At 50.8% G+C, this 286,717-nt stretch overlaps 1 protein-coding gene across 2 annotated transcripts; it reads left to right on the top strand.

The window, feature by feature from the left end:
* Positions 1–15,865: 15,865 nt before the first annotated feature.
* GRIK3 (glutamate ionotropic receptor kainate type subunit 3) lies at positions 15,866–241,164 on the top strand. Of its 2 annotated transcripts, XM_064493745.1 has the most exons (17): positions 15,866–16,342; positions 150,319–150,495; positions 160,747–161,004; positions 166,525–166,706; positions 169,037–169,090; positions 179,558–179,731; positions 180,464–180,607; positions 186,248–186,355; positions 189,647–189,760; positions 198,275–198,478; positions 211,861–212,084; positions 217,908–218,026; positions 220,477–220,694; positions 231,059–231,281; positions 231,797–232,100; positions 233,819–233,826; positions 234,691–241,164. In XM_064493745.1, the coding sequence occupies exons 1-17, from the start codon at positions 16,228–16,230 to the stop codon at positions 234,819–234,821; spliced, it is 2,757 nt and encodes a 918-aa protein (XP_064349815.1). In that variant the 5' UTR covers positions 15,866–16,227; the 3' UTR covers positions 234,822–241,164. The 2 variants fall into 2 exon arrangements, with proteins under 2 accessions (XP_064349815.1, XP_010975816.1); XM_010977514.3 differs by lacking the exon at positions 233,819–233,826 and having other exon boundaries at positions 15,867–16,342; positions 231,797–232,047.
* Positions 241,165–286,717: the final 45,553 nt, after the last annotated feature.

Consider the following 286,717-nt stretch of genomic DNA (forward strand, 5'->3'; position numbering starts at 1 on the left):
CCAGGACATGCAGTCATGCGGTGAAACAGAACTGCGGGGCCTTTTGTCCCAGACCCAGGGTGTCAGGGTTGTGGGGTGCACAGGAGAGATGATGCAGATCCTGGAGAAAGATGAGCTTGCTGGGAGCCACCGTTTGGTTGAAGCTGCCTCACTCTCACCTTTTCCTGCTCAGGCCACAGGAGCAGAGGAGCCAAGACCCTCCTTCTCTCACTTTACTTGCAAGCTTCTTTGCACCATTCTGTGAGCAATTCTGGCCCACCGCTCCTCTACTTGAATGAGTCAGGGCACATTTATGAAGATACATGTGTATGTATATACATATGTATTTGAATATGTGTGTACATATGCTTATATGAGCCTGTTGTGTGTCTACAGCACATGTGTGCATGCACATGAATGTTTAGGAGAAGCACGAGCCCATGTGTTTGCATGTGTGTGCATCCTCAGCCCAACCTCCTCCCGACTCTCTTCCCTTCCTGGGTAGCAGGGTCTTCTGGGTGCTGCTCTTGGCCTCTTCTCTCCTGAGTCCACACTCATAGGGGATCTCATCCTTGTTCACAGCTTCTTTTCTTCCCTCACGAGGATAATACTCCCAAATCCATGCCTCCAACCTCTGATCTCTTTTCCAAGCTCTAAAGCCTCATTTCCAATTGATAATTTGTGTGCATCTCAAACCCAGTGTTCCCGTTGTCCCTTGTCACCCTTTTCCCTAAGCCAGGTTTCCCTCCAGCCCTCACTAAGCCTGAGACAGGCATCACTACCCTGCCAGCCTCCCTCATCTCCTACATCTCACATTACAGAGGCCCGTGGCTCCTTCCTGTGAAACACGACCTTCCCTACTTCACCACCACCATCCTAGGCCAAGACTTATCACCACACATCTGTTTCACCCACCAGCCTTACTTGGTCTCCCCGCATCCAAGCTCTCTGGCCCCAATACACCCAATTCAGAGAGAGCAGAGCCCTTTTGAAAAGCACGATCCAGATCATATCACTTCCCATTCCAAACTTTGACTGGGTTCCTGTGGCTTTTGGAGCCAATGGTACCTTTTCTTTTCTTTCATTTTTTAAAATGTAAGTATAGTTGACTTACAATGTTATGTTAGTTTCAGGTGTATGGCAAAGTGATTCAAATATGTACATTCAGATATATATATATATATTCTTTTTCAGATTCTTTTCCCTTAATAGGTTGTTATAGGATGTTATACAGTATACAGTGCAATACAGTAAGTCCTTGTTGTTTATCTATTTTATATATAGTAGTGTGCATTTTTTAATCCCAAACTCCTAATTTATCCCTTCCCCCTCTTTCCCCTTTGGTAATCATAACTTTTTTTTCTATGTCTGTGAGTCTGTTTCAGTTTTATAAATAAGTTAACTTGTATCATTTTTTTAGATTTCACATATAAGTGATATCATATGCTATTTGTCTTTCTGACTTATTTCTCTTAGTATAATAGTTTCTAGGTCCAGCCATGTTGCTGCAAATGGCATTATTTCATTCTTCTTTATGGCTGAGTAGAATTCCATTGTGCATGTGTGCGTGTATGTGTGTGTATATATATATATATATACACACCACATCTTCTTCATCCACTTATCTACTGATGGACACTAAGGTTGCTTCCATGTCTTGGAAGCCAACTATACCTCAAGTCAAATCTCATCTCTGATGTTCGCTACCTATGGGCCTCTGGCCATGTTACCCAGCCTCTCTGAGCAGCACCATGGTTTTCAGAGAGATATAATGGAAACTGAGCAAAATAACATGTGAAAGTACTGCAAAGTGTCTTTTATGTAATATGTATGCTATATGCATATGTTTTTTTCATATTGTATAAATATGTATAAGTATTATGTAAAATATGTATTTTCTTAATTTCAGTTCCTTGGTTTTGGGGGAGAAGTAGTGTGCGTATGTGTGGATGCAAATTTGCAAATATGAAGGAAAATGAGTGTTGCATATAACTGCATGCACTGAAATATTTTTATTTATATTTCTTATTCACTCATTCATTCATTCATTCATTCAGTAAGCATCTGTTGACCCTCCACATACCATGTGTTGGTTCAGATATATAGAAGCACCCAAGTTCTAGCTCTTAAGAATTTGACATCATGTATGAACTTCCTCTCAAGTCATAAGTGCTGACAAAATCCAGATTCAGCTGTCAAGTCCCAACTCACTTGCTCAGAGTTCATGGGGTGTAATAATGTTTTCAAGGATGCCTCCATCACTGAGGGACCCCTCCCCTGAAGTTATTTGCCCTGAAAATCGCCAGGCTCCATGGAATCCTTCTGCAGCCCAGCAGCCTGTCCTCTGCTCTCCTTTGCTTTGCAGAGCATGAGGTCCTGGTCCATGCAGACGGTGGCCTGGGCAGAGGTGGGGTGTGGCCCCTGCACACAGACCCTGGGAAAGCCACATTTGCCTTTGTAGGGGGCAGGGAAGTGGAGGTCGACGAGACTCCATCAAGCTGAAGTCTCTCCAATTTACTTTCAGGAAGGAGCTCCATTAACGCGAGCGTTTGGGGAAAAAAACAAAAACACTAATCACCATCCAAAATGTACATGCTATTTCCCATCTGGTGTGCGGAATTGGATCGTCTCGGGAGTCTCGGGAAAATGCAGCAGATGGGCTGGGTTTGGAGCGCGTCTCCCCACAGGCGGCGGGGAGTGGAGGAAGAGACTTGGCACGGGCAGCCAGCCTGTGTGAGGGATGGTGGGCCCCGCTGGGCCCCCATCAACTGGGTCCTGGAGGAACCCTCCCCACTGTCAGATGCCTGATGCCGCCAGAGCAGCTGTGCTGGCTGCCCCCGCGGCTCCTGGTCCATCCTGGGAAGCAGTGGCTCCTGCTCTCTGTCTGCAGAAACTCTGCGGCAACTCAGACTGCAGTGGTGCCAGAGAAAGGTTTGAGGACATCAAACGCTTGCTGGTACTGCTTCCTCATGGTGCAGGACAGGCCAGTCGCTCACCAGGGATCGTAGTTGGTGCCTCCCAGAGTCACCAAGAGACTCAATGGCATCGACAGGAAGCATCCAGCACTCTGCCTGCACATGCTATTACTTGGTTTGATGGCCCCAAGCAGAAGATTTAGGTGGTCAAGAGAGGATGGGGCAAAGCGATGGACGTCTGCTGGAGGGTGGGGGTGGGGCATCATTTGCAAGCTTCTAGCCAGCCAGGCCAAGGGAAGAGGTACCCAGAGTCCCGTGCTGCACCACTGCACCATGGGGCCCAGACTGCAGCTTCTCCTGTGACCTTTGAGTGGAGTCAGAAGGGCACGTGCAGCAGGCAGGAGGCTGGAACAGCTCCCAGCAGGCTGGAGCAGCTCCCAGCAGGCAGAAAGAGAGAAACTGGGAGGGAAAAAATCAGCTGCAAAAACAGGGTCCCCGGAGAGAAGGACCACGGAGACCACAGGGAGCGAAAAATGCTCTCAGAATTTCCTGCTCACTGGGGTCTCTAGAGAGAGGACAGTCCCCTTGTCCTCCTCCATCTGACCCCCGCAGATGACTGTTGTCCTATCCAATGGCAGGATGCCACCAACACCTTTCTTTTCTGCAGTGACTCTCAGTCCTCCTCCCTGGGGCAGTCCCCCCCCTCAACATCTAATTAAAGGGAAGAAAGTAATTAAGGAAGGGCATGTAACATTCCCTGTAACACTGAACTTAATGACGGCCCCCGGCCCCTCCCCGCTTCCAATCCATAAATATGACAGGCAGAACAACTTGCCGCAACCCCAAATTGTTTATTGCTTGCTAAGCTGGAAAGCACTTGAATTAACCTCCTGAGTAAGTGGAGTTAGGCAAGATCCAGGCGTCTTTAAGTGGAAAGAGGACGTGAGCCAGACAGAGTCCTCGTCACAGAACCCAGAGGATGGGACCTCACTCACTCATGCACTGGCTCATTTATACAAGCATTTACTGAGTGCCAGATACGGAATGGACTGCTCAGGATAGAGAGGAGAATAAACAACATCACCTCAGCAGTTTGAGACATATTTCAAAAGTGGCAGCTGTGACCTGGTGACAGGAAGACCTGTTACGTTAGAAGAGGACACTTCGGGGCTGGAGGCTAAAATGAGATGCAAGGGCAGCACCCCAGCCGCCCCCACCACCTCCAGTCCTGGCTGGACCCTTGCTGATCAACAAGCCAATTATATACACCAGGCACTGTTAGGGGTACGGAGATAAAGCAGATGCTGTCCCCCTCAATCTAGAGAAGTGCATAGTCAAGGTGGGGAGATGGACTGGGACACAGCATGAACTGCAGCATTAAGAGAGTCACTCCTTAATCAAGATGTGTGCAAAGTGCAGGAAAAACACAGGGACAGGAACAGTTAACGCCATCTGGGGAGTTCTAGAAAGGATCACAAAGGAGCTGACATCGAAGTCGGGTTTTGAAGCATAGCTAGGAATTCCCAGTGGAGAAAAGGGCACAGGAAAATCGAGGTATTAGGAAAAGCTTGTGCAAAGACTCAAAGGCATGAAAGAGGAGATGGCCTGTTAAGGGCTGAAGTGGAGAGGGGTGGGGGTCACGTGGGGGAGGGGAAGGAAGCCACGGAGATAACAGAAGAGAGGAAGATAATGCACAGTCTGTGAAGAGCGATGTGGTCTGGCGGTTAAGAGAACTGGAGAAGGTGGCCAGGGTGCAAAACCCGGTGCCACCACTTCCTCACTGTGTCTTACTCAGTTTCCTCACCGGCAGAGTGGAAAAAATACTGGTACCTACTTTACAGGGCAATTTGTGGATAAAAAGAGCGAACACGTGCAAAGAGCCCGGAATGGTGCCTGGCACATACCAAGAACGAGTAAACGCGTGTGATTACTGTTGACTCCTTGTCGCCTCTCTACCTGACATCCTTGTCCCGGGGCCATGGAGGGTTTTGAGCAGAAAAGCAGCACCTTCGCTGCATGTTGTACTTTGGAAAGATCCCTTCAACAATGGTTTAGACTCAGTACGTTCCCAACACCGCCGTCCCAGAATCCCCCAGGGAGACTTGTTCAAATACATATTCCTGGGCCTGCCCCAGAAGCATGGAGTCAAAGTCCCCCAGGTCACGAGGGGTACTTTGGGGAGGAGGGAAATGTTCTAAAACTGGATTGTGGTGATGATGGCACAGCTCAATACATTTACTAAAAATCACGGAATGGTATACTTAAGAAAGATGAGATTTATGGTATGTAAATGAGCCTCAATAAAGTGATTGGAAAAAAAAAGATCCCCCAGGTGATTCTGTAAGACAGCTCAGCCTTGGAGGTCGGAGCACGTAGGCGGGGCTGGGGGACTCAGAGCCTGACTTTGTGAGGCTGGTGGGTGAGTTGAGGGGAAGGAAGGACAGAGATGTGGAGTAAATCCTGCGGCAGCTGGGGCAGTGCTTGCCTGAATTTGAGGCTGCTTCTTGGGGCTTAAACAGCTCTCTCATCTTTATCAAGGAAGCCATTGGATTTCACTAAGGGCTGTCCCTCCTCAGGGCTCCCACTGCACCAGCGTAGCTTGCCTGCTGTTGCAGCACTCGGCCCCATCCGTGGAGTGCACTGCTTCCAGGCCTGGCTCTCCAGGAGTCCTGGGAGCCCCTCAAAGACAGGTAGACAGCGGGGCACAGACTACATGGTCACCTAGCACACAGGGGGTGCCCTGTGCGTGCACCGCCCTGGACTTTTCTTCTGTGTGGGGTGTGGATGGTGCTTCAGAACGTAGGTGGGGCCCCGGGTACCTGGCCCTGCAAACATCTTTCCAGGAGCAGATGCTAAGGTTGACCTTCTACTCCTAGATGCTCAGAAGCCACTCTTTTTTTTTTTTAAATTCAGATTTTTTTCTAAATTGAAGTATAGTCAGTTTTTACAAATATTGTGTCAATTTCTGGTGTACAGCATGTTTCAGTCATACATTCATACATATACATACGTATATTCCTTTTTATGTTCTTTTTCATTATAGATTACTATAAGATATTGAATATAGTTCCCTTTGCTGTACAGAAGAAATTTGTTGTTTATGTATTTTATATATAGTAGTCTGTTTCTGTTTTGTAAATAAGTTCATTGTCTTTTTTTTAAGGTTCCACATATGAGTGATATATTTTTCTTTCTAGCTTGCTTCGCTTAGAATGACAATCTTCAGTTCCATAATGCAAATAGCATTATTTTATTCTTTTTTATGACTGAGTAGTATTCCATTGTGTGTATGTGTGTATATATATATACATACTACAACTTCTTTATATATATATACCACATATATATATACCACAACTTCTTTATCCAGTCATCTGTCGATGAACATTCAGGTTGCTTCCATGTCTTGGCTATTGTAAACAGTGCTGCTATGAACATTGGGGTGCAGGTATCTTTTATATGTAGTAGTTAGTATCTGCAAATCTCGAACTCCCAATTCATCCCTTCCCACCTCCCTTTCCCCTTGGTAACCATAAGTTTGTTTTTTATGTCTGTGAGTCTGTTTCTGTTTTGTAAGTAAGTTCATTTAGTCTTTTTTTTTTTTAGATTCCACATATAAGTGATATCATATGGTATTTTTCTTTCTCTTTCTGACTTACTTCAATTAGTATGACCATCTCCAGTTCCATCCATGTTGCTGCAAATGGCATTGTAGTACCCTATAATGAGAAAGAATATGAAAAGGAATATATGTTTGTACGTGCGTGACTGAAACATTATGCTGTACACCAGAAACTGACACAACATTGTATACTGGTTATACTTCAAAAAAATAAAGAATAAATTTAAAAAACAGTTTAAAAAAACCAAAGAACAAATGAGTGGTTGAGGAAAGCAGGTGTGCAGATATTTGGAACTAGCTTGAAGTGTGATCGGTGTAAAAGGCTTTCCCTTGAATTATCTGGAACATCGTTTCTATTTTTTGCTCAATGGTATGTGTGCAGACATGGGCCAGGCCCTCAGCTCGCCACCACGGGCTGTGGAATTCTTGTCCACACTCCTGTCCTTCTTTCCTGGTCTGTGGCCACAGGAGCAACAATCAAGGAGATAATAAACATCTAACTAAGGGCTCTTACTCCCTGGGGCACATCCCACCCATTGGCTCTCTCAGGGGCACCCAGGAGAGTAGTGTAAACAGCCACCCAGGGCTCCATCCTAGCTGATCTGTTGTGCATCTCTTTCCAGTACATTTAGGCCACTATCCAAGGCCCCAGTCCCCTGACCCAGTGTGTAGGGAACCTCCTGCCCTTGGTAGGAAGAGCCAGAGGGCCATGTCAGTGTCCCTCATGTCCCTGAAGAACAAGCACCAGAATCTTGTTCTCTGTCCCCATCCCCTGGTTCTCCTCTCTCCTCAAGCTGCTCAGAGTTTTGGGCTTCTCTGTTTCTCTGAGCATCCTGGTGCTTAGAAGGGACATATATGCATGCTTGAAGGCAAATGGACTCAGCCAGCTGAGTCAATAGAATGAAATGAAGCCAAATCAGAGAAATGAGTCTGGCCACTGGCATCTGTCCCCATCCGGCCTGTTTACTCAACCCAACCCAACCCAGGTGGAAGGGGGGAGCCTGGGATTAACAGATTGGCAGAACCTGGTTCCCCATTGCCCATCTTCCTGGTGCCTCAGAGATAACACAGATCTGCATCTGGCTCCTGCAGCCCGGCCTCCTCCATCCCCAGTCCAGGGCTCCTGCCCAGGCCTCTTCTCCCTGCTGCCTTCCACAGCTGGCTTCCCTCTGTCCTCTGGGAGGCACAGCAGCATTCGCAGCCAGGCAACTAGGCCTGCGGACCTTGGGACCCCAGCTCTCCTTGAGCTTTCCGAAGGCTCCCAGCTCTGGATCAGGGTGGGAAGGGCGTGTTCTCTTTCTAAGTGGGATCTTCTAAATGGGAATTTTTTCTCAGGCCAGAGGCTAGGAAATATCCCTGGGGATGAGAGGGTCCTGGACTGAGATGCAGGGAGGGGTCAGGAACATCACCAAGGTCAGGACCAAGAGGAAGCCCACGTGGGTAGGGGTGGGGGCTTGATGGGGAGGAGGGAGCCTGGAGAATTTTCCAAGCCTGGTAGCAAGTTAAGGGTTCAAGTCCTAGGCTTCTCTTTCCCTGGCAGCCAGCTTGCCCACTGCATGAACAGAGACCTCCACCCACTCACACACACACACACACACACACACACACACACACACTCAGCAACCCCACAGCTTCAGTGGGTGCGGTCCTCATAGTGTGAGTGGGTCAGGAAGGGAGTAGAGGAGTGGCTTAATATGCATCATCCCTTCTGAGCCCCTCCCCACCCCACCTACACACATCCAGTGAAGCCTGGAAGGCCTGGAGTGAGGGTGGAAGCTCACTGCCCTTCCTGCTGCAGGCTTGGAGGAGAGAGGTTTTTTTTCCCAGGATCAACTCAGGAGCCTGACACGCCCAGGCAGCAGAGAGAGTTAATCACTAAGTACCATATGCCCTGCCCATGTGCTGGGCACTGTTCTAAAGCACATCACTGGTATTAACTCATTTAATCTTCACAACGACCCTGCAGGGCAGATACTATGATGATCCCCATTTTACACACAGAAAACAGAGGCATAGAATATTAGGTAAACTGCCCAGGGTACTCAACTGGTAAGAAACAGGGCAGATGTGAAGCCAGCTGCCTGGCTCCAGAGTTTCCACTTTCACTAGTCCTAGGAGGATGCTAGTAGCTGTGTGTGTGTGTGTGTGTGTGTGTGTGTGTGTGTGTGTGTGTGTGTGTGTGTGTGTGTGTGTGTGTGTGTGTGTGTGTGTGTGTGTGTGTGCGTGTGCGCAGTAGCATAGGCATGTTCCTGTACTCATGTTTGTGGGTGTAGAGGCAGACAACCAGGGACAGGTGTCCTGTCATGCAGGCCTGCCCAGTTCTGTTCAATGAAATCTTGAGCAATTTGTCTCTTCTCTGTCCCCTAGAGGAGCCTGTAGCTTGGCCCAAGCTGCCTCTGCCTCTGACCAGCTCCCAGAGCCTGGTACTCTGGTCCTCTGTGTCCTCATTGCCTGTGGACAAGGCACTGGAAGGAAACAAGAAAGCAAAGGTGCATCTGAACTCTGAGTGCTTAGGTGTGGGATAAGCTGGATTTCCAGCCTCTGTTGCAGTGGGAATTTTGATCACCCCCAGCCCCATTCTGGGCACAAACACCAGTACTTCCTTCCACATTTGGCAGTTGCTGGAGAAAAATCTCTCCCTAGATCAAGGCAGGATAGGGGCTGTGTCATCAGGGATCTGCTGTATCACCAGGTGGAAGCCAGGACTGTCCCAATCAGAGCCCAGGTCTGATGTCATGGAGAATCGGGGACCCAGTGCCCTCTCCCTCTGGGACCTGGGGCAGGGATATAGCATCTCTTCCCAACAGCCTGCTGTCCCCATCTCCCCTGGGTCCTCCTCCTGAGCGTGGAGGGCACATGCTCCTCTCCACTCCCAGCCTGGCTCCCTGCTGTCTTGCCTGTCTTACGGGCAGAGAAGCACCATACCTGCGTGCCAGAGAGGCACAGGTGTGCCCGTGCCGCTCACACAGTGTACCACCTGCTGGAATCTTGGCGGAGGGCAAACTTGGGATGGGATCCATGGGAGAGACAGTCTGTGGCATAATTAAGAGGGAGCAAAACACAAAACAAAACAATGTTTTCCTTCCTCTCTCTTTTCTACCACTTGCCCTAATTATTTTCCCACTTTAAAATTCTACATCAACTTTAATTAAGCTGGCCTCGGGCAGGGAAGTCTGGCAAACTTGGAGAAGTTCTCTTGTTTATTTTCTTATCATCACTCAGTGATTGGATTTTCCCAGCACACTCTGTCTCCAGCTCTCTAAGGAGGGGTGATGGCAGCCTCCCGCCCGCAGGGGGACAGGTGCAGACAGGACTGCTCGCCGCAGCCTCTGAGGGAGGTACGTCTCCAGAAAAATCCACTGCTGGCCAACTTATGCTCTGGTTTTGTCCCACCTCCCCCTCCAACCCCTGCCTCTTACAACACCCTGCAAGGTCAGGGTGTGAGAGTAGGGCGTTAAGCAGCTGAGAGAGCACTGGACTCAGAGTGCAGGAACTTAGGTCATAAGCTCAGTCTTGTCACTTATTTGTCGGACACGGGTCATTTGTGCATTCATTCATTCATTCATTCACTTGTTCATTCATCTGCTCAATCTCTTACGTATTCATTCACACATTCACTGACTCTCCCATCACTCAGTCGCTCTTCCATGTGCTGTCTCCCTATCCCAGTGAGCCAAGTACATGCCTGCTTCTGCCCCACCCTCAACCCCAGCAAGTTATCTGTGGGCAGGTTATTTGGTTCTTCTAAGCCCATCTCTTCATCCTTGGGTTGTTTCAAGGACAAAGGGATCATGTGAATGGACCAGTGTGGCTTCTGGCTCAGCATGGTGGCCACATGGGGCACCTCTAATAGGACATCCATCATCAGACCTAGGCTCTGGGGCTTTTTGGACCTCGGATTTTTCCCACAAGTCAAATGCCCAGAGCATCTCCAGGGTCAGGGATGTCAACTGAATCCTGACGCTTGCTGAATTTCACAGTAAAGCAGAAGCTATGAGAGCTGGGTGCTCTGAAGGAGCCACAAAGCCCGGGTGGCTGATTGAGGAGCTCAGTACAGCTCTGGGGAGCCCAGGGCTGTACCATGAGGTTGGACGGTGTCTGAGGTTCAGCCCGAGGAGTGGCTGAGGACAGGAGAAACAGGCAAGTGTCTGCCCAGTCTGGTGGGGAGGCAGCACATACCTGACAGGGTAAGTGGATGGATGTGTTAGTATCTGAGCAAGTGGGTGATTGAGCAAAGGCCTGAATACATGAATGAATGAGTGATCAAAAGCATAGATGATAACTAAGTACAGGAATGAATGAATAAAGGTATAAGTGATTAAGTGGGTGAGTGTGAATGAATGAATGAGTGAACAAAGGTTGACTAGATGGATGAATGAATGAATGAATGTCTGAGTCATTAAGTGATTGAATGAATGAATGAGTTAGAAATGACTGAATGAATGGATGTGAGGATAAATGGGTAAGAGATGAGTAAATGAATCAGTGTAAGAGCAAATGACTGCGTGGATGATCCTATGAACAAATGAATGAATGAATGTGACAGTGAATGTCTAGTGAATGACCGAGTGATCATAGGAATAAGTAAATTAGGGAATGACTGAATGGCTTCAATAAGTGAGTGAGTGACTCTCATCTCCACCCCTGGTACTGGGACCCAGGGACCCGAGAGGCGATGGGTTCCTGTGGACAATTCTCCCTTCCTCCCCTCCCCTGGCAGCAGCAGAACTCATGGGCTTCTTGACTATTGGAGACCGTTCCATTATGCAGAGATACAACAGGATTGCCGTGTAGCATTTACTCCACCAGAACTGCACCCAAACTATTGAAATGCAGATGTCAGTAAAATAACAGATCTCTGGTGGCTTGTCTGTCTCCCTCACTGCTGAGAAATAACTCTCAGCAGTAGGTTAAGCTGACAGTAAACACAGGAATTGACTTCAGTGGGAATGAACTTGCTTGACTGTTGACAAAAATCTAAGGTGATGCAACCCTCACAGGGCTTGTTGCTAGCTCAGGTGGCAGCCGGCCCCACTGCTATGCTTCTTCCTTCTTGGGACAAGGATGAGGGACAAAGGCACCAGGCTGGTGAAAGAGTCCCTGTTCCTGAGCCAAGAGGCAGGTCTCAGTGTCCTAAGAAGGGCAGAGGCTTGGGTCTTGCAGTTGGCAGCAACTTTGCAGAGTAGAGAATGCTGTTAAGTAAAGAGCAGGTATAATATGGCCTCTCCTTCCTCCTGCCCCCTTGCTCAGGCAGTGGACAAAGATCAGGTGGGCTGGCAGCTTCTTGTCCCAGCCATCTTCCAGGATAAGATGGTGGGGGGCTCTCTCCCCTCCTCACCAAGGCACCCAGAGCGAGCTGGAGCGCAGTTCTGCAGAGTTGCCACTTAGGGGCGTGGCCAGGGGCCGGCTTCAGCGTCCAGCCCCCACCAGCAGCCTGCCCACCGGGCAGTCTGAAGGGAGATGAAGGTAGGCAGGCTTCGGCAGAGGGCACTCAAGTCCTAGGAATCTGCACTCAGCAACCACACGCCTGTGTTCGGGGGTTTCCTGGGGAAGCGGAGCTCATGAATCTCGGTAACTCGAGCCCAGGGCCTCATCACTCACCGTGATTGTGGGGGGACTGAGAGCCGGAGTGGATCAGTCTAAACAAAACACACACACAGGGGACTCGTCCAAATGAGCCCGCTTGGCCAACACAGGAAGCTCCCTCCTCATCCCCCACCCCCACAGAAGCCAGGGAGGGGTTTGGAGAGGGGCCAGGAAGGGGCCGGCAGACTAGGGTTTCTCTCTCCCCCCAGTCCCCACCTGTGAGCCGGTGGGAGACATGAATCTGGCTGGCAGCGACTTGGGCCAGCTCAGCCGTTTTTTTCGGGGATGTTAATGAAATGCGGGAGCACTTGTCCTTTCAGACAGCGGCTCCTTTTATTTTGGAATGAAAAGCTGCATTAGTCTGAATGAGGTTTGGAGGCTTCATAAATCCGACGCTGACTGCCTCGTTGGGGAGCGAAGAGCAAGGCCTGGCTGGTGGGGAGACTTGTTTACCAACAATTTGAAAAGCCAGGATTGGTGCTCCCAATCCCGGGAGATGTAGCTTGAGATCATGCCAGCCCTGGTGCCCACAGATGGCAGGGCAGCCCAGAGAGGTGCATGATGACAGGGAAAGAGGGCTGCCTGAGGTGGGGACAACGGAGCTCCCCAGTTTGCTCTTGTAAACTCTTGTAAAGGACCCACATCCTATTCCACTCTAGCCTTTCTACAAGCAGCCAGAAGCCCCAGTGAGCCTCCAGCAGAAGTGCCGAGGATCTTCTGCTAGATGATCTGTCCCCTACTCAGGCCAGACCGAATGGGATAAAAGTCAGGCGTGCCAGCTTAGGATACAGATAGACCTGAATGTGTTTCCTGAATCCGCACCCACAGTGCCTGGCAGTGATGGCCAATAAACATTAGAGGAAGGAAGGAGGGAGGAGAAGGGTCCCATACTAGCTGTGTGACTTTGGACCTCTTAACCTCTCTGAGGCTCAGCGTCTTCAACTGTAAAATGCAAAAATCACACAGATCCTGTCACAGAGGGCTGAGAGAGGGTTAGAGGAAGCAATGCGTGTAAGGTATGCTGAGTGAGTACATCGCCTGGAACACAGAAAACAGGTAATAAATACTAGTGGTCTTTATCATCACTGCCGTTGTAATGCCTCCCACCCTCCCCTAGACAGGGAGAGAGCGGCCACTGTCCGTTTGGGGAGACCTCTGTGTTACAAAATGGCTTGCAGCTGGGTTCAGAACAAGGCCCAGTCCTGGGCTGGGGGCAGTCAGCTTCCCTCAGACCCCAGGGTTCCAGTGACCAAGCCCCACAGCCCCCGCAGCTTGAGGCTGTTTCCCAGCGCAGCCAACGTGGCAGAAGAGGAAAGCTTCCCTCCACAGCGCTGGCTAACTCCCGCCCACTCTGGGATGCGGCAGGAACGAGCAAGGCACAGCCAGTGCTGCTTCCCTGGGGTCGGATAAGGGGCTTCGGGCGACAGGGCCACACTCTCACGCCCTGGCATCCTAAGCCTCCCTCTCTGCCTTCATCCATTTGCTTCTCTAGCACCATTCTCCTTCTTGGCTTTCTTGGAGACTGCTGCTCCTCCTCCTGCTCTCCACCCTTCACCCCTCTCTCCCACTGGCCTTTCCCAGGATTCTGGTCTGGGATGTTGCTCTGCCCTTTCCCTAGAGTCCCTTCTGCTTCTTCAGTTTCCCCGCGAGGCCACTTGTTCCCTACACCCTGCCCCTCTCAAGGCAAGAGGCTGCCCATAGGATAACCAATGTGGAATTAGCATCCAGGCTCTCCCCTCCTGCCTCGGCCCCTAACCATCCTTGGGCACTGCTAGTGATGCTTTCAGAGCCTTGCATCCTTTGCCTTGAGTTCAGATCCTGCCAACCCCCCTTCCATTTCCTTATTAGGGCATTTTCTTCCTTAGAGAATAGCCAGGACTTTCTGGTTCCTCTGAGCATCTAAACTAGCTGTGGAAGCTGATAAGTGATGTGTATGGGGTGTCCAGTCTTGAATAAAGAGGCTCCCTCAGCTTTATCCTGGAGGGTGGGTCCTTATGCTCCCCTCTCCTGAACTTCCTCCTTGCTGGTGCCCATTGGGGCCCGTTACTCTCTATCAAGAGGTGGCAGCTGCTGCTTCTCTGGCTCTGGTCTGCTTGTCCTTCCCTCTTGTCCCTCGGGCAACATTTTTCAGTGGCTGCTTGGGAAACCAGCCACTCCTGCTTGAGGGTGAGGAAGCCCCAAAGTCTGGGGGAAAAAAAGAAAAGAAAGGTAACCTCCATTTGCTGGAGGATCTTTGAGGGTGCCCTGGAGACCAGCACATCTCCTTCCCTTCTCAGGAGGGGGTCCCTGGGACTCTCTCCTCCTTCCCCTACAGCTACCATCCCCTCCATTTCAGGTGGTAGGGAGTCCTCCCAGCCCTCAGTCGACAGGATTGGCCACGCTACAATATTCACATTCCCACACAAAGCCACCGCCTCCTATGTCTGGACTGGGAGGGAAAGGAAAGACTGAGAAATTAACAGGCCAGATAGAGCCCGACTCATAGTCTGTTTGTAAGAAAATTAAAGATTTGTTTTTCAGATGTTGGGGGGCATGCTCTTACCGGACAGCTGGCAAATGTGAGAGTTTGGGAATGATGGAATAGATCAAATTATTTAAATGAGGAAAATAAATTCACACACAGCCTAGCCGCTGCCCGGTGACAGATCCGTTTATTTATCTACTGTATCGGCACCACTTTGTCTCTGTCAAAAAGGTCATTAAACTCGCCTAACTGCGTATTTCGCAGCCTCCTGCTCCAGACTCGCTCCACAGCCCTTCCCTTCCCTCGACACCCAGCGCCACTTGAAAAAAATTTTATTATTGCTAATAAACAAGGATTTTTTTTAACCCCTTCTAGCTTGCTCCCCCATGGGTCCTGCTCCATCCCATGGAAAATTACAGTTTCTCTATTCTTTCTCAGGAGGAATGGAGGGGGGGGGGCCAGACCCTCCTGCAGTTGGACAAGAGGGATGGGAAGTCGCAGGGTGTATCTCAGCCGCCCCTCTGTATGGAAGGATTTAGCCATCTTCCTGCGAAGCCTCTGTAGTTACAGTGCGCGGTCAAGTCCTGCCTTCCACAGCAGAGGGTCTTGCCTGGGCTCTCCCACCCCAACCAGCTCCTGCAGCTCCCCTAGCCCAGCGTGGACAATTTTCTTTGAATTCTGTCTCCCCTGAGTCCCAGCTCCAACTCGAACTCTGCTTCCACGAGGGATGGGATTAGGGAGGGAAACCGCCTCCTGGGTCAGTCTACGGCCGCAGCCGTCCAGCCCGCGCCGGCTACGTGGGAGCCGGAAGGCGAGACTCCGCAGACGGCGGGCTCCGGGGCCCTCTGCTCCTGGCGGGCGCGTCTCCTCCAGCTGGTCGGGCTGCTAGGCTGCCGCCGTCTCCCAGCTCGCGGGGCCAGCTCTCGTGTTCCACGCCCGGCTCGCAGGCTCCGTGCCCTCGCAGTTGAAGGGACTAGGGGCCGCAGGGCGGATGGGGACGTCTGGGAAGCGAGGAGAGTCCTCGTTTTCTCCGGGCGTCCCCCCAAACCAGGTCCCGGGTCCCCTTCCCCGCCCCCTGCGCAGGTGTGAGCTCGCGAGTGTACGCTTCGGCGGGTGTGAGTGTGAAGTGTGTGTGCGCGGGGGAGTGCGCGGAGGGAGCGCGGGCGGCGGGCGGCGGGCGGCGCGAGAGGCGGGAGGCAGGGCGCGGGGGAGGGGGCTGGGAGGGAGTGTGTGCGCGCGTGCAACTCCACTCCGGGGCTTTGTGCGAGCCCGGGCGATAGCATCCGCGGCGGCTGGAGGAGGAGCGGCCGGAGACGCGTGCAGCCCGCCCGCCAGCGCCCGGCAGCCGGGCAGGTGGGAACCCGCGCGGGAGTCGAGCCGACGCGAGCCGGAGCCGAGTCCGAGCGGAGCCCGGGCGGAGCCCAGGAGCCTCGTTCGCGGGCGGCCCGTGGGCGACAGCCGGGCGGGGCGGGCGCCGGCGGGGCGGCCCCCCAGTAAGATGTGCGCGGCGCCGCGGGGCGCCCCCCACTCACAGCAGCGCTCGGGAGCCGGGCAGCTGGGCCAGGCGGCGCCTCAGGGGCTGCTGCGCGCCCGCGCCTAGAGCTGCCGCCCCAGGGAGCCCACCACGGCCGCGCCCCGGGTACGCTCGGCGGCGCCCAACGATGACCGCTCCCTGGCGGCGCCTCCGGAGTCTGGTTTGGGAATACTGGGCCGGGCTCCTCGTGTGCGCCTTCTGGATCCCAGACTCGCGCGGGATGCCCCACGTCATCCGAATTGGTAAGGGCTCCCCGGAGCCGGGGGTCTCCGTGCGCCCGGGCAGGGGAGGGAACGAGGGGCCTCTGAACGCGACCCTAAGAGATTTTCCAACCTCTCTCCGGGGTGCCGGGGCCAGGTGACCACCAGGAGCTCGACCCATTAAGGACAAAGTTCCAAAGCCGGGGTCACGGGCCTTACTTATTGACAAGGAGGCAGCCAGCCGGGCTGCGGCTGGCGAGGGGCCCTTGGCGCGCTCCTGGGAGGCCAGACCTGGCGGAGTGTAGCGAAGTGTTCCGGTCCCAGCCCGAGTCGCGGGCGCATTTCCAGGAGACTGCTAGCAGGACCGGCCGCAGACCGAGTTCTGGGACCCGGCTTCTCCGCGAAGCGGGAACCCTGGGGGAAGGCGCCAACTTCTCTTCCTTCCCTGCTCCCCGCGGGCCCGTTGCCCCGACCTGAGGCATGGCTGGAGCGGCCGCGGCGGGGACTCAGGGTCCGGCTTCGCATTACGAGGGCAGTCGGTCTCCTCTCCTGGTGGCCGCTCTCGGCCTCGGTGGCCCCGGTTCAGCCCCGTGGCTCGGGGCAGGGGAGGGGCGGCCCTCGTTGGTCGCTCCAGCCGTCCGTCGCGGCCGAGGCCTCTCTCCCGCCTGGGGCTGCGCAGGCGGGGGGAAGGGAGCAACGGAGCCTCCCCAGCGCAGCCAGGGAAGGCCACGAGAGGCATGCGAGTGGTTTTTAAAGTTACCCGAAATCCCTCCGCAGCCGGCGGCGGCTGGCGGGGCCGCGCGCAGCTTTCTGGAGCTCTGGCGTCTCGGCGTCTATACTCGCCAGAGACTCTTACTACGGGCTTTAACTTTGTTGTGGCCGCCCCAGGCACCGTGTAGGCAGCGCTATCGGCTGTGCGGCGGGCCCTGAGTGTCCCAGGCCCGAGACCGCCACGGCTGGGCCCGGCCTGGCCACGCGGGAGCCTCCGCCACGCAGGCCCTGTGCACGCCGCCAGGCCGGAGACCTGGGCCGCCTGGGTTCGCTAGGCGCCACCACCAGCATCTGGCACAAGGAGGCCAGAGCTCTGCTGAGCCGGGACAACCTTCCTTCCCTGTGGCTCTAATCCAGGCGCGGACTCTGGAATGCCAGCGGCGTGGGGGGTGCAGGGAACCAATATCGAGCTTGGTTTCCTCACTTGAGGTTTTCCTAGGAAGCAGGCAGAAATCCTGAGGGTGCCTCTCTCCTCCCTGGCTCTCTCCTGGATCCCAGATCCTCTTGAACTGGACGTCTGGACCAGGAGTAGAGTACAGCCCCCAGCACTGCCCACGCTGGGGTCTTTCTGTCCATGCCCAGGACCCTGGCAGGCAGACATTTGAGGCAGAGGAATCCAGGCACCGGACTCTGGGGACAACCCTCTCGGCCAGGCTTAACCCTTTGCAGCCCAGGCTGCTCCTGGCAAACAAAAAATGTCTTTTGTATTTCTGCGCCTTTTGCTGCCCCAGCACCGAGTTTGGTCACCATTCCAGGAGCAGGCAGCCCCTAACTAGTGGGCCAGCCCTTCCTTTATTCCCTCCTTCCTTCCCTCTGTTTTTGTTTTTGTTTTTATTTTTGTTTGTTTTGGTTTTTTTGTGGGCCTACATGGTAGGGCACCCTTGGAAGAAAAGAAGGGGGACTCAAAAGGTGCTATGCACCCAGTCCACGCATTGCAGTTTCCTCTTCTGTGGTCCTTCCTCTGTAGGGGTGTGATGCCTACACTCCCAGCCCAGCATCAGGGATGGAGGTCTTACGGGGGCTCAGGAAGACAGGAACAGGTGAGGGAAGCCCCAAAAGGATGAGCTGAGGAGGGCAGAAAGATGTATCCTCACCTGCTCCCTCTTGCTGTGAAATGAAATTGACTTGCACTGGGGGACTCCTCACTGCCCTGAGGGGAAGCCCCAAGCCTGCCCGCCCTTTCTTGGGTTCAGTGTGTAATAATGCAATTAAGGATGGCAAAGCCCTCCTCTCTTCTAATCTTCTTCATATTAAGCCCCAGGATTAATTAGCGTGTCGGCCCAAGCCATTTATATCCGAGAGCCCTGCCCTATTTGATTCCCAACCGGAGGACTAGGGTGCTGTGCCGATGTCAAATGTGACCGCCAGAGCTGTGCCAGCTTGGAAGGAGGATGGGAAGGCTCTGAGGCCTCTGGGCTTCTCTGGAGCTTCCTGGAGAGCTGAACTTCCATCCTTCTGAGCTCAGGCTGGAGCCTCAGCTGGGGCCAGGGGCTACAGTGGATGTGGCACAGAGAGAGAGACAGAGAATCTCATGCTGAGACCCAAACACAGCACCTTGGCTGGGCCCGATGCCATCTCCCTTTTCTTCTCTCTCCCCACCCCTGGGATCTCAGGGCTCTGGCTGAGGAATCGAGGGCTGTAGGAATTGAGACTCAGGAAATTGAGCTCCGGGATGTGCTGGGTGCGTCTGGTTTCCCAGACTGGTGCCTGAGCTGGCTGCGCTGGGAGCCGAATCCTTCTCCAGCAGGCAGGCGTTGCCCAGCACCAGCCTGGGAGAAGGTTTCCCTGCAGGTGTGCAAGGTTCTTTTTGGGCTGGGGAGCAGCATACCCGCCCCTTCTCTTTGTGCCTTTTTTGGGGGCTGAAATTTCCTCTTAGACAAGGAGATGGATAGCTCAGCAGTGTGACAGAGTGTTCAAACAATCCGTCTTGAATAGATGAATTGCGTTGCTCTGTCTTTTTGTAATTGTGTCTATCAGAGGGAGAGGTCAAGGCATTGATTGCTTGGATGGTTTGCAAGTAACAAAGGAGAGTGAGGGAGAGAGCGAGGGAGAGAGAGTAATTGGATTGTAGTCTGCGGGAAAAAAATGATCATTGATTATTTTATATGAATATGTGGAAGATGTATTCTGTGTGTGATTATCAAATGTTGCTCATTGAAGGTTTTCAAGGCATATTGTTCAGCATTTTATTATTATTATTATCATCGTTATTATTGTTCAGATGGATCCTAGTCATAACTCACAAAAAGCAGCTTAATGCATGGGTCCTCCCAGCCAAATGCGGTTCCGTGGACTCTTGTGGGAACCTGGATTTCCTGGTTATGTGACCTAGAAGCTGAAGTGGAGGGGCCCTGGGCTGGGAGCCAGGAGGCCTGGGTTTTTTGCTTTGCCTTCCACCAGTTTTCTGGGCCAACTTGGTCAAATCGCACTCTCCCATCAACCTCAAGCCTCAGTTTCTCCATCTATAAACTACTGAGTTGGCCATGATGGTTTTGGATATTCTGTGGTTTCAAAGTTCCCTTTAGTGCAGGCTCACGGGGACTATCAACGCCATCATAGGTTTCGTGGCTAGGTCTTTGCTTGCATTACGTACACACCACAGGATTCAGGGCCAGCCTGGAATTTGAAAAGGGAACCAGACAGTGGTGGTGGCAGCTGGGGAGCTCGAGTGGATGGTGGTGATTTCTAGTCAGCCATGGGGGAGATTTAGAGCCAAATGACTGCAGAGACATAAAGCAGGTGTGTGTGTGTGGGCAGTGGGGAGGTGACGAGTAGGGTGGGAGGGATGGGTTGGCTCAGCACCGGACTCTCGAGCATCTACAGAGCAGAACAGAGTTTCAAGGCTGCCCAGCGGGCATAGAAGTCTCTCCCGGGGGCTTGAAGTCCCCTCCCCAAGAGTTCCCAAATCAGCCCTGTCTGCATCTCCTCCCATCAGTTCACCCAAACGATCCTGAATGTTCATATCCTGAGTTTGGGAGCCGCTGTGTGTAAAACAATGAGAAATTTCTCACAGTGACTGGTGATGTGCTGAAACATCGCTGCTGTGGAGGAGCAGACAGGAGCTGAATGAAGATCAATAGGGTTTTCCCCCCTGGAAGTAAACAGCTTCAGACAAGACCTGGGAGTGGCCCGAGGGGCCTTAGAAAGCATCAACTTGAGGAATCTCTGCCTCCACTTTCTAGCCCTGCTGCTCCTGTCAGCCCGGGCTCCCCTCCTTCTGGAGCTGGAGTTTAATTTCTTCTCGATGCCTGCCTTGCACTGCGTTAAACGTTAAACTGTCTTTTGACGTCAGGATGATCTGGGGTTTTGCGAGATGGTTAATGCAGGGTGAGCCAGCCCACTGTCCTGACAAGGCCCTTCCAAGGTCACTTGCATCCCCCTGCCACCACCACCGGCACAACAGCTGACTTCAGAAGTCCAGCCGGCTGTGCTTTTCGAAAGGGCTTTCAGGAGCGGCTTTTCATCCCCACCCTTCAGAAACACAAGGCTGCTTGGCTGCTTTTAGGATCCTTCGTGGGACCTGGGAGCCTCCCTGAGTCCCCACGTTCCCACAGGCACTCTGTGTCCCTGCCCCAGGAAACAGCCCCCTCCATGGGGGAGGAGGTGCAGATACCCTGTAGATACTAGAACAACCCCTTCAGGGTCGGGGGTGGGCAGTGGTGCACGGCCGCATGCAGGGGGGCTCAGGACTGCTTGGGGTACTCTTTTTGGGGAAGACCTGATTGTGCTTCTACACCTGGGACTATTGCTGACCTGCCGAGGCCAGGCTTTCTCCATGCTGTCGCCGTCAGCTGCCTCTGCCTCTGCCTCCCTCCTCGCTGGCTCAGGACCCTCCGAGGTTCCCTTTGGCTGGGCAGCAGCAGAGAGGAGCCCGGCCTCACCAGTCCTTGCCTGGCAGGCAGAGGGGACTGGAGCTCCAGGAGCAGGGCCCTTTCTCCAAGACTAGCACCCAGCAGGCCCTAGCTTGTCCTCCCCAGAGGCTGGTGTGATGGGACAGGAGCTTTGGATGGATGCATAGGCCGAGGGAGGGCCTGGTGCAGAGGGCGGGGGCTTGTTGGCTGGAATAGCTCTTCTGGCGGGTGCTGATTCCCCAGCAGCAGCACCAGGGGGCAGTGTGCCTGTGCCGAGGTGGCCGCGCCATCTCTGGCCTGGGACCCCACCTGGGTCTGGAGCAAAGTCAAAATAATAAAATGATACACAACAGCAATACGATGGCGCTGATTTATTGAGCACTTACTAGCTGCCAGGCACTGTTCTTTTCAAACAATGACTCCTCGCTTGGGTAGGAAGGGCTCCAGGAATGTAGCTGTTGCATTTTTTTTTCCCTCACCATCTTTTTTCGCCTTCACCACCTGGCAGATATTATCCTCATTTGGCCGATGAGGAAACTGAGCTTGGTGAAGTCCCTTGCCCAAGATCATGTGGCCAGTGAGTGGGGGAGGTAGGATAAGAACTCCTGCCAGCCTGACCCCAGATCCTGTGTTTTTAACCGTCGTTGTAGTGGGAACATAAGAAGCACTGGTTTTCACAGGCGCTGAATGCCACCCCCCCACCCACCCCCAGTTCTGGGTGGCATTGCTGGGCTGGGCTCTTTGGCTCACTATGGGTGATGGCTGTGTGGGCTTTGTGACATTAAACTGTACCAGTGCCAGTTTTCAGAGTCAGACTGACCTTGCCAGTGGGCCACCGGGCAGCTAGCTATGCTTCCTCTAGAGGAAAGGTATAGACGGCCTTTTTCACCCTTCCTGCGCCTGCAACACATATCCTTACACTGAATACACCCACCTTGTCTGGGATTCTGGACTTCTGGACTCTGCCTAACACTTTAATCAAAGCCCCAGATATAGTTTGGACTCTCCCACAGGAATCCCTCTATTCTGGAAATTCCAGCCTATGTGTCACCCTAGTAGCCATCAGGCTGTCCTCAAAGACTTCATCAGAGCCTTGAGGAAACTCCAGGGCCACGTGTCTGTGTCTCCCTCTTCTTCCATCCTCTTCAGCTGGTGGCCTGACCAGAGAAGGTGGTCAGTGCTTTAGCTCTTTGCCCTTCCTTCCTTCCTTCCCCCACCTCCCTTTTCCCTCCCCAATCCCATCTCCTCTCCCCTCCAGCATCCTTTCCAGGCTAATAGGTTTTACGGTCATTTTATTTTTAAGCAAGGGTCACTTGCTGACCTTCTAAGTAAGCCCTGCCTTGCCTTGAACTGGGTCTGGTGGACAATAGGAGGGTCAGGTCCATTGGCGCTGGGCCCTGGGGTATGTGTTGTTGTCCCACAGACACTGTGGGTTGGTGTGGGGACCTGGGTGCCAGAGATGCCCAGTCCACCCTTCCCCTTCCACCTCTGCAGGAGCAAAGGCAAGCCCACATTCACCTTTCTTGTAGACCGTGTTCCTTCTTCCAGGAGACAATGGGAGACTGGGATAATAGTGGCCACCAGGGACTGAACTGTTCTGGAAGTGGGGAAAACTGCTCTGCTCAGAGTCCCTACAGAGGTGACAGACTGGGGACAAGCACAATCAAAGGGGTCAGGTTATTTTCCAGAGCCTCAATTTCCCCGTGTGTCAAATGGAGAAGAGACTACCTACCTCAAAATAGAGTTAAACAGATGTAATGTCTTTTCAGGAAAGCTTAAATCCTGTCCAAGATCAGCATTTCTCCTTCCTATTGTGGAAGGAGAGGAGTCTGATGCCAGCACTGAGCAAGGGACTGGGGTGAGGTGAGTGAGGCTGCTGGGGTAGCAGGATTTAAGGAGGCTCTCAAGTGGTGACCCTGCTTTTGCTCAACTGGCTGTGAGAGTAAGCACGCGCCTCCTTAAATTTTGTGCCCCAGGTGCCTCACTGGCCTGGACTATTTTATAGCTGCTGGGCCCCAGGGCACTCCACCCTACCTACATTGGTTAATTTCCTTGGAGTTACCTCCAGGGTCTGCTCGACCTCCTGCTGCAGCCAGGCACTCTACTCCCCGCTAGGCTTGCGTGCCCACATCCCTCTCCTGTCTTCCTTTGACCTTTGTGCCTTGTTTACTAATGCTTACTGACCTTGACTGTAGCTATGCTTGTGGGTAGGTCAAAGGCTTTCTCTAGTGAAGAAGTTTTTGGAGTCAAATGATGTATTTCATTGATTCTAAGATGGATTCTTTCCCTCCCACCCTCCCCAGCACAGTTTCACATCTTTGAAATCAGTCTGTGTCTCCCATGTCAAATCCCAGTTTACTTGTGGATTGTTCCTTTCTTGGCACCTCCAGGCTTAATGGTGTGTCTCGGGTTTGGTGGAATGTGGTGGGTCTGAGTTTGAGCCGGGGTGTCCACCGAGCTAGCTGTGTGACCTTGGGCGAGTCACTTCACCTCGGAGCCTCCATTTCCTCATCTACGAGATAGAACTATTAATATTAGGTTAAATCGTATTCAGCTAGTTTTGACTTATAAAAAATTCATATGGTTGAGCCTTACAGTGTAGTCTTCATAAGGTTATTCTGAGAATTAAAGGAGATAAAGAATATAAAGCTCTTTGCCCAGAGCCTGATTCTTAATAAATGTTAGGAGAAAAAGTATTCGCCAAGGGTGGAGACTTTGTCTCTGCCATCAGACTCTGAGCTCTGAGGCTGTCTGCTTCCTATATGTCCTCTGCCTTGTGCCAACCCTGGTGCTCAGTCCCTGCAGCTCAGCATGTGACTTTTGCCCACTTCCCGCATACCCATGTGCCCGGCAGTGGAATGGATGGCACCGGCAGCCTGCGACAGTTACTTGCCATGCTAGGAAGCAAGAGCGGTGCCCTTCCTAGGATGCTCCGGTACATCTAGAAGCTTCCAGACTCCTCCTAGCCTGTTATTTGTCACATACCTGCAGATCACAGTGTGCTGGTTCTTCCCTACATGTGCAGTGTTTTAACTGAAATGCATTTTGCATGTAGTCAGACCTGGGAAGACCCTGTTTATGGGATGCTCCAGAGGGATTGGTCCAGGGAGTCTTGATCAATCTTTCTTGGATGGGGAGTCCAAACTTGCTTCCTCAGCAAGTCGGTGTATCCCAGAGAGGGTCTGCGGCTGGAGGCTGGGCCTCAGGGGATAGACATTGCTGGTTCTGCTGGGAGACACCAGGTAATGAGTCCACGGCAAAAGCCAGGGAGGAGAGAGTCCCCATGGTGATCTTACAGATCGGAGATAATGAGATGGAGTGAGATCCGGGGGGAGTGGCAGCTTCGACTCCAAATCCTTTGGTGCTATGCTGAATGGTGGTTAAGGAAGGCAGAGGAAAAAAGAGGAGAGAGAGGAGCTAAGATTGCAGTTTGTGTGAAGAGGGTTCCAATACATAGGAGACAATTAAGTCTTTTGCTATTAAAGGGACTGATGCAGACAGGCTGCGATGGAAGGGGGTTTATAGAGTTCTCAGAACCACTGCAGGGATGAGCTCTTTAAATATGGGAATGAGGGAGAGGGAGACTTCTGCAAAGCCTTCCTGCATCTGCTTTGCAGAACTGAAATATGCTATTCCAAAAAGCCTGCCCAATTGGGCGGAAAAGCCGGAGCAGGGAGCCAAGGACTTCCCAGGGCTCCAGGCATCACATTTCCTGTCTATGGTGAAGAATCACAGAATCCAGGCTGAAAAGAACCCCAGGGGTCAGTTTGGCCCCTGCTTCTTAAACATTAACATGCACCAGAATCACCTGGAGTGCTCAGTAAACTAGACTGCTGGGTCCCACCCCCAGAGCTCCTGATTCAGTGGATCTAGGGTGAGGCCTGAGAATTTGCATTTTAACAGGTTCCCAGATAATGCTGATGCTGCTTATCTGGGGACGACACTCTAAGAACCACTGTGCTAAGTCACTGGAGCACCCCCCTATTAGGTGGAAATCTAGTCTCTGATTGAATATCTCCTGTAACAGGAAGCTCACCATTTTTCGACCACGCTTTTGTTCTTTATTGCAAACGTTTTGGCTCATTCCAATTTTTGTTGTACATTTTCCCCTAAAATTGGTTTCCCTGCAGTTCCAGAAGGCAGGATAACTTGAACGTTGAGAGTGTAGGATCTGAAATCCATCTGTCTAAGTTTGAGCTCTCATTCCCTCTTTCCAGGCTATGTCACTTTGGGTAAGTCATTTAACTTCTCTAAGCCTCGATTTCCTCACCTGTAAAATGGGGATAATAATAGACTTGACCTCATGCGATGATTATGAGAATTAACATGCCTGGCCCAAAGGAAGCTTTCCATATATTTTAGCAATTTAACATTGTGGATAAGCTCACAGGTTCTGGAATCTGACAGCCTGAGTTTGAGGGCTGCCTCCATCACTTTCTACCTGTGTGATCTTGGGCAAATTATTCAATCTACAGTAATAATAATACTAGTAGTGACAGTAGTACCTGCCTCATGGTTTTTTTTTTCAAATTGAAGTACAGTCAATTACAATGGGTCAATTTCTGGTGTACAGCACAATGTCCCATTCATGCATATACATCCATATATTTGTTTTCATATTTTTTTTCATTGAAGGTTATTACAAGATATTGAGCGTAGTTCCCTGTGCTGCCTCATGGGGATTTTATAAGGATTAAATGAGTTAATGTACATAATGTGTTTAGACCACAGCCATGGTAAGCACTCAGTAAATGTTACCATTGTTCTTACGATTATGCTCACCCCATCTTCTGATATTGGTTTGGATTTGCACCCTGCCCCAGTGTGCAACCCTACGGAAATGTAAAGGCGTTTCTCCAGACTAAAGATGCCCAGTCCTTCCAGCGTGGTGTCGAGAGCTAACCGCAGTCCCGCTTATGTGTTGAAACTGGTAACCTCATCACCAACACCTCCGTGTTGGTGTCTACTTATACAACCCCAGGTTACTTCAGCCTTTTCAGCAGCCATTTCAACTGTGTTGATTTATACTGAGCTAATGGTCTCATGAGATCGGAAGGTCTTTTCCACAGGCATCGCTTCTCTCTTTGGCAGTTGATCTTTTGAACCTAGAGGCAGGACCTGTCATTTATTTCTAGGAAACCGATCCTTGAACCTCAGGGCAGTTATTCTTGCTCTTTGTTTCTGGACCACCAAAGCCTGTTCCCATCTCTCTGTCCTTGGGAGGTAGGCATGGATTTCACCCTCTTCTTCCTCCCTTGCTTGCCTTCAGGGGGCTGTGGTGGAGAAGTAAGTGGTTGTTGGCCTGTGGTTGGGGTTGGGGAACCACTGATCTGGACAGTGAGGCTTTTTTGGCTCCCTTTCTGTTGTCTGGCATGCTTCATGCCATCTGAGCCTGGGATGAACGTGCCTTCCCTCACTTCGGCAGGCCCTGCCATCAACACATTAGGCAGGAAATGACCAAAGTCAGAGTCTGTTGGCTCTAGTCAGTGGTCTTGGATCCACTGCCCTACACTTTAACCAGCTTCAGAATCCCACTGACCTCCTCTTGCTTTCAGGCCCTGTCTGACCTGCTATGGTTGGCTTCTCCGGGCTCATGCACTGTCCCTTCTTGCCTCACACACACTCTATGCCCCTCTGTACTGAACATCCAAGTCCTCAGAAGGCACTGCACTTTCCCTCACACTCAGACTCTGCTCTTGGTATTCTTTCTGGCTAACTTCTAGCCATCCTTCCTTCAGGTCTCAGCAAACATATCTTTTCCTCCAGGAAGCACTTCTTGACTCTCACCTCCTTCTATGAGTCCCCACAGCACCCTGAACTTCCCTTGTCATAGCACTTGCTGTATTGTAATTTTTGGTTACCTTAGAGAGAAGCTCTCTTAGAAAAGTCTTAGAGACAAGCAGGGACGTAGGGACCACAGCTGGCTTAGTCACCACTTTGCCCAGTGCATCTAGCACCATGTGTGACTCATAGTAGGTGATTAAGAACTATCTGCTGAGTAAATGAATGCCTTGATGAGTACAGTCATTTGAATATAAGTCCACCTAACTGCCCTGACATTCAGCTCAACACTTCTTTCATGTTGTCAACAAGGGTTTCATAAGACATTGTTAGATTCTGCTGTGAAGTCAGTGTTTTAATGATGTCTGTTCTTCTGCTACAGTAATTCAGTACTTTCTTTGCCAAGACCTTTCGCCTGCAGTTTGTTGGGCAGAGCTGGGGTATTTAGGGGAATGGGTCTTTCTCCCACAGACCTAGGATTGGCCTTTACATCCATTGTCTGCTTCATATCATGATGATTCTCCTTTTGAGAAGAGGAGAAGTTATTGACTTCAATAAGAGGCAAAAGAAAAGACCACGATCCTCCTGCCTTTTCTGAACTCACCCCTCTCTCCTTCCCACTTACCCCTCAGCATCTCTGCAGCTCCCTCTGCGAGCTGACCCACAGAAGAGAACTTCTGTTCCATCCTCACCAGGTGGGTCACTCAGGACAGCTGCCAGGCAGACCTATAGCTGTGCCACTTGCTCTGCTGCCAGTTTTGGGTCAGAGGCTTCTCCTTTTCCTGTTGACACCACATCACTGGATCCTGCTAGGATGTGTAGACAGTTCTACATGACTATTTTGGGTAAAGTGAGGTGTTGACAGTTAACCTGGAGATTCAGGTTGTGCAGACAGTCAACCTGGGTCATTTAGCCCTGGGAGCACACACATCATGCACACTGGGTTCTGGTAGTGTGAATGCATGTACTTGTGTGTGTTTGTGTACTTGTAAGAGACGACCAAGGGAAGATTTGCTTCTCTAGCACAGGGTTCCCAAATTGGAGTTCGGTAGCCATTCTTTATCCCAAGCTTGATGAATGAATATAGTCACTTTCCTTTGTATCAGTGGGGAAACTGAGGGCTTAAGTGATGGTCCCAATTTCTGACTGACTGGGCTGACCTATCTGCAGTGTTAATGTAGCTGATAGTGAGGGTGGGACAGGTTTGCAGGGCAGCCCTGAGCTTCCTCTCCTGAACATGACAGGACCAGGCTCTCCCTTGAGGCCAGGACCTCCCCTTTCTTGCTTCCCTCCCCAAGGAAACAGATGACACATTATAAGCAGAAAGAGCCTGTTGCCTACATGGCCATTTTTCCTGCCCAGTTTAATAGAGGTGACAGCCATCTATTTTACTTGTCTCGTAACATCGAATCAGTAAATAAAATATGGGTGAACTCTCAGGTTTATCTGAATTATGGCTGGTCCATGGGGACTGAGGGCTAGGGGGGTGAGTTGAGCAGAGAGATTGAATCCCTGGCTTCTTGCAAGAGAAGCTGATCCTTGTCTCTTCTGGATCCAGAAAATCTTCCTGCCTGGAGGAGGCAAGGTAAGGTCATCCTGTTTGACAGTCTCTGAGTCCATGTAAGAACCAGAAATCACAAGTGGAGGCACCCCAAAAGTCAGAGTTACAGGAGCACAGTTCTTGTCCCCACTCTTTTCTCTTGTAGATTGGGATACTGAGGAATGAAAAGGGGGAAATGACTTGTGCCACATCCCTTGGTGAGCCAGGGAGAAATCAGATGAAAACATGGTCTCTGATCCCCAGTCTGTTAAGAAAATCCCATCCATTTTCCTGTTACACACACACGCACACACGCACACAAACATGCACACATTGGAAGCTTTAAATTTGCAGTCTTTAAGAGAGATAAGGAAGCTAGATTTGTCCTATGTGGCAAAACAGGCCGAGAAAACCTCTTTTTCTCATTGAGGAGAAATACAGATCAGATTATTATGTGTTTCTAAAAGCTCGTAGATAGTGATAACACCCTGTGCCAGTTGGCGAGAGGCAGGAAGATTAAGGTTCACCCCAAACTCTGCATTCAGCACCACGGAGAGCAGCCAGGCCCTGGGGTAGTGAGTGGGCACCATCTGCATGCTGACTCGTCTTCCAGGGGCGATGTGGTTATTGTAGGGTCTTGCTAAACAGGCATTCTGTACAGGCATCCTTTTCCCCAGTGCTGTTCCTCTAGGACTCTGGTGTTCGCAAACTGGACCGAGGTATTTAGCAGGTACACAGCAGGCTAGTAAGAACTATTATTTGTGGTCGTTCAAATCGAGTAACTTACAGTAAAAGAAAATGGAGCGAATGGATAGAATTTTCTCCTTTTTTTTTCCTCCCACATAAATTGTTCTTAAACCTTTGGTGCCTTGTACGGCTTGTCTGCTAGGGAGCAGTAGCAGATGACAAAACGAGTGAACATTCCATTGTCAAATATCACACCTGATACCAAGCGTCTTTGCTCAGCTTGTCAGCATCATCTTTCACATTGCATTTGGTAAGTAGGCTTGTGTTATGTATTTTTATCCTGCTAAATGTGATTTCTTAAAAGTATTTTGTGTGTTATTATTTCCTGAGATGTGGAGCCCTGCATACCTATAATAGAGCCATATTTTCTGCTAGTAAATAAAATTACTCCTCATTCAGGTGATGGGAATTAAATGTGTCACAGCTTTGTGGCATTCCCCAAAGAACCCTAGCAGTGCCAGGTGCTCCACCACCTGGATGTGTCTGAGAAGCCTTGTGATCTGGCTGGGCATTGACAGAAGTCTCTCCCAGACAGGAAAATCACGCCATGAGTGACCTCAGCAGACTTCAGAGAAAGGGGGAGTTTTGTTCATCATTGGGATACTGAGTTGGCTGAAACACCTGGACTAGAAGCCAAGGGCATAGGAGGCTAAGAGTGTTAGAAAGACAGAGTCAGAGGATTGGCATTTGTCTTTGAACAAGGAGAGAGTTTTAGGTAAATGGGCTCCTGGGATTTAGGAGGCAAGATGGCACCCTGAAGTCTACTGCAGATAGAAAGATCTGGAATGGGCAGGGAAGATGTGGGCTATGGTGTCTACAGAGTAGGGGCCCTGGCTTGAGACATCCTTAATGCAAGGGGATTGGGGTTTTTGCTGCTTCTGCTTCGATTCACGAATCAGAAAAGTCTGCTTGGAAATGTGGCTATTTTTTTGCTGCTTGTAATTTAGTGTTTATTTCCTGTCTTTTCCACATGGTCTCTGGGCTGACTCGTTGATTCACCAGACATTTATGGATCACCCACTCTGTGTACTGCAGAGTACACAGGGCAGGGGATTGCAGGGGTCTGCAGGATGGCGCAGGATCTCTGGACCTGGTGGCATCTGAATGGCCTCATGGTACGTGCATGTAGGTGACCTTAAGTGATTGCCGTGGTTCCTGGAATATTTAGGTACACACAGTTCAGGCTAGAGCCCTGCACTGAGGTCTACCTTGTTCTCCTGTGTTCTGGGGAGGAGTACTGAGGCTCAGAGAAGAAAAGAGACAAGGTGAGAATCACACAGTAGAGCCAGCTGGGCAGCCACATCTTTTCCCTTTCACCCTTCACTTCTGCCCTCTTTATTGACCTTGCTCCTAAATCATTTCATCACTTACATTTTTCCTAGAGTTCTTTTATTCCTGAGCTGTCACACCCTTATCCTCCAGCCCTACTCCAGGTTCATTTCTGTCTCTTGGTAGAACTGAGCCTTAACTTCCCTAAATGGAGTGAGTGCACGTGTAAGTAGGAAGGAAAAGGTAGAGACAGGGGTTAGTATCCTATTTTTTATGTCTCCAAAGGTTACAATTCCATCTCATTGATGGGGAAAGTCCTCTTTCTGGCCAGTTCAGATTCTTCTGCTGCAGTGTAAATCCATCTCATCCATGATGTGAAATGGCCATTCGTGGTGTTTGGGAGGAAATATCTAGATTGGGAGCTGTTAACTTGAGGGACTTTTTTTCCACTGGGGCTGCAGCAAAGAAGCTCTCAGACAATTAAACTGAAACGGCTACACTTTCACTCACATAGGTTTGGGCAGATTTATAATATTTTCTTTTCTAAAAAATTGGGATTATTTTCATGGAGACAGTGATTTATGGAATAATCAATTTCTTTATCTACCTAATACATTGGAGTGATCTATCAGCCCAGGCATCAATCTCCCCCAGAGGCTGGGGAGGGTGGACAGCCTTTGAGCCTGACTCACTCAGGAGAAGACTTTTTTTAGTGTGAGCTACTGTGATCTCAGATCTGAATCTGAGGCCTGCTGTAAGGAAGGTCTGAGCAAGGATGCTAATTCCTTCTCCTCATCAGATTTACCCCCACCCAGAGAGGAGTAGGGTGCAGCACATGCTGTTGCCAATGTACAGGTGTGGAGACTGAGCACCAGGGAGGATGCTCGAAGACCAGAGTTTGGTGATGTGAAGCCAGGAGTGGTTATCTCTCAATCTGAGGACGGCAGCAGAGAAGAGGGCGCACATCTGAGCTTAGAAGTCCTAGGAGAGAATTGGGGCCAGTAAGGTGATGGTCCAAGAGGGCTGAATTTGACTCAACACTATCTATTTCTGTGCTATTTGAAGAGTAAGTAAGACACATTGGGAGTAGTGAACTTCTCGCTACAGGATATATTCAAGAACAGATAGGCCAGAGATGTTTCAGAGGGGCTCTGAATTCCTTTCACTATGAAATTCTAGACATCTTCAACTGTGCAGCCAGAGATGCTATAAAAATTTAGGCTTTCTGAGTTCCCTAAAAGGTTAGAACTATGCCTGTTCCAGGTTACACAAACTCCATGAAGGCTGAGCTCAGTTTGGCGGTTGCAAGAAATACTCTTAAGGTCAGACCCTTCCCTGCATGTCTTCCACAGCAGTTCATCTCCTGACGGTGACCCAGGGAAGGAGCCTGGTGGCTGCAGTCAGCTCCAGGGAGGGCCCATCGACATTTCTGAGCAGTATACTGTCAAATGCCCTGGCATGCCCGATGTCACTTAATTTTCACGTCTCTTTGATATAGGAGGGCTACTGTCTTTTGCAGATGTGAAAACTAACATCTGAGGGAAATGGATGGTCCAAGGTCATATGGCCGGTCAGGGTGGAGCTTTGTCCACTCATTCATACATGTGGTTGGTTGCTCAGTGAGCCTCTACTGAGCACATCTACATGCTAGGTGCCAGCACTCAGGGTGAGCAAGACAGACGTGATTCTGGCCTCATGCAGCTTGCAGTCTGGCAAAATATAAACATCAAACTGCCATTACAAACTCAAAGCATATTACAGAGGGAAATGCAGGCTGCTGGGGGAACATCAGGAAGGGCTTCCCTGAGGAGGTGACATTTGGGCTGAGATCTGAAGCAGGAGAAAGGGATGGTTAGGTGAAGATGATGGGAAGGAGTGAGAGATGTCTTCTCGGCAGAGGGAACATCAGGTACAAATGCCCAAAGGGTGGACAGTTATGTTAAGCTGAAATCCTATAAGCTTTGGAGGTCAAACATGGTCAAATATCAGCAATTTCATATGTTTCAAAGTAGAGTTTAAAAAACTCAAGCATGTCCAGGGGATGGATATAGCTCAGTGGTAAGAGTGCATGCTTACCACGCACAAGGTCCTGGGTTCAATCCCCAATCCTTCTATTAAAAAAATAAAAATAAGAATAAAAATTAAAAACTCAAGCAAGTCTAGTGTGAATGGAACAAATGTCAAGGGATGTGAAAAAATAAGACTTGAGTAGTGGGAGTATGGAAGGCCAGATAAGCTAAGGTAAGGAGGCTGGACTTTACCCCCCAGGGCACTGGGGAGCCACTGAGGACTTTATGAAGGGGAATGACGTAACCAGATTTGTACCTTTGAAAAGTCGTCCTGGTGGCTGTGTAATGTGAGTGCAGGCACAAGATTGGAAGCTGGGGGTGGGAAGAGGGTGGGCAGTGGGCATTAGGGAGCTGATCAAGTAGTCCAGGTGAGAAAGGACAGGGAGATGAGTAGACAGAATGGAGGGTCAGTCAAGAACAAGTGTCCTGATTCCTGGTCCAGGGCTCTCCCCAGAAGCCCAGCCATCACCTTAGCCCCAGGCCTGAGCACAGTAGGCCAGGTCACGACATGCCATGAGGCCACGGGTCTGTTTCCTGAGTCCTCCATCGATGGATGCCACATCTGCTATCTGCGAGCTCAGCTGAACCTCTAGCCCCACTCGATGGTTCCCTGGTTTGACTGGAAAACCCTGGGTTTGTTCCGTCTCCTGGCACTCGAGGCAATGAGCACTCCTCGGCAGGTGGCAGCTCCCCTTGGTCTCTCTGACAGCCTGGCAGGGAGACCCAGGAAATGGGCTTTGTCTGGTCTTGGCTTTTCTCTTAGACGCCTCCGTGGGGCCAGGAGCTTCCCTGTGGCTGAACTGAAACCTCTTCTCCCACTAAGGGTGGAGTCATGGCAGATGTGGTGGGAGGAGGGAGACCTCAGCCTGCAGGACAGGTGCAGGCACCACTGATGCCCAGCACTGTGGCCGCAGGGATGGACATGGCGGCCCCAAGCAGATATGGCTGGGCTCTGCTTCCCTTACAATATCCAGTGACCTGCACTAACACGATGTTACTGTTTTAATGAAATAATAATAACGATCCCTGGAAGGCTTACTATGTGCCAAACACTGTGCTAAGCATCTTACACACCTTCAGTCACTTAATGCAGCAAATCTAAGAGGTAAGGCCTTTATCCTCACTTTATAGATGAGGAAGTAGAACCCCGGGGTAATGCACACGGAGAAAGCATTCCACAGATGTTGGGGAGATCATCATCGCTTTCGTCATGATTGCTGTTGTGATTTTAAGTAATGGACCTGTCACAGTGCCAGCCCATAGTAGGTGCTCAAGAGTATTTGTGGAATCTGTTTGTAGAGATTTGGTCAGAAAGTGGGGTGAGTGGGCGGGGTCTGGAAACCATCTTGGGACAAGGCTCTTCCCAGCCCCCTCAGTCCCTGAGGATCTCTCGCTCCCATTCCTCCACGGACTTTCTTAGCCTAGTCCCTCCCCCTTCTCATGCACATAGCCTGTCTCCAATTCCTCTAGCCAGCCACCTGGATTCTCTGGCCTGCCAGATGCCTTTTCTTGGCAGCCTCAAGGAATGCAGGGACAGCCCTCAGTACCCCTCTTTTGACGGGCCGTGGGTGTTACAAGACCCCCATCCTTCAGGACTTCTGTGGTTGGCTCCTCCCAGTCGTTAGCCACTGACAGACCCCTCCTCTGGCCCAGCCCAGCCAGGACACCACAGAAACCCCTTTACCTCCTGAACCATTGTCAACTCAAGACAGGTAGGGCTGTTTCTGACTTCCATGTTTCTGCATGCTGTGCTTCCCACCTGGAATACCCTCTCCTCTTTGGCCTCCTGCTGAATTTCTTCTTTCTCACACTGCATGTGCTATCGTAAGTCTCACCTCTTCCAGGAAGCCCTCTCTGATGCCCCCAGGCAGTGGCTCACAACTGTCCCTGAGCCTCTCTGGAGCCTTGCTCTAGCCCCCTTTATTGGTGCAGAAATGTCTCCTCCTTCCCCACTATTCTGCCTCCTGACCCCACAGCCCACAATGTTGAAGCTTATAGACCTCTTGTATTTGCCTCAGACTGTTTTTTTTAATCTCGTTATTAAAATAACACCACCTTTTTTAAAATTTTATTTTTTATTGAAAGGTTGTTGATTTACAATGTTAGTTTCAGGTCTACAGCAAAGCAATTCAGTTGTACATAAATATTTTTTCAGATTCTTTTCCATTATATGTTATTACAAGAAATTGAATATAGTTTCCTGAGGTATTCAGTAGATCCTTGTTGTTTATCTATTTTACATGTAGTAATGTGTGTGTTGTTAATCCCAAACTCCTAATTTATCCCTCCCCGCCCTTCCCCGTTTGGTAACCATAGTTTGTTTTCTGTGTCCTAACCTCACTCTTCTTTTCTTTCTTTTTTTTTAAAAAACACCTTTTGATAGTTTACTCTCTTAAAGACAAGCTCCTTAGGCTGGAATTCAAGGAGTTCTTTTTCTGGACTCTGTTTCTAAGCTCTGCCCTCCCCATTCCATCAATTTAATTGTCAGTTGCATTCATTTTTTAAGTGAATTAGCCAACATTCAAAAAATTGGGATGTTTTATACAAAATTGTGGACTTCCAGCTTCTTTTCCCACATCCCCACATGCCACAGCCTCCACCTCTTCTTAGACTGCGTCCCCTGTGCCAGGGCCATTGACTGTCATGCATATGCCCTTTTTATTTTTTGCAGTAGAGTTAAGAGGGAAAAGTAAAATATTTTGTGTGCCTGTGTTTTTATTATCAGGAGTAAACAGAAGACAGCCTAAGAGGGCCGTTTATTTTGAATCTTTTTCTCTCACCAACCCTGCTTCACTTTAGGTTTCCCGTGGGCTCCTGCAGGCACTGAGTCCCCGACCCCCCAACCCCGACCCAGTGGACCAGAAGCTTCTCAAAGACAAGGACCTTTTCTCATTCCTGTTTATCGTGATAATAACAGCTATTGTTCATTGAGCCCTTTTCCATCTTCCCACTTTCCAGGGAAGGCATTTGAGTCCTGGGGGTGGGGAGGTACCCCTTCAGGAAGTGAGGTTTCACCTGTGTGGGAACGCCCATCTACCTGGCTCCAACTCCATTCCCCATGTATTCCCAACATCTGCCCCAAGCGATGCCCACAGTAGGCAATTAATAAGTGTCCGACAAATCTAATTGAATTCAGAGTCACAGATGGGTTGGAGACAGGTGGGGAACCTCCACCCTGGGTGGACTGTGACATGTTTAGTTTGCTCCTGGCTCTTCCTTCCTTCTTTTGGCGCCTGGCTGGCCCTGAGCTGTGCTGTGTACCTGTAGGGTGGCACATTACCCAGAGTTAAGTTAACACATGCTGGGTGGGAAATCTGCTGTGGTCCCTTTGTATTACCATGTCTTTGAAGCGCCAGGACATGGTGTGAGCATCGGAGCTCTGCAGGAGGATTTTAACAGCCACTGTCCTTGTTCGCTCCCTGCAGTGGTCGCAGTGGCCGCAGGCCCATCACTCCGACACAGTCCCAGTGACTAATTGGGCCTGGATAATAGGCCACACAGACGTACGCCCTTTCCCATCCCCCTCCCGGCTCTGAGGTGAAGCTGCCACTTCTGCTTGGAGGGGGTCTGGGTACTTATTGTGCTTGGCACCCTCACCCTGGCCAGGCCTTGGCAGGGCACCTGCAGTGAGAGGGTGGGCTGTCTGGTGTTGAGTTCCCTGTGTACATGGTCAGGAGATGGCCATAGGAGGAAGAGTTAGCAAAGAACGAAGCGCCGGCTTTCTGCCTAGAGTAGTGCCTGTAAATCCTCCCTCACCTACATCCTGAGATCTCATTATTCCATCGGCCCCTCGGAGCCAGGTGACAACAGGAAGCTTCAGATTCATATTTGGAAGGTGATTTCTTTGCAGAGCCTCCAGGTTTCTGTACAAGTGGATTAAGTTCTGGACCAAACGGGGGCTCTTACTTTCTTGGCATTTGGGGCCGGCTCGGCCTTCCTGACTGCTGGGCTGTGCGCTGGATATATGGGTTATCCCTCAAATCCAGATTCAGGGATCCAGAGGCTCAAGCAGGCTTATAGCTTGAGATTCTAGACATCCTGGGCCTGGAGCAGATCCCTTTCCAGAGAGAGAGTATCCTTGGTTGATGGTGTTCGATGTCACAACAGGGGTGAGGAGGGAGCAATTTAGTCTTTGCTGCTCTGGTTTGGGAGCCAGGAAGGCCTCTCTAAGGAGGTGGCATTTAGGCTGAGACCTAAAGAATGGGGCAAATCTGCCAAGTGAAGAAGGGGGTGCACTCCAGGCAGAGGGAATAGCATGTGTGGGGGCCTTGAGGTGAGAAAGAGCGTGGGTTGGTCAAAGAACAGAGAGAAGGGCCAAGTGGCTGGGGCTTGGTATGCAAGGGGTGGGACATGGCACAGAATAAGGTAAGGGAGGTGTTTTTCTAAAAGCTCTACTCGGGGTCATCCCGGGCTCTCACTCCATCCTCATCTTGCATCACTTCTGCCGCAGACCATTGGTTCCTCGGGTCCTTTCAGGCTCCAGGGCTCAGCCTCATTCTCCTTTCCCTGCATCCTTCCGTGGAGCTGCTCTTGGTGAGTGATGTCTCCTCCCAGCAAGGGGTCTCACCAAAGCCTGTCCCAAGCCTGTGCTTGGTCCAGCAGTGGAAGAGCTGACATTGCATCACTGGGGAGCAGAGCTCTCTGCAGGGGAAGGGCTTCTCTTCCAGGAAGATTTACATTTCCTGGAAAATCCCTAGCTTCTAGGTAAGTGCACCCATGGAGGCCTAAAGGTGCAGAATCATCCTGGGGCAGGTGGGGAGTTAAGCAGCAAAGGTTCTGATTGGCTCCGTCCATGAAGCCTGTGCCAGAGTTTGTAGCTAGGTGTGGACCACACATCTGGAGGAAGAGTACACACCCATCACCCAGGCATTTCGAGGATGGGACCCCAGGCCATCGGTTCAATCCACTGATGAATCACCTAGCATGTATTAGCCTCGGGACCTAGGCTAGGAGCTGGGAGGAGTCTAGGAAGAGAGACTGCCATTTGTGGTAGCACAGTTCTCTTCGGGTTGCCATGTGCGTTCCCCTCTCTGTCCGGTTTAATGCTCCCAGTTGTGAGCTTAGCACGCAGGGCAGGGCTGAGTCTCCGTATGCACATGAAGAAACTGAGATTCAGTGAGGCTAAGTCACTCATTCAAAGTCACACCAGTAGAGCTGGATCTGACAAGTGCTGAAGTCAGATCTGAACGCGAATCACTGCTTCACCCTTTGGTTGCTCTGCCACCTTGGAAGCACACTATCAGCCTCTTTTTTATCTGAAACCGCAGAGGAACATGGTGAGTGTTACAGCACTTAGCTCGGGAGCCTGGCAAACAGTAGGTGCTTAGTAAACACATAGCTCCACTTCTGCCCAGCCTTCAACCTGACCCTGGGCTGGTGTTTCCTAACTCGTCACTTTCTGAGCTTTGAGTGCCTCAGGTTCGTTGTTGTGACCTTGCGTGGATACATCTTGATATTTGCTGCCAGGTAGACAAAACATCTGGAAGATTGGCCCATCTTTTTTCTCTCCATCCCAGCGTTTTGGTGTCATGACGATAAAGCCAGAGAGATGTAACTGCCAGGGCCCCGTTCCCAGAAGGCCATAAAACACGGGCGGTTCTGCCCGGCCCTGCTTGCCGCAATCCAGCAAAGTGCTCCTCGCATCCAACACATGGTTATTTTTTATAAAATCGCTGAACTAGCCATGTTAGCTGTATTGATCAATAAATTACTTTGATGAAAACTCAATAGGCAGTGGCCCCCTGGCACTCGTTCCCACACAGAGGAAGGGCTTTTCAACTTTCCCATCTCGGGAACCTAGGTGCCAGTTCCCATCCCACTTTTCTCCTCTTTGTACCACTCCCAGGGGCCACTGGCCTGGCCAACAGCTGCCTGGACAGGGCTTGGAGAGTTCTGGGACCACCGGCAGGGGTTCTTAGGGACCAGGGCTTGGGGGCTCCGTGGGCAGGGGAGTGGAGCTTGATCCATCTACCCAGGCCTCAGAGAAGAGTTTTACTTTCCAGGCCATAGTGGAACCATAGCCACAACTGCCGCTGGGCATCCCTGCATCATTAGCTGCTCGGGGAGTGACAGCCAGTCACAGCCCAGCCTACGTGCCGGGAAGAACCAGGAGCCACAACAGACCCATGGTCTTCCCTTAACTTCCCCCCTTCATTCATTCATGTGACATTTTTTGAGCCCTGGCTCTTTATTGGAAGCTTTCCATGTGTACTCTTACTGAATCCTTACCAAAAGGTAGCTGTTTGAAATTAACTTTTCATCCCTTTAGACATAACAATAGCCTCCCTTGCATGCTTAGAAAAGGCCGGTGCTATACTAAGTGAGACACAGGCATTATATGAAACAGGGGAATCACGCTGGTCATGAGCCCAGACACTGGGACCTCACTGCCTGGGTTCCAGTCTTGACCTTGGAAGCAAGTTTGGAACCTCTGTGTGCTTCACTTTCTCCATCTGTAAAACGGGGATGAAAAGTGTTTACCTTACAGAGTTGTAGAATAGATTGAGTTACCATGGCTAAGCCCCACATGCCTGGCACGGAGGACCCCAAGTTGTTGGCTGCTTTTAGCTGGTGAGGATGAAATGAGCTAATAACGTGCAAAGTGTTCAGAACAGTGCCCGATAGATACATAGAGCTCAGTGCGCAGAAGTGCATATATCATCATTGTCTTGTATAATTGTCACAACAGTGCGGCGAGGCAAAGACTATGAGCCTCCCCAGGTTACAGTCGAGAAAACAGAGGTCAAGTAGATCACTCAGGAGTTTAGAACTGAGAGTTTAACAATGGCTGGCCTGACTCCAGCCTCAGGCGTTTTTCTGTAGCGCTGGACCACCTACTGCAATCATAGCGCTTTGGAGCTGGAAAGCACCTAGAAGATGCTTGGACCAGCAGAATAAACGTGGTACAGGTGGGAAAACTGATGCCCAGAAAGGTGCAGTGACCTGCCTGAGCACCCGCTGACAGTTGGGTCAGTGACTCGTGGGGGCTTCCTGTGTCCCTTACAGCCAGTGACCTCATGCCGATGTCCTGGGGTTGCTGGGCTGTCCTGGGTGATTATGAATAGTGCCCCCTTCACTTCACGTGTGTCTTTAAGAGCCCTCTTAACCTAGCTGTTAAACACATAGGTTCTTGAATCAGACTCGCTGGATTTGAATCCTGCATCTGCCCCTTCCTATCAGTCACACTTTCTGTGCCTCAGTTTCCCCAGCCTGCAGAAAAGATCGAGTGGGATAAGATGCCTGGCAAGTAGGAAGCACTCAGTAGCCATTATCTCTAATTTATTCTTCTCAAGAATAAGCATTCAAATAAAAAGAATCCATGTCCATGCATGGATTCTAAATATACGTAGAGCTCGTTCTGGCTCTAAGATAGCTCTGGGAGATGGATTGGGTAGAGTTCGTCTTTCCTAATTTGGATCTGAGCAAAGAGCGGTCCAGCTCTCTTGGGTGACTCGTCCAGCTCACCCAGCTGGCTGGTAGGAGAGGCAAGGCTCAAATTCACATCCATGGATCTGCAGGGGGGCCCCCCGCTGCAGGAAAACCCCACCCCCGTCAAGAAACCGGTATCCAGCAGAGCTGGCCTCTCAGGCGGCTTCTCCCCTCTTCCCAGGTGTAGGTGTGCTCTCGCTGGGGGTGGCCTGCCCTGCTCAGCGGTCCCAGCACTTACTTCCTCTTCTTTATTATTGAGACATTACCCAAGCTCTGCCCCCACCCACCAGCATCCTCAGGACCATGGCTGCAGGCCAGGGGGCATTTTTCCCAATTACTGGGATCACCCAAGTTCCTGATTTAGCCTGGCCCAGCCCAGCCCTGTTTGCATATCATTAGCTATGATGCCATGCATTATGGATTCATATTTAATTTTAGTATTTTTGGGAGGCAACTCTAACCTAATTAAAATCTCCTTCTCCAAGAACCTGACATTTCCCCGAACTATGGTAACATTGACTGTGCACAATTTGACCACACACACACACCCCTCCAGCCATAGACACACATTGCCATTTCAGCCCCAGTGCCATGGATTCATTTTTTAAATGAAAAGGGAAGAAAAAAAAATGAAAAAAAATCTTTTTCCTCCAAGATGATTTGTATGCAGACTTAGCTCTGAGAGCCCCTGGGGCTTGTGCCTGGAGAGGCTACCAGAGCCAGGCTCCATGAGAATCCAGGTGGGGCAGCCTGGCCTCGACCCACCTCCCCCTGGGAGTCACCGAGTCTGCCCAGGCCTCAGTTCCCCCTTCTTCTTGAGACCATTGAGTTAGAATTCTCAAGTCCTAATCACACCGTTATCCTCAGCCCATTCCCACTTAGGCGATACAAAATGAAGTATATGGAAATCTTTTTCCTTAATCAAATGAAAATAAAATAGCTGGTGCAAGGGATGGATGGATAGGTAGAGCAAGGGAGATTTTTAAGGCAGTGAAACTCTTCTGTATGGTACTATGATGACAGATACGTGTCATTGTACATTTGTCAAAACCCATAGAATGTGCAACACCGAGCGTGAACCCTAATGCGAACTCTAGGCTCTGAGTGATAATGACGTGTCAATGTAGATTCACTGATTACACCAAACATCCCACTCTGATGGGGGATGCGCTTGATAGGGGATGCTGTGTCTGTGTAGGGGAAAGGCATATATGGGAATCTTTAGACTTTCTGTGCCTTTTTTTCTGTGAACCTAAAACTTCTCTTAAAAAATAAGTTCAAAAAAATAAATTAAATAACTTTTTTTGTGTGCTCACTATATGTCAAGCACTTTACATGCTTTAATTACGGTTGATCCTTGAACAATGTGGGGTTAAGGGTGCTGGCCCCCAGTACAGTCAAAAACCCTATCTCTTCCTCAAAAACAAAGAAATTGATAAAGGACTCACCCAAGGACAGGAAGCTGAAACATTTTGGATAGACTTGGGATGCAAACTCTAGTTTTTTTAATTCCCTGTACTGTGATCTCTAATCAAACAGAAACATCCCACCACACCTAGTTTATTTAAAGATCTAGAACATGAAAATACAGGTACTGTATTGAAAAAAATCTACCAATAAGTGGACCGATGCAGTTCAAACCCATGCCATTCAGGGGTTAACTGTAATACTCACAACAATTTGAGGTTGATGTTATTATTATAATTATTCTATCCCCACTTTACAGATGAGGAAAGTGAGGCTCAGAGGGCTACAGAGCTTGCCCAAGGTCACACAGCAAGTAAACAGTGGAGACTGGATTTGGATGCAGACAATCTGACCTCAGAGTCCAGTCTTAACTGTAACACAGCTGCCTCTTCCTTTTCACGAAGGAAAGGGTCAGAGAGATGGGCTGGAATTACTTCATTGTTCTAATTCTATGATAATGACTTAATTCTCACTGGACTCAGGGGCAAGGTATGGGCCACCATTCATCTCCCTGACATTTCTCAGAAATCAGCAGGTCAGAGTTTTCTGACCAGGCTCTACTGGAGGCAGCAGTACTCAGGTCAAACCTGGGCTAACTGGGCCATCCTTCTCCGGGAGAGCAGGGAGAGGGGGTGGGGGGGCACAGTGAGCACAGAGCTCCCAGGGAGGGAGGACCCTGGCCCTGTGCCATCCCCAGGCTCTCACTGTCACCTGCCCAGGCCTTTGAGTCTTTCCATATGTAGAATAACCAGAAAGAGACATCTAGGTGGGTTGCTTTTTCTGTGTCTGACTCTGGGTTTGCAGTGTCAGGGGAAGAAAAGAAGGTATTTCTTGTCCCTAACATTGAATTATGAAACATTGGAAATGTATGGAAAAGTTGAGAGAATTTTGCAGTGACCACCTCTATGCTCACCTGGTGTCCTTTAGCCATCATCTGCCTTGTGCTCTGGCATCATCCTGGGTGATTCCCTTACACAGTCATTTAAGACCCCATGGAGTGGGGCATCTCCCTTCCATTGTGCAGATGAGGACACTGAGGGTCAGATGAAGTAAACCTTGCAGGGCCCCCCAGCTTGGCAAGGGTGGAGCCAGGAGTTGCACTTAGAGCTTTCTGACCCTCAAGGCTGCTTTTTCCCTCTACTCTGTCCCCTGTTATCCCCACGAGACTTGGAAGTCCCCTTTACAGTGGCAGGGAAAGCTCTCCCCACCCAGGCCCCTCTGGGTGTTGGGAGGAGATGTTGGTAGTGGTCAGAGGGTGGGATGAGAGGTGGAGGTGAGATATGGGGTGTTACTCTCAGGCAAGCTTGCACTGGGCACGTTAACCTTTATGGCAGTGGCTCCCACTTCTGAGGCTCCTGGCCCACGAGGGACCCAGGGCCCTGAAGAGCAGCTGAGCCCCTGGTATGAGCTAGGAGGCTCCCAGGCTCAGGGCCCTCCCTACTGGAAGTCCCTTCCCACCTTCCCTCGGCTGCCTGCTTGGTTGCCACACTGTGAAGGCCGGATGAGGACTGGGCCCAAATCGCCTTCCTCAGAAGCCTTGCATGGCTTCCAACATGCTCAGCCCCCAACCTTGGCCCCCTGGGACAAGGCACTTCACCTCTTTGGCAGGACCACATTCTTCGACTGTGAAGTGAATAAGTAAATCATTGGACCAACCGCATGTGGTTGATGATGTTGAGAAGATGCCTTGAATGCTTAGCCCAGGGCCTGGTGCCCGGTAGGCATGTAGCATGGAGCTGTTCCCATGTCCTCCATCGGGAATTTCCCAACAAGATCTGTGCCCTGTCTCCAGCCTGATGGCTCCCAAATACCACCACACACTCAGTCCTTTGTTCCTGTGGTTCTCTCTGCCTGGAAAGCCCTTGCTAATATCCATCAGGGTTATCTCCTACCTCCTCCAGGAGGTTTTCCACGGGCCCCCAGGAGGAATGACTCTTCCCTCCTCAGCTTCTCCCTGGTACCTGAGCTCTGTGGAGAGAGGCACAGATTGGGGCCAAGCTGTCTGGTTTGACTCTCAGCTCCGTCACTTACTGGTTGCATGGTCTTGGATAAGGTGCTTATCCGTTCTAGACCTCAGTTTCCTCATCTGCAAAATGGGCATGATGATAGTACCTATGTTGTTGTGAGACTTAAATACATTATGAGAAGAAAGAGCATTCACCCGGTGCACATGGCATCTTGGAACCTTGTGGGTGGTGGGACCTCCTGTGCTTGTTTGCTGACTTAGGTGACTCCCACTCTCCACATGTGAGACGCAGTAAGGAGGAGGCCCTCCAGTGGACAGGATGCTCCAAAAGGCAGAACTTCGGGCAGCTGGCAGGCCGGGGCAGAGAGTGGGCACACCGCTGGGCTGAGGCTGGGGCTTTTCTCCTGCATGGGGGCATCTCAGCAAAGAGATGGGATTGCAGGGCCACAGCGCCGGTGTTCAGGCATGTGGAACAGAATCTTGGTCATGAGAAGTGGTTCTGGGGACAGGTAAATCTGAGGTCAGTTCCTGGCTGTACCACTGGCTTGCTCTGTGGCCTTGGGCAAGTTCCTTAGGCCTTCCCAGGCCTCAGTTTTCTCTCCTGTGAAGTGGAGATGGCATTTGTCCTCACCTCCTAGGTGCTCAACACAGCAAAGCGCAGCCTTTCCAGCATTTGTTCTGTGGCTGCAGATGTTTCATCTCAGTCTTGACAGCCCCGCCTCCCTCACCCCGCAGCCCCGCCTCCCTCACCACACAACCCCACCAGTGACAGGCAACAGAGCTCCGACCTGACCCACATGCCTGGTTTACATGGAGACTGCCGTTGGTCCAGAGGGATTTCGATTTTTAACGAATAAGTTCATCTGAATCCTGCAGAGCATTGACCAGGAAGGTCTTTGACTCCAATCTCCCATTAGCTGTCTCCTCCTCTCACACAGAGGCTTTTGCAGAAAATCATTTAATGTTTTCTCTGTGTTTAAAAGAAAGCTCCGAGGGCCCATCAGGCTCAGCCTGGCTGACTTGATCTTGAAACAAAGTGCAGTCCCCCATGGAACGTGCCAACCTCTGCTCTTAAGTAAATTCAGAGGAACATCTCCGCACGTGGCCTGGCTGGCTATATTTAGGCCTTGCCAGGCCTCTGAGTTCCTCCCCCACTGCATTATTAAGGTTGCTGCGAGCCTGAGAGGGCTCAGGCCTGGAGGACAGCGGGAGAAGCCCCACCCCTGTGAACACAGCTGAAGTTTGCCCTGCGAGGCCTGGAAGTCATACTTGGCTCTGACAATTGTGTGTTTAGAAGCAGAAGAGTCACAGGCCCCTAGGAAGCCGATGGCCTTCCATGAGAGGAGGCTCCCCCAGCCTCGGGTCTCCTGTGTTCCCATCTCACTCCCCACTGATTCACATCCACATCCTTCTCCCTTGCTCTCGCTTTGTCCCCACCATGGCCCAGGTCATCGCTTATGTCGGTGATGCCCAGTCTCCTGTATGCCTTCGCATGTCAACTTAGCCTCACTCCAAATCCCTCAGGGGCTCCCCTGTGCCTGCAAGATAAAGTCCAACCTCCTCAGTCTGGCATTCCAGGCCTTCCATGATCTAGTCTCCACCTACCTCATCTGTAGCCCTAACTCTCTTGAGAGTGAGCTCTGTGGGAGTGGGGAGGGGCTTTTGTCTTTACCACAATATGCCCAGTGCCTTGGACAGTGTCTAGAACATTGTAGGTGCTCAGTGAATATTGAATAAATAAGTGAAAGAATGACTGAATGAATGAGTGATGCAGTGATCTGTAGTTTCCCACTCTCATGGTTTTGCTCTGACAGCCATTTGCTGCCTGGCCAGCCCTCCTGCCCTATTTCCTACCTGCATTCTGCCCTTTAAGGCCCAGATCAGACCCGGCTTCCTCGTGTTCCTCCCTGGTGGTCCAGCCCCTGTGATCCCTTCGGCTAACTTTGGCACCGTCTGTTGTCAGATACTCAATACCTTCCTTGTTATCTGGCTTTCCAGAGGCTGCACCTACTCCTATACTTGGCTGTGCAGCCCTGAGGTCTAGGACAGGTGAGCATGCCTCTACCCCTCAGTATCCCAGTACAGGCCGACCTTGGGGATACTGCAGGTTGGGTTCCAGAACACTGCAATACAGTGACTATCACGATAAAGCAAGTCACACAGATCTTTTGGTTTCCGGTGCCTCTAAAAGTCACATTTACACTATACTGTAGTCTGTTAAGTGTGCAGTAGCATTGTCCTGAAAAACTGTGTAAGTGCCTTAATTAAAAAATAGAGTATTAGTCAAAAATGCTGTCACCTGAGCCTTCAGCGAGTCATAATCTTTTTGCAGTGGTATCATCAAAGATCACTGATCACAGACCACCCTAAAAAATATAATAATGATGAAAAACTTTGAAATGTTGTGAAGATTACCAAAATGTGACACGTGACATGAAGTGAGCAAATGCTGATGGAAAAATGACACCAGTACACCTGCTCGGTGCAGGGTTGCCACAAACCTTTAATATGTAAAAAACACAGTATCCGCAAAGCATGATAAAGCAAAGTGCAATAAAAGGAGGTCTGCCTGTGCCTTGAAGAGTTTCTGTGTGGCTTTTAGTGGATGGAGGAGAGCAGGTTGATCAAATAGGATGGAACTCAGGCTGTCCAGGCAGGCAGAGCCACCCCTGGTAGGAGTAGTGGGTCGGGGCAGAGATGTAGCCACAGATAGGGGATAGGGCTTGGTCCTTTCAAGGCAGAGTGTGATGTCCAGAAAGGCTGGCAGCCAAGATCAGGAGGGACCCAGGCAAGCAGGGCCACCAGTGAGGTGCAACATGGGGCAGTGGAGTGGCCAGAAGTTGACAGAGCCCAGGGGAAAATCCCAGGTGCTAGTAAGCTGCAGAGATCCAAGGCAGCAGACAGAGTGGGCCAGGATTGGACTTTGTCATTGGATTAACTGTCTTTGGAGGGAAGAGGCTTTTAGGCAGGTGTCTGAGTCCAGCACTCAAACCCAGGGAACAGGCAGGAACCCTTGCCCCACCCAGGGACCAAGGTGAGGACTCCAGCTGGCTAGGGGGGCCCTTGATGGTGGCCCTGCTGTCTACAGTATGGGGCTGACTGGTTAAGTCCCTTCTGCCTCACCTGGGGTGGGGCCCAGAGATCTAGAGAGCCCAGAACTGCGGGTAGAATCCAGTGATCTTGGGGAGATGGAGATGACGTTGCTTACGTCACACGCAGTATGTGTTTTGTAAACATGGGTTTCAGTCACTGCAGATCTTGATTGTCCCCACTGTGGTCACCACACTAAGTCACACATGTGAAATCTATTGGAAAGCTTTAGAGGACACACACATGCACACACACAGAGACACTCACGTGTAAGAGTAGCAACTGAGTAGGGAGGGACCTGATGACCTCTGGGTGACGTCTGGAGACCTCATCTGAAGACTTAGGCCTGTTGATTCAAGGATCCAAAGGAAAACAAAGGGAGTGCTGATTCCATTTAGGCGAGGGTAGGGAGGGGGTGCTGGGAGCCCCCTTGGCCAGCCCACCCCCTCACCAAGTCCAGAGCCTGAAGCTCAGTTTCTCTCTGGTTCTTCTGGGGTCCCTTAGCTCTCAAAGGGAACAATCACAGTAACAATTCTCACTCTTTTATGTGGTTCTTTATCCTTTTCAAAGCCCTTTTGTGCCGAGTTTTCAATTTGATACGCCCTCTGTGAGATAGGCTGGGATCCTTATCTCTGCTTTAAAGATAAGGAAATCAAGGCTCCGAGAAGGTGCGGTGGCTTGTGCGAGCCCCCTAGGAGGGTGGGCTGTGGAGTGGGGATTAGAACCAGATGCATGTGACTTCCTGCCCTGTTGTCTCTTCCTCCTCCCTCTGATGTGTGATTTTTTTTGGAGAGCAGCTTCCCCTGGCCTGCACAAGTCTAAGCTGCCTTGATGTTTTCTGAGGGGTGCATGTGTGTGATGTGTGTATATGTGTGTTGTGTGTGTGTGTGTGCCTGCATGTGTGCTTGTGTGTCTGAGGTTGGCCAAGTGCTGCCTCATGTATTTAATCTTTCCCCCTTCAGCCTCCCTCAGGTTGGCTTTGGGCTTCCTGATGGGCAGCAGGAGCCGTTCCAGCACCCCACCTCCTCTCCTCGCCTCTGCCCACCTGGGGCAGCATACAGAGGAAGCGTTTGGGAGCTGAGGAGCCAGTGTGGTGAGTGGGGTGGGAAAAGAGACTAAAGGTGACCTCCCAGAAGGGTGGCAGCCAATGGGACTGGATTCCAAATTTGTAAAGACAGAGGGAGCAGAGAAGGGGAGTACCCCGACTCTCTAGTACTCACTGAAGCGGGTCTGTCCTTGGACTGGAAAGGACAAGCTTTAGGATAAGTTCAAAGAAGAGGTTAAGAGGAGTTTTGAGAGAGATAATGGGTTAGATAGTCAGTTGCTCAGAAAGGCCAGGAGTTGATTCAGGATATAAATGAAAACAGAGAATGATGATTCCATTTGGGTGAGGTACATGGAGGTGGGGGGCTTGGAGCCTTCTGGCCAGATCCCAGACCCCACTCCACTCCAGATCCTGAATCTCAAGCATCTTCATCTCTTGAGGCTGATATCACAGAAGTTGAGCAAAGAACGTTTCTCTTTCTCTTGTCCAGGGCAGACTCAGCAGCTGAAATATCATGGCACTGACTCAGGAGGGAGTCATTGATGTTTTTTGTGTCCAAAAGCGCTACTGGGGCCATCATTGGCTGGGCTTAATTTTTCCTGGATAAATTAGTAACTGCTTCATCTCACTCCACAAAAGTAATTTGAAGTTATGTACAAGAATTACACTTAATAAGATCATTAACTTATTGTTCAAAGAATTCAGGACCAGGAAAAATATAAATTACAAATATAATGTTTCCTAGGAGGGAAGGTAAAATGCTCTGTCCGTGGTATATGCTATATGATGTCCATTACAGTTGCTATAATTGGCTCAAGCATTTGACTTTGCATTCCCTGGTGGCCACAGGGAAAAGAGAAATACTGCTAGTTATATAATTTTACCTTTTCTATGTGAAGAAATCACCCTAGTATCTCTGAGACAAAATTCAGCTTTTATTAACCCTTCATTTTAAAATAATTCTTTTTCACCTGGGGCTTTGTGGGGAAGATACTGAGAAAGATAGCATCCTTCTACCAAATGGCAGTAGCAGATTTCCCGAGACTGTGTCTGCTATTTTGTCTGTGCTCCCTGTCAGCTGAAGGCATGATGACAAAACACACAACGACAAAACCAAGCCAGGAGCCTAGGCATGTGGTTTGGGTGCACAGCTTGATCGAGGATAAATCCAAGAAGAACTGGAGACATAAATGACCAGCCTTTTCTTCTGCCTGTTCTCCAAAGTGCTGTTTCTCTCCATTAGACTTTGGATTTGTGTTGGGCAAGAGATGTGTGTTGAGGTGACCATTTTGGCAAGACCTGATATCCAGGTAGTTGGCTGTTGGTAGCTCCTGTTTAATCTCAAGCAGTTGATCTCGAGGCTTCGATTGATAATGATCACCCATTAGTGACGAAGTTTAGCATGGACCCTGATAAATGTGATTTATTCTTTATAAGCTGTATACAAGTACACCTGGCTCAATCTACTATGTACGTAATAAATCATACGTGAAAATAGGTAATTAAAAGGGATGAGGTTCAAATCAATGTAGGTGGAAGTTACATTCCCAGTGGGTTGTCTTGTGCACCCCTTGGACTGAGCACATATCCCTTTAGATTCCTCTGTGAGCCTGGGCTGCTCACTGAGAATACTTGCAGCTCTGACTGCAGAGTGAATGCCTCCTCCCACAGAGATCAGGACGAGGACAGATCCACCACGATCCCAGTTTCCTGTCCTTCATGATTCTGCGGCAGGTTCTGCACCACTTCCCAAAGGTTCCTGGCAGTGGGGGGGTAGCCAAATTGATCTCCAGCTGCCCATGGGGGTAACTTACTCGGCGATGCACCCATTTATTAGCTGCTTCCCTTTCCGCATCTCACTTCCCTTTCCCCTACCAGGTATCCAGAGACCATCTCCCAACTAAACCACTGGCACTCAGCTCTCTGGGGTTCTGTCCCTGGTAAGTGCAGGTTTGCTCAAAACCTTCTTTTAAGGGGATTGAAGACCCTATCGAGATTTGCAGATACTAACTACTATGTATAAAATAGGTAACAAGTTTCTTAGCACAGGAAACCATATCCAATACCTTGTGGTAACCTGTAACAAAAAAGAATATGAAAAGAAATATATGTACGTATATGTATGACTGAAACATTATGCTGCACACCAGAAATTGACACGGCATAGTAAACTGACTATACTTCAATTAAAAAAAAAGTTGGCACCTGCGTTCCAGATCATGGGCTGGGTTCTGGAAGAAAAAAAAAAAAAAGAAACTTTTCTTCTCACTTCAACATGGAGAAGGGCCCTGGGTTTTTCATTCGAAACCAGTCCTGTGTCTCTTCCTACAAATGAACAAACGGACAGTTCATTTCCTGGTGTGATGATTCTGGTCTGGAAGGTTTCCTTATCAGCCATTGCAGGCCCCCTCCAGGAGCGGGGAGAAATTCCATAATGCTTCCGAGGAGGGCCAGGGGTGGAGCCCCGCGGCTTCCTGCCAGGGGATCAGGTGCGGAACATCCCCCGAGTAACTTAAGTTAAGCTCCCTGCTGTATAGACTTATTGAATATAAACTCGTTAAATTTGAGAAGACAACTGCCAAATGCAATTGACTTTCGCTTTAGAACAATTGATCTCAGACGAGTCTTTCTGACAACAGGCAGATGAAGGACCACTTGTCTATCCCGGCCACTCCCGGCCTGTGACAATAAAATGAAGTCAGTGGCTCACGGGAGCTCATCTTTCTGAGTGCGATGGGCAGCAGGGGTAGGGGACATGGGACATACATTCACAGCCTCTAAAGACATTTCAATTCTGTATGTTATGAATGAAAATTACTGCTTGGTAATCCCAGGAATATCCTTGGATAGTTATTGACAGAAATTGAAGTGGGATGCTGCAAACTTTTGCGTTTTACTCCCTAATCTCTGCAGCTGGATACTGCTGCCAGCTTCCCCTGCTAAGGAGTTAAGTGAAATCAGGGCCCAGCCTAGTGATGTCCCCGTGGATGTTCACTGAATGTGGATTTCGGAGACGGAAGACTCCCCACAGGCGTTTTGACCCAAGAAAGGAATTGGGATCGAGGCCACTGTTTTCAAGACTCACCTCTCTCCCACTCTGATCTCAAGTCCCTCTGACTGCCCACTTCTGATGGGAAGCTTGCTGCCCAGGTGGGCATAGGAGAAAGGAGGCGGACTTTGGATTCAGACAGATGTGGGGTTCAGTCTGGGCTCTGCACCTTGCTGTCTCTGACCTTTGTCAAGCCATGGCATCTCCCTGGGCCTCAGTTTCCTTTTGCATAAAGTTAAATTATTGCCTTGTGAGATAGATGGAAGCATTAACTGATAGGATCCAGGTAAATCACTCAGCGTGGTGCCTGGCACATGGCTGTGTGACCTTGTGCAGGTTACCTGACTTCTCTGAACTCCATTTTCTCCATCTGTCAAATTGGGTTAATAGCACTTACCTCCTAAGGTTGTTGTGGAGATTGAATTGATTAGACTTATGTGTGTGAAACATTTATCACCTAGGAAGTGCTCAATAAAGTTGGCTGTGAGTACTGTGATTATTATTTACTTGTAATATATGATAGAGGTGATAAAAATAACACCTGTCTTGTCAACCTTAACCGGAAGAGGGCTGAAAGATTCAAGGAGACAATGGATTTCTGAAGGTCATTCATTCATCTAGACAACAAGTATTTCTTGAGTGCTTACCACATGCCAGGTACTGTTCCCAGCACTGGGGACTGAGCAGAGAGTGAAACACCACCAGTCCTTGCCCTCAGAGAGCCTGCATTCTCGCGGGGCAGTAACCCCCAGCATAACAGTTAAAGTAAAACGCAGAGAGTGTTTGATAATATTGAGTTTTTAGGAGACAAAATAAGCAGGGATGAGGAATAGGAGGAGGGAGGAGAGGGGATGTGAAACATGGTTGGGTCCCCAGGACCTCAGTGAGAAGGCTGTTTGAATAAGACCTGGAACAGCATCTGGAAGCTGGGACTTGTCACCCACGTGTGCGGGACTGCGGTTAGCCTCTGCCCGGCAATGCCTCCTGCTGGGAGCGGGCTGGGCGTGCTGCGCTGAAGCCCAGCCAGAGGACCCACCCTGTACTGGGGTGAGCCCAGGCTTCTGAAAGGGGGTGCGGAGCTGAAAAGTCTGGGCTGGGCGGGGCGGGTTAGATGACCAGTCCTTAAGGCCCCTTTCCACCTGCCCTGGGCCTCTTTGGTTGGGAGGGGAAGATAGACTTAGACTTAGGGCCTCAGGGTACTTCCCAGAAAGGACCTTTTCAGAAAACAACCCTGAAGGTCGGATGCCGATGGTGAGCTCTCTGCCTGTCCTGCTGCTCACCTGGCTCCCCACACCTGGCGCCTGACTTGCAGTTTCCTTCCTTCTGAGAAAGCAGTGTCTGGTCCTGGTCTGGGAGAGATACCTGCCTCTCCATCTGCCCCTGCAGCTGCCTCTCCTTCCTCGGTGCACCTGGGCCGCTTCCTCTGCCCCCCATCTCTGTGCACTGAGCCTCCCTCCCTGATTCCTGGGTTGTCCTAACATGTGCGGCTGACTCACCTCCTCCCTTGTACATTCAAGCCCCTCAACCTTGGGCACCCGAGCCTTCCACTCTGTATCCCGTATCCCAGCAGGTCACCTAAGCTGCCCTCATCCCTTCTCCTTCTCTCTCCACCTGCAATACATACCACCTTCCCTTAGTTCTGAAGTTAGCAGAGTAGGGTGGGGAAGGGTTAGAGGTCGGGTGATGGAACTGCAGACCCTGCAGGTGGACCCCTGAGGATGTAGCAGGAGCCTAAGAAGCCTCTTGGGCTTGAAGCTCTGGAAGGGCCCTTCAGTGGTTCTGGGGCCTGAAGACTTGCTGCGCTTCCCTTACTACCTTGAACTGAAATTCACACTGCCATTCACAGGCTGGGAAGGGGGGCTCCCTTCAACACTGGGATGTTAGGGAGCTTGGGAGGGGCAACAGAATGGGGTAAAGGGGGGCTTCTATGGGCTTCAAGCTCCTCTTCTATAAAATAGTCGGTAATCCCATGTCACAAAGCCATCAGGAGGGCTGGGTGAGGTGGCACAAGTGAAGCACTGAGGACAGCGCTTGGCACGTGGTGGGGAGTCCAGTAAACGACACCTGGGATGAAGAAGATTCTGCTGGTACTTGCACACCAGTCAGCTACTGGTTCAGGGATAACTCTTAACAGCCACAGGTTGTCTTCTGCCTATAGGCCCTTGACTGATGCTGGAGACAGAGAGTCAACTGGACATGGGCTGGTTCTTGGGGAGAACACAGTCTTACTAGGAAAGCAGTACTAAGTTACAAGGCCTTGTGGTCAGGCCCTAACAAAAGTGAGTTGGGGTGCCAGGGGAGGGGGGGACCAGCAGTAGGGCACAGTTAGGGAAGGCTTCCTGTTTGAACATGGTAGAGAAGGGCCTCTGATGGTGGGGTTTTAGGCCACTTTCACAGCAGGAAGCAACATTTTGGCCAGGGCCTCCCATCCCCAAACCTGGATCAGGTAAGCAGCTACCTGTTTTACTGGTGTCCTTGGGTCCTCCAATCAGAAACCTGGGCCTGAGGGAGGGGCATGGCCAGCTTTGGCCCTTGTAAGATGGGCCCGGACACCACTGCCCCTCCCATGCATTCATTCAGCTCTGCCTACTATGTGCCAAGCATCCTATGCTCTGAAGTCACACCAGAGAGCAAAACAGATCCTGGGCCCTGGATTAATAGAGCTTCAATTCTATTTGGGGGAGAGATGGCCAATAAAATGGGCCTGGCCTACTCCTAGGCTTGGAGTAGCCACTCCTGGCTCCTCCCTGCCTGGATTTAGTCATGTCCTTTCCAGGTCACAGGCTTGTCAACCCTGGACTCCATCCAGGTTAAGTCTGGTCATTTCTGGTTTTTCTTAGGACCCACACTGGGCCTGACCACCATGGCACCACTCCAGCGGGGTGTGGTCCCCCTTGTCCCACTCAGTGTGGGCCTGGACACTCTCATTTTCCCCAGAAGCAGCCTGAGAGACAGGAGCTGGCAAAGGCTTTGGACTGAGTCCCTCTGCCCTGGGCTCCTCCACTGTTTTCGGTGTGGTTGTAGCCGGGCCCCCCCCTACAAGGCCAGTGGGCGGGCGGGGCACTGGCTCTCCCTCTCTGTGTGTGGCGTTGAACTCTGGAATTCTATTTCCCGATTTAACAACCGCCAGTGTTTGCTGCAGCTTTACTGCCTTAAAAATGTTTTCTAATAATCCCCAGGTGTTTCTCTCGCATACAATAGCCTGGCTTGTTACAGCCCAATTAAATCCTTATTTGAGACGCTTAATTAAAACTCTGAACAGAACAAGCCATAAAGCTCTCTCCTTGCCAGCTTGGTGCCAAAAGTGCCTGTCCCTTTCCCCCACCTGTCACCCGTCACCCCTTTCCTAGGCCTACCCCTGGCGCTTGTTACTTCTGGTTTTGACTTGGTAGAGGTAGGGGGATCCGGTTTCCTGCCTGAGGGTGGGGTAGGGCATGGATGCTGAGCTCAGTTTTGAGACAGGGAAGGGCTCTTCCTTGAACCCTTGGTTCCCAGGTCCCCACCCCGAATTAGCTCCTTCTGGCTTCCCCAGAGCAGGGTTTGACAGCCTCTGCACTATTGACATTTGGGGCCAGATAAGCCTTTGTTGTGGGAGCTGTTCTGTGCATTGTAGGATGTTAACCAGCATCCCCGGCCTCTGTCCACTAGATCCCAATAGCACCCTCCCCCGCAAGTTGTGACAACCAAAAATGTCTCCAGGCATTGCCAGATGTCCCCCAGGGTGGAGGGTGGTAGGCAAAATGATCCTCTATTGAGAACCACTGTCTTGGAGGAAGGTACCTTCCCAACACCATGTCTCCAGGAGCCAGGACACAGCTGGGCAGCCCGCGGCAGCTAATTTTTGCCTCCAACCCCCACTGAGTTCTAACTGAATGGGGACCACAGGCGACAGAGATGCCTCTGTTCCCCTCCAGGAGCAGGGATGCCCTGACACCAGGAAAGTGCCTGGTGGGGAAGCTGAGAGGCGGGGCCCTGCTTTGGACACAGACACACATCTCTGCCTGGAGAACCGGTTTTGCTTCACGTCTTCTTGTTCTTCCCCTCTTCTCCTGCTCGCTGCTCAGCTCAGGACAAAATGGAGCCAAGTCCCTTTGAGTAGCCTTGTCCTCCAGGTAGAACCTCAAGGTAGGGTGACCAGCTTGTCCTGGCCCGGGACTTTTCCAGGTTTAGCTGGGAGACTCAGTCTGAGAAAACCTGGATGATGGGGAAGGCCTGTCCGTTGCTCATCCCACCAGAGGGTCCCTGGGGGACAAAGTGCACCTGCCCTGGAATAACGGGTTCTTACTGATAAAGCAACGTACCCTACATGCATCATATAATTTTATCCCATAACTAATTACAACAATTAAACCTGGTAGGTGGGTTTGGTCTTAGGAGCTTCATTTTATGGGTGAAGAAACCAAGCTCAAAGAGACTTGCCCATGGTGACCAGGCAAGCAAGTGGAGAGCCAGCACCCAAACCAGCCCTATCTCTCCCTACTCTGCTCTCAGAGGCCTTTTCCACAAGATCCCAGAAAGGGAAGACTTGGACACTTGAGTTCCCCTCTACAAAGTCTCCCTTTGGCCTTGGCCTGGTCATGGAGGAAGTGGAGCCGTTTTCCTGGTGCTGATGCAGAGGCAGAGGTGGTTGTGATGGGAAAGACAGGCCTCCAGACAGCAGCTGGGAGTGTCCTCAGACCCTCACAGAGCCTCCAGCGAGTTCTTGACTTGCCTGGTGACAGTTCCAGCTCCCAGGACAAAGAGGACATGCCCAGAGGAGCTGCCTGAGATCTAATTCTGACCAACCAGAAGGTGGTGGGTGAAGGGGCACAGCAGGATCTAGATCTGTGACGTCAGGGGAGGAGGATGCAGCCCAAACCTTAGCAAGTGATATCTTGAAGCTCAGAGGACACATGAGCAGGGTTGTGTTTTGAGACAGAGCTCAGAAATTTGGGGAAATTGCAAGCTTCTGTTTCCGAAGGTGTAGTTGGAAATTGACCCCAGGAGACAGAAGGGTGTGGGGTGGTTCCTAAGGAAAGCGGCCTGATTGCATAGGGAGCTCTCTGAAGAGACTGGATTAATTGAGGTCGTATCCCAAGGATGGAAAGAAGGGCAGTTAATCAAAAAGGCACATCAGAAGAGGTGTGATTCCTAGAGCCCATCATCCCCCAGGAGGAATTTCAAATGCTGAGACTTTCAGGCACTGCATGGAGTATGCATGCCTCGAGAAAATAACCATACGTCATAATAAGGCTGTTATTTACTGAGTGCTTACTATGTGCCACATATGGTGCTAAACCTCCTTCACATAATGGCAGGAATAATCCTCCCAACAGCCCACGAGGAAGGAAGTATTGGTCACCCTGTTTTCTTTATTTCCAGATTAGGAAATTGAGGCAGATTATGGTACCTGCCCCAAGTCAGACAGGTGGTCAGTGGTAGAGGCAGGATGGAGAACCCACAGACCAGGGTTCAAGTTCTGGTTTGGCTACCCTCTTCCTTGCTGTGTGGCCTTGGAATGGTTATCAACCTCTCTGTTCTGGAAAGGAGATCGTGAGACTTGGAAGAATTCATCCATGAGATATGTTGACATGGATGGGTGTGTAGCTTATGTCCAATAAATAGGAGTGCCCTTCCCTTTAAGAGGCCTGTAATAATAATGTAATAACAGCCCCTGGTAATAACATATAATGGAAGAGAACCTGGAAAGAAAATATGCATATGGATGTATGTGTATAACTGAATCACTTTGCTGTACACTTGAAACTAACATTATAAGTCAACTACACTTAAATAAGAAATTAAAAAAAAAAAGCCCCTGAATGGGCTGTGGAGTGAAGAAATAGGGGAGCAGAAGGCAGGCCAGGGAAGAGTGAAAAGTCTTTTCAATTTCTATTGAGAACGAGAAAAGAGTTTCATGTTGATGGGTGACGATGGACACAGAGGTGACAGTTCACTCCTGTTTTGCTTTTACCGTTGAAGGGAAGCACCGTCAGCTTGCAAGGGGCAGCCAGGACCCCAAGGAGAGAAACAGCCCCATGGTGGGCTGTACAGGAGACCCCCGCCTGGGCACTGAGGGAACTTGCCACTGAGATAATTGAACCAGTGCTGGTGACTCCTGGAGCACATAGGATGGGAGGGTCCTGGGAGACTGGGGATGGGCAAATTTCAAAAGGGAGAGTGATTTCCAGAAACTGCCGATCAGAGAACTTTCTTGAGGCTGAAATGGTTGAACATGGATTCACCATAAACAAAAACCAAGTTTTCTTGAAAACCTCCCACATGTCACAGGCGATGTTAGGTACAGGGCCTAGTTCTGCCAGGTGAAACTTTCTTTCTCGAATGGGGTCAGCAAACTTTAAGAGCAAGGGAACACTTATGCCTGAATTCAGCAAGGTGCTTGGAAAGCTTCTCAAGCTGTCCTTGTGGATGAGATGGAGAAGTGCAGATATCAAGGTGGGTTAGTAACTGCTCACTGATGTTCTAACCACAAGTAAAGGGGTTTCTGCTGGAGTGCCACAGGGTTCTGCCCTCGGCTCATTGGCCGAGGGTACGCTAGAAGCAGACTCCCTCTCATGACCTCAGGTCACAAGGGTTTGTTGTAAGGGTACTTGTGTGGGACCCAGTAAAAGTGAAAGAACCAGGACTCCGGCAGAGCAGAAGCTGAAGGGCACTTGGGGGGGGGGGGGGGTCTGGGATGTCCCTGGGGACCTCAGCCACAGGAGTGCCCCATAGGCAGGCCTCAGATCCCCCGGGTTCTGCCTTGCTTTCCTGACTGCCCGTGGCCTCCTTACCCCATTCTCTGCCTCGGCACCTGTGCTCACATGCCCTCCTGGTGCCTGTCGCTTGCATGTGGTCTGTCATGACCCCTCTATCCTCCCTAATCTCGTGGCCTTTCAGCTTCCACTACCAATCTCTTCATGCTCAGCGTTGCCCTGTTCAGATTCCCACGAGAAGGAATCTGATGGGACTCCCAACTTTCCACATGGCCTTGGCTAACCTGGGGCTGGGCTGCCAGCCTTATCAATCATTTGAAGCTCTAGGGGAGGAGGGCTAGAGGGTCACAAGGCACAGAACAGAGGTGTTCAGGGACTGCCTATCAACAGACTTGGTGGATGGAACATGACCACTGTGAACGGTAGTGATCATTGTTATTACTGCCGGTGTGAGTGTGCTGATTAATTTCACATGTAACGTGAAACTGTGGGAAATTGCAATTATGTTGGATGACAGCGGCGACATTTCTAAGGATCTTGATGGTTCTGCAGTCTTCATGAAACCGCTCCCTCCCCCTGGTGGGCATCTGCCCAGCTCCAGTCCGGAGCTTCTCCTTCTAAGTCCCCACTGCTCTGCAGAGGTCACAGGCAGTGTCTGTCTGTCTCTCTCATTTGTGAGCTGTCTCTGCTCTTCTGTTTGGGAAGGGCTTTCCCCAGCCGGAACCAAATCGAACAAGGTTAACCGTAGTGGAGAGAATGGTGGGCCTAGCACACAGATTCAGAATCCAGCAAGAGTCAAAAGGCAAAGACATGCTATGGAATGTATGTGTCTGTGGAAGAGTTTTAGGGGTGGGTCACCCCCCACCCCGACTCAGCAATCTTAGTATGATGCTTTGTATGGTGGGGCATCCAGTTGCTGGCAAGAATCAATCTCCAAAAATCCTGGGCAGTGTGATTCGAAGTAGAAGTCTGAAGAGGGAGGTGATGGAGTGCCACATTACTCTGCATGAGAGAGACTGGAGCCAAGAGTACTGCACTGAGCCTTTGGTACCAACTGATAAGAGCTCTGAAGACAACAGCCGACATTAATTAATTAATCAACTAGTTAATTAATTAATTAATTAATAATTTCCTTTTAAAAAAAACTTTTATTTATTTTTTTGGAGGGGAGGGGAAGTAGTTAGGTTCATTTATTTATTTTTAGAGCAGATACTGGGGATTGAACCCAGGACCCTGTGCCTGCTAGGCATGCATCCTCCCGCTTGAGCTATATCCTTCCCCCAAGAGCTGACATTTATTGAGAACCTACTTCATATAAGACACTGTTTCCCAAGTATTTTGTGGATTAACCACTTATCTTCACACTAACCCTGTGGGACGGATGCCATTTTGTAGATAACAAAACTGAGAAAAAGAGAGATTAAGTAACTTGCTTAAGGTGGCTCAGTTCCAGGTAACTTGAAACCTAGATGTTCGTATAATTATTTGAGAAATTGGGAACAAGAAAATGTAACAGTCAAACAGTCTGAAGGCAGAGCCCGTGTTAAATAAGCAGGCAGTGCATGAAGATCTTAAGAAGTATTTCCTAGTTTAACACAACACTTATGTGAAATGGAGGTTCCTATGCCTGTTTGATAATGGAGGACACGAAGGCTCAGAGAGGTGAATTAACTTGTCCTAGGTCACAGAGCTAAGAAATGGAAAAGGGGATAACCCTGACTGGTGTTGACCACCCAGCTAGAGAATGTCGATGCAGCTCCCTGGCGGGAGAATCAGATAGTGGCCAGCCCTGTCCACCGATGGTCTGGGCCCCATGGGGAGGTGGAGTCTTGCTGTCATTGTGTGGAGCGTGGGCATGGGGATCTCCTGGCCGAGTGTTTAGAACAGAGTGCTCCCAGGACCCACACCAGTGAAGGGAGGGAGGGGAAGCAGGGTTCGGCAGGGAGAAATGTTGCGGCAACGCAATGGCCACATGGGCTTCTGCAAATCCCATAAGGAGCTCTGAAGTTGGCATGGCTCTTCCGAGCTGAACTGCACTGGGACAAGAGTACCCAGCCCGTGCACGTCCCTGTGCTGATCAGCTGTTCTGTATAGACCAGCCCTGGAAGGAGGCATGATCTCAGCTGAGGCAGTGCCCAAAGCGAGCTGCTGGCTTAGGGCTGTTTCAGGCAGCAGGGGAACAAGGGAGTGAGCTGTCTTCCTAAAGGGGATTTGGGGGGTGCGTGTCTCTGTCCACCACACCCCCTCCCTGCCTTCCACGTGTCATCTACACAGACCTTGCCCAGACTCACATCACAAAACCATTACTGTGAGAGTACTTACAAATATCCATCAGATTTCCCGTTAACAAAAGCCTTTTGAAAGTTGTCGCATTTTATCCTCCCAAATACCCTCCGAACAGAGTATTATTAATGTCTCCACTTGATAGAAAATGGGCTCACATGCTCAGAGTCAAGATATTGGTTCAAGGATGCACAGCCAGCAAGAGGCAACTCAGGGACTCATCAAAGCCGGCCTCCTGACACCAGCTGAGGGCTCCTCGCACCAGGCTCTGCTCTCCCGCGGCGCATGTGCACAGGGCTCTGTGGGTTTGCCAGGGTCAGTCACCCTACCAGGCTCTTCCTCTGCAGCCGATCCTCCCGATGTGTCCTCCACAGGCCCGCCCCTAGGGCTTCATCTCCCACGTTGTACTGATGCCTCCGGAACTTCCATTCCCCCTGAGACTCAGGCCCACAGTTTAGTCCACCCAGAGGTCCCGGCATGCCTCAAACGTGCCTCGTCCGGCACTGATCTTCTCCTCTGAACCCAGGGCAGCAGGGCGGTAAAGTTGCGTGAGCTCAGGCCTCGGGGCCCGACTGGGATCTAAGCCTGATTCACCACTTGCTGGCTATGGCCTTGGGAAGCTGCTTGGCCCCTTGTTGCCTCAGCATTCTCATCTGTAAAGTGGGGATGAAGATGGCGTGCCCACCGCATAGAGTCTCCGTGAGCATCAGCTGAGCTAACAGTAGGGCCTGGCACATGGTTGGTGCTCCAGACACATGAGCTATTTTGACTCTTGCTCCTCCACCGAGTCCCAAGTAGGTCCACGGGCTCCCTCACCTTCCTTGTCTGATTGGTCTCCGCCTCCCCATGTCTCGGGCTCGCGTTGCCTCCTTACCATCCCAGTCACCACTGCCTCAGTCCTGGTTGGCTTCATCTTCCACCCAGACCCAGTATTTCCTAGGAGGTCCACCCGATCCATCCTCTACTCTTTGGCCACCAGAATCTGACTTTTCTAACATGAAGATTTGATCATGGCCTTCTGCTTGCATTCCTTCCAAGACTCCCTGTCGCGCTCCAGTTAAGGTACAGGTTCCAGAGACAGGTGTTTAAGGCCCTCTGGCAGCCCGGCCACGCCTCCCTCTCAGCCCCCTCCCGCCCCTACACACCCTGGGATCCTGCCTCACTGAATACCTGGTGTCTCCCCTATATGTCTTGCCTTGTGACCTCTCGCACCTGGGTGACCTTCCTTCCTTAAAGTCAGCCTCCTTTACTTCCCTAAACTCTGTGAAGAGCAGAAAACAGAATCTTGTTCCTTTCTCTCTGTGCCCCAGGGTCCACTCATTATGGGTGAACCTGAACTCGAGGAGAAACAAACAATGGAGAGGGTGCCAGTTGCACAGCAGAAGTCAGCTTTCTTCTGGGAGCTATCCTGGTCAGCTCCCCCATTTTCCTGCCAGGCCTTGGCCTGCCTGGACTCCCAGGTCCCAACCCAGCCCCATCTGCCCTCCCCACCAAGCGACACACTACCTCCACTGCGGGCAGGTGAGCCCTGGCCACCCAGCCCTCCCTAGCACGTGGCCCCAAGCCAAGCCTCTTCCACCGGGTGTGACTCCCAGCCCACACCAGGATACGGGTTCATCTGGGCAGAGGCTTGTACACTGCTCCTGGGCCCTCCCCACCACCTGGCTGAGACCCTTCGCTATTAAGGTCAGTCTTGTTTCCTGGGAGAGCTGAGGGCTGAGTCCAGGAGAAGCAAAGATCTTAGCGTTCAGCTGGGGAAAGGCAGATTCCCGGGGAAGAGTCCCGGGGGGTTCAAATCCCCACCTCTCTCCTTGCTGGTGGTGTGGCCCATACCCTTTTCCCTCTCCAGCCTGGATTTTCCTCTGGAAAATGAGGGCTGTTGCTAGGAAGCTCGTAAAACAGCCTCTTGTGCAGGTGAGCCGGTGGAGGCAGCCGGGGTGCATGGGAAGGGCCAGGGCTGGGTTTGAGTTTGGCCTCTGCTGCTGCCTTGCTGTGTTTTCGGGGCTGCGCACTGCCTCCCCCCGGGCCTGTAAAGTACAGGAGGTAAAGAAGATGGCTCCCGTGGCCCCTTCAGGCTCTGACCTAGGATGATCTAGGACTCCTGCGAAGGGGAGCCCAGAAGAGGTGGGAAGAACAAGTAGAGCTGACGTCTATGAAGTGCGTCTGGTGACCAGCACTGTGCTGGGTGCCTCGCCTGCATGGGCTCGTCAAATCCTCCCAGCGTCTGGTGAGGTGAGGGCTTTTATTCCTAGTGGAGAAGACAGGCTCAGAGAGGTAAAGTGACTTGCCTAAGTTCACACAGTAAGGACATGGTAGTGCTGAGTCTGAAGCCCACGTGCTTCCTTCAGGCAGCTCAGGGTAATCTACAGCCCCATCCCCACCACAGCTCCCCCTACACACCAAGGAAGGGGCAGCTGGGGCACAGGGGGATAGACAGGGAAGGTGGGGCCCAGGACCCAGTCTCCACAGCTGCATGGACTATGGCGGCAAAATTGTTGCCCCTTTGCAGGAGGCTCGTAGCCCCAGCAAGGCCTTGAATCTGCAGCTAAGCAATTCTCTTCTCATCTGATCTCAGTGGCCCCTGGAGGCCCCTCTCCCCACTCCCTGGAACTCTGGCTACCACCAGCAGTCAGGGCCCTGGGCTCAGCAGTTTGCAGCTGCCCAGTTGTTCCAGACCTCAAACCAGTCCCCTGGGATTCCTCCACACTCACATCCATGCTTAGAAAGGAATGGTGTCATCTATTCTGCTAACGGATCTCAGAATCCTGTAAATGCCTTTATTTGCCATTAGAGAAGACGAGTTTCATTTTCCTCCTTTGTAAGCTGGGCCCCAGCCCAGGCATCTCCCTGGAACTCAAATATTTAAAACAGCAAATTTATGAGAACTTGTCTGAGTGGAGCCCTCCAGGAGTCCAAAAGCTTCTCCGAAACTTCTGGCCAGTCCTCCCAGTGGCCGCAGAGGCTATCCAGAGCCAGCTCCTCCGGAGTCCTCCCAGTCCCCAGGGATGCGGGGACATGGCTGGCCCTGGTAGCAGGGTACTGGCCCTTCCAAGCTGGGAAGTGAAGGAGGATCTCGTGATGGGGGATGCAGATGGCTGCACAGGGAAGGCCTAACCCAGCAGACACAGCAGGTGGATGGGGTGAGGACATGACGGTCAGGGCTGGCCCATGTTTCAGAAACGGAACCCAATGCTTAAGGTAGGTAGCTGGGAAGGCTGGGAGGACTGGGCAGGGGCTGGGGGCTCAGCCTGGCAGGTCTGGGTGCTGGAGGGCAGTGGTCAGGACAGAGACCTGGAGGGCGAGCCAGGAGAGCCTTGTTATGGAGTAGTGGCTAAGGGTGTGTGCTGTGAAGCTGGACTGCTGGGAGTTCCAGTCCCTTCTGCTCTGTTCCCTGGCGTAAGGTCTTAGACCAGTTCCTTGGCCTCCCTGTGTCATTTCCCCCACTAGAGAACTGAGGGTGAGAATAATAGTGTTTGTGTCATGGAATGCCAGTGAGTCTCAAAGGGGATAAAGTCTGGAGGAGTCTTAGCATGATGCCTGGGTGAAGTAATTGCTCAGTAAAGGGGGACATGGCTCCCTCCTGCATTGTGGGTGCCAGGTGGGCGAGGCTGTGAGTTAGGGCTACTTCAGACTGAGGCCAGGGTCCCAGCAGGACATACAGGAAGGGACCCTGTGGACCCCAAAGTGGGTGAGCACAAGGGGCAGCCAAGCTTTTCTGGGCTGGAGGGGGGCGGCGGTTCCTGGTCTGTGTCTACTGTATGGTGGGCAAGGCTGGGCTGGGAAGCAGTGAGGGCTCAGGCTGGGTCTCCCCAGAAGGATCCCAGAGATCAGAGCATATGATTCACAGGGACCATTTTGCAGACAGCTCCCCCGGTCACACCAGACTCCAAGCAATTAACCAGCCAGGCCCCTGGGAGGAGCGCTCCACGGCAATCAGAGGGTAACCTTGACCTCCTTTGCACACTGCCGCAGCCGCCTCCTACCTCCTGTCTCCAAGGTGCTGAGAGCTGTTGAAGGGCAACTCTTCCCCCGTGCAGGGAGCCCTCCTCCCCCGCCAGCCAGAGCAGTGAGCGAGGGCACCTGGGCCCGCCACTACTGTTGGCACTCCGGTCTCCCACCCGGGACGGTTGGCCTCATTTGGCCTTTACATGCTGAGAAATTGTTCATGATCTGGGCACCTTTCTTGGAGATGCACAACATCCTCAGCTCTGTGTGTGTGTGTGTGTGTGTGTGTGTACGCGTACAAAGGGGAGAAGGGATGGGGGTGCGTGTGCATAGGCGTGCAGGGGTGGAGACACCTGTATGCCTGTGAGAGGGGAGAGGGCATGCATGCATGTGCTGGTGTAGCAATATGGACCAAGGATGCCCAAGGATGCAGGAGTGGGAAGGCAATTGGGGGTTGTCTGTGGGGTGGGTAGGAGGGTGGGGCCTTGTCAAAGTGGAGGGGGAGCTGTGCTCAGGGAGGGAGGGGAGTGTGTCTGAGCATCATGTGAGTGGGAGGCAGGGGAGTGGGGAGATGGTGCGAGGGGTGTGTAGGACTTGGGTTTTAGGATGTAGTGACAGTACGCTCCCGCCACCCCCTCTCCACCAACTCGGGCCTGTACGTTTCAAATACTTCATTGTCAGCCCTGGTAAAGCCTTTATTTATAAAGCGCGAGTGTTTCATTCAGCTTAACTGAAAAGGCCTTTAAATCACCGCAGCTGGGAAGGGCTAATTGCAGTTAGAGTTGTCAAGGACTCTCTTGTCTGCTTTTGCCATCTGTGACATAGTGAATGCAAAGATCATTTTAAACATAGGCAGTTAATGTAGAGAATAATTTGAGAGCTTTAGATATTTATGGTAAATTATTTAACTTTATAGTTGAGTTTTATTGCCTCATTATTCCATGTGTGAAGAATCTTGGCGTTTTCTGTGACTTGGCACTTTGTGGAGTTTCACTTTGCAACACTCAGGGGTAAAGTTACTCTGCACTTACGGGAGCTCTGGGCACGTTGCAAGTCCTCCCACGGAAGGGACTCTGATCTTTGTCCATTTGGCTGACAGCCACGGCTTCTTCTCGACCCACCATCAGGGTCTCTGGGTGGACTTGGGTGCTTAGTAAAGCTTTCTGGCGCTTCTGACGGTCAAACCAGCCTAATTGCTTCCTGCTGCCCCGTTGGTGGAGGCAGCCAACCAGATCATCCGCATGGCCATTCCTGCCTTGGGCTCCTTGGTGATGCCCTGGGGCCAGAAGGATGGTGCCCAGGCACAGTTTTTTTTTGCATTAAAGTTCTTTGGAACCTCTGTCCTGGCACCTTTTGTACCCTTCCTGAATTCTATTAAGGAGGCACTTGTCATCTGGATGTCATCTATCTGTGTGAGTTGTCACTGATCACTGTTCGGAGTTGAACCAATTACTTAGATTTCTTTTGAGTGTCTGAAACATGGCACTTCCTTCATCCCAGAAGTGAGCCTGTGCCTTTCCATGGTGGCCAGAGGGGCTCCTGGCATGGGTCCTGTTGCAGAAGCCACTGGTGCTGTGCCGTGTCCCCAGCACTCACTCCAGTCATGCTGTCTGTTTTTGCTCCAAATACCTAAGACTCCTTCCCCCGGCCAAAGAGCTGGGGTTCTGATGCACCTGGAGCAGCCCTCAGCCAATGGTGGATAGGGATTGGAGGATAAGTACCCCGACTTCTCAGCTCTGCCAGAGGGATCAGCTTGGGACATAGTCTGCGCTGTCTCCCAGAATGACCCAGTGAGGTTCAGCCCAAGTAGCCCTTGGCCATAATGTACACAGCAAAGCTCCATTTTGGGGCTTCCTTCCCTTTCCTGCCTCACATCCCCTTTCTTCATCAGTGTTTATTGGCATCATGTCCCAAATAAACTACTTGAACGCAAATCCTTGTCTCAGGTCTAGGAGAAACTCTACTAGACAGACGTGCAGTTGACCCATAGCATTGCCTTCCTGGGCTTGGAGTTGTGACCCTTGAACTCACCTCCTCAACCCCCTGGCTTGACTTTGGCTTTGGACATGGCATGTCCACTGCTTGGGGCTCTGCTCTTAACAGTTCATCTTTGATCAGGATTTCTGTGAGAAGGGAAGGGATGGTCAGCTAGCCGGAGCTACAGCATAGACCCGCCTAAATGCACATGCTGGGATTTCTAGGGGAAGATTGTGTCCTTGGAAAGGGTGCGTGACAACTTTTTGTGAGGCTCCAATTCTTAGTTCAAGGTGTAAACTGACTGCATTGTGTTCGACATCAATGCTTAGGGAGGATTTAGTTTGAACCCCCAAAAGTTATTAGTTGTGGAGCTAAAACTATCACAGGACACCTCTGAGGAGTGTCAAAATGAGCTCTCCCCCATGGCTCCAACTGGAAGCCTGCCACTCTTTAAGACTCAGCTGAAATGTCACCTTCTCTGCCAAGCCTTCCCAAGCTCCTCCAGACTTTGACCGATGTGTTTCCACAGCTTCTCGTTTGTCGCTTGGTAATTGGGCTTATCACATTGTCTTGTCATTTATCTGTCTCTATATCTGGTCCTTGACCAGGTTGGGAGCTCATCTCAGGCAGGGACTGTGTTGAGTCATCTTCTTAGTCCACAGAGCCCCGGGCCTGGGTGCAGCCATAGCTCAGGGAGCAGGACCTGAATTAATGGATGAATGAGTAGATGGGTGGGTGGGTAGATGAATGGACTGAGGGGTGGAAGGATGGAAGGACTGACAGAGTGAAGGAGGGAAGGATGGACTGGTGGGTGAGCGGATGGATGAATGGATGGACAGATTGTTGAACCGTGGCATTTTGTGTCCAAGTCGAGCTTCAGAACCAAGAAACATCCACTTTCTCCAATGACTCTGTATTCTTGAGCAGTTGGCTTCTTACGATTCTCTCAGAGAGGAGGAGATAGTGAGTCTGGGTCCCTGGGGTGGGGTGTGGGCTCCTGTAGGCTGAAGGGCGAGGTCCCTTCCTCTTGGGCTGGGTGAGGACCTGTGGTTCAGGGAAACTTCCTCTCCAACCTTCTCCTGGAGCATCCTCCACCATCCCTGCTTTACAAAACTCTACAAAGACATCACAGCGAGGAGTGGAGTGGAAATCAACTGGAAGGGGCTGCCAACACCCTCTACTGCAGGTCCTACTTTGGGAGAGATCAGACAGAGAAGGGCCCCAAGTGTGACATGATCAGAGGGGAGAAGGAACCCGCATACAACTCCAGCTCTGTGGCAGGAGGTGGGGGAGGGGCGGTGGTTGCAGAGGCCCACAACGGCCTGGAGGGCAGAAGGCAGGAGTGCCTTTGAGGTCTAATGACCGTAGCTGGGGGCTTAGGATGTAGCCACCTTGCGGTTGTGTGGGAGGAAGACTGAGACCCCAAGGCCTTTCCTCTGCCCTGAGATGTCCCAGCTGGAAAAGTCATCCCACTGCCACACCTGAGACCCATCCCGGCCACCCTGGGAATGAGCAACACCCACACCTTTTGCCCAGTAGCAACAGAGGAGGACAAAGAGAATCAGAAGGGCGTGTGCCCGTGTGCACACAGTCTGCACACACTGTTCTGTGCGCAGCATCCTGTACACGGGTGTGAAATTCACCGTGCCTGCTCCTGCTGCCCCGACCCCAGACATTGAGGTGAGCGAGCTCTATGAAGACTGTGCCCTGAGGCCCAAGTCCCAGAATGATAGTAGCTCCTGGGGAGGCAAGCAGATGTGAGAGGCTGTGGCTGGTAGGAGGGTGCATCAGGAGGCCTAGCTGCAGGGGGACACCAGGTTTCAGGACTTTGGGCAGCTTTATTAGGGTTAGGCAGGAACATCCTGGCCTGCCTTGAAGCCCGAGGAGGGGACCCACTGGCAGCACCCCTCCCCCCTCCTCCCAGAGCCCTACCTGCTGTCACCCTGACCCTCTGTCCTTTCCCCATCCCCTCCTTGTTGATCTCAGGCCTCTCTCTGACCCCTCTGGCCGGCCTCATGGTATCTAGGGTTAGAAGCTACCTCTGTCCCCCGCACTCCTGAACGCCCACCGTGGGGTGACCCTGTTTGGGGATGCTCTGAAGGGCAGTGCTCGGCGTGATTTTTCTGCTCCTGCCCTCACTTCAAGGAGTCTGAGCATCGTACTGCTCCTTGCCTGACTTTAGCCTTGTCCCTGCCCCCTGTCCAACCTCCTCTGTCCCGCCACCCCCTCCTCTACCCAATCTGCGTGTGCCAGGCTCTGCCTGAGATGTCCCTGAGGCCTGGATCGCCCTGATTAATCCTCAGCCTGCTCTCGGTGTTCATGTGGCCCGTCTGGCCTGGGCCCCGCACCCTCACCGCCCATGTGGCCAGATGGTTCCGGCATGGAGGTCCTGTCCCTTGGCCAGGCCAGAGGGGATGCCAAGGAAGGGAGGGGTTTTGTCCTCACCCCAAGGCCCCCAACTGTCATTCACCTCCTTTTTCTCCCTTCCTTCCTGGCTGCCACCTCCCAATCTTTCATCCCCACACCTACTTTTTCCAACTTGAAAGCACCCCTTGATACACACTGACCCCATCTTATGTTGCCCTGAGCCCATAAGTCCCAGAGTTTGGGCAAACAGGGAGTAGCCACTTAGAGATTTGGGGGCAGGATCTCTGGCTGTCTGAGAGGCTCACTTCCTGGGACCAGATTGCTGAACTACAACTGCCCTCCTTCCTCAGCCCTGTCTCCTGGTGAAGCTCCTGGAACCACACCCCATCCCCACCAGTGTGTGTGTCAGGGGGCGAGTGGCATGGGTGCAAATATGGTGGGAGAGGGTACTCATGAGACTGTGTGATCGCGCATCTCTGGGAACGTGGCAGAGTGATGGCACGTGTGTGCTGAGGCTGTGTGACACTGAGTGTGCGAGACTCGGAACCCAAGGCTCTCCACCGGTACAGATGTGAGAATGGGTTGTTGTAATGCTATCTTCTGTACGCATCCGTTAATTCTGTCTGGACTCTTACCAAGTGTCTGCTCTGCATCCAAGACACCCTGGGAGCAGTATGGATGGAACCCCCAGCCCCATGGGGTGGACAGCGGTACAAGAGACAGTCTAGAACATATCTCAGCACCCAGAACAGCGCCTGGGACCTGGGAGGTGCTCCGTCAGCATTTGTAGAGTGAGTGAGTGAAAGTCAGACAATCCCATAAATATATCACCAGCTGTGATCACTGACTTCAAGGAAAAAGCTAGAACACCCCTAGACCGTGTGCCAAAGGGACCTAACCTCAACTGAGTGGAGGGGGGAAAGGAGGGCTGCAGCTTTGAAGATTTCTTGCCGTGAGCATCGTGAGATGGAGCAGTTTAGGATCCTGGTCCCAAGCTCAGATCCCTAGCTGGTCCCTAGCACTGCTGCTTATTAGCTGTGTGACCTGATCCAATACTTTGAAATCTCTGTGCCTTCAGATGTATGCAGTGAGAATGATCATGGCTCCTACCTCCTAGGGTTGCAGTGAGGAGTAAAGCCATGGACTTAGGACGGTGCCTGGCACGTAGGAAGCTTTCAGTGAGTGTCCCCTGGAATTATTACTGCTCCCCACCCCACCCGAGGTGTCAGAAGGGGTGTGCATGCATGCAGCTCGTGCACATGGGGGTGTGAGCAGAAGCATGCACGTGGGAGAATGTATGTGACAGAGCAGGTTGGGGATGTTTGCGTGAACTCTCGTGTGTGTGGAATGGTGCAAGCACACTGTGGCTGGGGAAGAGGCTGTTTGTGTGTGCACCACGCCCAGAGAGGCGGCTGTTCCCAGGGCTCCGGCAGCCCTCAGGAGATACGAGGGGAGGAATATGCCCGCTACTCGGGTGTGTGCAGGCGCGGGTGCACGCCGATGTGCGGTGTGAGGATGGGAGGGAATGAGCATGTGTGACTGGGAGAGAGCAGGCGTGTGTGCGACAGGGAGAGAGAGGGCTGGACCCAGAGCTGCTGCAGCAGCAGCAGGTGGGCCCAGGGCTGCCAGGGCTCACCAGAGACAGCCGGGTTTTAATTGTCCGTGGAGATGATAGCACTCTAGGGAGTTGTCAGTGGTGCTCTGAGAGCTGCAGTTGGCTCCTTGCCCTACTTGTTGGCCAGCATCCTTCCACTGGCCTTCCTGGCGGAGGCTCTCGCTCCTTCTTCCTCCTTCTTCCTCCTCCCCCACTTCCTACTCACCTCCCTCCCTCCTGCCCTCTCCCAGCCTCAGAGATTGGGGTCTGATCCCCTCTCCACCTCTTCTCCCTCTCCCCCTCACCTTCCTCCACTGCTTCAAGACACTCCAGGACCCTGAGCTGCCTCCTCCATCCTCCCTGATCAGTGACCTGCCAGGACCCTCCCTGTAGACCCACTGGACAGTTCCTTTGGATAAGTGGCTTAAGGCTTCTCCGACTTGAACAAGGGATTGTTCTTCTGTGGATCTGATTCTGTGGGCCTGGGGTGGAGCCTGAGACTCCACATTTCTAACAAACACCGCCCCCCACCCCAGGTCTGATCTGAATACCAAACTTTGAGTAACATGTCCTCCCAGCTCATCCTCTCCGATGCTGGGCTGAGCCAGGCTGCCTCCTCTGTCAGCTGTAGGAGCTACAGCTGCACGTGAGACCCCAGCCCTGGACAGCCACAGCCACAGCGCACATCAGTGCTTCTGGTCGGCTGGTCTGGGAAACTGGCCATCTCTATCCTGCCCTGGGAAGCTGCCTCTCACCAGCACCACCTACCCACTCCACCCGGCCCACCAGTTCAGCTGAGCAAACTGGGATAGTGCCCTGAGAGTCTGCACGTAACATGCCTTCTGGGGCATCCGGGCCTGTGCTGGCTGAGCTGGCTGAGGTGGGGACAGCAAGGGTGGGATTCAGGAGCTGGGGGAGTGGGGATGCCTTGGGAGCAGATCAGGGGCCTTGGGGAGAACTCTGTCCCACCTGCAGCACCTCCTCCAGGTGCACTTGCCGCTTCACATTGCTTTGTAGGCACAGCCCAGAGAGACTCAGACACACGGCTCCCTCACGGCTAGGCTGGTGTCATTTGCCTCTTGACATTACAGCCTTTTTATTGGTTTATTGTCTGACCCCCTTAATGAGACTCTAGGCTCCAGGAGGGACCTTGTTCAATGTCGTATCCCCACTGGCGAGAACAGTTTCTTGGTACATAGTAGATGCTTAAAAACATTTACTGCATGGATGAAGACTAAACAAGAGTCATAAAAAAGGGACGTGAATCGCTTCTCATTCCCATCCCTCCTGGAGGAATGACCAGGCTGGCTTCTGGGAGGTAAAATGGAGTGGAGGACAAGAGGAGGGTGATCGGACAGGCCGGGCTGTACTCCCTGGTTTGGTCACTTCAAGCTGTGCAAGTCTCCTAGGCTTAGTTTTCTGAATGTGAAAGGGAAACAATTATCCCCACCTCACTGTGGCGATGAGTCTGAGAGCATCATCTAAACGGAGCTCCAGTGATGGTTCCCTTCACCTTCCCTTTCATGCCCTCTGATCCTGGCTGGCTGCCTCCCCACCCCACCTCCCTGGTTACTAGGCAACCAACTAAGGGGGCGTGGCGATGCCTGATCCATTCCCCTACCTGGAGACCCAGCTCAGAGCCTTGAGGTGAGGGCAGGTGAGCATCAGCTGGCCCCCTCTCTCTTCATGCACCCTCCAGCCACTTGCTTCCATGGAGAAGCCCCAAATTAGCCTGAGTTGGCCAAGGCAGCTCAGGTTAATGGAGTGGGCATTAGTTCTGGAGCAAGACTTCCTGAGTTTAAATCTCACCACCACTTAGCAAGTGAGGGATACTTAAAATCTCCCTGATTCCCATTTTCTTCATCTGGTTAATGTGTTTTAAGAATGGAATAAAATCATCCATGTCAGACATTTAGCGCAGTTCCCGGTGGATGGTCAGCACTCAATAGATTGCAGCTGTGGTCATTATCTTCTTTGGATATAGCTCATTGTTCTTATGGCCAAGGCAATGGGACAGAAATGGGGAGGAGGACGGACGGATGGTGGGAGCTTTAGTTTCATCGTCTATAAATAAAAGAGCAAGACAGTCTTTCATTATCATTTCCTGCTCCTGTGGACCCTAAACTTAGCACTTGCATCCATCACTGTGTTCTATACTATCTTCCTCAGGGGTGGGGGAAGGAGAAGAGAAGAGCCAGCCTCACTGAGGGAAGCCAGACCATCCCAGGACGGGGGGGGGGTGGGGGTGGGGTGGGGGGTGGGCGGGGGCAGGGCTGACTCTGGGTGGGCGGGGCCTGGAGCTCCCCTGGTGCCTGTTGTTAGCACCCAACAATGTGGTGTGGCCAGTCCCTGAGTCTGCGTGGGAAGGGCTTGTCCTTGAGGATGTCCATGTAAGTCAAGCGTCCAGACTATACAAATGGATCCCAGTAGCCATGGGGGCAAATGGCACCCCAGGAGGAGGGAGAGTACCCCAGGCAGGGGGAGCAGCAGAGGCAAAGACCCTGTGTGAAAACAAGCATGGCACATTCATGCCATGAGAGGCTGGGTGCCTGCATGGAACCCAGCCAGCAGGGGAGGGGAGCGTGGTGAGGGGTGGGCCGGAGGGCTGGCCAGAGGCCAGACCACACTGAGCTCCATAGGCCTTGGGCGGATTTGCAGTTTATCTTAAGAGCAATGGGAAGTATCGGAGGGTTTTAAACCAGGCTATGGCCAGATTTGAATTTTTAAAATATCCCCCTGGTTACTGCGTGGAGGTCCACGGTTTGGTCCTGCTAGTTCTGCTACAGTGAAGTTGGATTCTTTCAAAGGGAGCTTTACTAGGAAATCAAGAAGGACATGAGGAGACCCAGACACACTGGAACACGTGAGTTTGTGGAGTATTGTGATCTGATTTGTCAAGTTGCAGGGAATAAAAGCTCACTTAGGAGGACTAACTGTCAAGAAGCGTGTGGATTGGAACTGGAACTGGAAAGTCTCCAGAATCCAGGGGGCCCCGGAGAGCTGCCTCTCTCTGTCTCGGTCCCTCTCCCTCTCTCTCCCTCCCTCCTGCCCGCCACCCCACCTCAGGGCATTGCGGTTTCAGGCCTGTGAGTCCTTCCTGTTCTCCTCCCTCCACATCCACCCTCTGCTCTCCATGGCTTCTGTGCTCCATCACTTGGATTCCCAGTGACCCATTACAACCCCCCTGGCCTGACAGAAACCTCATCATCTTTCAGCTGCAGCTCTGCTGCTGACCAGCAAATCTTTTCTGTTTCTTAGTTCAGATTCCCAAGGGAAGAAATCTGATTGGGTCCACTGTCCTTTATGAGCCAAGTCATAGATTATTTGTCTTTGGGTCAAGTGCCTGCCCTTTTGTCCTGTCAGCTGTGTCCAAGGAGGATGTGGTCCTAAGCATGGCCTCCAAGGCAGCAATGGCTGTGAATGGGGCAGCTCCCTTTGGAGAGGCTGCTGATAGGGCAGGCACATAACCAGCTTCTTCCAGACCTAAAGCATTCCTGTGCCAGGCCTTCTAGATCTGATTGCTCAGTTGGTTGTGCTGGGAGAAAAAAGCCAGACCTCTGAGCTTTGGGTGGACCAGGACTGAATACGGATCTCCAGCCACAGGTAAGACCTAACTCTGACCTGTTGGTTCACTAGCCCAGGCCGTTGGTTCCAACAAGGGAATGCGAATGGTTCCTTGCAGGCCAGTCCCACCATCAAAACACGCATTGTAGTGAGGGCTGGTGGATCTGGAGTGCTCTTCTGTCTCAGTGATTAGCCTATTAGACTGGGCTGAATACCACACTTAGAGGGGCAATTCAGTTTATAGAAGTCACCTTAACCAATAGGAATTTCTCTGTCCCTGACCCACCCAACAGGGCTCTAACATCATGAAGTGGCATCTGAGCATGGCCAATGCCAGCCTCTCTTGGCCTTCCAATATGTATCATTCAGACATGTCCAGGAGTAGGTTGATAGCAAATGGCTGTAAGTTTTCATTCCTCCCTGTATCCATGATCTATGCACTGTGACTACAGCCTCTCTCATCAAGAGGTAGTCTATTTCAGCCAATAGAATTTGCAGAAGGGACGTTGTACCCATTCTAAGCCTGACTTTAAGACTTCTTGCTGCTTTTACTCTCTCTCTCTTTGAATCCTGCTACTTCCATATGAGCAAGCCTGGTATACCTACTGGGTGATGAGAGATGGGAGGCCAAGTTACCCCTATTGCACCAATTGATAGTCAGCCAACTACTAGCCATTAAATGAGGTTATACTAGACCAGCTATCCCTCATAGGTGCAGACATACTAGTGAGCCCTGTCTAGGCCTGCCTAGCCTGGCCCACATCAGTAGAGCCATTCAGTTGATCTATAGACTCCTGAGCAGTAGCAAATGCTTATTGCTTTAAGCCACTGAGTTTTGTGGTGGTTTGTTACACAGCAATAGCTAACTGATACACTTCCCTGCTGGGAGACCTCCAAGGATGTGTTAACATATGCTTTCTAGTTTAGTCCCTGAGCCTGGGAGATCCACTCCTTGAAGGCAGGACTCGAAACATGGTTGGTCTCAAGTTGCAATGATGACTCTGTATATTGATAGATGCCCCGTAATCCGGGTGCGGTGTGTGCCAGGCAGCTGCACTTCCTGCCACTTACAGAGAATTTGCTGTAATGCATTGTGATGCATTAGCATAATAATTGCTAAGCATTCGCAAATGAATAGCTCACTGACTGATGGATTTTGTACAGAATCTGTGAAGGTTACATCGAGGGTGAAAACATTTCACTGTGTCAATGAACATACTTAATTTTTCTGGAAGTGCTATTTAAATTGCGTTGTGCTATGACATTAGCATAACAAAGACATAATGCATTCGTTTATGCTGTAGTAGGGAACACTGCCTTAATCAGCGGACACAATGTGGGGGGAGTGGAGGGGGGAGAGAGGGTGGGATCTGTAGAGAGTGGCCTGGGAGCTTAGAAGTGCAGCCCCATTGGATCCCTGTGACCATGCAGGGGAGGTCCCAGCCCTACAGGCCCCGCCCCTGACTTGGCTCTGGGAGTGCTGGGGGGGGGGCTCTTGCAGTGGGTGGGCTCTTTATTGGCTTGTTTTCTTTTCACTGATTTTCTCTTCTCACCGCGCTGGCCACCGAATCCTGTTAATGGGTGGGTGGGTCTTGGCTGTCAGAAGAGAAATCCTCAGGAGAATTAGGAAGCATTCAAATCTGGCAGGATTCACCCACCCCCTTCAGCAGGGCAGGCGGCCTCCCCAGAATCAGCCAGCTGGTCCCAGGAAGCTGTGTGTTGGGCCCTTGGTCTCTCTAGCCCCCTCCCCTAAAAGGGCCGTCAGAGCTGTCACAGAAAGCCTCATGAGGAGGCTGGAGGATGGCTCTATTACTTTAATTTTCTACATTCTCTGCATATCTGGCTCTTCAAAGGGAAAGTGCTTGGGAAAGAGAGAGCCTGCTAACAGTATATATTGCTTGCCAGGTACCAGCTCCCAGCTTCTCAAACAGCTGTGCACAGAAGCTGGGCACAGAAGCTGGGTTCCATGGTCCAGCCCTGGGTTAGGCAGAGTGAAAACAGATTTTCTTTTTGCAGATCTTGTTAGAACTTTTAGTATAACACTGAATCTTATGTGTCTCCAAGAGGAAGATATAAGTGTATCAAACCTTTAAAACAGTGGAACTTGGTTTGGGAGAGGTGGATATAATTTCATTTGTTACTTGGTAAGGACTCAGGGGGGTAAAGATTGTTAACCCTGTTTCAAAGCCAAGGAAATGGAAGCTTCATGAGGAAGTAGTTTACACAGAGCTGGTGAATGGCCCAGGTGGGATTTTAATCCATAGCTCCCTGATTCTGGCACTAGAGGAATGATGTAAACTGGCTTCTTGAGGGGGAAAGGAGGTGATTGTCAGTCAGCCTTTGGAGGAAGAGACCTAACTGAGGATGACCCACAATTGCTGCTGGTCACACGCATTCGGGACCCTGATTGGCTGAGGTAGCCCATTCAGGGGATGCCCAGCTGAGGTCAGCCCTGAGAAAGGAGTGACTCTCATCTGTCCTGTGGCCAGGGGCCCTTCTGGCAGAAAGCATGGAGTTCTGGAGTGTGAGTAACTGAGGAGTGGTTCCACCTGCTCTCTCTGGCCCCTGGGGTCCCACAGATGAGGTCACTTGAGTGTCCTGGTGCTTTGGGACTGGGCTAGTATGGAGTGGAAGTGCAGAAAGGCTGTTAGGGTTCGGACCCAGGTGGGGACTCAGAGCCCTGGGAAGGAGTGAGGAATGGGGAGATCCAAGAAACATGGGGAGGGGATGGGATCAGCACCCCATCATCCCCTCAACCAAAAACATACTCTTGAGATACAGTTGATTTCACACTCCCTGAATCCCTGTTCTCAATCCAGGGGGTTATGAGGTCTGGCTAGTGGCTGAGCCTCCTGCGTGGGCTCCTCTACTCTCACCTGCCAAGGTCCAAGGCCCGTGGTGGGGGATGATTTGAATGGGACCCTAACTCAACTGGCTTTCTCCCCAGAGCCAGGAACTTCTCACTCCTTGAGAGATCACAAGTCCTTTTAGAATCGGATGAAATTTATGGATCCTTTCCCCAGAAAAACACACATTCATATAATAAGTTGTGTGCAATATGATGGGTCATGGATGCCCTAAAGACCATCCCAAGGTAGGGGACGGTCTTGGGGAGGAGACTTGGGACCTTGGCAGAAGGGAAAAGGCAAGGAGCCTTTCCATTGGCTTTCAAGGACTCATTCAGTTGCCCTAGGTTGGCATTCAAGGGCTCATTTCACCTTCTATCTTCCTCTCTAACCACCCCAGCACCTGTATCTGTGCACACCCCACGTGCCCGTCCTCTGCTCCAGCCCAGCCTGGCAGCTTGCAGTCCCTGGAACCGTCGACAGCTCTCCCTACTTTGGGTTCCTTCTTGGGATACTCTTCTGCCTCTGCTGCCAGAGCAAATCTTGTTCACGTTTGGAGTCTTTCCTCTTCCAGGAGACCTTCCTGATCGGCCACTTCTGATTCAATCCCGTTCAATTGAGCGTGTCTTTATTGAGCACTTTCCACATCCTATGTGCTGGGATACACAAAGGAACAGGAGAGACGGGTCACTGATCTCATGTGACCTATAGGCCAGTGGGGAACCAGACAAGGAAATAAGCATGTGATGGGGACCAGGTGTGATGGGGATTATCAGAAGGTGAAAGAGGAGGGTGCTCTGGAAGCAGTGGGGATTTCATTTCATTTAGAATGATGGTTCCCAAACTTTGATCATTTAAAGTCCACCTTCACAATTTTTGCCACATCAGCATACTGTAATCTGTACTGTTTTTTTTTTATTGAAGTAGAGTTGATTTACAATGTTGCATTAATTTCTGGTGTACAGCAGAGTGATTCAGTTATACATATATATGTATATATATATATATATATTCCTTTTCATATTCTTTTTCATTATAGGCCATTACAAGGTATTGAAAGTAGTTCCCTGCCCTATACAGTAGGACCTTGTTTATCTATTTTATGTATAGTAGTTATATGTGCAAACCCTGAACTATTATTTACTTCCCAATTTTTCTTTAAATAAACTTTAAATAGGCTGATCCTCTTAGCTTTGTCCTAAGCAATATTGTCTGTGAAATGATGGGTATTAATGTGCTTTTTATATATTTTTTTAAATTTGAAGTTTTACATATTGTGGTAAAATACATATAACCTAAGCTTTACCATTTTAACCATTTTAAAATATATGATTTGGGGGCATTAAGTACATTCACAACGTTGTACAGTCATCACTACCATCCATTTTCAGAACTTTTTCATTATCCCAAACAAACTGGACCCATTAATCAATAACTTTTCATTCTCCCCTCCTCCCAGTTTCTGGTAGCTTCTCTTCTACTTTGTGTCTCTATGAATCTGTCTATTCTAGATAGCTCGTATAGGTGGACTCCTACAGTATTATCCTTTTGTGTCTGGCTTATTTCACCTTAGCACAATGTCCTCCAAAGTTCATCCATTTTGTAGCCTGCATCTGAATTTCTTTCCTTTTTAAGGCTGAATAATATTCCATTGAGTGTGTGTAACCACATTGTTTATGCATTCGTCTGTGATGAACATTCAGGTAGTTTTCACCTTTGGGCTATTATGTGTGCTATTTATATTTTAATAGATGTTACAACATATATATATATATAACTATTAAAGTAAAAAGACAGTTTTCTTGATTGCTTGTCCTGAGATAAAGACTTGAGTGAAGGTAGTTTATTTGGGAAGTGCTTCCAGGACACAGAAGTGGAGGAGCAGAGAATGTGAAACAGGAAAGATACAGAAGCCAGTGAAATAGTGAGCTGGTTATTGCTGTGGGCAGTTGGGGCTCAGTCCTACTAAGGCATTCTGCAGAACCAAGTAGAACACACCTCAGAATTACTCCACTGGAGGATAGGGAAGCTGGGCACATATCTGCAACTCCCAACACCCACCATTCTATCTTTATCTTCCCCCACACTTCCTGATTGCTCCTGAGGACCTTCCCAAAGTTCAAGAAAATAGGGAGACTCCATGGCCTGTGCTTGAAACAGGACATGGTCAGGAAACTGTCCACTACAGCTGTGCTGAAGTCAGGTGCGCTTAGAGAACATGGCACGTGGCTTCATAAACATCTCCTACCTCATCTAGAAACATTTCTTATGCCTCATTCTGTGCTTTGAGAGGGTTGGCCCCTAGAGAAAGTGATGTCTAAGCTGTAGGAGCTTGTCAAAGAGTGTGGGAAATGTGTTCTTTGTGGAAATAACAGCTCAGCCAAAGGCCTGGAGTGCAAACATAGTGAGGCATGTTTCCAGAAGGCCAGAGCTGCTGGAGTGGGGAGGAGGGGCAGAAAAATGGCTCTGGGGAGGTGAGCAGGGGACGGGCTATAGAGAGCTGTGAGTGCTTCAGTGATGTCTGTATGCTATCTTAAGAGCCATGGAAAGCCTGGGAAGGATTTAAACAAGGTTGTGTGTGTGATGGGACCACCTGCTGCCTTTCCTTTCTTCTGTTCTCCTGGGGCAAAGACTAGACTGTCATCAGTCAGTCACTTACAATACCTGACTGTCTTCCCAGGGAACTACAGTGAGAGCCTCTCAGGGTTTGGCACTCCTAGGGTCCATTTGGCACATAGTACATGGTCAGAGTTGATGGTGATGATGGTGGAGACCTTGAGCCTGAGACCACCAGGGCAGGCCATATGCCTATGTGTCTGTCTAGTTCCCTCAGTGTTAGAAAATCTTCCTTTGAACACATGTTCAACCCCATCCTTTGACCTCCAGTGTAGTAGAGGGGGAAGAGTCACATGGAACTGAGTCCCACCTCTACCACCAGCTAGCAGAAGGGCCTTGGGCAAGTCACTTTTCTTCTCTGAGCCTTAGTTTCCTCGTCTGTTAAACAGGAGTAATAATGTCTGTCTTGCATGGTTTGAGGACTGATTTCCATGGGAGAACTTTACCAAGGGCACAGCAAAGTGCTTGGAAGCTTAAATGCTCAATACTTGGGGGTTTCTTTTCTCAGTACCCTACACTCATCTTGGTTCCCAGAGCATAATCTGAGGGAAAGGTCACATAACAACGGCAGAAAGACTAAAGACGGGAGGATTAGGGTAGGGCCCACCCCCCATTTCTCAAGAGTTTGCTTCTACCTCTTTCATCCTCTCCACAGTGTAATTAAGGGGTGAGATCACTGTCTATCATTGTATCCTCATCCAGGGGCTGGCTGGGGTCAGATGGCCCTGATACTTTGCTCCCAAGGTGCTGAAGCCAGGAAGAGTGGGTCATTCCAACAGGATCTGTCCACTTCCTGTCTGGGCTGGCTCTTTGAACCTAGACAGAGTGGGATCCCTGGGGGCTCCAAGGCAGCCTCAAGCCCGAGGGAGGTTCTGACAGGCAATTCTCAGGGTTCCCAGTGCCTGTAGATTTCCCTTCAGAAATAACAGCCTCGTTGGGATGCTGAGCATGTGGCAGAGTCCATGCCAAAGATGGATCTGGAGCCTCCGCGTGTTGGCCCGGCTGGGATGATTACAGCCGCTAAGTAAATTGCCAGTGCCTCCTCAAGCCCCATCCTGTCTGACTCTGTGATTCATTTCTGTTCAGAGAAGTTTAATAATTAGCAAAGGGGATTTCTACCAACAGATGGTTCCTGACCCTGGGGAGTGGTTCTGCTGCAGACATATTTTGCAGAGAGGTAAGCTGGAGACATTCTCCTGCTCTCTCCAAATGGGTATCTCCAGGGCTCTGTGACTACTGGGTCTATTTGCATAATGTGGCTGCAGGAAGAGCAGAAGGAAAGGAGGGTACTGGCTGGGGGCACGTGAGTGCTGGTGTCTCTGCTGGAGAGGGGATGCCAGGCAGTGGTCTCCTTTACTCTGCTACTCATCTGGAGGCTTTCAAAGATAGAAGGTCAGAGCAAGAGCCATGAAAGACCACTCAAGAGCCTGCCTGGGACTGAAGCAAGACAGCGCAAATGGTCTAGGAGCCTCCAGAAATATCTAAGAGGCTTCTGATGTCCAACCACAAACTTTTCTCCCAGACTGTCTCTGAAAGCAGATCAGTTTGCTCATCTCATGGTACAGAGGGAGAACTTAGACCTTGGTCTCACTTGAGTTTAGAAACCCAGCTCAATGTATCTTAAGTAAAAGGGGAATTGGCAAGCCCCCTGAATTGGACAGATGAAGGGTAGACTGGCTTCAGACATAGCTAGACCTAGGGGATCAGGCCATGGCATCCCTTGACTTCGCTTCCATAAGGCCTAGATGTTGCCTCATTCTTTTTTATAGCATTGACTTTCTTTTATTGGTGTGGGAAAAAAATTTTCCCCCTGCTAGCTTTAGCATAAATCCTCCAGATGGGCCTGGACTTGGTCATGTGCCCATCCTACAGTTAATCTCTGTGGCAGTGAGAATGACTATGCTGATTGCCCGGCTTGAACACTTGCCCATCCCTCTGGCTTGGAGAAAGAGCACCATGATTGACAGCCCCACCAGAACCATGAGGAGTGTTCTCCAAAGGAGGTGCTGCAGAAGAGCCAGACCGAGCATGTCCTGGAGGTCCAGAAAGAAGTGGCCAGCCATGCTTATGCAGGAGCAGAGCTGAGATAAGATAAATTATCCTTTGCTTGGCTAGTGGCTTCCCATGGCTTGGCAGGGCTCCCCAGTGAAGGCTTGTTATGATCATATCATCACCTAGTGAGTTTCTACTAGGACTTGCCCAGTGATCCTGGACTGTATTGGAAGAGAACACAGGCTCTTTCTTCTTGTGGTAGTTGTAGAACTTAAAGAACAGATATAAACAATCAATCGCAAAACCAAGAGGAATACAAGAGACATTGCAGGGTAGTTTGTGGAATTAAGGCATGATTCATTTCCCAGTGAGCACAGCAGATCCATACCAGGAATCAAGAGGAACAAGTAATCGCTGTGTGATGGAGTAGGCTGGGGGAGGGGGGTCCCTGGAGGAGAAGTCTTTTGAGCCAGCTTTTCAAAGATGAGCTGGGTTTGGGTAGGGTGTTCCAGGCAGAGCAAATGGCATGGTGGTAGGACCTATCCAACCATTAACCCACCCATTCACCCTTTTATTCATTCTGCAAGGTATTTATTGAGTACAATCTATGTGCCAAGAATCGAGCTTACAATGGTGATCAAAACAGTATAGAATGCAAGGTAAATGAGTAGAATGATCCAGCTAGTTTAGAGAGTATTGTGAAAGAAAAGGTTGGAAATGTAGTTTGGGTCAGAGTGGGGAGACTCAAATACCAGATTCAGGTGTTTGAGGATTTTTCCGAGGGCAGCCAGGCCTGACACGATGAGATGACCCCACTCACCCGCCGTGGATGCCATGGGAACAGCCTCCTAGGTCAGATTAGGGGTTTCAGGAGCAGAGAGACTAACTATAGAGTGATCTTTTCCCAAATCACAGAAACTGTGCAGTCAGTTGATAAGATATTCTCAATCACCCAACCCTAATGCATTTTTATCAAACCTTTGGTGTCTGCTAACACTGGTCCCCAGGAGGCAGTAGCAGATGACATGACCAGTGACTTTTCAGTTTTCATATCTCACACCTGACGCCAAGCATCCTTGCCAGCCTGTTGACCTTACCCTTCACGCTGCCATTGGTGAAAAAGCTTGTGATATATCTTCTCCCTGCCAAGATGGGATTTCTTAGCAGTACTTTATATTGTTACTCTTGACATGATCATAATTTCTGTTGGCTGAACTGTTCTTAGCTTATACAATAGAGTTCTATCCAGCCACATTTTCACCAAGTTCCATGGAGTGTGATGCGATTTCTGGGTATGCCATACCCAGATGCATTTGAGAAGACTTGTACTGCACCTGAAGCCAAGACCCATGACTTCACTGAACTCTGTGGGCTCCATGTTTCTCCTTGATGAATTCCTACTTATCCTTCTAGTACCTATGCCAGTGTCCCCTTGGCTGTGAAGCCCTTTCTGATGCCTTTAGAAAATAAAGAATCTTTCCCCACCATAGGCTCACAGGACACCTTGTACATAGCTCTACCTTAGTACTAATTCCATTGTTAGGGTTTTCATTTCTGCACCTGCAAGGCCTAGCCTTGGGCTCAGCACATGGTTGGTGCCAACGTATTGAATGAATAAGTGAGTGAATGAATGAATGAATCTATTAGTGATTATGTGTGAAAGGGTTAATTTTCAAGATTAAGACTCTGTAAACTCTGTTCCAAAAAAGCCCTGACAACACAAAACCCACCTCTGTTCCCAGGTCAAAAACAGGTCCCGCTCTCCTTGTTAACTCTTGCCACTGGCCTTAACAGGGGTCATGTGGACTGAGGATGATCAGACAGTGCCCTGTGCTGGTTGCCAGGGGCAGAGGTGACCTCCCTGAGTTTTTTAAGTCCCTTCCTCCCCCTTCTCCCTGACTGTCTTAATGGGCTCGTGCCACTGGCAGGGACCTGCTCAGCCTCCAAGGAGGCTCTTGGCAAGGGAACCTCCAGGGCTGATTGAGGAGACGAGTTGGAGGATGCTTGTCTGGTTTCCTGGAAAGGTTGCTTTGTCTTGGGAGGCAGAATAATTTAGGGGAAGAGAGGGCAGCATTTGCAGTCAATTCCATTCATCTGGTCTCCTCATGGTGAGCAGAGGAAGTAGAGAGTTGGGGCTGGCTCTGCAGTGGGCACTCTGATGGGGTTACTTAATCAGTTTCCTTCCCTTGGGAGAGGGTTGGAAAGACACTCTGCCTTGGTTTTGTCTCCAGGATATATCATTCTGTTTGCTCAAATTTTCGAGGGCCAAACCACAGTTGAGAGTGTGCCCTGGGCAGAGGGTCAGTTCTGTCCCGACAGGCACATCTGTTCCTGAGACATCCGTAGTTGGGACTTGGGGGCCGTGTTGCTACCACATTACTGGCTTGAATGTCTTTGCAAGGGCTCCATGAGGGCCAGACCGGCCCAATATGGAGCTGTGTCTGAAAGGTAGGGAGGTGGGGGCTCCAGGCTGGGAATAAGATGCAGCTGCTGTGACTGTGTCCCAGTGTTGCTGGACTTGCGGGGTGTCTATGTGTACATAAGAGGAAGGTGGATCTATAAGTCAGGGGCCTTTGAAAAGGCAGGTGAAGATATCATCTGAAGCTGCCCAGAGCTTGACTGGAAACAGGTTAAAATGTTCCTTGCTCTTGGGGAAGTAACAAGTCCTGGGGGAAGTATACTTAATCAACCCCCTTAACAAAGAGCTTCTGACTTGCCTTATGAGAACATGTGTCAATCTCAAGGGCCACCAGTTCTCTTTCCCTGAAGGGCAGTGATAATGATGGAGGGGGGCAGAGACAGAAAGAGACAGAGATGGAGAAAAATCATGCTAGAGGGAGCGTGTGACCAGAGGGAGACAAATCAAACAGATGCAGAGTCATAGAGAGGCAAGGAGAGAAAGACATAAGAGTAGGTGAAACTGAGGAAGTGAATAATAGTACTCTCATGGCCCATGGTGGAAATTCCTACCTTCAAGAGGCAGATATAGATGGGGGTTGGGCAGTGGAGAGTCCGCTCCCATCACAGAACACCCTACCCTGCTCTCAGTGGGACAGAGAGCCTGGAGATCAATCTAGGCTTCTGTTCCCAGGTGCCTGGGAGCCAGGCCTTTCAGAACAGCGTCGCTGGACAAGTATATGTCATTCATATCAACATTATTACTATCATTTGTTGAGTGCTTAACATAGATCATAGATCCATTATCTCAGTTAATTCTCACAACAAGGATATAATTTTTGCTATTATTAGCCCCACTTTACAGATGAGGAAACTGAGTCTTCAAAGGTTCAAGTAACCTCCCTGTGAGGGGCAAAACTGGGCTCTAACCCAGGCCCATCTGTCACCAAAGTACATTTTCTTTACCCTTTTGTCTTTCATCACCAATAAAATACCTTCTATGGGCACTACCTAAGGGCTCCTTCCATTGTCCACACCACTCTGTCCAACTGGATTTCCTTCTTGGTTTTCCTTCCTGCTTCCTTTTTACCTCTTGTTCTGTCACCTCCCACCTTCCCAGACCATAGGCTGTGGCTCTGCCTCCTGGTATTGGCTTTTCCCAGCTCACTACAGATGACCCAGGAGTCTCTGCTCCCTTGTTTCCAATGTCAGGCTTCTCAATGGTCCTGAGCTGTATATATGGAATAACCCTGTAGGTGGAGGGTAGTCAGCTGCTGCTGGACATGGAGGTGAGAGCAGAAAGCCAGGACAGGCCAGAGGAAAATGATAGGGTCAGAAGCACTTCTCAGGGCTTTGTGGTGCTCGGGAGAAGGGACCCAGGCCTGAGCACACAGCCCCTGGTTTCTCAGCTCTCAGGGCAGAAGGGAAGATGAGGGGCTGGGGAAGGGAATTTAGGACCAGAAAAATCTCCTCTATGCACCCATAGGCCTCTTGCACACCATCACATCACAGATCAAACTATATTGTCATATTCTAGTGGTTAGGAGGGTTGGTTCTGGAGTCAGGATGCCTGGGTTCAAATCCTAGCTCCTCCTCTTGCTAGCTGCATGACCAGATAATGATGTCACCCATTTTATAGGGTTTCTTAGAAGATTAAATGAGATGCTATCTATAGAGGGGCTCAACACAAAACTTAATACTTGGTAAGAATTCAACAAATATTAGTGATAATTATCATGAACTTACTTGCCCTTTCACTTATTGAGAAAGATTCTGTACATTTAATTTTTACAGCTGTGTCCCCAGAAACAAGCACAATTGTCTTAATACATACTTGTTAAATGAATGAATAAGAGTCTTACCATACCGGGATCTATTGTTCTTTATTCCCCTGAAGGTCAGAACCATCCCGAAGGTGAGAGTACCAGGGTAGGGGGATGCTATGCTGAAAGAAAGTTCTGATAAGGAGAATGCTGGTGAATAAGCTGCCACTGAATCCATGAGGGATCAGTGGTGTCCAGAGTGATCCATGCATGTCCAGAGATACCCTAGCTTCTTGAGGAATGGAGAGGGGGCTCTTGCATAGATGAGGACTAGCCATCTCCAAAAAGATTAGGACCTTCCTTCCCCATCCTGGCCTTTCAAGCTAGAACTTTCTCTTACCTGCTTTTCCCTGAACTGTGGAAGTCAAAGGCTGTGGTCGTCCCTAGCCTGGGCCAAGCAGAGCCTTGTGGGGAGCTGTCCCTGGTGCTGACCTTCTAGCCCCAACTCTGTACTGGCAAAGAGGCTGTGGTCCAGGCTGACTTAGCCCAAGCTGGCCTGTTCTGCTGAAACTTCCAAAGCTCTTGTTGGCTTGGTAAAGTCTTTAGGCTCAGTCCAAGCTCAGCCCCAGTCCATGGGCTGTCTGTCTGACACTTGTCTGGTAAACTGTCTGGTCCCCTCTTCTGCCACAAGCCACCAAGCTGATGCAAACTGGACCTGTGGAGATGGGATTGGGGTGATGAGAGGAACACACACTGGTTTTCCTGTGTCTTCTATGCTCAGTATTTCACTTCTGACACCAGATATGCACCCCCTACACCAAAAAATTCATCAGTTCTCAGCAGACACCGATGGGGTGTCCTACAGTTTAACTCAATTCTGACCCTGTCTACCTGGAGTTGGCATCAGATCTCACAGGTTAGGGGGCTCAGTACCACAAAACTGCCCCAACTTCAGATGAGAACCACATGTAACAGGTGCCCAGGTTACCTACATTTCTTTTTGACTTGGCTATAAGTTGGGGGTACCCACAACCCCCTCCTCAGGTTTGATAGTTTGCTATAACAGTTCACAGAACTCAAAGAAATATTTATGTTTACCAGTTAATTATAAATTAAAGGATACAGATGAACAGCCAGAGGTACATAGGACACGAATTTCTGTCCCTGTGGAAGAGTGTATCACCTTCCCAGCACATGGATGTATACACCAGTCTGGAAGTTCTTTAAGCGCCACACTCCAAGGATTTTTTGGAGGCTTCATCATATTGACATGATCAATTATTACTAAGTCTCTGGTGCCTCTCCCCTCCCTGAAGGATAGGGGTTGGGGCTGAAAGCTTCAAGCTTCTGGTCATGGCTTGGTCCTCTGGTGACCAGCCCCCATCCAGAAGCTCACCAAGAGTCACCTTGTTAGAACAAGAGATGTTCCTATTAGCCAGGAAATTCCACAGGATTTAGGAGCTCTGTGTAATATGCTCCTTTCACCCCCATCATTGAGGAAATTATAAGTAGTTTAGGAACTCTGTGTCAGGCACTGGGGTCAAAGATCAAACATTCACAGGAGCTGGAGGCAGAGACCAAATGTATCTTACGAAGTCACAGGTGACCCCCTTCAAGACAAAAGATGTGGTGCATCAGTATACAGCTGGCTGGACCTGCACTCTTGGCTGATGCCTCTCACTGGCCATGGTGCCCTATGGCCCAGTGTCTCTTGGGCTCATGGGCCATATTTCTCTTCCAGAGCAAAACTCATGTTTCAGGTGGGGCTGAGAAGTGCCGTCTCAGCATGATGCTTCCCCGGCTAATATAGCAGTGCAAAGGCTCATCCCTGGAAGGGCAGATTAATCATTTCCGCCCCGAGTCACCATCCAGGCCAGATTTATGGTGGCAGGAGCATGGGAGCCCCCGACTTTATGGTCTTGTAAATTACAGAGCTGCTTGTGCGAGAGGCAGGCTGGGCTGTAAATCATGTGTAAGTGCTTGTAAATTGGGAAACAAATAGTATTTTTGCTTAAATTACTCTCTTTGCAATGTTTCTTAGGGAATTGAGGTTCCATAGAGGACCTTTAACCTCCCTGGGACCAAAATTCCCATTGGGACTCAATATAAACCAGCTCAGAGGCTCTCAAAGCCACATCCCAGCTGGTCTGGAGGCCTTTGGGTTAAATGGAGAAGAATTGACTGCAGTCATCATAAATTCCTCTTTTAAGCAGGCTTAATCCACATTCTCCTGGGACCTCCCCTCCCTCTCCCTCCATTTCAAATTAACCCCAAGGGTCCCATCTGGCCCCTGGCTATGGTCAATTCTCTCCAAGACTCTGGGAAGACAAGTCCACATGAGCTGCAGGGAATCCAATTTCATTTTTCCTTATCCCCCCACGCAAAGGCAGTGACTCACTGTATGCTGGTAAGCGTGGCCTCTGTGTTAAGATGCTATTTGCTGGCTTTTTCTCATCTTTTCCCATTTCAATGAAATTACATTTATAATCTTTTTACTTGCCTTGGTCAACTTCGAAGAGTCATTAAATTTGCTGATAGGCAGCCTGGTAAACTTTAATTGAATCACGAATCACAAGCTCCTAGAAGGTTCAGCCTTCAGGGGACCTTGGGGACTACATAATTCAACTCCCGTGTTTGACAGATGAAGAAATAGAAGTCTGGGGTGGTTAAGTGACTTGCCCAAGGTCATACCCTGAGTGAGGGCAGCCCGGAGATGAGAACTGAGCCTCCTTTCTCAAGTGCCCCACGCTTTCTACTCCACAGTGCCGGGCGCCTTGGATTTAGCTGTCACTTGCACAGCTCGGCTGAGTGTTAAAGCTTAAGAGGATCAAGAAGCCTGTGTCTTATTATTGGGAGAATTAGCAGCATTTCAAAACCTTCCCTAGGAAACTGGGCTGTGATGGTGGCCCCTGGTGGCTATGAGACATTCCTTATGGGCTCTGGCACAGGACTTCCGTCAGATGCCTTCGGGACTCCACTTTTCAAAATGGTGCTTGAGGCTTGAGTTTGATGCTCTTGGTTATAGCTGTGCTGACCCGCATCACGTGGGGTAGTTGTTGGGGAGCGGGTACTAGAAAGGACATGGATAGTCTTGGATCCAGGCTGTGCTGCCCACTATGAGTATGGTCCTGGCCAAGCCACTTCACTGAGCCTCAGTTTCCTCATCTATCAAACGAGCATCAGAAGCTTTCCCTTGCTGGGTTACTGTGGTGACTACAAATGATGAGGCCTGAGCCCGGCACGTGGAGAACCCTCATCCTTGCTGGTTGTATCAGAAGGGCTGAGATGTGGGGCTTTGGCTTTGAAGTGATCTGAACTTGTCTGTGGAGGCTCCACGTGTGAGAAGATGGAGAGGGATAACTGTGTGGAGGGCACCCCTGGTCATGTAGAGCCTGTGGTCTGAGTTCTTGTCCTCCAGGTCCTCATCAGCCACTCCAGCTGGGGCTGCCAGGCCAGAGCTCATGGGCACCCTCTGCAGGGAGGTCACCTGAGCTCCAACAAGTCCTCAGCCAGCATCTCCCTGGGCAAGACAAGGGAAGGTACTATCTGGGGAAGGACTTTGGGGCTGTCTGGAGGGCTGAGGTATAGCAGTGTGACCCACCTGCTCCATCTGTCCCAAGCCTTCTTTGGCGGTGAGCAGCCTGGTGCCCTCAGACTCATGGGTGGCTCTCTTCCTGCCTGGCCAGGCCCATGGCTTCTCAGGACTTCCTGCCTCAGCATGCTTGGTCCCATGGGACCCCCCAGGCCAGGGTGGTACAGACAAAGGGTGGTAGGCTTCTCTTTGGCTTTAAACACTGCCTTCTTACTCTCGCTAATTCCTTGTCCCTGGTGCTGACAGAGGCAATTTGGGACTAGGTGGGATGTAGCGAATGCTTTGGGAAACCCTAAAGTCGTTCAAAGCAGAGGTGCCTCCCAGGGTTTCACCAACCTAGAGAGTATGAAGGAGCCTGAGGGGACCCCGCACTAGGAATTTTTTTTTCTTTAATTTTTTACTGAAGTGTAGTTGATTTACAGGTAGTTTCAGGTGTAAAGCAAAGCGATTCAATTATACATGTACATACATATATATTTTTTCTTTTCAGATTCTTTTCCATTAGATGCTATTACAAGACATTGAATGTAGTTCCCTGTGCTATACAGTAGGTCCTTGTTTTTTACCTGTTTTATGTATAGTAATGTGTCACACCAGGAATTGTTTTCTAAAGGACTCTGGGCTTTGGTAGGTGAGGAGCTCCCATAGAAGACAGCACCCTCTCACTGCTCTGTATAGATCGCAGGAAATACACATTAAAAGCACAGGTTCAAATCTTCGCTCCACCACTTTCCAGCTGTTCAACTTTGGGCAAGCTCCTGAACCTCTCTGAGCCTCAGGTATTCAAAGTGCGTGAATAACAGCACCCAGCTCAGAGAGTTGTTGTGAGGACTCACTGAGATAATGCATAGAAAGAGCTGAAAACAGTGCCTGCCACGCAGAAAGCTTTCCTCGACATTGTGGCTGTTCGTGTAATTCCCAAGCCTCCTTCTGGGCATGCAGGAAACCATTGGGAAGCGTGACGGGTGTGACTTTCATGTTCAGCCTGGCGTCCTGAGTGTCCTGGTCTCAGGAGGCTGAGCAGGAGGATTGTTTATTCCTGGAGCTGTTTTCTCCACTGCCCGCCTCCCCCAGACATACTTAAGGAGCCAAATGGGCAGGAGGCGCGAGGGAGACCTGCCAGCCTGATGGAGTGGAAGGCTGCGGACTAGCTCCTGTGCACAGACAGATGGAGCAGAGGGCACTGGGCATGCGGTCCCCCTGCCCAGCACCCTGACCCCAGGCTTGGCCTGGCCTGGATGGAGACCCTTCTCCTCCTCTTCCCCCTTCCTGCGTCTTTCTCCTCCATGACCCTCGCTGCTTCTGTCTCCTTCCACCCTTGCTGTCCTTGCCATTGCTCCTCCTCACATCCACCCGCCCCAGATAATTGTTAGCTGTTGATCTGCCTCTCTGGCTCTTTCTCTTTCCTTCCTTCCTTCCTCCCTCCCTTCTCCCTTTGTACAATCGTTCTCCATCTGGTTTGATCCCCTCTCTGCCTCTCCATACCTCCCTCTCTCTGATCTATTCACTACTGTCTCTGCCTGTGTCTCTCTAACTCATCAATGGTCTTGCTCATTCTCTCTCTCTCTCTGTCTCTTTCTCTCATTTACTCCTATTCCCACCTTCCTTCCCCCGACCCTGCCCCGCTGCACCAGTTCCCTCTCCAGCCCCTCACCCGCTCCCCTCACGGTTGGTCAGCCTACACTGTGGACGTTCCCCAGGTCTGCTCAGAACTCCCCTGTTTTCTCCTAGATCTGCTAGGTTGCTGGGCTCTTTGTCCTTCCCTCAGAAGCCAGAAGCATCACTTTGATTATTTCCAGCAAAGTGGGTCCAGAACTGGTGCTGACTTCCTGGAGCATGTACCTGGGGGAGACTTTGAATTCTTTGGAGCAGGAAAAGCAGGGACCTGAGCCTAGGACCCTCCACCTGTGGCCCTTTTCTGAGCATAGACAGAGCTTCCATTTGTTGAGGTTTTCTGGAGCCCACTGTGTGCCCAGGACTGGGGGGGATATAAGCGACGTGGGAGAGTGCCTACCCACAAGGGTCTTTCTGTCCAGTTATGGATGAGAAGCTAATACATACCTGTGAACTTGTTCAGAGATGGCTACCGGGCACTTAGGGAGAAGAGTCATCCACCATGGTGTCTGGAGCTGTCAGGGCTGGGACCGATGCTCCCACCACCGCCTGGCCAGCCCCAGCCCCTCCCCAAGTCCTTCCTTGGGTCTCCCTCCCTTTAGAAACCCTTTCATGTCTTCCCCGACAGCCTGGACCCGGTGTCCTTCATCTACATTCCCAGGGTACCGTATTTGGGTTCTCAGACCAGTTATCATGCCGTATTGAAATCACCTGGCTGGATTTCTCTGTCCTCGTCCATCAGGCTGGGAGCTCCCTAATAGCAAGGACAGTTGGTTCTCCCGGTCCCTGCCAGAGTCCCCAGTGCCTAGCACAGTGCCTCATGCAAGGGGCACATTCTGAGCTCTTCATAAGAGAGGCTAGGAGGAATAAGGAGATGTGACTTAAATTACAGCAGGACAACCTTGATGCAAGGGTCTTTGCATCCTGCGGCAAAATGGTTTTGTCCAGCACATCTTAGCTCTGCCGTCTCGAGGCATTAGTGTTGGAGCTGGCAGGATGTTGACATTGCTTTGTCCAACCCTCCCAGTTTACAGACAGGGTGCTTGAAGCCCGCACGGGGCTTGGTGTAGTGGGCGTGGAGGAGGGAAGGGCTCCCTTGGACTCTGCCTGGGGCCAGCATCTTTGCTCACTTTTTTGAGTGGCTGCTTCCTCAGAGATGCCGCCTCTCTTGGTGCCTGTTGCTGTCTTTGTCTCTGCCCCTGGCTGTCTCTCTGTCTGCTACTGTCCTCGTCCTCTCCTGGGTTTTTTTTTTCCCTCTCTGATGGGATAATTATGCTAATCAGCCTGTCAGAACAAAGATAATTTGTGGTGGGCTATTTCAGACTTTGGAATTCAGGCCGAAGCCTCTTTCCTGCTTGCCTCTGCATGCCCCTTGACCTCCATTTCAGGCCTGAGCAGGGCATGTCTGTGAAGGGAGGGCTGGGGGCACATGCAGGGTGAGGGTGTGGACGAGTGCATAGGTGTGCACATGCGTGCGTGTGCGCATGCGTTGCACAGGGCTCACCTCTGTGTACAGGCACACGCTGCACCAAATGTCTGCAGAAACCAGTGGAGCATGGAGGGGTTGACGAGAGCCGCTATCCCTGGGATGTGAGAGCTGAGGGCAGATCATCTCTGTGTGTCCAGCTCCAGCTGTGGGGTGCCCACTCACCCACCTCAAAGCTGTGATAGTACTGACATGCATATGGTGATGCCCTGATCAAGGCCAAACCAACACCCTTTCATCTCTGGGGCTTGTACCCCTTCCCCCACCCCAGCCATTCCTGGGCTAGAAGGGGCCTTGGGGTGTTCACTTCCTGGGTGCAGTTGGTCATCACTGGGTGGGGGAAATAGAGGGCTGGTGTGCCAGGCAGGAGGGCCAGAGCGGCAGTTCTGTGTCCCAGGGGTCTCCAGAGGGTGAAAGGACTGATTCCTGAGGACCCAGGCTCAGCAACGGGAATCCTGGAGGTGCTGATGGGGTGACCAGGGCTAGAAATGCGGCTCTGGGCCACACTGCATGTTCCTGTTTCTCCGAGAGTCTGAAGTGAGCCAGAGGAAAGGGGGCTCAGCCAGGCAGTGGAGTCAGAGCCCCGGAGGCCGCTGCTCAGCCAGCCAGGCCCCCTTCACATACCGCATTCTTGCCCTTGGTGTCCGCCTCCTTCTCCAAGGTCCCCCAGTCCCCTCACCTGCCTCTCACGTTCACTCACTCAACTGTATTCACTGAGCATCCAGCGGGAGCCAAGGACTGTGCTAAGCACTGGGAGTGACAGACAGAGTACCTGTCTCACGGAGCACGTAGACTCATGTGAGCTTCTCAGATCCATCCCCACTCCACGCCCCACCGAAAGTTCTCTGCAGTGTAAACATCTCTTCTCTAGCAGTATGAGTGCTAGCCCCGACCCAGCCTCATTCAGGAACCTGTTTGTCAGAGCCTCAGTTTCTACACCTGTCATGTGGGCATCATGCTCCCTGCCTCCCAGGGATGTAAATAAGGTGGGGGGTATGGTGTCTGGCACACTGCGGTGCTCAAAGCTTGGTTGTCTCCACCACCTTCCCCATCCCACCAGCAATACCCATCCTCCCCTCTGCCCTGTCCTGGCTTTTTAAAAGACCCGTCCAGCAATTCACCTTTAAGGCCAGCTTCCCCTACACCAACCCGGCCCCTGCCCACTGCATCTCCCTCCCTCTTCTCAGCTCATAAGCAGCATCCAGTCTCCAAAGGGCCAACCCATGCTAACATCTCTTGGTGGAATTCTGCCCCCACCCCTCCTCCTCCAGCGTCTTCTGACTGGTCACTCCAGACCAGCCCCAGGCCTCCTGCTCTGGGATGCACTCCAGCTGCCCAGCCTCACCCAGAGGGATGCAGATTTGTCCTCTGGACAGCGAACGCTCTCAGGGCAGGGCCTCCAAGAAAGCGATGGATTGAATGACTGCATAATGGAGGGACTGGATGATGGATGAGTGTTATCTCCAAGAGAAGGGAGCCAAAACTTAAAAATAAACAAACAAAAGAAACCTCTTATTTCAGAAAATTTCAAACTATGTGAAAGTAGAGAGACTGGGACAGCGAGCCCTCACATGTTCCTGCTCGTCGCCCATTGTGATCGGTTGTCAGCTCGCGGCCAGTCCTGTCTCATAGATTCCCCGCCTACCTTGGAGTGACAGGTGAGCTTGCAAGATATTTTGCTCTGTGCTCCTGTTCCTTTCCAAGGATGCTGGGGCTCAGGGTCAGGCTCCTTTAGGAATCTTCCAAGACCAGGCAAGGATCAGTGATGGAGCATGCTGGCCAAGGGAGGAGTGGTGGTGGACATGACCCTGGCAGCCCTTTTCCAAAAGACAGAAACCCGTCAGCCACACACTGGCAGGCATGGAAGGAGTTAGTGGCGATTCTCCCTCTCCCTGGGGTGCATTTGGAATGCTGCCATCCTGGTAAATTGTGGCAGTTTTGCAGTCGAGGCTTTGAGTCATTTAAATGGCTGTTGGTGAGATGCTACACTGACTCATTCAATCTTCCTAAGTAACTTTCCTCTCTCGTGCTTGTGCTTACCCAGCACGTCGGCCGAGCTGCAGCCAAGGTGGCTGCCAGGCCCCACCCTTCACGCCTGCCCGCCCCACCCCTACTCCTCCAAGGGCTTCCTCCCTCTCTGCTGCCCTGGCTCAGCCGCCTGCTGGCTTATCTGGAAAGGGAAGAGGTTGGTGTTGGAAAGGTGGGTATTAGAGCTTCTTGGGCCCTGCTCCTCAGGTTGAGGGCTGAGCCGGTGAGCTAGGCTCCAGGACTCCTGCCCAGAGACCCTCCACTGGCTGCCAAGGGAGCCTGGTGGCCCAAGAGCGGAGATGCTGTCACCCACCAGTCCTGAGATTCTTGTCCAGACGCCAGGCCTTTGCTGTGGCGGCCTTGGCCATGTCTACCCCTCAGGGGTGACCAGGCGGAACGCCAGGCAGTGGCCCAGTTGGCGGTGAGGAGACCCTCATGCAGAAGGTCTGCAAGCACTCTGCAGTTGTGTGTGTGCGTATGTGCTCTGGTGGGGGGTGGGGGGTGTCTCTAGTCCTAAACGCCTTGGTGCATTTGATGCATCCACGTGTGTACAGCGTGTACCAGGGTGTTTATGAGTCTCCTGCTGTTGCGTCCACATATATGTGTGCTTCAGTGTGTGTGTTTTGTGTGTGCCCTGGGTATATCTGAGTATGTCTGAGCATGCGTGTATGTGCTCTGTGTAGCCCGTGTGTCTGTCCTGATGTGCCTGTGTGTGATTATATGTGCATGTGCCCCGCGTTTCCACGTGTCTGGGCAGTGTGTGTGTGCATGTGCGCGTCCTGGGGTGTGTCTGTTGTAAGTCTGTGTGCCATGGGTCTCTCCGTCTGTGTTTGGGTGACACGAGGGTCTGTGATGACACAGTACTTGTCTTTCCCCGTGTGTTGGTGCCACGCACGTATTCATGCCTCAGTCTGTCGTCCTCTCCATCTGTCCATGTGTTTGCGTGCTTGCCCACGTGTGCGCATGCGATGTGTGCTTCTCGGAGTGAGTGGGCATGGGGAGCACACTCAGCGCAGTGTCCGGTCAGGCCCACCCTCGACGGCCCACTCCTGCCCCCTCCCGCCCTGCTGGCAGGGTTGACGACAGCCCGTGCCGGGCGCTGCTGTGAGCCAGGTGGGCTGTCACTTATCTACGGCCGCTGTTCCAGGAGGGGAAGCAGCTGGCTGGCAGGCTGATGTGTTCACCCGAGCCTCAGCAAGTTGGTGAGCTTGAGGCCCATTCTGGGTGCCCCCTCACTCTGCAGAGGACTGTTGAGGGCTGCCCGGGACTGGGGGACCCACAAGGGTGAAGGCTGCTGACACTGCCTGAAGCACCTCCATCCAGCGCAGAGCCAGCTTGGGCTTCCTGCCTGCCCTTGAAGAAACAGGGCTTTGCCCAGAGCTCCTCTGAGCCCTTGTGTATGTATGTGTGAGTGTGTGTGTGCACATGCATGCACACATAGGAGCGTCCCTCTGTGCACACCTGCAGGCCCTTGTCCCTTTTACACTTGTGTGTTGAAGTACCTTCGTGTGGCCTGACCATGTGTGTCCTTGCGTGTCTGGACCTGATTTTACCTGTGAGACATATGTGCATGTGTATGTCCTCGTGTATGCAGGTGGATACACCTGTGCCTTGCAGGCATGTGTGCATGGATCTATGTGTGGGAGTGACAGTTTTCCTCTCTCCATCCTCCCCACTACTGCCTGCCCTGGGCCTCTGGGATCACCACCTCGGCTGCTCTCCTGCATCTGCTCTGGCCCCACCCCTCCATCTGTTCCACACGTGGTTCTCTACAAATTCCATCATGCCGACCCCCACCATTTAAACCCATCAACAGCTTCCCGTTGCTCTTAGGATGAGACCCAAGCCCTGTGCGTGGCCCACCAGCTCATTCAGCCCAGTCATTTCTTTTCATCCTGCACATCTCAGCTCAGCATCACATCCTCAGGGAGGCCTCCTCTGACCTCCCTCCCTTCCTGACTCGTGCCAGGCCAGGTCCTCCTGTTACCCGCTCTGATCACACTGAGCATCTCTTAGCACTTGCCAGAGCCAAAGTGAGACTGGACTAAGGGCTGTGAGGCCAGGGCTATGTCTGGGTTTGCCTGGTGGCAGCAGGGAGCTTAGCACGTGTGTCCTGACAAATGCGTGAGTGGAAGGAAGGGTGAGTGGAGATGGAGCCCCACCTTTTCCTCCTTTTTCTCCTGCATCAGCCTGCAGAGCCCCTTCAGAGGACACAGCGTGGTCACCTTGCTGGTGACAGGGATGCCCCTGTCACCTGCGTTGTAGAGTGTTGTTCCTTCTATCCAGAGAGCTTTTCCCCATCTCATGTCTGGGCTCCTTCTCATCTTTCAGATCTTGGCTCTAAGCGTTGCCTCCTTGGGGAGGCCTTCCCTGACCACCACGCATACATTAGACCCCCTCCCACCATTCTCTGTCTCTGTCTCTACCTTGGCTTTTTCTTCCTCGCACTTACGCAGTTAAATTTCATTCATTCGTATACCTTTTAATTGTCTGTTGGCCCCACCAAACCATAAGCTCCATGAGGACACAGACCATGACTTTATTTTCCACTGGTTACCCAGTGCCTATCACATGGCCTGCTTGGCACACAGTAGGTGCCCAATAAGTATATAAATGAATGAATGCGGGATTGCGTTGTGTAACTTGTTTTCCAACCCTGCAAGGGATCCATTGTAGAAATGAGAAAGCTGAGGTTCAGAGAGGCTGAGAAATTCACCAGTGGTTTGGAGCTCATGAGAGGTGGGGTGGGGATTGAAGCCCAGATCTGTCTGACCTGAAAGCCTGATTTCATTCATTCACTCATTCATTCACTCACTGTCTGCTCCGTGCTGGGAACTGGGGCACAGAGGTGAATCATCAGAGTCACTGCCTGGGAGACTCTCGGCCGGCAGGGGATATAACCCAGATGATGGCCTTGGGGGCTTGCAGAGGCTTCATGGAGGAGACGCCCTTTGGATGGGGCTTTGAGGGCTGAGTAGGCTTTTGTCACTCTGTGATACATATTGTACAGCAGAGGGAGCACTGGACGGGGAGTCAGGAGGCCGGGGCTGCACTCATCCACCACTCCCGCGACCCCTGACTTTGGGAAAGTCACTTTCTTCCCTAAACCTGCTTCCACATCTGTAAAGCGAGGCGGTTGGTCCTCTGCCAGTGCGTGGGCTGCAGTGGCTGATTGGCAGGACATTTCTTTTCTTCACTCCTCCCCTTACAGAGGTCCTAGGAGGGGCTGTTTGGTGGGTGGGAGAAGCAGGGGGCAGCCTCTCAGCATTCCTGCCCCAGGACCCGCCCTTCTGCACCCCTGCCTCCCGCCCCCTGCCAACTGCCCTCTCCTTCTGCCCTCAAGCCTCCCTGTTTCTCTCCCTCCTCCTCTTCCCATCCCCCTCCTCTTTTCCTCTCCTCCTTCTCCCTCTCCCTTTCCATCTCAGCCCTTCCTCCATCCTCCTGTTCCTCCCTTCTCCGCCTCCTCTCTTTCCTCTTCCTGCCCTGCCCTAGGGGGAGAGCACAAAGGGTAGTCAGTGTTAATTTAGGCTCAAGTACCTGGTCACCTAGAAACAAGGCCAGTCCCCCGGGCAGGGCCTCAGCCATGGCCTCATTAATCTGCGAGAGACTGGCACTGGCGGTGCCGACGTAAGTAGGACAGAAGCCACACTGCGGTGCCGAGGGGGCCTTGGGCTCTGGCCACTTGGTCCCCAGCAGTCACATGGCCACCCCCAGGTGTGCGGTGGGGGGACAACAAAGGAGAAGGAAGGAGGAACCAAGACCTCGGGGTGTCTGCTGTCCTTTCCTCCCTGTGTCCTTGCTGCTGGACTGAGGACCCCCTGGGCTTCTGCTGTCCCTTCTTTGCCCGCATCTGTGACCATAGTCCCTTCTTCCTCACCCTGAATGCAGGGCTGTGTTGGCCCCCTGCTTTAGAGGGGGCTGCAGAGCTCGAAGTCACCAGTCCTGAACTCTGCTTGCTTTCATGGACCCTCAAAGGACTCTGGTGTCCAACCTCACAGCCGCAAGGTTCTGCAGCAGGAGTGCCAGGTGACCCCAAGCAGCTTGGCCTCCCGGCCCAGCTGGCTTCCTCCATGAAGCCACCTCCTTTCTCCCAGTAGCATGCTCCAGACTGTCTCCTTTCCTGGGCGCTGCTCTGGGACATTTTCCCTTTGCTCCTGAGTACATCTTCTTTGACCTGCCTTGGCTCACACTTAGGAAAGCCTCTGACCCTGGCTTACAGCTGAGGCTCCACCATGCCCCACCTCAGACCTCACCTGCTCTGCTCACGATAGCATCCCAGGCCCCAGCATCCTGGCGGAGATAAATGTGTAATTGGGAGGTGAGAGTGCATGATCATTCATGACCTCAGCTCCTGCAGATTATGACCCCCAAGCCCTAGTTCAGTTCTGCAGCCGGGAAAGCATCAAGTGTTCATCCAGATGGTCCCTGAGGATAAGCCGACAAATCTTGTGAAGGCTCTTACATTTCCCAGAGCAAACTGTACAGTGGCCTGGAGGGTACCAGCTGGGCCACCATCTCCATCACGCCGTGCCTTTTCTCTGTGCAACTCACCAACCACCCCGTCAGCCTGGCTCAGCCAAGCCCAGAAGCAGTCTAGCTTTGTCTTCTGGAAATCTGATCCACCTGGAGTGCGGGAAGGTGGCCGTAAACACTGGCCACAACCTGACTGTTCGGCTGTTGGGATTTGTCAAGGGAATTATGGCACACCCACATTTTTATGGAGAAATATTTTACTTTAACGGAAAAATATTTTTAAAATGGAGGAAAGACTGGAAGGACCTGTACCACAACACAGACTGATTTTTCTGGATGGTGCAACTGTAAGGGTTGTTAATTTTTTCCTTTATATTATTTGGTGGACGTGTATTTTGTACTCAGGGATGGATACATGTCAAAGTCTGAGTTTGAACATCAACTTGACTGAGTCTCAGTTGTGCTGTCTTTGGCAAGTCAGAGTTCCAATTTCTATACCTGTAGGATTGAGTAATAAAAATCATGTCATAGCATTGTTCTGAGAAAAAAAAAGATTTTGTGTGCCTGTGTGAGCGTGTGTATGTGTATCTTAGTGTGTGTGTACTGAAACAGGGGCTGGCACACATCTAGAGCAACTCCAGTATGATGAGGACATGGAGGCACTCTAGTGCCAGGTGGCCTGGATTCAAATCCTGACTCTGACACTTGCCAGCTGTGTGACTTTGAGAAAGTTGTTTAACTACTCTGTGCCTCTGTTTTTTGTCCATAGAACTGGGGTTGTTGTAAAGCATAAAGGGATTAATACCTGCCAAGCACTTAAAATGGTGCCTGTACACAGTAGATGCTCAATAAATATAGCTGTTCTTATTGTTCTTATTATTTTATTGTTGAATACATGCTCTTTCCCTTTTTTCCAGGCCATTAGGACTCCAAGCCCTGAGGGGCTGAGGGACCACCTTTCTCAGAGAGGGTTCTTCCTACTCGTCTGTTACAGAGTTGAGGAGACAGAGGTCCTTCAGGGGTTCAGTGTAGAGCTGGGATCCAAGGTCAGACTGGGGTGAAAGTCAAGGTTCAGTTTGGGCTCAGGGTCAGGACTAATTTGAGGAAAGAATCAGGCCTCTGTCTGGGGCCAGGGTGCTCTGCAGTGGAACCAGGGAGAGTCGGGAATCTGCTCTGTGCTGCTGGCAGGGCATCCAGAAAGGGCCTTTCCCTGGGTCCCGGCCTCTCCCCTCGGGTGAATCCAAACTTGGGCCAGTTTCAGCCTCTCCACAGGCCACATGGTACCTTCCCTCCCAGACAGTCTGAACCACACAGCAGTGCCCTTGACCCATCCTCCCCAGGGAGTCCTCAGGAGCTGCCCTCTGTGTGCTGGTCCCTGAGCATCCTCCAGCTCCAGGAGCAGCCAGCTCAGCCCAGGCAGGAGGGAGGAGCACCCCCACCGCACCGGTGCCCAACCTTGGCTGTATTTTTAGAATCGCTCCTGCCTGTCCACCTGGTGGGCAGTGGGCTGGAGGGCTGGAGACGAGGAGGCCAGGTGCCCCTTCCCCCAGGCAATGACAAGTTGATGGAAGGCCCAGATGCCCCCCAGAGCCGCGCTGGGCTCCTGTGCTGGGCCTTGCTGGTGATGAGCCGGCATGGAGCTGTGTGCACAGATGGCCTTCCATGCGCTCATCATTTGCCAGAATAAATAGTTATTATTAATCTCCCTATGCTTGCCTTCGTCCCCTTCCTCTCCCATTTACTGCTCGCCCCAGGCTGATGGTGAGGCACTTGGAGGCAGAGCCTGCCTTGTACTTTTATCTTGCTGCCCCTGTGCCTGGTTCAGGACTAGCACACAGTAGGTACACTCTCAGCATGAAACCAGGCACATAGCTGCCCCTCTCCTGTCCCCCCATCATGGGAGCTCATCTAAACAAGATCTTTGCCCAGTAGGGTTTCAGCCAACTCAGGTTGGCACACAGTAGCTGCTTTCTTGACATGGAGCCTGGCACATAGTAGGGCCTCTCTCGGTGCAGGACTTGGCACATGGTAGAAATTCATACATTACGGCATTGGACACACTATAGGGCCTCAGCCAATCCAGAATTTTGGCTAGGGGTAGATAAGTTTTAGACAAATGTTTGCTGAACCAAGTTTTCACTCTTTCTGCTATGCTCAAGGAATACTTACTGAGTACCTAGTAATTTCTGTCCCTAAAGTTTTGCCTCTTTTAGAATGCCATATAATGGAACCACAATGGAACCATTTGTATATGATTTCTTTCACTTACCATGATGCTTTGCAGATTTATATGTTGTTGGATATATTAGCAGTTCATTTCTTTTTGTTAGTGATGTTCCAATGGTGTACCCTAGTTTGTTTATTTATTCACTTGAGTTGTTTCTAGTTTTGTGCTATTTTGAATAAAACTGTTATGAACACTTAAAAAACAAAAGCACCAGTTTGGTACCAGGTACTTTTGGGGGAGCAGGGTAGGGAAGATATCGACATTTCATTCTTACTTAGGGAACCTACATCCAGGTGATGAAATACTAGCCCTGTACAAACACTCCATCACGAGGCAGACTGAGTTGGGTATAGGGAGGGGGCTGCCTGGAGGAGGAGGTACTAGAGATGAGTCAATCTCCCATTTCATCTAAAGAGCAAAGATGAGGATATAAAGTGGTAGGGCCTATTAGAATGGATGTGAAGTGTCACTGGTCACTGCAGCAGGGAGTACACACTGTGGGGTGGCAGGGTGGTCGTTCACTTATTCAACAAGCGTCAAGTGCCTCTGATATGCTGGCACTGCTCTGAGCCCCGATGACATGGCTCAGAATAAAACCGTCCCTGCATTCACGGAGACGGTGGCGGGGATGGAAAGTCCGGTGTGTTAGATGTCAGCTGGTGATCGTGCTTTGAGGAAACATGAAGAGGGGAAAGGGGTTGAAAGACCGGGGTGGGTGAGCTCTTTTGCAAGGTCTGACATGATGTGATATGATGACATTTGAGCTGGAACCTGAATCCAGTGAGGAAGAGAGCATGTGATCAACAGGGGGAGAACCTGGCAGAAGGGAGGGAGGGCTGAGAGATGGGGCCTTGAACACCAGGGTGAAGAATGTTGGACTTGAGATTAGGCGGCGGCCAGCCTCTGAAGGCCTTTGAGCAGAGGAGGGACGTACATGGTCAGAGCCTTAGGAAGGAGAACCAGCAGAACTGGAGGCTGAGGCCGGAGCAGAGGGTGGGTGGCAGTGGTCCAGGTGGAAGATGGCAGGCCTGATTACAGGTGGTGATGGGGAAGGGGAGGGGCAGGTGCCATAGATCTCTTGTGGGGGATTGTCTGGTTGTGTGAGCTTAAGGGAAAGGGAAAAAACAAAAAGGCGTAGAGTGAACTGGGGCCATAATGAGAAACATTGGGCTGGAGCGGGCTGAGGGAGCAGATGGTCGGTCCCTCCAGAGACTGCTGTTTCCCCCTCCTCCCCTCTCTGAGCTGCCCCCTCCCCTCCTTCCCCCTCCCCCTTCCCCTCTACCCCCTCCCCCTCCTCCTCTTCCAGCACCGCCCACTATGGGGTAGAAACTCCACAATCCAGGTCCCTGCCTCTTCTTCTTTCATCTTACCTGTGTCTCTTTCTCCTCTTCTGCCTTTCAAACTCCTGAGCCAACTTTCTTGGAGAAATGTTAAAAATCAAACTGTCATGATCTTCGTGTGGTCCCTGGCAGCCTGATGGGGTGAGGGCAATATCAGAAGTAGTTCAGGGCCCTGGTTTTTGCATTGGATGAAGTCAGGTTTGCATCCCAGCTCTGCTGTTTACAAGCAGCACGACGACGCTGGTTGAGTTCATGTCCCTGAACCACCGGCTCCGTGTCTATAAAACGAGAAGATACTCGTGCCAGTGCAAGGCCTGGCACGTAATCTGACTTCAGTGAGGGGCCTGTTGCTATTATTATTGTTATTTATTAACTGAGTGGGAGGCTGCTCACCTGGATAGATCCTTTGGTTCCAGAACCACCTTTGGGGAGGTTTGTATGTTGCAGAATCAGGCCAGTTTGCCCAAGTCACTCGTGGTGATGGACACACCCAAGTGTCCCAAATCCCCACTCCAGGCAGACTGCCCCGTAGGCACTCAGGGTGGCGTGCTGCCGCCCACGGGAGGCACCAGACCCTCAGTCTCCCTGCAGAAGGCCCGGCAGGCCCTGCAGACCCTTTGCTGCTGGCGGGAACTGCGCACTCTGGGTGGCCCTGAGGCCAGGACCCCGCCTGCACTGTGGTGCCCCCAGGGCCTTGTCCCCTCAGGCAAAGGACAGGTGTCCCATCTGTCCTCTCGGGGTGCAGCCCTGTCTCTCAGCCCCACGCCCCCATTGTCAGGGCTTCCATGGAGGCGCTGCGTGCAGTTCTCACCTCGGTCCCGGCCTGGGTTGGGCTGGGGCCCGGGCCGCAGCTTTAGTGGTGAGACTTTTGGCACCTGTGCTCTCCATTAGCCCCAGGCCCAGCCCCTCTCCTGGTGGCCTCTCAAAGTTCCGCCCTCCCTCTCACTTTCCTCGGGCATTCCCGTATGAATCTCTGACTCTTCACTTGGGGCACAGACCCTCTGCCTCTGCCACCAGACCAGAACTTCCCGGGGGGCCAGGAGTTTGTCACCCTGGGGAATCCAGGGTACTCCAGAAGGTGAGACTTTTTAGGGCACCACAAGGCTTTGTCCACGGGCACCAGGGGAATGAGAGAAGCACCCCCATCCAGCATGGGGTGGTAAGAGCAGAACATCCAATGCTATCATGTGTCAGTTGTGTGACCTTGGGCAAGTCACCTAACCTCTCTGAACTTCTATTTCATCATCTCTGAAGTGAGACTAGTAATCCCATCTTTCAGGGCCAGTAAACTGATTAAATGAGATTATCAGCACCAAAAGCACCTTGGAAGCTGGAGCATGCTGGGGAATATTGGTTATGGATCAATACCTGGGTCAGGAGACCCAGGCCCTGCCTCTGACTCAATGGTCAACTTTGAATCATTAGCGCTCTCTCTCTCAGGTGCCCAGTGTCCTCCTCTCTGTTGCATGAAGGATCAGTCAAAATGATGTTGCAGGATGAGTCTTAATGATTTCCCAAGTCCCTGCCAGCTCTGAAAGTTGGTGATGGACACCTTGACTTTTCCATCCCTAGTGGAAACCCTGAAGCCTCGGAGCCCATCCCAGCCCAGACCTGGTTCTCAAGACTGTCTCAGGCCCTCCTCTAGCTCATCCCACTCCCCCAGCCTCTCTCCACTCCTCTACCCCTTTTCCCCTAAACTGATGCGTTGCCCAGAAAACTAATTGCTGTGACTCCAGTGTTTATTTAGAGACAATACAAGTCGATTGAAACTGCCGCATCAGGAAAAATACGTTCCACTTAGATCTTTAAATGAGATGAGGCTGGCCTGGGAGAGGCGACCGCCCTTGTGCTCCACCGATCATTGGCCACTATGGGCCATTTGCTTAATGAACAGTGTGGCCAGCGGTCAGGAGGCGGGACCAGCTGGGCACACCTGCTGCCCACAGGCTGGAGTGGCTGGGTGGCTTCGCTATCCCATTGCCTTGGGCCTCTGCTCCGCAGCCTGCCCTTCTGGTTGGAGAGGACACCTTGGGTCAGCTCCGTCACTGTGAGTGGCTGTAATATAAAGATGGTACCAGCCACCAATTACTAGACACTTCTTTTGTCCCCTGCCAGGCAGGCTGAGCTCTCTGTGGACATTACCTCACTGAACATTAGAACAACCTTGAGAGGTCGAGGCTGTTGTTCACCCATTTTACAGATGAAGGGACTGATTGAGAAGCTTGTGGAAGTCATGGGGAGAGGACAGGAGGAAAGGGACTGAAGTAGGGGATGAGGAGCAATGTCCTTTCTGCCAAAAAGTGTACGGTCCCAGGTCCCTGCTGCCCTGATATCTCGGAGGCCCCATTCTGCCTCCCTTCTGTTCTTGTGGCCTCAGTCCTGGGAGCAGGCTCTCTGCAACCTCTCCTGGTCCTGCAACTCACAGTTTCCTGCCCCGCACCCCAGATTCCTACACTTGGGGGGCTGCCGAAACCAGTGAGAGGCCTGCAACCCTTTCAACCTGAAGGACCTTCCAGTGAAGAGGCCCTTTTACCATGTCTAATATCAGTCTCCAGGGAACGACATCTTGGATGTTCAGAATTCACTGTGCCTCCCAGCTGTTCTGTTTACGAGCAAGCAGCGTTGGCCTGGGGGAAGATGCTCTTGTCACTCCTCTCCTTTATTTCCCTCCTGTTCTTATTCCAGGCCCTCCTGGTGGAATTTAAACATCAGGGCTGCAGCCCTCTGACGAGTGCCCAGCTGTCTTTATCCCGTGTGGAAGGGGTGGGGTTGTAAGTGCTTGGGACCCGGTTCTCAGTTTCCTCGGATGCCCTGTGTGAGATGGGGATCCCGAGCTGGCTTGGAGCCTGCTGAGAAGATGCTGAGGGGCGGAGCTCTCACCTTCCCCAGGACTGCTGTACCCTGCAGGCTCGGTGGAGGTCTCTGTCTGAAAGTCAAGCCTTCACCTGCAGCCAGGTACCTAATAGGTCCCTGCAGGTCCCTCAAATGGGATGAGGCCAGTGCCTAAACCAGCCCAGCCTCTGGTGGGGTGGCACAAGGCAGAGATGGCACCCTGGCTTTGCAGGGCTCCCTCTTAGCCTATAAGCTCCTCTAAGGCAGGGCACATGCCTCCTTTCCCTAGGATCCCATGACTACTGTGCTGCTCGGGGCGTGGCAGGAGTAGAAGAGAATGAATGAACAGTAGCTGACTATCGTTCATTCAGCCACTATTCATTCATTTGTCTTTTATTCATTTACTCATTTACTGTCTACTCTTGCCAGAGGAATTTCCTGGTCCAGATTCTTAACATGTAATTACCTCCAGGGCCAGGACTAGGGAGAGACTAATGAGGTGCCTCAGGCACAAAACTGAAGGAGACACTCATTCTCAAGATCATGTGAGGGCCTGATTAGCTCAGCTCCTGAAAATAACCTTGCTGGTGGGTATTGTAATTTCCATTTTGTAGATGAGGAAATGAGGTCGGAGAAAGGCTCATTACCTCCCATGGTCACCTGGCTGGTAAATATTTGTTTCCAGGTCTGTGTGACTCCCATGCCTTTGTTCTTTCCTCTAAATGGTCCTAGGTTTCCCCATCATTGTGCCAGACTTCTGAGCAGGGCCCCAGCACAGGGGAGGGAGGATGAGTTGCAGACACTTCTTTCCATGTGTTATGCCTGCCTCCACCCCGGCTTCTGGACCCTGAGCACAGACTGGCTGCCTCAGGTCTGGTTCCATCTCCTCTGCTCAGCAGAAGACAGTGACCTTGGGCAAGTTACTTAAACTCACAGTACCTCAGTATCCTCCTCTGTGAAAGGGACAGAATGGTAGTCCCTGTGTCATGGGCTGCAGTGAGAATTTGAATGTATAGGGAGATATGATCTGTTCAGCACTTAGGACAGTGCTTGCCCCGTAGTGTGCTTCCCTGCCTTGTTAGCTGTTATTTTCAATAGCTGGGGAACCTGTCACCTGAAGGTGGGGAGAGTCTGTGATGAGCCCTAGACCCTCAGCACAGGGAGATCTCTGGGTTCAGTCCCTGCTTCCCCAAGATCATTAGCTCCCAGGGTGTCACCTCAACTCTCCTGGAATGACAGTGCCCAAGAGTCCTTGAGAGGTGGAACCATGGAGGTGGGATGTGGTCCCTGACACCCAGTTCACTTCCAGCTCCCGGAAAGGAAGCAGCCTCCCTGGTCCTTCCCATCTTGAGCTTTCCTGGAATTCACAGAAGGTTTGAAGAGAGAGAATTCACACTTCACTGAAAATGTGTTTCAAACAATTAGCAGGTCTTTACCAGAGCAGCCTTTGAAGTAGAAGCCCAGACCCATCTCTGTGAAGTATTTCTCCAGAACTGACAGGCTGGCAGACGCCTCCACCAGCTCAGCCGGTGCCTGGGTGCCCAGGGCTCTGTGAGTCCCTCTGTTGTGGCAGCTCCAGTGTCCTCTTCTCCAGTGCAGAAGGCTGCCGCCACCGTGGGGAGTACAGTGGAGCTGGGCTCCCATTCAGGTCCTGTGTCAAGTCCATGGGATTTTTCTGTTCTCCAGATCCCCCAGCCTATAGGTTAGGGCAGCTGAAGCCTTTGGAGCTTCAGTGAACTTGGAGCTCTTGGGTTCTTTAACACTGCCTGAAACTGTATATAATTATTAGCTGACTAAATGTGTGGATTCTTCCAATGATTGGCCCTGGAGCTAGCCTCCATCTCCCCATCTGCAAACTGGAGACAAGTGGGGTGGGAGGGGCCTCCAGGGCTCTGAGCGAAAACTCACTGTCCGTGGAAGGGCTCATATCATGGTGGAATGAAGGTTGGGTCCTACTTCGGCTCCCCTTGTAGCTGCATGATCTTGAGCAAGTCAGTGGATGGGTCTCAGACTCTTCCTCAATGAAATGGGTAAAATAATCTCTATGCTGCCGAGCTGTTGTGAAGATTAAATGAGGGAATGCCTAGAAAGTGCCTGGTACAGTTAAATGTTCATGATTTATTGAATACAACTAGGCCTTTACTGTGCCTTTTCTGACCTTTTCTTACAGTCAAAGTGGATGGTTAGCTATGGTGGGAGGGGCCCCTTACACAGCACCCCGACCCCAACCAAGCTTGCGGGGAGGGGCAGAGAGAGCAGGAGGATGGGAGCTGAAAGGGCCCCTCCTCACCCTCCCAGCCCCTGAAGCTAGCCCCCTCCCCAGCCTGGGCCTCTCGGCTGCTGTTTGATTCCCTTTCCCTGACATTCCATCCATCATCATAATTGCTTCTCCTGAAAAATGAATTTGTAGTTGATTTCTTCAAAAGAGGGAATCAGCCAACAGATAAAAAGGTTGTTTTATTTAATTTACATGAAGAGGCTGCTTGCTGCTGCCCAGCTGTGCTGGCTGGGCTGCGGGGAGGGTGCCTGGCATGCCGTGGGTGCATACAGGTAGGCCTGGTGTGCCATGGGTGTATACAGGTAGGCATGGGCTGGTCCCTGGCTCAGGGGCCACCTCCCAGGTTGTCGGGGTCCTGGCCCCAAAGATCGGGTGCTTGGTGGTCACACTGAGCTGAAATCATTCTATCATAGGAGACCCCATCCTGCCCCACACCTGTTCTTTCTGGGCAGGACAGGGATTCTAATCCAGAAGGCCAAGGACCAAGAAGCCAAAACTCAAGAGATAAGTTACAGATAACTCTGTAAGGCCAGGGTCCTAATACACAGGGTAAACATCACAAAATTTTCTCAGGAGGAAGGGGTATTTAAATTGCATGTGTGTTTGAGTCAAGTTGGGAACCCCAGGTTCCTGTTTGAGATGTGTTTCACTTAAGGGTGTTGTGTTTCCTGTGTTTCCTCTTCAATTCAGCAAACATTTAGTGATGCTCCCTTGTGCCCAGGACATGGCTGGTTCTCTCTAGGAGTTTCTAATGCAGTGAGGTTGAGCCCCATCTTCAGGAGAAACCCTTGGCAGGGGTGGGAGTTAATGGCCAGGGCAAAGCCATAGCCTGGGGTAGAAGTGGGACCAGGCAGGGAGAGCCATCTGAAGAGATGCCTTCCCCTCTGCCAGGCCTCTCATGCTGAGCAGTGATCAGGGAGGTGGGCCCCAAGGTTTTGGAGGGCATAATTCAGTAGGACTCCTCATGTGGTTCAATGTCTGAAGAAGAAGTGAAACATTCATTCTGTCATCAAGATGCTCCAGGGATCCAGAGGTTTGGGTACTTCATGGATGGGGGGGGGGGTGGCATATAATTTATTATCTAAGCCTGGACATTTTTGCAAATGGAAATGGGTTCTATTAATTACTGCAGGACAAGTGTAAACTAGGACTGTCTCTGGCAATACAGACATGATTACCCTAATCATGTACTAGATGCAGTGGGGACTCAGGCCAATGGAGCATCCTCCCAGGAGTTGCCAAAAAGAGACTGGACATATCTGCACAGAGCTACAGGGCATCCTCGAGACTACCAGGGCCACAGAGTGGAGGTGGAGAAGCAACTGGGATAGAAGAGTCAGGAGTTGGGTCCCATTCCCCGGAGCTGCCACTTAGAGCGAGTCACTTACCCTCTCTGGGCCTCCATCTCCTCTCCGCTAGATGCTGAATGTCAAAGTATCTTACACGTTGATTACATTCTGTAATTGCCTTACTGCTTTATTTATTTACTTGTTTATTGCTTGTTTCCCCACCTGTCACACAAGTCTCTGAGGACAGAGGCCTTGCCTGTCATATTCACTGCCAGGTACTCAGTTTCTAGAATGAATAGACACTTGATAAGTGGGACACTGCCTGGAGGGGACTGCAAGGGGTCTCAGCTGCACATTTTCAGGTTTGAGAGGATGATTGTGTCAGTATGGTCCAGGACAGCTTTAGTGGAAGCAGGTGGTAGACCAGTTGTCCTCTGAGAACGCCTTCCTGGTCTCTGCTTCAGAAATATTGTCCCCTCTCTGATTCACATGGAATTCCTCTACCCCATGCTGTCAGTAGCAGCAACATTCTGGGTGCAGAACCTTGATTGTAATTATTAGGGCAGGTATGAGGGTGGGATGGAGCAGAGGGGTCCCTGACTTAAAACTTTGTGAAGATCACAACAGGATTATCAACAATGACTAAATACTATTTATCATTTTCTACCAGTTAACTAAAAAGCATCAGGGACAGCAACCCTGGTGTGCTTCTAATACTCATTCCTGCATCTTCTTTTCCCCTTCCTCCAGGGGTTGGTGAGAACCCCTGCCCGGGAGCTGCACTGTACCACCTGAATTGCTCCTTTACTTGAATCATCTCCCCAACATGGACCCTCTTTGTTCTCCTTGCGGTTCTAGTCCCACTTGCTCTGAGCTGGGACAAGCAGCCTTGCGTCAGCACAGCCCTCTTAACTATTTTCAGAAGGGATTGGTCCTCTGCTTGCAAACGCACAAATCCAACCATTGGATCTTTCTCGCTTGTTCTCTTTGGGAGAGATTCTTCCTTTGCAGCAACCCCCGAGGAGAGGGGCTGCTGTTCCACTCGCGTTGTGTCATCCCTCGGGGCCTGGGTCTCTCCCACCAGCCCCCTCTGTGGACACACCATCAGTTCTGCTTCTGTGTGCCGTATGTTAGAGGGACATTAGGCTTTGATTACAAGTGTGGAAACCTCATATCAAGGAGCTGATGTGTCAGTAGGGCAATTATTAGCTTGTACAGCCAAATGCAGGAGGGCAGGGCAGGGCAGCTTAGCTTTAGGGACAGCCAGAACCAAGGACAAGTCAGTCCCTTCCTCTCCCCCTATGACTAGGCGACATGGAGACAAGAGGGCATGAGCTGCGTCTGGAGGGCAGGGCAGGAGTGAGGGTGGCCTCTCTAATGTAGAAACTGATGGGCACCACTTCCAGGGGCCGCTGCCACTGACTCTCACCCAGCCCAGGCAGAGCAAGAGAATGGGGAGATAGGCCCCACTCTGTGCCAGACAAGTGGGTACAGACCTGACTTCCTTCCCCAGAAAGGGCATTGCGGGTATTTCTGTTCAGGCCAGGCCCCCTGGAGTCCAGGGTTGAATCACTGACCACAGAGCAGGGGTTTTCACGATTAAACAATGAAGCCTTGCCTTGCTGCTGCCAGGGAAGGAAGCGACAGTGTCAGGCAGGAATTCCGTGGTGCCTGCATTTCTGTCCACTGGAGAAATGTGTTTTCAGCCTGGACTGACTCTCAGCGTTCTTCCTGCTAAGAGGCCGGGAGAGGAAGTGCCCCTTCTGTGTCAGTCATAAGCTGGAGTAATTTTTCACCACCCACCCCATCCTTCCAACAGCAACATCCACTACCCCCACACCTCAAGGTCGCCTCCTTCAGGACAGTGGTCCCCCCACTGCCCACTCTACACCTGCGTTCTGAATGGGAAGTGCCATCCATCCTCTTTCTTGAGCTGACTCCCTGACCGCAGTCATTGGTTGAGGGGGTCAGCGGCTAACGCCCACTGTGTCCTTTCCTGGGGTCTTTCAGACAGGAAATGGGAGAAGATGGGAGAGAAAAGACATTTTCTTTCAATGTAAGACTATAACAGATGAATCTCTGGAGTTCCCGGAGGCTGTGATTCGGGCCTCACAGAGAAGCCAGCTAGAGAGAATGAAGTTGACTCACAGGGCAAAGCAGGACCCGTGAGCCAGAGCAGGATGACAGAGCAGGAGAGAGATGGAGACAGAGACACAGAGAGACAGGCAGGGAGACGGAGAGAGAAAGAGAGATACTGCCTGGAAATCAGGCTTATTTGCTTCCTGCCCTCCTGGTCTTTGAGTGCCTGAAGGGCGCATACAGGGTTTTGTTCTTTGGTTTGTCCTAACATGTGACATAGGGCAGAGCACCCAGCATATCCTTAAGGGGACGCTAACTTATTATTTACTGCTAAAAGAAAGTGTACACATTCAGAAGGCACGCTGGAAGAGGGGGTTAGCAGAGGGCAAGCTGTCCAGCAGAGACAACTCAGGGCAGTCTGACCAGCATTTATCTGAGGGCCTTGAAGTTCGACTACAAAGAGCTTTGCCCTCCAACTGGGTTAGTTCATGGATTAGTGGCCCTTGGTTCATGGATACGTGGTCTTTGTCCCCAGTTCCTGACACAGAGCTCCTAAAACCTCTTAGGGTTTCCAGAGTGATAGGGTGAGAGAAGCATCTCTTGTTCTCATGGGGTGACTCTTGGTGGGCCCCTCTGTAGCTTCAGGACAGGGGGCTGGTTGCCTGAAAAACCAAACCTTGATTAGAAGCTTAGAACTTTCAGTCCCACCCCACCAACCTCTTGGGCAGGGGAGAGGAGCTAGAGGTTGAGTTCAATCACCAATGGCCAATGATTCAATCAACCATGCCCACATAATTAACCCTCCATAAAAACCCCGAATAATGAGGTCGAAAGAAATTCCGGGTTAGTGCATACAAGGAGGTGCTGTTTCTGAGTGTATCCTTCACAGTGAACCAGTGACAGTGAGTAAAGTGTGTTCCTGAGTTCTGTAGCTGTTGTAGCAAATTATTGAAGTTGAGGGGGAGGGTCCTGGGAACCCCTGATTTATCGCCGGCATATCCGGAGCACAGATAGTCCAGGACTTGCAACTGTCATCTGAAGTGGGGACATTCTTGTGGGGCTGAATCCTCAACCTGTGGAGGCTGCACTAACTCTGGGTAGTTAGTGTCAGAACTCCACTGAATTGTTGGACACCCAATTGGTACTGGAGAGTCAGAGAATTGGTTGGGTAGAGGAAGAAATCCTTCAGCGTCACCATCAATGGCACACATTTCTGACCTTCTTAATCTCCTGGTACAGGTATTAGCGTCCAGAACTCCCAACCACATTTAGATTACACGCATCCCGTTTAGGTAGGGGGTCCTGTGAATCTGGGATAATGTGAAAAAAAATCTCCTCTCCTCCTCTCCTCCCCTATCTTCTCTCTCCTGCCCTGCCCCCACTCCCAGTAAAGATAAAGAGAATGACTGAACAAGCATGAAAGATACAGAAACTTCCCTCCTGAATGATCTCGCTAATGGTAAATTGATGGGATTGAATACATTCAAGTCGGAAATGATCCAAATATATGCTAATGAAGCTGAATATGCATTATTTAGACTAAAACAAAATAACTGCGAGTCAGGAAATAAAGTAGGTGAATTATTAGTTTGGCAACTCAAAGAATTGGAAAACTCAAGCACCGTTCCAGAGACAGGCAGAGGCAGGCAGGAAAATGTGGTTAATGAATTCTAAACCAATTAACCGCAAATTGATGGCGCTCACTGGAAGACTCGCCACCCCCCACTCAACTCCCTCAGATTACTTTCTGAAAATTTAAAAAGGAAACCCTGCTGCTGTGCACTTTTCTTGTCTGCACTTCCTAAATGTGCTCTCCTGGAAACTTGAGTGAAAAAGAAAAAGAAAAGGAAGAAAACTACATTTTCCAGAGATGGGGAATCGGGCTATTTTGGCTACAGGGGGAGATAAATAATGCAAATAGGAACTTCTCAATTCTTCTTTGTCAAAGATGACCATCCTCAGACTGAGGAGAGGAAAGCAAGCCTTGACGGGAGAGATCTAAAGCCTGAGATGGGTAAAGAAAACATGAAAACATGCCTTGCTTGTCCAGACTAGAACAACTCGACCATCCTGGGTAAACTCCAGCCAGGGAACATCAGATACAGATGAGGTCCTGGTGAGACTCTGAGACCGCAGTCACTAGGAAGGGGTTAGAACACAGGAGGTGGCAAAGGTGGAGCCCGTAAGTTCAAGGCATTGGAGGACAATCATAGAAAAATGTCAGGTTCAATTCTTAGAAATGAGACAGGAGGGAAGTGGGCAGGGCGCAACCATTGAAGGAATGACGTAACAATTGAAGATAGGGCAAATACTGATTAGAACCAAGGTGAGGGAAGATTTGACTTCCAGTAGACCTTGAGCCTCATGGCACACCCACAGGCACCATGACAGTTCCTAGGCTGACCATAAAAGGTCCCAAAGTGGGTGGGGCCAATTCCTGGAAATCCCTGCCCCTTCTCCAACGGAGTTGGAATAGTCCTCCTACTTGTTGGCATATGAAATTACCAAGCCCATGAAAACGAACAATCCAGCACCTCGTGGTCACTCTCTCTTGCCCTCTGAGACAGCTCGCACTCTGTGGAGTGTGTATCTACTCCTACTTTAAACTAAACACCCCCAGACCTCTGGGTCTCTCTCCCTCCTGCCTTTTGAGATGGCCCACATCCTGCCTATGGAATGTGTATCTCCTAAGCTGCTCTCCCTTCCGAGTGAGACGGACCACAGTCTTGTCTGTGGAGTGTGTATCTCTCTACATAAACGTGCTTTCACTTTACTGTGCCTCACTCTTGAATTCTTTCCTGCCAACTCTTGAATACATATTCTCTGCCAACAGAAAGGTATAGGTTGTGAGATCCTAGGAAAGGGAGCAGTGATTAGTTGGAGCCAGCATGGGTTCACCATGTACTAAATTTTTGCTGAAAGGGCAACTTTGTTGATGAATGCCCTCCTGACCTCTCTACAGAAACTAGAGAGATTTGACTTTTTTCACATGCCCTCCCTCCTGCCCACCCCCCGCTCCCCCTCATTCCCATCCCCCACTGACTGGTTTACTTTTCTCTGTAGCAGTTCTTGTCATCCAACACATATACAGCCGTCCCTTGGTGTCCCTGGGGGATTGGTTCCAGGACCTACTGCAGATACCAAAGTCCAAGGGTGCTCAAGTCCCATAATCAGGCTTTTGTATCTGTGCTTCCACATCCAGGGATTTAACCAACATGTCTTCGTACATGTATTTACTGGGAAAAAAAAAATCCATATATAAATGGTCCTGCACAGGGTCAACTGTATTTACTTATTTATTTTCTTCTCCTCCCATTGGACTGTAAGTTCCATGAGGACCAGGACTTTACCTGACGTGGTAGGGTCTCAGTAAATGTCTGTTGAATGAGTGAGACTTCTCCTAATTCCACATTCACCCAACATGGCCAGGCCCTCAAGGCAGACCTGTCCCCATCCACCTACCCACTCACAGACAGAAACGCTGGAAGAGAGACCCAGAGGGCAGCCCAGGTGCCCCTTCGACTCAAGTCTCAACCTCTAAGGCACATATGCTCCCCACTAGGAAATATGGCCCAGTGGACTCTGAATACTCAGTTTGACCATCCTCATCCCATGTGGGGCATGAGGAGGGAAGGAAGGGGATGAGAAGCCCCTGCGGACGTTCCTCCTGCCTCTGGGAAGAAGCAGATGCATGAGGAGAGGGGTGGTGATTCTTCCCTCCCCCACACCTGATCTAACCACTGGAGGAAATGGAGGAGAAGGCATGGCTGGCATGGCTAGTGAGTTTTGATCTCAGCCCTGTGCCCCTTCTACTATACTCTGCTGCCCCTGAACTTGGAAGTCACGTTGAAGAGTGTGTAAGACACATGAAGGACTTCTGCTGCCTCAAGTCAGCCAAAGTGACTGGAGATCTTCTTCTACCTTTGAGGGAGTCACTCGGTGACTCTGTGGGTGGGCTAACTGGCTTACAAATAACACCTTGGGAAAACATAATAGTAAGGAAAACAATGGGGCAGGGTGCAGATGTGAAAAAGGCAAGCTGATTACCAATCAGTAACAACATCCTTCTTTCAGAAGACGCCAGCTGTTTGGAACCACATAGTTACGCTGAGGTCCACTTCGTGTCCTTGGCAATATGAAACCTGCCCCTCCAGCAGCCGTCCGTAGGGGCAGCACATGGATGAAGGTGGAGCAGTGAGGACTCTATGAGTGACTCACTGTGACTTGTGTGGACTGAGGTCTGACACCTTGAGCCAAGTGGGGTCACCTGGCAGGGAGGTGGGGAATGGCATGGGTTGGGGAGGGGCTGTTCACTAAACAAAGACCCACCCCGAAGCTGCTGGGCTTTGGCACCTTGGCCCAGGCAGGCTGCCAGACTGTTTAGAAAGCAAAGAGCTCAGCCTGCTCCGTGACAGACTGCGTTAGTGTAGGCTTTGTTCTCTACTCACACACAAAAAAGATAGCTCAGATAGAAACAGACAACGTAACAGACTGCAGAATGAATGGTTAATGTGTTTCTACATACTGGATGTGATTGTGACAGAATCAGCTGACAATAAATGTGTCTGTTGGCATGTTTTGGGTTTTAGTGTTCACAGTGATTTGGGGTTCTCCGTGACCTCTTTCCCCCTCTGTTATCCCAGGACATTCATTCAAAATGTACATGCTAGGCTCTGGGCTGGAGATGAACAGTGAGCAAACAGACATGGTACTCGGCCTCAAGGTGTTTACGGGCAAGAGCTGACTGTAGATGCGAGAGTGACCAGGGATGACCAGGTGTAACTGCCTCTCTCTCTTCTTCTCCAAAAGTGTTCAGAATGAAAGGAAAAAATAGAGATCATTCAGGAAGTGGAGTGGATAGATGTGAAGCGGCAGCTTGGAAAAAAAATATGGATTGTGTTTTAGACATTAAGCTTCTTAATGGAGGAGGTGCCACTGGCTGTAAAGTGACCATCATGGTGGTTGAAGGTTTGTTGGAAAGCAAGGCCCTGGCAATATTGCCCCTGTGTCCTCTGACTTCTGACCCCAGAAGGGAAAGGATGCAGAACTCCAAGTATTTGTGGTAGCAGTGGGCAAATAAAGGCAAGGAAGGTCTTGGAAGTGCTCAGGTATCTCCTAAACCCCTCTCCCTGGTGGAGGAGGGAACCGGGATACACCCATGCTGCAAAGGCCAGAGAGGACTGTAGGCATCACCTGGTTGGGGGTGGCATTCACTGAGTTTCTAGAGATTGTGTGTAAACCAAAACCCCGGGTCGGCTTTCTATGCCTGGAAGCTTTGTAGCGTGATAAAAATTAAAATGAGAATTAGATTAAGCCATGCAGAAACTACTATCAGTCAAATTAGAGTTAAGGTCAATCATCAGGAAATTGTCAGCATCAGAATTCAAGTCCATAGGCCCTTCATCTTTGCCCTGGAAAAGAAGGGGGGAACAAGCTGAGAGGCCAGTAGGTATGTAGGATGCTGGTGCTCCAAAAAAGCCCCCAAGCATAAAAGAGGTTCACCCAGGAAGGGGAGGAGGCGATGAGCCCAGGCTGTCAAGGCAAGCATCAAGGTCCGAGATGGGCCTTGTCTCAGGGGGCTGGACAGGATGGAGATGGAGGAGTGGGATGGCAGAAGGGTTGATGCAAAGCCTCTGAAAGCTCCAACCAGAACCAGACAGGTGAAGGTGCAATGGACAGTCCGCTCCTAAGAAATGGAGTCAACAAGTCAGCCCCAGCCAGCTGAAAACCAGGCAGGGCTCTTTGCCAGATGCCAGAGACACAGCATCTGAAACCCAGAGAGAAGGGGCTGGGCTAACCTCTCTGTGGGAGTGAGTTGGAGAAGCTCTTCTCTGGTCCTGATGCCAAATAAAGAAGATGGACTCTCTTCCAGATGACTTCTACTCTCGGGCGTATGGCAAAGGAAAACCCTCTTCTACCAAGGCAAGAACAATCATTTTTAGAGTGCCAGCTTTGTGCTGGGCACTGAGGACAGAGTGAGGAAGCAAACAGTCATTGTCCACATTCTCTTGAAACTTGCAGTCTTATAAGGGAGAGGGAGAATACACAAGTAAACAAACGCATGGAGAAGCACACAATGTATTAAGTCCTATGAAGGAAACAGACAGGGATACACATAACTATATAAAATAGATAAACAACAAGGACCTACTATAAAGCACAGGAAACCATATTCAATTTCTTGTAATGAGCCATAGTGGAAAAGAAACTGAAGAAAATATATGGATGTATGTATATGTATAACTTAATTGCTTTGCTGTACACCTGAAACTAACATTGGAAATCGACTGTACTTCAATACAAATAAGAATAATAATTTTAAAAATCAGAGTAAAAAACAAAAGAATGAGGAATAACAGAGTGATGAAACCTTAAAAAAAGGTGATCAGAGAAGGCTCTTTGAGGAGGGTGGGGTTTAAGCTGAGGCCTGCGGAATGATGAGGACCCCTCTCGTGCCTCTCTTTGGGGGAGACAAGGGCCGAGATGAGTTTATTTTAGCAGTGTGGGCAGGGAGGTGTTCCTATTCAGTCTTTTTCCTTATTGAATTCCCCTCTTTATCTTGCTTTTATTGTCATCTCAGGTTTCCTATAACAATTCGACAAATTTACTTTAAAGAGAAAGGACATATTCGTGGAAACCTATGAGATACTTTGAGTCCCAACAGCTGAGTGGAGGGAAGACCCGAGACCCTGCTGAAACCAGCTCCACCAGCCACTTGTGACAGTAACCAGAAGGCCGACCCCTGTGTCTAGAAAGACATAATCCCTGGGAATGTACAAACCCAAGCTATCAGAGATCCAGGGTCAGCAGGCATCTCGGGTGTGGCACTCAGCCCTCCCACCTACAGCGGCAGCTTGCTCTGCTGCTGTGTGGCTGGCTAAACTCATGTTTGGAGGGGAGGGTGGGTCTCAAGATGTGGGTTTTGAAGATAAAGCACCTAGTTCCTCTTGTTCCCTTGAATGGTGGTGGCAGAGTTACTCAGAGAAATGAGACAGATATGAATGGGGCTACCAGGAGCCCATCCCGTAATACTTCTGCCATACCTGCTCCTCCGCTCCCAGACCCCACACTCGCTAAGGAAGGGTTCTACTTCCACCATCCCTGGCCTGGAGCCCACTGTACCCTTGGCCCAGTGCAGTCAGGTCTGCAGAAGGTTTAAAGCTTTGGGGAGGCCCGTGATGCCCCCCTGGAATTTCAGGCCAGTGGATTTATACGTACATCTTGTCAGGCATGTGCGGAGGAGAAGGAACACCAGAACTGCAAGTCAAGGCTTGTCCCTTACTTTCTCTGTGACCCTGGACAATTTCTTTGCTTTTATTATTTTCAATTTGTTCATCTGTGAAATAAGAGTTTGGATTGAATGGCTTCCAGCTATGGCACTTAAGACTCATGATTCCATGAGTTTTAGGTCAAAAGAGGCAGCTATAAAGAGAATGGAGTGTAAAAACCGAGTAGTCACTGGTCATGGTTGTGATGGTTCGAAATAAAAGACCTTAAAGAGAGGAGACACCAAGTTCCAGAAGCTGACACCAGAGAGCCACCCGGATAGCCAGCCTCCATGAAGGCCCCACAGGGATCTTTGCCTCCTCATATTCATGCCCTTACATATTCCTTTCCCACATTGTATCAAGGTTGCCCTGTGTGACCAACAAAATGTGGTGGGCCTGACAGTCTGTGACCTAATGCTAAGTCATGAAAGACATTGCCACTTCCACCTTGCTCTCTTGGATCAATCATTCTTGGGAAGCCATGTCATGAGGACACTTGAGCAGCTCTGTGGAGGGTCCATAGAGGGAGGAACAGGTCTTCTGCCAGCAGCCAGCACCAACTTGACAGCCATGTGAGTGTACCATCTCGGAAGTGGAATCTAAGCCCCACTCATGCTTTCAGATAACTGCAGCCTAGACTCATCCTGAATACAACTCATGCAACAAACACCCAGAGCCAGAGTCTTCCAACTAAGGTGCTTCTGAATTCCTGACTTACAGACACTGTGTGTGATAATATTTACTGTTGTTTTAAGTTGTCACGTTTTGAGATAATTTGTTACATGGCAGTGAGTGACTAATACGCCACTCCTTATATCCCCAAAAAGGTGACTCGCAGATGATGCTTAACAATTTTTGTTGCTGGGACTCTGGTCCCAGGGGATGCTCACCAACCAAAAGCACTTAACAAGCCCCAAAGTAATGAAGCCTGTTTAGTTTTGTTTAACCCGCGTTCTCTAAACTCACATGACTCTGAATACCCTTTTGTGCCTGATATTTTCAGAATTCACGCCCCATGCCCCATGTAATATGTTTTGGGAACTACTGTTCTAGGACAAATATGTAAGGTTTGATTTTTACTAACACACTGTAATCTTATATTCTTGTTACCCCAGTGTCTGTTTGGATTCAAAATACCTCTAAATTCATTCATCCATCTATTCAACAACATTTACAGATGCCTCATCTCTGCTGGAACTCATGCTGGGTACCAGGAGTACAGAAGTGAATCATACAGTCCCTGTCTTCAAAGACTCACAGTCCAGTGGGGTTTAGCAGAGTGGTTGGAATGAGGGCTCAGATGTCAAAATGCCGGATTCTGAAGCCCAGTTCTGTCCCTTACAAGCTGCATGACCTGAGGCAAGTTCCTTTACGTCTCTGATTCAGTTCTCTCATCTGTAAATTGGGACTAATAATGATGGTATCTACCCCACAGGGAAGGTTTTAGATTCAGTGCAATAACAGAGGTAAAGATTATGCTCCTGGCACATAGTAAGTGTTGAATAAAAGTGAGCTGTTCTCATTATGTTTATTATCCATTCTGCAGGGTTCAACATAGGTGCCATCTCCTCCAAGAATTGTTTTCTGACGCCTGTACCCCCAAGCTAAGGTGACCCTATTCTCTCCTTCCTTGAGAATATCATGACCTCCATCAGAGCATTTTCCTACCAAGTAACTGGGGACAGTGAGGGCCCTGCTATGACCAAAGAAGAAAGTATAAGAGAATGAATAAAGAAGTAGGGTTGAGGGCTTTTCCTTTTTTTTTTTTTTTTAGGTTTAAATCTAGGCTAGATTCCCTGGGTAATGGGAAGCCAGGGAAGGTTGCAAGGAAGGGTATGGCCAGCTGGCCCTCCACCCCCAGGCCTGGCTCAGCCTGCCATTAAATGATGTCCCACAAGGCAGTCCTTACCCACACATGAGCAGTACCTTGTTCTAAGGCCTGTGTTGGCAGCCAGTGGTGTTGCATGGCCCTCAGTGCCCCATGCCACGTGCCACTTTTGTTCAGACATATCCCGCATACCAGGTCACGCCCTCCTTTGGTCACCTGGGCAGCCACAGTGAAAGTTCTGAGTGATGGTGTGGAAACCTCAGAGGCCCCTGGGGCCTGCATCCTTGGGGTGGAGGGAGCTGGGGCCTAAACCATGGCTGTGGGAGTTCTTTGTCTTGTTACAGCTGTAGTTCACCTCAGAGGGGGTTTGCAGAGAACAGCCGACAAATTCACTTCAGCGTCCGCCTCCCCCAGCCCTTTGCCGCTCCCTGAGTGGGTGGCTGCCTCTCCAACAAGACACAGCTCTGAAGGAGCCTCCAGGTGACTCCGGGGCCCTCCCAGCTCCCCAGAGGCAACTCCCAACCAGCTGGCCTGGCTCGGAGGCCCCCCGACCTCCCTCCCAGCCCACTCTCTTTGAGCAGATTGAGTGGCCATGTGCCAGCAGCTCCAGGAGGGTCGAGGCGAGGCCGCATGCCTCCACCTCTGCTCTCCTTCCCTCTCACACACAATTCCGCAGGCGGAATTTGAGACAATCTCTTTTTCTTCATAAATCTGTGAAATCAGGAACCAGAGGGCAAACTAGGGCTCTGGGTCTCCAATTATCTCTCTCCCCCTGCCTCTCGGGGAGCCTCACACTCTCCCACTCGGCTCCAAGCAGTCAACAGCCTCTCGGAACCTGTTGAAATCTATTACCGACCTTTGGTCTCATCACCACAAAGGAGCTTTCTGCAGCGCGGAGATGGATTAAACAGAAATGAATTGGCCAACAGAGGCTTTACCACCCTCCCGGTTCTTGCCTTCCTTTTTCCCCTTCTCTCCCTCTGTCTCGCTTTTATTTTTTTTTTTTTTATAGAAAGCCAGCTGGGCAGAGCCGAGATAAGGCGACGTGGCCCACGTGGACTGAGGTCACAGACACCTGAATGAAATTTCACTTTGTTCGTTTTGCAAACTAGGACACTGGCAGTTCCCCGGCACGGGGCCTGTTAGCGCTAAATTCATCGCGTCTGGCAAAAAAGAAAATAAAACAAAATGAAAAGCCCATAAAGTTGAACCGTTAAATATTTAGGGCTCGTGATGAACAGCATGTCATAATATTTGTTGAATTGCATTTGCTAGTCAATGCATCTTTTCCCCTCACGGCCCCAGTTTGGGGAGGTAGACGGAGGAAAACTAGAAGAATTAGGCTGCGTCAGAAATGAAACGTGGGCTTTCATTCAACTTCAGAAGACAGATCCCCCTGCCTGTGCATCCTGGGCTGCACGGCTGTTAGCGCTCTTGGATGGGGTCTCTGCCTCCCTTGGAGCCTGTCTTCTCATGTTCACACACGGCTCCGTGTGTAATTAAGCAGATGCTCTTCGACGATCAACTTAAATTATCAAATGTCAGGACATGACACTTTATTTGTGTATGTTTTCCTTGCTTAGCAATTCAGGCAGTACCTGGGGAAGGCAGATGTGTCTGCTCGGCTCTAGGAAGGAGCCCCTCCTTGGAGCTCTGTGTCTGAAATTCTACTCTTAGAGATTCACTTCTTTGGCTTATTAACTCTTTTCAGGCACATTTCCCAGGAGAACCCATGCAGACTCAGTTACTTGCCTGGTCAGAGGGTGGGCTAATAAGATCTTTTCTTGAGAGCAAAAAATGAGGGTGAATATAAGTACCTGGGGAATCTAAGAGGTGGGGAAGCCCTGGCTCTGACCTGGACACAATAGTAGATGCCTTTTCAACAGGCCTGAGATATCCTGCTGAAAAGGCAGGGAGATGGGTGGCCGGGGAGAGGAAGGATAGGAAAGAGGGGGAAAAAGGGAAGAGCCTCTTGTGTAACTTGTATGTAATTTACAAAGTTCACCTGAAGCACGTACCACCTCTACCCCCATCCCCCACACCTCCCCCACCACCATCACCCTGCTCTGTGGTGCTAACCATCTGGGCAGGAACTTTGCCTGCTCAGGGCTTGCCTTTTTGTCAGGAACCCAAAGGGCCAAGGCAGAGGGCAGAGTCAGGCTTTCCTCAAGTAAAAGCAGGGCCCCAGGACTGCTTGGGGCTGGTCCTGGGACTCACTCTGATCTCAGGAGTCAGCCAGAAATGGTCTTAAGGATCTCTTTCCAATGGCTACCCAAATCATCATGCAGTGACCTTTGGAGTCAGTGAGCAGTGACCTTGAAAACCAGTCAGAAGTTGGTCTAGAGCATCAACCTTTAGTGACCATAAGAACCAGCAAGTAGTGGCCTTGGCAATCAGTGAGTAGAGATCTGATGAACCAGTGAGTGATGACTCCTAAGGGAGGGCCCTCAGAGAGGCCTGGAGGCAGAGGGTCAGGCCAGGGGCCCAAGTAGGCAGGACCACTGGGGGCTGAGATGTGGGTGATGCTGAGGATTCCCTAGCTGGACACCTGCCACACCAGCACTGAAACCCACTCTGTCCCCTGGGCTGCTGGGACCCAAGTTGCCTTTTGCTGAGCTGCCCAGGGCACCGAAGCTGAGCCTTTCCCCTCTGTTGCTAGGCTCCTGTGCCAGGCTCAGCCTGTGGCGGTGGCCACACTGGCTGTACCCTCCGCAGAGCCCCAGCCTCTGGGAGGGTCACGCGGCAGGGCCTGGCCGAAGCTGAGCACCCAATTTCAGCAGGCTTGTTTGTTTCCATACAACATCTGGGGCTTACCCTCACCATCTGGACTTGCTCCTGATCAAAGCCCATTCTCTCTTGCTGGCTGCCAGTGCTGTTATCAACATCAGCCAGGCAGCCTGGCCAGAAAGTGGGAAGATGGCAGGAGAAGGGCTCTGAGGGCATGAGCTGGCTGCCCGGGGCAGTGTGTCCAGACCTCTGGAGAGGCTGAGGCAGAGGGCATGTGGGCTGGGCGGGAAGTGCTTATGCCACGCGTGTGTGTGTGTGTGTGTGTGTGTGCGCACGCGTGCACATGCGAGCAAGTATGTTTCTTTGAATGAGCATGTGTGTCTAGGTTTGCTTCTGTGTGCTTGTGTGTCCATGTCTCTGTGTGTGCATCTGAGTGTACATGTGCCTTTGGGTGGGGAGATGTGTGACATTGTAATGAATGGTAAAAACACTACCTGTGGAGTCAGTCTCTTGGAGCCTCAACTTTATCTTCTGAAAAATGGGAGCGTGATACTGTCTATCATTTAGAGCTGTCGGGAGAGTGGAACTAGATAATGCATACTAATAGTTTAGAAATCATGCACGTAGTAGGCATTTAATACATATGATATATGGATATTTGTGTGCACGTCTGCATGTGTGCATCTGTTTGTGTATTGATGGTATGTGTGCCTCTGGGTCCCTGTGTGTGTCTGAGGAGTAAGTCTGCATGGATATTTGTATCTGTTGTATGCTGTGCCCTGTGTGAGTAGGTGTGCGCACGTGTGCTTGAGAGCCAGGCGCCTGCTAAATATTTGTTTTACTGGGCCCCAGGGAGCACAGTTGGCAGAGCTGCCAGCGCTGCGTGCAGTGTTTCTGACAGCTTGGGCTCGGCCTCCAGGAGTGTGAACTTTCTCAGGGTAAACAGCTAATGATACTGTGATACCAGCGCTGACCCCCTCTAGGGCTGCCTCACAGGCTGAGAGTCATTAGGAGGCTTCTGGCTAGCACTTCCCTCCTGCTCCCCAGCCTGGGAGTGTGTAAGATAGGACAGTGGCGCTAGTGGGGCTCGGTACCCAACCCCCACCCCACCGCCTCCCACCCTGCCTGCAGCTGGCAGGCTAGCGGTGGAGGAGAATAACATCTCTTAGCCAGTCTCTCCCTGCCCCCAACAATCAGCACTTTGGAGAGCTCCTGACATGTACTGGGGGCAAGTGTGGCATGGCCCCAACCACTGCTTTTAGTCCAAGTGCAGCCAGGACAGGGCTTGTGGGACTCCAGCAGCTTCAGGTCTCTGGATCAAGGGAAGCCCTGGTAAGGATGTGATTACCTGTTAATTTATGCAAAACCTCACTCTTGTCTAAATTGGGTCACAGCCTCTGGGAGCTCCTGAAACCCAGGCAGGAAACCTATTTTGTTGGTGATAAAAGTGGCCCTTGATCCTCTGCCCCAGCGGCACCCTCCCTGCCATTGCAGTCGCTGAAATGTGCATGACCTTCTGCCCGTGCATGACCAAGGCAGGGCTTTGCCTTCTATGCAGCTGTGTGTGCCTGGGCGCACTTGGGTGGGAGCACTGAGTCTGTGTGCAGGCTTGCTTGTACATGTGGGTCCCTGGATGCAGATGTGTTCCTGTGTGAGTCAGCCAGTGTAGATGTGTGCACATGTATGTACACACATGTGCGTGTAACCAACAGCACAGACCCATGAGCACCCTTTTGTGCTTGTGTGTCACAACAGGGGTTTTCCAAAAGTTATGCCAGGGCAGGAGGTATCTGGATACACCCCAGATGGGGCTCAGCTCCCAGTAGGTTATCTGCTGAGGGTAAGGACAAAGTAAACACTGGGATTTATAAGCCTATGATGTGAGAGAAGCAAAAGTTGAGAGGAGAGTGTTGAAGACTGTTTCATTCTCTTCCCCAATTTACAGATGAGAAAACTGAGCCCTGCCAGGAAGTTGGCTTGTGTAAAGGGGCAGAGCCAGAGCCACATCCCATGATCCTGCTTCCCACATAGTGTTCCCCGCCCCCCAGCCCCACCCCAGCACCATCCCACTTCATGAGTGGCCCACTGCTTCTGCTTTAAGACCCCTCTAAGGCTCCAGAAAATCAGGGTCTCCAGTCAGGCCTGAGGAGGCCCCTTAGGGTCTCTCTTCCACACCTTGCCCCATGCCAGTTAGCTGAGGTCCCTTTAACAGATGGGTCAGGCCTCCCGCCCCCTACCTCCCTACCCCCTGCCACTGCCACTGAAGAGAGAGAACCTTTCCGACAGCCCCTGTCTGTGTTTCATTACAAAGACGCAGCCATATTCCATTAATTCCTCATTTGCTGTGGGCTAAGCACTGATACATACGTTTTTACCTGGGGTGGTTTTAATCAGTTAATTTAACCAGAAGCATTAATAATGTATTTCTTTGCCACTCGACTGCCCATCTGTTGAACAACTTACCTGTTGGAGAGCCGTGTCACCTCCTGTGACTCAGAGCCCTCGGCTGCCCAGGAACAAGATGAGATTCTGCATATTTAATGGCTTTGCAGACCAAGGGTGAGAGCTGGCGGTGCTGCTCCCTGCTCGGCATGGGCCCCAGGCTACTGCTGCTGGCAGCACGGCCTGCCTTTATCCCGGGCCCCAGACAAATGCCATCTCCCCGCCTTTGATCATGCTTGGAGGGCGGATTCTGGGTTGCAGGTGAGGTTGTGTTCCTGCTTACAGTTAAAGGTAGAGGGGGCTGTGTGAGCCAGAATATGCCGGTAGACAGACCTGAGCTCTGAGTATGTCCCAGCCTCTCCCTGGGCGAGCAGCTGCACCCCGAGCTGCAGTTTCCTCATCCACCTCTTGGATCTGTGGGAAGAAGTCTGTGTGAAGTCCAGGCACAGGGCCAGGCACAGAGTGGGTGCCCCACGTTGGAAGGTTTCCTTCCTTGAAGCTAAATAAGCTTACGGCCCCATATTGTCAGGACTGATCCCAAAGAAGCTGAAAGTCAGAGTTACCTTGGGGGAGTCAGGGGTGATAGTCTGCATAAGTTATCACCAGTATGGGAGGGGAGGGGCAGCAGCCAGTCAGAGCCCCGCTGTGGGGCCAGGCATTAACTGTTTAGTTGCTGGATCACAGGCAGTTCAGGGAGGGGATTGAAGCAGTTGAGGCAGCAGCAGAACTTTCAGAGGCTTGGAATGCTGCTTGGTTGAGGAGGTCAGGGGGTGCCAGCCATGGGGCAGAAACCATGACCTGACCTCCCCTAAATTTTGTCTTTCCTGGGATTCTCAGCTTTGCGCTCCTGCCTTGGAAACCACAAAGCAGCCAGAGCTCCGGGTGCATTATCCCACTGCAGAACCCACCCCTCTGGGACTGACACGCAGCCCACTCTCAGGTCTGTGTCCCATCTTCCCACAGTGCTGGGGTCACTGGATGGTGGCAGTGGCAAAGACACTGTGCTCCCACCTAGTGGCAGAATGAGGACTGGGACCTAGTGCACACCCACTGCCTGGCCGTCCAGCTCTCACCCACCCTCAGCCTCTTCCAGGCCCTGGTGAGCAACATTAAAAGCTAAGCAGACGCCTTTCTATCTAAGGGCTCCAAATTTCTCTGTCTAGAAGGACACTGGCATCATTCTCAGACAAAAGAGCTGGCAGATGTCAGGGAGGGGCAGGAGAGGGGTGGGTTAGGAGGGGGACGCTGGACCCTAGGTGACCAGAAGGACTTGTTCCCTGGGGCCAGGGGTGGGGGCAAGGCAGGTGGGATACCCACAGGACACAGCAGGACCAGATCCTCAGCAAGAACTCTCCTTCTGGCCTTGGTCTGCTTTGATTTCATAAATACTGAAACAGCCCTGACTGTAAGATACATAATTTTATGTACTTCCCTAAGAAAGAAAAAACTGCCACCAATTAAACTATGACACAGTGCTTTCTTATCATCGCTGGCAAGATCCATCTCCATTTCAGGGATATTAAAATGTGGAGGAGAAAAGTGTGATTTGAAATCGATGAAATATGGTAATAAAAACAACACTCACTGCAGTTTATCTAGCGTTCTCTGCTGAGGGCTACACGTGCAGCTTCTCATTCAGTCCTCCTGTGAGTCGAGGTATTGTTCAGAGAGGTTCAGCAATGTTACAAGGTCACACAGACAGCCCTAATGATAAATAGTGTTGGACTATGCTCACGTACTAGCAAGATCACCCTACACATCTGTAGTTAAAGACTTTGAAGCACAGGGAGCTTGACAAGCTTGTCTGAGGTCACGCAGCCTGTAGGCGGCAGAGGAGCTGGGGTTGGCTGACCTCGCCGCCATCCTGTTATCAGCTGGCAGGGGCAGAGCTATACTTCAGATTCTGCTCCATGGAACTCTAGGCTATGCTCCTAACCACTAGGCATCATTGCCTCTTTTTAAGAGCAAAGGGCACCAAAGCGGGCATTTCTGCACAGGTGTCTCCCTGCAGGACTTACTTTCTCTCTGGCCTCCCAGTCCCACGGAGGCTGCTGCCCACTGCCCACCCCAACCTCTGATGGGCATTTGCCTTCCCTCCTGGCTGGCTGGTAGAGGGTGATTCCCACCTCTCTGGCCCCCTTCAGAATCCTAACAGCCAATAGGATTAGGGGGAGCAGCAGGCAGGCAGGGATAAGGCAGAGCAAGAGCGAGAGCTGCCTTCGAAAACTCACAAATTGGTCCCAGAGAGAAATGGAGCCTCTTTTTTGCCCATCAGCTCACTCCCCCAACCATTACCAGGCAAGCCGAGTGAGGGCCTTGGTTGGAGCAAAACCCAGGCATGGGCGTGGGGAATGGGCACATTAGGGCAGCTGTGGCTCCCTCTTAGAGCACCATGGAGACTCTGGGAACCAGCCTGGCCTGGCATCCTCCGAGGAGAACTGGGCAGGAGCACGGAGCTGGTGCCTGGGGAAGACTTGATCCCGCTAACTTCAAGTGGACGGGAGAGGCCAGAACTCACCTGAGGCAGAGAGCAGGGGCAGGTGCTGAGTAGACAGGCCAGGAGGCAGGTGGAGAGGTACTTGAAATCTACCCCAACAGCAGATGGTGGCTCCTGTGGATCAGGAATGGGCAAAAGGTGAGGCTGGACTTGTAAATTCAGGGGTAAGCCTTATCCCAAGTTGCAGAAAGAAGAATCAGAGACACGTCCACTGTGTGCCCAGCACTGGACCAAGAGCTTTAGGTGCACCACCTCCTCTAACCTGTCTAGCAGCCCTGGGAGGCGTAATTCCCATTTCACAGATGTAAAAACTGACATACAGAAGGGAGAGGAATAACAGCTGGTCAGTGGTTGAGCCTGGATGTGTTCTGTACCAAAGCAGTCTGGCTCCAGACCATGTGCTCTGGTGCTTCTAGGAAATGAGGCGTTAGACAGGCGAGCCGGGCAGGGCAAGATGAGCTTCCAGAGCCAGAACACATAATCAGCACAGACGAGCTTCAGGGGCTAGTGTGCTGCGATTCCTGAATTCCCTCCCAGCCCTTCTCAGCCATGGTCCTCGGTTCTCAGTCCTCAGTGTGCGGCAGGGCTGAGTGGGGGGTGGGACGCAAGCCTGGCTTTTGAGAACTAGGAGCCAGGCAGCATCCATCCACGAGGTATCCACAGCTGCAGCCTGCCTGCTTCTCCTGACGGCCAGGATGGAGCTGGCTGTCTGGCTAGGAGGGGTGTTCCATCCTTTTCCCTGCACCACATGCCTCTCTCCTGAAGATGAGGGTGCTTGCTAGCAGTAGGCAGGGCCTGGGAGGCCCTGGGCACTCTGTTTTCCCACAAGACTCTCCAGTCCTCCAGTGCCAGCCTCACTGGCAGCCCCAGAGCCTGCTGGGAGATGCTATGGAGGTGCGATCACAGTGTGTCAGAGTGAGCAGAGGCCAGCAGCACTGGAGAAAGGAGCAGCAGCTCCTAAAAGCAGCACATCTTTCTGAGTCAGGGACTGAGAACTCTGATACCTGGGAAGAGACAGCCTGGCCTGTGGGGCCTGCTCATGATCACGCTTGGCCCCTCCCTGTGTGTCAAAATCACCAGGCCCTTTCATACTCCACTCCTGCTGTTCCTCTGCCCATTCAGTGCTTTCACTGCTCTGCTCAGTCAGCTTCTATTTACTCTTCAAGGCCCCGCCTAAATATCACCTCCTCTAAGAAGCCTTCTGAGATTTCTCTTGGCCATTTTCATTCCCTAAAACACTTTACATTTACCACAACAGTCATCACCCTCATTGTTAATTATTTCTTTGACTGCTTCCCCTTTCAATCTATGAGCAACCCAAGGAGACAACTACCCTTATCCAATTTTCTCTTCCCTGGCACTGAGAAGGTACCAATGAATGTTTGTTGCATTCAGCTTCCCTTGGGAGGGTCATAAAAGCCAGTCCCCTGGAGGCATTCTATCATCTCACCTGTTCAGGAGATGGGAGCTTGTTTGCTTAGATCAACACCATCTCCCCAGTTCTGGCAACACTCCTGTAACACAAAGGAAGTAGTCAATGAATACTTGTTGAATTAATGTATGAATTAGAAAAAGGCTGCTCTGAGGGTTCAGACACACCGGGCCCAAGATGTGGGTTTTATTCCCACTTGCTCAGTTTCTGGGCACTATGCTGGGCACAGGATGACATAACCCTTGAAGGCCCTACAGTTGAGTTGGGGGATGGACATAGAAACAGTGACAGGTAAATGTCAAACCAAAGATTGATCCAATTACTGTGGTGTATGGGGAGGACATACCTGGACACACCTGGGATCCAGGTGTGAATGGAGGGGAAGTTACAACTCTATTGAAACTTCACTTTCCTCATTCATAATATAGTGAGAATCTAACTTTAGGGATATTGTAAAGATTAAATAAGATGATGCCTATAAAGCACTTGGCACAGGACCTAATGCATGAGAAGGTATCAAATACTTTGTCGCCATTAATAAGGAGCATAATGTCATGAACAAAGGCATAAAAATGTGGAAGTTAATGGAGTAGTTGAGAAACTGAAATGGAGACATGTCCATGAGAGGTTCAATGGAAGATAAGACAGAAAGGTAGATATGGGCCACATTTATGAAGATATTGAAAGCCAGAAAGAAGGCGGAGGGTATAGCTCAAGTGGTAGAGCACGTGTTTAGCATGCACAAGGTCCTGGGTTCAATCCCTCCAGTACCTCCATTAAAAAAATAATAATTAAAATAAATAAACCTAATTACTTCCCCCCAAAAAAAGAAAACCAGAAAGAAAACTGTGTCCCTGCTCCTCTGGGCAGGAGGAAGCTAGGGAGGGTATGAGGCAGAGCATTGGCACCATTGCGTTTGTGCTTTGGGATTCCTTGGGGAATGTGGGAAGGGTGGACTGGGAGAAGAGCGGGTCGAGGGAGGGGAAACATAAAGGGGTTGGTACCATGGTACAGGACGATGGAGATAGGAAACACAGACCCCAGAATCATCTGAGGGGCAAAGGGCGACATGGGAGATGGCGCTGAACACCAAGGTTTCCAGCTTGTACCATTGAAAGACATCGGTGCCCTTCTCTGAGATGGGAAGCCCAGAGAGAGAGTAGGTTCGGGGAGAAGATGCTATATTTGATTTCAGTAATCTTAGGCTGTAGGTATCATGGAGGGCTTGAAAGTGGATCACATGACAGTTTCTTACCCAGACAAAAGCCTGTTCCTTAGCCACAGCCTGGAGGCTGCCAACCTCTCATCAAAGGCACATGCTGGCAGGAGTGGTGCCAAAGATCCCTCTCCTGGACGAGTATGACAGGCAGCCCACCCAGACATGAACAGTCCCATTCTGGGGCATTGACTTGGTCTGTCTTTGTGGAAAACAAGATTTCACCTTTTTTATTCTCATGGCCTAATTCCCTGTGCTTGGAAATACCTGAGAGTTTTGGTTGTTGTTGGTTATAACCTTTTAAGGCAATGGAAGAATTAGTTGGAAATGACTGAACCCAAGTACAGAGTGAGAACCACACAGACCATTGGCTAAATAGTTAATCTAGAAACACTAAATTATGAATATTCTGTGGGTGCTCGTGTAACTACTAGGTGAGATCCTTTCCCAGACGAGGCGTAGGAAGGAGATTCCTTTTTGGTTCTGGGCCAGATGCTCATCACCAGTGTGCTATTTGCAATCTTAGTATGTCTTCTTTGGAAAACCATTGCAGAGCATGACTCCTGGATCTGCAGAAGCTGTGTGATTTTGGACAAATCACTAACTTCTCTGAGCTTCCACTGACTCCTCTGAAAAATGAGAATAATAGTAGAATCCACCTCTTAGAATCATTGAGAGGATTAAATGAGCTAAGGAGCAGAAAATGCTTAGAATACAGACTCAGTAGGTATGGATGATTCTTGTTACTGTTATTACGATGCCTGAACTGCTTTTGGTTCCCCTGCTAATTCACACCAGATGGTTATGCAGAAAATTCTGTCTTTGCCTTTGTTCAAAGTGCAAGGTTTAGTGGAGGATATCTTTAAACAAGTATTTTTTTCCTTCCAATTTTACTGAGATATAACTGACATACAGCACTTGTGTAAGTTTCAGGTGTACCACATGATGACGTGACTTAACTCCATCGTGAAATGATTGCCACAGTTAAGTTTAGTGAGTGTCTGTAATCTCAGATAGAAAAGAAAAAAAAAAGGTTTTCTTGTGATGAGAACTCAAGATTTACTCTTTTAATAACTTTCATAGACAACATACAGCAGTGCTAATTATATTAATCATGTTGTACATTACATCCCTAGTTATTACTTATTTTATAACTGGAAGCTTGTGCCTTTTGATCACCTTCATCCAATTCTACCTCCCCCAACCCTTCGCCTCCAATAACCACAAGTCTGATCTTTTTCTTTCTTTGTTTAACAATGGAAGTATAATTGATTTACAATACTATGTTAGTTTCAGGTTTACAGCAAAGTGATCCATATTTTTTTTCAAATTATTTTCCATTATAGGTTATTGTAAGATACTGAATATTGTTCCCTGTGCTATACGGTAAATCCTTGTTGCTTATCTATTTTATGCATAGTGGTTTGTTATCTCTTTATCTCATACTCCTAATTTATTTCTCCCCACCTCCCTTTCCCCTTTGGTAACCACATGTTTGTTTTCTATGTCTATGAATCTGTTTCTGCTTTGTATATAGATTTACTTGTAATATTTTTTAGATTCCAATGAAAGTTATATCATATAATATGTCTTTCTCTATCTGACTTACTTCACTTAGTTTGATATTCTCTAGGTCCATCTATGTTGTTGCAAATGGTAATATTTCATTCCTTTTTATGATTGAGTAATATTCCATTGTGTATATATACCTCATCTTCTTAAATCAGTTGTCTGTTGATGGGCACTTGGGTTGTTTCTGTGTTTTGGCCATTATAAATAGTGCCACTGTGAACACTGGAGTGCATGTGTCTTTTTGAATTAGAGGTTTCATCTTTTTGGGATACATGCCCAGGAGTGGGATTGCTGGATCACATACTAGCTCTATTTTTAGTTTTTAAAGCAACCTCCATATTGTTTTCCATAATGGCTGCACTGATTTACATTCCCACCAACAGTGTAGGAGGGTTACTTTTCTCCACACCCTCTCCAGCTTTTGTTATATGTAGACTTTGATCATGGCCATTCTGACTGGTGTGAGGTCATACCTCATTATAGTTTTGATTTGCATTTCTCTAACAATTTGTGATGTTAAACATCTTTTCATCATCTGTATGTCTTCTTTAAAGAAATGTCTATTTAGATCTTCTGCCCATGTTTTGATTTTTTTTTTTTTGATGTGGAGTTTTACGAGCTGTTAGTGTATTTGAGGTATTAATCCCTTGTCTGTAGCATCATTTGCAAATATTTTCTCCCATTCCATAAGTTGTCTTTTCATTTTGTTAATGGTTTCCCTTGTTGTGAAAAAGCTTTTAAATTTGATTAGGTCCCATTTGTTTGTTTTTGCTTTTATTTCTTTTGCCATGGGAGATTGATCTAAGAAAATATTGCTGCAATTTATGTCAGAGAATTTATTGCCTATGTTCTCTTCTAGGAGTTTTATGGTGTCATATCTTATATTTAGATCTTTAAACCATTTTGACTTTATTTTTGTGTATGATGTGATGGAGTGTTCTAGTTTCATTGATTTACATGTGGCTGTCCAGCTTTCCCAACACTACTTGTTGAAGAGACTGCCTTTTCTCCATTGTGTATTCTTGCCTCTATTGTTGTAGATTAATTGACCGTAGGTGTGTGGGTTTATTTATGGGCTCTTTATTCTGTTCCATTGATCTCTATGTCTGTTTTTGTGCCAATACCATGCTGCTTTGATTACTGTAGCTCTGTAGTATTATCTGAAGTCTGGAACGGTTATACTTCCAGCTTTGTTCCTTTTCCTGAGGATTACTTTGGCAATTCTTGGTCTTCTGTGTTTTCATATAAATTTGAATATTATTTGTTCTAGTTCTATGAAAAATGCCATGGGTATTTTGATAGAGGTCACATTAAATCGATAGATTGCTTTGGGTGGTATGACCATTTTAACCATATTAATTCTTCTAATCCAAGAGCTGAAATCTTTCCATTTCTTTGAATCATCTTCAGTTTCCTTTATGAACATTTCATAGTTTTCAGCACATAAGTCTTTCACCTCTTTGGTTAGATTTATTCCTAGGATTTGGGGTGTTTGGGGTTTTTTGTTTGTTTTTTTGACAATTTTAAATAGGATTTTTTTCACTTTCTCTTTCTGATATTTCACCTAATTTGTGTAAAAAATGCCACAGATTCATGTATATTAATCTTGTATCCTGCTGCCTTGCTAAATTCATTTATTGGTTCTAATAGTTTTTGTGTGGCGTCTTTAGGGTTCTCTGTATAGAGTATCATGTCATCTGCAACTGATCTCTTTTTCTATGAGTTTGTTTGTTTTTGAAGTATAATTGTTCTACAACACTATGTTAGTTCCTGGTGCACAACATAGTGATTTGATATTTCTATACATTACAAAATGATCACCATGATAAGTCTAGTTACCACCTGTCACCACACAGAGATATTACAGAACTATTGACTGTATTTCCCATGATGTACATTTCATCCCTGTGACTCATTTATTTCATAACTGGAAGTTTGCACCTCTCAGTTTCCTTCACCTATTTCACTGATCCTCCCACCCTCTCCCCTCTGGCAACCACCTATTTGTTCTCCGTGTCTGTGACTCTGTTTCTGTTTTGTTCTGTTTGTTCTTTTGATTTTTTTTATTTTAGATTCTATATATAAGTGAAATCCTGCAGTATTTGTCTTTCTCTGTCTGACTTATTTTACTTAGCATAATACCCTCTAGGAACCCTCTAGGTTCATCTACGTTGTCACAAATGGCAAGATTTCATTCTTTTTATGGCTGAGTAATATTCCACTATATATGGAAAAATATATATATATATATCACATTGTATATATCTACTACAACTTCTTTGTCCATTCATCTGTCAGTGGGCGTTTAGATTGCTTCCATATCTTGGCTATTGTGAATAATGCTGCGGTGAACATTGGGGTGCATATATCTTTTTGAATTAGCATTTTTGAGTTTTGGGGGGGAAAATACCCAGAAGTGGAATTGCTGGACAATATGGTAGTTCTATTGTTAATTTTTTGAGGAACTTCCGTACTGTTTTTCATAGTGGCTGCACCAACTTACATTGCCACCAACGGTGTATGAGGGCTTTCTTTTCTCCACATCCTTGCCAACATTTAATTTGTTGTCATTTTGATAGCAGCCATTCTGACAGATGTGAGGTGATATCCCACTGTGGTTCTGATTTGCATTTCCCTGATGCTGAGTGATATTGAGCTTCTTTTCATGTGCCTGTTGGCCCATTTTTAAATTGCATTGCTTGTTTTTTTTTGATGTTGAGTTGTATGAGTTCTTTGTCTATTTTGGATTTTAATCTCTTATCAGATACATCATTTGCAAATATCTTCTCCCATTCAATAGGCTGCCTTTTCACTTTTTTATTGTTTCCTTCACTATACAAAAGCTTTTTAGTTTGATGTAGTTACATTTGTTTATTTTTGCTTCTGTTTCCTTTGTCTGAGAATACATATCCAAAAAATACTGTGAGGACCAGTGTTAAAGAGTATATTGCCTATGTTTTCTTCTAGGAGTTTTGTGGTTTCAAGTCTTACCTTCATGTCTTTAATCTATTTTGAGTTCGTTTTTGTATATGGTGTGAGAAAGTAGTCCACTTTGATTCTTATGCATGTAGCTGTCCAGTCTTCCCAACACCATTTATTGAGGAGGCTGTCTTTTTCCCCATTGTATGTATATTCTTGCTTCTTTTGTTGTAGATAACTGATCATATAATTGTTGGTTTATTTCTAGGTTCTCTATTCTGTTCCACTAATCTACATGTCTGTTTCGTGTCATTGCTGTATTGTTTTGATTACTGTAACTTTCTAGTATAATTTGAAGTCAGAGAGTATGATACCTCCAGCTTTGTTCTTCTTTCTCAAGATTTTTTTGGCTATTCAGAGTCTTCTGTGTTTTCATACAAATCTTTGAATTATTTGTTCTATTTTTGCAAAAAAATGCCATTGATATTCTGGTATCAGGGTGATGCTGGACTTATAGAATGAGTTTGGAAGCATTCCTTCCTCTTCAATTTTCTAGAATAGTTTGAGAAGGACAGGTGTTAACTCTTCTTTAAATATTTGTTAGAAATAACCTGTGAAGCCATCTGGTCCTGGACTTTTGTTTGTTGGGAGTTTTAAAATCACTGATTCAATTTTGTTACTGGTAATTGATTGTATCTCTTCCTGATTTAGTCTTAAGAGATTGTACATTTTCAAGAAAAATTCCATTTTTTCTAGTTTGTCCATTTTATTGGCATATAATTGTTTGTAATAATCTCTTATGATCCTTTATTTTTCTGGGGTGTCAGTTGTAACTTCTCCTTTCTCAATTTCTGATTTTATGTGGCTGTCCAAACCATTTATTGAAGAGATTATTCTTTCCCTATTGTATGTTTTTTGCTTCTTTGTCACAAATTAATTGTCTGTATATGTGTGGGTTTATTTCTGGGATCTCAATTCTGTTACATTGATCTATGTGTCTGCTGTCCTGCCAATACCATGCTATTTTGATTACTATAGCTTTGTAATATACTTTGAAATCAAGGAGTGTGATACATTCAGCTTTGTTCTTTTTTCTCAGGATTGCTCTGGCTATTTGGACCCTTTTGTGTTCCATACAAATTTTAGAATTCTTGTTCTATTTTTGAGAAAAATGTCATTGAGATAGATTTTGGTAGGGATTGATTGCAGTGAACCTGTATATTGTGTTGGGTAATATGGACATTTTGATAATATTAATTCTTCTAGTTCATGAGCATGAAATATCTTTCCATTTCTTGGTGTTTCTTCAATTTCAGTCAACAGTAGCTTATAATTTTCAGTGTACAGGTCACTCCCTCCTTGGTTAAATTTATTCCTATTTGTTGTGGTGGTTGTATATGGGATTTTTAAAAATCTACCTTTCTACTAATAAGTAAAAATGGGTCAAAAACTTGAGTGTAAGATCTTGAAACCACAGAACTCTTAGAAAAAAACATAGGCAGTACACCCCTTTGACATCAGTCTTAACTGAATATGTCTTTCTGAATATGTCTCCTCAGGCAAGGGAAACAAAAACAAAAATAAACATGCGAGGCTACATCAAACTAAAAAGCTCTGCACAGGAAAGGAAATCATCAACAAAACAAAAAGGCAACCTACCAAATGGGGGAAGATATTTGCAAATCATATACCCAGTAAGAGGTTACTATCCAAAATATATAAAGAACTCACACACACACACACACACAAACAACCCAATTGAAAAATTGGCAGAGGAGCAGAATAGACATTTTTCCAAAGAAATCATACAGATGGCCAACAGTCACATGAAAAGATGTTCACTATCACTATTTATTAGGGAAATGTAAATCAAAACCACAATGAGATATCACCTCATGCCTGTTAGAATGGCTGTTATCAAAAAGGCACAAAATAAGTGTTGGAGAGGATGTGGAGAAAGGGAACCCTTGGGCATTACTGGTGGAAATGTAAACTGGTGCAGTCACTATCGAATGTATGTATTTCATATATATATGGAATGGAAATTGGTGCAGCCTATATGGCGGTTCCTCAAACATTAAGACTAGAACTACCATATGATCCAGCTATCCTACTTCCGGCTATTTATCCAAAGATTACAAAAACACTAATTTAGAAAGATAGATGCACTCCTGTGTTCATCATAGCATTGTTTACAGTAGCCTAAATATGGGAACAACCTAAGTGCCCATCGACAGATGAATGGATAAAGAAGATGTGGTATATACAGTTGACCCTTGAACAAAGTGGAGGTTAGGGGCACCGTCGAAAATCCAAGTATAGCTTCCAGTCAGCCCTCCATATATGTGGGTCCTCTGTATCTGCAGTTCCACACGCATTGATTCAACACACTGTGGATCGGGTAGTACTGTGATATTTACTATTAAAAAATCCACATGTAAGTGGACCTATGTAGTCCAAACTTGTGTTGTTCAAGGGTCAACTCTGTACACAGTGGAATACCATTCAGCCATTAAAAAAAAAAAAAACGATGAAATCTTGCCATTTGCAACAACATGGGTGGACCTTGAGGGCATAATGCTAAGTGAGATAAGTCAGACAAAGACAAACACATAGGTATAGTGCCACTCAAACATGGTATAAAATAAAATGAACAAGCCAAACCAAACAGGAACAAATGCATAGATACAGAGAACAGAATTACCAGAGGGGAAGCAGGGTAGGAGGAGGGCAGAATGGGTAAAGGGAGTCAACTGTAGGAAACTAAACTTGTGGTGGCGAGCAACCTGAATGTATACAGTGTACACATGAAACTTACATAACGTTATAAACCAATAAAATAAAATTTAAGAGATCGTAATTTTGCTACAGTTCTGGGACTGTCCTGCCTATTACCAACTGCCTTGGGCTATCTGAGTGGCTGTGACTACAGGGGATGATGAGTCTTTCCGGCTTTTGGCAAGAAGTGTTCAGTTTTTTGATCTTCATGCTGCTATAAGGAATCTCCTCTGCCATTCAAAAGCCCCAAATTACAGTTCTGCTTTTTATGGTATCCACTTCTGTCCCCCTGAGGCATGAAAGCCGCTGTCCACATGTTACCTCCCTGGAGTTCTGTTGTACAGCCAGTCCATGCTCGTTTATACTTGTATGTTCCATACACATTTATTTATAGTTGAGAAGCATGTATTAAGTGCCTACTGTGTGCCAGGCACTGTTTTAGGCACGGAAGAGAAAATAATGAATGAGCTGTTTATGTTCAAGGAACTTATATTCTAGTGGTGGGGGTGGGCGACAGAGGCAGACTATAAACTAGATAGCAAATAGATATTTGAGATCATTTCGACCTGCATTTAGAGCTTTGGGAAACAAGCAGGGCGTTTCAGGGGTAAGGGTCTCGCCTATTGTTTATCTCCTGTGTGCTCGGTGCCTGACACATGGGAGGTGCTCCCTGAGTGTTTGGTGAATGAAAGGAGGGCTGAGTAGATGAACGTCTCTATCAGTGGTGTCGGCAGGGGGGACAAGGTCGCTTGGAATTCCTTTGTAGGAGCTGAGAGCTTGTGAAGATGCAAGCCGTCTCATTTGCTAATGATCATAATTAAGTCAGAATCTCTTATTTCAACCCAGTGCCTTGGGGAGAGAGGCACAAAGGTTTGGGCTGATGAATTGGCTCCCCCTGCTTCCTTCCCTGCTGTACACCCCCGCCCCTGTGAGTTTTGTGCCCACACCTGCCCAGGTGTGCGCGCGTGCGCACACACACACACACACACAGAAACACGCTAATGAGAGCCAGCAGAGCAATCATACCTCGAAGCTGTGTTAAAACAACCAGTCACTGGTGTCCCAGAATCAAACCAGTAGAAAACAAAACCCTGGGGTTAAGAAGATCGAATTACTTTCACCATCATACTTTATCATAATTTCTTCATTCTTGTGTGTCTCTGGTGCTCAAGGCCAGGGACCAGGTTATATGGGGCAGACAGATGTGAAGGCTCTATCCCTGAGCCTCAAATAGGTCATTCCTTAGAAGGGGGGAAAAAAACTTCTGCCCAAATCACTGTAACGCAACAATTCCCAAAGCGCGTTTTCAGGGAGATGTTCTGCCAAAAAAGGTTTCCACGGTTGTCAGGTAAGTTTGGGAAACGTTGCTTACGCTCCCCACCTCTCAGAGACTGCACATGAGCCTAGTAAATGCCCAGAGAAATCCTGCAGAAAAGAAACCTGCTCGACCTTGCTTAACTTCTAGTTTCCCAAATGTCTGGAAGACTTTAGCCTCCCTGCACACTGACTGCAGTTTCCTGGCATCGCTGAAATAGGAATGACAAAATTTTCCCTCCAGCCAAGCCAGAGGTGCCCATTCTCTGTTCTACCCAAGGCAGCCTAGTCGATGAAGTCAGAACTTGGGCAGGATGAGAAAAGAAAGCAAAAGGGCACAGCTCCCCAGCAGGAGAGCGGAATCACTGTTACTAGCTGAGGAACCCTCCCTATGGTTCCAGGCACTGTGGGGCTGCAGCGTGGGGCTTCCCTGGTGAACAAGGAGCTATGGGAGGGACCGGAAGGGATGCCAAGGTGAGCTGGGCTAGACAGTCAAATTCCAGGAGACCAGTGCAAAATCACAAGCTGAGACCCCAGAGGTCAGAGCGTGTGAGCAGAAGTAGACTTGAGCACCTTGGGCTGAATTTCTGGGATTTTTTTTAATTGGAGGAGGCCCTGCAGAGTGGGTAGGCCAGGAGCAGACAACTGTACTGATATTCTCAGCATCTTAAAGTCCTGCTTTTAAAAGCTCCCACCAGGGAGAGGTGTGCCCAGGAGGCCCACCTGGGAAAGCTCATCCCCAGAGTCAGGGGCATGGGGTGGGGGTGGGGGGGGGGGGTAGGGGGCGGGGCCTGCAGGGCAACGTTTGTTGTTGCTGCCTAATGTGAACAACACGTGTTTTTGCTCCACCAGACTCCTTCCTGTCACTCCAGCAGCATTGTCAGAGAAGAAACAAAACAAAATAGAGAAATGGAGGTTGATTCTATAATTAGTGCAGTTTCTTCACTGTTCATTCAGGATCTCCAGAGATCAATTAGCTTGCTTTTAAGCTAAAAGGCATCTGAATAAGTATTTAACCTGCATAGCAATTGATATTTAAAACAGATGAAGATGGGAGTAATAATGCAGAACAGGCTGGCTTCTTCCTCCTCCGCTAATTTCCCAGGTTCTGCTCCCCCTGCCCCTTGCCTCCGCCCACGCTGCATCCCAGTGGCCTTAGATTGGCCTCCTGGCATTTTCAGGGCAGGGCTGTGGGCGGGCGGGCTGGCACTGGGGGGCTGCTGGCAGCAGGGCTATTTTCCAGATGCTGACCCGACGGTGGAGCAGGGACCTGGGTTGGGAGAGGCACGTTGGTTGGGGCTGGTTATAGGGCCCACCCCCAGCCAGGGAGAAGCAGGCCCTCTCTCTACAGCCACCCAACCATGTCACCAGGCACACAGTGCCCTATCTATCCCTGCAAGGAGCAGGGGCCTGGAAGGATGCCTACCAAGGCTCCTCAGCCTCCGCTTTCTCCTCTAGCAAGAGCCAATCATGCCCAGCGCTGGGGAGGGGGAGGGGCTTGCAGATTGCAGGACCTGGGTGTCCTCTCAGCTGCATGTCTTCTTGGCAGATGGTCTGAAGGATATTTGTGTTTCTTGCTTTGTCACATAAGTATCAAAATCCTGAACTGGAATTAGCTTTTAAAAAACGGAGAGACAGAGAAAGCATATGTGCACACGCTTGTGCACTTATATATGTGTTTATTTAACAAACATGTCTTGACACCCTCTCTGTGCTAGATAGTGTTAGACACTGGGAGTGGGAAAGAGATACTAGGACGACCAAAGTGTGTCCCCACCCTCCAGATGACCACGGCCTAATGGGGAGGGAGTGGTGCACACGACATGTAACACGTAGGAAGGTACAGAGGATGAATGTGGAGCTCAGGGAAGGTGGCTTAGTTGGGAACCCCCAAAAGCAGGCCCTGTAATGAGTTGAGGTGCAAGCAGCTTATCTGGGAGGTGATCCCAGGAAGCATGGAGATGAAGCAGGGAAGCGAGAACGGGGAGGAGGGAAACCAATGAAGATGTGTTAGCAGGTGGGTTATGCTGTGGGCAACTGGGGTTCAGCGCTGCTCTGGGGCCCTTTGGAAAACTGGGTAGATCGTGCTTCAGAATTGCACCTTTGAGTCATGAGAAAGCCAGGGTTCGTCCTCCTGCTCTCTGCCTCCTCGGCTGAGGCTCTGCTGAGCTCGACTCCCTGGCTCTTGTGTCCTGTCCTTCGCTGGCTCCACCTGTGCCATCACCAGAGAATGTCCTCAATACGGAAAGCCCAGGGGGGCAAAGGAAATGCCTACAGGTGGCCCCTGGGATGGGACAAGAACATAAGGACAGTGTCTGCTACACAAGGTTCAGAGGAGAATTACAGAAGCCAGGTTTGGAAGGAGGAGACAGAAGGAAAGGAGATCCAGACGGAGGCATGAGGCAAAGGGTGAGAAGTGCATGTGGATGGAGGACATCCTGCTTGGGGGAGCTGAGGCTGAAAGAGGTCAGGCCGGAACTGGGGGCCTTGAATGCCAGGCTTAGGGCTGGCCTTTCTGCTCTGGGCAGGTTGCATGGGGGTGGACTGTGTGATGGTTCTGCCCTTCCAGGAGGTGGGACAGCCCTGCCAGTGACTCGGGATTCCCAAGCTTCATCCCTTCAGCCCCTTCGGCAAGGGCGCTTACTGCCCACTGGGCCCCTCCGCAGCAGCCCCATTCCCAGCAGCCCTGGCTCCTGCTTCTCCGCCTGATGACAGCCCATCGGTCATCAGGGTCTCTGGGTAGTACAGGAGCCTCCAACCATCCTCCTGATGTGGTCGATTCTGCAATATTTGACTTGCGTGTCCCTGAGTTGTACAGACAAAGCTCCGCATATCACCAGATCAATTAAAACAACTGCCACCAGGTCCTGGGACTCAATCGGGAGCCCTCCCCTGGGACCCCCCGGGATTGCACATCCTCTCCTCAGATCTTCTTTTTCTCTGGATGCCCCCATCTCAGTTAAAGGCCCCTCGGCTCCCCTGTCACCACATAATAATAACTTCTTGCCCTTATGAGGGCTTACAATGTGCCTTAGATGATTTATGCCATTTAAACCTCAAAACAACACTATTTGTATGTGCTATTAATATCCTTGTGTTCAGGTGACAAAATGGAGGCACGGGGCAGGGAAGGGACTTACCCAAGGTTGCACAGCTGGAAAACAGAGGGGTCAGTTCAAGCGCAGGCAGCCTGGTGCAGGCTTGACCGCACCCGCATCCTGGTCCAGATTCTGGGACATCTTTGATGCCCCCTTTCCCCAGCCCCTGCCTCCCCGCTTCATCTCATCCCTGACCAGTCCTAGAGACACAAATGCAGCAGCCTCCCTCCTGCCTGGCCCCTGCCTTACTCCCTCCCCACTGGCCCTCCCCCAGCGCAAGTCCTCATCCCCGTGAACCACCCAAGGCCATTCTCTCCCCCGCTGGTGCTGTGTGCCCTCCACAGCTCAGCTCTGAGCAGGGCAGGTGCTGCCTCCTCCATGGAGACATCCACAGTGCCCTCTCCTCTGAGTCTCTGCAGCTTTCTAGACGTTCTGATCGCGTGGAGAGTTTTCACCCTTAGAGTGCTCTTATTCATGCCCCTTCTCTCATTTCCTCTTCCAAGCTGTGAGCTCCTACAGACCTAGGAGTATGCCTGATCTCTCTTTGAGTCATCTGGTGCCCAGTATGGGTCCTTGTTAACACCTGTAGCCAATAAAATATTTGGGGGAGTGAATGAATGAATGAATGAACCAACCAACCAACCAACAGATCCACAAAAGGGGAGACACATATACACTTTGTCTCCCATCCCTTGCCCAGGACCTCAGAAAACACATCCCTGGACCTTTTCCTCTGGGCACTGCTTACCGTCTACAAACCACATCCTATGCCCGTGGGGAACGCCAGCCAATGTATCCCCCCAAGCTCCTCCTCCTGCTGAGACCAGGGCACAGAAAGGCAGGTCCTGAGGCACTGCCAGGGCCCTCCAAAATGCTGGCTAAGGTGCAGTAGAGAGCAGAGCCTGGCTTTTCCAACCCACGGGCTGCACAGAGCCGCAGGGGCCCTGGCAGGGAGAAGAGAGAACCCTGATCAGAACAGACAGGGAGGCGGCCCCAGGAAGAGGCTGTTAGCAACAATCTCACTGATCAGCATCTCAATTAATCTCTCCGACACCTTGGAAACTTCAGAAAAAGAACAAAGCAGATGAGAAAAGAAAGAACAGACTCAGGCCCCAGAGGACAGACCATGCCTGGGCCTGGGGTACTGGGAACGTGCCTGTCTCCTGGGACTTAGCCACCAGACGGGTGTCAGCACGTGGCTGAACCTGCTGGAGTCTGCCAGGCTCACAGCTCCGGGCTGGGCTGGCCGGGCTGCTTTTGCAAAGGCCAAAGTCAAGATCATAAAGTTGTTTGAAAGAAGGGAGAATCTCAAGACGCCCTAGATAGTCATGAGGTCACGGGCTTAAGCAAGGAACTCAGCCTTCTGCTCCCATCTGCCGGAGGTAGGGCCTGTCAATTGGGGGATCTCTAGGGCCATCTGCCCAGAAGGAGTGTGTCTTGGGACAGCAGGGGGCGTGGGGGCTGCCTCCTTGCCCTGAATGATGAGACGTGGCAGGACAGCACGGGGTTTTTGAGGTCACATTCAGCTTGACCCAGGTCACTGTAATTCACGTGGGAGTCAGGGCCATGCCACCATTTGGACACATTTCCAGAGACAGAAAAAGCAATCTTAAAAATAAGGGCATTTATGCTTAGGGCAGTCAGAACGTTTCTAGAAACATGACAAAGTGACCTTGGAGAAGGAGTGAGAAGGAAGTTGGCTCCAGTTGGCACAGCTAGTTCCAGCCCTCCTCCCCGACCCTGGGCCCTGCTTTTCGCTGTCAGCAGATGAGGTTAGTTTTGAGCAGCGGTTTTCGTGCTGTGCCTGGTGGAGCCCTGGGGCCGCCAGAGCCTTCTCAGGAACAGTGGCATCCAGTGTTTAAGAGCCCCAGTGACAAAAATGGGCTTGGGCCATGGTGTGCGGGTAACCGTGCTCTCCAGGAAAAAAAAAAAAAAAAGCTCTCGTTTGTAGCACCTGCTTATCTTTGTGGTATAAATACTCTCACGGTGGCTGATTTCAAGCTGCCAACACTTTAGTAACTCGCTTTCAAAACGCCTGAAGGTTTAACAAATGGCCCTAACAAGCTGGCTTTGGTTGCGGAAGAGAATTTACCACATAGTAGTTTAAACAACATCTTTAACCTCTCAGGGCCTCAGTTTTCTCTTGTGTAAAATGGGGCAATAATGGTTTCTATCTAATGGGATTGTAGAGGTTATTCAATGAACTGGGTGGAAAGCCCTGGGCATCATCCCTGACACATGATCAGTTATTATTATTGTTGTTGTTACGTGTTTTACCCACTGGGTTTCCACTCAAGGTTTTGTTGGAAGAAAATATTCCAGCTGCACTAGTGCTCCACCCCTGCTAACATCTTCTGGGCCCCATCACACAGCACATGCGCGTGCGCACACGCACACACACACGTACACACACACACACAGACCCCATCCCATTTCCTCAGCAGCCCTGGTGTCTCTGCTCCATTTTATTAAAGCAGAAAGCAGTGACAATTATTTTCATAATGAACTGGCTCTTCAAATTAATGCCAATTACACTATGCAATCATGATTAAGATTATGCATTAATCAACGGTGCCAACCTACTTATTAGCCTCTTTAAATAACGATCATGAGGAATGTATGGGAAGAAAGAGAATGGAGAGGAGCCAGTTGAATGGGGGAGCTGCCTGGAAGTGGGGTGGGGTGCTCCCTCCAGAAGCCAAGACCCAAAGCAGCCTGTCTTCCATGAGTGGAGCCTGGATCAGAACCCTGGCCCATCAGAGCCTGAGCTTCCACAGCTCCCTGCTCTATAGCGCCCTCTGCGCAAAAGAGAAGGAGGTCAAGAGGACCCAGAAGGCAGATGGTAAAAGAACCCTCAAAAGTTTTCCAGTTGTTGAGGTTTGGTGCCCCCTTCCCTTCCTCCAAAAGCACTGAGACGTAGGTGATTGATACTCTCCCTGGAGCAACGTCACCCTTATCTTAGGTCAGGTTCCCCAGATGCAGAGCCTGACTCAGGGATTCAGATGCCTGGGGTTGATAGCAGGGAAGAGTGCTCTTTAGGAAAACCCTGTAGGGGAGTGAGCAAAGCAGGACAGGGAAGGGGACAGGACTGAGCAAAGATGTGGTCTTAGGTAAGATCTGGCCTTTGTCTGATGCAAGGTGGGGATGTTGGGAGGGGCTCTGGAGCATACAGGCACCACAGAGTTATACCACCCTGAGGCAAGGGGACCACCTTTTTGAGCCCTAGTATTAATCAGTCATTAGCTGCAGGCTGCCCCCCAGGGTGGGATGAGTGATATAACCTTCTGGCCAAGGTGGTTTGGTGTAACTGGGAACAATTCTCTAGAGAAAAGGGCAGCCTGTGAATGGAACCAAGATTCACACCCAGGTCTACTGCCTTCAGAACCCACTCTCTGAACCTTTCTGCTGTATCCAAGTATTTGCTGCCTGGGTGTCCCTAGACACCCAAACTTTGGGGGTCACCTTGCCCTTCGTGTTGAAGTAGAATGACTCCCATCCTTGCACTGTGTTTGGGAGGTGGGAATGGGGGAGCCTCTCCCCAGAAACATCTGAGATGCCCTAGGACTTCAGGTTTCTCCTAATCACCTCCTGTTCCAACTTCCTTCTCTGCTGACTCTTCCATCCCCTCTCATCCCACCTCCTGCTCCTCTTGTCCTCCTTCTGTCCTGATTCGCCCTCTGCTGGGCTCTGCCCACCTTCCTTCGCTGTCCCCAAAGAGCACAAGGTGGGATCAGTTTCCTGTGACTGATTTTACTAATGATGGGGTTTCTGTAAGGAAGGAGACGACAGCGTAATTTAGGCCAACTGGACACTAAGCACCAGGAGTCACTGTGTTAACACAGCCCTTCCTGCCCTGGCCTCACCTGCCTTTGGTCCTGGGATATAGTGTCCTCTTCTTTCTCCCCATTTGCGCTCACTTCCTATCTATTCCCTTTCTCCTGGACTCTTCTTTGCCATCCTCTCCACAAGGAAGCTCAGCATTCCATCTTTGTTTCTTTTGCACAACAATTCAGTACTATCTTTGTCTTATTTTCTCCATCTAGGACCTTAAGGTGCTTTTACCTCTGAGGTAAAGGCTGTCTTTCCCCATGGAAGAGAGCCAGCTGGCCAAGTACAGCCCACTGCCTATTTTTGTAAACAAAGTTTTATTGAAACACAGCCGCACCCATTGTTTACTTATCATCTACTGCTTTCATGCTACAATCAAAAAGTCAAGTAGACCAGCTGGCCCATGAAGCCAAAAATATTTACTATCTTCTCCTTTATAGAAAAAGTTTGGAACCCCTGCCCTAGAATGTGGGAAGCTCAGAATTTATTTTGCTTTTCTAGCATTGTTTCATGCCTCCTTTAATAACTACTCTTTACTAAGTCCTGGCCAAATGGTACACATTCAGCTCCATTGTTTTCTTTCTTCTTGCAACAGTCAACCCTTTGAAGTACATGCCCCATTTTAGGTGAAGAAACTGTGTCTCAGAGAGATTGAGTGAGTTCCTCCAGTGGGTAGAGCTGGGGTTTGGACAGAGGCATGGCTGTCACTGGAGCCTGAGTGGGGAACCTCTCCACTACTGGGTCTAACAGCCGAGCACCACACGTGCTGGTTATGGTCACCTGCTTATTGTCACCTGAGTGCTCCTAGGGAGCAGGGACCCAGGACTGACTTCTCTTATACCAGCCCCCAGTGACAGTTTGGCAGGGGGCAGAGACCAGTGGGTACTCTTGGAACTGAATTGTGTATCCTCTAGGCTTGAGACCCTCTCTCTCCTCTCCCCCCCACCTGCCAAGGTCTGAGAGGCAGGCAAGGATATGTGAAGCCCTAGGAAATGGCCCATTGTCCCATGACCTTTGACCTTCTTTTGGGACAGGGCTCTGTAATGACTAGATTTCTCCTCAGGCTCTCTTGGAAGATTTTTTTTTAATTTTTACATTTTAAAATAATAAAAATAATACATATTCATTGGAAATAATTTGGAAAAATCAAGAAACTACAAAGAGCAAGATTAAAAGATTGAAAAAGAGCAAAATTAAAAGTTAAAACCCCTTCTACCCAGAGAAGGTCGCTAGTAACAGGATACAAATCCTTCTAGTCTTTTTTCTATAAATACAGATATGCGTCTTTTGTTTGATAAATAAGTATCACACTGTAATAGTATTTTGTTGCCTTTTGGTTGGGGCGGGGGGAAGGTGAGCATTTTCTGTATCATGAAATATTTTTAAAAGCAATTTTTAAAAGCTTTTTTCCTTATTACCAAAGTTCTTGTTCAATGCAGAGGACTTGGTTGGTTGGGGAAGCACTAAGCAAAAGCTATCCATTATCTTTTTACTTTCTAGAAAGAACCTCTGTTAACATTTCAGTGTATGCCCTTCTGGTATGTCCTTTTTGACTTTAATTGGAATTGCATTAAATTTATAAATTAATTTGAGGAGAACTGACATCTTTACAATATTGAGCCTTCCCTTCCAGGAGAAAGTTATGTCTCTCCATTTATTCAAGTCTTCTTTTATGTCCCCCAGTAAAGTTTTGTAGTTTTCTTGATATAGGAATTGCACATTTATTGTAAAGTATTTTATTTTTTTGTTGTTGCTTTTGTGAATAGGGTCTCTTTTCTCCCTTGAAATTCCTTACTGTTTATTGCTGGTTTATAGGACGGCATACATTTCTTTCTATATACGTTTTACATGCTGGCCATTTGATGAGCTTTCTCCTTACTTTCTACTAGGTTTTCATCTGATTCTCTTGAGTTTTTAAGAGAATGGTAGTAAGCATCTGCAGATAATATTGTGTCTCTTTTCTGATTGCACTACTATGATTTGTTATTTTTGTCTTATTTATACTGTTATTTTAAAGACTATTTTATTGTGGAGAGTGTCTGTCATATACGCTTAAGGAGAATGGTATAGTGAATCCCCCTGTACTCCCCACTTGGCCCCAGCAACCAGCAACCCATGACCTTTCCTGTCCTATGAGCACTCCCTTCACATCCTCCCCTCTCAGATTAATTTGAAGCAAATCCCGGACATCATATCACGCCATCCTATACCCTGACTGTGAATGCCTGCAACTTGTTCTGCCATATGGGTGGATTTTAATATATTGAGTAATCTTCTGCTTTTGAACATCAAGTTGTTTCTACTTTTTTTCAATATTATGTCAAGAATATCCTCATACATAAATGTTTATGTATTTCTAACTTTTTCTAAATTATACTTGCAGAAATGGAATTACTAGATCATATGGTATTTTGATCACTTACTTTCCTTTAAACACATATACACAATCACACGATGGCTTTTCTGATTAGAAATAGAACATGTGTTCGCCACAGAACTTTTTGGAAATACAGAAAAACACAAAGAAGGAAATTAAAGTCACCCATAAACCTCCCCCTCAGAAGGAACCCCCCCCTTAACATCTGGGGATGCATTCTTCTTGTCTTGTTTTATGCATGTGCTCAACATGTTTTTGCACCCCCACACAGTCTCACGTGCGTGCACACTACATGTTACAAACTGTAAGCCTGCTTGAGAACCAGCACCAGGGTGGGGAGAGCAGCAGATTTATTTGTTCACTTTTTAAAACATTCACTTCTTTTTTTTAAATTTTCAAAACAATTGAACAACCCAGATACCCATCAACTGGTGGTGAATGAGTAAATAAAACGCAGTACATCCATAGAAAGTATTACTATTTGACAATAAAAAGAAATAAAGTACTGATACACATCACAACATGGATGAACCTCAGAAACATTATGCTCAGTGAAAAGAGCCAGTGCAGAAGACCACATATTGCCTAATTCCATTTATATGAAAAGCCCGAAAAAGCCAAATCTCCAGAGTCAGAAAGTAAATTAGTGATTGCCTGAGGCTGGGGGTGAAAACAATGATTGACTGTAAGTGGGCACCAGGGATCTCACTGGAGTGATGGAAATGTCCAGAAGTTGGGTTGTGATGGTCACACAATTTAGTAAATTCACTGAAAATCATTGAACACTAAAACAGGGTAAATCTGATGAAATTTCTTAATGTAAATAATACCTCAATGAAGTTTATTTTGTAAAAGAATAAAGTTTACTTGGGAAATAAGAAAGCAGAAGGAACAAAATGAGAAATCTGTTACATAGGACTATTCACTTGTTTTGTTTGGAAATGTTTCCTGTTCTTACGTCAGTGACGTAAATTCCTCCTCCTCTTCCTTCTATTCTTCCTTTTCTAACGTGGGGTCACACTGCATCTCCTGTGTTATAACTTTCTTTTTTTGCTTAAAATGTATCATAGATATTTCCCAAATCATTACATTTTTGCTCTCATGTGGAAATGTAGAGCAAATGGCCGTTCACTTACTGTTTCTCTGGTGTTGAACATCTCTAGATCCACCTCCTCATACATGATCTGTGTGCCCGTCATTGAAGTCAGTTCCTAGAAACCGAGGTATTGAGTCAAAGATGTGAGCATTTTTAAGGCTTTCTGATACATTTCTAATGGCCTTCTAGGAAGGTGGGTGTACCAGTTCCCACTTCCACCAACAGTAAAACAAATGTGTGTTTCCAAACACCCTCAGCAAAGCTGGGTGTTATAATTTCTTTTGTATGTCTGCCAATAACTCAGGCAAAAAGTAGTATTTTATTGCTAGTTTAAACTGAGTTTATTTGATTATCGCAGAGGATGCACATTTCTTCATATGTTAATAGCTCCTTTGTATTATTTTTTTTTCTTTTGTAAAATGCCCATGCTTGCCCTTTGCACATTTTTCTATTGGCGTATTTGTCTTTTTAAGAGTTTTAAGTGCTTTTTATAAGATAAGAACATCAAGCTTTACACTGGCTTATATGTTACGGATATTGTTTCCAAGTTTGTTGTTTGCATTTTAATTTTGTTTATGGTAGTTTCGACATATACACATTTTATGTTATTTCTGTGGAATTGCCAATTTTTCTCCTATGATTTCTGACTTTATTGGAATGCCTAGGAAGACCTCAATATTATATAATATTCACAGAGATTGTCTTTTAAGGTACTTTTATAGTATTCCTCCCCTCCTTCCTTCCCTTACTTTCTTGCTATTTAATCTTTACTCCATCTGGAATTCATTTTGATATATGGCTTAAGATTGGAATCTTACTTAAATTTTCTCCCAAATAATTGAACAATTGTTTGAGCACAATTAATGAATAATTCATGTTCTACCTACTGATTGGAAATAGCCACCTTTATCATGTCTTAAATACTTATCTCTACTTGAATCTCTTTCTGGGGGCTTTTATCTTCTTCCATCGATCTATCTGTGTTTCCATATGCCATTAGGACATGGTTTTAATTATTTTGACTTTATGATAGATTTTAAATCTGGCAGTGGAAGTCACCTCTCATCTCTTTTTAAGCTGTCATTTTTTATTTAGTCTTCTAGGTGTATTTTAGAGTCATTTTGTCAAGTAAAAAAAAAAAATACGTATATTCTTCTTGATTCAGATTGGAATTGCATTTAACTGCAAAAGTAATCTGGAGAAAAACTGACACCTTGATCCTTGACCCTAACTACCCAGGAACATGATGTGCCACCTCATTTAAATCTATTTTTATGTCTCTCACTTAAGGTGTTTTGTTATTTTTAATATTAGAACTGGTTTATGATTAGTTTTCTTAATATTTTGTTTATATTGTAAAGGATATCCTTTTGCCAGATACAACATTGTAAACTGACTTTACTTCAATTTAAAAAAAAGATAAATATTATAAAAAAAATTTTTTTACTGGTCATTGCTGATTTAAAGAAACACTTAATTTGTGTTCATTAAACTTGACTCTCCTAATAGTTCTTACTAGTTTTCATGTTTAGGGATTATTTCAAGAGTTTTTAGGAAAGCACTTAGATCATTTGCAAATAAGAATTTTTTTCTTTCCAAGAGGTATGCCTCTAAATTCATTTTCCTTCTCATCTCATTGGTTAATGGTGTGGTGTGATTCCTTACACTCCTTTTTTTTTCCCCTTTAATGAGAATGCCTCTAGTGTTTCACCATTAGTTGATATTAAAGGCCAATTTGAGGTGAAGATGCTTCAAGGAAGTGTTTTTTCTGGAGCTAGTTTATTAAGCATTCTTAACAGCAATAGGTATTGAATTTTATCAAATGCCTTTCTGTATTTTGTGAGTTGATCATATTTTTTTCCCTTTGAACTATTGATGTGACAGAATGATCTTCATAGATTTCTTTATATTGAACCACCCTCACATTCCTGGAATACAACTCTGTGGTCATGGTGTGTTATCCTTGAAATATTCTATTAGATTCTACTTGCCAGTACTCAATAGGGAATTTTCATAGCAATATTCACAAGTTGGTCATTTTATTTTGGCTCTATGTGTCAGTCCCTGTTATCAGGAATTTGCTAGCTGAGTGAAATGAACTGGGAGGATTTTCGTATTTTTTTATGCCCCAGCACAACTTCTACATGTGGGAATTACCTAGCATACTATTAAATATCTGGGGAAAGATTCTTGCCCATAAAACCTTCTGAGCCAAGCAGCTTTCTTAGCAGCCCTCCTCCTTCCCCAGCACACACAATTTTACCCATCTCTCACAGGAGGAATCTTTGAGTATGCAGACGGCCCCAACGCCCAGGTCATGAACGCTGAGGAACATGCCTTTCGATTTTCTGCCAACATCATCAACAGAAACAGGACTCTGCTGCCCAACACAACCTTGACCTACGACATCCAGAGGATTCACTTCCATGACAGCTTTGAGGCCACCAAGAAGGGTGAGTGCGCTGCCCCTACCGCTGCCATCCTGGCCTGGGGTGGGTGGGGGTGGGGGTGTCGGGGTGGGGGTTGCTGTCCAAGGTCCTGAAAACGGGCCAAAGCTCTGGGTTGATTTGAGGCTTAGAGCCTTTTCTGCCTGGTTTCAGGACCAGCCTCAGGCCCAGTTCATCTTAGGCTGTGTCATCTCCCAGGATCAGTGGGTTGTCCCTCAGGAGTTCCCAGAGGCCAAGAGAGAATGAAGGGCCAGGGGAACAGGGTGGGTCTGAGGGGTGGGGGCCTGATATGGGTAAGGAGGCTAGCCTTGGTCTCCAAAGCCTCTGAATCAAAGCCAGCATTTTCAAACTTATTTTTTCTTTCATTGAAATCCTACACAGTATATCAGTATTTGGAAAATATATATAAAACAGATAACGTATGAGCTCAAATACACAACATTTACTTGCCTTAAAAGACTTACTGAAAACAAAAACAGCTGTTTCTGTGGCTATGACAGTTTGAACCCAGAGGCTGTGGATGACACTTGAAGTCTGACATTGGTTTTAGCTTTCAGTACATCTCCATATTTTTGTTTAGTCTGCATAATAACCAGAAAACCATAGTTCACAAAAATAATTGTAGTAAACCCAGTTTTCCTCACACCTGAATTTTAAAAAATCAAATATTGAGCTGCGTTCTTTCACGTTAGTGGTACATTTACAATAAACTCCAGTGACTGCATAGACTGAACTTTATTCCAAGATCCTCAAGGAAAAAACAAGGTAACTTGTCAATACCTCAATGAGCTAGCAGTATCCAATGTGGCATATGGCACATTTGAGTATACAAGTATGTTCTTTGTCCCTGTCTTTAAAAATGCAGTTAATATATATAGTTTCTTAGAATTTAATGTAAAGGCTTAGATAACTCTGGAAATAACTTCCAAAGAACCCTCGAATTCCATGCAACACCGTTAAAAAAAATCTTGGACCTAAGAAATCTCATTCCTAGGGAAGTCTAGGTCATCCTTCTTATAATATGCTGTCATAGCACATTGCTTTTCTTCTTCAAGGCCCTTGTCACAATTTGTAGTTAGATAATTGTATGTATTTAATGTCTTTCCCCTTATTTCCAGCACCTCTGAAAGGAAGTCTCTCTCCTGTTAACTGATACAGCCTGGCACCTACAAGACTGGCATATAGTAAATGCTCAGTGAAATGACCGCTGAATGAATCAATGAATGAGTAGTGTGAGAATGGGGTGCGGGAAGCTGAGCATCATTGCCCAGGATTTCTGTCAGTTGAGCATTATCCATGCATCTTGGGAAGACTAAGGCCCATCCACAAGCTCCCCTTGGTCTTTCTAAGGGGTTCTCAGGAGTTAATCAAGGTCTCCTGGACTCTCAGGTGCAGACCTGCCAAGGTGCTGCCTGCTGCTGGCTCTGTTTTCCAAAGTCCCATTGTGGGTACACATCTCAGCACAGAAAGGCAGCATAGTATGGGCTTGGAGCCAGACTGCCTGGACTTGCACCCTGTCCATTCTGATATTAGTTGTGTGACCTTCCACAATATGCCCCGTGCCTCAGTTTTTTCATCTATGAAATGGGCACACCTCTGAAGTGCTTGGCACTTCAGTGTCTGGCATATATGAGGTACCATTGGACTTTGTTCTTATCACATTGGCTGCCTTGCTCTCCACACACTGAGCCATCAGGTCAAGGGCCTCACACCTACAGGTGCTTCACTGCTGGTCCCTGACTCACCCACCTTGCTTCTCCACACCTTGTGCGCTGAAGGTTGGTGGAGGTTGGTGAGGGTCCCAGCATTAAACACTGTTACCACTGACATTTTTGAGGCCACTGCCTCAGTGTCAACCTGCACACAGACTAGAGGCACCCCATCCTATTAGCCTTAAAGAGTGGTCCTTTGTCATCACTTCATCCCTCCTCTCCCTGTGCTGGCATGCACTCCTCACTGCCCACATCCTCCTAGCTCTCTCCCAGCATGCCCTGCAGCCAACACCGTGCAGTCAGGTCTCCACCTCCCTGCTGAGAGTCCATGCTGGCACCCTCTGCCCGGCCTTGTCCAGCTAGAAAATGACTGAACTCACTTAACTCACTTAAAACTGCTCGGTAAAAAGGTAAAAAGACACAGAACAAATGCCTGGGGACAGAACACAGAGGTCCACGTGGGACACAACCACCCCAAAGGGCTGGGCTGTCTTCTGCCCATTTTTTCTAAAACTCACTAAAAGAATATGATGACTCTCTAGTGGTGCACCTGCCGTTCAGCACAGGGACCTTCCCCGGCAGTGAGCCCAGGGCAGAGCTTCAGAGCCTTCCGAGGCACTTCCTCCAGCAGGAACTCACAGTCTCACACTATGTGGAATTACCTGGTGGTAGGTGAGTAGACCTGAGACAGAAACACTCAGTACTGAAAGTCCAGCCAGATTGGTTGAAGTGACCAAAGCTACAGCCCCTACCTACCCTACAGCAGGTCACACGACCTGTTTATTTGTAGTCCTGTCTAGTCTAGCCCCAACATGACCCTCCAGCCACGTCTGTGCCGCTCGCTTTCTCAGCCCCTGGATTCTAGCCATCTGTGCCGTACTCAGGGGGCCATGCTTCTTCTGACCTCAGGGCTTTACTCGTGCTCTTCTCTCTGCTTATAATTCCTTTCCCCATCCCACACTGCCCTGCCCTTTGTCTAAATAACTCCTCCTTCTCCTCACTTCTAATCTTCAGGGGGAGCCCTCCCCAAGCCCCCAGAGAAGGTTAGATCTCCCTGCTTCCATCTTATAAACACTGTGGACTTTCTTTTCTCAACTCTGATCCCGGATGTGTGTCAGTGTGTAATTATTGTCTATCTCTTCGGCAAGACTGCCCTCCCTTTGCCTCTTCATTGCTGTGCTATAGAGTCATGGTTCTGACCACTGGTGCCATACACTCATTTACCTGTTTTTGAACTTTACATAAATAGAATACCATGTGCTTTTTTGAGTCTTCCTTCTTTCACCCTACAATAGATCTGTGAGATTCATCTCTGTTGTTGGATATAGCAGTGGTCTCTTGTTCTTCATTGTTGTATAGTGTTCCATTATATGAATCTACCACAGTTTTTAAAAGTCAAATTTACTGTTGGACATTTGATTGTTTCCACCTGAGGCCACAGAGTAGTGCTGCTATGAACATTCTTAGAGATGTTTTTTGGTGCACACATGTGCACATTTTTTGTTAGGTACATACCTAGGAGTGGAAGTGCAAGGTCATTGGATGCACATATGTCCAGCCTAATGGTTTTCCAAAGTTACTGTACCAACTGGCATGCCCTCCAGTCATGCATGACAGTTGTAGTTGGCCCAGGTCTTTGCTGACTCTGATAAAGTCAGTTTTCTTTTTGGTGGTTTACCGTGGTGGATGTCTCATTGTGGTTCTGTCTTGCATTTCCCTGCTGGCCGGAGGTATTGAGCAGCTTTTCATATGCTAATAGACCATTTAGAGCTTCTCCTTCCTGGAGTGCCTTTTGGAGCCTTTGAACCACTTTTGAAAATTGAGTTGCTTGTCTTTTCTCATTGACTTGTAGGAGTCTTTTATATATTCTGGATATGCATCCTTTGTTGGATCTACATATTGCATGCATCTGTTGCAGACGAGCTGGCCTTTTCACTCTCTTAGTAGTATATTTTGAGGAGCAAAGTTTTCAATTTAAAGGAGTCTAATTTATCAATACTTTCCATTATGGCTAATGCCTTTTGTGATCTGTTTTGTCTACCCTAAGATCATGAAGATATCCTCCTATGTTCTCTTCTAGAAGCTCTACTGTTTTGTCTGTCATAGTTAGCTCTATGATCTATCTCAAATTGATTTTCTGGGCATGGTGGGAGGTAGAGGGTGAGGTGTGTTTTTTCCTCAACAATGCTGGTTGGAGTGAAAACTGATTCAACTTCTCAGGAGAACTGTTTTTAAGTATCTACTAAAGTGAAATGTATGTCTGTAAGGAGGTTCCTAGCCACTTTCTTGATAATAGCCAAACACTGGAAATAAATTAAAGGCCCATCAACAAAAGAATGGCCAGACTGGGGGTACATTTATACAACGGGATTGAATCAGCAATAAAACCAAAACCAACTCTTGCTACGCACGACATCATGGATGAGACTCACAGGTGTGTTATAAGTGAATGAACAGAGATCCTGTCTCAGGGAGGGAGTACAGTGGCTATTAACTGGAAAGGGGAAGACAGAACCTTCTTAAGTGATGGAAATGTTCTATATTTTATCTAAGTAGTAGTTACATGAATGAAGTTATATATAAAAATTCGTAAAAGTCTGTGCTTAAAATTAATGCACTTTACTGTACTATATTATATCTCAATAAAAAAAATTTAAGCAGCTCCACTCTTCCTTAATGTCCTTCTGATAATATACCTAAGACAGACCACTGCTGTGGTTAGAAGCACCACTGTCTGACCCTGGAGGCATTTCTGCTGTTGGATCATGCTCCCCATTGGGCATCCTCCATCCCTCCAGGAAACCCATGTTCTGTGATCTTTATTTTTCCTTTTGATCTTTGGTTTTTAAAAATGTATTCCTCTGGAGCATCATTAGGGTTCTTCCTGGGGTAGGGGGTGAACTTGGACCTAATTCTAATTAACCCAATGATAATTCATTTTCCCTAGGCAAAGGTTCTCATCACAGCTGGACCCAGCCCCCTCAGGCCATATGAGTTGAGGGGATACAGAGGCACAGAGCCTCGTACCGGCTGCCCTGCCAGTTCTGGTTAAATTAGTCCTTCCCTCCACATGAGGCCCAGGAGGCCTTTCCTCATTAACAGGGACTTTCACTTATTGTCTTTATTTTTAAATGTTTTGTGGAAAATTAAAAGATGAGTGACTGCCAGGCAGTGTCTGAGCCAATAGCCCAGAGAGCGTCTGTGTTTTCTTCCAAGCCTGACCGGAGTGGGCCTGGAATCGACCCAGCCCTCCCCAGGCTCCTCTCCCTTCACTTATTCTCTGGGCTGCTCGATTCCTTTTAAGACACAAATTGATGGGGATAATTTTTGCTCTAACTACAATTGCCATGGAAAGAGGGTGGGGGGAATTGCATTCAGGCTGTGGACTCCTGCAATGACTGTGAACCACTGAGTTACTGTAAAATGACCAGAAAATGGATTCAAAATTGAAGCCACAAATAATGTAATTACTGCTGCTTGTGCCCAGGGCTGCCAGAATGAGGGCAGGCTGCTGCCCGGGAAACATCTGGAGACAAAGCTTCTGCTGCTCCTGTTGCTGTACCCCTACCCTGGTCCCTTTGGGGACTGGAAGAGCCTCGGAGGGTGGAAATAACATGCAGGGGAGAAGAAAGGGATGTGGAGAGAAGCATGGGGAAGAAAATGTTGACGAGCACAACTGATGTCTCCTGCCACCCAACAGGGAGCTCTAACCACTGTGACTTTTAGAATGAAGCCCAGTGTGGTCATTATCATCATATCACATCATTGTCACCTCTGTCAACACCAAAGCACTATCATCACAATTACTGTCATCACTTATCATCAACCATGGTTATCACCTCCACTCTTCACATCCCTACTATCATAGCCCCTACTATCATCATAGCCCCTACTATCATCAGCAGCATCACTGTAGTGACAGCAACGTCTTCATCGTCACCAGTCTCATCAATGCCAACATCGTCGCCATCATTCCTACTATTGTTATCTCTGTTATAGTCACGTCATTATCACTAATCTTATCAGTATCATTGAAATTGTAATCACCCCCATTCATATCCTTGCCAACATCACTGCCCCTCCCGTCATCATCACCATCACCGTCATGACATCAGCATCTTTAACATCATCTCTCATCACCACCACCATCATCACCACCATTAGTGTTATCACCATCAACATTGTTATCACCTCCTCTCTTATGAGCACTTACATCATCATCATCATTCCTACCATCATCATCGCCATTACTGACATGGCATTGACATATTTATCATTGTCAGTCCCTCATCACCATCCCACCATTGTCACAACATCATCATCATTCCACCCTCATCAGTGCCATGATCATCAACAGCCTCACAGTATGGTCTTCACCATCACAACTATCCCAAGGATCATCACAGTTTCCTTTATCGTTAGCCTCACAATTGGTGTCAGAATCAAAATCACTTCCTTCAAGATCCCTCTTATAATCCTCTGCATCATCATAATTTGTGGTTGGTCCACTCTCCTCTGCCTCAGTCAAACAGGATCCCCAGACCTTGGCCCCGGGCAGGGGGTATGACCCAAAAGACTGGGCTGATTGAGGATGAGGGTGGCAGAGCAGCATTTGCCTGCCTGCTTCAAGGCATGGATCAAAATGGGAAATCCAAAAGACAGGTTCTTGGAGAGGGTAGTGGAAGGAATGAGACACAAAAGTCATTTGACCAAGTCATCAGTCAGAAGGTCCTAGAAGGAAAAGAAAAAGAGTAGAGATGGGAGATAGTGGAATGGAAACCAGGGACATGGAGGACAGCTGGAAAGTTCAAAACAGAGGGAGGAGGTAGAACATGAGAGAAACCTACAGGTTTCACAGGGTGCCTGTCTCCTCAGGTTTGGGCAAGAGGGAGGGAGGGACCAGACCTGGATGGCTGTCACTCACTCTCACCATCTCTTCCATGTTGGTATCCAGCCTCCATGGCTACAGGATGGCTTGGGGAGCAGCTGTTTGCATGGGGACAGTGGTCAGAGAGACATTCAAGACACCCAGAGAGCAGAAGAGCAGTGTGAACGGGCAGTGAGAGTATAGGTCAAGGCATGCCCTCCTGGGGGCAGGGCCCCAAAAAGGACCTTCCCCAAATTGGACCATTTACCAGCAAACCTTGAGTTCCAATTTTTGGAGCATTTATTGTCACCGGGGTTTATGTCACACACACACAGTCACACAGAGTGATGCTGAGGTTTGTTCACTGTAGGGTGACAATAGCAGGGATAAAACCGTGCTTCCCTGACTTGGTCTCCAGTCCCACAACTGTAGGAGCACCAGGAACGCACCATGTGCCCCACTGTGTGTCCTCTCCTGCACTTGGCATTGGCCACGAGGAGTCCTGGTCACCCAGGAGATGCCCTCTGTGCTGGCCCTGCTGCCTCCCACACGTGGCCGTGCTCTCCTGTGTTCCAGGTGGCTCCAGCAGACTCCTGGCAATAACCAGCCCACCCCCCAGAGGGCTCTATCTTTCGCCCAGACCAGAATGGCATTCTCTGGTGTTCTTGGGGGAAGTACCAATTTCAGGGGAAATAACTACTTCGAACAATATCTCCTATTCCTAGGAGGCAGTGAGGGAAGAGGGGCAGATGTCAGTGGAGAGGAAAAATACCCTAAAGACCACACATTCTGACCAATTCAAAACCACCCTTTATCTTTGGATCCACTGGTACCACTTAGCCCAGGCAAGAGGGGCCCTTTCCCAGGGCCTGTGCTTTGGAGGGGCTGCCCTCACCCTCCTCTGGTTGGCGTCTCCCCCCAGGACGAGGGGTCAGTGAGACCAAGGAGACTTGCCCAGCAAGAGCCTGTTCCCTGCCCTTCTGGCTTTGCTCTGAGTATCTAGAACTCTGAATTTTCTGCCCAGTTGGCTCTGCACCCCCCCTCCAGGCCTGCATGCGCCTCTGCCCTGGGCTGTCCTCCAGAGGGAAAGCCATGCTGCTGTGGCCACACCCCTAGGCCCTATCTAGGAGTGACCAAGGGACAGCTGTTTGCAAGGCGTGTGGACAGAGCTTGGGCATAAGAAGTGGGGTGTCCACATGGGGGAATTCAAGGCCCTTTATGGTTCCAAGTAGAACCAGTGGTCAAAGAGAAGGGGACAGGGTGGTGGCTGGTGCCACCTCTCCCCACGTCACTGAGTGTGAGAGGTCTCCATTCTCACCTGACTGGCCAGCTTGTGATGAAGGCATATCTGCCAAGGTAGAAGGAAAGGGCATATTTTATATAACAGTTTGTTAGCTTGACTTGTGTTTAAATATTAAGCCACAAGGTATGTGGGCCTCTCTTTGTTCTCTGGCCCTGGGCCCTGCAAATCTCAGGGGCAGGCCTGAGCCTGGTAGGTCATTCCCAGAGGGCCTTGCGGCAGCCAGGACATGTCTGAGTCCACTGCGGATCCATGTCTTGCCTCCTACCTGCATCATATATTCATCCATGTACACATAGCGTGGCTCCCATGGCCACAGACAGGTGGGTGTACTGATGCTCCACCAATGGTTGCAAGTGACGGAAAACCAAATCCTAACTGGCTGAAGCAAAAAAAGTATGTGTTGGTTCATGTAACCAAAGTCCAGGGTTCCACTTGATGGTGGGGCTCATCTTTCTTTCTCTCTCTCAGCTCTGCTCACCTCCACCCTGACTCCATTTGCAGACAAGCACTGTGCTTGTTCTGTGAACACAGGTGGCTACTGCACCTCCAGCTCTTGCCTCCTCCCAGGTCCACTTATAGCAGAAAGAGCCCCCCTCTCAGTGGGAAGTCTCATGCCATCCCATTGGCTCCATCTGATCACATGACCATCCTCCAAACAAATGGCTGTAGCCTGGGGGTGGTGAGTGAGCAGTCAGCCTTGGGTCTAGGTCACCGGCCCTACCCCTCAGAGGCTGAAAGTGTGAAAGGCAGTGGAGCCCAGAGGAAAACTAGAGACAGTTGGCAGAAAAAGGACAGCAGCCCCTGGGGAGCCCACCCCCTGACTGCCCCTGAGAGGTCCCACTTTATGGATCTTTTAGGCACAATCCCTGCATGAGCCAATGCCTCCTTTGTGCCCCAGCTGTCCTGGGTCTTCTCATTTCATGCTCTGCTGTGCCCACTGATGTCTGCCCTTCCCAGAAGCATCTGCTATCTGACCTGCCTGAGCCCTCGGCCTCCCCCAGGAATGTGAACTATTTGAAGGCAGGGATTCAGCATCCATTCACTCAGCAGATGTCGATTAAACACCTACTCAGACCAGATACTGTGTTAATCCCTGTTGATACAGCAAGAAACAGCATAGATCAAGGTCTTGCCTCCCTGAAGCTTACTACATTTTAGTGGGAGGAGAAAGTCAACAAATGAACAAGACTTCGGTGGTCATTTAATAATGAAACAAAGCAGGTATGGGTTTTTGGAAGTGTGGCTGGATAGGGATTGCTGTTAAGACACTAAGACACAAAGACCTGGAGGGACGGAGGTAGGGAGTCATGTGGATATCTGAGGGAAGAGCATTCCAGCCAGAAGGGACAGTAAGTACAAAGGCCCTGAGGCAGGCATGAGCTTAGTGTGTTTGAGGAACTTCATGGAAGCCAGTGGGGCTTGAGGGCTGTGAGGAAGGGCAAGAAGGGTGGAAGATGAAGTCAGCAATATGATGGTGGTGAAGGGAACAGAAATGGGGAGAAGCTACAACAGCAGGACCACATTCATCATTGTAAGGACTTTAGCTTTTAGACTGAGTAAAATGGGAGCTCTTGGAGCAAAGGGCTCATTCACCCTAGGTTCTGAAAAGCAAGATGGTAGGGAAGATTATGGAGGATGCCAGAACCAGTAAGGAAGCTTCTGTAATACTGCAAGCGAAAGATGATGGTGGCTTGGATGAGAATGGAGTGGAGAGAAGTGATCAGATTCAGATATACTTGGAAGGTGAGGCAACAGGAGTTGCTGGTGGGTTGGGTTGTGGGTTATAAGAGGAGAGGAGTCAAGACAAAACCACGGTTTGGGACATAAGGCACTGGGACTGTGGAGCGGTCATATACTGGGATGGGGAAGGCTGAGAGGAGAAGAGGGGGTTAGGTATTGGACACATCAGGTCTGAGATGCGTCTTAGACATCCAGATGGCGATGGTGTATGAGAGGTGAGACATATGAGTTGGATTTTAGGGAACAGTAGGGGCTGGAGGTTTAAGAGGCGTCAGCAGGTATGTGTTTCATTCCTATGTGTTACTTAACATCCCCCCCACCCAGAATAGGGCCAGATACAGAGCTGGTGATTCTAATCACAGCAATGTTAATGTCCAGAAAAATTATCATTTCTATTTCACAAGTGCTATGCTGTGTCTTATACTCATTATCTCATTTGACTTTCCTGTGATCCCATGAGGCAGAGGCTATCACAACCCCAGTTTCCAGATGAGGAAACTGAGATTCAGAGAGCTCATCAGTTGTCCACCCTCAGAGGGATCACCAGGATCACTGCCTCCCATGCCTACAGTGCCCGCTGCCTGATAAGACAGCGCTGACCCCTGTACCATCCTTCCCTCCCTCCTTCTGTGCAGCCTGTGACCAGCTGGCGCTGGGGGTGGTGGCGATCTTTGGACCATCCCAGGGCTCCTGCACCAATGCTGTCCAGTCCATCTGCAACGCGCTGGAGGTGCCCCACATCCAGCTGCGCTGGAAGCACCACCCACTGGACAACAAAGACACCTTCTACGTGAACCTGTACCCGGACTATGCCTCTCTCAGCCACGCCATCCTCGACCTGGTCCAGTACCTCAAGTGGCGATCGGCCACCGTGGTCTATGATGACAGCACAGGTGGGTAGCCAGGCCTGGCCGGGCCGAAGGCAGGGGGTGAGGGTGGCGCAGCCCCAGGACTGAGCTCATTGTCTCTCGCCCAACTCAGCTGTCCCTGGGGAAAAGGTCTGCACTTACAGCCTCATCCAGCCACAGCAGTACTCACCCTGCACTCACCCACAGCCTGGTGCACACCGGTCACTCTCACACCTCACCCAGCCCAGCACACTTCACACCTGCCCTGCAGCTTCCCCACACTCCCACTCCACCCCAGCACCATGGTCCAGGCTGCCCTCGGCACCCACCGGAGCACCTGCACTCGCACATGCACGCCCACCCCTGCCTGCACTCCCACATTCACACATTCCCGTCGGCAGCCAAAACACCCAGCCCCGTGCTGGCTACAGGCTCAGGCTCTGGACTCCAACCCACCACCCATGCTGTGTGCCCGCACTGCCCTTGCTAGCTGGGCGGCACGGAGCTGTTTCCGCTCCTTCTCTTTCTTTTCGAAGACTCAAGTCCCAAGACATTTCTTAGCCCAGCCTTTAAAGAGAGAGTGACCTTGGCAAGTCACTTAACCCATCTGGCCCTGCTCTGCCCTCGTGACAAGTCAAGAACGGCAGCGTCGAGCTTGGAGAGAGAGCCCGCCGCCTCTCGGCTGCCTGTGATTCAGGGTCAGCTCTTGATTACCTCCTCATGGAGAATGGGACTAGTAGGGGTGAATCCCTCAGGAAAGACAGCCAGAAGCTGTTCGGTTAAGTCGGGATTCGACAAACCTCTCTTGAGTTCCTGCTGTCCCCAAAGTGCCAGACAGAAGATCCTGGATGGCAGAGACCCCCACCCCTGCTAAGTACCCCTTAGGGGCGCTCCTGCCCAGCTCCCAGTCCTGGCCAGTGTTTCTGCAGCCCTGTAGTTTTGTCTGTCTTAACATACGACCATGAGTGATTGTCTACCTTGGAGCCTGTTTCTGCTTCTAGACCACAAGCCTTCTGTGCCTCCAGGGTTTAGTGCAGAGCCTGGTACAATGTAGACGTTGAAATGTTTGTTGAATTGAATTGAATTGAACCAAAAGTAAAATGGAAATAAACTATAATTAAATATTGTAGGAAAAGGGTGCTTTGAGCAATGGTGAGGAAGAAGAAATAAGGATGTGGCTGTGCCATCTTCTTTGGAGAAGGTAGTCAGATTGGAGGAGAGTGAGTGGCCGCCCAGAGGCCATCAGAGCTGAGCATCAGGGGCAGGCACCGACAGTCAGAGCCAGGGCACCTGGGGAGAGGCGGCTCCCTGGCCTTGGCTGGCCCGGGCTGACTTGGCAGAGAGGAGACATGAGCCTGGCCTTGGGGATGGATGGACATGGAGAGGAGCCAGGAGGGCATTACAGGAAGGGGAACGATGTGCACAAAATGAGAAGGTGGGGCAGTCTCGTCAAGAGGACAGTCTGGTGGAGGGAGAGGGTTCCAACATGGGGGGGGAGGTCAGATATACAGGCTGTGTACAAGGTCTCTGCTGTGTAGCTTCAGAGTTCTGGGTTTGTCTTAACAGCAGCCAGGACCATTGAGGGTTGTTGAGCAAAGAAGCAGAATACTAAAAGCAGAGTTTCAGAAGGGAGCTCTGACAGCAGTGCACAGAGGACTGGGAGAGAGCCTGGAGTGAGAAGACTGAAGCAGAGGGGCTGTACTGGCCCAGGCAGGAAGCAAGGAGGCCTGAATTTGAGGGGCTGCTTGGAAGAGAGCTTGGGGCCAGAATGGGAGAGAAGAACTGGATGTGACAGGTGATACTGAAAATATGTGGGGGTGTCCTGGACACAGTGGTCAGAACAGACACTGGCAGAAACCACTGCCCGGCAGTACTGGGGCCTCCAGGCTGGGTGAGAGTAGAGAGGCTTTGCAGAGAAAGAGATGCTGTGACGTGAAGGTGGATGCTGTACCGGTGAGACTGGGCAGAGTGGATGCCAAGGCCTGGAACCTCCTCTCCCCAAGGATGTCCAGCTTTGACTGTATGGACATGTCACTTGTTAGCTCTGATGACCAGTGACCTCTGGCTGGGCACTCACTCCCCTGTGATAGGATTAAATTCTAAAAGAAGATGGGACAACATCTTCATTTCTTCCCCCTTTCCAGTGCCCAGCACCCTCTTTCCTGTAGGATTTAATTATAGTTTAATTCAACTGGAGATTCAATTCAATTCAGTTCAACAAACATTTAAAAACATAGGGAAGTCAGTGATGGAGCTGGTTTGGTCAAGAAGAGACTCAGTAGTCGGAATTCAGAGCTGGATTCACTCAAACAATAATATAATGTCGATGAAGAATAGTGGGTAGTAAGAAGTATGCTCCCAGAATCAGAATATTTCAAGGGGCCGGGACAGCTTGTGGGTCATCAAATCCACGAAGTGGAAAGCGTTACAGCAGGAACCAGTCTGCTAACTGAGTGTCCAGGAAAACACAGGGATCATAGGGGTAGAAACGACTTTGGTCATTAGTTTGGCCCATGATTTCAGGAGGCCAAATCATCAGTTACAGAATATCAAGAATGATCATTACAGGAACCAGCAGTGTTTGCCCTGTGAGCCTTGCCACGTGGTCACCTTCCAAAACTAATCTGCACACAAAGACAAACTCATATCAAGAGTGAAAGGAAGGGGCTTAGAAAAAGCTGGGTTGGAGACAAAGACCCCAGCCCAGGAGCCAGAAAGATTAGGTCTTGAATTTTGATCACTTTGCTAGCCTGCTGCTAAACCTTGGGAGGTTCACTTAGCCTCCATGGGCCTCAGTTTCTCAATCTGTCACATTGGAACAAAAGCCCCTACTCTGTATGCCTTCGAGGACAGGGAAATGGTTAAATAGGGTAATGAATGCAGAAGTGCTTTGTAAGTGAAAAGCATGACTTCAACAACCGTGATTCACTGCAGATATTTTGAGAGAGATTGATTAGGGAAGCAGCCAGGAAGGAGAGCTCATCTCAGGCAAACAAAGAGCCTAGTCCTCTGCTGGGATGGGCCGAGAGGAGCCCGTGGTCTCCTTCGGGAGTACACTGATGGGAAGGAGGTCTGACGTTTGCTGCTGGAGAATGTGGGTCACTGTGCATTACACGGGGCAGTGAACTTGGCTGACAAGAAAGCTCTGGTGGCCTCTGCTCCAGCATCCAGGCTGTCCCTGTCCTCATGTCCTGGGTCCCCAAAGCCCACGTGCCTACTGAGACGGTGCCTGGGTCTGAAAACTGAGTGAGTGAGAGTAGAGGGTGCACTCAGGGCCTTGCGGGGTGACAGGTGTGAGCAGGCAGCATCATTCAGACAAACTAAGAACTGGAATTAGTTAAGGAGGGAGGGTAAGGCTGTGTGTTTGGGGGGGGGGCTTGTGGCCCCTTCCTCCTCTGCTAAGGTCGTCTAATAGCCTCTTCCTGTCCCCTGCCCCCAGGTCAAGTCTGGTATTAGAAGGCACTGGGGCCCCTGTTTGATCCAGACCGCTCCAGGACTCCAGAGCCGTCTCCCAGCCATGCACCTGGATCTGAGACCTCCAGGCGGCTGAGGGCTCCTGATGGCAAAGTTTGTTGGGGGAGGTTTTGGGAGGCTTGGGCCACAGAGATATATCTCTGTCCTACCCAGCAGAGTGGAATGTTGGATGCCCATCAGATTGCTTTCCTGCTGTCTGGCTCTCGGAAATGGGAATGAGCAGCCAAACAGACCCAGGTGTATGTACCAGAAATGACTTGGAAACCCCGACTCTCTGTTGGGAGGCTCCCGAAGTGGGCTGCCTGTGTGGCGGGACTCTGTCCAGATAGAGGCCACTGCAAGAGCTGATTCCAAACTTCAATCCATCACAAACTAGCTGAAGCAACAAAGAGGGGGAGGTGTGTGGGTTTCATTTGTTGGAAAGTTCAGGAGTAATTTCAGCTTCAGAGGCTTTAATGAGTATCATTAGGGCTTATTTTCTCTGTGTCTTGACTTCCACCCTGTTGGAATCCTTCTCAGGTTCTATGTGGTGACCCCTAGACTTACTTCCTCCCCATTTGGAGTTAAATGGAAAGGGAGGTACCTCTTCCCAGTGGCTCTGGCACAGTTCCTGGGGGTCATCTGATAGGACCAGCTGGTGTCAGACATCCATCTCTAAGGCCATACCAATGCCTGGAGGAATGTGTATGCTGATTACCAGGCTAGGACCACATTCCATGCCCCTGGAGTGGGGACAGATCCCTCCTGAGTCACATAGACTGAGCATGGGGGAGGAGTTGTTCCCTGAAGGAACACCAGAGTGCTATTAGTGGGGAAATGGAGCATGGCTGAGTGGACAGTGCAGCCAGGATGCAGAGACACTGAGCCCTGAGTATGGGCAAGGAGCCCAGCAGGTGGGAGGGGATGGCCTGCTTGGGGCCCTGGCCCCGTGCTGCCCAAGCCCTCCCTGCGGTGGGGTGGGGCTGCAGAGAACAGCGAGCAGGCTCACTTCCAGGCTAAGCAGAGAGGAGTCAGCAAGAACGGACCTTGGAATGGAAACGGAAATGAACTTAATTAGACCTAAGCAAGCCATTTGTCTCCAGGAAGTGACATTCAGTTTTCCCTGGAAGTCCCCAGGTTAAGGTTTTGCAAAATGCCAAGGTGGACGATGGATTTTTCAGCGTGGGGAGGAAAAAACAGTAGTCAAGCCAATTATGGAAATTTGTACCAGGCCCTGTGCTAGGGGAAGTGGAGACCCAGCCTCTGATGTTCAGGAGCCTAGGACAGGACGAGGAGAGTGCGATGAGGCCAGAGGGGGCTGGTGCTGAAGGAGGAGGCCATGGAGTTGGGAAGGAGGGCTGGGAGTAGGGTGGGGACATCTTGTCAGGCAGAGCAGTAGGGGTAGGCTTCGTGGAGGAGATGGCTGCATTGAGCCTGGAAGAATGGGTAAGGTTTATGGAGGCAGCTTGCCCTTGGGGGTGGGATGGGGGCTGGGTATGAATACCAGCTGGCCCTGCCCAGTCCAGCAGTTGGTACAGCGGAGTCTGGGGCTGTATCCTGGAAGCAGGTTGCTAGGGATGTTTAGGAAGGTTATGTCCCATGCCTCACACTGTTGCTGGAAGGAAGGAAGGAGGAGGAGGCGGTGCCCCTGATCCAGGTTCCGTAAGTCTCTATACCCAGCGGGTTAGAGAGGAGCAGGTAGGTGTAGTCAGTGGGGATTTGCTATCTGTGCCTGCTTTTGAATCTGCAGGTGTGTACACGTGTCTGTGTGTGCACACACCTTTATCTACATGCGTGAACATGTGTTTATCAACCCAAGTGTATGTCCTGTCTATATCCACATGCACGTGCATGTAAGCACGTGTTTATATGTGTCTGTGTGCATGTGCTGGCGTGCACAGCTGGGTGCGTGTGTCCATGCCCTGGTGTGCTGGTGCCTGTGTCTGCACACACATGGCTGTGTCCATGCACCTACCTCCGGGGGCCACGTGTTGGTGTCCACATGTGTCTGCAAGCCTGTGGCCACAGGTGTGTGCATGCACACGAGTCTGTGGACGCCTGCAGCTGTGTATACGTGTACACATGTGTCTTTTGCACCCTGGGGCCTCTCAGGGCTCATCCGGCTGCAGGAGCTCATCATGGCCCCATCGAGATACAACATCCGCCTGAAGATCCGCCAGCTCCCCCTCGACTCTGACGATTCGCGCCCACTGCTCAAGGAGATGAAGCGAGGCCGGGAATTCCGCATTATCTTTGACTGCAGCCACATCATGGCCGCCCAGATCCTCAAGCAGGTGCGTGAGCGCTGGCCAGCGGGAGGGATGGTTGGGATCCACCTGCCACTTCTCCCATCTGCTCCTTCCCAAATACAGGCATGAGGTCAGCGAGATCCAAGTTTGACCCGTAGTCTGCCTCTCTCTGGCCGTATGACCTTGGGTGGTCACTTTGTGAGCCTCAGTTTCACCAGCAGCAAAATGGACATAGTAGTCTTGATACTCTGAGTTGGTGTGAGGATGAGATGAGGTGATGACTGAGCCGCCCCAGCCAGGCCTGGCGCCTGGAAGGTGCTGAGCAGATGCTGGTTTCCATGCCACCTCGGGGCACGTGGGAGGCAGGGGCTGCCAGGAGGGAACAGAACACTTTGGGGAACACAGAGAGACCTGAGGGTCTCAGGAACAGCCCCCAGAGCACCTCACTGCCTCTTCCAGCCACTAATCCCTCAGCCCGCAGCACTCGGTGTCACTTTCCTATTACTATGAGGTTTATCAAGGCTCCACGCACCATCTGCTCAGCTCTGCAGCGACAGTGGGGGAGGAGAATGGCTCTCAGTCCTGGCCGGGCCTCCCTTCCCGACACAGCCCAGCCTGGTGTGCTGGGAACCCGAGCGAGCTCTGCCAGCCACCCAAGGGATGAACGGCGAAATCCCTCATAGCCCCCTCCAAGGGTGCCACACCTGAAACCAAACCCACTCTGATTCGAGCCAGTGCTTTGAGTAAAAGGCAATTATGTGGTCCCAGAAAGCGTCCCTGCTGATTGGAGGAGGCATTCTTTGTGGCCCTGACACACGACCCTGGGAGATGTAGGTGGCAGGGAGGGGACACAGGGATGCAGGAGCAGGGATGTATTTAAGGCCCACCCTGTGAGGGGTACCCAAGCCGAATGGCAGCCTCTGTCTTCCCCCAGAGGAAGCCCCACTCTAGGCGCCTCCACACAGTAGCTCGAAAGCTCATTTGAGAGCTTGAACCCTGCTCCTACCCGTGTGTGTTGTGCACCCTAGAGCAAGTGGCCGCGGAGTCATCCCCTCCCGTGTAGATACTGTGAATGATGCCTATCTCTTATGGTTCTGGAGGAATCGGTGAGATGGGGCAAAGTTTATCCCAGTGCTCAGTTGCCAGTGGATGTGATACTTCTTTAAAGTCGCCATGGAGGAGACACACGCTCCCCAGAAGTCCCTCAGCCCTCGCTTTCCCGGCCAGCTGGGCCCAGTGCATCCCTTCTCTTCTGGGCATGCGCAACAGGATAATAAAGACAATCCCAGCTTGGGCTTACTGAGGAGTTCCTCTGTGCCGGGTACACACGGCTCCTCATTTACCACCACCGGGGGACGTGGGGACGATGATCACACTCAGTTTACAGGTGAGGAAACTGAGGCCCAAGAAGAAAGGAATGCACCTGCGGTCATCCAGCCAGGAAGCCAGCATTTACTCCCCAGTTTTCTGACTGAAAACTTCTAGAATTAAAAATGAATATTCTGCACTTAGCATAACACTGAGCTAAGCAAAGGTGAGCGTGTCTGTGTACAGAGAGCTTCTTGAGCCTTTAACCTGAGGATACGGGTTGTGAGCCTCCGAGACGGGGAGGAATATGAGGCATTTTCAAAGTGCGCTTGACCCAGTGACATTTCCCCTCTGAGCACTTTGTGGGCCCGCATTCTGAAGAACTCTGTAGAAAATGCATCATGGTCATTACTATTACAGATTACAGACTTCTAATAAAACACACAGTATATAATGTAGACTTCGTGATGGTATGTAATAATAATTCACAGCAGCCACGTGGCCCTGCTGTGCGGTCAGCCAGGAGCCGGGAAGCAGGGAAGTCTCAGCCCTACTGGGGGGGGGGGGGCTCAGACTGAGGACAGACCCCCTCCTTGGGCCTGGCTGGGCTGCTGGGGGCCGGACTCCCACAGACTCTGTCTGAAGCCAGGACTGTGAGTTCAGCTGAGCAGAGTCAGGGCACTTGAGAAGGCGGTGTTGGACGGATTTCATCAGCATTTCTCCAAGTGTGGCAGTCCCAGAGATGCTTACTAAAAAGGCAGATATGTGGGCCCCGCGGAATTTGGAATCTTTGGAGAGAGTGGTCCAAGATTCCGCGTTTTAATGTGTTGCAGGTGGTTTTCCTGCACACGCCGGGGTGAAATGCACTGTTGTCTGCCAGTCACTGTCACTGTCGGGAGGTGGTCTCAGAGGACGTCCCATTCTTAGAGGCCAGCCTCCCCCACCCCTTGCCAGCCTCTCCTGTCCCCGGTCCTCACACCGTGCCCCCCAACCCTGGAGTGGAGGGGGGAGGGGGAAGGGCTCCTCGGGTGTCCCCTGCAGGGTGCTGACGCTCTGCTTTCCCGCAGGCCATGGCCATGGGTATGATGACCGAGTACTACCACTTCATCTTCACTACTCTGGTAACGTACCTCTGGGTATTGGCAGGGGTCGGGGTGGGGCTCCTTTGGAACATGGTCAGCCTTGGTGGGGACAGTTGCTGCAGGCTGGACTTGCTTTCTACAGCTGTAGGCGTGGCCCCAGGCCAGGCCACAGATTTATCTTTGTGGCCCGCCAACTTGGAGGGGTGACATCACGTTGCCACTAAGTGCAGGGACTCTAGAACCTGCCGGTGTGAACACAGGCCCCTCTGCTTGCTGGCCGGGAGACCTTGTGAAGGTCATCTAACCTTCCTCAGCAAAAGGGGCACGATCGTGGCTCCGACCTCCTAGCATTGTTGTGAGAACCAAATGAGTCCATGACGTCAAGTGCTAAGAGCAGTGCCTGGCTTGTGTGAAGCACCGTTAGGATGGCGATGACCCTCAGCCCTGGCCCACGTGTCCCCACACAGGTCTCAGGCCTCACACAACAGCAGGAGATGCTGCTTTGAATTCCTGCGGCATGCACACTGAAGTCTGCCCACTCACCGCCAGCCGGGCCAGCCCACCTCAGGTTCCAGATGGGTCCTGTCCAAACCCTGAGAACATTTAGGGCCGTTTAAACCCATTAGGATAATTAGTTGTGGTTTGAGATCAGCAGAATAAAGAGATCCCTGAGCCAAAGGGTCACCCATCCCCAGCCACCCTGCCTTGGAGCCAGATGCCCTCAGACATCACTGGGGTCCCAGGTGGAAGCTTCCACCCAGCCCAGGTCTGGGGCGAGTAATGGCATTGCTAACCATCGTGTGGTTGAAATGAGCTCCTGAAATCTGCGTCAGACTTGCCGCTGCAGCCCTGCAGGCTCTACCTGTGTTCCTTCACTCATCCAGCACCCAGTTAACATTCCTCACCCAGCGCCTGTGCTCAGCGGAGAATCTTAAGATGACTGGCCCTCAAGGAGCTCCCAGCCTATCCAGTCTGCATCTCTGTATCTAGCTCATTCGGCAGGCTTGTGCCATCACAGGACTGGGCAGATGGCCACAGGGCACAGTGGAAGGAGACGCCAGGTGCCGCAGGGCTCGGCAAAGGTCGAAAATTTCTGGCAGCCTTTACAAGAAAGAAGATGCTTGAACTGCATTTTGAAGGATCAATAGGAGTTCACCAAGGAGAAGGAGGAAGAGTATTCCACATAGAGGGAACAGCATAAGCAAAGGCCAAGAGGCAGGTGAGCTCTCCAGGGAGGTGTGGAAATGCTTGATTTGGTTGATTGCGAGAGCCAGTTGTGTTCATCTCTTCCTAACTCCACATTCAATGACATCTTGTAGGTAGCTTAAAATCAGCCACAGTGGGAGTATTTATACCATAGAAGTTGGCAAATGCTACAAGTAAGAGATTTTACCCTCCCTCCCCGAAGAGCTGGTTACTAAGCATTTACCAGCCACCACTCCTTATTACTCTCTCTACACCCCCCACCCACTAGAGCCTGGGCCCAGGGCAGAGCTCAGGGGCCTTCCTGCCCACTCTCATGATCCAGAGCTCAGACCTGGGGGCCTGCCAGGAGACATGGTGGAAGAAAGGGGTCCTGGCAGCTGGTGACTGAGACCAGGCACTTCTCCTGAGTCCCTTCTGAATTTCTACCCACCCAAGCTGACTTCTCCCTTGGGAAAGCCTAATGGCTAGAGGATGAGGCCATCAGATCCCCAATATTCCACCTCCATTTGGATCTAGAAGCAGGGCAGAGCAGCAAGGTAGGGAAGTAAGGGCACATTCCAGGCGCCCAAGGCTCTGTCTCCAGCATGGCAGCCCTGTCCATCCCACCCTGGGCTCCTAGGGCGCTGAGACCAATCTCTGGGCCCTTAGGGGTCCCAAACAGCCACTTCCGTCCTGCTGGCTCATCTCCCTGAGTCCTCGCCGCTCTGAGTTGCTGTGGCAGAGCCCTGGAGTCCACGACAGGAGAATACAAGGGAGGGGCAGGCAGACCTCCCAGGACTGCTGCGGTCCCCCTGCAGGCCCGACCCATCCACCTTCCACATTACTTTCCGGTGTGGTGACAGGAGAGCAGACCTTGGAGGCACAGATAAGGATGAAAGTCCCTGCTTCACCACCTCTTGGCTGTGCGTGTGGGCAGATTGCTTAACTTCTCTGAGCCTCAGTTCCCTTGACTTTAAAATGGGAGTAAGTAGTCATGATGCTGCCAAGCCTCAGATCCCTCCTTTGGCCTCTTGGTTTTAAGGAGCAGAATTCACTCAGTGACCTTAAGACATTAGGGGCTCAGGAATGAACCACCAGGCCACAGGAGCAGACGTGAGGGGGTTCTGATCCAGAGCGACTCTGGACATCATGGGGGTTATGGTTCTGCCCCGAGCCTCAGCCGGGCTCTTCCGTTCCCTCTCTCTGCCCATTGCTCCCTCCCCTGCTCTTGGCCTCTGCTCCTTCCTCGCAGTCCCCGTTCCCTGGAAACTTCAGCTCCTCGTAGCTGTCCTGGGATCATCACATCCAAACTGACCATCTGTTCTACCTCTGCCACATCTCACCACGTCCTTCTAGAGTATTATTGACCTTCCCCAGGTCAAAATGCTGACTGGCCAATCATCAGTCACCACCTCTCAACGGGGCACTGTACAGCACCTGGGGCTAGACAGTTCATCATTCCAGAATGTCCCACCAACTCTGGAATGTTTAGCATCCCTGTCCCCGCTGACTGACTTCCAGGCCTGATGACAAACAAATAAAGGCCACTCCACATTTCTCAGGTGTCTCAGGGTAGGGGCTAGCATCAGCCAGATTGTAGAAACCCTCCTTGGGGCAGGTGACCACTCCTTGGCCACTCACTGAGGTCCGGCAGTGGGAGGCCGAGTACAGTGGACTCACAGAATCTAAGACGCACCACCAAGTGGAAGGGCTTGGGGCATTGGCGGCGGGGTCCCTGTAGAAGCGGCAGGAACAAAATCCACACATCTCATTCACTCACACAAGGAATTGCCCCCTCGTCCAGTGTGTCCACATAGGGCCTGAGGTGAATCCCTCTCTGGGCCTTGCTCCCTCCCAGTCCCAGGTCCAGACAGTCAATTAAAAGCATCTCCATCTGGCTCACCCCTTCATTCCAAGGCCAGATGGGAATGTCCCCTCAGAGAGCCGAAGCTTTGGCCCCTCAGCCCTGTGGCTTGACCTGACCTTCTGGGCAAGACTCTGGAGACGGCACCACCTCAGGGACCTCAGTGCCTTCCACATCAATGCCATTGCCGGCGTGGGGTCAAGGATGGAAGCCTTGGAGGGAGGCGCAGGGCAGTATCCTAGCAACCTGGAGCAGGATCCCAGCCCCAGAGAGTATACACTTCCCCTGCTTCTACATTCGTTAGTTCTGTCATTCATTTACTCATCCAGCAGCCACATGCATATGCCCTCAAGGTCCCAGGTACCGAGCTAGTCACTTGGATGGGAGGAGGTGTATAGAGATACATCAACACAAAGCTCACCAGCTGGTGGGCTTCCTTCATGCGTCTAAGGATCAAGGACCATGCCCAGTTCACCTCTATCTCTAGTGCCCAAATAGTGCCTAGAATACAGTAGGTGCTCATTAATGCCTGAGTGAATAAATGAGTACAATACAAAGGAGAAAGTGATCAGTGAAGTTAACATCCTCATCATAGCAACAGTGAGTGAAGACCACAGACTCCGGTGCTGGTCTGCCTGAGTTAGAATAGAGATTCTTCTACTTCCTCGGGCAAGTTTCGCCTCATGGTGCCTCATCCCCCATATAGGCCATGACAACAGTACTGCCTCATAGGATTGTTATGCTGAGCATTAAGTATGTTGACATCAGTAGAGCACTGAGGAGAGTGCCTGGCATTTAGTACTGTGTAAGAGTTAAATCGATTAATTAAATAACTCCTGCTGATGTTTTTTGTGTGCTCAGCATACCCCATCTCACCAAGACTCAGATCAACTCTCCAAGGGAGATACAACTTTCCCAGTTCAAAGAGGCTCAAAGAGGCCACTCAGTAAGAAAGGGACAGAGCAAGGATTTGGACCAGCTGGGAGCTGTCCAGCTTGTCCAAAGCCCTCTGCTGAAGCTGGTGCTGAGAGCCTGCATGCAGTGTTGCCCGGCTTCCTCTGGCCGGATCCAGCTCCAATTCCCCAGGCCGTGATGGTCCTGGCATCACATGATTGACACTGATGGGGGAGAACGAAGCCTCCACAAATCCCAGCCGTGCCCACACTTCACAGGTTCCAAAGCCCTTTCTCCACATTTCTGATTTTCCCCTCCACAGGGCAGAGTTTGTGCTCCCCGTTGATTGATGTGGCAACCTCGGACCAGAAAGGTCAAGTGAACTGCCCAGAGCCTCACAGCAGATCAGTGATAGAAGCCTTGACTCCTGACTTCTGTTCCAGCCCATAGCCCTTCCTCCCCATGCCTCTCTGAGGGTCAGGGAGAACCGATCCTTCCAGGGAGGCACAGTCCCTGTGATACGAACATTTCTGTAGTGGAATATGTGTGTGTGTTGCCGGGCATAGTGGGGAGGTGGGTGGTACCATGGTATCTCCCGGCAGCTTCCCGCGTGCCAGGGCATCAGCTATGTCTCCTAGGTCCCCATATCCAGCTTCCGGCTCCAGCTCCACGATCCTCCTTCCAGCCCCATTGGCTTATGAGTCTACCTCGTGATTCTGCCTCTTTGTGCCCATTGGTCAGTCGTGGCTGTACTTGGGAGGGCAGTGGCATTTGGCATTTACCTCCTTCCCTTTAGGAAACCCATGTCACCAAGTTCTTCGCCTCTAAAAAAATTCTCCAAACTCGCTTCTCCCACGCAGAAGACATTTTAATTACCCCAGCTGCCATTATCTGTTCCAGCCAGCTTTGAGCCATTCCCAGATAACCCCGCGTTAATCAGCCCCAGCTGAGCCCCTGGTACATGTCATGTGTAGGTAAAAGCCTTGAGGTGAAAAAAGAATTATAATAAATTAATAGATAAGCAATCACAATTAATGCCACTTCCCGGCAATAACAGTTATATCATGGGAAAGATATTTTCATCTGTCATTCCTTAAGGCGATGTTTTCTGAGCTGCAGCTTCTACCCAGTCAGACCCATGGGGTACTAATGAATTAGTCTATTATGTTATGCTGAATGTTTCTAAAAGGTCCCTCGTCGATACTGAATTCAATGTGTCAACATTTGGCATGGAGAACAGCAACTTTTTGCCAAGCAGCAAGGTTGTGCACAGTTCACTGTGTACAGCACATGGGGTCTCAGCCCAGGGCAGTTTGGATGAAAAATCAGAGCCAGACAAAGAAGCCTCTTTTCCAGCTCTCTGTTGTCACTGCCTTCAGGTCACAGGGAGGGTGGCATTCAGTGCCACTTTGCGGCTAAGCCCAGGCTCAGGGTGACAGAGATGAAGGTGACCCCAGCAGTGACAGTGATTGGCCATAGCCTCTGTAGGAGTGTCAGCCAACACAGTGGTGCATCTGGACACTGGAAGGGCTGATGTCATCAGCACCCGAGCCCCCACCAAAGCCAGAGGTGCCACCTTCCCACTGAGTCCAGCTGGCCACAGGCTCTAGGGGAACTGGTGAGTTTCCCCTGGCAGGCTAATGTTGGGCATCTTTCAGGCCTTAGGTATCAGGTTAACACTGAACTGGAAAAGAGGCTGAGCGCCACGCAGGGGAAGAGTGAGGAGAACGCCCCCTGGCGGCAGAGCTCAGCTTCTCTTCCATGGCTGCAGCAGTTCAACTCTGGCCCCAAACTTGCATTCCATAGTCTACAAAACAAAATCCCTCCATCTCCCCAGACTCTCCTCCTTCAAAGGCTGCTTGGGGAAGATGTCCTGTTTCTAAAGCCGTCCCATAGAGGTCCTAACTTGCAGCCCCACAGAAAGCTCCCCCGAGAGGAGGGTGTAAAACACTAGTCTCACCATTCCAGGCTCTTTCCAGTGCTGTGTAGGTGCCCCAGAGAGCTACCCGACTCTTTCTTTCTACTTTGGGTGACAGAGGTATTTAGTTTAGGGGCTCACAGGGGAGACAGACACAGACATAGACAATTGTTATCAGTAGGGTGAAAGCAAAGAGGTCCCAGGATAAGAGAAGAGGTACCCCTGGCCCGCCCTATTTTGTTTGTGCAGAGTAGTAGTCAGGGAAGGCTTCCCAGAAGCTTGAATCTCGGAGGAGAGCCCACCCAAGAAGGGTGAGGACAGGCGTCCCAGCCAGGGGATAAAGTGCACACAGAAGGTGGCTGGCTTCATGACGGGGGCAAGGACCAGCGAGGGGTAGGAAAGGGGGACGAAAGTAGTTCAGTGTTCCTGGGGCGGAAGGTGGGAGGAGGTGGGAAGAAAAGTGAGACTGGAGGGGTGGAAAGCCTTGTGAACTATCCTAAGGAATTTGTCCTTTATTCTGAGAAGGCAAGAAGGAGCCATTGAAATATGTTAAGCCGGGGAGTGACAGGATTGGATTTATTCTTCAGGAAGACCCCTCTGAGTGCTGTGTGGAGGGTGGCTGGCATGGCCAGTGGGTGGGAACCGAGGGCACAGGACAGCGGGGATTCTCGGGACCTGGCGGCCTGGGTTTGACGCCATTGCTCCCCAGCTATGTAACCTTGAGTAAAAGACGTAGCCTCTCTGCAACTCAGTTCCTTCCTCTTAGATAATAACACCCACTTCATAAAGTGGAAATGTGAATTACGTGAGTTAACACATACGGCGCTTAGAAACAGTTTACAGGTGCTCAGTGTATGTGAGCTCATCGGGGTTGTTTTGATGTTGCCAGGAGGGGTGAGGTGGGGAGGATGCGGCTCACGTCTGCTGCTCTCCTCCAATAACCCAGTCATGTCCCTGGGGGCTGTGTCCTACAGCTGTCTCAACCTGCTGCCAGAGAATGCAGAATATGAATATTTGTCAGCACGTCCATAATGTCTACCACGCACCAAGCATGTTCTAAGAACATCTGTTAACCCGTATCTTCCTCATGGCCACCCTAGATGGTAGGTACCAGTATCATCCCCATTTTGCAGGTGAGGCAACTGAGGTTAGGAGAGTAGATGACACTGGAACCCAGATGGCCTGGCCTCATGGTCTTTGCTTATAACTGTTACCTGGGGCCGCCCAGTGAGCTGGATTCAGGGAGGAGCTGTGGGGAAAGAGGCCTCTTTCTGGTGTGTCCACCCTCTCCTTGCTGCCCCTCCCTGAATCCACAGGTATCCCCATCTAAGCCCAGTCAGGAGTAATAGCTTAGATTAGTGGAAAACACAGACTGACCCGACCCCACCCCAGACCCTCCATGACCTATACTTTCCAAAAAACAGACAAACAAAAAAGCTCCAAAGACAATTCTGACACGTGTCTTGTGTTTGATAACCGCTGAGGACATAAAGCTTGGGGATTCCTGAAGAGGACAGACGTGGTGCACCAGGAAATGTGTACAACAAAGTCCCAAGTGCCAGGGGAACCTGAATTTGTAGTGCCTGCCTATTTTTATAGTGTAAATACTCCCACTGTGGCCAATATCAAGCTGTGAATGAGCTGTCACTGAACGCAGAGTCAGGAGGAGGTGCTGACAGTGCGCTCCCGCAAGCCAGTGCGAGCCAGCTCCAGCGCACCCTTGAGACAGATCTGGGTACAAATTCTGCGCTGCCTTCCTGACCTTGGACAGGTCACCTCGCCCCTCTGGCTCTGTTTCCTCTGTAAAAGGGAGTACTGTTAAATACCTGCTTGACGGGGGATTGCGACAATCAGGTGATATACTCCACGCGCAGGGCTGAGTGCCCCGCCCGTCCTCCACTCCCTGCTGAGAGAGGGGCCGTAGAGACCCTCTGGCCAGTTCAGTGGGGACCCCTCCATCTGCTCAAGACCCTGCTTCCTGCTTTCCCCCAGCCCCTTACCTATCCCAAATCCTGGCCTGGAATCAGGGTCTTATTTGTTTGGGCAAGGCTGGGACTGAACTTTCTCACCTGGGCTCAAATCTGCTCCCAGCTTCTCCCCTAAACCCTAAAACTTCAAAGAGGAAACTAACACAGTGTCTTCCAGAAGGAGGCCAATTGGGGGTACAGGACGAACAGAAGGAGTTTAGTGTGAGTTAGGAACACCTCAGAGACCAGAGGAAAGAGCTGCTCTGCGGGCTCCAGGTCTGATCCCTCATCGTCTTTCCACGAGCCATCATCGATTTAAGTGCAGCTGGGACCCTGATGGGGCCGGATGTTACTCCTGACGGCTGCAGCCATGGAGAGACAAGTACACTGGCCCCAGCATGAGATGGAGTGACTGAATTGAGGGAACCAGGAAAGAGGACAGGCCAGGGGCCAGGGTGAAAGACAGCTGGGTGAAGGAAGAGTATGGAAAAGAAGAGGCAATAGAAGAGGAGGCGCTCAGACTTTAAGACTCATTTCCCCCCCTAGTGGGATGGGGCCAATCTAGACTGACAATGGATATGTTTCAAAAAGTAACATGTGTAATAGCCAAGATATGGAAGCAACGGACATGTCCACGGACAGATGACTGGATAAAGAAGTTGTGGTTATTTATACAATGGAACACTACTCAGCCATAAAAAAGAATGAAATAATGCCATTTGCAGCAACATGAGTGGACCTGGAGATTGTCATACTAAGTGAAGTAAATCAAACAGAAAGACGAAAATATGATATCACTTATCTGTGGATTCTAAAAGAATGTCACAAATGAAACTTATTTACGAAACAGAAAGAGACTCACAGACATAGAAAACAAACTTATGGTTACCAAAGGGGGAGGGTGGGAGGGATAAATTAGGAGTTTGGGATTTGCAGATACTAAGTACTATGTATAAAATAGATAAATAACAAGATCCTACTGTTTAGCACAGGGAACTATATTCAATATCTTGTAATAATTATGATGATAAAGAATATTAAAAAGAATATACATATGTATAACTGAATCAATATGCTGTACACCAGAAACTGACACAGCATGTAAATTGATTATACTTCAATAAAATAAAAAAAAAAGTAACGTAACTCTTATGCAAATATAGAATGAATATGTCAGAGGTGAATCCAACTCGTGAACAAAGGAACCAGAAGGATGACAAGGCTGGTTCAAAGAGCATTTGAAAGATTGAGTATTTATAGGTATTTGGTGGGGCGGGGGGAACAGAGAACGAGACGGCTGGGTAAGATACAAAATGGATTAATGTCCTACAGGGCAGTAAAATCACCACCTTGAGGATTATCTTTTCTACAGGCAGAAATCTATGCATTAACCCAGAGTCTGAGCCTTTAACCGGTAGCTAACAGTGAAGTCAAATCTCGGTGCTGTCTCGCAGAGACTTACCCAGTCCTGGGAGGGCCTGGTAAGTGATGTCGTTGTGTGACATTAAAAGGACATGCTGTTCTCTGTCTGCCTTATTTCCAAGTTTGGGTAGTTTTGCTTAATAGGATGGAGCTCTGCCTGCTGCTCTTCACCTCCTGCCATCTCTTTTCAGCTTAGCACCTAGCTTCTCCCTCTGCACCCAACCCCCCTCTTTCCCTTTGCCTCCTTCCCTCACCATCTCACCTTGCCCCAGAGCTGGAGCTGGAGGGAGGGGCTGAAGCTGGGCGGCCCCCATGCATTCAGGCCTGTCTTCCTAGCTTTTAGAACCAGGCCTGCCCATTGCACCAGACTGGACGTGACCTGGCCCACAGAGAGACAGGCTGACCACTCTTAGGAAGCAGGGGTGAGGGGGCCTGGCTGGTGATCTGGGGGCGAGGGGAAAGAGGAGGTCAGCTGTACTCCTTCAGTTCCAGGAGAAGAGACTATTTTAATTGTTTTAATTGAAGTTTAGTTGATTTACAATGTTGTCATAGTTTCTGGTGTACAGCAGAGTGATTCGGTGATGTATTTTTATCCATACATCTATTATTTTTCAGATTCTTTTCCATTATAGGTTATTACAAGATACTGAATATAGTTCCCTGTGCTGGACAGTAGGCCCTTGTTTATCTGTGTTATATACAGTAGTGTATACCTGTTAATTCCAAACTCCTAATTTATCCCTCTCCCAGCTTTCTCCTTTGATAACCATAAGTTTGGACTATTTCAAAATTACTCTCTTAGGAAAGATAAAACACTCCCTTTAGCCTCCCTCTGGGTAACTTGGAGATGCCCAGACCCGGCACCCTTTGTCTTCCCAAAGTGGGCTTCCCCGATCAGAGGAAATGAAGGTCATGACCATCATCAAGCTCCTTTGATGTTCCAGGCTGGGCATTTTATGTGAACTGCTTCACTGGGTCCTACAAAAGAGGTTCGATCCCCATTTTGTAGATGAAGAAACGGGCTGAACAACCTGTCTGAGGTCAGGCAGTGAGTACGTGGAGTCAGCCACCAGGCAGAAGGGTCAGGTCAACTCCAAGTGCAGCGCTCCCGGGGGTGCTCCAGCCTGCTGAGCCTCACCTCCCCGGGCTCTGCAGGGAGCAGCAGCTACTCTGGGGCCCCCAGGAGGGAGGGCGGGAGGTGGGGCTGGAGCTCACAGCCGGCCATGCCTTTATTTACTGAAGCTCTCTCTGTCAAGGATCTTTATGCGTTAGACCTGGAGCCCTACCGCTACTCAGGGGTGAACCTGACTGGGTTCCGGATCCTCAACGTGGACAACCCCCACGTCTCGGCCATCGTGGAGAAGTGGTCCATGGAGCGGCTGCAGGCGGCTCCCCGGGCAGAGTCCGGCCTACTGGATGGAGTGATGATGGTATCGCTCTGGGGAGGGCCGGGGGTGGGGGCAGACCTGGGAGCTCCCCTCCTTCCTTCCCTTTCTTCCTTGTAGCCTTCCAGCCTTCTTCCTTCCTTCCATCCTCCTACCCATCTTTTCTTCCTCCCTCCCTGTCTTCTTTCCTTCTCTCTTTCTTTTCTTCCTTCTTTCCTTTCTTTCTCTCTTCCTTCCTTCTCTGCTTCCTCCCTATTTCTTTTTTCCCTCCCACCACTTCCCTTCCTAAGACCTGCCATGTGTCTGCCAGACCTTAGGCCAGGGACCAGGGACACAAAGGAATCAACACAGCCCCTCCCCAAGTGTGGGAGTACAGGCACATAAACAGGTGGTGATGGAGAGCGGGGATCAGGACCAGTGGGCCCTGGGCACGGATGACTTCCAGCTGTGGCCGCAGGAGGCCGGGGAGGCCGGGGAGGCTGGAAAGGAGAAGGTGTGGGCGGGGCCAGGCAGCAGCAGGGATAGCAGGGTGGGGTGGAGGGACTGGCAGGAGAAGGTCTGAGCTGCAGAGGGTGGGAATCGGGTGTCTGCAGAGCTGCAGAGACAGCCCAAGCCTAGCCCCTCACAGGGGCAGGGACAGGGTCACCTCCAGGGCCTCAGGGCCTTCTCCTTACAAGCACCCCTGTTCCAGAGGCGGGAGGGGAAGGGGGTCAGGGCCAGGTGGGCCGAACTCTTGGGGTCTGAGCCGCTCTCAGGCAGCCCTGGGCCCCCCTCCAGACTGACGCGGCCTTGCTGTACGACGCCGTCCACATCGTGTCTGTGTGCTACCAGCGCGCCCCCCAGATGACCGTGAACTCCCTGCAGTGCCATCGGCACAAGGCCTGGCGCTTTGGCGGCCGCTTCATGAACTTCATCAAGGAGGTGAGTGCCCCCTGCATCCCCGACCAGGGCCGTCTCCTGGGGGCCTTGGATGCCACAGAGCCACAGGGCAGTGAAGGGCCCAGTTTGGGAGTCAGACAGTGTTGATTTCCAATCCACGTGAACTTGGGCCTGTTCCCTCACATCTCTGAGCCTGTTTCCTCCGGTGAAAATGGGCTCAGTAGGACCAATCTTGCTGGGTGACTGAGAGGCTGAGTCCTTGGCACTTAGTAGGATCTCAGCAGGTGGTCGGCATTGTCAGCAGGACGCAGCCCTGGCTTTAAGGTACAACAGATGCAAGTCTTGGCCTCCAGCTGTGTGACCTCAGGCAAGCTAGAGAACCTTGCTCAGCCTTGGTTGCCTCATCTATAAATGGGGTACGAAGTGCACCCACCTTATGGGGATGCTGTGAAGGCGACGTGTGACACCATGTGGACAGTGCTTAGTGTAAGGGTGGGGTGATGCAGAGGGGGCTCAGTAAATAATAACCAGCCCCACAAACTCCTCTTCATGTTGTGGGCCCATCGGCCAACTTCCCAGCCAGGGTCCCCGCTGGGACCCAACTCTTAGGCACCATGGCAGCCATGAAGAAGTCCCATCCATGGAGCTGATTCAGAGCAACCAGAGAGATGAACCTGTCCTGCTGCCAAGAGGATGACCACAGAAACACACAGTGCCAAGTTTTAATTTCAGACTCTCCATCACTCTTGTCCTCATGGATGGCAGAGTATACTGTTCCCATTTTACAGATGGGGATGCTGAGGCCTGGGCTTGTACCCGGGCTCCATCAGAACGAGCTGTGTGACTTTGGGTGAGAGGATTCACTCTTTGATCTTCAGTTTCCTCAACCATAAAATGAGTATAGTAAGAGTTCTTGCCTCAAAGCGTTAAAAAGACCATGTTGAAAAACTATGTGCAAAGCAGGTAGCCCAAGGCTGGACAGAGTCAAGTCCCAGTAATGGCAGGGGAGGAAGGCTCAGGGAGACGAGATCTAGGCGGGGTTGCCCTGGCTCAGAGAGGGTGACCTGTCCAGGGCAACACCAAGTGCAGCCAGGGGAAGCCCTCTAGGGAGGCTCCGTGTAGACCATCCCTTTGTAGCCATCACAGAGTGGACCAGGAATGAAGCAGCCTCCCTTGGGACTTCATTCATTTATTCAGTAGCTATTTGTGCAGGCCTGCTGAGGGCCAGGCACTGAGCCATCCCTGGGGATCCAGTGAGGCTGGAACAAATGGGCCCCTGCATGCACAGAGCTCACTACCTAGGAAGACGTCCATCAAGTCATCCCATTAATGAACGTAACCCCATATGCAGAGGAAGGCAGCACAGTGAGGACAGATAACAAAGAAACCCATCACCTTATATGCAGCAGACAGGGCAGCTTCCCCAGAGGCCCCCAGTTCACCATTACTGCTTGGGATGAGGCCAATGACAGCCTCTGTATCTTAGGATGACACTAAAAGGCATATGGATAAAACATAGGCTTTAGAGTTCGATGCACACGCCTTTGGGCTTGTCTCTGCCTCTTCCCAGCTGTGTGGCTGTAGACAAATTCCTGGACAGTCCCGCTTGTCAGTTTCCTCACTTGGCAAACAGCATCTCGTAGTCACTGTGAGGGAGCAGTTAAGTCCTTAGCAGCAGTTCCCTCTGCCCAAGAAGGGACTCCAGTATCAGCTGTTTTGGGATAAGTGGACCACGAGGGTCCCTTCTCATTCAACCCCTTAAAACTGCAGAGGAAGTCCGATTATCCAATGCCCTGAGCAAGGTCTGGCTGGCCTGCGTGATCATCGACTTTTCTCTGGGAACTCTGAGGCCTGACTCCCAGCCCCCGAGCCTCCTTCTTCAGCAAGCCTCCAACCCAGTAGCCAGAGCTGGCGGAAGTTTCTCAGTGTTCAAGGCCACAACCCTGGGACCCTTAGGAGCCAGACAAAAGTGGCTTTGAAGTTTAACCACTTTTCAGCTGTTTGGCCTTGGACAAGTTACTGAACCTCTCTGTGCCTCAGGTCCTCCTGTACAATGGAGATAAAACCGAGGTGATTGTAGGATTAAGTGAGTTAGGGAGTGTGAAGCACTTAGAGCAATGCCCGGCACAGAGCAGGTGCTGAACTGATTGGCTGCCGTTATTATTATTTCTATCATCACATCCGTCATCCCTGTGGCATCTTGCTCCCTGGTGGGCTTTCCAGCTAAAGAGGGTCTCCAGGCCACAGAGCTTCGGGAACCCCCCACTCATTCACCCCTCACCCCTTGGAGTGCTTGAGGCTCCATCCTGAAGCCCATGAAATATATTTGTCACTGCCTTTGCCACAGATAGGGGAGCCCCCTTCTCCTACCAGGGGGCTGACCGCCCACGCTGGTGTACCTGGTCTCCCTGTTTCCCCGCCCCTAGCCCAATGAACAGCCCTCCCCACTCACTCTCCTTTACAGAGTCCTTTCTGACACATCTTCATCTCACCTCCATTTTAGGGAGGTGGAGATCAAGGCCCAGAGCAGCTCCTGGCTCCCCCAGGGTACCACGGCTGGCCCAGATCAGGACCCAGGTGCCCTGCCTGAGCCCAGCACACTATCTTCCTTCAGACCATTTCCAACTTGCCCGTCTCCCCATCTGACTGCGTGACAGTAAATCATTTTAAAGACTTGGCATTTCCGAGAGGAGCTGGAAAATACCAGGCCGGAGTTCAGAGCATGTGAAGCATCTTTCATTTAGAGAGTCCTGAGCGGCAGCTGGAAAGGGCGGGAGGGCTGGGAAATGTCACCGGGGAGGAGCTGCCAGCGGCTCCCTGCCCTGGCCCTGCCCCTGCCCGCCCGCCCACAGACAGGCTGTGCACCTGCTGGCATTTAATTCCTCTGGAGCTGACGAGGAGGAAGGCTTCCCTCCTTCCCTCTGAGGGCAGGTTTGAAGGCACCTGCTGTGATATTCCGTGGGGGCTGGGAGTAAGCCCAAGGGGTGGAGCCCCAGGCAGAGGAGAGAGGAGGCAAGGGACTGGAGAGTCAGCCTCGGGGAAGCCATCACCTTCTCTGATGTATTTTGTTTTAATTTTTTTTTTAATGGAGGTATACTTGAGATTGAACCAGGACCTCGTGCTTGCTAAGCATGTGTTCTAGCACTGAGCCATACCCACCCCCTGCATTTCTTTAATTGAGGTAAAACAGTGTATCACATTATCTAAGTTTACAGGTGGGCAACAGTGTAATTCTACATCTGTATACATTACAAAGTGATCACCACTCAAGGTCTAGTTACCATCCATCACCATACAGCTGACCCCTCTACCCTTTACCCTCCCTTCCCCAATCCTCTCCTGGCTGGTACCCAGCACCCTCTTTTCTATCTCTGAGTCTGATGTATCTTTAAATCTGTGTTCCCAACCCCCATCTCCAGCTCCCTGGGCTCCAAAAAATGTCCCCATTCAACATGGGCAGGATGACCCCAGCTTTGCAGCTCCACTCAGCACAGAGGGGATCTGCCCGGCACCATCATTACCTAGATCTGCAGAGCTCAGTCCCTCTTTGAGCCTCAGTGGCTGTGACTGTAAAATGGGGGCAATCACAACACCCACCTGGCAGGACTGTGATGAGAACTGGAGGAGCTGACGCAGGGGAGCTGATCATGGATTAGCCTCCCGTGAGAGGGGTTCCACTGATGCCTCAGGCTGTGGCCCACGTGACCATCCCTCCCCACTGCCCAGCCAAGGGCTGGCCCTCATCCAAGGAGCCCCACAGAAGGAAGCGACAAAGCAAAAAAATATTGGTCGGGATTGTGTATGCCAGACACTGCGCTAAGCACTTCATACACCTTTGTTAACACCTGGGAAATAGGTCATTTTCCCCCTCTGGAAGCTCAGAGAGGTTGCAAAGCCCCCATTCCATCCACTTTTGATTCCCAGCCTCTGGGAGCCCATGAAGGCACGCCCCTCTGCCTGAGCTGGTACACCACGCACCTGTCTGCGCACCTGTCCGCAGGACTTGGCAGTGCTGCACGGCTGCCCTGGTGCTCGGAGAGTCCCCTGGGTTTCAGTTGGGGTCTGCAGATAGGCCTCTAGGGATCTGTGAACCCAGGCACTTGTGTGTCATATTGTGAGTGTAAGCCTGGGTGTTGGGGAACCTTCAGGCACAGAGTGGCTCTGGAACCTTCTTCAGAATCTGCAGGGGTCATGACCCCAGTGGGGATGAGGAGCCCACCTCCCAGAGCTGCTGTGAAGTTTGCATGAGGCGAGCAGCGTGAAGCACCTGGCAGCACGAATGCTCTCGGTCCCCAGGAAAGGTATTATCTGGAGCAGGAGTCAGCCGACTTCTCCTGTGAAAAGGGCCAGACAGTAAATATTTTGGGCTTTGCACACCAGATAATCTCTATTGCAACTACCCAGCTCTGAGGTTGTGGCACAAAAGCAGCCACAAACAACAGGTAGACGCCTGGACGTGACTAGGATCTCATAAACTGTTTACAAAAACAGGCAAGGGGCCCATGTGGGCCGCCAGCCGTGGTTTGCCAACCCCTGCTTTAGGCGACAGAGCCCTTCTCAGTTTGGGTCCTGTGCCATCTCTGAGCCTCTGCCTGCCTTTCTGTGTTCGTGATGCTAACAACAAGAAAAAGCAGCAAAAGCTACCATTTTTCAAGGCTCAGGTTGTTCCAGGCACTGTTACCAGTTTTGGGCGGAACTTGCCTCACTTCACCCTCGGAGCAATTTGGTAAGATGGGTACCATTATTAGTTCCATTTTACAGAAGAGGAAACTGAGGCACTGAGGCAGAGAGATGAAATGAAATCCCCAGGTCACACAGCTAACTGTGGTTGGACCTGGCTTTCTGACCTCGGTTCTCTTTTTTTTTTCCTTTTATCCCTCGTTTTTTTTTTTCAATTCAAGTATATTTGATTACAATGTTGTGTCAGTTTCTGGTGTACAGCATAGTGATTCAGTTATACCTACGTGGGTATTTTCTTTTTCATTATAGATTATTACAAGCTATTGAATATATTTCCCTGTGCTAGACAGCAGGAGGGACCTTGTTGTTTATCTATTTGATATATAGTAGTTTGTGCCAAGAAAGACAAATATCATATGATATCACTTATAGGTGAAGTCTGAAGAAATGATTTATTTCTTTACAAAACAAATGAACTTATTTCAAATACAGAAACGACTCACTGACCCCCATTCTTAACTGTGATACAGGTGGAGCTGGAGCCAGGGTGGGGGACCTCTGTCGCCCTCGGCTCTCTGAGGGCTGCTCCAGGTGTCTGGTCCTATAGCCAGAGCCCCTTGGCTTGGCCCCTTGGCTTCCTACCTCTCAGCAGGTCTCACCTGCCCCAGGCTGCCCACCTGCCTCCTTGCCCCTCTCTGGGAACCCGACTCTGGCTCCCCCTCCTCCTGGCTTCGGGGCGGGGGCTCATTTGAGTGCATCCGAGATCAATGTTGTACACGGGAAGGTGCAAATGTAAAGCGGGCTGAGGAGCATAATAGAATTTATGGAAATCGCTGGCTCGCACCACAGCCCTAGCAATGATGGAGGTGATTATTAATTAATCATGGTCTTGGGGGAACAGTATCAGTGCAAGGAGTAATTAAAATGAAGCATTGTACAGTTGTACCGAATGATGATTTATGAGCCCGAGGAATTGCCGCTCTGCCCTCTCCCTTCCGGCAGGCTCAATGGGAAGGATTAACTGGACGGATTGTTTTCAACAAAACCAGTGGCTTACGGACGGATTTTGATCTGGACATCATCAGCCTGAAGGAAGATGGTCTGGAGAAGGTGCGTGAGCTCAGGGGCGGGAGGGCAGCCCAAGGAGCTGGGACTCCTTAAATCCCCCATGACAAACCTATCAGAGACCCAGAGCAAGGGGGCAAGATCTGGTCCAGGGCTCAGCCTGACCCAGTGTGGCCAGGGCCTTGGTCCATCAGAGAACACGAGGCCTTGTCATACTGGAGGGCTGGAGAACCCAGTGGCCTGGCCACGGCTGATACCCAGACCATCTGGACAGGAGCCATCAGGGATGTTTAATCTGTCAGGGGGCAGACAGACTGTCTCTAAGTCCCTGCAGGGCCATCATGGGGCACAGGGACAGACGTGTCCTTGGGTAAGAGAAACTCTCTAATGACCATGGGGTGCCTACCTGGGGAGTAGTGAGCTCACTGTCACTGGAAGCATTTAAGCAAATACTGAACAAAGTGATTGCTTGTCTGGGAGAGTGGAGGTGATTCTTACCCTTGGAGAGAGGTTGAAGTGCATGGATTCTGAACTCCCCACCCTAGGCTTCCAAGGCCTCTGTGATTCCAGGGAATTTCAACAAAGAAAGCAGGCCCCCAGAGCTGGGCCTCCCATCTGGCTACCATAGAAAAGGGGCCAGTTCTCTTCCCTGGGAGCCTTCAGCCTAGTCTGACAGAGCCAGGCTGCTGGGCTGAGACGGGGTTTAGCCTTAGCCCCCGATTCCCAGCATCCCCTGGGACCTTGCGGCCAAGAGCTCAGCCACACCCTCTCCCACAGTAGGGTGGTCCCTGGGAGAGGCGGGGATATACAATGCAAGGAGCAGAGGCCGGAAGTGGAGGGGCCAGCTCTGGTGCCCGTGATCCTTCAGAAGCCCTGCATTTCTCTGCTCTCCTCCCCTGCCCTCCCTGGCCCAGGCCCCTTCCTTGGATCATTTTAACACCCCCACCTGGCTTCCCACCTCCACTCCTGAGCCCTCCACCCATCTCGAGTGTACACACCAATGAAGCTACCCAAAGCACAGCTCCACCCCACCCTGGAACTGCACGTGGCTCCCCAGTGCTGAAGTGTTTGGCATTAGCCCCTCACCCCGGCCTTTAAGGCTCTCCAAGAAATGCCTTACCGCTCCAGGCCTAGTCTCCACTGATCCCTCAAACATTCCTCATGACCCAGTCATACCCCTTCCCTCTTGCACCTCTGAGCCTGTGCCCACGTGATCACCCCGGTTGCAGAAGTGGCCTCTGTTTCCTTGGTTCATTCCCACAGGCTCGGCTTGGGTTGCACTCTGTGGCCAAAGTGATTTCGTTCACTCCTGAGTGTCCCACAGACTCATGGGGCCACTGTGCTGGGGAGGGGTGGCCGGGGCAAGCTCCCCATTCCTCGGCAAGTCTTTCAGGCACATGTAGCATCAGTCCTTTAAGAACAGGCGCTGTGCCCTCTGCTCCCAAGATCATCCAGGCCAGTTGGTCCAACCCTATTCAAACTTTATCCTATCAAGCACTCTGCCAGCACCTCTTTAAAGTCCCACAGTGCTGGGGACCCCCTTCCCCCTCTGGCAGGACTCCTCAATAGTTGTCACTCAGGTAGCTGTCTCATTTTTGCTCTCAGCTCTCCATCTCTGGGGATAGCCTAAATTCTAAGGATGGCAATTAGACAACACGTTTACCACCACCTCCCCATCCCGTGCCCATGGCAGGCATCAGTAATTGCCCATCAGAGCACTCTTGCCATCTGAGCCTACCCACATTTCCCACCAGCCCTCCGGCAGCAGGTACAAATCGACCACAGCTGATACTCGAGCAAACCTCTCTGCTCTACCCAGACACAGGTTGACCCGCTGAGGCCCCACCAGAGGCTCCTGGTCACAGCCAACCAGATTGTGGACAGAGAGCCCCTGAAGGCTGGGTCCTCCTCAGTCTAAGTGTTCTCGCAGATCCATGGCACCTGGTGTCTAGCAGGTCCTGCTGTTGGAGCTCAGCAGATGCCTGCTGGGGCGAGGGTCCCTGCTGTCCATTTGGCCACCGGCCGGCTGCTTGTTGAGCGCCTCCTGCGCCCAGGCGTGTCACTAGGGTCCCTCGTGCTGGACGCAGCTCTGAGCTCCGCCCCCTTGAGAGAAGAGCCTCTTTGATGCTGTCAGCTTGTCTCCCCTCCTCATGGCTCTGGGGGGGGTCTGCATAGACAGAGATGCTGCCCGGAGAGGGTGCTGAGCCCCCAAACACAGCCGTTCTGCCTCTCATCGCTTCTGTTTGCTAAGCCGGGTCATAGCTGATCCAGCCAGCTCCAGCCGGTGGCTTTGGGAGGATTAAGGCAGAATTACCCAAGCATAATTACATGTCTCTCTGCTATCTGCTTTGCACAGCTCTCTTAATGGGATGTTTGCATTCGGCCTCTCTTTAATTGATTAAGTTTCCTGAGTACCCCCACAAATGGGCCAAGGACAGAATGGGCAGGCCAAAACCTTCCTGGAGAGAGAGGAGCTGGGATGGGTGAAGAGCTGGGCAGAGTTGGGTCTCAGAGGAGCTTCAGGAGGTCCAGGGCTTTAGAACGATTTGTAAACTTGATCTTCCCTTGCCTCCCTCCAGCCTCAGGCCTGATATCCACAAGGACACTGTGGGACAGAGATTATGCCACTTCGGCCAGGGGATCTGCCAACTTTAGAAGTAAAACCACAGAGCAAACTGCCTTCAAACCCAGTGGCATCCAACGCCCCCAGTGAGGGTTGCCCCGCTCTGTTCTACCATCCCCAGAATAGCTACCCAGACCAGCCTCCTGCGCAGCCCGCCTTCCTGCGCATGACACATCTCGTTGTCCCTGTTCTCCTTCCACAGTTGCCTAGTGAACGTCTCCCTTTGCTCCAGGCCCTGTCCTGGGCTTTGGGAGGCATCTGGCCCCAGAGCTGGCACTGGGGCTGAGACCCCGTGAGTGAGCAGCTGGGTGCCCACGTCTGCCCCAGGAAGCGGGATGCTGCCCCAGGCTCGGAATGACTCTGTCCCAGGGCAGGACCTGGTTCTGACCCTGACTTTCTCCTGGCATCTGCTCTACCCTAGGCTGGTTTCCACTGTGGTCCCAGGCTGTCTTTATGTTTTACATTTTCCCTTCCAGCTGTGACGGGTTTCCCAGCAAATGGGGAGGCAGCAGGATTCAGGAGACTCAACACCTTGGAGGCTTCCTCTGGGAAGGAGGGAGGCAGCGGGGTTGCCAGAAAGGTTGGCTCAAAAGACATCGGTGATGACGATACTCATGAAGAATGGGAGCGAGACGACCAGCAGCTCATTGGGGTGGAGAAAGGATGGGAGACTGTGGACTCAGCCCCTGTTCTCCGTCTGTCTGTCCATCCAGGTCGGGGTGTGGAGTCCTGCCGAGGGGCTCAACATCACAGAGGTCGCCAAAGGCCGAGGTCCCAACGTCACTGACTCTCTGACAAACAGGTCCCTCATCGTCACCACCGTGCTGGTAAGAGCTGCAGCCCTGTGAAGGGGCTGGAGCTGTGGGCAGGCGGGCCGTCAGGGGTCCCCTACAACCCGACCCAGAGTAGACCAGGCACCTCTTAGGAGGCTGCTGGGAGGCTGGAGGAGGTGGGGGGCTGCAGGAAGGTGGAAACGGTGAGGGTCCCTCAGAAAGCCCCCAGAGAGCAGTCGGAACACAGCAACACTGCTCACAGCCACAGGCGAGAGACCCCAGAAGGTGACTGTGAGCAGCCTCTTAAAGTCAGAGTGGGCCGGCCTGGGACCTGCTTGGCCAGCTCCTCTGCGGAGGCCTGTGTGTTTACATCTCACCCTCACTGAGCCCCTGATGCCTGAGTAGGAACCGTGATAGGGGAAGTAAGGAGGGTTAACCTGCCCTCCACACCAGGACTCGAGGTCCACCCCTTCCACTGCAGGGAAGCAGTGGTCCCCCCAAGCCGTGGCGGGTGCTGTGGCCACACCCAGAGAGCCCAGCGGGTGCTGGGAGCCCATGCACATGCCATCATCCAGTGTCCCATCCTAAGCGCTCTCCCCGCCACCCTACCCACGACTGCCCAGGACTGAATAGTGCTTCCTTCTGACCATTTCAACCCAAGGAACAGATTTTGGGGTCTCCCAGGCTCTGTGCATCTTGGACCTTGGGGCCAGCAGGACACACAGGCTGCTGGGCTCCTTTGGCCAGTGCTGTGCCCACTCCATGTGCATCAGCCCCTCCTGGAAGAGCTCCAGGGTGTCCAGAGGCTCCAGGCTCACCCTCTCAGAGACTCAGCACTGCTCTTGGGCCCAAGCTGAGTCCTGTGGGGGGAAGGCAGCCCAGTCACAGCCCCGGGGATTCTGACCAAAGACCCTTGGAGGATAATTCTGGCCCTGGACAGCTTCTCCTTATAATAAAGCAAATGTTTGTAAGGACAATGTACTGCGGTCATTCTCTACAAAAAAAAAGGGGGGGGGGGAGGGTAGTTCAAGCCAGTTTGTGTTACTCGGATAAAGTAAGGCTGCCACAGGATGGGCCCTGGGAGCAGGGCTAGTGTGACTCACCGGGTATATGCTCAGTGGCCGGGTGGCGGGCACCCTGGGGGAGGAAGGGATGTACTAGTTAGAATCCGTCATCCTCGGAATCCAGGTCACGATCAGCTCGTGAGGAGCAGTTGTAGCCTGTGGTCTCATCCCTAGTCTCACGACTATGTAAATCCATGTTAAAGGTGATGGAGACCTAACAGTTCTGGACATGCTGCTGATGGAGCCAGGATGAGAAGCTTGGGGGGAGATATAGAGCTGCATCCCCACCTTTTGGGAGTGAGACTGCCCCACCGGCATCTTCTCTGAAACCATATGTCCTGCCTGCCTTCATTGATTGACCTTTTGTTAACTAAAAAAAAAATATATATATCAGACTAAAAACCAGTAAGTCAGAAGATCTCATCAGAAGTGGAAAAGAAATATTTGAAAAATTTAAAGATTGAGAATAAAAAGACATAAATAAAAAGAGCAAAGGGATGAGAATGAAGAGTGATGAGCAATTAAAGGAATATTGATGTTGATAAAAAGAGAAAAGATAAAAGGAGAGTTGAGAGAGGGCAAAACAGAAAGGTTAAAAGGAAAATAAGAAAGAGAAAAGTGAAAATAAGGAATGAGATAAAAAGGAAAGCTATCATGAGAGACGAAAAATTAAAATAAATAATTAACAGCCCTGGCTAGAGAAGGTGAAAAATGTAAAACCAAAATGTCAGAAAGCAAAAGGATAAAAGTGTGACAAAGCTAAAATATAAAAGGGTAAAAATAAAATAATAAAAAGGTGGTAAAAGATTAAAAGCAGAGCTGCATAAAATGTGAGATATAAATAAAACACTTTGCAGAAGCCAAGATTAAAAAAAGGTGAAACTAGTATGCTCGGAGAGATTAGGGGAGATGATTAAATGGGCTGGGATGATTCAGCCACAGAACAATACTCCAAGGGTAAGAGGGGAGCTAAAGATAATCTACCAAAAGAATGCAAAATACACACCTTCAAAGACGACAGGGTTAAATTTTTATTAAAATGGCAGCAGCCTGATTTCAAATCCCTTCTGTAAACCCGCAAGGGATTTTTCTACATCAGCAGAGGCAGAACTGCGCAGACATCCTGTGCTATTCTCATAGCTTCTTGGTCAATTCTGGAAACTTCTTGCAAAGGCCTCAACCTGCTGCACTCAGTTGCTCACTGGGGGTCCTCCCTGCACTGCAACATCCCGCTGGCTCTCAGCATCCCAGGGGAGAGGGAAGGAAAGAAGTCCCTCTTGGCCCGCAGCCTGGGCACAGCTCCATCTGTTCCACCACTCGCCATCCAGGCAAACACGAGCCCAGCTGCTCTCGAGGACATGCAAGTGTGACCAGGACACAGGGGCCGGACTGTGGGATAGTTAAGAGACTCAAACTGGGTCTGAGTCCTGGCTTTACTGTTCACTAGCTGTAGGACCCTGGAAAACTGCTTAACCGCTCTGTGCCTCCGTTTCCCCACCTGAGAAAGAGAGGTGGTAAATAACTGTGCTACTTTATGGAGCTGAGAGGATGTACTGATGAATAGAAATAAATGGCACAGAGTGTCTGTGGTCTAAGTCAGAGCTGCTGTTGTTACTGATTACAGATCCAGTCCCCAGTAAGCACAGGTTTAAGAAAATAAGCAGAATGAGAGTTCTAGAGAAAACCCCACCTTCCATCCGCAAGCAGAGCCCCGAGCATCACTGAAGACTGACCCCTGACCATGGTCACAGAGATTATCTCTGTCTAGCACTGGGTGCATTATAAACTTTGAGCTTGTATTTTTTTTTAATTGAAGTATAGTTGATTTACAATGTTGTGTTAATTTCTGGTGTACAGCAAAGTGATTCAGTTTTATATATATGTGTGTGTGTGTGTGTGTATGTATATGTATTCCTTTACATAATCTTTTTTATTATAGGCCATTACAAGGTATTGAATATAGTTCCCTGTACTATACAGTAGGACATTGTTGTTTATCTATTTTATATATACTAGTTAGTATCTGCAAATCCCAAACTCCCAATTTATACCTTCACCCTCCCCACTTTCTTCCCTGGTAACCATAAATTTGTTTTCTATGTCTGTGAGTCTGTCTCTGTTTTGCAAATAGGTTCATTTGTGTCCTTTTTTTTTTTTTAGATTCCACATATAAGTGATATCATATGGTATTTTTCTTTCTCTTTCTGGCTTACTTTACTTAGTATGACAATCTCCAGGTCCATTCATGTGACTGCAAATGGCATTATTTTATTCTTTTTCATGGCTGAGTAGTATTCCATTATACAAATATACAACAACTTCTTTATCCAGTCATCTTTCAATGGACATTTGGGTTGCTTCCATGTCTTGGCTATTGTAAACAGGGCTGCTGTGAACACTGGTGTGAGCTTGTATTTGAATGCCTTTCAGGCCTGGCTCACCACAGACCCCATCACTCCCTATTGTTCACACTTGGCTACTTCTTATACAGATGTTTCCTGACTGATCCCTGAAAATATTAGGGCTTGTGACCTCCTGAGCCCCTCATAGCTCTAATCTCCTACTGATATTTTAAACTCCACATCCCAGCTACCACCTCATCCCCTGCCTCTACCAAAGTCTGAGCCCCTGGCCCTGCCATCATGGTAGTTCCCTACCCCTGGACTCCTATGCCTTGACCTCCGATATAGCTGCTGACCCACATGAAGCAGATGTCCCTCCGAACATCTTAACCCCATTAAGCAGTGTCAGATACTCACATGGTCTGGGAGTGACTCATGATTCAGCTGTCTCCTTCCCCCCTGCACAGAGAGCACGGAGGGTTGGGTCTGAAGAAGCCCAGTCTTTCCAGGGGGGCAGAGCAGGGACAGAGGGTGTGACACACAGCCTTTACACTAGTCTCCAAGAAACTCTCTGTGTCCAGCTGAAAATGTCCTTAGAGTCTTATGAAAGTCTCAGCATGGTCTGCTTGTCCCAGAGCCCTGGATAGGGGTGGGGAGATTGTCTCAGCTTGGGCTTTCCGGGACTAGTTACAGGGTGTGGCCCAGCCTGGCCCAGCCCAGCTGCTCTGGCTGAAAACCCAACCCCAAGCCTGGCAGCCTGAAAGCAGGGCCAGCACCTCCTGGGAGAGCGCTGGCCCCTGCCTGTCTGGAAGCGTGTTGTCAGGGCAACAGCGCTTTGAGTGACAGGCAGGTACCAAGCCTGAGTACAGGAACATCCACCAGCTTTGCCTCTGGACAGGGCTGGACCCGAGGCCCTGATGAGAGGGGTGTCTGTTCCTCTTTTTGTCTCTGGAATCTGGGTGTGGCAGAGAGCATAGGGAGATGTGTGGGCTGCCCCTAAGGGCCCTCCCTTCTCCCCCATCCTGAATCCCCGACGTAGGGGCTAAGGGTGCATTACCCTGGACACACAGATAGACAGAGCCTGGACCCCGCCCTGTCTGGTCCCTCAGCCACAGTTTCTTTCCCATTCCTGAGGCTGAAGCAGCAGCAGTAAGAAACTGGAAATCTGCCTTCCCCACCCTCTTTCTGCCTAGCCCCAGCCTCTGTTCAGGTTCCGCTCTTCCATGAACTCATGAAAAATTCATCTGCCCAAAGCTCAGCTCACACACTGAGAAAACACACTCAACTCACTCCTGAGGGGCCCTGATTTGGCAGGTTCGGGCTTCTTGGGGCCGCTGGAGTGAGTAGCAGTGTCAGCACGCATGTGGGTACCTGTGCAGAAGTGGGACTGGCTGTGCACAGGTGTCTGGACACGCAGCGATGGGTGTGTTTGTGCCATGTGCGCATCGTGACCCATTTGGACTCAACTGCCAGGCAGGCCGGACCTGCGTACCCAGCACAGGGGAGGGGAAGGCTAAGGAGGCCAGGCTGTGGCTGGGAGGACCACCCCAGGCTGGGGACCGACCACTCTAGGCCCCACCTGCTGGGACGACTGGACTCCTAATGCTCTGTCCTGGTTCTGACTGGCAGCAGCCAAGCCCTGGGGGCCAGGGTCCTTGGCCTCTGTCCGAGCAGGGCAGAACATCCGAGAATACAGCGTATTCGTGCCAGTGGTGTTGTGCGCACACACATGCACGCGTGTGTGGGTGTGTGTTAAGACGGCCTAAGCCAGAAGGGGGCTTGGGAACACAGCTCTTAGGTAGCTAACCCTCGGCTCTTCCTCAAGAGCCCCTCTTCCAACTCCACAGGTCCCATCGCTGGGAGAAGCTTAGCGTCAGGTGTGGCTCTCACGTTGGCGGAACTAGACTAAGAGCCCTGGCGATGAAAAGTCAGAAAAGGTTATTTTTCTGGACCCCTGTTTCCTGTGACTTGTTGCAGAGAAATATTACCCCTGTTCCTCCGGCTGTTCTCCCAGAGCAATAGGAGAGCGTGAAGTTATGAAATTGAGGGCACCTTCACTGAGCAATCGATTAGCAGCCGAGAGAGCTTGTGAATTGGCTGTCTGGACATTTCCAGTAATAAATTGTGAAATAGTCCATGAATAAGTAGTTGGCGGAGTTCAGAATTACCCCCTAGGAAATGTTGCAGGTCTAGAGACACATTACTAAGGCAAGCACCATTTTAATGCTCTGGGCTTTGGCTGTTAAATATGTATGCCATCCGCAAAGCACTTCCTGAAATTAATGGCATTTTACAGCTGCTCCGAAGGCAGCGTATTTATATGGAGATGTATAGATTCTGGGCCTGTGGTGGCTTCACAAATGAAGTGCTAATTTTAGAGGAAAGGGCCAGGAGGGGCTCAGAGGCCGGGTCAGGAAGTGAGCCATCACAGGGACCTTCCCCGAAATAGTACTGCGCTCCTAGCTGCGACTTTTAACCTTTGGTGACACTGGGCATGGTCTCTAGGCTGGAAAGGTCACTGCAACATAAGCCACCCAGTGCACAGAAGGATGATAGCGATATTATTATTGTTAATAATAATAATATAATACAATTTACATTTGCCAGGAACTGTTCTAAGTGCTTTCCACAGATTGATTCATCTAATCCTCACAACAACCCTGTCAGGTAGGTTCTATTATTATCCCCATGTTACAGAAGGAGGTAGATTTTGCTCAGAAATCTATGTGTGGTTCGTGATTCTCCCGGCAAAGAAGGCACCTTCTCTCTAATTCTTTCCCTGAGCTAACATCAGGGCCACCAGGTGCAGTGGTGCAGTTCGTTCACTGCACGAGAGCATCTGACCTAACAGATGAGATGGGATTGAAACCCCACCCAGGCCCTGTCACCAGACCCCGTGCCAGGGTTCTGGGCAGCACCTTCCCAGGGTCTAATTGGCACAAAGGCAGCGTGCACGCTAGCCTAAGTCCCCTTCCTCCCACGTAGTCCCAGCACCTTCCCCGGCCCCTCCTGGACTCTTTTCTCCAACCTTGTGGGCTGTCTACTGGGATGGGAGGCACTGAATTTAGCATAGTGTCTAGCCAAAGGACCCAGCTTTCAACCCAATTAGACTGAGAAGTGGTTTTCTCAGAATCCCTAGAGAGGTGGGAACCCCATGGGGATTCAGACACTCCCTTGCCCTTTCTCTGAAGCATCCCAAAGGACTGTTGAAAATCTACAGCGAATCAGTGAGAGGATAGGATGGGATATTGAGAGGTAGCGTTGCTGGGGAACCAGGGCCAGAGAATCAAGTCTGCCTGCCGCTGCGGGAGCTAGGCAAGAGGCTGCCAGTGGGTTTCTGCACCCAAGGATCCCCGTTCTACCCCCGGTAAGGGCCCTTCACTGCTCATCTGGCTCCAGCGGCCCACAGAGGAATGGCCCCGCCAATTGAGAGAATGATGAGGCACTTCTAGGCACACGTGCATTCTGTCAACTAATGGTTGTTACTTATCAGCTGAAGGCTTGAGGCATTCTGACATGTGGGGGTGCCGAGGTGGCTTGGGGGAAGGTTACACCCCAGAAGGAGGCCAAGGAGCTACAGACAGGAAGGACTGAACCTGGACTCCATCCTGTGTGGTCTTGGAAAACTTACTGACCTTCTCTGAGCCTCAATTTCTTCATCTATCAAATGGGGATAATGTCACTTGTCTTGGAAGCTTGTGAGGCTTAAATCGAACAGCTGTGATTTAAATCAGCATATAGTGCATAGTAGGAACTCAATAAATGGTGAGTTTGCTGTGCATTCAGCCCACGCACTGAAGTTCCTTACTCTGTTTTATCTCAGACTGGATGAGATCAGTTGCTTCTTTCCATCAGTTTTCCTGCCTCTCCTCCTAGTTATTTTTTGCAGGCTTGCCAAGGGTTATTTTTAAATGAGAAATCAGACAGAGTTGTGCCCTTCCAAAGCCCTTCACAGGCTCCCCATCACCTGGGAAAGGAGGGAGCCTGATGTGGGGCCACTGTCACCTGTGCGCTGGACCCACAAGCCATCTTTGAGGACCCCCTGCCCCCTAGAGAGAAGCACCACATGACTCAGGACCCCCGGCACAGTAAGGAGTTAAGCGCTCCCACTCTGGGGCCACACCAGCCTGAGTTCAGCTCCTCTCTCTCTGCTAGCTGGGTGGCCTCCTGTGAAGTCACCTGCCTTTGTGAATCTACTTGCTGCATCTAGAGAATGGGGTTCTAGTATCTACCCCCGGAAGGTTGAGATGAAAGTTAAGTGAAGCAATATAGCTACACTCCACGGAGCCCTCTGGCTCTGCTGGGCTCTGCTGGGCTCTGCTGGGCTCGGCGCTGGGCCCTCCACAAGCACTGTCTCAGTTGTTAATTTATTAGTGCCTGGCACATCCACCTAGTCATGCAGACTGTCAAAGTTAGCAGGAGTCACTCACTGGCAGATCCTAACACTGGGGACTAGATCCTTGGAAAGAGAGGAAGGTTACCAGGGCACCTGTAGATCTAGTCTTTTAAAACAGGAGGTTGAGGAGCAGTCAGGGAGGAAACGAGAAAGGGCCTTCTGCAGCAGTGTGCTTCCATTTGAGCAGACCTCAGAATCTCCTGGAGGGCTTCTTAAAACATGGTGGCACCCATCCAAGTTTCTGGTTCAGTAGGTCTGGGTGGGGCCAGAGAATGTGCATTTCTGACAAGTTCCCTGGTGATGCTGCTGGTCCAGGGACCACACTTTGAGAACGATTAGCCTGTGTGGATGGTGCAGCAGAGAGCATGAGATTCAGAGTCAGTCTTGAGTTCAAAGCCCTGTTCCACCAGCTCTGTGACCTGTGGACAATCAAATCAGTAAGGACCTACTGAGTCCTGTGGGCACGTCCACAGGTGGCTGTCGGTGAGGCACAAAGTTGGCCCTTTCCCTCTTCGTTTTTGTTTTTTTTTTTTAAGTACAGTTTATTTACAATGTTGTGTTAGTTTCTGGGGTACAGCATAGTGATTCAGTTATACATGTATATGTATTCTTTTCCATATCCTTTTTCATTATAGGTTATTACAGGCAGGCCATTCTTCTGAGCCACTCCGAAGATGGCTTAGAACATCCTCACAGAAGACCTAGCCCAGGCTCTGTGGCCCAGCTGGCCTCGCCTTCATCACTCCTCTCCCATCTGTCCCCACAGGAGGAGCCCTTTGTCATGTTCCGGAAGTCTGACAGGACCCTGTTCGGAAATGACCGATTCGAGGGCTACTGCATCGATCTGCTCAAAGAACTGGCCCACATCCTGGGCTTCTCCTACGAGATCCGGCTGGTGGAGGATGGGAAATATGGGGCGCAGGATGACAAGGGCCAGTGGAATGGCATGATCAAGGAGCTTATCGACCATGTAAGTGGGACAGGAGCACGGTGGGTCGGGGGAGCTGAGGACCCACTCCCTCCCTGGGAGGCTTGGCCATTGGGGGTGGGGGACATCCTGGCAGATGGGGTTCCTGGGGCAAGGGAGATGGAGATAGAGTCTGTGACTTCAAGCCTGACTTGTTCATGCTCTCCGACTCCTAGATGTTCCCCTCTATACAAGCACACATGCACGGGTCCCCGTATGACTCAGAACCATCCCCACTGGTGTCTTGGATGAGCTTGCTCTGGAAGGGTCCCCCCACCACCACCACTGCCTTCTACTCCCTTAAGAGCTACGAAAGGATGCTCCAGCCCTGAGGGCGAGGTATCAATACAAAACAGTTCACCAAACTGTCAGACACAGGCAACTGTCACTGCCTTGGGTCCAGGGGGAAGACAGCTGGTCCAGGGAGCTGAGGACTGGGATGAAGGGGATGAGCAAGGCTCAGGACATAGGTACCAAGGAGACAGACTCATAACTCTGCTTGAGATGGGGGAGGACCAAGGAAGCAAGAAGCCACAGCAGGCAGGTGGGGCTTTCAGGAGAGGGAGCAGCTGGTTGGAGGGCCCTGGGAGGAAGACAGAGAGAAGCCACAGTCTAGGGACACCCCAGCATGGGGGAGTCAGGAGGCCCTGGGTTCGAATCCTGGTTCCTCATTCATTGGCTATGTAAACATGAGCAAGTCGCTGGACCTCTGTAAGTGCTTTCCTCATCTGTCGAATGAGTGCTAATTCCCTCTTTCTCATGGGCTTGTTGTGCTTCTCAGGAAGCACCAGGCACAGGGCACGGCCCACAGCAAGCCTTCCATAAGAGGGGGAGCTCGTAAGATGCTGTAAAGACACACATCACAGTATTTAGGAGCCCAGGCTCTGGTTCGATAGACCTGGAGCTCAAGTCCCAGCTTTACCAACTAATAGATACATAACTGGGTAAGTTCGTCAATCCTGCTGAGCCTTAATTCCTTCACTTCTAAAACTGGAAGAATTAACAATTAGGACAGTTCCTACAGTTGTTGCAGGAATTAAGTGAGGTGACATCAGAACAGGCTCACGTGGCACAAACTCAACATTACCTGCCTTCCAGCTCGGGCCCCAAAACTTTCCAAAAGCATTTTCCATCAAAGATCTGCTCACACATGCAAGGACCTGCTCTGTACCTGACCCCTCAGATTCCTTCTCTCATTTATCCTTACAACCCAGTGAGGCAGGTACTGTTACTACCACCCATTTAACAGACAAGGAGGCTGAGGCAGAGAGAGGTGCAGGGTCCCAGCTAACAAGCAGTGGAGCCGGGGCTTCAAGGTTCTTTGGAGGCTCTCTGCTTCTGCAGCCCTGGGCTCCACCCTCTGCAAACAGCTATCTGACCCCAGGACCCAGGGCAGAGGGAGGTTCGTGCAGGTAGTCTTTGCTGTCTGAAAAGCACTGGCTGAAAGGATTATCATCACTTTGGTTCTCCAAGTGCAGGCAGGCAGCAGCGGGGCCTTCTTCCGGTAGCCTTTCTGCCCCTGTCGGAGGGGAGCTGGGAAGGGAAGGAGGCTGGAGCTCAGAGCAAGAAGACCCAAGCAGAGCCTTACCGGTGGAGTCATATCCTAGGCCCCAGGAAATCAGGCCGCCAGGGAAGGCTAGTGGGAGAGGCTAATGGTAAAGAGCATGAACTTGGGCTGAGCTTGATCCCCACTCTGCCACTCCCTAGCTGTGTGCTCCCAGACTAGTTTCTTAACCTCTCTGTGCCTCAGTTTCCTCATCTGTAAAATGGGAATGGTAATAACAGTGCCTCCCCCATAGGCTGTCGTGAGGACTAAGTGAGTTCACATATGTGCGTTCCACAGCGGCGTGTCAGTCCTTGCTCTAATTATTTTTATTTGTATATGTGAGCTCTTAATAAGGCTCTTCCTTCAAGACTGGGGAGGGGGTTTCAGGAAGTCCCTTTATCTCCCTGAGCTCACTTCCTAACTCAACAGCGAAAATAATGACACCTGCCCCACGTTCTTCCCAGATGGTTGTTGGAGGTGAGGAATAGGGGGAAGCAGCTCCTAGACTGTGGAATTCAGTATAAACAGGAGGGAGTGGTGTTGCCACCGATATTAGTAATAACCGTAATTATTATGGAAATTAATCAGCAGGCCCCAGAGGTATCTCCATTTATCGACTCCGCACCAAGCTTTATTAGTGGGGCTCTGGAGCGTGGGGCTCCGGGTGGGTTCTGAGCCTGTGGTTTGCAGGGGTGAGCTGGGCTGGGGAGAAAGAGGGAATCTCACGGAGAGTGGAGGCTACGTGCAGGAGTGAACAAGGCTGACACCAGTCTTGCCACCCACAGCATCTCCAGCAGCCTGAGAGCTTTAAAGAGCCATTTGCAAGAGGGGTGGGCTGGATCAGAAAAGCCAGCAACAGCCAGATCTTCTAAACTGCCTCTCAGCTGGAGAAGAGAGGGGGCCTCATCCGTAGCCTCCATGCAGCCCCGTATCCATCAAGACCATGGGCCCCGACGGCACATGTGGGGGACCTTGTTAAACTCGATCCCCTACAATTGATGAGCCTATTAATCCTAGCTTGGTGCCATTTTTAATAACATCATAACCATTTATTAGTGTCGTCAGATAATTAGTCTCCTCACTAGCTCATAGAAAGCGTGGTAAAGGCTTGGCAATATTATTACTTCCTTATTAGGGATCTGAACGTAGATGTAAAAATGATGAATGCTCACCTTTGCAAGAATCTGCCCCCTGAGGCCCATTTGGAGGCCCTGGGTGGAGCCTCTGACCAGCAGGACTTAAGAAGTCCTTCCCTGACACTCTCTGCTCATCTCTGTCCTGGGCCACAGGCCATCCAAGGAGCCAGGGTTCGGGGGGAAGAAGGAGCACCTAGAGGGTGTGTCCCCCTCCTGCTCACACACTTGCCTTCCCCCAGGTTGCCTCAAGAGCAACAAAGGTGATTAGACAGAGCAGTGATTTCTCCATCCATCACCCGATCTCTCTCCCAGATCGTCACTCTCTCAGTTTTGGCTGCCTGCTCCCTCTCACTGCCCCCTCTCAAAAGTCTCCTACTCACGGCCATGCTTTAAATTACTCCCAGGTGTTTTCAATGACTTTGGAATCCAATAGAGATGGGTTCAAAATCAGGGTCTAGCACATTTTAGCTGACAGTGGGAAAGCTATTCAATCTCTCTGGCCTCCATTTCCACACCTAGGAAATGGGAATGATAAAAAAGCCTTCTGCCCAGGGTTCACAGTAAGATTTAATGGGATACAGCACAAAACTGCTTAGCAGAGTGTCTGGCACTCAGGAACTGCTCAGCACATGGGCACCGTCCTGCTCCTCACCCCTCCGTCCAGTCTAAAGCGTGTACATGGGTGAATGGGATGGTGGTGGGAGAGTCATCTCCTCGGCCATGGTCATCCTCATGGGCCACAGTGATCCGGGGTCTGGACCTTGCTCCTCTGAATCCTAAAAGGAGGCTCAGGGAACTGACTCACTTTGATCAGACTCACAGGGAACTGAGGCACACACGGAGGCATCACCCCCTTACTTCACTTCACTGACCTTTCCCGACACCTGCCATCCAGAGCTTCTGTTCTGGCACCAAGTGCCCGGAAGCCTGCTGGGGAGGCTGGAGGCAGAGCCCTACATGTGGGAAGCCTGAAGCCAAGAGGAGAGGCTGCTGCTGGAGAAGGGAGCAGGAGACAAGCCTTGAGGAGCCTTGGGTACTAAAGTGAGGAATTTGATTTCAATCCCGAGAGCAACGAAAGATGTAGAGCAAGGGGGTGACACAAGACTGACACTTGAGGAAAGTCATTGTGCTCCTGGGCTAAGCTGGAGCCAGTCCAGAGGCATCGCTGGGACCCAGGTGATGGCGAGCATGGTGGCCTCAAGAGTGCTATGGTCAGAAAGGAGGGGAGTAGATGGCACGGAATGGAGACAAAAAGGTAGAATCGATGAGATTGGTGATTGGTTGGGTGAAGGAGGTGAGGGTAAGGGAAGACCAAGGATGAGGTGCGAAATTCTAGCTCAGACAGCCGGGAAGATGGTGGCTTCATCCCCCGATAAAGAACCTCTTGGAGAAGCAGAAGATTCTGGAGAGGTAAGGGGTTCATGTTGGGATTGGGGACCCAGGAGACAGCTGGCCATATGGCTGGGCACTCAGAGGAGGGAGCAGGGCTGGAGGCTGAGATTCAGAGTCATCATCACAGCCTCAGAAGGAATCTTGGGACCCAGAGACAGAGGCAGGAATGCTGGGGAAAGAAGAGCTAAGGACCTGGGCAGGACCCTGCATGGCACAGAAGTGTGAGGAGGGCATGAAAGGAGGCCTCAGCAAAACGCCTGAGACAGCAAGGCCAGAGAGGAAGGAGGAGGGCCAGGAGAGTGTGGGTGACGGAGGCCGAAGGGGGAGAGGCTGCCGGGAAGGCATGGACCCAGGCTCTCAGGCAGCAGGTGGGCAGGTTGAGGGAGATGAGGATGGAACAGCATCCACGAGTTGGCATGAATGTGATCTCCTGGGGTACAGGGTGGGCCCCAGCACTGGCTCCTCAAGCATCCTGGCCTGGCCTCTTGCAAACTTTGTTCTCTGTGATGCAGGAGGCCTGTCCAGGCCCTCGAACAGGGGAGGAGAGGGAGCCAGGGGCCTGACCTCAAGGGGAGGCACGAGTGCCCTCCAGGCCACAGGAAGCTGCTAGTTCTTTTATCTCGAAGTTGTCACATCTCACTGTAGCGTAAGGCGGTTTCCCTGGTTCATAAATGGGGCTGGACCAAGACGGGGGTGGAACAAGCTGGAGACAATGAGTGGTATGTCATCTCTTCCCCTGTGAAAAGATGTAATGCTGTCCAGATGTTCCCTCTGCCTCCCTGTAACACCAAGAGCAGAGCAAAGAGGGTGGCACAGCTGGAAGGGCCCATTACCCCTACCTGACTTTTCTTCCAGACAGAGAGTGCCTTTGGACCACACTGGCTGCTGCCGCCCCGGGCATGGGATGGGGCTCACAGAGCAGGCGGTGATGAATGAGGGAGGTGCGAAGGAGCCCATGGGCTTGCATGCCTTCCCCAGAATCATGGCTGTGGGATCTTGACAACTAAACTTCCCATCTAAAATGTGCAGGGGGAGGTGTCTGATGTCAAGGCCATGACCCCATCACACACTGTGCCACCTGCCTTCCAACCAGGAACCAGATCTTAGTTCTGGCCTGCGTGCATTGCTGTTAGGAGGGGCCCCAAGCCCCTGTCTGGGTGGCCAGGAAAGGCTCTGCCAAGCCACCTCCTTCAGGTGGTCAGTGCACTTTGAAGCAAGGCATGCTGGGAACTCACCTGGGGCATGTCAGAATCCTGGATGGGACAGGGCAGTTGGAGGGCAGGGAAACAGATGGACTGAAAAGGTAGCTTCTTGTCAGGGCAGCCAGGTGGCCCAGAGCAATGACTGAGGAACTCTGGGGAAGCTCGAGATGTGCCTGAGGACGCCCGGGTAAGCAGGTGAGGGATGCGGGAAGGATTTGGGCCGTGTTGAGATTCACCACAGAACTGCCAGCTGCCGGGACTCAGCAGAGACCAGCCTGGGAAAGACACGGAAAGAGCCTGGCAGGGTGTCGGGGTCCAGATAACCAGGTGCGAGAGAGGACAAGTGCGAGGCAGCAATCGAGCTGCTAGGTGAAGAGGGTACTGGAGGAAGAGCAAGGTCAGAGGGAACACGGAACGTGCCGTCCGTCCCGCTGAGGATCATCCGTTTCTCCATTCTTCCCACAACGCTGAGCCCTGTCGCAGCCTGGGCTCCTGGAGGGCAGAGGCTGAGGCGGAGGCTTGGATGCCACTACTGAGTGAGTTGGTGTGATGCCCGGGGAGAGGTGGGGCAGGGAAGTGCAGCAGGAGGGAGGGAAACCCAGTGTGAGGATGTACTGAGCCTGTCACCACTGAGTGTGACTAATCCCTGAATCTGCACTCCAGAGAAGCCTGGCAGAGTGTGTCTCGGGACCACCTCTCGGGGTGAGAAGAGAAGGGGGAACAGGTTTCTCCATGAGCCCCTGATTTCCAGGCATTTCTGGGTTTGGCAGAGCGAGCATGGGAGCCAATCAAGACCCTGCAGCAGCATCCACATTGAAGTTGTGGGAGAAGCAGGATTGGGGGAGGCAAGATGGGGGACCAGAGGCGTCCCGGTGGGCAGGAGGTGAGATGCTGTCACCTTGTGCCTGCATGAGATTTGTGGTGGCCAGAGGATCTCACCTGGTGCATGAGGGGTCTGAGCCAAGCACAAATGGCGTGCCAGCCGCAGGGTGGTGAATAGAGAGATGGGAGCAGCCAAGGTCAACATGGTCCCTGCCCCTCTGGGAACAGGCAATGAATCAGCCGAGTTAAATTTCATTAAAATTTTGATCAGTGCTGCCAGGGGGAGTATGTACAGCGGACTTCGGGAGTATAAAACTGGGAAATGACTCAGGCTTCCCTGCAGAGGTGACTCGTGAGCTGAGACTTGAAGAATGAGGAAGAGATATCCGGACATGAATGAGGGTACCGACCTGGGTGAGGGTGCCCAGGTTCCTGAAGTCTCCACCCTCATCAGGGGTCCTGCGGGGCTGGCAGGACTGTGCCGGGGCCGACCCTGAGCAGACGTTGGCCTTGTGGACATGCAGGGATGGGGAAGGGAGGCTCTTTTAGAGATGGGAATGGAGGTGTGGTGTATCCACGAATCAGGGACCACCAGCTGAGCTGTTCAGAAAAGACAGCTGCAGGGCAGCTCTGCTTGGGCTCAGGAGCCGGGCATTCTCCCAGGCCTGGGAAAAGCGCAGGCTTCATTTCTCACTGCCAGGCGCCCATCAGCTCAGGAAGCCTATATGTGAAGCGTAGGTCCAGGACCTGCTGGGCAACACTGAGGAATTTTCTAGCACCTGTCCCATCTCTAGATATATACAGCTTTTCGGAGGTCATCAGTGGCCGCGGTACTTATGGTGAAATGTGGCGCTGGCTGGCTGGTGGGACACCAAGGGGTGCCCCCCGTGACCCACTGAGAGCTGCAGGCGGCAGGCCCCGAGGGAGGGCTTGCTGGGTGACCTCTTCTAAAACTCCGAAGGTGGATCCAGTCAGTGCTCCCATTGCTCAAGTTATTCATTTGTTCATTGAATCTATTAAGCCCCATGCTAGGTGCTGTGGACAGTCGGGACCCCTTCCCTGAGCCTCAGGATTTCACATGCTGGTGGAGGAAACAGGCAGTAATCTATGAACGGATGAATAGATGTTACTATTCTGCAAGAAGGATGTGGTCAGGTGAAAGCACTTCCCTGGCCCACAGACCAGGGCGTGTGGGCTGAGAGGTCCTGCGGATCAGAAACCAGATGGGAGTTGCTTCTGATCCATCCCAGGAAATCCTGGAGGAAGGTCCCAGAGACTTGTGAGAAGTAGGGGTAGCTTCAGAAATGCCTTCCTTGTCCCCTTGGCCAGCAGCATTCAGAGAAATCCAGGGAGGGGGTCTGGGTCATTTCTGGCTCCCTGGTGTGCAGCAAAAATGGTCCATGATGGGTAAATGAAGGAGGGCATAGACTTGGGAGGAGACTGTTCACTCTGGTCTCCCAGCCTCCAGGAAAGGTCTGGTCTCAAAGACAACAGCATCACCCCACTGTGTCCCATCTTCCACCCAACCAAGGAACAGACTTTGGTTCTGATCTGAAGCACTGGTCCCAACTCCTGTCTGTTTACAAGGCCAGGGAAGGCGCTGCCCAAGTCCACTCTTCCAGCCTGGGCCAGGGCACTTCAAGGCAAGGCATGCTGGGAGCTCACCTCGAGGCAGGGCAGAATCCTGGATGGAGTGGGGCCAGCTAGGGGTCAGGGAAACAGACGGACTGCAAAGGTGGCCCCTCCCCAGGGCAGCCGGGTAGCCCAGGATGGTGGCTAGGGAGTGCTGTGGAGCTGCAGATGTCACTTGGACCTGCCTGAGGAGAGCTATGAGGGCCACCAGTAAATGCTAGGGTCAGAAGTAAGGGGGCCCATCAAGGGCAAGGCCGCAGAGTCCAAACTCTGGGACGCTGGTGAGAGACAGGCAGGGAAAGCTGGACCCAGACAGACTGGCAGAGATCAGTGTGGCCTCGGGAGAATGGGGATGTTGAACAGGGAGAGACGGAGCCCAGAGCTCGGCTCATTAGGCTGGAGTAAGGGTTGATCAGGATTCTTGCGAGTACTTTGATGCTCAGTCTTCCAGCAAAATCTTACTGAGCCCTTTCTTTTGCCTGACTTTGTGCTAATCCTAGAGATACTTCAGTGAGTGAAACAAATGTAGTCCCTGCCCTCCCAGAGCTGATGTGCCAGCAGAGGAGCTTGATATTAAACAATGACTTACAAGTAAAAATTCAACTGTGGTACAGGCGTTGAGAAGTAGTGTGGGGGCTATGGGGACGTATAACCAGGACCTCACAGCCTGTGGAGGGAGGGGGTTCACTGGCCCCAGCCCCTTGGGCTTGGCTGGGCAGGGCTTGTCTGGGCTGATGTAACCTTCAGGGCCCTGTGGGATGGGGAAAGGGAACACCTAGAGACAGGAGATGGAACTGTGGTGCCTCCATCTCCAGGGGCCCTTGCGGCTATGAAGCAGGGAGGACCCACCCATCCTTCCTGAAGAACAGAGGCACAGCATGGAGCCTGCTGGGACTCAGGGATCAGCAGTTCTCCCAGGCCAGCAGGAGGCACGGCATTATCCCTCGCCATCAGGTTGTGAGGCTGCCACCAGCTCGGGAAGCTGGCATGTGAATCACAGGTATTGGCAGTTGACCAGTCCACAGATGCTCATGAATTTACTAGCACTGTACCTAGAACTTCTTCCTCCCCAAACACTTTCTGCTCTGATCAGATGTGTGGGTTGTTGAGGCTATCGGCGATCAGGTTAATGTCCAGGGCCTTTCATGGGGCACTGTGTGTTTCCTTAAGCTTGGAGGCTAGGGGTCATCAGCAGACACCATCTGTGACTTGCTTTGCTCTCTTAGGTACTGCCAGGTGCTCAGCCAGCTGGCTCTGAGAACGTGCTTGCTGAGTGTCTCTCCTCAACCAGCAACATCCCATTCATTCAGTCCCCAAATCTCTACCAAGGGCCTGCTGTGAGCCTGACACCATGCTAGGCATGGGGCATGAAATAGTGAAAAGACACAGGCTCATCCCCAGCTCTCATGAGCTTATGAGCCAGCGGGGGAGAAATCACCCAGTACCTCTAAAATTCCAACTGTGATCAGTGCTAGGAGTACGAATACCTGATGCTGTGAGATTTATCACCAGGGAGACCTGATTTCATTTGAGGATTTTGTCTGTGGAAGTGATGTTTGAGCAGAGATCTGAAGGAGAAGCATTAGCTAGACAAAGTGTTTAGGGAGGAAGAAGTTCTAGGTAGAGAAAAGTACCTGTGCAAAGGTCCTGAGGTGAGAGCGAGCAAGGACTGGAGGGTCTGAAAGAAGCCAGGAGGAAAAGAACCAGGGGGAGCATGGTGGGAGGTGAGGCTGCAGAGGCAGGCAGGGCTAGATCTGCATTTTCCAATGCAGTAGCCACTAGTCTCATGGGGTTATTTAAATTTAAACTTAAATTAATTAAAATCAATTGTTTAAATTAATTTAAATTATTTAGCTTAAAATGAATGAAATCAAAGTATAAATTCATTTCCTTAGTTACCTGGGGCTCAGGTGGCATGTTGGGGCTCAGGATCTTTTCCCCTGAGAGGACCTCTGTCTTAAGAGAAGGCTGGTCAGTCATAAGTTGCCAGAATCGGGACCATGGTCACAAGGCTGCTCTTAGAACCTGGTAGGAAGTTGCCCACATTTCACTCTGGGATACAAGGCTAGCATTTTGACAGCCCAGGTGGCCAGATGCTAAGGGCACAAATGTGGAGCTGTAGCTAGTTCAGTCATTCTTGCATTCACTTCTGGTTGTGGAGACCGTAGAGCAAATGGTGCCAACTGACCTCATGCAAGCATGGAGGAGAGTAGGAAGCTGGAGCCAGCTGGGTCCTGACAGATTCTTGATAAGTGGAAAGCTGCTTCTGGGAATGACGTAGTGTCCTGGAAGGGATGTCTTGCCTGGTCCATTTTTAAAAGATGGAAATGTCCTCAGTGAGGCAGAAGGGACCAACAAATCACCCCATGAGACCAATGGATGTGTTGGACAAGTCAGAGATTTGGTTTGTTCAAGGACATGATTACTGTAACTATGAGGACAAAGACCTTGGACCTTCTCTGAGCCTCAGTTTCCCTCTGTAAATAACACTGGTTGGAATAGATGTTGCTGAAGATCTCTTGTCCAGCTCTGACAACATGTGATTTTATGAATCACCCTCAAAGAAAACTTGCACAAGTGGGAAGAGCCTGCCAAGATTGGGCCTTTCATTCTGAATAATGAACTGAAACAGCAACGGCTTGACATCTGTTCAGCTTTTTTAAGAGATGATGGACAAAATAATGCCTTTTTCAGAGAAATCATAACCAACAGTGAAATATAGTATTTCCTACCTAAACCAAAATCAAAATGGAGAACTCCAGGCTTCCTGAAGCCCAAGGGAGAACGCACATCAAAACCTCCTGTAAGGAAGTTCAGGTCGACCAGCTGTCTTACTGCTATAGGCACAGAATGCCTAGATACCCCTGTCTGTCAACACCATTAGAGACAGAAAGCAGAAAGGCTGGTGGGGAGATTCTTAAGGTTCTGAGACTGTCCGGTGGAAGAAAGAGGGCCTGTGGCCCTGTGGTTAGATTCCTTGCCAGTCCTAGAACACTCCTGGTAGGAAAAGCATTGGCTGCAAACACCTTGAACACCCAGTTACTAACGCTCTCACCCAACTTGCCATCAAAAGTCAAAGGAAGATTTGCCACCATTGACTTTGAGGTTCTTCCCAAGTATCCACTCCAGGCCCCAGAAGCCATTCCCAGAGACCAGTTTCAAATGCATTCTGAACAGTGATGATGACTTTGGAGTTAGCAGAGAGCCTCCCAAAACAATGTGCTTTGAAGGGACGGGGCTAGGGAAAGCCAAGTTCTAGAATCAAAAGCCCCCTGCACCCATCATGCCAACATTATGAAGGATCCTAGAACTTCAGGACTGAAAGGGACCTTCCAGAATGTCCCACCCCAGCTCCCACTCCACTTGGAGTCCTGTCCACAGCCTCCAACAGGGGTTCTCTTGAAGGGAATCTCATGAGAGCAGAGCTAGGTCTCTTGCTCACCCTTTATTTCCCAGACGGGTACACAGTAGGTCTTGAGCAAATGCACATTAGTCACTCTGCACCTTCCCTGACAGTTCTCTCTGCTTTTGCCTCTTTCCTTTGTACACACCCTGAACCGAGAGGGCTCCAGGGAGCTGGCGTGGCAGCAGCTGCCCCTTCCCTCTTCCTGGGCCTCCAAAGCTAGGCAAGTTCCAACTCACATGGTCAGAAATTTACCCAAGGAAGGTCCCAGGTCTGAAGCATCCTTTGTAACAGGCTCTTCCTCCCTCACTTCCCCAGGTTCTAAGATTCACCAAATCCTTGGGCTTCTAGTGTCATTAACAATCATCAGCCACAAGGGCTGACGTTAGAAGGAGAAACATTGGGGCGAGCAACATCAGAGTTGTGCGTTTGCCAGTGCCCCCCCAGCCTCGGGCACCTGAAGAGTCATTTAGGAGCGGGGGTCTCCCCTCCTTGAAGTCTGATTTCAGCTTGGTTGCTGGTTCCTATTCTAGGATTGGTGAAGTCAGAGATGTAACAGCTACCACTTAGTAAACAATCTGATTAATGTCCATCTACCCCATTAGACTGTAAGCCCCATGAGGGCAGAAACCATGTTCGTTTGGCTCAGCTGCATATCCCTGGTGCCTAGTGGAGCTCACAAAACAACTCATTAACTGATTGATTAAGCTGGACCAAGTCAGTGGGTGACTGCCTAGAGACTATTGTTTGGAAGGGGGTTCTCAGAGGCAGCCCATGCCCTTAGCAAAAGGGTCTTTGAGACTCAGCCTCCCTTTCCATCCTGCCCCACCTGAGGAAGGGAAGTGATCACTCGGTTCACATTCTGATATATAAATATCCACAGCAATTTGTCATGTGTTGTAAATGAAATCCTATGTTTTTTATCATCAGTTTACAATAGTGTGTTATATTTTGGTTGTGTATTGAAATATAATCATGTTGCATTGTCTAAATAAATAAATAAATAAATATCCACAGCAGCCCAGGGGGCAGCCTCCCTGTGGGGAACATTATTCATTAATAAATATTGCAGAGGTTGAGATGGGGGTTGGGAGTGGAGAAGTGCAGCAGTGAATCAGCCATAGTCCCAGCTGCACTTAGGAACTCACAGGTAAATAGGCAGATATGACAAAAACTCACATGGCCACACATAATGCCAATACAGCTGAGCAGGCTAGGACCTTACCGTGGGACAAAGCGAGCTTCATGGGAGTCTTGAATTGGAGGCTATCAGGGAGGGCTTCTTGGAAGAGGAAACATGTGCAAAGCAATATGGGAGGCAGTAAGAGTCAGACAACTGGGAGAGGGCATTCTCAACAGGGCACAGTGTGTGCAAAGCGTGACGGTCAAGAAGGGAATGTGGTAAACAGGAAGCAGTTAAATAGGGCCTCACATAGGAGGAGAGCAATGGGGTGAGGCTGCCAAGATGGGACTGTGAGATTGTAGATTTTTAATCAGAAAAAGCTCAGACAAAAGAGATAGAACTTTAATTATTCCCCTCATTAAAACTGTGATGGGCTAAGATTTATCAACATATGAACATCCCTAGCCTTCCCCACCCCTTCCCTTCCTCCTCTGCTCTGCTCTCTTCCCTCCCCTCTCCTATTAAAGAAGGCTCTGAATTTGCCTGTTTAGTTTCTTCCCCACCCTCTCCCCACAAAGAGAGTATTATTTTTTCCCAACTGGTCTGGGGAGCCTTTAGGGTATACAGAATAACCCAAACGGGGTGAGGCAGCCAAGAAGTGCATAGGAGAGGAAAACATATATAAATAAGAGTTGTTGTGAATTCTGTGTCCTCTTCATGATGTTTGAAAGTCACAAAGGAAGGACATGAGCTATTTTTAAATGTTTGTGGATTACTGAACTATATTCATTTGACAAAGCCCCATTCTGAGAATGGACCACATGGGTTACAGCTATAATAGGGTTCCATTCTCTGCCTGTTGATACCACTGTCCTCTTCTTCAAGGCCATGAACTCTTGGAGAACAGGGCTTAGGTCTCATTCATCATGGTCTTCCAGCATCCTGGTCATGACCTAGCCCAGAAGCAGGGTTAGTAAACATTGAAACTGAAGAGTGGTTAAGTGACCCGGGGCTCAGGCAACAGACTCCACTTCACTCCCTAATCTCTCCTCCTTCAAAAAGTGGTATTCTGTTCCCTGCTAGTCTTAGGCTTTGCTCAGAGTCTGTCTGTCTGTCTTTCTCATTGCAGAAGGCAGACCTGGCCGTGGCCCCCCTGACCATCACCCACGTCCGTGAGAAAGCCATCGACTTCTCCAAGCCCTTCATGACTCTCGGTGTGAGCATCCTCTATCGCAAGCCCAACGGCACCAACCCCAGTGTCTTCTCCTTCCTCAACCCCCTGTCCCCAGACATCTGGATGTACGTGCTCCTCGCCTACCTGGGTGTCAGCTGTGTCCTCTTTGTCATCGCCAGGTAAGGGCAATGCCTTGGCCTGAGCTCTGGCCCAGGGCTGGGGGCTTAGGGAGCCAGACAAGGCCCCACATCCTCAGTGCTTGGCACAGAAGGCCCGGGTTCAGGCTACTGCTGTACCTGCTTCTCTCTCTTCCTCCCTGTGGCTCACATCCTTTCATATCCCTCAAGAAACATTCTATGGCCCCCAAGCTTGAATCCCTGAGTCCTCACCCTGGGCTATATCCATGACTCTGAGACGCAGCAGTTGTGTCCCTGGTCCTATGAGCAGGCTTGGAGAGGTTAAGTCACTCCCAAAGCTGCATCATCTGGGCTAGGCACCCAGGATAGCAAACCTAGGTGCATTGGGTGGTCCGGCAGGAAGCTTGAAACTTGAAAACAGACTGTGTTCGTCCAGTCCACAACAGCAGGAGGAGCAGTGCCACATAAACTTACACACATGCAGAAACGTGGCATGCACACATGCCTACCTGCCTCCAACACACGCCAACAGTATCCTTGCATGTTCAGTTATTCACATGAAGTAGACATAGTGCATCCACACTGGGGGATGGTAGGAGGAGGTCACTAGGGAACAGGTTTAGTTCAGCATTTACTGAGCACTACTGTGTGCCAAGCACCATACTCTATACTTCACAGCCATTATCTTACTTAATTCTCATGGCCTCCCATGGAAGGGAGACATCTGAGACTCAGAAAAGCTCAGTACTCACCAAGACCATCCCGGCAGTAAGGGACACACCCGGAATGTGAACTTGGGTCACCAAGTGTTTTATCTGCAACCCACATCTGTGGCCTTCTGGACATCTGTGTTCTGCCCCCACCCCAAGTTGGTGGTTCCTGGGCCCTGGGCTCTCCGCCTGCTTCCTCCAGCTCCAGCCCCAGCCCCTGCCCTCATTCTTTTTTCTCTAAATTCTAACAAGGTGTGAAGGGAGACTTCTCTGGAGAAGCAATTTGAGATCCAAGGACTTGGTGTTTCAGCCTTTTTTTCTCCTGAGCCTTTGAAAGCCTTCCCCCAACCCCGCTCCCTTTCGCTCCCTCCTCCTGCACAGACAGACTAAAGGGAAGGATGTGAGAGAGGAAACTGTCCTGCCTCCAAAGCCCTTCGCTGCTGGCTGGCCTGGTGCTACCTGCCTGCCCGCCCAGCCCAGCCGGCAGCCCAGCCTCTCACAGAGCGGCCCTCATTACGCCTCTTGTCCCTAATGGTCTAACAAGCCTTTGAAAGCCAGGAGCCATTCTCCGGAGCTCTCACCATAATTTTAGCAGCTCCAGCCAGCCTCTCGGCTCCCCATCCCCTCAAAAACAGCTGGAGCTTTTCCAGCATCAGCTCTGCTTCTGTGACATGCATCCCATCCCCCTCCAACTCCTGGCCTTTCATCAGCTTCTGGCAGCCAAGCCGGCTTTCCACCCCCTACCTCCCGGCCAGGCTGGTAGGAGCCCCCCTCCTGAGATTAGGCCGGGGAGACTTTCTGGAAGAGATGAGATTTCTGAAGCTGCTGAATGACTCAGGACACCTGAAGAGAGAGGAGAGGGACAAGAGTCTTGGCCACAGAGCCACGACCAGCATCATAGGACAGTTGTCACGTGGGGTAGCATTCACACAACCCAGTTCACACCCACCTGTCCAGTCTGTACAGCAGTTGTGAGAGGTCGGTATCATTATCCCCACTCTGCAGAAGCAGAAACTGAGGCTCAGAGGGGTTAAGTCTTTGCCCAAAGTCAGAAAGCCTTTTCTTGCAGAGGTGGGCTTCAAACCAAGAGTTGCCAGACTTTAAATCAGGGGTGGCCAACACAGGAAGGCTGAGGGAGTGAAGCGGGCCAAGCAGTGCAGCAGGGAGTGGTGAAGACTGAAGCAAACTGGAGGGCACACCTGGAGGAAGGCACCACCACTACTCAGCTCCCACAGGCTGTGCTAAGCAGGAATGTGGGGCTGGTGCTGCAGAGTTCATGATTTTAGAGAGAGGTTCAGATTTTTCTGGACGCCTCATGGCTTTTATATGTAACCACAAATTCAATTTTTTACAACACTGTTAAGGTCAAGCACAGCACATCTGTAATGGAGATGTGGCCCTCTGTCTCCTCCCCTCCAAGTGACCTGAGTCCTTTGGACCGCTCTATGCCTACTGCTGGAGAGCTGGACACAGCTGCCTAAGAGATGGGGTCTGCAGGGTGGGCAGGTGTCCAGGCCCACTCTAGGCAGCCCCAGCCCGGCACAGGGCTGTCCATCCTGCAAACTGGCCTGGCCTGTGCCTGTCTAGCACCAGGGGTCCAGGCATTGACCGAAGCCCTTCTCTGCCACCAGGATATTCTGCTTCGTGCTCGGTAAGGTAGAAGGAAAAGGGAGGGAGGATGCTTTCTTACCACGGACAGTGGGACAGTTGGCACGTACGACGTGAGGAGATGATCCTGAGTGCCTGACCCTGGAGGCAGGCCTGAGGGTGAGCTGCCAGTCCAGCCCCCAGGAGCCACATTCTGGCCAAATCCAGTACAGAGGAAAATCCCAGGAAGAGTTGGTCTTGGCCACAGTCAGTGCTCTGTTTACACCTCTGTCCCCGGGGCTGGAGTCTAGCCTTCTCCCCTGAGTGGAGACAGTATCTCCAGGTGAGCCACTGTTAGCTCCCACTTACTTACAAGACTGGGAGGACCCCTTGCAGCCACAAGCCATAAATCCCAGATCCACCATTCACTTTGGTGGCACCTTCCTCACCATTCAAAGCCCATCCCACTCCACTTCCCTCCTGTGGTGCTGCAGTTAGCTGCCTCCCCATCCATAAAGTGGGCGCCCACTGCGCTGTCGGCCTCTGTGAGGACCAGGTCTGTAATGGTACTTGATAACCAAGAGGCCCATTCTAGACCGGTTATTTTTATCATGGTAAGTGCTTCCACCTCTGGGAGTCTATCCTGTCAAAAGTCACCACTGAGCCCCACTTTATAGCCGCCTCCCAAATCTAGAAAGCCTTCTCAGCAAAGCCCTGGACAAGGCTGCCCTTTGGCAAGGGTACCCACGGAAGTGTGTCCAAGGAGTTTCAGCAGAGTGGACCGCAGTGGAGAACCGGACCAGCCTCGGTAACATCAAAAGAGAAGTGGTTCAAAACACCCATTAAATAGTTACAGAGAATAAAGGGGATCAAGAAGAACTGACGTAGAAAGAAGCTGGTGACTTATTAAGTGAAAAAGCTCTAGGGGGGAGGGTATAACTCCGTGGGAGAGTGTATGCTTAGCATGCACGAGGTCCTGGGTTCAATCCCCAGTACCGCCATATAAATAAATACCTAATTACCCCTCTCCCCCAAAATCATAAACTTAGAAAAAATTTAAAATGGTTAGGATGATAATCTAGAAAAAAAAATTTTTTTTTAAGTTCTAGGACAGTATTATGGTCTGATAAGATCTTTTTGTGTTAAACAATTATCACATACATCATGTATTGGGGATGTGTGTGAGCGTACATTAAAAAAGCAGGGCTCATAAGATCTCATCTGAAATCATCTTTACTTTGTCTCTCACCCACCTTCCGGTGTGTTCAGAGCTGAATCTTTGCCCCAGTGAAAGCTCTCTCAGGACCTGTCACTTTTTGGCTCATTTCCAGAGCACGGAAACCCTAGGTCTCTCTCTCAAGCATAAGCACACTGTTTCAGTTCAGAAGTTAGAAGGCTGAGTCCAGTATAGTCCTCAACATTTCTACCCTCATTCACAGGGCAGACTCCTCCCCTAGGCCCTTCGTCAGTGCCTCCTTGTCAGCCCACTCCCGCCGCTAGCCCTGGTCCTCCAGCAGCCCCTGCCCTGTGGCCTCTCCCTGTTGTCCCATTGCCTATTGTCCCTTCTCGGATAGGAGTCAAGGTGGATCTGGGCCGGATCTCTCTCTACATGGGCCCATCTGGTCCAGGGAAACGTCCTTAGCCCTGGCCGTGTCTGGGCCCACAGGCCGGTGCCATGCAGCAGGGACCCACTCTCCTGCCTCCACCTGGGAAACACGCATCAGCCTCACCCCAGCCCTCCAGAATCCCAGGCAGTGGTCCACCCCATCGCTTATAACAGAGCTGCCCCCCGAGCTCCCCCCGCCACCCTGTGGAAGCCTCTCCCAGGACTTCACAGGTCGGGGGACCAAGGGGGCCACTGAATGCACAGCTCTCCAAAGGCTTCTTCTAAAACCCTTCTCACAAGAGCCTCTCAAGTCTACTCTCTTCATCCTCTGTCTCTTCCTTGTGGATTTTTTGAGCCTTTAACCAGTTCATGGTCATTCCCTTTGAAAATCCCCATCTTGGCTTGAAGTCTCACTTTGGAATTTCCCATCCATAGGATCTTCCCACTTTGTGAAAACAAAATTCTCCTCACGTGAGCACTGGTCGTCAATGTACCATTTACTAAAGCTTTTAGAAGGAGGATGGAAAGTCACAACATCCCACTTAAAGAGCATCACATTTTTTTCCAGTATTTACTTATTTATTTTTAAATTTGATTAATTACATCTTTTTTAAATTCTTATTTTTTATTGAAGTGTAGTCAGTTTATAATGTTAGTTTCAGGTGTACAGCGAAGCAGTTCAGTTATACATATACGTACATATCTATATATTTTTTCAGATTCTTCTCTATTACACAAAGAGTGTCACATTTTACAAAACAAAATTCCATCGGATATGTCTCTCCTTCTGGGTCTCCCATCTCAACAAAGGGCCTCACACCAGTCACTAACACCAGCCATACCAGCCTGGTGGGGACTTTCTCCGGAGTCTCACTATCTCTCCAGGGTCCCCTAGCTTCCTCCAACTTACATCTCCTCAACTGGAATTTACACAGTAAACAAAGATCCCTCCAGCTATCAGGACTTCTCTTCCTTAGAACGCAGTGGGGGGCTTGAAAAAACACCTTTTTTTCTGTCTTACATGTATTTGTATATTCAGAGAAAAATCTGGAAAAAAAATGTATGGCACATTGTTCCTCCCAGAGAGTGGGATCAGGGAGTACTTCCACTCTCTCACTGTATTCTATACTGTTTGAATATTTTATGAAGAGTGTATTTTTCTTTTTTTCCATATCAAGGTTTTTTTAAGTGTGCAAGTAATTCAAAAGCCTGTTCTCATTTTTTACAATTCATGTAGTATATACAAAGCAACAAGCTTCCATGAAATTTTGTCTGCCATTCTAACACCCCTCCCCAGAGGTAAACACTGATTTTTTTTAGATACGGATCCTTCCAGACTCTTTATATGCATTTATATACAAATGTACATAAGTAGGTGTATAATTATGTCTTCGGGAATCTATTTATATAACCTGACCAAATTGTTCTTATTTTATCACTTTCTTTTTTAAACCAAACAATATGTGTTGAAGATCTTTCCCTCTTGGTACATTGAAAAGTAGTTCTAACAGCTTCGTGGTGTTTCAAAGTACAATCGTGGCATCGCTTATTTAATCATTCCTCTACTGAAGGACATTTAGGTTGTTCCCAGTTTTTCGCTATTACAAACAATGCTTTGATAAACACCATCGCGCATTTCTCTTTATGCTCCTGTAGGAGTGTTTTTTTTCTTGGATGGATAATGAGTTGCAGAATTGCTAGGTTGAAGGGCATGTGCACTTTTAATTTTAAGAGATACTGCTGAGTTACTTTTATCACCAGAAAAGGGCACTAACATAAAGAACAAGAAGCAAAATGGCCCTGGCTTCCCATCCCCTGCCTCCCCAGCAGAACAATGAGGACATTGATGCTAAAGTGGTTGGTACATCAGTGTTTGCTAAACCGCCAGCTTACGTGGCATGGACACCCCGTCCCTCCTGTCTGCCTCTGACCTAGCCTCACTGCCCCCGCTTCCTGCTGCAGGTTCAGCCCTTACGAGTGGTACGATGCTCACCCCTGCAACCCCGGCTCCGAGGTGGTAGAAAATAACTTCACTCTGCTGAACAGCTTCTGGTTTGGAATGGGGTCCTTGATGCAGCAAGGTATGTGTGCCCTCCCCAAACAGCCTCCTCTCCCAAGTCAGCAGAGCCAGCCCACCCTCCAGGGCAGCCTTAGACCTTCTGAGTCCTCAGAAGGTTGTAGACACCCTGATGCTCAGGTGTGTGCCCTTTCTCAGGTCCCTGCACTCCACTCCTACTGCAGCTGGACCAGCTCAGGATCTGAGGCTGAAGTATATAAGCCCCCCACCCACCCATCCATGGCATTCAGGGCTCATCCCCAGCCCCTCCTGCTCCAGCTGCAGTGGATCTACAACATCCCACTGGTGGGGGCCCACCCCACCAATGGCCTCACCGCCACAGAATCTGCTGAGCAAAGTTGGGCTGAGGATGGGGAGAGTCTGGAGGCAAGGAGGCTGGGTGGGAGGCCATGGCAGGAATGAGATAATGAGATCTGAGCTGGGGTAGTGGCCATGGGGGTGGAGGACAGAGATGGACTAAGAGAACTTCAGGATGGAGCAGGGACGGACTCTGTGACCGCCTGGCTAGGGGAAGCCTGGGAGTAGGCAGGGTCACGTCTGAGGTGGGGACGTTAGTCTGAGTGCATCAGAGCTGGTGTACCCAGAAGGATACCATTTTCTTACATCTCGAGGGAGGGCTGCACTGCTGCCCCTGCCCCCTGGCTAGTGGCCCATCTTTTGGAGAGATCTACAGCTGCTCAAATACCTCAGAAAGCACAGCACCGGCAAGGAGAGTGGTGCCGAGACACCATGGGCTGGGGACGAACACAGGGGGACAGGACCCCAGCCAGGAAAGACCCCCAGGAGAGCGCCTCTCCCAGCCCTGCTGGCCAGGAGCCAAGTGCTCATTGCCTCTGCCACCGAGTCACGTGTCAGAGCCTCTTATCTCGGGGAATGGGGAATCCAAAGTCTCTGCCTGTGTTAGGGTCCCACTGAGGGACAGTGGGCAACCAGGGGGCCAGGGAGGGAAGGAGATCCAAGGGGCAAAGAATTTCCCTGCCCTCACTCACCTGGTTGTATCCTTAAGGCCCAGCACCAACCCGGGGCCTCCTCGGTAGGTATCTTACCAGCAAATGCTGAAGGAATGAATGATATTTTCTCAGTGTGTCCTGAGTGCCCCACCACATGCCAAATTCTGTGCTGGGCACTTGAATGAAGGACCCTGGACCTGAGCGACCTCCCAGCCATGATAGAGGCCAGGGCAGGGGCCCATCAGAGCCTGGCAGAGCTCACCAAGCAAACAACTGAAATAAGTCATTCTCCCTTCAGGAGCAGCTTCAGCCCTGGCTCAGAGCAATCTGGGGCAGGGCCAGGCAGATGAGCCTGGGCGTGGCTGATGGGGGCGTGGTCTCCCATCAGGGAAGTGACAGGCAGCTTGGAAGTGCCTCTTTCTGTCCCCACCATTAATGAGTGTCCTGAAGCCTCACCTTGCTTCTTTGTCCATCATCTTTGTTCGGTGACAATTGGGAAAGACCTGGAAGCCCCTCAATGCAGTAATAGCTCCTCTTCCCCCTCCTGCTGCTATTCAAAGCACTGGCCCCTGATGTCTTCCCCGCGAGGTTTTGATTAGGAGGGAGAAAAATAGTTAGGTATTTGAAAAACTCTCCCTTGAAAGATTTCTTTGAGGAAAAAAAAAAATCATCCATATCAAAGCAGACACTTTTCAGACTGCAGGTCCAAATATTCTGGAAAGTTCAGGAGTCACTTGCGATTTAAATCTCTTGAAAGCCACCTAGTTAATTACTTCAGTTAGAAGGTTTCATCTCAATTGTGCTCCGTACCCAAGGTCGGGGAGGAAGAGTGATCTGTTTCGGCAAAGAACTTCAGAAAAATGTTGATTTTTCTCCTCCTGCAAAGCCTCGCACAGCAATCTTATATTTGTATACCACTTGTATTTCCAACACAATTTCTCCTCAAATGATAGCGCTGCAGCAGCATCGTGGTGTTTGCGTGAGGCTGGGACGGAGGAAGGATGATTCTCCATGCTTTGCAGAGTCCCAGAGAGGGAAAGTGACCGGCACAAGGTCACACAAAGAGCTAAGAGCAGGATTCACTGAAGAATGCAAGGGTTCCAACTCTGGGTGTTCGGACCCTGGGACCACACAGGTGGTCCACAGATAGGCATCAGAGGGTCTGGCAAGCCCGTGAAATGTGCATGTGTGTGCTGTTCTAGAGCAGTGGTTCTTCAGTTTTAGCCTGCATCAGGATCACCTGGAGGGCTTATCAAACCCAGATTGCTTGGCCCCACCCCTGAAGTTACTGATTCAGTAGGTCCTGGGGTGGGGCCTGAGAAGATGCATTTCTAACAGGTTCCCAGGTGATGCTGATGGTCCAGGAACTACACTTTAAGAACCACGGGTGTAGGGAAAAGGTCTCAGCTGTTACTATATTGTCAATGGAGTCTGTGACCCAGAAGACCCAAGCAGCCCTGGTCTGGACACTGTCAGGGACCACCTGTCTTCTCCCTCCTCCCAGGATCTGAACTGATGCCCAAAGCCCTGTCCACACGCATCATTGGTGGCATCTGGTGGTTCTTCACGCTGATCATCATCTCCTCCTACACGGCCAACCTGGCTGCCTTTCTGACCGTGGAGCGCATGGAATCGCCCATCGACTCTGCCGATGACCTGGCCAAACAAACCAAAATTGAGTATGGGGCCGTCAAGGATGGGGCCACCATGACCTTCTTCAAGGTGAGACCCTCCCCCTCCCTTCACTGTCCTTCCCTAACCACACAGAGCCAATGAGCCAGAAGTCCCCAGGGCTCAGTCCCTCCCTGTTTGGAACCAGTTGACTTTGGGGTACTGTGGTGATGTGGTCATTTGGGTTCGTCCCAGCACAGATCCTAGAAGTTTCCATACCTGAGAGCAAGCTGGAAGATGCTGTGTTTCCTTAAATCATCAGAAGAGGACAGGTGGAGAGAGGAGGCTGGAGAAGGGGGAAGGAGAGGTGTAGCCAGACACACAAATAGGCCCTGTGGTCATTGAGGTCCCTGCCCTGGGCTTGGCCTCAGTGGCCTCCATCTCCAAGAGGCCAGCCTGGGCTTGGGGTGAGCTCTCCACCACTGAGAGGGCGACAGGGGCGCATCCTCCAAGGAAGGGAGGAGGCTTAAAACTTGAACAGGCTTTTACAAACATTCCTCAGCACGGTGCACTCTTGGAATGCTGATGTCCAGATAAAGCCCCTATCACCTGCTCAGATTACTCCTCTCAGGGGGATCTGGCCGTGACTTTGCTGCACCTCTTGTTCTGTAAAACATTGGCTCAGAATCTCAATGTTTTTTTCTCCTAGAGTAGTTGAGGGTTTAGGAAACGGGCTGAGCCTGACCACCAGGAGCTGTAAATGTTCTTCCAGAAATTAAAGTGATAACAACAATAGCCACCGTCACCGAGAGCTCACAGTGGGCCAGGCACCGCACTCCATGCTTGGCCTCATTTAATCTTCATGACAAGCCCTGGGAAGTAGGTGCTGCAATTACTTCTGCTTTGCACAGGTGGAAATTAAGGCTCAGAGCCATTAAGCGGGCTGTCTGAGGACTCACAGCTGAAGGAGCTGGAGGCCGAACCAGGTCTGCCTTCCTCCAAAGCCCATGTTCTAGGCCATGGTTCTCAGACTTAAGTGTGTGTCCAGATCACCTGGAAGGCTTGGAAAACTCCAGGTTGGCGGCCCCACCCATGAGGTTACTGATCCAGTAAGTCCTGGGGTGGGGCCTGAGTATGTGCGTCTCTAATCAGTTCCCAGGCGATGCTGATGCTGCTGGTCCAGGGACCACACTTTGAGGACCACTCCTCTTGATGAGGTCTCAGAAAAGGGCAGGACTTGGGAACCCTGTGGCTATGGGTTTATTCATTCATGTATTTGTTTAGTAGTCAATTGCTCTCAATCAATCCAGAAGCCTGGGGTGTCTTCCTTTCCTCTGGGCCCTGGATCCCCATGCCCTAGCCCTTGCCGCCTTCCAGCTTAAGCCTGTGAGTGATGGGTTGAGCCACCAATGGGAACCTGAGTGAGGAGAGGAGGAAGGGGTGGGGTGGGAAAGCCTTCCATCTCCTGGGCTTGGAGCCCCAGCAGCACTCCCCAACCCTGGCCTCCCCTGTGCCCCTTCTTGAGGGTAGAAGCAGCTGCCTCGTGAAGAGGAAAGACAGAGGAAAGGGGCTCCCCACTTGGATGCTGAGAAGCGGGAAATGCAGCCTTCCTACAAGGTCACCACCATGTATTGAGAGTTGGGGGAAGATACAGCATTGTCGTAGACATGCGAGGGCCTCCCTGGGACCCTATGTATGTGTTCCTGGGTGTTAGCAAGTGTGTATGTGAATGCTGCACATGCGTGTGTAGCAGTATATGATGTGTCAATGCATGTTCGTGTATGGATGTATGCACACATGTGCCCGTGCACAAGAGTAGGCCTGTCTGGATGCTTGTGTGTCTTTATGCTTGGGCATATGTATATGTGTGTATGTACTGGCAAGCATAAGTGCGCATGCATCTCTGTGATCTGGGCATGTGGATATGTGCCTATGATTGTATACAAGTATTGCGGGGGTGTCTACAGGTATCTGTGTGTGGAGAGTGCATGCCTGTCTATCTGCTTAAATGTCGCCATGGGCTTGCCTAGATAAGTGTGAGTGGGGGGATAGGCCTGTGTGTGTGTGCGTGTGTGTGCACGCGCACAAGCGCCTGCTCCTGCCTATCCCCAGGCTGCAACCCAGCCCTTTGACTGTGCCAGAGCATCCCTCATGCATTACACATGAGCCCATCTCTAAGCAGGGCTCCCAATCAAAGGGAAGCGGCATAAATAAGCCCAGTGCAGGCTCATTGCCGCTGATTGGATGCCCTTGCCTCCCTCCATGCTAAGATGCTCAGATTGGCTTCCAAGAGCCCAGGCCCTGCTCCCCACCGAGCTGCTGTCCTCAGCATCAAGCAGCGCCTCCCGCAGCCTGCTCCACCCTCACCCACCTTCCCTGCAAATGGTGCAGTGAGGAGTGCAGGGGAGGGACAGACGCTGCCGCCCAGCAGGGATGCTGGGGCTAAGGGGCCCAGTCTCACAAGGACCTTCAGCCAGAAACAGCAACGCCGCATCCCCCTGCAGAACCAGCTCCCCTTGCTTGCTCTCCTGATCACCAATGAGTTCCTCTTGCTGTCTGGCCACCTTGTCTCCTGATTTAATTCAAATGAAATTCTTCTTGCCCAGGCTCCCTCCCGGCAGCAGCAGGACTGTTATGTGGGCAGAGGGGAACCTGTGTGTGGATACATCAACCCCACTTCAGATGATGAGCTAGAAACATGACCCTCCCAGAAGGTCCCTAGACAAACTCACTTCCTCCCTGCCCCCCCCCCGCCCTTCAGAGTCAGACCTCGCTCCCCAAACACCCCCCTGCCCCTGCACCAGGCCAGGTGGTAGCCTCCTTATGGTCACTTTCAAGTTAGAGCTGGAAGGAAATCTGAGTTTCACCTAGAGAAACAGGCCCAGAGGGGCTGGGTGATTTGCCCATGATCAAACAGCAGATAAACGGTGGAGCCAGGATGCAAGGTCACATACTCTGTCTGCACACACAATGCCCTCTCCCACAGCTTCTCCAGAGTCTTCTTCTGGAGGTTGGTCCCCTCCCCTGCCTGTGAGTGTATACAGCAGGGCTGGCACTAGGGTTGAACAGGAATCAGCTCCAGAAGCAGCCATGAGATGTCCAGGAGACACTGGCAGAGTCGACAATAATAGTAGCATTTACCGAGCACTTACTGTGTGCCAGGCAGTGTTCCCGGCGCTTCATCTGTGTTCAAACCCATCATCCTCCTAACGCCTAGAAGGTGGAGGCTGTTATTATCCCCTCCATTTAACACAGGGTGAAAGCAAGGCTCAGAAAGTAACCTGAGTTAATACTTCTTGCCTGACATAACACAGCTAGTGAAATGCAGGGCTGGGATTTGAACCCAAGCCGTCTGGCTCTAATGCCTGTGCTCTTTGTCCCTCTGTCCACATCGTTTCTCCAAGGAGCCTGCCGCCATCCAGGAGTTCCTTGGCGCAGAGTGAAGCCACAGTCTGTTGAGCCACATCCCCAGCCTAGAACGGTTGTAGCGCATCGTAGTTGCTCAAATGATACACGTTGAGTGGATGCAGTTGTTGAATTAACAGATGGAATTAAAAGACAGCAGGAGCCGAGCAGAGCAAGGGCAAGAGACCATGTTGAGGACAGGAGCCCAGCAGGCAGCATCCCTGAATGTCCGGAGCACGGGGCAGATGAACTTCATTTCTGCAGTTACTGCATTTCCTGGTTAAGCTGCGAACCGTCTTAAAACGGAAAGTAGCGTTGGAGGGAGAGAGCCCACTCCTGCCCAAAGATGACAACAGGAAGTGGGATGCTGGTCTCTGAGGGGCTCCAGATCCCTTGCCCAGCCTCCCCCTACCCCCCACAGCCCGGGAGACACATGGCTAGAGGCAGCCCATCATTCCAAAGGAAATTTCATTTGAAGAGTTGTCAGGGAGCAGCAAACATCACAAACAGCATCTCCTATGTTGTCCTCCCTCTGTCTTGGAAGATAAAAATTAATTAGGAGATGAAAAAGGAGGTCTTTGAAAGCACTGTTTGGCTGTAAAAACATGTAGGCAAATGTAAAGGAGGACGTTGGGAAAGCGTGTTCTTGGTGGGGAGGGCTGGGTAGCTTTGACGGGAAAGGATGTCAGAAGACAGCTTCTCCAAGGATTTAGCCCTCTTTGGTGTTGCGATGGGAGAGGCGCATCACACGTGGGAGGGACTGTGTGTTAGTGACAGCCGCTTAGGAAAGAGGTAGGCGCTGAGGGCCAAGAATTCTAGGCTCCCAGAGTCCCTGGCAGCATCAGGCCCTCCCCCTTGCACAGCGTTGCCCCATCCTAGCAACTAAGCCTGGAAGATCCTGGAGAGGCCATCCAGTCCACCTCAGAAGACTCTTCCCTGAGCTGGAAGGCTCAGGAGGGTGCTCCCCGCCCTCAGCTTCCCGTTTCTCCTGACCTGTCTGCTGGCCTCTCTGATAGAGCCTTAGCCCTGCCTCCAAGCAGAAGCAGGATGGGAGCATGGAAATGCAGGGACCGGGCAGAATTCAGCGCAGTACAGCCTAGTGCAGTCAAGTTCCATCAGTCAGACAGACCAGGACTTGAGTCGTAGGTGTTGTCTGCGCTAGGTGACCTTGGGCAAGTCAGCGCACTTCTCTGAGCCTCAGTTTGCTCCCCTGTGTGCCATGGGTGCTGATGCCCACCACACGGCAATTAGCGAGGAGATTCAGTGGGTCACTGTGTATGTGGTTAGGCTGGTGCCAGGCACACCAAGCACTTAAGGCAAAGGCTTTCTGCTCTGGATGTCCATCCAGGTGGCTGACACACAGGATAGGCAAGCCAGCTGGCCCCTTTTGTTCTTTTGCCCCATAGTCCCCTCCTGAGGCAAAGGATTTCCCTGGAGCCCCGTGGAGAAGCCCCAACCTCGAGAATCTCCCTCCTTCCAGGCCCCTCCAGATTTGGCCTGGGGGCTTTGGGGAGGACACTGGTGCCTCTGTCACAGGATGGCCGTCTACCTCTGCATAAACTAAGCACCTCAGGAGGAGCTCAGAGGTCCTCAGAATAGAAGAGACCCAGAGCGGGCAGGCAGAGGAGCAGTAACAGGTGCAGGGGAGGCCCAGGAATGATGGGAAGTTATTGAAAACTCTGCAGTTACTGACAACCTCTCTGTGCCTTAGTTTTCTCACCTATGAAATGCATATAATAATAGTACCCCCACATAGAGATGATTATTATGATTAAATGGGATAATTCATACAAACAGCTTAGAACCACACCTGACACCAAGTACACGTACAATAAATGTTAACAATTTTTGTTGTTTATTCTTGACGATACACAGCCCTGTTCAGCCCACAGATATGATTTTAGGGGCCATACATTTCTTACCTATTTTTAATTAGTTGCCAGCATTTTAAAATTGGGAGGTCTTTCCATTTTAAAAATTCACATTTCCAGCTTCTTGAAAATGTGAAAGATGGAGCATCACTGAGCTGGCTCTCCCGCAGGGAGATTGTCAGGAGCCAGTAGGCAACAGCCTTCTCCCATTACCAGAACCCCACGCAGCGGTCTTTACGTATTTACAGCACACTGCCTGGCCCCTGTCAGCACTGGAGTCTTCTATCACTATTATGTCATTTAGTTTCTGTAGAGAATCTGCACTCTAGAAATTAGTATCCCTAATTCCTAGATGAGAAAACTGAGCCTTAAAGAGAATTAAGGAGGCTTAAAGAGATAGCATGACGCCAGCCACTTATCAAGCACTTCCTGGGAACCTGGCTCAGTGCTAAGCTAACCCCCACTTAACAGATATGGAAAGTGAGGCTCAGAGATGTGACATCACTTGCCTGTGGTCACAGAAGGAGCTGGCATTTGAACCCAGGTTGGTGTGACACCAGAGTCCATGCAGCGGAGCTAATCCTTCCCCACACCTCCATCCCCAGTGTGCGGCCCTCACTTCCTGACTGCCCCCTGCAGGGGCGAGCCTGCAGCCCCCACACAGGCAGGCCTCAGGGGCGCATGCAGACAGCAAAGGCCGCTGCTGGACCGGAGGGTCAGCAAGTCTGTCCTGGCCAGGTGTGCTGCACCCATGGGCAGAGGCAGGGGACTCAGGAAGCCTCCTGGCCCCCATGAAAATAACCCAAGAGACATGATTAACTGTCCGTGGATCTGATAAGGCCAAAGACGCCACACTCAGGGATAAGAAAGCCAATTAATCTGGGAAAAGATCTCCTTTCCAATGTGGAAAATCCCCAAGGTCTCGCATGGACTCACATTGCTGCCGCATCCCCGCACACATTCCCTGGGATTCAGCTCCCTTTGGAATTGATATGTATTTATATATATATATACCTATATACAATTTCTTGTACAGAAATGTTAAATTCTCAAGATTAAATATCTTCAGCTGGGGAAGATCAATTTACTTCTTTGAGGAGGCTGGAATTGAAAGTCGTGAGCCTGAAACTTACTTTCTTGCCAATTTGACTGATAAAAAAAGCCTCTCCGTCCTGGCATGTCGCCCTGTATTGGCTGCTCCAAACGATTCCATTAATCGATTTAGGTGACTGGCCCTAAAGCAGTGCTTATGAAGGTCCCCACTGGAGCTGGGACAGGCAGGATGACGTTGGAGCCGTAGGTATGTGGGACTCTGTTCCCTGAGGCAGTGACTATAGCTCAGGCTGGTGACAGGAACTCAGGCCTCTGATGACTAGGCCTAGGAAGATGGGAGAAGGGACTGAGATTCCAGGAGGGGGCCCTGGCTATATCCCTCCTTTCCTCAGAGGTGCCAGAGGGAAGCTTTTCAGGGATGTGCCCAGAATTACAGAATCACCCAAGGACAGAAGGACAGAAGCTTAAGGGGAATCAGAAACCATCAGTGGGCATGGTCGAGAATGAGGATCTCAAGATATGAGACAAACACAGGGGGTGGCCTTTCTAGAAAATCAGATTTCAGAACCATCTGCCTAAAGGTGGTGGAGGTAGTGAATTAGTTGACACTAAACCTGGGAGAGCAGAACCCCTTGAACTCAGCATCACAGCCAGCTGCCGCCTTATTGTGTCTTCTCCTCGTAACTGGCCCAAGCTCTCTGGTGTCCTTTCCCATCTTCCTCATTTCGTTCCTTTACCTGCTGCAGGCTTTCCTGTGTCTCTCCTCAAAACCCATCAGCCTCAACACCAGCCCTTCCCCACACCAGCCTCCAATGGAAATTTCTATCTCCATTTCTGATGGAGTGTTACTGGGAAGAACATATGTTTTAATGTCAGGCAGGCCTATGTATAGGAGGAATAGGGTGTTGAGGAGAGGATGCAGGGAGGAGTTTGCAGAAAGAGGAGACGTTCTCATCCTCTTCTGAAACAGAAGGAGTGGGGCAGGGCTCCCTCAGTGTTTCATTGGCTGATTGTGTGGGAGAATGAGTGGGTAAAAATGGGTGAGGTGGAAGGGTGGATGGATGGTTGGTGATAGATAGGTGGATAAGAGGATGGATGGATGGATAAATAGGTTAAAAGGCTAGGTTATAGTTGGATAGTTAATTGAATGAATTAGTATGTAGATAGTGTGTGAGTGACTGGGTGAGAACATGAACATGATGAGAGAGGATGGATATATGGATGGATGGATGGATGGACAGATGGATGGATGGGTTGGTGGATGGGTGAGTAGATGGATGGATGGGCAGATGTGTGGGTGGATGGACGGGTGGGCAGATGGGTGGATGGATGCATTAGGAGATGTACGGGGAGCCCTGATGAGGGGCATCAATCCCTAGTTCCTACCTCTAGTAGAAGAAGGAGAATTTGGAAAGCAGGAGAGACTGGGATGGAAAAGGAGCTGAGGTACTGAAATCACTGATGGGAGAATAGTATTTAGTTACAATAACCAAGAGCACAGAGTGTCTGAGGCAATTTGTCCCTGGCAAGCAGGGATGATTGGACTTGGATAATCTGATTAGAGGAATACTGGAACTGATTATCTGAAAAAGCAACTATACTGGGAAAAGAAGTAGTTTGGTGGGTATATGTAAGAGAGTGTATCAGGTATCTCCTGCTGCATAACAAATTACCTAAAACTTTGTATCTTAAAACAATTATGATCTCACAGTCTGGGTCAGGAATCAGAGCAGCTTAGCTGGGTCCTCTGTGCAGGTCTCTCAAAGGATGTCATCAAAGTGTCGGCTAGCACTGTAGTCACAAGTCTCCATTTCCAAGCTTGCTCACATGGTTGTTGGCAGCATTCAGTTCCCCCAAGCTGTTGGATAGAGGGCTTCTGTCTCCACTGACCACTGGCTGGAGGCTGCCCTCTGTTCCTTGGCATGTGGGCCTCTCCATGGGGCAGCTCACAGCAGGGCAGCCAGCTTCCATCAAGCAGGGAGCGAGAAGAGTCAGAGAGAATGCAAGCAAGACAGGAATCATAGTCTCTTGTAACCTAATCTCAGACGTGACATCCTATCACCCCTGGGGGAGTTAAAAGCAAGTCACTGGGCCCAGTCCACACTCACAGGGAAGGGGTCACACCAGGGCATGAATCCCAGGGATGGAGATCATTGGGGCCAGTTAGAAGCTTCTGGCCAACAGAGAATCTGGTGGGAAAAGTAGCAGAGTGAGAATAGACCAGAAGGAGAAAAGCAGCCAGAGTGGGGAGAGTCTGGATATCAGAAATTATTTAGAAAATAAGAAATGTCTGGAGAGTCAGAAGAGCTGGAAATCAGGAATGTGTTTAAGGGCAAGAGTAGCTAAGTGCGGGGGGAGCATCTGGGGCCTGGAGGAGCTGAGGTGGAAGAGAAGCTGGGAGGATGGAACAGCCAGAGAGCACAGAAGGTTTGGAGGCCGGAGTTGCCGAGGTAAGACAGTAACTGTGGAGGTGGAGTAGCTGGAGAGCAGGAGTAGCTGAAAATAGGACAGGCTGAGGACCTGTAGGAGCTGGGGGCAGCCAGCTCCCCGCTCTGATGGAACCCGCAGAGGGCTCTGAGCATCTGAGCCCTTCCAGGCTGCCCTTCCGGCTTCAGGGCCAATAAATCTGCAGGGGAATCTGTTTATCTGTGAAGGTGTCCTCGGGCCTTGTGCCCAAAGAAGGCATCACTAGTAATCAAGGGATTCTGGGCTCAGATGGAATCCCAAGTAGGGTGCTGCCTGCTGCTTTGGGGCTCCCTCCTCTCCCAGCCATGCTTGGGTCTCCAGGAGCCAGTTTGGGAGGGGACAGTCCTTAGAGTCAGGAAGCACCCGGAGAGTAGCAGGTCCACTTTCCTCCCAGGCCCATCCCCCCACAACTCCTGGCAGACACAGCTTCTCCCCACTCCCCCAGCCCCCCTCCAGCCTGTTTGAGCACACCCGTGCCATCACGCACACCGGAGCTGGGCCGGGTGCCAGTCAGACAGGCTGACATCACAGACAGGCACAGCCAGACTTGGAAGCAGCCGGGGACCATGGGGCCTGCAGAGCCACCTGCTCCCCTGGGACCCACGGAGGCAGGGCTGATCCTTGCTGGGAGCAGGCAGCTGGCAGGCACTAAGTTCCCAAGAAATCTCACGAATGCCCTGCACCTTGGCTGGCCCGGTGTCCTCAGACCCTCAGACAGCCAGAGATATTCAACCCTGGCCCCCTCTCCCAGCCCCAGGCCCTATCTGAGTCTCCCCAGCCAGGCAAGGCAAACACAGTAGCCCACCCACCAGGCCTAATCGTAGGAATGCCAGTTCCATTTATGTAGCAACATCCAGCCCAGGATGCTCTGGAGACAAGGGAGTGAGGGGCCTGTGGACCATCTGCTCTGACTGCCCCCACTGTTCTCCCTGCTCTGCAATTCTCACCTTGCTTCTCTTTCACTGTATTGAAGGAGAAGAGGCAAGAAGTCTTGCCTCAGACAAATCTTCCCCTGGACCGTGGTACACAAGAGGGGCCTGCTTTGGTTGAAGTGGGAGCGAGGGGCCCAGAACCCACAGAGCTCTGCCCTCATCAGCACCCACCCCTCCCTCCCCACCCTCACAGCAGTTTCTGAGGCTGTGCTGCTGAGCAGTTAGGAGCATGGACTCTGGGGCTTGGGTTTGAAGCCTGGTTTGGCTGCTTTGTGTCTGAGTAAACTTAGGCCAATTGAGGCACAGCTAAACTCAATTTCCTCATCTGTAAAATTGGACTGGTGAGAGTCCCTGCCCCTCTGATGGCGAGGAGGCACCAGTGAGTTCGTGCAGGGCAGCACTTAGAACAGGGCCTGCACAGGTAATTGTTGAATAAACCTTAGAGAAAGAAAATTCACTTTTTAAAAAGCAGCCTAAAAACCACTTATGCCTTGGCAGAGAGCCAAGGGTTTCCAGGTAGGTGGACCCTGGTCTGACTCCACGCTTTATCACTCAGTTAGCTGTGTGTTTGGGGACCTCTCCTCCCAGGACCTCAGTTTCCACATCTGAGCAGTGGGTGACACTCCCTCGCTCTGAGGACTGTGCAGAGTTCTGGGCCCCAAGTCCTGCTCAGTGCTTGGTCCCCATGTGTTCAGTAACGGTGTGTGTATATCATCTCCCCACCCCCACCGCCACCGCCACCGCCCAGAAATCCAAAATCTCCACCTTTGAGAAGATGTGGGCCTTCATGAGCAGCAAGCCCTCGGCGCTGGTGAAGAATAACGAGGAGGGCATCCAGCGGACGCTGACGGCGGACTACGCCCTGCTCATGGAGTCCACCACCATCGAGTACATCACCCAGAGGAACTGCAACCTCACGCAGATCGGAGGCCTCATCGACTCCAAGGGCTACGGCATCGGCACGCCCATGGGTGAGCGAGGAGCTGCGGAGTCGGGGGGGGGGGGGGGGGGGGAGGCCCCGCCCATCCGCTCATGCGCACACTCAGCCTCCGGCTCCCCCTCGCGTGTTGCCCCAGGAGCCTTAAAAGGCGGAACGCGGCACAGCCTCAGCCCAGAGAAAAGGGGTAGAGCCACAAGCCTCGAGGGGTCAGCCCTGGCCTGAGCAGGAGACTGGGGCAAACACAGGGTGGGGGGTCGGTTCATTGGTCATTCCACCTCTCCCTTATCTCTTCCCTGTGGATGCAGCCCAGATACACAGGGCCTGCCAGAGGCGGGTGGAGACAGGGGTCCATGGGCAAGGCTCTCTACCCCACGTCTAGACCCTTCCTCCCACCTAGACACCATAGATAGATTGAAAGAGGGACCTCCTGGTCATAGGATCCCCGTTTGTGTAAGCTTGGTGGCTGGTGCCTGCCAGGGTATTGACGGGGGCAAACAAGATGGACCGGAAGTTGCTGACAGCCAGGGCCCCGTCTCTCCGACTCAGGCTCCCCGTACCGGGACAAGATCACCATCGCCATCCTGCAGCTGCAGGAGGAAGACAAGCTGCACATCATGAAGGAGAAATGGTGGCGGGGCAGCGGGTGTCCCGAGGAGGAAAACAAAGAGGCCAGCGCCCTGGGTATCCAGAAGATCGGGGGCATCTTCATCGTCCTGGCTGCCGGGCTGGTCCTGTCTGTGCTGGTGGCCGTGGGCGAGTTTGTATACAAGCTCCGCAAAACAGCAGAGCGGGAGCAGGTGAGCCCCCCAGAACTGGGGTCTGCGCGGGGAAGGGAAGGACACAGGACAGGGTCCGGGCTGGTTTCACATCTCCACTGTGCAAGGCACAAGCAGGTGTCTGACCCCATCCTCACCGTAGCCCACCCTGCATCCAATCCAGGAGGCCCCACCGGCCCCACCTCTGCACCCACTCGGAGCTCTCTTTCCCATCACTGCACCCACTGGGAGCTCACTTTCCCATCACCGTGATTCCAGGCCACGCCCATTACCTCCAGCTGGACCACCCGCCCGCCTCCACTCCAGCCTTCCTGCCTCCACTCTTCCTCTAAACCAGCTGCTCTCCACACAGCAGCCAGTGCCCTGTTTAAAACTTAATTTAAACCATGTCCTTCCCCTGCATAAAACCCTCCAGGGTAATTGTGGAAGCTTCGTGATGCTTACATAGGGGTTCATTATACTGTTCTCTCCACTTCTGCATATATTTGGAAATTTCCATAATCAAAAGTTTAAAAAAGAAAAAGAGTTAAGCAGGGCGGCCCAAGCTAGCTAGGTTCAACCCGTCTGATTAATTCAAGTGTGGCTGGGCAGTGGTTCTGGGTCCCAGGAGCACATTAGAATCACAGCGAAAGAGCGTTTTAAGTGCTAATACCCTGGCCTCACTCTCAGAGACTGGGTTTTAATTGGTCTGTGGCGGAGCCTGGAATTGGCTTCTTAAGAAACCGAACGGGGTGATTTAAATGTGCACCTTGAGTTGAGGGCCACTGGACTGGGGGGAAGCACCTTTCACAGAGAAATTCAAAGGGATACAGGGCAAGTGTGGAAGGAGATTGCAGTTACATCATCTGTGTAAGATGCAGTTATACATCCATCCAAAATGAAGTGGCGTCCTTTATAATCAGAAAGTCTGAGTCAACAAAGAGGAAAGGGCAAAGGTAATTCTTGGTGTTGGAGTTTGCATGGGTGTGAAGAGAGGGACCCGTTCCAGTATTGCTGGGGGGAACCAAGAGGGTATGTTTCTGGAAGGCAACTTTTGCAGTATGGTCAGAGTACTTACAAATGACCGCATGTTTTGATCAGTCAATTTCTACTTTTAGAAATGCCCGCAGTGGAAATGGCCAAAGATATGTACAGTTTTATTTACAAAGATGTGTGTTAAAGTGTTCATTGTAACATGAAAAAAAATGTAGAAAAACCAAAATGTCCAGTAATAGGTAACAGTGTAGGAAATTATGCTACATCCAGAAAGAACAACCAAATTCTTTAGGTTGTACTAGAATTACAATTACAATTGGAATGAGCTCCAAATTCCACCAAAAGTCTATGGGATCTGGTCCTTGCCCACCTCTCTAACTTCCTCATTCCCACCCTCCCCTCTTTTACTCTGCTCCATACACACTGGCCACATTTTTAGTCCTTAACCCACCAAGCACATTTCTTCCCCTGGGCCTTTGCACATGCTTTCCATCCACCTGCAATGCTCTTCCCTCAGAACTCCATATTCTTAATGTCTTCTGGTCATTCTGGTTTCAGCTCGGGTCATCTGCCCCACCTGTGCCCCTTCCAACCCCACTCTATCTCATTTCACTGTTTTTTTCTCTTAATAAGAGTTATCCCTCTCTCAAATTATTTATTTGTTCATATGTTTATTATCTGTTTCTGTCCCATCCTTAGACCAGGGATTCCTTGAGGGCTGGGGCCTTATCTGTCTTTTTCACAGCTGTGTGTCTAACACCTAGAACACTAGGTGTCTGGTGCATGGTGGGTCTCAGTGAATAGTCTCAGAATGCAGAAAGGAAGGTGAGGAGGGATGATATTCTGCATTTAGTGGGGAAGCAAGGGAAAGCTTGGAGAGGTCACCCAGCTGGTAAGAGGCAGAGCCAGAACTCAAAGCCAGGTCCCTATGCCCCTGCACCACCCAACCTGCATAGGAACTGTCTGAATGCTGATGCCCGGGCCTCCCTGGGCAAGGTGAGATGGTGACAGCCCCGCTGCCTTCTAGACAAGCCGCAGGACAACCTCTGGCAGTTGGCTTCGTGGAGTCACTGCCATGAGATACCTGTGGGCATTGCTGCACTTGAGCTGTTCCTTTGGAAACCCACAGGGACCCAGGCCTGAAGAGGCCACTGCCACCCACAGTCCTTTAGGGACCTGCCTCCCAGTGGAAAAATATGAACTGGACTTTCCAAAAGTGGGAGCACAGTGACCCCTTCCCTCAGCTGGAAGCCCTTCCAGCAAGGTTATCCATAGATTCATCAAGTGTTTCTCAAGCCCTGACTCTGAGCCAGGCTTAGAGCTGGGGGCTGGGCTGGCCCGGATGACACTGGCTGGTTCCTGCCCTCAGAATCTAGTGGAGAAAAATCAGGGAGGTAAACTCCTTGAACTTTAATGTGAATGCCAATCAGAGGCACAGTATACTTATCGGGAAAATGGGGCTAAGATGATACCACCTTAGTCTCCAACCAAGAACCTGATGCTTTGTAGGCTGCTCCCCAAACTGACCACCCGGCAGGGGGCGGATGGTGGGTGGGGTAAAGGTGGGAGAGAGGCCCGGTGGCCTTGGCACAGACTCTGGGAGGAAGAGGAGGAGCTGGCTGGAGTTGCTGGGCAAGGCCTCACGCGTGTGCCCCTTCTCCCCTCCTGACTCCCCCAACCCCCACCCAGCGTTCCTTCTGCAGCACCGTGGCCGACGAGATCCGCTTCTCCCTTACCTGCCAGCGTCGGGTCAAGCACAAGCCACAGCCTCCCATGATGGTCAAGACCGACGCCGTCATCAACATGCACACGTTCAATGATCGCCGGCTTCCGGGCAAGGACAGCATGACCTGCAGCACATCCCTGGCCCCTGTGTTCCCCTAGGCACAGGTTGGGTGGGGACCACAGGCCTCGGGGCAGGACGGAGGAAAGCAAAGGAGACTGGAAGGAACGTCCTCAGTCCCTTGTGCTGGGCTTGGGGACCAGAGCTGCTGCCTGCCTATTGGGCCAGGAGACCCTGCCCTTAACCTACCAGGAAACCAGCAGGCCCCCAGGCCAGCTGCTTGGGCTTCACCCTCCTCTTGTTCCTTCTATGGGTTTCTAAAGCTGCCAGCCAAGACAGCCAAGGCCAAAGGAAGCACATGCCTCTCTCAGGCCAAACTCACCTGCCCCTCAACTCTCTTCTACAGTCAGAAGTTTCTACCATGGCCCTGCAGAGGCCAAAGGAAATGGGAAACAACTCTTATATTGCCACTCCTTCCCCTGAGCCCAGGCCTTCCGGAACTTGACTATGAGACCAGAGTACCTTGGGTACCTTCAGATTTTATAGTTTGGCTGCCAATGGGAGCTAAAGGTGGGAGATGGCCACCCTACATGCCCAGGCAGAAGGAAGACTTCATCCCGCAGGGGCTGCTCACATGGTCCTGATCTCCTGGACTTGACACCATCCATGGAAGCCCCTGTTTTGGCAAAGTCGAAGGCAGAGAGCCCCACAGGAGAAAAGAGGAGTTTGGAGTCCAGGAGAGAGGAGAATGCAGAGACTGTCATTTTGAATCCTTCTGGACAATGTCCCAGTGTGCCCTACTCTTCCAGGAGGTTCTAGGAGTGGAGGAGTGGTCAAAGCAAATTTTTCTCCACCTTCTGGCCAGAGGAGGAGGACCCCTGAATCTCTCATAAAGGATGCCCAGAGACCCAGCCAATATTTGAAGCCCAGAGGAACAGTGAATTCCATGGAAATCCTGCAAGCCCTCGAGCCATCGAGCCGTTGGATTTTACTTTGCTGGTTACCATGCTGTTTTCTAAACCCTGGTGGCATTAGGGAGCATGAGCTCTGTGCCAGCTGCTCTTCAGCAGCTCCCCGTTCCTGGCCAGTTCACCTTGACCTTCTTCTGTCATCATGGAAGGAGAGAAATAGCCTAGATTGAAGTGAACGTCATCACCCCTCCTCCAAAGAAGATGGCGTCCTACTGCACAGGCCAGCTTTGGGTGAGGTAGGGAAAGCCAGAGGGGCCCTAAAGAACTCCTGGCCTCCTGGACTTGCCACACCCAAAGATGCTCCCCAGAAAGAGAAAGTGTTCAGGATAGCCTCCTCATAGAGGACCCAAGGGTAGGGAGGGAGAAACTGCCTCCTGGAGAATTAACCAAAGACCCCACAGAGAGACACAAGGCCATTATGGCCCCAGGTCTCTTGTCCAGAGCAGCTGGGACTTTGTGGGGTTTGGGGGTTCAGCAGAGGAGCAGTAGCTGATGAGTTCAAGTGAAGGATGGACCAGATGATCTGTGGGTGCCAGCTAGCTGTGATGGATACTCTAGAGGTCTGTGACTCTACGATTCTGGGAGAAGTTTTGAGACATGAAAGGATTAGGAACAAAGTGTCCTTAAAGAGAACGCGATGGGGCCAGCAGGGCTGCCCATGGCCGAGGCAAGGGCAGTCTTCGAGGCAGGGATGGCTGCTAGAGATTCTGGACAGGGGCCCAGGAGACACCAGCCACCCCACTCCATCTCTCTCCTGTTTCTGCTTGGGGACCCTGCATAGAGAAGAGCTGTATTTAGGTCTCAAGAACCTTCTCAGCTGGGGTGAAGGGTGATCTCTAGCTCCCCTCAGGACTCCCAAGGCAGGAGAGCACAGTGGACTCGTGTGATGAATACCGTCCCTCTTCCAAACTGAGCTGCAGGGCCAAACCAGCTGGTTCCCAGAATCACAGTGGCTCAGACAGGCTGTGTGCACCGGAGGTGGGGGAAGAGGGCTGGACATGCCACGCAGCCAACACATCTCATGATAGGAAAAGCCATGCTGTCGTGAGCTTCTGGGTGTAGGAGTGTGTGTGTGTGTGTGTGTGTGTGTGTGTGTGTGTGTGTGTGTGTGTGTGTGTGTGTGTGCATATATGTGTGTCTTTGTCTTTGTATGTGTGATCTTTGGGGGCTGGGCATGAATGGCAAATTAGAACATGTAACAGAGTCCCGGGCAGGCAATAATAGAATCCTTTGGGTTCTGACGTGTGTATGTGAGCATGTGTGCAAACTGGGGGTGAGCGAGACAAATCTGGACAAGCAGCAGGGCTCCATACATATAAAAACAGGAGAAGCCATGTTGTAATGGGGTTCTGGTGGGTATACATATGTATACGTCCATGCTTGTGTGTGTGTGTGCGTTTGGGCACCAAATGGCAGAGGGCAGAGGACACACTGAAACCCGCAAACATCGCCAAATATGTTTAAAAGGAGAAGCCATGTCATCAAGGCGTCTGCATGTGAGCGTACGTGTATCTGTGGGCGCAGTGGAGGGCGGGAGGGAGGGCAGAACCAGACAGGTGTGTGGCACAGGGCGATGCATGTTGTATGAGAAACCATGTGGGAGTGGAGTGTGTGTGTGTGTGTATGCTCACATATGTGTGTTCAGAGACACACATATGTTCCAGCTCACAGCAGGAGCAGAGATGGACAATCAGGAAGGCAGGGAACCAGAGTCTGTGTGCACTTCTGTCACGGAGAGAGATCATTTGTCACAGAGATCTGCCAAGGTTGCACAGGCATGGGCATGGGGAGACTGGCCAAGTAGGGGTGAACCGCTTCAGGGACTCATGGCTGGTGACTCCTAGCTCTACGTAGAGTGTCCTGTTTGAAGGGAAAATGACACTTTGGGGGCAATTCCCAGATAACCAGATTCTGATGAAGATATCTGTGATCTCACCAACCACAGACACAAGCCACTATCTTTCTTTAGCCAGTCTAATTTCATAGCACATGCTCACATCCAAGTTCATCTCACACACATGTGTATGTGCTTTTGTGTATGACACGCTATGAACGTGTCATTTCTTCTGAGGCTATGCACATATATAGACTGTGATGGGAGGAAGAAAAGGAGGTGGCATGGGGTCGGAAGACCTTCATGAAAGGAGGGGGAAATGGTGGAAATCAGAGGTACAGTTCAATTAAGGAAATCCCCCGACAGGGGCTGAAATGACATCTAGAGTCCTAAACAGAGGTGGAATGATCTGGCCTCCTGTTCAGGCCTTATGTCCATGTGTGTGGATAGTGTTCAAAGTCTGCCTGATGTCCTGTGTTTGTCTTGGAGGCCAGCCCGGTGTTCAGAGCACTGCGGAGACCACTTCTGCCCACATGTGAGCTGTGTCTCTCGCAGGGTACCGAAGGTGCCCACTGCATCTTGGGGATGGGGGTGGAGAGCTATTCTCAGCAAGGTGGGTCATGTGGACTTAAACTTTAGACCCACCTGCCAGCAGGTGTGGATCTGACCACAGTGGGTGCTCACGGGCACACACACACACGGAAGCCCTGAGGCTGGTGGCTGGGAGTGATGGAAGCATCATCACTGGTTTGGATGGAACAGAAGATGGGACTGGCCTGAGCAGGTGCTGGACTGTCTCTGTCTGGCCCCACATGTTGGTCCTGAAAAGAAGAGCACCCCTACCTTCCATCCGCACCTCCCACCCCAAGATGCCGGTGCTTCCTCTCAGCCTGCTCACACTGGCCAAATGGAGGGGCGGCAGTGAAGACACACACACCCTCCAAGGCCCTGGGGCTTTGGGGCCAGGGGGCCTCCTGATCTCTCCCCCCTTGACCTGTTACTGGTCTCTCTTCTATGGACTGATAAGAAAACCCTGAGACCTTTGTATCCATTCAGGTGGCCCCATGTTGCAGGTGACTTTCAGTAGGGGTAAGGCCCCCATGGCTGACAAGCTGACTCTGAACCTCTGAAGGCCGGGAGCACCTACTCCCATCACAGCCACAATTCTGCCTCAGCTGGAAGAGCACACTGGCTCCCCGGGCGCTGGGAGAGGGGAAATCTGGCCCAGGATGGAGTAGGGGCCAGGCAGTAGTGGGTGAAGGCTCTAAATAGTTAGAAGTCACTCTCCTCCTTAAACTGGAGAACAGAAGTTAGAGGGAGGCATACACTCACTGAGGACAGTCCGAGGCTCCCTCCTCGCCATCGTTTCCAGGGGCACTGATGTGCGGGGTTTCAGCGGCCACTCCGTCACTCGGCGGGAAGTTGCTCCCTCCCCAAGCCGTTCCCAGCTATCTGCACAAACATCTGGAAATAGGCCCAACTCCGGCCCATGTCTCTGGTCCTGTGTGGCTAGCCATCTGGGATGGGCCTCGCGGTCTGGACGGACAGCTGTATGGACTTAACATCTGAGATGGGCCCCGCCCCGTGGGCAGACGCAAGAAGTAAGCCCAACCCTTGTAGACAGGGGTCTGGAATAGACACATCTGGAACAGCCCTAGGCTGGGTGGGCGCAGCGGGACCTGGCCCAGCTGCTTGCCATGATGGGAGGGCCCTGCCCTCTGCTCCCATGCCCAGTTTGAAGCAAGCCCTCATTTCGGTCCTGGATTTGCCCTGGAGTTAAAAATTTCAGCACTGAGGCCATACATGAAAGTCACAAAACTGTTTCTGGTGGAAGGTTACTGTTGTGTACATTATATATATGAATGTAAAAAGATATATATATATATGCTGTATATATATATATATGCACAGTGTATATATGACCTGTCGCCCATGTGTATACGCACCCTTCCCCGCACGTCTGCACACGGAGTGTACATAACCCAGCCAGTACGGGTGGGGACCAGGAGAGAGGTGGAGGCTGCAGCCACTAAGTCTGGGATGGAGGCCACTGGGGGCAGGGGCTGTAGAGAGCCCCAGGGGGGAGGGGAGGGGAGGGAAAGGGAATGCGTACATCAGAGCTGCAGACCCTGAGCAAGAGGGGAGAAGTGTAGGGCTGGCAGATGGGCCTTGCACAGCCAGTCCTCCTGGGGAGGGGCAGGAGTGGCCCGGGGGCCTTCTCTGCATCTGAGAGTGTCTGAGGCAGGACAGCTGGGTTGTGTCAGGAGAGCAGTGTCGTCCCCATACTTGGATCCTGAGCCGATATGACACTCTGGTACCAGGGCAGTTAACAGGGAGCCGAAGGGCAGGGGTGGAGGGGGCCACTCCCTGGACCTGCCCTCAGTACCTGCCTGCACAGCCACCAGGTAGGCGTCAGGCTCCACCTGGAATACCGTAGAAGGCTGGAGAATTCTAGACGGCAAAGGCCTCTGCCTCACATTCTCACCCACAAGCGAAGGCAGAGCTCCCAGCTAGGGAAACCCTTTTTACAGAGAATGGCCACCTGGGCATTGCCAGCGTGCCAGTCTAATGTCCCGTGCCCTAGGTATTGACCTTGCCTCCATCCCCTGCCTTCTAGAACAGACCTCAAGTCACCCCACAGTGTGTCTCTGTTTTACAGATCAAAGGCCTCCAGATGCTGGAAAGCAGCTGTAGACCCAGTAATTGCAACCAAGAGTTTGTCCCACCTCAGACAACCTCCCCAGCCCCATTTGCCCCCGAGGCCAGCTGTCAGGGAGTTAACAGAGTAGCCCGAGATATGAGCAGAACAGTGACATGGGGTGAAAGAGGGGAAGCCAAGAAGGCACTCCTGTCCAAGCACACTAGGTGCCACCTGTCTGCTGGCTCTCCCCTGCCACACCTCCCCCAGCAGGGCGGTGGCAGAGAGCCCCCGGCAGTACCCTCAGACCTCAGCCCCTGCCCCACCCGGATCTGTCTGTTCTTCACAATTCCAGTCCTTTAGCTAGTGGTCCTGCTCTGTCACAGGTCAGAGCATCTCTGGAGCATGCGGGAGAGAGACGATCTGGAGTGGGCTTCCGCGTGGTCAGCGGCCTGCCCTCTTCTTGGGCCCCAGGCCTCAGACTGGTCTGCTCTTAACTGGGTCTGCCTCCGGGGCCCTGGGCAGAGCACATTTGAACCCCACCCCCTGAGGAGGGGCCTGTCTTAGCTCCAGAACAGGAATCCGAGGGTCCAGGGGCCCCCACGGCACTGTGCTCCAAGCCCCCAGCCCACCTCTGCCTGGGCCAACTTCTTGGCTGGGCCTCCCATCATGGGGACTTGGATTCCCAGCCCCTGGGCTGAGCCCCCAGACAGCACCATGTGAGACCCCTGGCCTGTCCCACCACCCAGACCAGAGTGCCTGGACGCCCCCCACTCCCACTCAACATGGTTCCCACACACTGGTCTCTGGGCCATTCAGGGGATGCCCTTTGTGGACATGCAGAATTTCTATGAATATAGTTTTTTGTAAACATTTTGTAACAATTTGGGTTTCATAGTAACTGTGTTACTTGCCAATCATTCTAGGCTGATGTAAATAAATTTCCAAACAAATCTGATTATTTTCCTTTTTAAGACACTGTGATATATCAAAGTGCACAGTTTGCTGTATGAAGTAATATGGTTTTAAATTTTAAATAAAGAAATGTTTCTAGAAAACAGGGCTCCCTCAAGGTGTGTTTTCTGTTTCTCTCTTTAGAACCAGAGGGTGCTGGCTGTTAAGCTGTGCCGTCTTCACCCAGGGCTGACTGGGCCCTGGGCAGGAGACCCTGGTGATGGGCAAGTGGGTGGCTCTAGCCAAGGCCCCTGGTTCCCATTTCAGATACTGAGCAGGTGGTGTCTGTCTCTGACATTATCTGACCTCAGTCTTCCCTTTCATTGGGCACCTTCCTCCCCAACTCATCTCCATCCACATAGCTACCTTGGATGCTGCCATGTCCTTATGTGACCCTGTCCCTTTGGCAACAGCTGGGGAGGCTGGGTGAACCTCATATCCAAGCTTGGCCGATCAGAGATCTTACCTGAGCTTTTCCAAACTGGAAATGAGAAAGCTCTCAGTCTGTTACTCTCAGGAGATGGAAACTGTACACATAACAAGGGTTCAGGACAGGGCATTTTAGGCAGGAAGGGATTGAATACAGATGTTTCAAAAAAACCGATGAAAATGAGGGAGAAAGTCCACCCTGGGCTTCCAATGGCTCCCAGGACAAAACAGTAGTGACCTGCCAGGGGAGTGACCACCTCTGAGACTGGCATCGGAACTATGAGGCCAAAACACACCAGAGCTGCAATCCAGGGTTCAGAAGGCCTGGATCGGGAAGCCAGGACCACCACTGCCCTCATCACAATTGCTTGTCATCACCCAGAAAACTGGAGTAGTGCTGCTAAAAAAACCTTCTGTTCCCACAGGGGCGGGCAGAGGGGCTCTGACTCACTTCTGCCTTCCAGAATTCATGCAAATCGATTAATTGGCAGAGACTAATTTGCATCCAGAACCCTCCTTGCGTCCCTGTGACGCCATTGTAATCAGAGCTAATGTCTGTGAGCCCATCCTATGTGGCAGGTGCTGGGCTAAGCTCTTGACACGTATCCTCTCCTTTCATACTTGCCTCAGACCCTGACACAGCTCAGACCCTCACTCTACACGACCTCTCAGTCCAAGTGTCCCCACTGACTCAGTCTCTCTGTGTCCCCATTCTATTTCCCAGGATAGTGACTATGATTGGACCAGCTTGGGACAGTGGATCACCTGTGGCCCAATCAGCTGTGGACAGTGACAGTAAGGGGATCATGGTCCCCAGGGTTTTTGCTCAAGGAGGGTTGAGAAAACTGGAAAATTATATGAATTGGGAAGGCCTCCTAAATTGTGAAGCCTCCTATTCTGTCAACTGACAAGTGCCAGGTAAGCCAAGCCAAGTCCCCAGGAATCCCTGGAGAATGGAAAGGAGGCCAAGACCCTATGGGTTACAGTAGCTGAGAGCCACAGCCTGGAAAGAGGCCTTGGGTCTGAGCCAGGTAGGCGGCAGGAAGAGGCCCTGAGTTGAAGGACATCTGTCAGCCGTGGGAGTGGGGGCAGAGGTAAGGTCCATCCCTTAGTAGTGAACATACTGGAGTTCAGAGTGGACTCTAAGTCCAACAGGGAGTGGAATGATGTAGACAAGAGACAAGGAAGAGACATGGTGGGAATTAGGCCCACAGTGGGGGTGAAGGAACAGGTAGGGCACCCACTCATCCATTTATCCATCCATCCCATCCATCCACCCACTCATCTAACCCCATTCTCATGAACATCTTTCCGTCCACCTACTGATTCATCAATCAATCCATCCTTCTACCTGTCTACCCACCCTCAATCCATCCATCCATCCATTTAACCATCCATCTATTTATCCATTCATAGACTTAAACAAATAGTTTGTGTATGAGTTCCAGCTCTACTACCTACTAGGTGTATAATCTTAAACATGGAGGAGAAGGGTAATCAGCACCTACTGTGGGCCGAGCCCTCCCTGGGGACAGAGTGGTGAGCAGTGAGGCAAGAATCCTCCCCGGGGGGCACAGAGCCTGGCCCAGAAGCCCATCTGTGACACTCTAGGCTCTAGACTAGGGTCAGCCAGCCCTCTAGGGATGGTGGGGTGGCTCTGATTGCCTCTGGATTGGGCAGCCTCTCTGAGAAGCCCCTGACTTCATTGCTCAGCCCATCTCCACCTGGCTGGCCCTCCCAGCCACTGAGCTCTCTTTCTCCAAGTTTCTGTCCATAGGAGGCAAGGAAGTGATGCTGAGCCTTGCCTCTCTCCCACCCCCACCTCACTCCCACCTCACCTCCAAGGGCAGGGTGTGCTGCTTCTCCCCCAACAGAGGGGGCTCTCCCCGCTCCTGCCCTAAGGAAATGGAGCCCACGTTACCAGGCACTCAGTACCAGCCAAGAGTCCCTGCCAGCACTTTGGACCCATTTCCCATGAACTGAACAATGACCCTCCAAAGTTAGGCACTGTTATACTCCATTTTACAGTTGAGGAAGCAAAGGATCAGAGAAGTGAATGGATTTGCCCAAGGTCACACAGCTCGTCAGGGCGGCATTCCACACGCAGAGTGGGAATACCAAAAGGGGCTGTCTGACCCTCTCCATTCTGCTCCTCTCCCCTGGGACCATATGCCTCAAGATGTGAAGCCATTTTCCTCTCTGCCACCTCCCGAAGGAGAGATGGCAAAGAAGGGAGGGGAAGGAAATCAGGAGGCCGGGCTTCAAGGTGGCGGTGGAGGCAGGACAGCCCTGTGGCCAGGGTTGCTATTAGCTGGGCCGTTCCTCCTTCTGCCTCTCCTTGATCAATGCCCTTCGTGCTCCTCCCACTTCCAGGCACCAGGACACTGGCTCCTGGTTCCAATGCACCCAGCCCCCAGGAGCAGAACCTTCAGGAAGTTTCCTCAGTCAGGGATTGTTGTGGCAAGAACAGAAACCTTCTCTAACTGGAGGGGGGTAAAAAGACTTCATTATAAGGGGTCTGATGGAAGCATAACCAAGCTTCTCTCTTTCTCTCTCTCTCCGCCTACCCCTCCCCTTCCCCTTGATCAGAAGGTCCCCAGAGGAGTACATGGCCACCCCCATCCTGGTTTCAAGATCCCCCTGCTCCAGGGCCCAATAGCCAAGACCTTGTGTGAAAACGTCTCAGTTCTAAATTACCTGCTCACTCCTTCAAGGAAGCCCTGGGAGGAGCAGAATGAGAGGGTGCTGGATGGGAAAGTTCTCAGTGAAAGGCTGTATCTACACGTTGGCTCTAGACCTGCACTTCTCACACTTTAACATGCAAACAAATGCCCCGGGGATCTTGTTAAACTGGAGACTGATTCAGTGGGTCTGGGCTAGGCCTGAGATTCTGCACTGCCGACAAGTTCCAAGGTGAGGCTGGGGCTGCCAGTCCACCGCCCGCACGGTCCGTAGCCGAGCTGCAGAGGGGAGCAGTGGAGCGGCACGGTCTCAGGGGATCCTCCTGCTCCACGTTCTGGAGACCAGGTCCATCCACCCAGCTTTTCAGCAGCACAGAGCTGGATCCGCCCCCTTTTAACCCTTAACTCACCCCACCTGAAATGCTTAATTCAACCTCCCGTCAACCCACCCTCTTCTTCCCCCTCATCTAGCCCCAGAATATCTAGGCTGGAGGGGACACCAGCTCACTCAGGACCCCTCTGCTAGGCCTGATGACAAGCCCCACCAAGCTGTACGATCAGGGACGCTAGAGTTGAACTTGCTGGGCTCTGCCCCTTGCTGTGTCTTCTTTAAGCTTCAATTTCCTTGCCTACAGAAAGGAGAGACCAAGTCCCACCTCAGGGGGTTGTTACAAGGATTCCATGACATTGTACCCGGCTTGCACCCATACAGTTCAACCAATGGTAACTTTTATTGTGGAGGGAAAGTAAGAAATGATTGAACCCTTCCCCAGTATTCCAAGAGTCAGAGTAGACCAGGCACAGAGAAATCAGAAAACAAAGATAGACAAATACTCAGCTTTTAGGTTCTGGGTCTCCATCTAAGACCCAAGACATCTGGAAGAAAGAACACTTCATTCTATTACCCCTCCACCACTTCCCAGATTAGGCCAAAGATTCTACAGGCTGGAGGAGGGAACCTGGGAAGGGACCGACAGACAGAAACAGAATCAGATGCAGAGGGACTCCCCCAGGTTCTGTCTGCACGTTCGGTCCTGGCCCCAGAGGATTCCAGGAAGTGAATCCCAGCCTCCACCTGCGTGAGTCTGGTATGGAGCCTGGAGACTTGCCCCATGAGACATCCTTCTCAGTGCCTCTGTAAGGACCGCTTCCTTTGCAGCCACGTGATGCCCCCTGGCCATCTTGCATGAGTGAAGAGCCATCTGTACCCTGAGAATTCACTCAGATCCCATTCTCCCCACCCCCTGTGGCCAATCAGGAATCAGGGCTCTGTTTTAAAACCTTAGAGGGAAGGTGATGGTGTATCAAGGCACTTCCCCACCTCTGGCCAAGTGGGACTAGACTAGAGACTTCCTTCTGAGCTCGGGAACAAGCCCCTTCTGCACTGTCTTCTTCATCGCTGTCCTCATTGTTGTGGTTATCATTATTTCTATTCCTCAGGCAGTCATGGGGAGTCCTGATGGCTTGGAGGTGATTGGCCAAGACGGTTCTGGAGCAGATTCTGGCTGGGCTCTTTTTTAGTCTCTAGGTCTGGGGAAGTCCCATCCCTGATAACTATACCCTTGATGTCAAGGGCTCTCTCGCCTTTGGCCCGGAGCACAGAGGTCTGAGAGCTGTCGAGCTGGCTTTCACCTCCCACCGTTCCCCACCACCCTCCAGACCAGGGACAAGCCCTGTCTCCTGCCATCCCCCATGGTCAGGTCTCCTATCATTCATGTCAGAAGACAGGGACTCAAAATCAGGCACAGGCGCAAGGCTCTCCCACCACCTTAATTCAAGCAGATGACCTTGGACCATTCACAAGCCTTCGTTTTCACCTGTGTGGCGGGATGCTCATTTTGACAGCTTTAGGGAGCTCATGTGAGAATGAAAGAAAAAGCTTCCTATGAAAACATATGTTAAGTGTGAGGCATCAGGTTTACTGTTAGTGATGGTCCTTCTCTGCTCTTCTGTCAGTTTCCCCTTCTCCCACTTCTTCCCTCTTTCCTGATCCCTGGGTCCATCTGGGGTGAGCGAGGAGCAGGAGGAGCTCAGGGACCAGGCGCTCCTATGGTTGCAGGTTGCTTTTCCAAGAATCGGGCTGGGCCAGGGCATGCAACTTCCCCAAGGGCCTTGATGACACTTCCTTGGGAAACAGAAGCTGAGTGTTTCAGAAGCATCTGTCATTATGGAAACAAAGTTGCCAGTCCATTTTTTCTTTTACTATTTTTACTGCGGTTTCATTATCTTATGCAAATGAGGCCGCTGATGAAGCCTTTCTGCAGGGTGGCCCATGCTGGGACCAGCTCCATGAGGGGATTTATTGCCTCCCTCAGCCTCCAGACAGGATCGGGGAGGAGGAGGCCCTGTGGAGATAGCTTCCAGAGCAGCTGCCCCACCCTGGAACACACAGCTTCCTGCCAGACAAGCCCCCAGGTCCTGCCTCTGTCATAAGAGTGCCCAGTCCTTTATTTCCAAAGACCCAAGTGTCAGGTCAGCCTGGCCCAGACCTCTGTCTCCAACTCCTCAATAGCTGAAGCTCCGTCAAGATGGAGTTGCTAGACCCACGTGCTTCTGGCATGCCACAGGTGGCAAGGTGGGCTCAGGGAGCAGGATAAAGCCTCAGGGAAAGCAATGCAGGTGGTGGCAGTCTGTGCAAAAGTGGTGAGGGCAGGAGATACATGCAAGACAATGACAGCATCTGTTATGACCCCATTTTAGAGATGAACAGCCAGAGGCTCAGAGAAGCCAAATAGCTTGCCCAAGCTCCAGTGGGTAAGTGGCAAGGCAGAGCTAACCCAGGGCTGTCTGCCTCATTAGCTCAAGAAAACACCAGTGCCTCACTATCTCCTGGCCCTCTGCCCCTCCCTCACATCTGCCCAGGCCTCCCCCATGCTCCTTCTGCAGCTCTGGCTTCTCTGAAAGCCCTCACAGTCCCTGCCTGCTCCAGGCCATCTCCCGGGCCATTTTCTCCCCACACAAGGTGTGATGGAGAAGCTCACATTCTCCCCAGTGAGCCCAGAGGCTCCCAGATGTGGAGAGATTTTCCTCCAAGAGAGTCCAGCCTCTAGCCAGTCCATCTAGCCCAAAGCTTTCACTGTTAGTGTGCTGTAAAGAGCAGCTTCCCTTCCTTCTCCCTAATTCAGTCTTGGGACTCTCTCAAGTCTGATAAGGTATCTTCTGGGACAGGAGCAGATCTAGCATTTAATAAGAGCCTTCTGCCCTATGTGGGCATGTCCCTCTGTGAGGCGGTCTAACTCAGCTCCACATCCCAAGGGCTTGGCAGCGATGAGATGACAAATGTGGAAAATCAGACGTTTCCCAGCCCCACACACCTGAAGCGGGTGTAGAGGGAATAAGGTCCCAGTATTTGCCATAACCCAAATGTCACTGGTGCTGTGTCTCTTGCATAGCCCTGACCTCCAGTCCCCTGCAAAATCCAAGGGACAGTCCCCTCTGCACTTGGAATCACCCTCTCAACTGAGGACCAAAGGTTAAGAGCTCTTAGTACTTGGCTCTTTCTTTTCCAGGAGAAGTTGTCATTAATAACAAAATAATAATAATAATAACAGCAACAATAATAATCATACACCCACTACTTGAGTGACAGCTCCAGACCTGGGACAATGCTTAGCGCTTGGCAAATCTCATCTCACAGAATTCTCACCATAACCCTATGAGCTAGAGGGTATCATCCCCATTTTACAGATGTGGAAACTGAGGCTAAAAGAAGTAGAATGACTCACCTACAGTTAATCAGTAAGCATCAGGATGAGGCTTTCCAGCGGGGACTTCCATGTCATAGATCTGATAAAGGAGTGAATGACTAAATGAATGAGTGAATGACTAAATGAATGAGTGAATCAGAAAACAGTCAATAATCAATGCTGTTTACAGACACTAGGGAACTTCCATGCCTATAGAGAAAAAAATCCAAACTTGATTGGGCCAAAAACAAGAATTACTAATTACAGCCGCTTGCAGGAACGACCTACCATTTATGCCTAATTGCAGTGCAGTCCAATAACAATTATGCACATCAATAAATGTGTCAGATTAACTTGGGTGTACGTTTTATTTGATTGCAACACTAAACCCTGTTTGTGGTAGCTCAAACTTGGGAGGCCCATCCTTGGGAGCCCCCCAGTCGGTCCCTTCTGGTAAAGAGGAGAACCTTGAGTGCTGGAAGGGAAGCGGGAGACAGGAGATGAGAGGCGCAGCTCTCTTCTCTGCCGCAGCGGGTCTGCTCTGGCAAGCTCTAGGAAAGCAGTTTGGCAGGGGGTCTTTGTGGGGTGTGCAACGTCACAAAACCTCCCCTCCTTTCTTCAATGCCAAAGGCAGCTTCCTAATTAGAACATCCATAACCCTCAGCATCTGCTCCAAGAGAATTCAGCTGCTCTAAGATGGAGAAGTCCATTAACTTTATTGCACAAAACGTCGGACGTGCTTTTAGACAGAGGATCACTGCCAAGTGAGATAAACTGCCAAGACCCGCCGGAGAGACAGGCCAGAACTTTCTGCAGTCCCCAGCTGGGTCCTCGCGACTGCCTCCTCACCCTGCCCAGGGCCTTGGGTGGTACTGGGGCATCCTGGGAGGCTGGAGCTGGGGAAATTGTGACTTTTAAATGCAGGTGCAGTCTGAGCATCCTGGCCCTCTTCGTGCAAGTGGCAGCCTGTTGGATGGCAGTGCCAGACAGGCGCCATCTGACTCCCAGAATGCATCAGGATTCCCACCCCACAGTCGGGGCCGCTCCTTCCTGCATCAGCAGGAGCTGGATTAGCTGGTGTCACTGGAAGCAGTGGAGCAAGGTAGCTAAGAACAGGCTTTGGAATTCAATGTTCCTGGGGCTAAATCTCAGCTCTGCCACTGAGGAGTCAGCTGCATGACCTTGCAAAAGTGCCTTAACGTCCTGAGGCCACTCTGTAAAGTGAGCTGAGTCAGATCCACCTCCAGGAGGTTTAGATGAGATGATGTCAGACTCCTCGCCGTGTCTGTCACACAGCGAGGGCTCTGTAGTGAGAGCACCCCTTCCAAGTCACCGGTGTGGAAATGGAGAAGGGGCCAAATTTCACAAAGTGTGCAGGGAGGGGAGTAAACACTGGGTTGGAGTCAGTCCATGTTCTGATCCCAGCTCGATTGTGTGCTTTGGTCCCCTAGGCCCTCAGTTTCCTCATCTGTAAAATGGGTTGATCGTCCTTGTCCTCCTTTCCTCACAGGAGGATTAAGAAGACATAGAAGTACTTTGAGGCCACTAAACGTCCAAAGCTGCAACATTATTGTTCCTATTACTCTAGTTGTGAACCTCATGTCTAGTGCTCCCCGGGACACACCAGGCCCGAGGCTGGCTGCTCCCCAGCCTGGAATTCATCTCTGCCTCTGCGTCCCATGCCACAGCCCTCTCGCCTCATCCTGGGAGGCCCAGGTCTCCACAGGCAGCAGCCACACACCTCCCAGCCTTCTCGAACGAACTGAACATCTCACCAAGTGGGCCTCCTGGGTGTCTTTTCTCAGGTTCGGATTCTTCTTAATATGAATAATTAGCAGAAACAGTCTGAGGGGGAGGCAGCCACCACAGCAGTCGACCCTTACGATTTCCGAGCCGCGGGGAGAGCCCAATTTCGCTCCGATCCGGATGCTGTAAATTCCCATCAAGCTAAGAAAATATAGTGCAATTTAGAAACACTGATACGGCAATAAAACACGGATCTCTGGCAAATGGAATTCAGCAACATCTAAAAACGGAGTCATACATTACTCCGCCCGCAAACTTCCTCCGGGGACGCGCTGCTGGGAGAAGCGGGGGAAGAGTTTCAGGTTCAAGATGCTCTTGCCTTTTCGGATGACGGCAGGGCCACACGCAGCTGAGATCGCGGTGGTCCTCTCAGGCCTCCTCTGTGGGTCCAAAGAAGGGTCCAAGGAAAGCTCCCCAGCCAGAGGGGACCTGTGGCCCGGCCTCTGTGACCCAGGGGCCTCTGGAGGAAGCCTTTCTGAAAGGGTGGGATGGGAAAGAGGGAGAGAAACGTACTGCCTGTCATCCAGTCCTCACAAGTGGCCTTCAAGGGAAATGTGATTGTTCTTATTTATCAGATGAAGAAAATGATGTTTGGAAGTAAAGAGATGTGTTCAAGGTCACTCAAGACAAGCAGTAAAATCTGGATTTGAACCCATGTCTGTCAGCCTTTTTCTGTGCTACTTACCATCTTCTCCCCAGCTCAGGACTCAATTCTTGGCCCTGTGTAAGCCAGAACTGAGCCAAACATCTCTGCTCACTGCCTTCTGGGAGTAGAGATAGGACCACAGCCCACACATGGCTTCCTCACTCTGCTTCGTAGGATCATTAGCCCCATTCTATAACCTGAGAAGTGGGAAGAGGTGTACTGATACAGTCCCCTGTCTTCTAAAGGGGTCAGGGAGACCAGGATCCCCTTGGGAAGGATTGATGGGTAGAGGGGAGACTCAGTGCCCAGTAAACACAGCACCCCCAATTCTCCCCTTCAGAGGCCAGGGAGCTCCATTTGAACTCTTGCCTCCCCATCAGCACACTGTCCCCTCCTCACCGAACCCATTTCATCCCACCCTCACTCATGCAGACACACACACACGCACGCACACGCATGCACACGCACGCACACGCACACACACACACACACACAACACTCATTCCCACCTCCGCACTTCTGCTTGGCTGGTCCCCACCAGACTGTGAACTCCTTGGGAGCAGAGACTGGTGTGCTTGTGGCCTCTGACAGACCTCACTCAGGGATTCTACTAATCCTTGGGATTTTCTGGAGACAGTTTTCAAATGCTCCCCTTGGTCCTACAAACCCTGGTGCCTACATCCCAAAAAGGACAGAAAAATCTAGGGTGGCCTCTCTGGAATTTGTGCATTAAGAATTCCCATTCTGGAATCAGACAGACCTGGCCTTGACTTCCAGCTCTGCCACTGACTAGCTGTGTGATAACTTGCGGCTGTTACTTAACCCCTCGAAGCCTCCGTTTCCTCACCTATAAAATGCAATGAATCTTAGATACTGCTTGGAAAGGGAGCTGCAAGGGTTTCGTGAGCACTTACCACAAAATGTGGCGTACGGTAGGTAAACAACAACCTGCAGTTAGTCAGGCTAGGCTGGGCGAGGCTACAACAACAAATAGCCCCACGCCTTGGTGGCTTAGCACAATTCTGTCTATTTCGCAGGCACATTTATCTCTCTGCAGGTCCAGCAACCATCTGGGATAACCACCTTCCATTGTGAAAACAGGTGGTCCAAGCTCCACCATCTCAATACGAGGCCTTCTCTGTCATTGTCTCGGCAAAGGAATAAATGGACTGAAGAATCATGGAAGTGATTTTTTACTGCCTCTGCCTAGAAATGACATGCATTGCTTCCACTCACATTTCATAGACTAGAACAACCAGAAGCAGACATATGACTCTAACTGCCATCAGGAGTTGGAGGATGTCTCCCGTGTCCCCAGGATGGAGAAAGAACTGGATACTGGTGAGCCCCAGCAACGTCTTCCACCACCATCCTTAACTGCTATTCCCCCTTTCCTGCATCCCTGTCCAAGTTCCTCTGCCTAGGCCCAGAGCCAGCTCTACTCCCCAAGATTTTCCTCTTTCCGCCTTCGTTCCTGTCATGTGTGCTGCAAACCACCCTGCTGCTCCTCCGGCTGAAGCCCAGCCCTGGTCCAGAGGTGGTGATTTTTGCAGAGGATGAGCTATTTCTTTTTTTTTTTCTTTTAAATTTTTTATTGAAGTGTAGTTGATTTACAATGTTAGTTTCAGGTATACAACAAAGTGATTCCATTATACATGTACATATATACTTTTTCTTTTCAGATTCTTTTCCATTATATGTTATTACAAGAAATTGACTATAGTTCCCTGTGCTATACAGTAAGTCCTGGTTGTTTGTCTATTTTAAACATGGTAATGTGTGCCTGTTAATCCCCAACCCCTAATTTATCCCTCCCCACCCTTTCCCCACTGGTAACGACAGTTTGTTTTCTATGGGATGGGCTATTTCTGAAGCCCTCCCCAACCCTCTCCCTGGCCCCTTTCCCGCTGACTGAGAGCCCTCGTCAATTTGTTGACAACCCCGAATTCAGGCCTCCAGCATCTGATTACAATTGTGCCTCTGACTGTCAGGGATAAATGTCTGTTGTCTTTAGGAAGATCTATGTTGATGGAGGTGTCAGCAAAGACAGTGGTGGCAGAACCGGATGCCTCCCCACTGAGATGTCATTTGCGGGCAAGTCAGATATTTCTAGCTCTTGGCAGAACCCGGGCCTCTGCAGATAGTGGAGGTAGGACCGGAGGCAGATATGTGGGGCTGCCTGGGGTGAAGGGCAGGAAACCAGAAGCCAGAAGTGAGTGATCTCAGTAGGTGAGGATGATATGTACCTTCCCCAGCAGCCCAGAGGGGAAACTATTTAGAAGGTGGTAAGTTGTTGGTCACACATCCAACAGCTGTGTGACCTTGGAGGAATTGCTCAACCTCTCTGAGCCTCCTCTGTAAACAAGTGCTCAGAAGCTCTGCTTTGTGAGTTTCTTGTAAAAATGCAGTGAGATGGATATGAAATGTTCAGCACAGGGCTTGACCCACAGCATGATCTCAATCAGGGGTAAGTTGAAACCTGGTGAGAGGGAGGAAGAGGCCCATTCAGGAGATACTGGGCCACTGGAGCAGGCGAAGTAGGCTCTCTACCTATCGCCTTTGCCTGGATCGTGCATTTATTCCTCTGCCTCTGGGAGTGTTGGCTGGTAACGCCGTCCCCTTTTCAGGTGCCTCCTTACCCATGAGGTTACGTTTCCCATCTCCTGGCACTTGGAACAGCTCACAGCCAATGACCTGCAGTGTGAACCTGCAAAAGGCCTCCCCATTTCCTTAAGATGGGACTGACTCCAGGGGGCTCTCTGTGCTCCAGCGCCTGGCAGTAGGATCGGTACAAAGCCAGATTCCTGCTGAGACCATGACCTTGCCCCTGCCCTATCCTGCTCCCTCACCCTGCTTCTCTGGAGAGCATTCCCTCCACACATTAGGGGCACTTGAGCTCCCAGCACAAGCTCTGCTTCTAGAGAATCTGACTGAGACAGACACCCAGCAGGGGTGCAAGAAATAAGACCTAAGGGGGTCCTGGGGTGGCCTGGAGCTGGTCATGACCCGGAACTAACCCGACAGGCCTCGTGTCCAGTCCCTGATCTCTGTGGCCTCGGGTGAACTGTGACCCCCTGCCTGGGGGTGGGGCTTGGCCCAGAGCTAGAATGGCATTTGATCAGGGCATTTGGTATGAGCTTTAGGGAGAGAGGGGGGCAAAGTGAGGAAGAAGAGCGACCTCACAGCCCTTCCTATTTCTCTATTTATTGCTTCATCCATGGACGCCTCATCCCCACGTACTTAAACAGGATTTGAGGAGCTTAAAACTAAATGCACTTAAAAGGGAATGATTGTAAAAGCAAAATAGCACAAAAACCATGTCAAAGGAGTGAAATATTTTTATTTCCTTGGAGGCTAACTGGGATAATGAAGGCAGAGCTTCTTACTTAGATCACCAGGAACGCGAGTTATTGGAAGCAGAGCCCCTGAAGAGTCAGCAGATCCCTTCATTCCCTGGGAAGTTCCTCCGAGTTCTTGGGCTCCTCAGATGCTCCTCGCTGTCCAACCCCAGAACGACGCCTCCTGCCTACAACAGAGTGGGCAGAGGCTGCGGCACTGTCCCTGGCACTTGGCAGGGCCTGGGGAGCATCCCTTCCCTGTCCAGCCCCCAGCGTGCCCCTCTGCAACAAGAAGGTTGAGGCTGAAGGTCTCAGGGTGTGGGGAGGCTCTCTAGCTCTGCTGCTCAAGGACTCCTGCTAAGAAAACCAATCAGCGGCCAGCCGCTCCCAGGCCTCAGGCAGGTGGAATGTGACTTTCGGGTCCCCGAGCCCAGAGGTGGGAGATGCAGGCACTGGGAGATGCTGAGGACCCAGCACTGAGTCGGGAGCTGGTGGACAAGGGCAAGGAGACTGGGTACAGCTTTGAGCTGAACGGAAGATGAAGGAAGTACAAGATTAGGGGATCCAGGCAGGAGGACAGAGGGCCAACCTGCAAGCTCAGAAAAGAGCTGGAAAGACCAAAGACCCCCCATCCCACTGGGCAAGTCTGGCCTGAGCTGGGGTTGGGGCCAAGAGAAATGAGCAAGGGTGACAGACCACCCTGTCCTGGCTGAGGGGTGGGGGAGGGCAGGGCAGGCAGGAGGGAGTTGGGGGCCCTGGGCCAGAGGTCTCCAGCATCTCAGCCTGTCGTTGCTCACTTAGCAGGAGGCAGGCACTGGCTGTGCACTTTCCTATCTCATCCTCCCAGCTTGCTTTGAGATGGACTCCATCACAGGCTGCCTCTGCCCCAAGGTCATTGACTAGTAGGAGACAGAGTCAGATTACGCCTGGGTTACTTCTGACCTGAAGCCAGTCCTCTGAACCCTGCACCAGTGCCTCCCTCCCCTGGACTGAGGCATTCCCAGTCCTAGGAGGACCCAAAAGAAGTGGGGTCCTGCTTTGTTAAACGTACCCATTTTAGTACCTCGCTTGCATTCTCATTTACCATCCAGAACTAAGCCCTTCACCGAAAAGGCACTGACAGGGGAGTGTTAGGCATTGGATCAGGAATGGAAAATTCTGGCAAGGTGGAGCCTTTTGGTGTCTGTAGATGTCAGCTGGTTAGCTGGACACTTACCTGATCTAGAACCTGACTCCACCCCACCTCAAGATCTCTGCCCTAAGCCCTGCATTTCCCAGGACCAAGGAGGCCGCCTTGGTCTCAGGGCAGCCATCGGGGTTGGCTGCGAGCATTCCTGGTGTCCTGTTGGCACAAAGGAGACATCAGCAGCATCTCCCACTTAAAGAGCATTTCTGAGAAGTGCAGAGGCGGCAGAGGTGTGCCGGAGAGCCATGGGCGCACGGGGATTAGCAGGCCGTGAGTCTCATTTTGCAGGCAGCCCTGCTCCTCGGCGCTCAGAGACAAATATTTCACGAGGAGCATCGTCCAGGCGCAGAGCGGCCCTTGAAAGAAAACCCAAAGGAGGCTGTGGAAAATGAGTGGCTGCTTTCTGGGAACAGTATGTGTTTCAGGTAAGGCAAGTGAGGTCCCTAAGGACCCAGAGGCGACCAGTGGCCAGCCCAGTCTCAGGCCTAGCATCAGAGGCCAAGAAAGTGTCACCCTGATCCCCTGGCACTTCAGGAGCCCCAGAGAAGTTCCACAGTCAGCACCATGCCAGGCCGTGAGGTTAGTACTGTCATTAGCCCCCTTCTACAGCTGGGGAAACTGAGTCTCAAAGGACAGGAAATATTTGAGAGTGAGGTTAAGGATGTGGGCGCTGGACCACACTTGTTGGTATGAATCCTGGTTCTCCCATCTTCCAGGTGTGTGTCTTTGGACAAATCCCTTGATCTCTCTGAATCTCAGTTTTCCCACCTGTAATATGAGAGAAATAACAGTACTTCTCCCAGAGGTCCCTGTGGGAATTAGATGAAAAATGTAACTGATGCATCAGACCCTTAATTCCTCAATACACAGTAGCTTTGGTTATTATTAGATTATTAGATTATTAAGGTCAATTCGGTTCAATACTTACTGACCACTGGGTTGAATCTATTCAAGTATTTAATGAAAAAAAAAACCGTTCTTTTCTCCTGGTTGATAATAACACTGAACTTCCCCTCTTGGGCTACTTGCTCGGGTGTTATGTGGATGCAGCTCCTGGACCACACGAAAGGCAGGGCCACCCTGACGTCACCACCCCTTCCACCCGCCCCCTCAATCCTTGTCCTCAGAGAAGGGGTTGCGACCCATCCAGACATTCTGCCTGCGCTGGACCACAGGGCACCTAGGAGACGTCCCCATGGGGAGGCCCCAGGTGAGCCCAGGAGGTGAGAGGCTGGAGGTCGGCACCCAAAGACCAGACTTTGCACGGAGACTGAGCAGGGGCAGGTCAGAGATGGGAAGTGAACCTCAGAGGATGAGAGATTAGAGGTAGGTTTGGGGGCCCCGGGGCTGCACAGGTGATCGCTCCCACACCCAGCCTAGGCTCCGTCAGTTTCTGCCTCACCCACCCTCTCCTGGGACGGAGAATAGCTCGAGAATCTGCTGTCGGTCCAGGAAGGCTCAGCCAGCTCGGGGGTGGGGGTCAGGTGGTCTTGTGGATCCAGGGGCAGCACAGACCCACCTCCTGTTGCACTTACTGCCACACCCTGGGGGTGTCTTCAAGACACTCTGTGGAGAGGAGAGCATAGCTCAGCGGTAGAGCACGTGCCTAGCATGAATGAGGTCCTGGGTTCAACCCCCAGCATCTCCATTAAAAATCAATCAATAAGTCAGTCAGTCAGTCAGTCAATCTAATTACCTCCCCACCCCACCCCCAAATACACTCTGAACAGTAGAAAATAGGGTCTATGCAGCTGGGAACTCTTCTCCCTTGTTCTACCTAGCATCTCCGGTGCCCAGAAAAGGCTTTGCCTACAGGAAGTGATCGAGGAAGCTGCCCATGTGATCCAGGCCTTTGGCATTCTTGGAAAGTTCCTGAACTGAATCACAGTAAACTCTCTTTCCCTATGTCTCTATTTCTCAATCTCTCTCCCTCCTCTTCTCTTCTCTCTCCTTTCCTCCACCATCTCTCTCTCTCCCTCTCTTCCTTCCTTCCCTACCTAATTTCTCCTACCACTTTCAAGTCAAGAATCCAAGGCAGCCTAAAACAACACATCCATTAAGCAAACATCAAGGGAAGGGGAAATGAAAGCAAGCAAATTCAGAGCATGGGGTCAGGAAAGAAAATACAAAATAAGTTACTAGAAGGAATTTGATTCCAGGCCGAAGTAGAAGGAACTGGGATCTGTCACCGGATCTGTTGTGGGGGAGGGTCCACTGGATAAAATCAAACAGGCTGCACACAGGTGCTTGGTCTAGAGACCACAACGCATGTGAATGCCCTCCTCCACAGCAGACTTAAAAATCCTGCCCGAAAACCCATCCCCAGGCTGGTGAGCTGGGGTGCTGTCTGGGGCTGACCCCCTGGGTGGACAGATGGCAGGGATCCGGGCCCTGAATCCCATCCTGAGGGACCCGAGACCACAGGGACAGCCTCTCTCCCCAGACCTCCCAGCCGGTATCCTGGGGATTGGGCAGACATCTCTCATCTGGGTCAGTTGCTGCTCTGACCTCTTGGACCCACAGAGAATCAGAGAGGGGAGGAAAGAAAGGAAGGCACGTTTACTGAGCTCCTACTGTATGCCAGGCACTTACTCACCGCTTTCAACCTCCCAAGGACTCTTTCCCACCTGGGTCTTGGTGGCTCCCTCTGCCTGTGATGTTGTCTCTCCCCTTTGCCATTGGACAAACTCCTCCTGTCTTACACGTGTTTTCTCTTGAAAGGTCCTCTGCCCATCTCCACATCGTGCCCACTGTTATCCTTTCTCATAAACCACTTCTGTTTCCCTCACGGTGCGCATCACAGTTTATGGTGCTTTCTGAACGCTTGTATATGTGCGTGTCTGCCTTCTTTTGTATTCTGTTCTTCCAAGTGTGTGCAGCATTTCTGACAGTGCCCAGCACCTAGTAGGTGCTCAATAAATATTGATTGAAGGAGGAAGAGATTATTTCTGTTTATCTGATGCATCTAACAGGATTGAAATAACTTGCTCAAGGTCACACAGCAAGGAGGAGCTGGAGCCAGGATTTGAGCCCAGACTGTGCGGCTCCAAAGTGGCATCAGCAGCCCTGGGGCGAGCAGATCCCAGCCAGGGAGGTGCAGGAGGAGACAGTGGAGGGGATGGCTGGCTGTGCAGTCCCTGGAAGCTCTGGGCATAGGGGGGAAGGTTGTTTGGCTTTGAATCAGTCCTGCCGCAGGAAAAAGCATTGCAAGGAATGTTTCCTGCCACCTGCTATTCATAAATTCTAGAAACATTTACTGAGTGCTGAATGCTGCGCTTGGTGGCAAGGATCCAACAGTGAGCAAGACAGAGGGGGCCCTGCCTCTGTAGACCCTGTGATCCAGCAGGACCGCCCAGACTGGTTCCCAGTGGGGTGCGGGAACAGGCTCAAACGGGCTGTAAGAGCCAGATGTTAATTTTTCAAGAATTTTCAAGCCAGCTGATGAACATAGCCACTTTTAAAGATTAAATATGGAAACACACAAGTAAATAAAGTCTTTTATAAACAAAAGTAATAAATGCTCAAAACCATCCTATCTTGATTATTTTACTGCTATCTATCAACCAGAAGTTATTTACATCCACTGAATCTGGGAATGCCCTATAATGGTGTGCTCAGTGACGTCACACTGGACACCATGGAACCTGGCAAATGCTATGTATCAGGGTTTTTTTGTTTTGTTGTGTTGTAATTTTTTGAGAGCCAGTGGCTAAACACAGCTCCCCACTGCTGATTACCCATCCAGTCCAGTCCAGACCATCTTAGACCATCTTGGCTCCTGGCTGGAAGTTGGTGGGCCAGGATTTGGGCTGGGAGCCGGGGACCTTGGCGAGCGGACATTCTGAATCTTTTGTCCCCTCCTCATTGGCCTCTGGGTGAGTTTACAGATATGCCGGGCCCCAGCTCTCCACCTCTTCACCTCCTCACAATAAAATCTAAGCCAGATAGATCCATCGGAAAACAGCTGTTCCCATGAAGCGTTCAGGGCTCATTTCCGGTCACAGGCACAGCTGGACCGCAGCTCCCACACCGACATGTAACTAACTTTCACTTTACTCACATTTTCAGGAAAACTGACGATTTTCCGCTGTTTTATTACACTTGACGATAATTTAAAAGGCAGGTTTAGTGCATCCATAAAACCAACTTTGCAACAAGCTTGTGATGGTAGAAAAATATATTTGGCTGTGACCTCTCGTTTGGAGCTCTAAAACAGAGGCCACGGACGGCCCCCTGGGGGCCGGGTCTACCTCCATCCTCTGTTTCCAGAACTCCGGCCCAACACTGTCCCACTTCTGCAGGGGCCAGGCCAGCCAGGGTCTTCTTCCTGCAGGTCCTCATCTCAGCCTGAGCAGAACATCCCCCTGCCTCCATCCCTGACCAGCTGCTCACTGTCCACTGATGCTGGAAAACTTGACCCAAGTTCTAGGGAACACACACACCGAATCCTCTACCGAGATCTTCAAGGGCATTGCTGGCTTCTGAAAAGGGAATTTATAGCCAGCTAATCAAAGCTTAATTACAGCAGCTCAGCGGGCTCCAGCAGGAACTCAGGCCAGAACGGTTTTGCTAGGAAACTTTTTACGAGCTTAAGCAGAAGCAGCAAATTAGCAGGAATGAGAGGAAAATCGTCCTGCCTTCCCTGTGTCCCTGAGCTGGGAATCTGCAGAGTCACCCTGCAGAACATGGCTCTGGGTGGACCAGGGAAGTGGAGAGGGTGTGTGGGGGCTGCCTGGGTGTGGTCCCCTAGGGTCAGTGGGCTAGACCCTTGTGACCTGAGCTGCTGCCCCCTTGTGGTGATGGAAAGTGGTGGCTCCCACACCTCTTCTCACCATTATCTACCATGGCCACTGGGCATGGCTGACAGCCACCCACAACTGTGTGACCTGGAGTCTCTCCTCATTCCCAGGCATCACCCTCACCTCAGCTCTCAATTCTTCCTAAATACTTCTGATCAATAAACAGTCTCACCCTCCCTCCCGCATCTCTATATTTCAAAATTCCTCTCCTCTCCAAAAACCTCCAATTTATCATTTAAATAAGTTACTCCTTCTCTCTTGCTCGGCCAAAGACCTGCCTCCAAGTTCCCAGAAAAAAACAAAGCCGTTAGTCAGGACTGTCTTCCAACCCCGACTCCTTGACATCTCACACCCACACCTTCCTGCATGCACACCCCTGCTTCCTCCCCACCTCACAGCTCTGAGAAAAAATTACTTTACAGCAAAGAAGAGCCAAACCCAGGTTTGAATCCTGGCCCTGCTACCAACTAAAATGTACTGTCTTAGGCAAGTAATTCAGCCTCTTGGAGCCGCAGTGTCCTTGTCCGTACAATGGGAATAATAAAATCTTCAACACGAGATGGTTATGAAGAAATACATTGAAAAATTCATGTGCCGTTGAACGCCACACCTGCACATTATAACATTCATAAATGATGGTTATTATATTTAATTATAAAATGGACAGCAGAAATCCATAGAGAGGACAGTTGCCTCCTGAAAAAGGAATCTAGGTACCAGAGCTTCCAGGTCCCTGTGTCTGTTATCACTGGTCAGACCCAAAAGACACTGACTCTGCATCCAAACTGGGGAGAGGGTACCCCGAGAGAGAGGGTGAGAGCAGCACTAGAGACAAGTAAGCAAGGAGGATGGAGGCCTCAGGACAGGGGAGGGCAGGGACCCCGAAACTGGCTGTGGATAAGCAGGGCAGGGGTCTCCTGCCAAGACCAGGTGACAGCAAGCGGTACAGAGCAGGAGGGAGGGGGTGTACAGGGCTGGTTTCAATTTCTCAGCTAAAGCAGGCTTCTGGAATTAGTAACTTTATTTACAAATTAAGAAAGAACTGAAATATGACTTGTGCTGTGCTAGCCCACGTAGATGCTGGCTTTCAACTTTATGAACTTCTCTAACAATGAATAAAACCACTCTGGCATGACAGGTGCCTGTATTATTCTGTGCGGATTCCTTATTCCTAATGTCATCAATTACAATAATCAGAAAACTGTAACACCGGGTTGGAGCAAGGATGTTGCCGGGGAGTGGAGCAGGCGTGCGAGACCGCGGCTCTTCAGAACCGCTCACTCGTGCTTTTAAAGCACCATAAGGTGGCTGGAAAAAATGATTGCCCTTAAGTTTTAAATTACCTGCAATCATTAAAATAATCTAGTTCTTATTCATAAAGCTGTGATTATGTTTTACATACCCAGTAAACACTTTATGAGAAAAACCCACAATTCTGCAGCAAAATAAAGAGGCTCACTCTGGTGGTGTCAAAATGCTAAGACATGTTGGCGTGAAATTACCCCCAAAACACTGAGTTGGAGGTTGAACACTATTCGTGGAGCATGTTCTGTGCCTCTCTGGTGGGTGGTGGGGTGGGTTTTTGAAAGGGTATTAGACAGATAAGGAAGAGAACGGACAGGGGAAGGGGAGGCAGCCCATTCCCAGAGCTTCTGGAATCGTCCTCAACTGGTGTCTCTGGGTCACCTCCATCCATCTGGCCCCTCTGGTACCAATGCTGAAGGTCACCACCCATCATGCAGGCATGCCTATCACCACAAGATGCATGCTGGGATTCCCTTGAAGGAGGAAATCTTGTTCCTCTCATTTGATAGATGAGGAACCTGAGGCTCAGAGATGTCAAGTGATTTTCCTAAGATCACACAGTCAGCAAGAAAGACACACTCAGGGAAAGACACACGCAGGTCTGTGTGATTCCAAAGCCCACCCTCCACACTTTTGTGTGGGTGCCTTATTCCAGGTCACGTGGCAATGGATGCGCACTGGCATGCTGCTGGCTGCGTGTTGTATTGTGACCAGCCATGCAATCCAGTCATCCTCAGCATTCAGTGGGGCATCCTAAGTGAAGTGTCAAGGGCAGTGTCCTGTGGGAACTGGATCCCAAGGCAAGTGTTTTGCAAAACTCCCTGCCTTAAAAAAAAAATCTATTTCCTTTTTAAATATTTTAACAAGATGCTTTTCTTTTTGACACTGGTGATGCTTAAGGAAAGGCCAATAAATGACATCCCTCTCTTCCCACCAGAATTAGACAAATGGAGACCAGAATACCAGCCTTGGCACATAGGAGAACGTGGTCTGGGTGTCAGAGCTACACGACTTTGTCAAGATGAGCCCCCTGCATTGAAATTCCTCCCTTCAAGTGCAGACCTGCCTCCGTGGGCAGAGTCCACCCCACCATAAGGAGGAGAGAGGATGGGGAAACCTCTCTGCAGCAAGCAGAACCCAGGAAGGAGGAGCCTGATCTGAGCATGCCTGGAGCCTTCGCCCAAACCTCCAATCAAAAAAGTTCTTCCTATGAGAGGCTGAACAAGCATAGAGCTACATCCTGAGGGTTGTTCCAGCAGAAACATCTCTACCGAGAACCCCAAGTGGTGGTAAATGACTGCTCCTCCCACCCCACAAACGATAAAGAGCGTGAAAATTATTTCTAATCCCGGCTTCCCAGATCTTCCCTTTTGCAAATTCCCTTGGCTACTCTGTACATTTCATATAACATGCAGCCACTGGGCACATTGGGGCCATTTCAGAGCCAACTATCAATGGGGTTCCCATGGCTGCTCAGAATAATCATGGCCACGTCCACTGGCTGCGAGAGGTTCCACAGGCAGGAGCCCATCATTGAAGCACCCTCCCCTCCTTACTGATGGGCCGGGGGCTGCTTCCAGACGGGGCATTACAAATAGCTCGTGGTGGGTACTGAGCATTTAGCCTGGCCTCAGCCATTTTTCCCTGGGGTGTGCTGGCCACCCAGACTCCCACCACGTCCCAGCATGACTTTGGTTGGGAAATACCCAAAGGACTCAAGGAAATCCCACCCCCTTAAAGTTCCAGGGACTGATGTGGCTTTCCAGGTGCACACTCACCTGGGGTCTTAGCAAGTAGTGGTCATTAGTGAGAAGGGGCTAGGGCCTTATTGGGCAGAAAATAGTTGAGCTCTAGCCCCATCCTGCTCCACTGTAGTTCAAGAGCCTCTCTGGGGTCTTCTCATTTGTCAGATACCACTTCGTACATCTTCAACATGCCATGAGTTCTTGGCATCCCAGAACCCCAGAGGGTGGACAGAGCAAGACACACCCAGTGTATGTGGAAGACAGATGCCCAGAATGGCCTGACACCCACCCTGTACACCAGCCTCAGAAGCAAGCCTGACACAGCTCAAGAGCAACAATCCATGCTGTGAGCTGCCTGGAAGCTGTGTTAAGAAGGATTCTGAGACTGTTCAAGGAACAAAGCGGGGCCCAAGTTCTCAGAAGTGTGCCCAGGTTCACAGCAAGGCCAGGATGTCAAGGGCCCTGAGTCTTCTGGGCTCCTCTCTGGCCCTAACCTCCAGCCAGTCCAGCACCAAGTCCTGCTGACTCCACCTCCTAGTATCACTCTCAGATTTGCTGCTTCTCCCCATCCCTGTGGCTTCCCCCTGACCATCCCTCCACCCGCATCTGTGTCACCCATCCTAATGCTGGCCAAGCTCCTTAAATACACCACTGAGGCTTGAGGGAAGGATAAATAGCACCCTCTTTCTTTCCGTGTCCAGACTCGGACTCCTGTGTGAGTCTGGTGAGAGAAAAGGGCAGAAATGAGCAATCCCAGCCTCCCAAACTCACCAATGACATGAGTCTCTCCTCCTCCCCCAGGGATGGTCAGGTAGGGGCAGGGAGACAGAAGGACTAGATTATTTTTCCCTGGAGTAGACATTTCCTCTTGGAAACATGAAGATAAGGGACTAGGGTTCTCCTTGACATGTTTCCCACCTCAGGGACCTCACACATGCTGTTCCCAGAGCCACCAATGTGCTTCCACTTCGACCCTTTACCTGCCTGATCTCCCTTCATTGTGTATGCCCATCTCAAGCCTCTCTTGCTCAGAGGCGTCTTCCCTGATTCCCCTGTAAGGTGCTCTCACAGCTCCTCACACTCTTCAGACCACTCATCACAATTCTAATTAGATACATAAGTGAGAAAGCTATTATTTAATGTCTGGATCTCCATTACAACGGAAGTGCCCTGAGGAGAAAGTCCTTATTTGGCTGTGTCTCCACGTATCCCCAGGCCCTTGACTGTAGGAGGCACTCATTCAATATTACTGTAAGGGAAGTAGCACCATCCATCTATGCCAGCGAGCACTGGCCACGTTCCACCGCATCAACAAACAATCCTAGGATTTCAGGGTTTTAAAAGAACAAAGATCTACTTCTTGCTTATGCCTTGGGTTCATCACAGACCATCTGGGTCATTGGCCTAAGACTCGAGCTGACAGAACAGGCACCATCTGGAGTCACCGTGGCCGAGGAAGAGTATCGTGACTTGCACACTGGCTTGTAAAACTTCTTCCTAGAATGACAGGTTTGCATCCACTCAATCTCGCTGTCCAGAGTGAGTCATGGGACCATCTCTACCCTCAGGTGCTGGGCAAGCACAGTCCTGCCCTGTGCCCAAGAGAACTGAAATATTTGATGGGCAGCATTAATGACTGCCAAACCACCCGCTTGGTCCCTGCTGCCCTCCTGAGCCTGGCCCTATGTTGGTACTGGGCGGAGATGTAAATCCCAGACAGTGGTCTCTGGAACTGAGGTGTTCAACACGGCGGCTGCACATGACTGCTGAGCACTTGACATGTGGCTAGCCCAGATTTAGGTGTGCTCCAAGTGTAAAGCACTGGCAAAACGGAAAGAATTTAAAATGTCTCGTGAATAATTTTTAATTTTGATTGAGTATGGAAATGATGCTATTTGGGTTAAATAAAAGATGTTATCAACCTTGATTTCATCTGTTTCTTTTTCCCTTTTCTTAATGGGGCTACTAGAAAATTTTTAATTACGTATGTGGTTGGCGTTTGTGCTCACGTTATACTTCTACAGCTCTGGCACCTCTGATTGCAGCTAAGAGCTGACCAAGAGCAGGACTGAGCCTGCAAATGAAATCGAGTGGTCCAGCCATGGGAGAGAAGGGAACCAAGGAGGAGGGAGCCAGCAGGTGAGGTGGTCCAGTCACAACTGTCACTTCACTAAGAAACCTCGTGAGTCCTCCCTGATAATGAAGCCACTTCTCCATCCCTGGGTGGGGACCTCATTTCCTGGTCTGCCTGGGACTCTCTTGCTGTTTAACACAGGCAAGCCATGGGGTGTGGCACGGAGCACCGCTGCCACAGTCTGATGCCCCAGGAGCTGCAGCCAAGAAGGTGCTCTCACTTTCAGAGGAGTGTTAATAAATATTTACCAAGCCCTTTGACAGTGCTGAGGGAGAATACAAATCAGCCCTAGCAGGTGCTGAAATGAGCCTCCTAGGACTGGCAGCCAGAGGCACTGGCCACACAGGGCCAGGCAGCCCACTGACCTTCGCCAGCCTGCACCTACCCCAGAGTGTGGCCCAGCCAGCCCCGTTTACAGACGCCGTGAAATAGGACAATCTCTCACTATTGATTTTGTGCCACTCCCTGTGACCGCCGCCCTGGATAACTCACATCATATGGATTTTTCTATAAACCCCCAAATTAATATCTGCAGTGGGAGGGAATATACTGCTGTTGGATGTGGCAAAGCCTCCTGGCCCCACTGGGCTGGGGATTGGAGGACACACGGCCTATTACTGCTCCTCCTGGGCCTGGGTCCACAGCCTGACCTCCGCTTTGCAAGAGTCAGCAGGCTGAGGGCATAAAGGCTGACCTGCTGGCCTACTCACCCACCCCCCAGGGACTCTTAGTGTTCTCTGTGTTTGAACGTGGCTGTGCATGCAAGAGTGTCATCTCAAGATGCTATTTTTATGAAAAAGAGGACTAGCAAGGAAGCAGCAGAGTCTTTGCATTCACTGGACTTTGGTTTACTCCCAGCTCCACCACCAACCTACTGTGTGACCTTGGAAATTTTCTTAACCTCTCTGTCTTTGTTTCCTAATCAGTAAAATGGGGATAATATGATATTAACATTACAGAGTTGTTGTGAGGATTATTTACTCATCCAACAAATGCAAAACAATAACATTTCCACCTGGATAAAAGCTATAAAGGAAATAAACTAGGTACAAATCTAAAGAGTAACTTGGGAAGGTCACTTGAGGTAAGGTAGTCATGCAGGGTCTCTCTGAGGAGGTGACATTTGAGTTTAGACCTGAAGGATGAGAAGGAGTCATGCAAAGAGCTGGGGAAGAATATTCCAGGCAGAGGGAACACAAGTACAAAAGCCCAGAGGAGGAAAATAATAAATGAGATGTGGCCAGGTGCATGGTATATTTCCCTGCAAGGAGCAGGAACCCAGGGAAGTGAAGTGCCCCCTTAGCTTCAAGGGAAGGGACCTTTGGTGGGACAGTGGAAGGAGTGGGAGACAGTGGAGAGAGAGTCCAGCCCTGCTGTCCTCTTCATGGCTCAGCCCTCTCTCCTGGTAAGGGGTGTGGAGAGTCAAGGCGCTGTCCTAGGTGCTGAAGAGGCGGGGAGGTTGGTGGCAGGTGAGATTAAACATAGAAGAGAGGCAGCCAGGGTTTGTGTCCAGCCAACTGGGCACTCCAAGGGCCAATGATGGAGAGGGGAGTAGGCAAATTAATGAAAAATAAATAAATTCCCCCAGCTCAAGTCAAGTAAACGTTCACGGCAGAGGCGTCTAATCCAATTGTCTTTAATAAAACTGCTAATTGGGTTTGGGAGTCTCCCCAGGGCCTGGCCAAGCCAGTAGGCTGCTTAGCTGCCCCCCAGTTTCTCCCAACCCAAGGTCCCTCCTCTGCTTCTATGAGTTAATTTGACGTGACACTTCAATGGATGTGGAGACAGAAGGTGAGCTAGGGCCAAAGGAACTCTCACATCTGGGGCAGGCGTGTGCTTGGGTTTAAGAGTGCATGTGCGTGTGCCTCTGTGTGTGTGTGTGCACCACTGAGCAGGAAGTGGTTAAGGATTCTGGCTCTGGAGCCAGGCTGTCTGGGTTTCAATCACAGCTCTCCACAACTTAGCCTCTTGGGTCTCAATTTTCTCATCTGTAAAATGGAGATGATAACCGTAGTGTAAGCTTCAAAATACTATTGTGAAGATTGAATCCACCTAAAGTGCTCAATGACCGTAAGTACCTACTCTCTGGCTTGCACTTCTGCCCCTGCCCCAGGCTTGGCCTTGGACCTCAGTTTTCCTATCAGGTACTTTTGTGCCTTCTCTGCTGGGCCTGATCCAACCTGTTTGATCACACTCCTCAAACTTGCACAGTTCGTGCCTGTGTCCTTGCTAGGGCTGGATCCTGCTCCCAGTCCCTTACTCCTGTCCTGAGACAAGCCACGTCCTCATCCCCTGATTTCAGACAGACGAGGGCCATGACTACATCAGGTTCCGTCACTGCTACAGCCTTCTCCATCAGACTGGTTCCTGCAGCTCCAGCACCTGGTTTTGTGCTTCCTGGTTCCTGGCTAGTATAGGCTTTGTATAGGATGGCAAGTGCCCAAACCCCTAAACTGCCAGCCTCTGACTCTACCCTCTCCTTCCTGGGGGAGGGTGTGTCCCATGTGTCCCATGCCCAGTACTGTTCTCATTAATATCTCATACACTTGTATGTGACTATAGGTATGTTTGTGAGACAGAGAGAGAATATGGATGTGGGTCCACGTGTACACATGTGGGAATGTAAGAAGGGAGTAGAAGTATGTTTTGGGGATGAATCTAGTGGTAGATACAGAGGAGAAAGGAGGCAAAGACCACAGAGGACAGGCTAGGTGAAGTGGCCCTGGACAGGGAGCTGGGGCACAGAGGAGGGCCCAGGTCTGCTGTGGAGGAGTTGATGACTGAGCCCAAGTGTGAGACATGTGTGGAAGCAGGTGAAACAGGTAAAGTGCTACAGGGACAGGAACATGGTGAGCAAACAGGACAGTGGGAGGGGTCACCGTGCAAAGCCACCACCAACAGTGTGATCTTGCTGGAGCTGAAGACAGGTAATGGGGATCAACAGTATTTGAGGTACTGCTAAAGTCACAGGCGGGGATGAGGGGGAGAGCTGAGAAGAGCTCTAAAGACAAGAAAAGTGCTGAGGGGGAGGGGCCTTCCTTTGTCCAAGAGGGCAGGTGGGTGTGGGGAGGGGGCTCAGAGGCAGGGCCAACACAGAGAGTTAAACCAGTGCTCACCCAGCAGAGAGCTGGATGGTCAAGAGTAAAGGGCAGGGCAGTGTCCATGGAACATAGTAAGGGGACCAGGAATCAGAAATGATCACTGTGGTCCCAATGAGACCCGGGACCACAAATCAGCAGGGTGCCATGGGCCGTGGTGTGTAGTCCTGTCCCAGTGGCAGAGCCTCTGGGTGAAAGGGATGGAAAAGAAGGCAGGAGAAATCCATGCAGGGCTGGGCCCTACCAGGCAAGCAGGACTCCGGCAAGGAGTAAAGGCACAGACAGGTGGTGTAGGTGGCTCCCCAATGGTCTCAAGCTGAGCAGAAAAAAGAGCGGCTGCAGGGGGCTGAAGGGAAGGGGGCGAAAGGAGGAAGCAGAATTGAGAGCCATCACATAGGAGACCTACTAAGTGCCAGTCACGGGGCTAAGCCCTTCATGCAACATATCAGCACACCCAGTGATTGCAGCAGCCATGCAATGCAGAATCAGTAAACCCATCTCAGAGCTAAAGAAACAGAGGCTCAGAGGGTTTAGAGGGATTCAGTGACTTTCCTGGAATCACACAGCTAATTACTGTCACCGAGTCACTTAAAAGGACATGAAAGGCTACGAGGTTGTAGACAGAGAGGGGTAGGGCAGTTAAGATTGCAAAGCTGCACCCATTTTGAGAAGGTCCAACGTGTGGCACTGATGACTGAGAGGCCAGGGTGCTGGACAGCTTGCCCACATAGCCACTGAGACTCCAAGGGTGGTGGAGTGAGCCAGGTATTTTACCAGCAAAATGGGTTTATTTGGGAATAACAGAGAATTGCAATTCAGGACAAGCATGCTATAGCAAAAACTACAGGCAAATCCAGCAAACAAAGGAGAGGAATGTTACTTTATAGAGAAAAGGAAGAAGTTAGGAGGGGGTGCTCTGAACAAAAGTCCACTGGAGGAGAGTGAGAGTTCAGGGTGGTGGTGGCTTCCCATTGGTTGAGCTGCAACCATTCCCATTGGCTGGGCTCGTTGCTGGGTAAGGCGAAATCCTTCTTCCTCCTGTTGGGGTGGCAAAGTAGAGACATTCCTGCTGGGAATGCAAGGTAGGGTCTCTTCCTGTTGGGCGTCTGTAACCAACTGGAGAGGTATTGCATGGGAGCTCCCCCTTCTGGCCTCCTAGCTCCATTTCAAATGAGGTTTCCTTCATTCAGTTTCACTTGGCAGGACTTGGAGTGAGTCAGATGCCAAAGTCTTCAGGAGATCTTCCTCCCTCCCTTCTTTCCTTGTCTTCCCTCCCCAACCCCCTCTTCCTTTTCCTCTTCTTTCCTCCCTCCCTTCCTTTCTTTCATTCATCTTTCTTTCAATAACCCAGTACTCATTGAACACTGGGGTTCTAGCTGTGTACTACATAAACTGGCCTCTCCCCTTGTAGGAATTACATTTTGGTAGAAGAGACAATTTTAAAAAGCAAATAATAAAATAATTCCGGTTAGTGATAAGTCCATAATGAAAACAAGAAAGCGATTGAACTGAGTGCCCAAGAAAGGTCTCTCTACACAGAAACCCAGTGACGGGAAAGAGCCAGCCATATAGGGATCTGGAGGGAGAGCATTCCAGGCTGAGGGCACAGGCAGGAGAATGTCCCTGAGTAGGGGGCAGCTGGTGGGTCAGAGATGCATCAGGAAGGCTTGGTGGGGCCAGAGTGCCATGCAAGGGGGAGCAGGAAGGATAGGACATGAAAGGTTGCCAGCAGGAAGGAGAGGACATGAAAAGTTGCCAGGACTTGAGCTTGGAGGGCCTAGAAGGGCTTGGACTCTATTCTAGTTGCAATGGGAATCTACTGGAGGCTTTTAATCGAGGGATGGAGAGAAATACACCTTGATTCACATTTTAAGAAATCTGTGTCAACTGCTCTGTGGACAATGGACTGCAGGGACAAGAAGAGGAAGCAGAGTGAGCGGTGGGGAGGTTCTGGTCCAGCCCAGGGGAGAGAGAGATGCTGGTGGCCTGGAAAAGGGACAGGGAGAAAGGAAGAGATGACATCAAATTTGGGATATACGTGGACAAAGAGGGTCACCAAGAAGGTTCCAGTACCTCCCAGTGTTCTATGTATTTCTATCCATCATTCATTTCTTCATATTTGTACTTAGTGAGTCAGATCCTCCCCTGAGTGCTGGGGATACAGCAGCAAACCAGAGACAAAATTCCCTGTTCTCAGGGAGCATCCATTCTAGAGGGAATGAGGGAGACAATCAGCAGGAACAAACGTGGACTGTCAGATGGTGGCAGCTGCTGGGGAGGGAAACAACCAGGGAGGCAGGATGGGGAGTGGGAGCAGGGGGAGGGTGTTGTTTCAGATCGGGGGGCTGGGAATGGCCTCGCAGAGGTGATGACCCGGGGTGAAGTCTGCATCAGCAGGAAAACTGGGGAAGGGCATTCCCGGCAGAGGGGACAGCAAGTGCAAAGGCCCTGAGATGGGAGTGAACTTGGCATGATTGAGGAATAGTGAGGAGGCCAGGAGGGCTGAAGCAGTGAGTAGGCAGAGAGAAAAGGCAGTGAAGTCGGAGAGGTGATGGTGTCACACAGAATCCCCTCTGCTACACTGCAAGGCATTTATGGTTGGACCCACTTCACAGATAGAAAGGAGCAGAGGAACAGAGCGCTTGGCCCACGGCCAGGTTGCAGAATGCCTCAGAGTCAGGATTTAAACCCAGGCTGGTTCCAAAGCCAGTGCACTTAATGAATACATGCTACTGCAATCACTGTCATAAACGGGGGGTTCAGACTGGGGATACCCTGGCCACCCAGTGCCATTGAATATCGGCCAGCTGCTATTGTTCTAGTATTAGCCCCATTTTACAGATGAAGAGATAGAGGCAGAGCACGTTTAAGTCAGTTAACTGAGGCTGTGTAGCTAGAGGGTGGTGGAACTGGGCTTCAAACCAGATCTGTCTGACCCTGGTGCCACACTCACACCGGCTGCTAATAACAGTTGATCCTTGGGCTTGGATGAGGGTGGCACTCAGCCCAGGAAGAGGGGGCTCATAGGAACAGAATGAAGCACAGACTCCAGCCTGTTGGGATATGACCTGGGACCCCACCTGTCCATCCATCTGTCCATTCATCCTTCTATCCGTCACCATGTTCACTGGCTCTGTCCTGGGAACCGGCTCCCAGGCCACAAGTGAAGGGCTTCCCTCCAGCTCAGGGGCTGGCATTAGGGCTGACCCCTAGGGTCACCATCTTGCCATACTCCACCCACCAGCTGCCCATCGGCATGACACATCCTAGGACTTCCTGTCACTTGCCATCCAAGTTTCCATTCCGAGGTGTGATTGCTGAAGTAATAGACAGATAACGGATCTGTCTGAGCCCCGCCTGGTGCAACGGGCAGCTGCCGGGTTTTTCCCATTAGCCACAAGGGCGTGACGGACAGTAATGGATTTCATACTGATGCCAGAGCCTGCGGCGTATAATTCCATGATAACGGTTTATCAGGCACTGACGGGAGGTAATGGGTAATCACCAGGCAGAAAGCAAGCCCGTCAGGGAGCCCTGGCTTCCGCCCAGTCGGGCCCCGCTTCTGCTGTACCAACTGCCACCTCTCCAGCTCTTGGGCCATCTCCCCTCTGTGTCCTGAAGGACAGCAGAGTGCTGGCCAACTGGGTGTGTTTGTGTCCAGGCCCAGTCTAGGCCCCTCCTGGGCGCCTGCTGAGACCCTCAGGACTGTGTGCAGACATGATTCTTGTGGGTGACATCCTCCCAACAAGCCCCCAGCCACCTTCCTGCCCACTGAGACTTGAAGCAAACTCAGGAGAAGAACAAGTAGGGGCTTCAAGGACAAAGCAACACAGTGTGTCCCCTAAGCTCCAGTCCTCCTGCCACACAGAGCCCAGGTGCAAGCTCAGGATATCAAAAGGGGGACCGAACCCAAGCCAGACTCTGGCCACTGTTTGCATCTCCTGGGGATTTAGCCAGCCTCTCTGTAACCTGGAAACTGCCCCCCTGACCCCTCAGGGCCCAGGAGGGGCAACAGCCCCCTGCCACCACTTCGATGGCCCCCACACCTCATCCACACCTCTGCAAACACCTGAGGGTGCCACCTGGTTCTCGCCAGGACTTCCCTGACAGAGTCCGTCTTTTCCAAATCTGTAGAAGAAACAAAATGAAACGAATGGACACAATTTCCCCTACTTTAGAGTCTTCTCCCTTTTAATTATTTTTTTTAAACATTGCGGTCCTCCTTATCTCCCTGTGACAACTCCAAGAGAAAGAATCCAATGAATGAGAAGCAAATGATCATTAATGAGAAAACCTACGGCCTGCGCTCATGCCCTGGTCCACCTGGGTTTCCCTGTTTCCTTGGCTTGGCTCGACTTTTCCAGCGTTTTTTAGAGAATGTGCAGCTTATTAAATTGAACATTTCTAAACTACTCCAACAAAAAATTCCTGAATTATGACTCGCTGCAAAATCCTAGTTCCCCTGACAGAATTTCAGTTGTTAGAAGGAGAGCAGTGTCTGTGGATTCCCAAGACCCTCCCGCAAAGGACGGGGTCTGGGACCCCAGATCTGGGCACAGGCAGGTAGGAGTGCTCCAGCCACTGGCCGTAAATTCTGCCCACAGAGAAGAAGGGGCCTGAGAGATAAAGAGGGTCCCTTCAGAGACCAAAGGAGGAGACTGGAAAGAGCTGCCTGGGCTCAGGGAAGGTGAGGGTCGTGGGACTGGGGTCAGGTGCCCAGAGTGGGGCAGGGGCTGCACTGGTCTTGAAGGGTAGACAGAAAAGACATCTCACTGCTGAAGGCACCGCCCAAGGGTTTGTTAAATATTTCCCGTGTCCTAGATGCCCTTCTAGGTGCTTTACAAGCAGTGCCTGGTCTTAAAGCTCATGCCTTTCCAGGAAGAGCATTTATTATTATCATGCCTATTTCACAGATGAGAAAACTGAAGCACAGTGAAGTTAGGTAACACATCCACAGTCACACAGCTGCGAGTGGTGGCGCTGGGACTCAGCCCCAGACACCTGAGCCTGGTTCTAATCATGACCGTGTGCTGCTTCTCTCAACCAAGGTGGGGGCACCCAAGCTCAGAGCAGAAGAACACACCAGGGCTGAGCCCCAGGGACAATGAGCAGGTGCTGAGCTGGGCCTGGGGGATGGTTGAGGAGGGGAAGGGAGAGGTATGAGCAACAGCGTGAGGACTAAATGCAGGATAGAGTGAACAGTGAGCAGGTTGGTCTGACGGACTGCGTATAGTTAATGGGAGCCGGGAGCACCAAGCCCCAAGGTCCGCCTGGGATATGCGGACCCCCTCTTGCTGGGTAGGGAGAGCATGGCAGGCTTCTATCACACACAAGAACAGTGTTTGAGGAAGGTGGGTCTGCTGGCATGTGAAATAAAGGTCACAGGGGACAACTCAGGAGGCCATTAAGGGCAGACAGGTCTGAAACATGGAGGCCCCCAACTACCGGATGAGCAGGGACAGGGTCAGGCCCCACCTGGGGAGGGGAAACAGCAGGGCCAGGTGGCCAGCAGGGCACAGGTCTCAGATTCACCAGGGAGAATCAGAAAAGCCAAGATGCCCTTTGAACCCAGAAGGCACCAGCCTGAGGCCCAACTGGGCCAGACTTAGCCCTGAGCAGACTGTAGGCCTGGGTTCTGGTAGTAGTGGGGTGTAGGGGCAGTGCTGGGCCGGAGCCGGCTCGTCCGGCCTCTGCGCTGACCGTGGGCACCTCCCCCCAGCACTGCGTTCTGTGAAGTTGGGTAGGTGGCTTCAGATCAGTCCTGGTAGGCATGTCTGTTGAAATCAGCAAATACCACCAATCAGGGCTTTTCTCCCCCTCTGAAGAGAGCCAGGTGTTAAAAGTTGGCCAACACATCACCACTTCTGGAGACTTGGGGGTGGAGGCAAGCGCAGTGACAGATGTCTGTGCGGGGCCAGCGAGTGGAGGAAGGAGGTTATACTTGAGCCAAGGTTTCACTCATTCATTCTTTCGTTTATTCATTCATTCAACACATTTTTATAGCCCAAAGGTGAGCACAGAAAAGACAGACCAAGTGCAAGGGAAGCGGCAGATGTGGGAACGGGCAGTAGCAGTGGTGGGTGAGGAAGGGGGAGGGGACCCCCAAGCTGACCCTGAGTGGGCTCCTTCTTCAAATGTAAACTGATCACGCAGCCTGCCTGAAGCCTGCAGGGCATTCTGTCCTTGCTCTGCGCTCCGAGACTGAGATGGACGCCCTGCCTCCTGCTCCAGCCTCTTGGCCTGACCCCTCTCTCTGTCCCCAGACGCAAAGGCCGTCTTTCGGGTGCACAAAGGTGTGGTACACCGCCCCCCATCTCAGAGCCTCAGTGCTCAGGGTTCCCTCTGCTTAGAATGTCGCACACGTGTGCACGCATGCGCAGGCACACACTCAAACTCACTCCCCCCATCTGGCTGACACCCCTCGCCCTTCAAATCTCAAGTCAAATGCCATTTCCTCGGGAGTCTCCAGACCACTCCCGGCTCCTCACCCCTACCAACCACAACAAGCCCCTCCACCCCACGTTTATTTCTGAGCCCTTCCCACAAGGACAAAATATTCTTCTGGTGTTTATTTGACCGACATCTGCTGCCCACCTCCAGACTGCAATTCCAAGAGGCAGAGCCGTCACCTCTTTTGTGCCCAGAACAGGGCCGCAACGAGTAGGTGCTCAGTAATCACTTGCTGGGACCATGAATGAGTGGATGGAGCAGCGGACCCAGGCGCAGGTGGAAGCAGGAGACATGGGAGGGAGCCACAGGTGGGTCCCTGCAGCTGGAGCCCAGGGCGCAGCGGAGAGAGGCAGGAGGCTCCGGCTGTCCTTCTGCAGGAGGGGAGGCAGAGTCAATTCTCTGCACCCCCACCTGCCCCTTAGCCCTCAAGGGCCCAGCATGGTGGGGAGAAGGGCTGGGGTGGACAGACAGACAGGAACTGGCCCAGCTGCCTCCAAGAGGCCAGCAACTGAGCCAGGAGAAGCTACCAGCCCACCCCCATCCGTCCCTCCCCTGCCGGCTGAGCACCAGGGCTAATTAAACTGGGTTTGCTCAGCCAGGCCCTGGAGGGGCCCGGCTCCAAGCACTCCAGATGGGCTTTATTTGTCAATTTGAAAGCTAATCTCTGACTATTTAAGCAGCAGCTTATCCAGGCCCAGTCCAGGATTAGCATTGGCACCTTGCTGAAGAGGGTGGGCAGTACTCCCCAGGTGCGAGGCAAGGATTTGAGGGTGAATTTCCATCCAGAAAGAGGAATAGCCCAGAGAACCCATAGGACCCCACCCCCTAGCCCCAAAGCTGGCCAGTAACTGCTCTGCAGAGCCCGCCAGTTCCCCCAACCATTCCTCACGTCCCAGAGGTGCACACCCGCCCTGGGTCCTGGAGAGCCAGTGATTGTCTCCACCTTCACCTGGGGAGGGAGGGAGGGCAGGTGGGTGGCATCTCAGCTCACACCTTAGCAGCTCCAGCCTTACTCCAGGGTACTTTGGAAAACCATCATCTGTGGTCCCCCAGGAACCCCAGATACCCCTTGACTATTCCTTGGGGTCTGTCACCCTTGACTCAGCCTCCTGAAAGCAGGTCCCATGGGTCAGATAGCCTCTTGGGAACAAGCAGACATTATCCCAAATTGAGGTGTGGCTTCTCAGGTCCACCTCTCCCTTGGGTGTCAGCCCTTCTCTTCTTCCCAGGGAGGCTCTGGCCTCCACCTTGGGAAATCATTACCAATGATTACAGAGAATCAATCATGCTCCAAGCACTGACCTAAGCCCTGGAATCCAAGGGTGATCAAAACAGACATGATTCCTGCCCTTTTAGGGACTCAGTCTGGTCAGGCAGGTAGGTATTTACAAATAACTCTGTAGTTCCAGGTCTGGAATGAAGGAATCATGAAGACTGATTGTGAGCACATAACAGGGCCCTAGCTGACCTCCAAATCTAACGGTCAGTTCTCAGGACGCATTTTGACCTCTCTGCAGCATTGAATCTGGTCAACCACCATCCCCTTCCCCCGAAACATCTTCTCTGCCCGCTTCTGGGGCCTCACCCTCATCTGGTCTCCCCCTACCTGACCACCGCCATCTCTATGCCCATTCCCCTGTAGTGGGTTGAATGGTGGTCCCCCAAAAGATGTACCCACATTCCAGAACCTGTGAATGGAACCTTCTTGGAAAAAGTATCTTGGCAGATGTAATTAAGTCACGGATCTCAAGATGAGATCATCCTGGATCATCCTGTGGACCCTAAATCCAATGACAAGTATCCTCAATAGAGACAGAAGAGAAGACAGCAGTGGGGTGGGGGAGAGAGCAGAAGGCTGTGTGAAGATAGAGGCAGAGATTGGATTGATGCAGGCTCAAGCCAAGCAATGCCTGAGCCCCCAGAGGCTGGAAGGGACAAGGATGGATTCTCCCCAAAGCCCACTGGAAAGAGCATGGCCCTGCAGACACCTTGATTTCAGACTTGTGCTCTCTAGAACTGTGAGGGAATGTTGTGTTATTTTAAGCAGTTTGTGGTACTTTGTTATAAGTACCGCATTTGACCTCCAGGGCTTGGGACTTGGGCCTGTCCTCTTCTATCGCTGCAACTTCCCCCTTGGTGATCTCACCCAAGGGCGTGTCCCTAGATGCCTTCTATAAAATGAGGATGCCTGAATGTGTGTGTCCAGCCCTAACCCCATTCCTGAGCATTTGGGCTTCCCCCCAAACCCATGTCCCCAAGTCTTCCACATCCCAATCCACATTACCCAGTGGCTCAGGCCAGAACCATCACCTGCTGTCTTTCACAGCCCGAATCCAGCTTCTGGGCAAATCCTGAGGGCTCTACCTTGAAACCATATCCAGAATCCAACCCCGCCCCGCACCGGGACAGCGGCTGTCCTGATCCCTACAGCCACTGTGTCTGTCAGACCACTGGCCTGGCCCCTGCCGGCTTCCTGGCTTCCGTGATCTGCCACCGCATGGCAGCCAGAAGGGGCCTGCAAAAACGGGCATCAGGCCGTATCACCCCCACTAAAAACCCTCAATGGCTTCTCGTTGCAAAACCCAATGCAACTCCGACTCCCTGCTAGGACTTAAAAGGTCCTCCCTGACCTGCATCTGTGTTGACACCTGTGACCTCCCCCCACCCTGCTCTCCAGCCCTCTAGGCTCCTCCGGCGCTTCCCAGCCAATTCCCCACCCAGCCTGCTGCTCCCTCTGCCGGGGACTCCCCACCGAGTGAGCTCCCAGTGGCTCCTCCCTCCATTCAATTCAAGTTTGTGCTCAGATGTAACCTCCTCAGAGAGTCATTGTATGACCTTATGAGCTGAAATTCCTCATCCCCTTCCCCAGACATTCATCACCTTGTATCTTGTTTCATTTTCTTCTATAGTGTGTGTGTGTCTGTCTGTCTGTCTCTGTGTGTATGTCTGTGTCTATGTATGTTTGTGTGTCTGTGTGTATGTCTGTGTGACTGTGTCTGTGTCTCTGTGTATATGGCTGTGTGTTTGTGTATGCCTGTGTGTGTCTGTCTATACGTGTATGTGTGTCAGTGTGTGTGTGTGTCTGTATGTGTGTGTGTCTGTATATGTATGTGTCTGTGCCTCTATGTGTCTGTATGTGTGTATCTGTGTGTATGTCTATGTATGTGTGTCTGTGTGTATATGTCTATGTGTGTGTTTGTGTCTGTGTCTGCATTCCACCCGCCTCCACTTCAGGGATAATATAAGATCCAGTCGGTCTCCTTCACCAATGGCCTCTAGAAAAGTGGTTGGCATCTCTCAGGGTCTCAGTAAATATTTGTTGAATTATTGAAGGCAGATAAGAAAGATTTCCCTAAGAAAAGTGATATTTAAGCTGAGGCCTGAAAAATAAGAAAGGAGAGCAAGGCAAAGTGGGGGAGGGTAGAAAGAGCTTCCCACGAAGATGAAACAGAATATGCAAAGGTCCTGATGCAAAACTGCTGGCACATTCTAGAATCAGAGCAGGCCAGCATGGGTAGAATAGAGTGAGCTAACCAGGAAGACGTGGTGCCCACCGGCTTACCCAGCCTCAGCCTGTGGCCCTCTCACCTCCTGTGCTGACCAGTGGGGCCTCAAGGGGTAGGTCCAGGTCTGGAATTTCCTCCCTGCTGAGGCATCTCGAGTGGTTGAAGAACCACTGGACTGAAGCCCAGAGATGTCACTCCTTGCACATGTGACCTCACTTCTGGACCTCAGTTTCCCCATTTATACTGTGAAGAGTTGGGTCCTTCCAGCCAAGAGCTGTATGCTCTTTCCCCAGAGGAGAGAGGCATTACTGTTACCCAGGGCCAGATATTCAGACTGAATCTCAGCAAACCCACCATCACAGGGGCTCTTTGTTGCAAATGAAATGCCAACAGAAATTGCCTTAAATGCATGGAAAATAAATTGGTTCATATGGCTGAAGAGTTGGGTAAATATGATAATGTTTCAGGTATGGTTTGATCCAGGTATCAAACAATTGTCCAGGATCTAATTAACCCTTTCCCTCTCTCCTCTCTCCCCTTCTTTCTACACACATATATTTCTCTAGTTCCACTTTCTTACTGGGAGCTCCCCTCCCAGGCCTCTTGTAATTTCAATATGGCTACAGCCCCTACATCCTCCCAGATAAAAGGAATTGTGACCAGAGAGAAAAGCACAAGGTGGGGAATGCTGAGGGACGAGGCTGCAGAGTAGGCAGGATCAGAGCAAGCAGGACATTGGCCTGAGGGCAATGAGAGCCTAGAAAGTTTACAGCTGGGGGATGACAGTGAGCAGACAGAGCTGAGTTTCCCAAGGCCAGCATTGGCATTGACCCAGCCTGACCCTGCCCCCCACCCCCCAACCCAACCCTGAGGTTGCAGCCCTTACTTGCAGGCTCCTCCTCTGACCCACCCTGGGCCTGCCCAGACCTCTGCCAGGTCCCACATGCCAACTCAGGATAGAGCTGTCATGCAGGCTGGAGGCCTACAGTGCCAGCCTGGAAGGCACGCAAAGAAGGGGAGGAAAAGGAGGTGGCTGTTAGGGAGATGGGCTCAGACAGCCAAGCCGTTCTATCCTAGTGGCCAGTCTCAGAGGTCTGAGGCCAAGGAACAGTTTGCTGGTCGCTGAGTGTTCTGAGGGGAGGGAACCACAGAAAGGAGAGCAGCACGTAAAGGAAGGTGGAGGGACAACGTGGGTGCCAGTTAAACACCAGGGCTTTGGAGGTGGACAGCTTGCTCTCTGTGACAGACTGAGATGGCAATCAATTCTGTGACACACCTGCATCGGGGTATCTAAGTTCCCTCCATGGCATCTGGATAAGCCCTGTGATGGATGTGACCAATAGAACACACTGGAAGTTTCCAGCCCCAGGCCTGTTGCAGCTTCGACTTCCTGGCTTCTAAAGCACTTGCTGTTGGAGTCCTGAGCTGCCGCGTAAGAAGTCCAACTGCCTGGCTTGGAGAGGTCACACCGGGCAGGGGCAGGGAGACTCCAGGGGCAGGGAGAGGTCCAGCTGGGCCCACTAAGGAACCAGGCACACGAGAAAAGCCATCGCGGACCCTCCAGACCCATCCAGCCATCAGCTCAGTACTACAGAGGGACCCCAGTCACTGCCAAGTGGAGCAGAAGACTCCCCCAGCCACGCCCTGCCCGAGTGCCTCACCCACAAAATGGTGAAATGTAATAAAATCGTGATTGTTTGAAGCCACTAACTTTGTGAGAGTCGTTTACACAGAAGTAAGTAACCAGAACTGCCCCATCAGTTTTGTGACCTTGGGTAAGTAACAATCACCTATAAAATGAGGATAATGAGAATGACTACCTCGCAGGGATGTGTGAACAATTAAAGACGTAATAGAGGTAAAGCAGTTAACATGGTGTCTGACCCAGTGTTCGTACCCGGGAAATAGTACCTCTTATTATTATTAAAGGATGCAGGGACAGAACTGCCAGCAGGAACAGACTGTCGGTTTGGGTTGACTTGGCCGTCTCCATCTAGTGGTGTCCCCATTTGCTCAGTGGGTGAGAGCACAGGTTCCCGAAGCAAACCGCCTGGGTTTGTATCCCAGCCTTACTGCCTCTCAGCTGTATGACCATTAGCAAGCTCTTAACCTCTCTGGGCTTCAGTTTCTTCATTAGTAAATAGGGATAACTGTACTTACCTCACTGGATGGCCAGGAGGATAAATGATTTCTTAACATGTAGAACACTTACAACAGTTCCTGATACTGTTCTATAGTAGGATCTCAATAAATGTCAAATGTTGCTGTTTTTAATTATTTTAATTATCTGAGGGTGAGGATAGCTTGGGACTAGAGGAAGGAAAGAATAATCACCATGAGAAAAGCAAAAGGATCCCCTGCTGAAGAATCTGATGTTTGTATTGCCCCTAGTTGACATTCCAAGAGACCGTCCAGGTAATGGGGACCTCTTGGGGTCCTGGGGTGCAGAACCTGAAAGGCACAAGATTTTATCTTTTGAACAAAGCAAGATGAGGGTTTGGAGACCTCCCTGAGCTCCTAAAGATGGCAGCAGCTAACCCCAGTGTGATACCTTAGAGAACCATCTTTTTATAATTAGCCTGGCCTCCATCATGGGCAGTGGGGAGAGGATGCCCATTACCCAGCAACTGTAGGGGATCCTGCAGTGTGTGGCCCAGATGCCACCTTCCAGAACAAGACACTCATTGCCCCACTGCCTGTGGTGTTGGCAACGGATGACACACAGCTGAGTCCCTCTCCGGGAACTGGCCTCAGCCAAAGACAGCTTCCTTGCCCAGAATGAAGAACTCTCCTTGGAGGCAGCCCCCAACGAATGAGATGTAACGGCCCAGCCCCTGAGCCACAGGCAGGACTACTCTGCAGGGCAGGATGGCCCACCTGTCCCCACGTGCCTGGGATTTTTCAGTTTCAGCGTTGAAAGTCCTGCACCCTGAGAAATGTCTAGATCGAACAAGCTGGGTCCGTTGGTTGTGGCACTGCAGATGCATTCCAGCTCCGGGGCTCCCCGCGAGCTAAGGCCTTTGTGGGAGCTATATCACCACTCAACACTCCTCTGCCCACATCAGCATCCTCCCCTCCTCCACACCTCCCAAAAATCTTCCTGCACAACAACTCCCCGTCTCAGAGTGCGCTCCCTGCCCCCCGGGAGCCCAGCCTCAGCAAGCACCTCCTCTGTGCCAGGCTCCAGGCTGGCACGGGCCTTGTCCTGTTCAGTCCTCATCAACAGCACTAGAGGTAGGTATTGTCGTCCCCTGAGAAAATGGAGACTCATGGATGCTGAGTAACTTGTTCAAGCTCACACAGCAAGTCCAAACCCTTGCTTCTGCCACACAGGAGCCCCCTTGCCTTTGCGATCTAATTGGATTTCTCTCTACCTTTCTCCTATTGTGCCTTATCTGTTTTGGAGATAAATCCAACCACTTTTGGGATTAAATTCCTCTCTTTTGGTCAATTAAGCCAGGCCAAGCAAGAAAAACCAGAATTTATACCTGGCATGTGGAAGAGGGCACTGTGTTTGCCTGGTGTCGCCTGCAGTGGGTGGAGCTCCCAGGGAAGAGCAGCTGCAGGCTGGTAGCCCACTCTGCTTATTCGCAAGGCTCCTGTAAACTCAGATCCTCGCCATTGCCTCCTGAACTGTGTTCCTTTCTTCCTTTCTTTGAAGAGCCGAGGATGCTCTCAGCCTTCAGCCGTAACTAAGCTCCCTGCTTTTCAATTCCTCTAAGAGGCAGCTGCCCTCATAACTAGAAACAGTGTTTCCCAAGTGTTCCTGGACTGTCCCTGCAGGTGCCCACACATCGTTGTCCAGTTACCATCTCCCCTGAAGATCTGGGGCCAGCTCACTCTCAGGAGGGGAGAGAAGTGCCTCTACCCCCCCGTCCCTCCCTGCTAGTCTCTCCCCCTTCTCCTTCCCCTCCAACCACTCTTCCCACCTTCCTTTGTCCTCCTCCCTGCCTCCTCTTCAATCTTCCCTCCTCCCGCCTCCTCCCCTTTCTTCTTTCCTCCTCCCTTCCTCCCCTTTCTTCTTTCCTCCTCCCTTCCTCGCTCCCCTCTCTGCTCAGGCCTCTCCTTCCTGCCGTCCATGGCACCCCAGAAACACCTGAGGCTTACAAGTCAAACACACCTGGGTTCAGACATCAGCTTCAGTTTTCTCACCTATAAAATGGGGCAAATGAGACCTACTTCTCAGGTTGATAGCAAGAAATCCAATGTGATCGTGTGGGTAGCAGTGCCTGCCCTAGTATGTGGTGCACAGGAGGGGCACCTTCTATTTTTATTCCAATCTCCCTAAGGGACATAACATAGACTGGAGTCTCCTCCGTGAGGGAGGACATGGATGAAGGAGATGACCTAGAAAGCCCTCCTCTTCTCGTTAGCACTTTGCAATTGGCTGAGAGGGAGACTGCCCTGAAGACTCAACGCTGCCCCCTCCCAGCACCCCCAGCCCTTCCCCCAGGGGTGGGAGTGATGTCTGGCATGGGCTTCTCCAGCTCAAGCCATCAAAGTGCCACCAGCACCATCTGGTCTGCCCACATCCTCACGCGGGATTTATTACCTATTCCCTTCCATTAGCATAAATAATATGGAGCTTGGGTTTCATGATGGTTTACATAATAAATAAAACAGGTCAATTGCCCACAAAACCAATCTCTGTGAACAGTAGCAGATTTAATTAGATTTATTTTACCCTGGGTTTTCTGGAGTGAGGCGGATGTCTCTCGTGCCAGGGATAAACTTCCCCATAAACTTCTATTTCTGGGAAGTCAGCTCCCCATCCTCCAAGGAGACAAAAAGGGAAGAGAGAAGAAAGAGGGGAGGGAGAGGGAGAGACAGGGGACAGAGACAGGAGAGGAAGGAGAGGGAGGAAGACAGAGGGTGGTCCTGTATTGCCCTCCACCCTCCTCATCTGGTCCCTCTCCCTGCCTCAGTGCCTCCCCGATCCACCTGTTTGTGTCCCCCTAAAATGTATGTGTTGAAGCCCTGCCCCACCGTGTGATGATATTAGATGATGGGCCTTTGGGAAGGAATAGGGCTCAAGGAGGTCATGAGGGTGGAGTCCTCATGATGAGCTGAGTGGCCCTGTCAGAAGATGCCCTTGCACGGGCACCAAAGAAAGGCCATGTGAGGACCTAGTGAGAAGGTGGCGGCCTGCAAGCCAGGAAGGGGCTCTCATCAGAAACTGGGTCAGCTTGAACCTTGATCTTGAACTTCCCAGTTTCCCAAAGTGTGAGAAATGAAAGTCAATTGTTCAAGCCCCCCATTCCATGTATTTGCTGTGGCAGCCAGAGTGGACTGAGACGCCGCACCCACGACCTCGGCCCACACACAGCTGAGGGAGCCGCTTTCCTGCTCAGAACTCTCTACTGGCTTCTCATTGCCCAAGGTCAAGTCCAAGCCCCTTGGCGGGGCCCTCCCTCCCCATTATGTTCCTTTATCTTATGTCCCTCATCTTTCACCATCCCCTCCCACAAGCTGTCCCCACATCAACCGTCCAGCCACACACGTCTACCTGCAGTGACTAAATGCCCTTTCCCCTCCCAGGGCTCCACACCTTGGCTCTGGCTGCTTCCTCTATCTGCACCACCCCCCTCCCGGCCCCTCCCATCTCTATCAGGCATCCTTCAAGTCTCAAAGCCTAGCCTTCCTTGCCAAGGCTCGTCCCCCTCTCCCCCAACCCCGTCCTCGGGCTTTCAGGGTCCCCTGTGACCTGCTGACCCTGACAGTCTGATCTTTCTGCACGTTTCCCCCACGCAGAATGGAAGCCCTTTCAAGGTGGTAGTTGTGGGGTTCCCTGCTGAATCCCCTGGGCCTACACGGTGCTTGGCCCACGGACTCTTCACCCTGAGCCCTTACAGCTCCTGACACGGCAGTGGTTTTCAATCTGTGCGCAGCGAATAAATGGCTCTCTGAAGGATTTCTGACCCATCTTGATTCTCTGCTCCAACAGACTCTCCACAGCTGTTGAGTGAGGGCTTAAGACAAAATTTGATGAAATATTGGGAGGGTTTGCACAGTGCCTGCTAGTAACGGACACCGGGGGACGGGAGGTTGGCCGTGCAGCAATTTTTGGTAATGGGATTCCCATTTTCCCCTTAGGAAGCCCCTTTCTCTCACTCTCCACCCACTGGTTTGGGTGAGCAATGGTTCCAGGTAATAGAAGTAGGTGTGTGATCCAGGACTGACCAATTGAGGCACTGCATCTCCCAGGCTTGGTGTCTGATTCAGGGACACCACCCGCTCCAGTGAGACTCAGCCCAGGGCTTGGGTGGACTGACAGAGAGAGATTCTCTTTTCATGCAGATGGCTGAGCTGGTGGGATGTAAGCACAGAGCTTCCAGGAGCTGGTGCAGGGAGACAGCCGACCTAGAGATGCAGGGCATGCGAACGAGCCCCAGTGACATTGATTGAGTCCTGGAACCCCACCACAATGGAAGTTCTGTTTACCCTCTGTGCTTTCCCACTACCGGTGAGCCAATAAAACCCCTACCTGCACCTGTTTAGTCTTGATAAGGTTAGCTTGAGGGGTTACTACAGCCAAAAGAATTTTGACTGATGCTTTTATGCTTTGGCACAGAAATTTCACTTCTAGGAATTTGTCCTAAAGAAATAGATGAAGACACAAAGGTTTCTGAATAAAGATCTTCATGGATGGTGTGCGTTCTGAGATCCACTCAGACCACAGCCCCTCTGGAAAGCCTCCTCCCACCCCCAGACAGAAGGAGAGGCTCCTGTCACCCCATGGTCACACCTCCTCTTCAGAGCTCCACATGGCAGATAGTGACCTCTGCAGCCAGAGGGTCCCCACATCCTCAGCTGGATGCCACAAAAGGAGGCTACTTCCCAGGAATTCTTAAATGTCAGTTACTTGGACCATCCACCACCTCCTGCCCTCATAAGAGCCTGGCCCACCACAAAATGCCCAGTGTACTGCCTAATATTTCTTCAGGAACACACCCCACCATCTTCCCCTGAGCCCCATCCCCTCCACAAACTACAGCACCACTTCATGTCACCCCTGCTGGGTGTGCCAGCCTCACTTCTGGCCACCAAGGGGCTTTGGCGGGATCAGGTCCCCGTCTTCCCCTTCACAGCTCGGTCCCAAACAGGGAGGAGGCTCTTTTGTCATTTCCCCAGCACATCAGAGACCAGAGCGTGAAGTTTACGAGGCTCCACTGAGGGTCCGAGGATGTTGAAGGGGAACTCCACACATAGTAACCCGCAGGCTGTGTCTGCAGGCTCAGCACATGCGTAAGGCCCCTTGGTGGATGTCTCCTGCCTGGCTCAGCTCAGTTCAGACCCAACTGGAACAAGGTCCAGGGGAAAAATGCGACTCTCCCTCCCTCGGTTCAAGACCTACCACCCCAGTCCTCATTTCCCTTCCCAGGACCACTCACTTTCTGGATGGTTGACTGAGGAACACTGAGTGCAAGAGACAGGCTTTTTCCAAGAGCACACACCAGCCAGGCCGAGCTGGAAGCTTGATGGGGGAAAGTGAGTGATATACTGGGTAAGGAGGTTATGCTACAGCTGAACGAATCCTGTATCCTGGATAGGGTGGGTGGGGGCAGGGCCTGCTCTGGCCCTGGCTGGGCTCTGATGCGCCACTGCCCCAGGGCAGCTTCCACACCAAAGGGCAGCCCAAGGAGACCAGCAGGCTGCCTGCACCCCCAGAGCAGACTATGGCCTGGAACGAAGTCGCTGATTGTCCAGAGATAATTTCAGGAACAAGTGGAGGTGGCCAGGAGCACTGCCTTTGGAGAGCTCACCTCTGCAGAATTACACAGCTTTCTTAGGCACACATCCGCTAATTAGTAACGTGTTCCCTGCCTGCTGGGACCCATGCTGGGGTTCATGGGGAAGGGCAGGGAGGATCTCAGTTAAAGAGGAAAGTGGCAGAGTGAGGAGCCAAGGACTGGCAAGCCTGGATAACAGCCCCCTGCCCTCCCTTTGCCACAGTCCTGGCTCTTCTTCGGGGCAAGGCCAGGGGATGGAATGTCCTTGTCTAAACCTCTTCAGCCCTGTCCCCTCAGGCCCTGCAACTTCTTCAGGCTAAGTCATCACCTAGACTAGCCATCTGGAGGCCTGAGTCTCCTTTGTCCTGGGCCTGTCTCCCCAACAGAGTTCTCTTTCCAGCCTCACTAAAGATACCACCCATCATCCCTTAAACTTGGATTCCCAGAGGCTGGGACCTTCTCCCCTGGCACCTCCAAGGGTGACATCCCCTGGACATTGGTCCTGCTGCCAGCAGAGCTTACAGAGGTGCCAGCTGGGTCAGACCCAGCCATGACTGACCTGAAAACCGGTGTTGAAGACTGACTTTGTGCATGATACGAGGTAAGAGTCTACATTTATTTTCCAGATGGCGATCCAATTGATTCAACATTACTTGTCTTTTCTTTGCTTATTTAATTGGCATATTTATTCCATACTAAACTCACATGTCCCTTAATTTAATAAGCATTTATTGGATTCCTGCTCTTTGCCAGGCACTACTCTAGGCAGAAGAACAGCAGTGGACAAGACAGACAAAAGAAAGCAGAAAAAAAGAGGGGGAAAGCATAAAAATGCAGAATTACATGATCAATTTTGACAACAAATACAACTGGATTAAATTTCCCTGTTATAAAACAAGGACTCTTGTTTGAGGTCAAAAAAACATAAATTCAATTGTATTCGAGGCCAAGAATAGTCAAATAAGCCAGAGGAATCCAACAGAAAGCCTACAGACAG

The sequence above is a fragment of the Camelus dromedarius genome, chromosome 14 (genome assembly GCF_036321535.1).
Source record: "Camelus dromedarius isolate mCamDro1 chromosome 14, mCamDro1.pat, whole genome shotgun sequence".
Classification (NCBI taxonomy): Eukaryota; Metazoa; Chordata; class Mammalia; order Artiodactyla; family Camelidae; genus Camelus; species Camelus dromedarius.

Excerpts from the sequence above, each read along its gene's own strand:
- GRIK3 (XM_010977514.3), top strand. The coding sequence starts at position 16,228 with ATGACCGCTCCCTGGCGGCGCCTCCGGAGTCTGGTTTGGGAATACTGG. Across the intron at positions 161,005-166,524 it reads GGTCTATGATGACAGCACAG|GGCTCATCCGGCTGCAGGAG; the intron begins GTGGGTAGCCAG and ends GGGGCCTCTCAG. Across the intron at positions 231,282-231,796 it reads CGGCATCGGCACGCCCATGG|GCTCCCCGTACCGGGACAAG; the intron begins GTGAGCGAGGAG and ends TCTCCGACTCAG.